Here is a 277,189-nt window from a genome sequence, read left to right as displayed (position 1 = left end):
AGCAGACGGCACCCGCAACAAGTGTTCGATGCTCTCACAGCCTTCGGAACAATAATGTTTGGTGGTACGTGTGTCGGCTGAATTGTTAATACTAGTTGTGACGGGGGATGCAGACAGTGGCACCCCTAATATAAAGCAGGCTTAAGCTACTATGCTCCAGGCCTCAAGACTCTGGGGGTCTTATTAAGACATCCCTCAAAGTTGAGTACTTGAAAAATGGCAACATGCCCTGGCAGATGTTTCTCCAGAGATGCTGCTGTTTCTGGCTCTCACTGCTAGTCTTCTTCATACCTTGAAGGGACAGTGGGTCAGGTGCCTCTTAAAGGAGAGATGACCTTGACAGCTCCATCCACCATCCCTCCTCTCTACCTTTGGTGGGACTGATGAAACTCACTGAAGGAGCCTGGGTGTGAGGCTTTGCAGCAGAAGGGACAAAATCCAAGTGAATAAGCAGAAAGCAGGAACAGGAGAGGCAGGCAAGCAGTGTGTGTGCAGGGAGGGGTCTCAAAGGTGAGGCAGGAAGCCATGTTGGAAGTAAGCAATGATAAACAGAACATAGGTTCAGAAGCAGTTCACGGTGACAGAACAGCAGCACAGTCGGAGGTTGCCGGAAATAAGATAAAGTTGCCTAGTGACTACTGCAAGAATAACACAGAAAAGAAAGGAGCACAGTCAGGAGTTGGGGAGACTAGTCAGGACTACTGGAGGTGAGTGGAAGAAGCTCTTCTGTACAATTCCAGGGAAGACCCAGGTTCAAAAGGGCAGGGAGAACTCTGACAGGTGTACGTGAGAATCATCCATCCCTGGGATAGCTCAGTTGGCAGAGCGTGAGACTCAATCTCAAGGCTGTGGGTTTGAGCCCCATGTTGGGCAACCCTCCTGGGGGGTTTTGCCTGCTTGGACTGTGCCCTTGAACTCTGATCATGCAGCTTGCTTCGCTGGACAAGGAAGGCAGAGAGAGGTGTGTGAGTAGGATCTAGCCTACTGCACAGGTGGGTAAAGTAAAATCCACATTCATTTCTCTGCCAGCTTTTGCCTCCGGGGCTACCTACCACTGTCAGTTGGCCCCCAGAAGGTCATCCAGAAAGGAATGTGGGCCTCTGGCTATAAAAGGGTTCCTGCTCTAGGGTTAGGGCATCAACACCGTTTCACTGATACATGATACACATGTAACCTATGCTAATGCAGGAATATTAGGATTTTGCCCTCCAGGGATGCATACATGCTTTTGGAGGGATGTTTTAACTATAAGGGCAATCAGATCTATCAGCCATCTTGGTGGTGCTGCCTGGTTGATGTTGACAAAGGATGGGGCCTTTTTGGCAGCAGTTCACCAATTGTAGGCTGCCCTCCATGGTGAGGAGCATGTCTCCATCATTATTGACTATCACAAGGACTTTAAAAACCATTCCTCCTTATCCTGGCAATGTTGAAATCACTGGTTGAGATACAATTTTAAACTATCTGCACATATATATGTGTATGTATGTATATGTATATATATATATATATATATATATATATATATATATATATGCATGCATTTACCAGTGGGATATAAATAAATAACAACGTACGGACTTAGTAATAGTGATTTTAATTTACAATAAAACTATGTGCATATACATTTTTTAGTTATGAGCATTTGGGAAAGCAAGATCTGTGCTGCAGTTATGGCTGTTTATTGCTGAGAGAGGAAACTGAACAAACAAGTAAATAAAATTAAAACTCCCTTGATCAGCATCACCACCACCCCACAGTTCAGGATACAATTTTTTCCCCTTGTGGCTTATATCAAGATGCATGAAGGAATTTATAATAAACAACGTCAAATTACAAGTTGTCAGGATTCTTCCCACAGGGCAGTTGGCCATGCAGGGTAGAGAGAAAGGATGGGTCATCTGGGCACAACCAGTATGGCAAAGTGTGTTGGATTTCTATTTAAACTGCAGTTAGTATTTCTAAATTTGCATCTTGTACATATAAATTAGCCTATGTAATCTTTATGCAAAACTCTATTATCTCCCCACCCCACCCCCGCTGTACTCTTTATTGGCATTTCATAAGTGGCCACTTTCAGCTGCCAGCTCCTCAGGGTGGCCAACTGTCCCACTTTAATAAAAACTAATTAAAAATAAAAAAAGATGTACTTGTGCTACAGATAAATGGGGGACAGTACATTTTTCGTCTCCACTTTCAATTCATAGTCTTTTTCACAGTTCATTTACATGTAGTGAGAGACATTTTTGTCATAGGCATCTTACAACTGGGGGGAAAGGGGGGGGGGGGAGAAAGAGAGAGAGAGAGAGAGAGAGAGAGAGAGAGAGAGAGAGAGATGGGGAGTGTTGTTATTTCGTTCTGATGCATAGTGTTAGTGTAGGGTTTGTGTCAGCATCACATGGATAGCAGGGGTGTGGGTGTGCATTTTCATGCGCTCTGGTTTCCGTCACAGTGTTCCGTTGCACCAGAAGCGGTTTAGTCATGCTGGGAAGCTGTCTGTGGACAAACTCCGGCTCCCTCAGCCTGAAATGCGAGATGAGCGCTGCAACCCCATAGTCGCATTTAACTGGACCTAACTGTCCAGGGGTCCTTTACCTTTATTTACATTACAATGGTACCTCAGGTTACATATGCTCCAGGTTACAGACTCCGCTAACCCAGAAATAGTGCTTCAGGTTAAGATCTTTGCTTCAGGATAAGAACAGAAATCGGGCTCCGGCGGTGCAGTGGCAGCAGGAGGCCCCATTAGCTAAAGTGGTGCTTCAGGTTAAGAACAGTTTCAGGTTAAAAACGGACCTCCGGAACGAATTAAGTACTTAATCCGAGGTACCACTGTTACAGAGGTTAAGGGGTCCCAAGATCAGTTGGTTGCGTTCAGTTGGTTGCAGTATGGCTTGTTTGTTTGTTTGTTTGTTTGTTTGTATGTGTGCAGTAGGTTATTGGGTCAGGTTAGTCATATTGATTTGCATGCTGTTGGGGGAGGATAGGTCATTATCCTTTTGCGCAGTGTATGTGATAAAGAGGAACCAAACCGGGGTGAAGGTGTCCTCCTTTGCTTGCCCCTGTGCTAGTTTAAGAAAAGTTAACCAACAAACTGTCCCAACTTTATGAAGGATGGTCCTCTATTTGAGCGCTTTCCTGTCAAACCAGGTTGAAAGATAAGGAATCATAAAAAGAGCTTTAGCAGACAATTACCTAATATATTAGGACATGGGTGGCACTTTGGTCTAAACCACTGAGCCTTGGGCTTGCCGATCAGAAGGTCGGCGGTTCGAATTCCTGCGACGGAGTGAGCTCCCGTTGCTCGGTCCCAGCTCCTGCCAACCTAGCAGTTCGAAAGCACGTCAAAGTGTAAGTAGATAAATAGGTACCGCTCCGGCGGGAAGGTAAACGCCGTTTCCGTGCGCTGCTCTGGTTCGCCAGAAGCAGCTTAGTCATGCTGCCATATGATCCAGAAAAACTGTCTGCAGACAAACGTCAGCTCCCTTGGCCAGTAAAGCGAGATGAGTGCCACAACCCCAGAGTCGTTTGTGACTGGACATCTGTCAGGGGTCCTTTACCTCTTCTACCTAATATATATTGTTATTGTTTTAATTACAGTCTTTTACGTCTGTATGAAAGTATTGCCACATCCACATAGGATGCAGATTGCGGCCCACTTTTGTCCACTGTTTGCCTAACCGCCCCCCTTGCTGCTCCTGCTACTGTTAAGGCTACTTGTGAGGAGGGGAAGTGATGTTAGACAGAGCCCATCAGGGGGCACTTTTCCTGACTGTCTCAGGAATGGGGATGTTAAGAGTTAAGAGTCTCTGCTGAGTTACAGCCAGATATGTTGTGCTGGCCCTGTGAGCAGGAAGCTACCTTCTGACACTATGACCCTCCATGCTTCTATGCCCCTTCATGCTTCTTTGCTGATATGACAGAAACACAGGAAGCTGCCTTATACCGAGTCACACCATTGGTCCATGTAGCTTAGTATTCACCCACTGACTGGCAGCAGCCCTCTGGGATTTCAGACAGGGTTCTCTCCCAGCCCTCCCTGGAGATGCCTTCGACCTTCTGCCTACCAGATAGATGCTCTGTCCCTGAGTGATGGCTCTTCCCCAAGTCTTCTGGAGCTGGCCATCAAAATAATGTGCTTTTGAATATTTTTGTTCCTGCTTATTTTTCACTTATCACTATTTTATTCTGCTCACTCTGCTTGCTTCTCTAAATACTCCTGGGGACATCACTAGCAAAAAGAGAGAAAAGGGATGATGGATTTTTAATGATGAAATGAAAGCCTGGAAGTTTCTGTAGCTTTCAAAGTGAGACATTTTATTTGCTGTTCCTGGTATATAAAGTTGAGTTTGTATCAACCCTTTCCAAAGTTTTTTTTTGTTTTTTTAAAGCACCCAATAGGAATAGAAAAGTGAATTAAAATATATTATCTACCAATGTATTTATTATATTTCTTACCTGCCTTTCACCATGGAGGTCCCAAGGCAGGTTAAAACCATTTAAAAGCACAGTATTGAAAACCATTAAAACACATTATAATCAAGCAAATAGAGTGGGTTCTAAAATTATATTTCTCAGATATCAAAGGCCAGTGTATTATGATTGTCATTATCATTCTATAAATATATTTATTTACCCCCCAATGCTTTTTCCCCTGACTGGGACTCAAGGCAGCTTACAAGTAAGAACCACTAAAACATAACTTGATAGAATTATAACTAGATACATATATTAAATATATTAAAACCATACAAACCATAATAGAAATAGCACAGCACCAGCCCTTTCATTAACAGCAGTCAGTCCCCAAAAGCCTGCTGGAAGAAGAAAGTCTTCATATTTTGCTGGCAGGAGAAAGAGGGAGCAAGTCAAGCTTTTCTAGGGAGGGAATTCCAAATCTGGAAGCAGCCACCAAGGAGCTGTATCTTCAGCATATGATGGAGCCTATATAACAATGATGACACCTTTTGTGAGGAGGTAGTTCTACAATTCAGGGGCTGCCACAGAGAAAGCCCTCTCCTGGGCTGCCACCCACTGAACAACTTAGGATGGTGGAACTATCAAAAGCCCCCCTCTCATTGATCTTAACCCCAAGAGGCTCTGAAGGGAAGGAGCCGCTATTTCAGATACTTGGACCTTGAGTCATTTAGGGCCTTTATGAGCCCAGAATGAGCAAGAACCAGTCCCTGGCTATGTCATCATCCAATCCTATTGACACTGCTGTATGTGCAGGGGCTCTCTGTGGCTCTCTCACACACAAGGAGCAGCCCTCTCACCTCCATGAAAGCAACAGATTCAGAGGAGAGATATGCCAGAGGACTGAAGCAGTTCATGCCTGCCGTGATCCCAATAACCATCAGCACTGCCGTCACCCCTCAAACACACAAATTGATGCTATTTGTGCTTTAAAAAGCCAAAAATCTGCATGTTAAATGCAAAGACATTTTTAACACCAAGAGCATTATATCTACTTGGCCTTGATTTATTTGGCTCCTAAAGCCAAAGTGGGTCTTTCCATGGTTAGAAAGTCCCTGTGCAATAGATCTGCCAACTGCCCTTTAGGCTTGTCTCTCAACCTCAATGCTTCTGGTACAAATATCTTCCAAACGGTATAAATGTGTGATTGCTGATACTGCACACACATGCATATGAGAGCTAGTGTGGTGTAGTGGTTAAACTGGATGCAGGTGGTGCTGTGGTCTAAAGCACTGAGTCTCTTGGGCTTGCTGATCAGAAGGTCAGCGGTTCGAATCCCCGTGATCTGGTGAGCTCCCATTGCTCTGCCCCAGCTCCTGCCGACCTAGCAATTTGAAAGCACGCTAGTGGAGGAGATAAATAGATATTGCTGTGGCAGGAAGGGAAACAGTATTTTGGTGCGCTCTGGCTTACATCACGGTGTCCTGTTGTGCCAGATGCGGTTTAGTCATGCTGGCCACATGACCCGGAAAGCTGTCTCTGGACAAACACCTGCTCCCTCGGCCTGAAAGTGAGATGAGCGCCGCAACCCCATAGTCACCTTTGACTGGACTTAATTGCCCAGGGGACCTTTACCTTTTACTGGTTAGAGTGTTGGACCAGGACCTGGGAGACTAGGGTTCAAATCCCCACTCACCCATGCACCTCACTGTCTAACCAGTCGCTGTCTCTCAACCTAAACTCCCTCACAGGGCTGATAAAATGATGGGGTGAACCATGTATACCACCTTCAGCTCCTTGGAGGAAAAGGTGGTATATAAATGAAATACATAAATAAACGCAAGATGTTTGACTTGCCCTGCAGCCTGCCGCTTGGGCCATTTGCTTTCCATCACCTGACATGTTTTGTTCTGCCCGCACTCCATTCATTCTTGCCTTCAGCTGGGGATGCACCTGCAGTCTGCATTGTGTTGAGTTTAGCTTTGGGACTGCCTGATGGGACTGCTACTTACTTGGCAACAGGGAACACCGAGAATAGATGAACAGGAAGCCTTTGCTCCTGCCCCTGCTCCCAACACAGTCCATCCACCAAGCTCTGGTGCTGGCCCCAATCCAGGATCAGCAGCTTTGAATTCAAAAATACCAGACATAAGTGCCAGCCCTGCAGGAGCTGCTGAGGTCAGATGGGAAGGGGGGGGGAGGGGAGAAAGAGAGAGAGACAGGCATACTAGAATTCACAGCTGCCAAAAGAACTAAAATAAAAACCCCAGAATAACTAACCCGTTTCTTAATTATTGTTTAGGCAAAAAAACCCACACGGTTTTATTAAAATACCATCCTGCATTTCGAAGGAGGGGGGCTCTTCCTGCTCCTATTTTGAGATGGAATGAAAAGTAGAATGTCTAAATATGATGTTTATGTAGATAAAGATCTATGCAACCCAGCAAGAAAGAGATGCTCACTGCCCACCTGTGTGTGGTGCTGATGCAGGTGTGGGTCTGGATGTAATGAGGATGATAATAATAATTTAATAATAATAGTGATTTTATTCATTTATACCCTGCCCATCTGGCTGGGTTGCCCCAGCCACTCGGGGGGGGGGGCGCTTCCAACACATATAAAAACATAATAAAATGTCAAACATTAAAAACTTCCCTGCGTGCATCCCCATCTATGTTGGGAAACGCCAAGGCCCATGTCTCTCCCCCAACACAGCACTGCCCGAGATGATTCATCACTCCCGTGCCCCATTGCGCTGATGTGACTCATATCCAAGGACATGAGCACAGATTAGCAGGGAAACAACACCAGCAGAAGCCGGGCTCTGGGGTGTGGGCACTAAGCTACTTTATTTATATACAAAATAAGGACAAAGGAAAACATGGCTCCTCTCCTTCTTGCTCTCAGAGAGAAGGCAAAACAATAGCAATACAGGACGGAGCTTCTGTTCACAAGACTCCAACAACCAGTGCTGGAATGTAAAACACAGATATGTGATTAACAATCCCACATGCCTGCACAGCGAGGGAATGGAATACGGACACTGTATGGCTAGGCTCACCTGATTCCTGCTGAACTGTCCGGGTGCATATTTTGATGCAAATGGGGAGGTGCATTCACACCTGGGTTGCTTGTGTGTGGCAGAAGGGTCCTGTCATTTGGCAGAGTGATGTAGTTGCCTGAAATATACTCAGAGTCGCAAAGTGATTTCATGCTCTTTATTCAGCTCATAGTGGTGAGGAGGAATGAATGAATGTCCCCTCAGTATCTGCTTTATATACATTATTTACACAATGGGCTGCACATGATTGGCTAATTCCGGAATTCTACTGTAAGCCAATCAGGTTGTGGATTCACTTCTATCTGGAGCATGATTGGGTAGTTCCTGCCAACCAATCATACTGCTGTATTGTTCTAGGACCAATCAGACTGCTGCATTCTGAAGCCTATTGTTCTAGGACCAATCAGACTGCTGCCTTTTGGATCCTATTGTTCTAGGACCAATCAGACTGCTGCAGTTTGGATCCTATTCAACTCAGTACATAACACCCCTCCCCTCTAAGTTCCAGTCCTGCCCGGGAAGTCGCATTCATAGTCCTTGAGGTACGCCGGCGACCTACGTGTGCGTTGCGGCCTAGGGTGTTCCCTGGTCCGGGGTTCAGGTTCTGGCCCGTGTTCCAAGGATGCTGGCTGTGATGGGGCTGTTTGGTCTGGCGCAACCGGCTCGCTCAGTTGTGGTTCCGGTTCCGGTGTCCTTTCGGCCTCGCAGGTCCTCTCTGTATTTACTGATTCTGCCTCTCCTGCTGGCCCCTCGTGCTCTATGGGCCTCACTGCCCCTCTGTTCCCTTGGGACTCCTCTGCCCTTTCCTCCTCCTGGTTTTCTCCCGGGAATCGTCGCCGTATCTGGTCGCAGTGGCGGCGCCAGCATTGCCCCCCATCCGTTAGCACCTCATACGACACGGGGCCAGTGACCCTGGTGACTGTGGCGGGTACCCATGCTGGGCCTGCCCCAAAATTCTTTGCGTACACTGGGTCCTGAGCCTCGAAGGTCCGGGGGTTCTTGCCTTCCCCCACCACTACCTCATCCTGAGCTCTATCGGGGTGAAGGCGGTCCAATCTGATTGCAAGGCACCGACCCATTAGTAGTTCAGCGGGGCTCCGGCCAGTCGTTGAGCTGGGGGTGCTGTGCTGTGCTAGAAGGAATGTGGCAAGGCGGTACTCCCAATCCCCTTGCGTCATGCGGCGAAGGGTGTCCTTGGTGGTCCGCACCATGCGTTCTGCTTGGCCATTGGTGGCAGGGTGGAATGGTGCTGAACAGATGTGGCGGATGGCGTTCTGCGCTGTGAAGGTTTGGAATTCTCCTGACGTGAATGCAGTCCCGTTGTCTGAGACGAGAGTGTCAGGGAGCCCGTGGGTTGCAAACAGCCTGCGTAGTACCCGGATGGCTGCGGACGTAGAAGTGGACGGTACCAGTGCGACTTCCAGCCATTTGGTGTAGGAGTCCACCACTATGAAGAATGTTTTCCCCTGAAAGGGGCCAGCGAAGTCCACATGCAGGCGTGACCATGGTGCTCGGGCGGACTCTCATAGTGGTGAGGAGGAATGAATGAATGTCCCCTCAGTATCTGCTTTATATACATTATTTACACAATGGGCTGCACATGATTGGCTAATTCCGGAATTCTACTGTAAGCCAATCAGGTTGTGGATTCACTTCTATCTGGAGCATGATTGGGTAGTTCCTGCCAACCAATCATACTGCTGTATTGTTCTAGGACCAATCAGACTGCTGCATTCTGAAGCCTATTGTTCTAGGACCAATCAGACTGCTGCCTTTTGGATCCTATTGTTCTAGGACCAATCAGACTGCTGCAGTTTGGATCCTATTCAACTCAGTACATAACATTGCCCAAGGTGACGGAGGTGTTGGAGGGCCGAACAATGTGTATATGCTGGCTGGGCCGCTCAGTGCCCTGCAAGCCAGGCTGCTGCTTTCAGGTACAGTGAAGGATCCTGTCCTGTTGCCAGTGTTGATACAAGATTCAGTCAGGTCTCTTTATGTACACTGAGGAAAAGGAACTGGACTCTGCCTTCCCATGATCTGCTTATTTACTTGTCCTCTCACTCTAGGCCTAGTCGGCACCATTGCCAGATACAGCTGGCAAGGTCAGTGGAGGCTGTTCTTCCTCCTAGATTTGGAGAAGGAACCTAGGAAACTGCCTTATATGGAGTCAGACCGCTGGTCTGTTTTGCTCAATGTTGTCTACACTTAGTGGCAGCAGCTATCCAGGGCTCCAGGCAGGAGACATTCCCAGCCTTATGCTCAGAGGATGACCTTCAAACCTCTGTGAGTGCGGCTTTCTCCCGATTGTAGTGCAGAGTGTTTGAGGAATGGAACATTCACAAGGAAACCAAAATGCTTGTTTACAAAGTTATTGTACTACCAACCTTTCTGTATGCTTGTGAAACATGGACCACTTATAAACACCATCTCCAGCTCCTCGAAAGATTCCATCAATGATGTCTCAGAAAATAATTACACATCACTTGGGAAGACAGACGAACTAATACCAGTGTACTGTAAGAAGCAAAGATCACCAGTGTTGAAGCAATGATTCTTCAACATCAACTTCGTTGGACTGGTCATGTTGTGTGGATGCTTGATTATCATCTTCCAAAGCAACTACTCTATTCCAAACTTTAAAATGGAAAGCGTAATGCTAGTGGTCAACCAAAGAGGTGTAAAGACTGTCTCAAGGCAAATTTTTAAAAATGTAGTATAAACACCAACAACTGGCAAACACTTGCTGAGAGTGCTCCAGTTGGAGAACAGCCTTTACCAAAGGTGTCATGGGCTTTGAAGACACTCGAACTCAGGATGCAAGGGAGAAACGTGCTAAGAGGAAGGCACGCTTGGCAAATCCACACCATGATCAACTCCCACCCAGAAGCCAATGTCCCCACTGTGGAAGGATGTGTGGATCCAGAATTGGCCTCCACAGTCACTTATGGACTCATTGTTAAAACCGTGTTTATGGAAGACAATCTTACTCGACTACAAGTGGTCACCAAAGAAGAAGAAGATTCCCAGCCTTGCCTGGACACACCAGCGATTGAACCTGGAACTTTCTACATGCAGAGCAGACGTTCTTCAGATGCAGGTGAGAAAGTAGCAACAGCAAGAAAGAGCAGCAGGTTCAGGGAGCTGCGAGCATCAGCAGCAGGGGCTGCAATGTTGGGGGCTTCAGATGGTGCCCTCCACTGGTGCTCAACAATGATTATTTCTCCTCCTCCTCCCTATTAATCTATGTGCCAAAATGGCTTCTAAGTGGTTTACAGCTATAAAATCAATACGTAATTAAATGACAAAGCCAATCCCCTGATGCCAGCTCTGACTGCAGCCTGATCAGGGTTAGATTATTTATATTCTGATCAATAATTTGATGGATCTGGTGGACATAACAGAAGTGTCAAATATGTTGTTAACAAAATATAAATACTTCCAGGCCTTCAGTGTGAGCAGTAAACTTGGTTAACTCTAATTTTGTAATCTTGAGTGAGGGACAGTTCCTTGATTCTCTCCCTTCACCTTTTCTGGACAATTTTTAATTTTTTTATATATTCCACCCAGAATGTTGCCTTTTAACTGAGATACTCATTTGGGCAAAACTCACATTGAACCCACATACATTAAATATGATGTGAGCCAAGGAGTGTTACTATAAAAGTGACAGCAAGAAATATGCTAAAATATTCACTGCGAAACAGATAAAACCCACATGCAAAATAAACCTTTCCTTTCAACCTGTCATAGGAAAGAAAAAATATTCACCATACAACAGAGAAAACCCTTTTTGTTCCAGCAGCCCTCCTGAAATAACCTTTCTGACAGCTGCATCCCTTGAAACATGCTTTAACAGGCCATCATTCAAGTGGTGCAGCTTTTTCTAGCAGGGATGGGGGGAAGCCACCCTCCTTGGGTCTCTGCCTGTCATCCAGCTTTTGAAGGCACACTGGCCTCTGTCAGACTAAGAGGCTACACCCCTTCACGCATTACAAGATAACCATAGCTGACGTCCCAGTTGCCCAGTTTTCTCCAGGGATATTGACCTCAGCCACACTTTTCACAAGGCTACTGGCACCCTGGCTCTTGATCTGCAAGTTAAATCGCTACCCTTGCTATGCTACTACAATCCTCCCAGCTGTGCTCATTTCTCCTGTTTGGGCTTCACCTCATGAGAACATTTAGATAATAAATTGTGACAGCTGCTTTCTTCCCAGCCAGGTCCTATGGTTTACTTTTGTTCAGTTTCGCCATTGTGGAAATTATTTATTATTATTATTATTAGCAGTAGCAGCAGCTGCTGCTGCTCCTCTTTTCTTGGTATCCCCCCCACCCAAGTTTCTGTTCAGGGTCCCTAGCAATTCGCTCTCTACACACACTTTGTTGGTGTTCTGATGAAACAAGCTCACTTTCCAACATGTTTTAGCAAATGGAGAGGTGGGGCTCCGTCAGCTTAGCTGAGAGAGTCCAGCCACTTTTGGCTCCTCCTCTCATTGATCCCCCCCCCCCCATTACGCTTGTATCTAATGACTACTGCTTGAGTTTGATTTCCCCCTTCTCTCCCCGCAATCCCTTTTCCATTTGTGTCATGACTTTTGAATTGTCTTATTGCTGATTTAATAAGCTGCTCTGGGAGTCTTTTTTTTCCAGCTGAGGAGCACAAGTAAAATGGCTTAAACAAACAAATAAAACACATATACAGTGATAATCCTTGCCTATCTCTCCCGATCTTAGGTTTTTCTCATGTGCTCATGTGCTCAGTGAATATGTGAGAGGGGAATGTGATTGCTCCACCCCACCCCTCAGTGCTCACACCCCCAACATTGATATGCCTTCTGGCCATGCCCTGGGGCAGCTGCATTGGTACTAACCTCAAAGGGTGCCTACATGTGTCCAGACTAAAGATGGTGGAGAAATTTGCAGTCATCAAACTTTAACATGACCCGTACTTTGTTTGCTCATTCACCAACTGTGCAAGCCAATTGGCTTTCATGCAAGCAGTAGCTTTAGTTAACAATATGCTGTCATGAGTTTGGGGTGTTAAAATGTGTGCCAGACTCCTCTAATCCCTGGATCCAGCAAGTGTTAGAATTTAATAAAGGCTTCTAATTTTTGGGATTAGAGGCAAAGTGATAGCCCAGGCGATGAGTCATTAAAGGACTCAGTGTGAGATGGCCATTGGATGCAGGCCCTTCCCTCAATAGATAAAGCCAGAGTTTAGAATAGAGAGTTTGGGGGCAGTGATGTGACCTGGAAGAAAAGCAGAGATAGAGAGAGATAGAGAGATAGAGAGATAGAGAGAGAGAGACAGAGTGCACAACACTTGATAGCAACTTTTGATTTCTGCTTGTATCCAAGATGGCAACTATGGGAGAAACAAGACTCTTTTGGAGTGTTGATGCTGCGAACCCCTCCAACACAGGCTCAGGTTGCATATATATCATGCCTCATTCCTAGTGGAATCTCACACTACTTGGAAATTAGGGTGGTAGACAACAATACTGAGATACACGCGCACACATCAACAGTGCTTTATAACCCAGTTCATTATACTAACAGACTCTGCTCATGTTCATTGTTTCAAAGTTACTGTCTGATCTGATGTGCCGAAATGTGTATTCCCTTGAACTCTCTTTTACTGAGGCCATGATGGGAGCCATTAACATTCATTCTTATGCTTCTTACCTTATCATAAAGCTCTCCATTACATGACTGGCAGGGGATGGGGGTAGAGTAAGATAGAAATACTTAGAGGTACTAGTAGCTTTATAAATACATAGGCAAATAAATTTTACAAGAACGATTCTCTGAGCTTCTCCCAGAGGAATTTCTATCAATGAAATGGGTCAATAATTTGTGCAAAAATGTTGCTTAGAAGTCTGTGCCCTGAGGCTAAATGAACAGGCTGAGGGGAGGGGAATGGAGTGGGGTTGTGGAAACAAAACTATTACTTATACCAATTTTTTTCTACACTGGGTGGTAGATCGAGCATTATCAATTCGGAGTTGGATCACTGCAACTGCAAGATCAAGAGAGGAGTACACAAACTGAAAAGGCTTATAGTAGAACTTTAAGACATGAGACATTTCTCAGCATCGCCTCAAAAATATAAATAAGAATACATAAATACATAAAACAGGGCCAGCAACACAACTGAGGATTGAGTTAAAAAATAATAATAGCAAAATAGTAAAGCAAAGTATTTTGTTCAGTCACATGCACAAATCTCATCATAGGAACCAGCTCTTAGGGGCCAAGGCCTCTTTTGACCCCCAATAAAATATTTGATGGGACCAGGCACCCCCAAAGTTGTTGGGAATTGCCATTTAAATGGGGTGGGTGTGTCACATCTTGTGATCAATGATATGGGCTTGGGCTTACCTACCCCGCAATATTTTATTCAAGTTGGCACCCCTGAAGCTCATTAAAATTCTTTTTCAAATGTAGACTGAGGCAAAGAGCATGTCATACTTAATGTGGCACCACAAGACAGATGCATTACAATACCCCTGGAAACATACAAATGGCTACTTGATGGTGGGCCATGAATAACTCTAAATAGCAATATCCATTTTGTAAACTAGGCTCACATCATTATTCAGAGGATGAAAAGCAATCATTCTATTTTTGCAAGCCACTAGAGTGGGCCAAGATCATGTATGTTTAACAAAATGTGAACCACGACAGATGAGTTTGAGTTACGATAGCGTGATCAAAAGCTGAACGAGTACAGAACAGCAAACCCAAATCCTGGTACAGATATGCACCAGTGGGGTCCCAAATTTCAGCGGCACCCTGTGCAACGCTAAAACCCCCCACTTCTCGCACTCCATTCTAAATAATAGTTGCAGTTTTCCTTGTGGCATCCCTGAGGCTCAGCGCCCAGTGCAACCAAACTGGTTGCGCTCCCCTAAATACGCCTCTGCATGAACATGAAGGACGACTATGTGAGTGAGAGTGCTGGCCTGTCAGGACTCCTGGTGGTGTTAAGCAGATGCACACATGCATCTGTAGGTCCCTTTCTGACAAATACCATGGATGCAATCCTGCTTCCCCCTCCTATGCCTACTGAATGTGAACGCATGACGCCTTCTGTCTGAACAGCCCATGAGGCCTCGCCTTTGGAGATGCAAGAGCAGGTGAAGAAAATAGTCTGGGATAGAGACCTTTTGTCAGAACAGCCTTCCAACAATATTTCTGTTTGGATGTTCCATCTCAAATTCAGAATATCCAAGCAAAAATTCTCATACATTCAACTAAGTTTCCCTCTCTTTTACTCCTTTAATGCACAATCAAGTCGTTTGCTTTTGCTTTTAAGAACCGACCCATTCTTCCTCAACCAAAACCCTGGCCCAGACGCTAGCCATCTCTGACCTTTATTCACGGCAACTTTGTTCTCTAGCTTCTCCTTTGCCACGACTCAGTTTCCTTGCCTCTGCTGCAAAAAAATATTATCATCTTCTACCATTATTTAGACTGTGTTACACACCCACCCGCCCCCCTTCCTCAAAGCTCTACTTTGGCTTCCAATCACCTACTACATCCAGCACAATCCCTTTGCTGGGATGTCCTAGGTTTTTCAGGACACTTGTGGGGTATGCCGTGGGCCTTGCTTGGGCTTATATGCTTGGACCACACTTCAGCCATGCCAAAGACCCATGCCACTTAAGAGTACGCCACCAACTCTCCCTTGTTGCCCAGCTGCTAAATGTAAACATAAAGAAATTCACGAGTGTGGCAGACACCATTAAAACCAGGGGGCAGTCTTCCAGAAACAGGAGGCCCCAAATCAATATGTAAACCAGACTTGGTGTTGTAGTCTCATGCTGAGCAAAAACAAGCAGAGCTCAGTGGACTGGGAGGCCAACCAACCAGAAGAGTCTTGGAGGTATACTTGCCTGGAGGCAGGGTCTGTATCTAAAGTCAGGTCCAGTCGCAGGGTTGGGCGAACAGCAATCCACATGGTCAGATGAATCCAATAGTCAGGATCAAGATGAACAGAAAGCAGCAAGGCAGGACAAGGAACTACTAGTGTTGTTACCAGCAACTGACTGCTGTTGGAAGCTCTGCTTAGGAAGGCTGAAGCAGCTGATTCTCATCAGGGCCTTCTCCTCTGTGTCCTTGAAGGCTGATCAGCTGCAGGTGGACTCACTCTGCCTTCTCCCCCTTCAGGCTGCTGTTCAGCAGGTGAAGCTGATTGCTGGCCCAGACACTTAGGCAAAGTTGTTGGACTACAGCTTCCATTATCCCCATGCTGGCTGGGGTTGATGGGAGTTAGAGTCCAACTGCAGGTTCCCTGTGCCCTTAAAATATATACTGAGAGTTCACTTCAGGGCTTGGCAGTCTGGGGTTCGTGTCAGGGCATAAGGAGCTGCTGTTGGAAGCTAAGGGAAATATCTAACTCCCAGGTTGAGAAAAGCTGCCCTACAGTCTGTCTGGTGCTTTAGCACAGAAGTGGAAATGAAGGAAGCATTCTCCACAAAAGTACTTGGTGCATGAGCTGAGGGTGGGTGGGATGTGAGAACTTGCATAACCTTTTATCAGAAATTAAAAGAAAATAAGAACTGTTCAAGCCTAATGGGGTACCGTTGTGCAAATATGAATTGCGGTGTAAACAAGCCATCGGAGTACAGTCAATTTGAGTGAAGCTTGTATTATTATTCTGTCTAACATTGAGATCCACAAGTGTACATGCTTATTAAATATCCCTCCCCTCTCAAAGCACACAAATCAAATTATGTCTATTTATTTTTGTCTCCCTTCATCTGCTCAAAACGCCAGTTTTTGTGTTTTGTACGATGCTCCCCACCCCCAGTGGCCTCAAAAAGATGGCTTGTTCCCAAACAAGACCCCCATTGAAGGGTCCTTCAGACAGACGAGTGTTGTGCTGGCCAAGATAGTGAACTTCACTAAGACCTTTTGTGACCAAAGTAGAAACAGACAACTGTTAGCACAGATGCTTTTGTCCTCTGCCTATACTCTGCTACAAGCTGACACAGGTTATTGATTTCAGTTACTTAAATATCAGCTGGCACAAACAGAGCTTTCTGAGTTCCACCACCAGTGCTTAATTCTTTTTAAAAGAGAAATCCTGGGGCTCAAGACTTCCTTCAATCCACGCCATCTGCTAGGTGCATTTGTTCCCTAATCCTAACTGTGTGGTGGTGACAGGTTGCAGATATTCAGTGGTGAAGTGAAAGGCACAGTGAACATAATTCTTATCCTGTCACACACCCGCAAAAATAAACCAGAACATTCATGGCATAAGAAGTTACTGGATTTCAGCAGGAAGTTATGGAGACAAAACAGTATGTCCACCCCAAAACTTCTGCAGCTGCAAACTCAGTTAAAAGTAGGATTGTGTATAAATGCCCTGATGCCATCAATGAGCACAAATCATCACAAATGTACAATTATAATACAATGGTACCTTGGTAGTCGAACAGCATGGCTCCTGAACAAATCGGCTCCTGAACACTGCAAACCTGGAACTGAGTGTTCCGGTTTGTGAACATTTTTCGGAAGCCAAACATCCGATGCGGCTTCTGGGGCTTCCAATTGAGTGCAGGAAGCTTCTTCAGCCAATCGGAAGTCACGCCTTGGTTTTCAAACCATTTTGGGAGTCGAACGGACTCCCGGAACGGATTAAGTTCAGGAACCAAGGTACCACTGTATTTGAAGGGCTCTTGAAGTTTGACAACTTCTAGAGGGCCACAGGTTCCTACCTCTGCTTTGGAACATTTTATTTCATTTCCTGGAGAGGAGCAACTTAGTGTATTTCCCCAGATGATACTAAATGCACTTTCAAGATTTTTCTTCTTCTTGCAATTTTTATATATGTGTGAATGCTGTTAATGTGGGATGAAAAGTAGAAGACAGTTTAAAAAAACCCCAACAGCCTCAGTTTAAAAAACAAACAAAAACCCTTCAAACCTCATCCAATGTATATTCTAGCTCTTGTACATTTTACAACCACAATGTGGAAATGCAAATAGCATTTTGGTGTCATGTGAATGCCCTCAGGTGACAGTCTTGGTTAAGTGGAGAGACAGAAATGGCCGTGAGGCTGAGAGCCATATGCTGTAAGCAAGTACTGTAAACATACAGTTTAATTATTTAATGTTGTATCTAATGGAGGGCAGAGATTTCTTCAACGTCAGTTCTCCATCTATTCATAGGCCAAGGTGGGTGATTTTCTTGCCTTTTTTTTTTTTTTTTGGTTGCTATTGGTTCATCTCCCACATGACTGTGCCCTAAGGTCTTGTGGGTGACTGGTCTACAAACAGGAATTAAATCAAGACACCTAGACCCAAAAAAGAAAACCACCCTGGATTTGGGCTTATAGAAATTCTCAGGTTGTGCAAACTAAGCACATAATAATTACTTTACTGGATCAGAGCAAGGAGCAACTAGTTCAACCCATCCACAATGAATGAGATAACTCTCAGTGCTCGCAAGCAATACACCAAGTGGTCTTCCCTTACTATTGTCCTCAGCATCTCCTGCTGCTTCTCAACATCAAATTTCCATTTAGCTGTTACTGGTAGACCTGTTCTCTGTGAAATTCTCTAATCCAATTTTTGTCAACCAACCTGTTGCCCTCCAAATGTTTTAAACTAAAACTCCCATCAGCCCCAGCATGGCTGGGTTGAATGGAGAGCTGTTTCCCAAAACATCTAGAGATGTTAAGGCTGATCTGTTTTTGAAGACTTCTGAGCAAGAAACTGTGCAAATACACTACACACGTGTACTTATAGCAATATATAGTGTTCTTTTTTGTGAGATGTTAATAAAGTGTTTCATCTAATCTCCTATATACCTTCTGCTATGGGCTGATATGCTAAGGTTATCTTAAACTCTGGACACTTAAAATATTTTATGGAAGCTTTTGCTTCAGCTGAAAGGATGAGTAATATGTATTTGGAAAATGCAATTCACATAGGCATGGATATCTCCACTTAGGGCACCTAAATGTTTATGAAACCTTTTCCTCCTGTTGTAAGGATGAATAATATGTATTTGGAAATTGTAACACAGAGAGAGGGGGAGGGAGAGAGAAGAGGAGGAGGAGGCCTAGCTGACAAAAAGATTGAAGGCTCTGCTGAAAACTGAACACAAAGTCAGATCTGCTGCTTTTGAATAGCAATTGTGCCAAAAATGAGACCTGACCAGCCCACGTACATTGGACTGGTGAAAAATTACTATCATTTTTAAACTCAAGCACTATATTTATACTCCAGATGTTATCTTAATGCAGCTTTCTGGGAACAAAACAAAAACAAAAAATAGCATTCTTGATTACAGCTTAAGAAAGCAATGCAATTTCAGGTCTACCATTGTGCGTACCTGATACCACCCGCCCACCCGCCTATAAAGTGTGTGTGTGAGAGAGAGAGAGAAAGAGAGAGTATTCACACACACTTAGGCTGCAATCTTACACACACATACTTGAGAGTCAGTCTCGTTGGCACTAATGGACTTCTGCCAGAGCAGACGTGCGTACAAATGCAGCCTTAATGTTTAAAATGAAAGGCAGTGGATATTGCTACTGCTGCAATCAAGCACAGAAATATAGAGAGAAATATAGACACAACACGTAGGCTAATAACTGTTAAATCATATATAATAGAATAATGATATCATTCAAAAGGTAGAAATAAATCTATTAGAGTTCATATATACAATGTAACAGACTAGTGGTGCAGAAGTCATGTGCTCAAGATAGGCGTCAAAGGTCAGTCTCGCAATGGTTATTCAAAGGTTTCAACAAAAGACGTCTCAAAAGTCAAGTTTTCTCAATAGTTTTTCAAAAGTTTCAACGGAAGACGTCCCAAAAGTCTCTTGTGAAAAATATTGGGTACGTACCTTTCTTTATACATTTTGTTTTGTATCTTCTGTGTTATTATACAATGTGTATGCGGGTAGCTCAATTTTGTTATCATTCATTGGCTGTATGCTTTGTATTGTATTTTCAGCTGACTAAGACTATCACGAAACAGTAGTATCATTCCGGAAACACTGTCCTTGAGACTTTTGGGACATCTTGGTTGAAACTTTTGAAAAACTATTGAGAAAACTTTACTTTTGAGACTTTTGAGATGTCTTTTGTTGAAACCTTTGAATAACCATTGTGAGACTTATCTTTGACGCCTATCTTGAACACATGGCTTGACGTTCTGTGCCACTAGTCTGTTACATTGTATATATGAACTCTGATAGATTTATTTCTACCTTTTAAATGATATCATTATTTTATTATATATGATTTAACAGTTATTAGCCTATGTGTTGTGTCTATATTTCTGTGATTGGTTCTCATTGCAACACAGGGGTTTGTTTTTGACTGCTGCAATCAAGGGCAGATGAAGAAAGAGGCAGTAAAATATTTAGATGCCTTCTTTTTTGCCATATCACCTTAAATTCAAAACCGTTTGGCTATATGGGATACAGATGTCTTCATCTCACTTGCTGAGAGCAGGGTGAGGGCAAGAGAACCACACTTCCAAGAGCTCTAATCATAAATTATTGTTGTTGCTGGCACAGGGCATGCACACCGTACTGTACATGACTTGCAGCTGTTTAAATTGTGCAGCCTTCTTCCAAAGAAGTCTGGGAACTGAAGTTTAATCAGGATGACTTGAATTTTCTGTAAGAATTCTCATTTATGGTTTTGTGAATTCTGACCTTCCAGAAATGAGCTCAGAGAAATTAGCTGAACTGTAGATTTCTGATTCTGTGGCAAGCATTGTGTGAAAACCTTCTTTGTAGCAGAATGTTCCAGAGGTGTGAGAACCAGCATGAATGTGCTGCCAGGAGTGTCTGTAATAGGAATATGGGAGGGCTGGAAGAGAAAATATTTGTCTTATTATTTACATTCTGCTATACCAGAACATTCAGTTGAGCAAGATGTAAATATAAAGGATAATTTTGTAAAACTTGGAAATAAGCCTTACTTCATTCAGGGGAACTTCCTTCATTTCAGCACTGCAGTCTTAAAATGCAGGATCGCATCCTTAAAATGATACCTCATAGAGCTGTTGTTCTGCAGATAAAAAGGGAAAACATGTTCTGAGCTCCTTTGGAGGAGAAATATCTATGACAGATCTATTTCTTGATCCATTTCTTGCTCTGTGGCAGGGCTTCCCAAACTTGGGTCTCCAGTATAGGCGCCGACTCCATGGGGCTTGAGGGGGCCCGAGCCCCCTCAAAAATTCGTTTGGGGGGGCTCCGCCCCCCCAATAATCTCCGGCGCCCCTCCAGCAGAGCGCCATCGCCGCCCCTCCCCCAGCCCAAAATGCACAGGGAGGGGCGGGCTGCATGCCTCCTGCCCTCCCTCCCGAGCAAAAGTTCCACCCAATTTCCTTTGGAGCTGATTAATAGGCGCAGCACGCTCTCCCCTATTCGCTCACGAGGAGGCGGCGCCACTTTATTTGCATATTCATGAGCTTATTTATTATTCATGAGCTTTCCCGGGCCCCCCCAATATTTTTTATAAGTCCGCGTCCCTGGTCTCCAGCTGTTTTTAGACTACAACTCCCATCATCCCTTGCCAGCAGGACCAGTGGTCAATGATGGGAATTGCAATCCAAAAACAACTGAAGACCCAATTTTTTTTGAAACCCTGCTCTGGGGTAAGCATAGATAACTCTGCCTCAGGACTTACAGTAGGCAGACAAGGAGGAAGGGAATTCTGGAAGAAAGAACACCAGTCTACATGTCCACATAAGCAAGGAAGTTTGTCTGAAATAAACCTGCTACCTAGTAAGCATCATCCAAGTCCAGGTTCTTCACTTCTAAAAATCCCAGGCTTCTGAACACGAGAGGAGAGAGAGGAGAGAATTGTTGGAAAATCCTGAAAGCCAGGACCCAGGCTGGGGGCAGCTACTCTTTGGTGAGAGAACTTCAACAGAGATTTAACATGGCAAGACATGCAGCAAAGGAAAGCAGAGAAATATAGGCTGTGAAACCTTTAAAATGTGCTCTTTCTGGTGAATTCCAAATTATCACACTTTTAAATTTCCTTCCAACGTTTCCCCTTCCCCAGCACACAGATAGACCGCACATTTGGTAAGTTATAAAAATGGTTTATTTAGAAACTCGCCGAAGGTCATGTTCGTGTGCTTTTCCATACAGCAGTCAGAAAGAGTTGCAGAGGCAATAAAAGGTTGCTTGGTTACAAAATGGTAAAAGTTGCTATAGGATAACACTAGTTTCAGATTCCATTCTTATCTGAAACAAAAAAGCCTGGCTAAAAGCATGTGGCTGGAGGGAGCAGCTCAGCACTCCTCACACACCAAAGTTCACATGTAGACTGAGGGAAGAAAAGCTTGGTTATTTCCTCCCAAGGTGAGGGGACATGACCTAGGCTAAGCCTGGCAGGACAACTTACTCTATGGCAGTAACCCCTTCATGTATTCAGTAGACTCAAGCATGCTGCTTATATGAGGCTGGTTTAGCCTACAAGAATAACACTTGGCACATACCAACACAGAGCATTCATTACAGACAGTAGTCTTGGTTTTGTATTGAAAAGGCCTCAAGCCCAATCCAGGTCCACCAGGAATGGCCGAGGAAACCCCATCTGAAACCCTGTAGAGCTACCATGACCAATGGTCTGATTCACCATAACAAGAGTGAGGAACCTCAGGCCCAGAGGCTGAAGTCCTCAGGCCTCTCTACCCAACCCTCAGGTCTCTCTTCAACCAAGGTATCTTTCCCTAGGCCACACCTCCTTTTTCTCAGGTCCTATCCTTCTCTGGCTTTGTCCTGCATCCTCCTTGAGTGCTTTTGCCAGGCTGGGATGTATACTTAAACTGTGACAATGCCTCTTTGCTTACATACATGGACAAATGTGAACAAATAGAGACCTCTCCACCTTTTGCAGGCATCCCTCATCTGGAGACAAAAGTCCTTCTCTACAACTTCACATCCTTTCCCCCCACCCCACCTGGGAGATAATGCAAACTCCCTGTCTCGTGATGGCAGACAGGCTCCAACTGTCTCGGCTGCTTATTGGTTGAAAGCTTCTACTAAGAAATATTCAGTCATTTAAGAAGAAGAAAAGCTTTATTCAAGGTTCACAAAAATTACACCTAAGCTCTGGTCCCATTTTCTCAATAGTATATACACTCGGTTGATTCCACAGACTTAGCTATGTTTCGGAGAGACTCACTGAAATGAAACCATGAGTATTTTAAGTCCCGTTGATTTACACGGGTCTGTTCTAAACATGGCTTATGCTGTGTCCCTAGCCCCACGTACCACAGAGTAAGCCTCACTGAATTCAACAGAAGAAGATATGTCTGGGCAGACATGCTCAGGACTACACCGTTAGTCTGATTCAACCCTCAAGTGTTACCTGTATATTGGCATATGGATGGTCAATTTGCAAACCAAAGGCTTTCTTTCAGTAATGGAGAAAACATTTATTTCCCCATACACTTCCTTATTTTATTAAATTTCAACTGAACCAGGACAGAAAAGATTGTTCTTGCCTGCACAGGAAGATGACCAGCTTCTATGCGCTGCATTCTAGTGAGGCCTTGAACACCATTCAGGTTCAGATAAATGTGGATAAGAAAAGGTTTTATTAATAACAAAACCCATATTGCAGCCTTGGGCCAATAATACGCAAAGAAGGTATCTTTAAAATGAAAGACGACAATGTGGACATCTGCAACAAAGCTTTTTCTCTTTTTCTCTTAAAGAAAGTGGTGAGGTATTTACTAGTGTGGCATTCATAAAGGCAAGTAAATATAGAATTATTTCAGCTGCCAGTGCTTATTGTGGGAAGGCACTCAGCAAACTTTATAAAGTAATTGTAAGCTGCATCGCACAGGAAAGGTCTTTATACCAACTAATGAAATGCAGCCACCTCTTCATTAAAATCTGTGAGATGTTTCATGGCAATTCTCTACGTTGTAACCATGGAAATAGGATAATATATAGCATCAGAATGAAGTGATATGTAGAAATAAAACACTCTTAGTCACATTGGAAGTTTTCCAGAACACCTTTTCTTAAAAAAATTAATCACATAGCTTGATGGCTATTTCATAAACCCAAGGAGCTGGGACTGTATTTCTATGCCCACATACCTGGGAGTAAACCCCATCAACACACTGAGACTTAATTCTGAGTAGAAAGGTATAAGATTGCACTGTTAGTCCCACCGAGATGGGAATACTGAATACTGAAGCAGCACACACCCACACCCACACACCACAAACTGGTCAGAATAATCTCCCCAGTATAGTTCTGATAAGAAAATGAGAAGAGACTGCTGGATCAGGTCCGTGGTCCATCCAGCATCCTGTTCTTACAGTGGCCAACCCTGTGGGGAACCCATAAGCAGGACTGAAATGAGCACTCTCTCTTTCTGTGGTTCCCAGCAACTTCCACTTAGATAAATATATCAGTACAGTCGTACCTTGGATCTCGAATACCTTGACACTTGTACGTTTTGGTTCCCAAATGCAGAAAACCCAGAAGTAAGTGTTCCCGTTTTCGAACTTTCTTTGGAACCCAAACATCCAACGTGGCTTCCACAGTTTCTGATTGGGTACAGGAAGCTCCTGCAGCCAATCAGAAGCCACGCCTTGGTTTTCAAATGTTTTCGGAAGTCGAACAGACTTCCAGAATGGTTTGCGTTCGGGAACCAAGTTATGACTGTATTATTATTATTATTATCTTCTTCTTCTTCTTCTTCATCAATCACTCATAGCCGAGTAAGATTGTCTTCCATAAACATGGTTTTAACAATGAGTCCATAAGTGACTGTGGAGGCCAATTCTGGATCCACATGCCCTTCCACATTGGGGACATCGGTTTCTGGTCAGGAGTTGATCATGGTGTGGATTTGCCAAGCATGCCTTCCCCTTAGCACGTTACTCCCTTGCATCCTGAGTTCGAGTGTCTTCAAAGCCCATTACATCTTTGGTAAAGGCTGATCTCCAACTGGAACGCTCACAGGCCAGTGTTTCCCTGTATTATGTATTAATTACATAATACGACTGTATTATGACATAATAACAATAGTAATAGTTTTAAAGAACAAATACATTGGATACATAAAATATATCCCTATACGCATCAGAATAAGCTCTGCAAGTTACTTCAGCAGACTTTTCAAAACATTCCTAAAAAATGCATATGGATCTCCATTTCTGTGCAGTTTGTTTCACCAATACATGACAACAACACTCTGTTTTTCAGCAAAAAGATTGGCACCTTTAAATGAAAAAAATCTCTGACAATGGCTCTGCACACACCATATATTTAAAGCTCGTTGCCTCCCACAAAGTATCAACAGAAATCTAGTTTACCCCCTCACAGAGCTATACCTTCCAGCACCCTTAACAAACTATGGTTCCCAGGATTGTTTGCATGGGTGTGGTGTCATCTGCTTCAAATGTGCTTCAATTGTATGTTGTGAATGCTCCCAGGTATGAATCCTATCAACGCTTCCATATGAAAGAGTCTCACTATCTGAAAACCTTTGCTTATTTACGGCCTATTTTTAGGTTCAGGCAGCAACGCAGAATTGAGAATTCTGGTCAAGGATCATATTTTCCACTCCTCCCCCACCCCTCTTCCTTTTTTTTTGCTTTTAATCCCACTCCTTGTTAACAGCTGCTGGTTTCAGTATTATGGGGAACAGAAGTGTGTGTGTCCCTGCACGTCTCAGCACAGTGGAAGACAACATTCTGCCTGTCTTCTTTCAGAGCCCACGTACTGCCTTTGACACTCGCTCAGAAAACAGACTTTGGCTAATGATCAAGCAGCGTACAGGCTGTGGTGCAGTCATCATCCTGGATTTGTTGTAGGTGCTGCTGCATCGCGCCTTCTCTCTAGCTGCAAAGCTCTCTGATGTGGCACTGCATCCAGAAAAAAATAATGGGTAAATAACAGAGGGCTTCACTCCCAGTATGTTTTAAACGTGTAAAAATGTCACTTACAAATGTTGAACTGATTACTCGCTAATTATAACTGACATTTTAACAAATTGAAACTCTGCTTCCTTGCGACACTTCTGGGCTTATGGTGATGCCTGTGCTGTTATGTTTGGCCACAAGGGGAAGTGTGAGCATGTCTTCGTGGCACAGCAATTTTTATACACATAGGTTCAGCCAGGGCAAGCCCAAGATATTCTGATGTCTGAGGTGGAGCAGCAAAAAAATGGCCCTCTCTACAAATTAATGGTTCCTAATGGTATTCTGCCACCCAAGGCAGAAAGCCCCCCAAGTGCTCCTCCCTCTCCCTGGCAGAAGAAATACAATAATAATAAACAGTCTGTGGCCCTTTCGTAACATCCATACCAACTCCCTCACTCTGTCTAATGATGGGGCTGGTTTGTTGGACTACAGTCATACCTTGGTTCCCAAACGGCTTAGTTGACGAACAAATCGGCTCCCGAACGCCAAAAACCCAGAAGTAAGTGTTCCGGTTTTTGAATGTTTTCGGAAGCCGAACATCCGACACAACTTCCGCTTGAGTACAGGAAGCTCCTGCAGCCAATCAGAATGGTTTTCGAATGGTTTAAGAAGTCAAACGGGCTTCCAGAATGGATTAAATTCGAGAACCAAGGTATGACTATATATGGAGCTTTGTCCAAATTGTTGTGATGTTTTTAAGATCATGGTATTAAACTGCGCAAGAGAATGAAGTAAGACATTGAAAAGAGGGTGGCTGCTGGACATCCTCTTTGCTCAGTTTCTCAGTGGCTTCTGCAAACCTTGGGTTTCCCCTGAGCATGCTGGTATCTCCCCCTTGTTTCTCAGTGGCTGTGTGTTACTTGCAATCCTGTTGGCACTCATTGGGTAAGTTTGCTATTAGAAGGCGTGATGGCTTACCCCAGATCTGCATGTTTTGTTTTCTTCTCGCCTTTCCAGTCTCCACACCGACTGCAGCTTTTCCTCATTTTGTCATTAACGGCAGAGCTAAATTGGTGTGATTCCAGTGAGCACAGACTAATAATAATATATTGTTCTCATGTAGAATCATGCCTCATAAATTCCTAACCAGACTCCTTGAGATGCAAACAATTGAGAAGAGAACCCATATTTAAATTGACCAGCCAGAGGCTAATAAATAGCATACCAAAGATAGGAGACTTCAGGACTGATGATTTGTCATTAACGTCTATTTACACAAATATATGCACTGCATGCAGCATAGGAATAAATTGGTATGGAGTCAGCCATGTTAAGAATAGACCTAATGAAATGAATGAGACTAATTTAAGACTATTTGATTTCAAGGAGTCTAAAAGCATGATTAAGTCTGGACTCAACTTGTAGCTGGTAATTAGCAGTGCAGATAAAAATATTGTGTCGGCAAATGAAGATAATATTTTAAACAAAGTCTAAAGCAGGGATGGGGAATGAGTGGCCCTCCAGATGTTACTGAACTCCAACTACCATCAGTCTCAGGCCTCCAGAGTTGCAGTAACATCTGGAGGACAAAAGGCTCCCCATCCTTTCTTTAGACTTTGGATATTTATTTCTTCATACAAGATTGCTATCTGCACTGCTACATCATATATTCTCAAACAGATCCATACCCGCATATGGAATTAAATGCATATTGTGATGAGTGTGAACGTACTTGAGTTGCAAAATGTGGGAGTTGGTCCAGAGACCACAAGTGAAATTTAGCAATACAGAAATGGTGAGTTTTGCTTGTCGTGAATGATGTACTACCTTTCTCAAAGCACTCAGGCTTGATTGTAACCAATGGACTGCAATCCAGATTCTGTGTTCCTAAGGCAATTGAAACAATAATGGAGTTGTTCGTTTGTTTGCTTGTTGCATTTATAGCTCACCTTTTCCACCAAGAAGCTTTACCTCCCAGGAGCTCAAAGTGGCACACATGGTTCTTGGCTTCCTCAATTAGCCTCACAACAACCCTGTGAGGTAGGTTAGGCTGAGAGGTAGTGGCTGGCCCGAGATCACCCAGTGATCTTCATAGCAGAGTGGGGATATGAGCCCTGATCTCCCAGGCCCTAGCCCAACACTCCAACCATTGCACTACATTGGCTCTCAGTGTGGTCCTTGTGTTCTCCCAACACCACATTTCCAGAGAATGTACCTGATTCTTTGAAGCAGAAGGGTTGCGTACAGAGAGAAGTATACCTGGGCACCTTGGAGCCCTGAACAAAGGAACACCTGGGCAGATAGTGTACAGAAATAGGTTGGCAGGTTGGTATCTTTCAGCCACCTGCAGTGTTTATTTGCAGAATTATGACAATGGCCCAAACCTCTCTGGCAGTGGCTGTTCAGGCACTCCTGCATTCATCTTTTCCACGCTGTCACTGGCTCAGGCTTGAATGAAAGACCACAGAAATGTAAAGCATATACTTAGCTACAGAGCCCTGGGCATGTTCAGCAGAAGCCGCAGCTGCATCACCTTTGAAAACAAGGCCAGGTTACCAATTACTGTGTTTACAATGCTTAAGACAAAAGTGTTCCCCTATGCCTCCGAAAACCAAAGTTCATTAAGCAGTTTATTAAATGTACCACTTCTCACATTGCTCACGGGACCGTACTTGAGCGATGTCCTCCATCACCCATCTAATTTGGCTTCACCTCTGCCTCCTTAAGAGGTGCATATCACTTTAATTATATACATTAAGGCAGTGTGACTCACGTTGGTGGAGGTGGCAAATGCAGTTCCTTCTGGCCTTGGCTAAGAGAGCTGTTTTGGAAGACGATTCCCTCGGAGAATATTGTCAGCTAAGCTAACCTATCATCACTCCCTTCCTCATTATAATCCCGAAGGCAAATCTGTTTCTATGGTTTTAATTAATATCTTAATAGACCATCCTCTCTAACATACCTGCCAAAACCCAGGAGATTTTATTCTCTGCATTCTAAAAGCCAATCTGAAAGAGCAGAGGAGGTAACATAGGGCTGGACAGTTTTCAGCATAATGTTCAAGGCAGTAGGCTTCCCTGTCTCTAGTGTGAAAATTAGACAGGATTTTGTGCAGAAGCATATCACTGATTGTAAGAGAAGTGGAATGACGACACCATGAGACTTGCTTATGTTACTGGGACATGCCTTGCATCTTACAGTAGTTTGTTACTGTCGGGCGTACAATTGTGATTTTGTAGCTACCATTGCTTTTTATCCAAGATAATAAAAATCCAATCTAATTTAAGACTTGCGTCATACTATGCATGTATTGAAATAATGCCTTTTTCTTCTTCTTCTGACGGTCCCCAAGGAGTGGAATCCACAGCAAAGCAATTTATACGAAGGGTTTGGACATGTGGTAGGCCATCACACATTCAGCAAGCCCAATTTGATTTAAGTTACAAAAGGCAGCATTAAGGGGTTTGAGAAAACACAGATATGTGGGGGCCTTTTCTACATCTAGTTCTTAGTGGAGCTCAAGAATAGGGAGTATTTCATAGTTCTATTTTCGAAAGCTATTTTTATCCTAGTGCAATTCTAAACTTGTCCATTCTGAAGTCTAACAGAATTCCACAAGGTGGGCACAGCCATCCAAACCGAGGAACTCAGGAAGCCGTCTTAGGCTGATTCAGACCACTGACCCACGCAAACCAGTATTACCTATTCTGATGGGCAGCAGCTCTCCAGAGTTGCAAGCAGGGGTGTCTCTCTGCCCTGCCTGGAGATGCCAGGGTTTGAACCTGGGACCTTCTGCATGGGAAGTCAACATGGTATCACTGAGTCACAGTCCTTCTCCTGATCTTCTGTGTTCTAGGAGGTTTGGATGAGGTAGAGGTAGTCCTCTTCACAGGCCTGCCTGGCTCTATCAGCCTCTGCCATCAAGGCACCCCTCTCTCTCTGAGGTCCAAGTAGTCTCCTCACCCTTCCAGTGGCCATAGGAATTCTGGACCCATCCTTAACCATTCATCATTAACCTGGGATCAGGATGCGTTCTGATTAGATATGATGCAAGTGTGCAGAGCTAAGCAGGCTTGGTCTGGTCAGTGTCTGGACGGAAGACATACCTGAGTTGCATGATGGAAAAATGTTAGTGTGTGTTTGTATGTGTGTGTTGATGGATTATACCAAAATGGCAAAAAATGACTGCAAGACTCAGAAATCAGAAAGACCAAAATTTCAATAAGGAATGGGGGAAATTTATAATTTATCCTAAAAAACCATTGTAAACAGTTAAAATCGTTAGCAGGATTGGAATAACATTTGTAGTTTAATGGTGAATGTTGGATATGATGGAGATGTAAAAGATTTGGATTATAATAAAAGATGCAGGAGGAAATGAATAACAATAGGACCCACAAATGAGGAGGAGAGAAGTCCAGAAGATTTTTTGGAATCTTGTTTTTATATGTTGTATGTTAGATATGTGATTGTAAAACTTTAATTGGGGGAAAAACAAATAAATTTATATTTGTGTGTGTGTGTGAATGTAGATCACACACACAGCTCTAAAGTTTGTTGCACACTGGTGGAAAGTAGCAATGCTACTGGGAAGAAGAGACTCAAAAAACCAAGATTCCTTTGGGGGGGGGGGGAAATTAGCTGCAATAATTTACCCCCAGATTGTACTTTACAGAGAAGAACCTGGAAGCCTCCAGAGAACAGCATGACCATGTGGAATGAAAACAGAGATAATACATCAAAGTCAACAATTAACATTGGCAATTCATAGAAAGAGTGCTTCCTCCTGCAGCTACCAGGTGCCACGAAAGAGGCCTATTGCATCAAAGGCTTCCTAAATGGGAGGTCTGGATGAATAAGGTTTTACTGTAATCCTACTGGTAGTAGCCATCCTTTGCTGTTTGCCTCAACTTTTCATTTTAATAAGCATGTATTATTTATACGCCGTTGTAACGTGTGGTATGTTCTAGCTGTTGCTTTGCTATGGCGGCTTGTCAGGAAGACTCATTATATCTCTGGGTGTCAGAGGATGTAAAAAGATCTCTCTCCACCTTGTATTTGTGAAGGCATTAATAATTCATCCATTTGTCAGGACAAAGAACTTCTTTAGAGCCGTGCGCGTGGCTTTGAAACCACAGAAACAGGAGGATCCCTCCCACTTTCTGACTAGATGCTCTGCTTTATCACAGCCAGATCAATCTTAAAGAAAATTTTGAGCCTTCAAAACATCAATCTGCGTAGCTGTGGGATGACCAGTGCTGAGATTCAAAGAGCTCAGGGTAGTGGTCTCATCTTGCTGTTGTCATTCTCAGTGACCAAACATGTCAAGATTGGGGAAGGGAAATCAAGAGGGTATCTCAAAGCACCTCTTTGCGTAGTTGCACACAGAAAGTTGTGAGAACAGACGTTTCTTTGGCCACAATCCTCTTGTTCAGCTCAGAAGCCAACTCTGAGGGAAAGGAGATATCATCTGGGGAGTCATCACACACACCCCTGCACCCAAGACCAAATGTGGCCTTCTCTAGCTCAGAGGACACCCTTCTGATTCATCCCTCAGCACCTTCATGCCATGGGAAACAAGGCTACACAATGGCAATGGTCCTTTAAAAGAACAGACAGCAGGGGAGGCTAATAGGAAGTTCTGACCAACCAGTCTTCATAAGGCTCAAGAGGGCTTTAATGTGCTGCCGAGTCAACAGTTATCCCCAGTTGAGTCCTAACCAGCATGGGCTGCTGTGAGGTGCAACAGGGTAGGGCAAACTATTTTATACTGCTATGTCCTGGTTGTGATCTGTAAATTGGATGTTGTCCTTTAGAACTAGCTTTTTCTTTTATTGCGTAGGAGGGCTGGGGAACCTCTGGCTCAAGGGTCAAATTTGGCCCCCCAGGCCTCCCCTCCCGTTGTGGTGTAAGCCCATTCCCCCCTCAAAAAAACCATACCCTCTTGCCCCATACCTGATATCACAATTTATGTTAGGTGCAGGGCAGCCCTGCAGAAAGCTGGATTGTGAGGAATTCATTCCTGTTGGGTTCAGGTGCACCTGAACCCTGCAGAAAGGAGGATTGAATTCCCTGCACATCGGCTGGTGCACAGCGGGTTCAATCCTGCTTGGTTACTATCTCCTCCCCTGCATACCAGCTTTGGCAGGTTTGTGGGACAACCCACTTGTCAATCACTTTGTGTCATTGATGTTGGAGTGGTTGACTGTTTCTGAAATGGTTCTGAAGTTTGGGAGGAGATAAAGATCAAGACCACCGAAAGCCAGCAAGGTTCCCCCCTCTTCTTGTATGGCGAGCTGTAGCCTGGACACCTTGGAAGGAAATGGCTATTTTAAATGTTTAATCATATTTGGGGGTTGGCCTCAGAGGCCCCTTCCAACTCTGCCTTTCTATTATTGTTGTTGATTTCATGGCTTTGTAATGTTTGCAGTTGTAAACTGCTTTGAGAGGCAGTTGCCTAAGTAGTGGTCTCAAAGCCTAAGATAAAGAAATGTATAATTAAATAAGCTAAGCTGACAAGACCTTTAGCTCATCTCATGGAATCACAGGTGGGCATTTTGAACCATTGTTCAGTACTGGCAAAATATTTTCCGACATAACCGCCTCTAGAATATCCCTTCCAAAGCATTCCTTCCTTACTCTAGAGCAGTTCTATTGGTTTGAACAATGCCATGCTGTGTCTCTTCCCTTTGTATTACAAACAAAAAATCAGCTCTGCACACATCTAAAAATAGCTTTTAATCTTCAACACTTCAGCTGAAGATTAAAAGCAATTCACACATGTTCTCAGTCATTCTTGCAATAGCGCTACGAGATGGGCCCTTCTTATCCCCATTCTGTAGCTGGGGATAATGTGGGGCAAGGAGATAAAGGTGAAACTGAGTTCCGGAGTCTCTGTACCCCCAATTGCCGTCCACCCACAGGGACTTTTGCTGATGTTCCCTTCTTACTGAACACTCTGCAAAGCTGTGTCAGAACAGAAGGGAAGCCCTGGGACAGCCTCCAATAATCACAAGGAGTTAGGGATGGGACATCTGGAGGGCACGATAGCATTTAGGCATCTACATGAGGCACTTTGGATCTCCACCATATTCTTTTGCTATACATCTGTTCTCTTGGATGAGGACACCTTCTCTGAAGCTCCATTCCAATGTGAAGAAATGTGTATTTTTGGTTTCTGCCTTTAATCAAGAAACTGGCTTCTGAGCTGGAGAGCAGAGTGAAACTGGCACCCAGCACATAAATTAAAAGACTACGCAGAGAAGCTAAGAAAAAAATCTTCTGTGGAATAACTGATGTGAAAAGCTCTTCAGATAATGGGTTGGTTGGGAAATGTTGCCTGTCTCTTTGGCAGGATGGAAATGGTTCTTTCTGAAGTGAACGCAATGCCAGCTTTTCAAGCCGTATTTCCAGTCCTCAGCAGGAAATGTGAAAACAGATGACCAGCTTAGCATATGTGGAGAAGTTTCCTCGTTCCTTAAATGCATCCTAAAACGTTGTGAAATGCACAGCCAAGTTGGTTTGATACTTTTTGGTAATTGTTGCTCCGTCTCTTATTACTGAATCATTCTGTTTCAATGGAATGAAGAGATTACCCATCTATGTGTTTTTCCATAGACACTCATTCTGTTCTCATTGTGTTAAAACTCATAGTGATAATGGTGTTTCATCTGGTGAGAAAGCTGTGGTGCTTTTACACAGTTTGCTACCTTGGGACCATTATGTCTTAGCAATGTCAACATTTAACAAACTCTAACAAAGTTCCCATGAAACTGAAGAATCAACACGGCTTCTTCAAAAGCAAGTCCCGTTTTGCTAACATTTTAGAATTCACCATAAGTTTCCATCTTGGACATGTGCATAAGGATTCTCCACTTCACTTAGATCTTGGACTTTTATAAAAAAAAAAGTTTGACAAAACTTCTCAACAAAGTTTCCTGAACAAACGTAATAGTCATGGGTAAAAGGGCAGATCATCATTCAGATCAGTAACTGGCTAAAGAAAAGCGAGTAGGAATAAAATGGACAGTTTTCACAATGGAGAGATTGTATCATTAAAATGTTTAAACTACCTGAGGCCATCAAAGTGGTATATGAGTTATAAATAAAAGAAAATACAAAAAAACCCCAAATATAAAAAACAATTAAAGCATTTCCTACACACTCTATGAATGAAAAGTAGTATTTCTACAGGTGCACTATTCATATTTTACAAGAAAACTTATTTAGGAGGCACCTCATTGGTAATTTATATCCCACCCTCAGCTCCTTTGGAAGAAAGTTAGGAATATAAATTCAATAAACGAATAACAGGATGTGTATGTTTAATTCTGGTTGGTAATTGATTCTAGAGGGCTGAAGCTGCAACACTAAAAAGTCCAGTTTCTAGTACAAACTAAATGCACCTCTAAGGCATGTGGTACTTTCAGCAGTAGCCTCATCTGATATTATTATAATTTTATTTATCCAATTTATATATCGCCCTTTATCAAAAGTTCTCAAGGCGGTGTACAACATTAAGAACACATTTTATGGAACATCAATAATAAAAACGTAATAGAAAGCATGATAACAGACAGTGGAATAATAACAAAATCACAGTAACATCTCCCCACCACCACCTCAGCTTTAACAAGAGAGAGGTGATTCTTTGGTTAACCTGATTCCAATTCTTGAGAAGTGTAAGTAGTGGGGTCTCCCAAAGATTTAGACTGGTGCTTTTTCAACTTGTTCATAAATGGCCTGGAGTTAGGGAAGAGCAATGAGATAGCCAACTTTGTTGATGACCCAAATTATTCAGGGTGATAAGAACAAAAAGGGATCTGCAGAAAACTGCAAAAGGGACTCTCCCAAATGGGTGAATGATCAATAAAATTGCAAATGCAAGGTCAGTGTAAGCAAACAGTTCAGCATAATTAAATGTAAAGAGATGCACACACATTGATGGGGGTCTGAGGATGCGATGGCTGAGTAGGAAATTGATCTTGGAGTCATGGTGGGTAGCTTAGGTGTGCTGTTGAGCAGGGTGTAACAGCTGTGAGGGAGATGAATTCCATGGTAGGGCTCATTAGGAAAGGGATCGAAAAGAAAGCTGCCAATATCATAATGTCATTATTCAAATCTATAGTGCGACTGCACTTGGATACTGTGTATAGTTCTGGTTGCTGCATCTCAAAAAAGATACCACAGAGCTGGGAATGGTGCCAAGAGAGGGCAGCTAAAATGAGCAGGGAGCTGCAGCAACTCCCTCATAAGGAAATGTTACAGCGTTTGATTTAGAAAAAAGAGGCAAATAATTGAGAACACGATAAAATTATGCATTGGCTGGAGAAAGTGCATAGAAAATTTCCCGTCAGCCATTAAAACTTGGAGATTCTGACTAAACATCAGGAATAACTTCCTGATGGTAAAGAGCTGTTTGACCGCCGAAAAGATTCCCTCAGAAGGTGGTGGACTCTCCTTCCTATGAGGTTTCTAAGTGGAGGTTGATAGCCATCTGTCATGGGTGCTTTAGTTGACATTCCTGAATTGCAGGAGATCAGATTAGATTACCCTCAGAGTGCCTTCCAAGTACAGTAGTTCTTCACCCAGCTCATAGTTAAACTTGTTACCACCAGATTTGATGAAGGCCATTAACTTAATAGTGCTTTAAAGGGGGATTAGATACCTTCCTGGAGTATTTTATTTCATTGTGCACAGGTTGTACAATGACAACAAAAGTATTATTTATTATTAAATTATTATTATTATTATTATTATTATTATTATTATTATTATTATTATTATATTGGCTACTACTCATAAGAACTAAAGAAGAGCCTGCTGGATGAAGCCAATGGCCCATCTAGTCTAGCATCCTGGTCTCACAGTGACCAGACAGGTGTCTGCAATAGTAATAGTAATTTATTATTTGTACCCCGCCTATCTGGCTGGGTTTCCCCAGCCACTCTGGGCGGCTTCCAACAAAGATTAAAAATACATTAAAGTGTCACACATTAAAAACTTCCCTGAACAGGGCTGCCTTCAGATATCTTCTAAATGTCAGGTAGTTGTTTTTCTCTTTGACATCTGGTGGGAAGGAGTTCCACAGGGCAGGCGCCACTACCGAGAAGGCCCTCTGCCTGGTTCCCTGTAGCTTAGCTTCTCACAATGAGGGAACTGCCAGAAGGCCCTCGGCGCTGGACCTCAGTGTCCAGGCAGAACAATGGGATGGAGACGCTCCTTCAGGTATACTGAGCTGAGGCCATTTAGGGCTTTAAAGGTCAACACCAACACTTTGAACTGTGCTTGAAAACGTACTGGGAGCCAATGTAGGTCTTTCAAGACCGGTGTTATGTGGTCTCGGCGGCCGCTCCCAGTCACCAGTCTAGCTGCCGCATTCTGGATTAGTTGTAGTTTCCGGGTCATCTTCAAAGGTAGCCCCACGCAGAGCGCATTGCTGTAGTCCAGGCAGGAGATAACCAGAGCATGTGGGAAATCTGGAAGCAGAACCCGAGCACAAGAGCTCTCTGGCCTCCTGTGGTGGCAGAGCATAGCCATCATGGTTAGTAGCTATCAATAGCTTTCTCCTCTATTAATTTGTCCTCTTTTAAAGCCATCCAAGTTGGTGGCCATCACTTGCCTCCTGCGAATGTGAGTTCCATAGTTTAACGGTGTGTGCCATGAAGAAGTGCTTTCTTTTATCTGTCTTGAATCGTCCACCATTGGGCTTCATTGAATGTCCACAAGTTCTCATGTTATGAAAAAGGGAGAAAAAACTATTCTGTATCCATATGTAATATTCTAAGCTTCTTTCTCACTTTTTCTCTAAAGTAAAAAATCCCTTTTGTGTAGCTGTCCCATAGCTGAAGTTATCTGGGTGGCTCACAAGGAAGAAGAAGAAGAAGAGGAGGAGGAGGAGTTTGGATTTGATATCCCGCCTTTCACTCCCTTTAAGGAGTCTCAAAGCGGCTAACATTCTCCTTTCCCTTCCTCCCCCACAACAAACACTCTGTGAGGTGAGTGGGGCTGAGAGACTTTAAAGAAGTGTGACTAACCCAAGGTCACCCAGCAGCTGCATGTGGAGGAGTGGGGACGTGAACCCGATTCCCCAGATTACGAGTCTACCGCTCTTAACCACTACACCACACAGCAGAAATCATTAAAATGCAGTATAGAATAATAAAAAATTGTATCACATTAATTAAAAACAAACAAAGCCTGAACACACAGTTTTTGTCTTTATGTCCTAGTTAGCCACTGTGGGAGAAAGAATGCTGGACGGTGTGAGCCTTTGGTTTGATCCAGCAAGAATCAGCTTAGCTTCTTATCTCGAAGATGATTAGAAGACTGCGGCTGAATCCATGCAGCTTGATCCATCTCTTTGCTACACATTCAAAGCTGCATTGCTCCCACAGAGCTCCTCTTCCACAACGGCATCCCGATTCATTTAAGTCACTAGTGCTCAAAGTTCTATCCCTCCATGGTGGTGAATGATGGCAGCATGAATGCCTGGAAACTAAAGCCTGGATTTGTGGTTTAGCATTTTATCCCCAAGTGACGGAGCACTGAAGAACTTAGTAGACAATTTGGCTTCAAAACACAAAATAGACTTTATTACCTGCTAATTAATCATAGCGAAGAGTAAACATTGTCGCGGAAGAGGCATAGACAAGGAATACTGCATCACAATTCATTAGGCGATAACTCATACACAATATAAATAAGGATTATTTTTTCTTCTTTTAAAAAACAAGCCTTTATTTTCCTAATGGCATTATAGGGTTCAGTGACTGTAGCAAAACCTCTGTATTTCATATTGTACACAGCATTTATTCTTATAATAAACATAAATATATATATATGTCAGGGACTCTGCAGAAAGTGATACAAATGAACTATATACACAGGCACCTTTTGTGGAGCAAAACAAATACAATCTAAGAGTAGATCTACAAAACCAAAGTGCACAGTAATATAGTATTTGCTCAGAACATTATCAGCAGCCTTTCATAATGCAGGCTGGTGGATTTTGTACATCAACTTTAATATACAATTTTAAAAATAATGTGAACTACCTGTAGTTCCTACACTAATTTTCAAAGAGGCAGTGTACCTTTTCTGAAGCTTTGCGCTTGCGCAGTTATATTAAAAATAGCATATAAATTTGTCCTCCCTGTCACCCAAGTCTCTGGTCTATTTCAGACACCTTTCTATGGCTATAGTTTGCCATCAACATCAGACCTGATGTTTCCAGGCATTCTGTTTGATATTTATTTTGTCATAATTGCAATGGCTAAACTCCTTGCGCTTAATGGTATATATTGAAATGAAAACTGTAATGGGTTCTCAGGGTGCGATAGCATTTTGTTGGGAGATGTGGAATGTACAAAAACACAGAGTTGTGCTTGAATTGAAATATAGATTACTCACTCAGAGCTCTGCACTTCTGAAAAGCATCTCACCCTGGCATTTCTCAAATGGCTCTCTAGAGGAAATACGCTGCTAAAAGAGTGATTCATAGACCACGGCTTGACGTAGCAATATTGAAGTGTTGTGTGAATCACCTCTTATAAATTTTTCACACACTGAACTCTAAATAGCTTCTTGTGTGATGGCCCACACTTTTCCAATGGAAGCCTTTCCTCTCCTATTGCGCTCTATTACAAAGTACCAAATTACGCTGATGCCACTCTGGCCTGATGGGCAGTTCATGCATAGCAATAATGGCAAGCGATGCAACACCAAAAATGCCTTCAGTTTCCTCTCTTAAAGCACCCGAGCTGTTGGGCAGATGACTTCAAAGGCATCATAGGGTCCAGTTGTGTATTGGCAGCCTTGTGCATTTTGCAGAAGCAGCTCTGGAGTTTTGTGGAGGTGTGTTGTGTTGTTCGAACAGAATCGCTCTTGGACTTTTCATGACAAGGATAAGAATCATTTTCTACCGCTGAGAATAGCATGCGAGGCTGACTTCACTGTGAAGTATCAAAGAAGTGGCGACAGGCACAGTCCAAAGAATCATAGGGCCAACTTTCAGACCTTCTGCTGTCACAGTGGATCATGTTTTCCCCAACTCTAAATTACAATATTCACATAGACTGCCCATAATGAAGTGGTTGGGTGAGATTTCTGCCAGTGGTTTGGTAGGCCATCACCAATCTTCAAGAGGGTGGTTAAGATTCAAGACATGACATGATAACTGCAATCTGATCTTGGGAAGGGTAAATCTCTCAATCTCGATTCCTCTCCATTTTTCGTTTTTTTCCACTATTAAATTCAGTTCACATTTCCACATCTGTTTGGGTTTAACCACTCCCCCTAAAAAGGTCCTGAAAATGAACCAGCATTTCATTGCAAATTCTGATTAATAAGAACATTTTTGTATGCAATCTTGCCTAATATACACATTTTTGCTTATTACAATGCCTTTTACTATGTTCTTTTCACTAAAATGTGCATTTTAGGCACACTTTGCCCTAGTATATGCATTTTTGTACACATTGCTTGGCTGGATGACTACATTGCAAAATTTGGGGCAGTGTGAATTTTGAAGAATGGTATTCTGGAAAGTGTGCATTTGGGATGTTCTCCTTTAAACACAATCTGAACTGAATTTCTGATCTATTCCCAGATGGAGAAACACTGATCTGGATTAGATGGAGAAAGGAATCAAACACAGGTGACATGTCCAAAGGATGCACTCTTGTGTTGTGTTGAAATCCCTTTGATCGCATTAACGTGAAGCTAAAATATTCTAAATTGCACCCAGTACCTAAATGTATTTAGGTAATCTATTCCTTCTCTCCAAACGACTCCAAGTTTCTTGGAAGCATTCATTTTCATTCATTGTGCTGACATTAACACGTTGACAGTCTATTGTCTTTCTGATAATTTCGACAGTCATTCGTTCTATCTTATATGATTCCAGCCATCCCAGATACATACATACACTGAAAAATGTGTAGCACATGTTTAAAATCAGAGAACCTGTTCAGCTTTGATAATACGGGCAAAGCAATCCAGCAGCAAGAAGAAAATGATGATCCAGAAATGATGGAATTTCCCTTAATTATTTCTTTGAGTTGTTTGAAGTGTTGGGTTATATCATATCATTAACATTTAAAAATCCAGTATGAATCTAAGACTGCCTTGAATGTTTAACTGCACAGTATGAATAATGCCAAGAGCAAGCCTGACTGTACTGAAGTTAATGGGCCGGCTTTTGTTTAAGTACCCTGAAGAGATTATCACAAAGCAATTATTGGACTTAAGATGCATGCACGAATGTGGGATAACTTCACCCTGTTTGTTTAAGTATGAGAGCTTTAGCATAGGGTGGAAGCTGGCTATCTAACGGGTTTTAATACATAGAGGACAGAGAAAGAGAGAAATTCATAGAGGAAAGAGCTATCAGGAACTACTGGCCATGATGGCTGTGATCTGCTGCCACAGTTGGAGGCATTAATGCTTCTGAATACCACTTGAAAACCACAAGAGGGGAGAGGGCTCTTGGAATCAAATAGTGCTTGCACGTTTCCCCATAGGTATCTGGTTGGCCACTGTGAGAGCAGGATGCTAGACTAGATGGCCTGATCCAGCAGGCTGTTCTTATGTTTATAATTCTAATAGCCCGATCGCAAAATTTACTTGAGGAATAAAAGCTTCTGACGGATGTACCATGCTGCATGTAGTTCTGCATGGATTCACTGAAGGGTGGCCATTCTCATTCCCCAAATGCCACTTGGCAAATCTTGTCTAAATCCAAGGGAACTTTTAAAGTAGTTTATGACAAGAAATGGGAAGAAAGGAAGCTGCCTGACTCCAGGCCAGAATTTCATTTCTTCATATCGCTCATTATAGTCTATTTTGATTGACTGTTGCTCTCCAGTGTTTCAGACAGGAGTCTTCTCCTATAGTGTTCCTTTCGGTGATATAATACGAATAATTAGAATGTGCTCCAGTTGTTTCATCACTGGGCTCCTAAGAATGAGTGAAAATCCAGTTGCCCATTTTCAACCAGATATGTAGGAAGATGAGGAATCTAGTCCTGTGATAACTCAGTCGGTAGAGCCTGAGATTCTTAACCTCAGTGTTGTGAGTTTGAGCAAAAGATTGCAGGGGGTTTGACTAGAGGGTCCCTTCCAACTCTACAATTCTATGAGTCTAAGTCAGAAAAAGATGAAAAGAGAAACACAAGGATTTGGTAAACTGGATCCTACCAGTGGTGCACCTGATTTTGTGTTATGTTCTTTGGATACTAGTTATGAGATGCCAACAGATTGTTGATTGATTTAATTTTGAAAGCACCCGAGTCCCAAAGCCTCATACTCTGAAATCAGTCCTGACTAAACTTACTTTTAGATAACCATGTGTAAACTAAATGTGATGGAAGCCTGCAAAGCAGAGATGCAATGGTGGCAAATAGGCTCCCACAACTGGTTAGGGTGAAGATGCCAAATGCTGGAAAGGGTTTAGATAGCACCACCAACACACATAGCACTTTACAGGGAGCCCTGGACAAAACAGTATTCTATCAGTGGGACTTGGCAGGTGTATGTGCTGACTGTGGTGTGCCAGCTGGACCTGACTGCCCAGTGCTGCTTGGAGTACCATGTAAGGATTTGGGTGTGTGTTTTTTTGCAGGCTCAGGGCAGGCATCAGTTCTGGGCCTGTGGGGGTGCTGTGGCTCCAGCAGCTGCCCAAGGATGCCAGATGCAAACCAGAGGGAGGAATCATTCCCCTTTCAGGAAACACTTTGGGCAGAGGGCATGCTAGTGGCAGGCAGAGCCAAAAGCAAAAATGGGCAGAACAAATGTGATTTTTATCTTGGCACAGTTGTCTAGTTTCTTTGTGCACACCTCTTTAGCCTCCTTCCAGCCGAGCAAGACGTAGCACCAGAATTCAATGACCCATTGCAGCCGGGCAAAAGCACTAAAGGATTGTGCAATGCAGGGCCTATAAGCCATCTGGCCCAAGGAGAGAAAGGTGCATCTTCACGAAGCACATAATTAAACTACAGTACTCACTCGCACCAAAGGCAGTGATGGCCACCAATTTGGATAGGTTTAAAAGAGGGTTTTACAGACTGATGGAGGCCAGGGCTATCATTGGCAACCAGACACAACGGATATATTTTACCTCCACTGTCAGAAGTTATATGCCTCTGAATGTCAGTGGCTGGGAGTTGTAGGTGGGCTCTTGTGTTCATGTCTATCTTGCTCCCCACGTGTCACGGTCTGGTTCATGGGTGATCGAAGTCCTGGCTGGAGACGTCAGGACCGGGGGCAAGATGGTGGGGTGGGAGCAGGAGCGGGAGACCAGAAGCCAGGAGCCAGAAAGCCAAGAGTCCGAGGGTCAGAGAGCTGGGAGTCAAGAAGCCAAGGGTCTGAAGATCAAGAAGCAGGGAGTCAAGGATCAGGAAGCAAAAAGCCAAACACAGCAAGGCAGGAAGCATGTTGCTGTGGCAAAGAGCCAAAGGGAAATGCTGACCTTATATCCCTTCCCAGCTCTTGCCACCAGGTGCTGCAAGTTACCAATTGGCCTCACCTGTGAGGCCGCGCCTTGCCTCTTCTGAACAAATTTAGGAAGGCCCCAGTCCTGCAAAATCCTATTGGTCACAGAGCCTGGCTGCTGCACGCACACCTGACACCACAGGCATCTGATTGGCCACTGTGAGAACAGGATGCTGGATTCAATGAGCCAGCAGCCTGCTCCTCTTCTTAGGCACTTAGGGTGTAGCTGGGGACAAAGTGTGGCCTAGGGAGAGTGAGGGATGGAGGGCCGCATTTGGCCACTGGGCCTGAGGTTCCTATTCCTTGCTTTAAACAAACAGCAGCTCCCTGCTGTGATGGACTTGAGTAATATGGCACCAAAATTTGAACTGCCACTCCAAAGCCGGAAAAGCAAGGCTTTGGGAAGGAGGCACGAAGGGTCAGGCAGGGTCTTAGAACCCTCCCATCTCCTTCCTAAAGCTGGGAAAGCACTAACTAGGCTTTGGGAAAGAGACAGGAGGACTCTAGGGCCCTTTCAGAGCCCTCATGCCTCCTTCCCAAAGCCCAGTGCCTTACTTACTAGGCTTTGAGAAGGCCCTTGGCTCAGCACTCAGTGCATAGCACTGCCCTAAATGCACCCCTGCTCCATGCTCCAAATCCACAGTCTAAATTTAGTCCTAGGGGAGACAGGCAACAAAGAAAGAGGGAGGGAAGTAAGTTCAAGAAGGAATGAAAGTAAGAAAGGGCAAGTTGCACATGCTTGGGCTTTGTTTCAGTGGTGAGTTGGACAAAGTCACTGAAACCAAAAATATCACGAGTCTCCTTTAAATCATCCTCATTTTTTATCATCCTCATCAAAAACCCTATAGTAACTCTGATGGTGTTCCAGGCCTCCAGTGTTAGCAACTGGAAAACTATTCAAACGCCACTGAAAAGGCTGTGACAACCTGAATAGAATGCAGATGTTTTTTTCATTTAGCTTTCAGATTTTGCTGAGAGATTTCTTGTCAATGGCTATTCATTCTGGTGGCGTGTCAAAATTGCTGAAATTTTATAGTCCAACAGACAACAAGTAACGTGAAGCATACAGGATGGGGCATTCCGACATCTGCACTGGTGCCTGGACGCTTCAAAACGTGACACACTTCCTTTTGCTTGTGGATATTACAGGCAGACTCGTCAAGGTGTCAATCACATCTGAGACAAGATTGACGAGACTCACTGAGCACCTGCCTCAAAATTGTACAATGACAGTAAGCTTTTATGGGAAAAAGAAAGAACAATTACCCTTTTTAAATTGAACGGCTTCAATTGGTAAATTCACATAGGGTTAGAGCTTACTATTTTTTATTTTTTTATTTTTTGTAACATGAAGCCCAATCCTATAGGCTGCCTAAGACTTAAGTCTTGTGCTTACTTACTTAAATGTCAATCCCACTGAATCTAGTGGAATATTGGCCTAATTCTCACAACCAGCAGCTGAGTTGTAAATCTGTGCCTTAGGCTGTACCACTTCAGACCATAGGTGGGGGTTCACATTATGTTCCTCTATGGGTGTGAAAACATTTATACAGAAAACCAGTGTATCAGGAAAAAAAAACCCAGGCTTTTCTCATTAACATATAATTTTCCATGTGAAGCGGGGATTAAGCAGAGCGTGGGGCAGGCACAGGCAAACTCTGGCCCTCCAGATGTTTGGGACTACAATTCCCATCATCCCTGACCACTGGTCCTGATAGCTATGGATGATGGGAATTGTAGTCCCAAACATCTGGAGGGCCAGAGTTTGCCTATGCCGGGGGTGGGGAGAGAGAGGAACATTCAACTTTGTGAACCCCAACTGCAGTGGTAGAGTCTCTATAAACAAATTTATTATTGTGAGAACAAGGCCTGATTTCTGAATAAATAGGCATAGGATTGGAATACATGTGTTTCAGCTAACAGCTGCTCTCTGACAAAAACATAATACATAATGGCTTATGGGGCAACCTAACAGCCCAGTCCTAAACCGGTTTGCACTAGCACATGGGTGATCAGGAATACCAGTAGCTACACAAGAGAAGATCGGTATTTGAAAAAGCAGGGTACTATGGCAGATGCACTAGCTCTAATACCATAGCGCCAGGCTTAACAGGCTCCCATTATATCCTTAAGCAATATATTTTAGTTTTTGTAAAGCGTCACACAATTTCCCCCCTTTGTATTGAGTACTTTAAAGGCAGGGCAGTTCAATAAACACAAGTCTGCAAGGAGTTGGGAGGACATAAATGGAATATGAGCCTCCATCTAGAGCAGGGAGCACTCTGCTTAGCAGATGAAGGATCGATTTTGCTCACTTAAAATGATTTCATATTGATTAGAATGCCTAAGGATCTGTTCATGTAAACAGCAGATCATGTGGCATAAACATTCCTGGACCTCCATTTCAAGCTGCAGGTGAGTAATCACATAACTGAATATTTCCCAAATAAGCAACAGCAACCAATTTTTTGGTTTGTTGTTGATCTTAATTTTTTCAAATGTATTTTGTGGTTTTTATATAATAATAATAATAATAATAATAATAATAATAATAATAATAATAATAATAAATATTTAATTTATATCCTGCCCTCCCCAGCCGAAGCCGGGCTCAGAGCAGCTAACAACAGTAAAATGATACAACGTATTGTAGTTTAATGTTGTGAACCGCCCTGAGATCTATGGATGAAAGGTGGTATAGAAATTTGGAAAATAAAACTAAGAAACTAAGAAATCAAATTAATAACAAACTATAAAATTCATATGTGGCATAAGGATTCTAGCCTAGCCTCTTCTGACACCTAGCTTCCTTTGTGTAGGACCTCCTCCACTCAATATGGAAGCATTCAGACCCAGTAGTCTGAAGTAGTAGACTCTAGGAACAGTTACAGCAAACAATCTGCTGTTTGTCTAGCCCAGGCCTAAGCAATCCTTTGGCATGTGGTGCTAACCTTGAAGCAGTGGTGGCTGCTGCCTATTGGGTGGACAGGAGACCAACAGTAGGTGAAGCCAGAGCCAATGACAGGCAGCCCTACCCTCTGATTGGTTGTAATAAGGTGGGCAGGTGGGAGTTGGCTGAGATCAAAGCGAGGTTGGTGGGGCAGTGCTTTGCAGGGCCAGCAAATCCTCTGGCTCTTTGTTTGCCTATTTATAATTTTAAGCTTAATGGTGACTTATTTGCAACATCTTTCTTTACTATGTCGTAGGACGTAGGTAGAAATATAGATACATAAAAGAACGCAAATTTCTCACTGCATCTTTCTGTTTGTTCACTTCAAGAAGGTAGATTTCCCAGGGGGCACTGAATATTCCCCCCCCCCTGAAAAGGGGGTGGTAGGCCAAATAAGACCTGGTGTGCAGGGCGTGGGGGCTAATGCAAGATGTTGATTCTAGTAGAATTATCTATATGTTGATGAAATGATGGAAGTTGGTGGTGGGAAACAGGAAAACGGTGGAGGATTTGGAGAGAGGTAAATCGAGGGATAGCCAACATAGTGCTCTCTGGATGTTGCTGGGCTCAGCCCCAGCCAGTATGGCCACTGGTGAGGACGAGGGGGGTTCTGGTCTATAAACATTTGGAGGGCACCATTTTGGCTACCGAAGGATAAATTCAGGAATCAACCCTTGAAAGACCTGCCTGTGTTATATGTAGCTTGCAGCCAGATCAGGGGATAAAAGAAAAAGAGATCCTAGATGTGAGGGAGATTTTCATCGGGAGGGCAACATGCAGAAATGAGAGACTTAAGCCTTCCTTCACTATTTCCCCTCACACTACATTTAGAGACGGTGGGGGAAATCCTTCCATTGGTGCTAAGGGAGCTCCCCCCACCCCAATAATTGAATTGCGGCCTATTTGTGTAATTTTCTTTGGGGTCACAGCTGAGGGGTTTTTTTTAAAACCCCGTGATCCCAATGCAATTTGCCTCTTCCCACATACCTCCACCTGCCCACCTAGGATCGAAAAAGTCTCTTGACTATGGCTACAAGGCAATAAAATAAAATAATCATCAAATAACGTGTAGTTAAGCCCACAGGCATTCAGCTTCTATGTGAATCTGTTTCCTTCTCTGTGTTCTTATGTCAAACCACAGCTGTGTGATGGGCAAAGGAAAAGCACAGCTCAACTTTTGGGAGGAGGGAACTTTAAAATGTCATTCGCTACCCAAGTAATTGAAATCTCAGGCAAAAGATTTTGTCACAAAGTACAAGATGTTGCAAGGCTGAGGTCTCTTCCTCCAGAGCCTTGTGGTGAAAGACTGAGCTTTGTAAATTTTATGCTTGCTGCCCAAACTTGATAGACAAATAGTGTTCTTTTTATAAAAGATAAAATTTCCAGAGTGAGGATGCTGTGAATTTTCAGCTACATGGCTAATGGTAACAACTGACTTGTCTTTGCAAAAAGAAACCCGAAACTTCTGGAAACAGGTTTTTAAAGTCAAAAACAAGAGTATACTTATTCAGGAGCAGCGCTGTTTTTCTAAAAAAATACAGTAGTGCTGGAACTCACCATGAACACCTCCCTCATTCTCTTAGAATGGCAATGGTGCCTACCTGAGAGATGCTGGAACTGAGTTCTGGCCAGTTCTGGCTGGAAAAAGCCCTATTTAGGAGGGACACAAAGACATAGAGGCCTTAGGCAGGGATGGGGAGCCATTTTCAGCTCAGGCGCTGCATTCCCTTCTGGGCAACCCTGAGGGGCCAATTGCTGGCAGGAGACTGGGCCAAAGGCAAAACTAATGATCTATTTTACCTCAGTACAGTAGGCTTCCTTTTCCACACAGCTTTCTCTTTCCTCCTTCCAGGCAAGCAAGATGTGAAGTATTATCAGCATCCAAGGACATAGGCAAATATACTAAGGGAAGGTGCAAAGTAGAAACAAAAGAGGCTTGAGGCACCTCATCCCTACTTTGAGGAAGGATAAAGTTTACTAGTCAGACTGCAATGGCTTGACTGGTGGTACTGAGGATGGGAATCCAAAATTCAGATTTCTTCTCAGTTGGCAAAGCTCGCTATGTCACCACCCAGCCCACACGGTTGTTGAGAGGCTTCTCTGGGCTACTCGGAGAAAAGCTGAGACAAAAACAAAGTCAACATAGCCATCAGTGCTGAAGTTGTTCATCGTATGCAGCTTCCATTATAATCAACCCTCATTGGGGTGAGTAGATTGATGAGGGCTTCGGACCCTGTGCTGTAACCAGGGCCAGCCTGCCCATGAGGCAAGGTAAGGCAGTCACCTCAGGGGGCAAATTCAGCCTCCTCCTCAGCGCTGGGTTGGTGGCGATTATAATGGATACAAGTGAGGCACCACAGCAAATTGTTGCTGGTAAGCTTGCATTACCCAAGCCTGTGGCTTGAAGTGGGTGAGGCCTGAGGGAACACCTGTCCTTCTGTGGAAGGATGGCACCCTAGGGTCCCCTCACAAAGGAGAAAGCTTGCCTTCACAAAGAGTTATGGTTCTGTTTTCCTCAGCGGAGCTACTAGTCGACCCATCTTCTTCCCCATCTCTCTCACCACCTCCTAACATCCATCTAGACTTTCTCCTCTCGGCCTCCCTCTTTCTTCTCCTCTCGTTACTTTTTGCTTTTTCTTCCTCTTGAGCATTGACACATCTGTCCCCTTCCCTAGCTCAATTACAGTTCATATAAAAACCTTGGATTTCTCCATCGATTTCTGCAGGCAGCTCTCACGTCCATCCCTGGGGCCATTCAAAAATAACTTCTCAGTGTGAACCAGAAAATGACAATGAGATGGTTCCTTCTATCCATTTTGTTTCCATGTTTCTCTTCCTGTTTTATCCCTGTTTGTTTTAACTTTTGTGAACCCAGTATCACACTCTGTGACATATAATTCAACATACATTTGTCCTGGTATTTTCATGCCCCTCCTAGACACCGCTATGAAGTTGGGGCAGTTCAGCATAATCACATCAGGGCATGCCATAAGTTTAACATGCACAATATGGAGATGGAAGGGAAAACTAAATGCAGGCCTGCTGTTTTTATGGCAGCCATGTTGGTGGGGTTTTTGTGTGTGTCCCCCCCCCCCCCCGGTAATATGCAATTTCTCTCCCCTAATGTGCAATTCCATCCCAGTGGTCACTGGTAAAGAAAAAGTGATTACAGAATCACCTGACCGATATTAAAATAGACCTGTGGTCAACTCTAAATATTATATGATTCTATTCTGTCATGGATGCTTTAGTTGAGATCCTTATATTATATGGGCTTGGGCTAGATGACCCCTAGGGTCCCTTCCAGCTCTACAATTCTGTGATTCTATTACCAGTAGACTTTGCTCGAGAAGTCTAAGGAAGTCAGTGCAGTTCTGAAATCAGTGCAGTTTTAGATGGTTCAGTCCACTATCTGGATCCAAAATGGCATCCAAACATATCCAGACATAGATGAAAACCTGCTCCTTGGTCTCAGGAACTATCTGGCAAAATTTGGTCTATATTAAGAGGTGTCCAAATGTTAGGGGGGGGGGAGAAAACTTTCCAAAATATATAGTAGATTTGATTTTTACCAAATATTCTAACCCAGGGGCTCTAATTGGGTCTGCCAGGCCTCTCCATTTCCTCTGGGCCACCACTTCAGTCAAGCCACGCCCACCTGCCCAGCACATGACATCATATATGACAGCAGGTATGGAGTGGGTAGGAACCTGGCTGTGCCTGCAAACCCCCATGCAAAGCATTGTGTATGGCAGCTCAGCAAGACTCTAAACACACTCACTTTTCTTTTGCCATGTTCCTATGTCATATAGAAACAACAGGGCCCAAACTGGATATAATATTAAATGTGTCTTTGCATTTAACACGCAGAGTGGTGTGTGTAATTATCAGGATGACAGCAGGCAGGAAAGAGGGAAATTAACTCTTTCCTCTACTGCGGTCCTGATGATAACTCCTCCTCCGATGGCGGTGTCTGTATTGGGAGGAAATCCCTCATTGGCGTCAATGGGGGGCTTCCCCACCACAGATCTCAGCAGGTGAGGAAATGGTTACCACCACCACCACTATCATGCCTGCTAGCCCTGTTAATTATCACCCCCTCCCAGCTGTTATTTTCATTGAAACAAAACAAAACCCAGTATGTTAAATGCAACTATGCATTTAATGTCATATCTAATTTGGCCCTAGGACACATTTAAGCACATTTGAAGCCTGCCAACTCCACTTCCCTTTTTGTTGAAGCGAATGTGCCCTTGCACTCCATTGTTACAAGCCAAGTTCTAATTGGAGACCAATAAGAAATGGCACATTCTACGCACCTAGTGCATTTCAAGTCTGATACCATCTGCCAGCAACGAACAGCATATTTTCAGGAGCCTGTTATATAAAACTTGCTTAGGCTGTAATTAAGACCACAGTAAGCACTTGATTTTGTTTATGAAATATGCAAACAAATGCATTTGTTAACTGCAGTCACTCAATGAGCCAAATACGTATTTAATCAAGAGGCTACAGTCTTCTCTTAGAATATGCACTGCACTTCTGTCTTCTGCATTCTTGCTGATGGGAAAATTATTGCCCCGAGCACAGAAACAAAACCATGGCAGCTGTTTCTAAACTATGTACTTGCTTCACTTTAGCTCTTTGGCTAGAATAGATCGCGTCTGTTCCTTTAACACCAGAAAACTCAGGGGAGTTACAAAAGAAACAAAAACTCCAAACACCCTAATCTGGCGGTTCCTATTATGCAGTATATAGATTGATCTCCAGGGTGAATTAAAAATAATCTTATTTAGTTTTTAAACAATGAACACATGTGCCATCCAAAGTAAGCACCATCTTAGAAGAGCATTCCCTCTTCGAAAATGGTGCCTGCTGCGACACATTCTGTAAAAACAAAGAATGCCTTTTCCTTCAGTGCTATGGTTTGACTCACATGCACATTTATGCAGATCTGATTAAATTACATTGAAATTAAATTAATTAAATGAAAATGCATGTTGGGTAGTCCATGCAATTCCATTGATCAGAGTGACAGGATGGCATGTGTGAATGAGGGACTCCATACATGAAAATGACTGGGTCAAACAGGGGTGGGATGGGATGTGGGAGAGTATAGAAGAAACTGTTCAAGCAACATCTCATTATTACAAGTGTTGATTTGCCTGCAACCCCAAGACCCCTAAAAGAAGTTTCACTCTTCACACATTTCTCACCAAGGACTCACTGAATGTGTTAAGCGAGCATTGCCAGCCAACCTTCCCACCACCACCATCATGGGAAGCATCCCAGTGGGATGCTTAGGAATGGCTCTGTTACACAGATAGCCTAAGAGGTGTAGCCACACCCTCCACAGACCGCTATTTCGCCCAACAATTCTTATCCAGAGTTTTTCAGAGCCAGCAGTCAAGGCCACAGGAGCTTTGTTTTTTGAAAGTCCATTCATTCAGGACTCTCTTGTGTCGTGATGCAATGGTAAGAGGGAAGGCGTATGAATCGCCATGCTGAGAACAATATCCTGGGCACATGCTCCCCATCATTTCTCTTCTTCTTACCATGCATCTTATAAGGCAGGGTGAAAATTAGCTTACTTAGCAGTTAATTACACTGACTCCTTGTTCATGGATGGCAGCCAAGGCAGGAGGAAGCCACATGCTCTTCAGTGCGATTGCTTGAGGCAGACATCTGGGTGCATTTCTCTGAATGTATCTGGACATCACATTGGTGTACGTCAGCTTGTGGTGTATTCTAACCTTGCTATCTTAGGCTAATTTTTTTAGCGTTGGTTCACAGGGATGTTTGGCTCCGAACAGGGAATCGGATGATAGGACTTTTTCAGCTCCCCATTTCTACAGTTCTAAGGCAACCCGAGCCTTACATAATTTGCACCTTCCTATTTATGAGTTCCATGGCAATTTCTGCCGTCACGATAGATTGTGCAGACGTGCACAATCTAAATGCACATTCAGATCCAAATGAGCATGCAAGTGTGAATGCTCGGCTGCTTCAAATGAGATGCACATTCCAATATGTGTTTCGATGAATCTCTATGTACTAAGGTGTGTGTTATCTACTCGTTTACATGTATTTTGAGTTTAATCAGGCCTACTCTCATCTGCTGTCCCCCCCCCCTCCCCGGACCTTTTTAATACAGTGGTACCTCGGATTAAGAACTTAATTTGTTCTGGACAAATTCTTAACCTGAAACTGTTCTTAACCTGAGATACCACTTTAGCTAATGGGGCCTCCCACTGCCGCCACACGATTTCTGTTAACACAAGGTACTATTTCTGGGTTAGTGGAGTCTGTAACCTGAAGCGTCTGTAACCTGAGGTACCACTGTACTGTATTTGCCTGTTCTGTAGGTCAGGGCTTTTTTTGCACTTATGCAACGTGGAGTTTTCTTAGACCCTTGACAAATAACTCCTTCTCCTCCTACTATTGGTAGCATAATTTATAACAGCATTGAAACTAGCACTCTTTGCCACATTTACCTTTATTTCTTTTCATTATGTCTGCTAATTTCCCCACACATTCTCTATTCCTCCTAAACTGCAGGTCTCAATTTTATATGAGAGAGAGAAGGCTAGCATAGCTTTCAGTACACATTATTTTAAGCATAAAGATTAAGACCATCTCTCACTGTGCAGAGGTCAAACTGTCAGACGTGCGCAAACTTGCATAATTACATTCATTCACCTTTCATTAATTCAGATATTATGTGACAAAACGTGCTGTCTCGAAGGAAGGATGAACCTTAACACAAGAAGATTCTGAAGTGGCCAGGTCTAGCTGATGCTTGGAAATAAATTAGCAGATGTGCAGCACAGTGCTAGCAAATAAATCCAACTGTGTTTTGTGGGTCTTTGTGCCTGTAACCCATTTTTTTCTGAACATCTGAAGGTCTAAAACATTGCTGGGAGAGGGGGGAATCTGCAGACCTTCATGCATTTAGACCTGAACAGGGGTTCAAAGTGTGTTTGGTTGAGCGTGCTTAGAAACCCTTTGCCTATGCACCCAGAGATACTGGGAGTGGAGCTTGTATCTATGCCCATCGCCACATTTTAAATCCTCATGCGTTCATGTGAACATGGGTGGGAAAATCCAAATTTACATGCATGAGCGTGCACACACATTTTTTTAAAAAAGAACCTGATGCCAGAAAAAGAGATGGCACAATACTTCTGTTGAGCTCAGGTACTGAAATGCTTGTACTAGGAAGTGAGATTAAAGCGGACCTAATAGCAAAAGAACATATGAAGGAAAACACCTGTCTGGATGCTGCCTGGCCCATTTACATTGGTGGAAGTTCACAGTGTTTTTCAGTTGCAATTCTCACAGTTCCTAGCAATTTGCCATACTGGATGGCTGATTGGAGTTGAGTTCAACCATAACTAGATGCCCACAGGTTTCCCATTTCTGATTACAATTGCAAGCTAAGAGCACCAGTCTTGAGATAAACTAGCTTTCTATTCTATCCAGCATGCCCAACTGCTAGGAAATATGTGAACAGCATTTGGAGGGCCACACGTTCATCATCCTGGGTCAACAATGACTGGCAGTTTTCCACGGCTTTAGAGAGCACTTTTGCAGTCCAACTTAGAAAGACCAGGGACTGGCATGCAAAGTATGCCCTCTCTCTCTGAACTACCTGTACAGCCATTCCCCTTCAAAATGACATGGAAATAAATGACAGCTGCTGATGGCCCTTCAATTTTGAAAGAGCTGAATCTGACTGTGAGGTTAACAATACACTGTTGACACAATATCATACAATGTGATGGAAAAGCTTTTGGTAAACCTTATGCTAAGTCGTCGGGCATAAATCAGAATACTGAACAGAGTGCTCAGACACATTTTTGCTCTCTTTACAGCCAACTGAATGTCATCATTGATGGTATATTCTTTGCATGGGGGAAAAAAATCAGTATTTGAAGCCAATTGAATTTTCCAGCTTTCTAGTATGTTGGTTGAGACATACTGGTTATCGTGTTTCTCTATTGCAAAGTATAAATGAAAAAAGATGTAATGTTTAATCCTGCTAATCTTAATGGTGGTGTTATTTAAAATTCACTGTAAAAAAGAGTGGAGAAGCCAGAATCATTTTTTGTAGTCCAATTCTAAAGATAAGTAAGGCTTTGACAACCTATCAAGTGACTACAGTGAAAGGAGCAACAGCAGCACTTTCCGAGTGCTCATATGCTTTTCAGCTGCAACCTGATTATGAGGTTACTAGCAAATATGAAGTGTCTAGGGTGTCACTGATATAGCTGGCTTCCTGAGCGCTGTAGTTAAATCCCTGGTCTAGAACATTCCCATTATTCTGCTATGGTGATGCAAACCCAATACAGGCAGGGTTGTCCCAATACGGTAATTTGTGTCCCTGCTCCCCATATGCTACATTCCAACTGGATGGCAGGGAAGGGGTTCTCTATGGAGGAGATGCTTAATAGCATGGTAGAGAAATGACCCTATGGTCTCCTTGGCTTCAGTACCTATTATTGTACACAAAGTATATATCTAAGAGGAAAACAGGATTTTTGAGAATGTTACAAAAGGGGGGGGGAGCCTACCTTTTCAATGTTAGAATCCTATTTACATTGGAATTAATTTCCTCTCAATAATATAAGCATGTAGTAGAAGGAACTAAACCTTGTACTGATTAAGGTTCCAAAGGATTTGTGTGAAGTAGCCACTGGTTTCACCAATTCCTTGTTAAGCTTAGCATTTTTGTAACACAACACTTAATTTGAAATACCATGTTTGCAAACAGAACATGCATTTTTTTTAAAAAACAGAGTATTGTTTTGACAGGGAATCAGTCTCTAAGTCTGTCACATATTAAACACCAAGGCCTCTTTCCAGCTAAATTTAGTTGTGATTGTTTTACTCTATTGCAGTGCCGTAGCTACAGGGGTGCTAGCCATGTTTTCTGCCCCATGTGAAGCCTCCAGAGGGGAGCCACTGAGGCTCCCAGCTTCTCTCTCTCTCTCATCTCTCTCTCTCTCTCTCTCTCTCTGTGTGTGTGTGTGTGTGTGTGTGTGTACACAAATGTGCAGGGGGGATGCCAAACTGAGTCTTTGTCCTGGGTGAAATAAAGCATAGCTTTGCCCCTGCTCTATTGATATCAGCTTAGACTCCAGTGTCCTTCACAAACATGCTGAGCTGTATTGGAAGACATTTGTCTATGAGACTGCAGACTGTGTGTGGATTCTGGAAACACATGGGTAGAGCCAATTGCATGAATGTTTCCTATTCTCATTTCTAGTTGACTATTGATCCGGTGGGATAAACTCACTCCATGGGCCCAGATGATATGGTTAGAGCACACACACACACACACACACACACACACACACACACACTAAGAAATGACTCTCATGACACTCTCTCTCTGCATGTATACGTAAAGGGAATCATGACACATTCTCTCTGAGTCAGAGCCTACGCCAGTGATGTTGCATATCCAAGATTATAAAAAGCATTAACAGCTATATACTGTGTACCATAGATTTACAGCCAGAGGGTACAACCCCAAAAAATCTAGGTGTCCCTAAATCCCATTGGAGTCACCTGAACATGAAAATTCAAATGATTTCAATTGGTCCTTGATATGCTAGGTACCCATTTTGTGGCCCAACATCACCTAACAATAGAAAATATGCTTCCATCAATTACGGTATTTATAGCCATTCTGTTGTGAAATGGAAGAACTTCTCAATATACACTAGAGAGCTGAAAATGTGAACATAAATGTGAACATATCTGAATTATTATTTTTTATAAAAGAAATCATTTATTTTATTAAATAATTGCTCCATATTCAGTATCACAATGTTCTTTAGCATGGAATACACATGACTTAACATGTGTACTTATAATATATCTGCAGATCCACCTAGGTATAAAGCTTTACTAAGTTACTAAGTGCACTACACAAAAACTAAGAATGCAGTAACTCTATTGTACCACTGGAGGGAATGAGTTTTACAATGCATATTTTACATTGAAACTTCACAAAAAATAAAACCAAGTTCTGGGTTAGAATCTAGTGGAATTATCTGCTAGTAGACTAGGGCAACCAAAAATAATCATTCAGCAATGGCAAATATGGCTTGACTGATAAATCTAATAAGCAAAGGCCACAGAGCCTCTCTAAGGATATTATTAGACTTTTAGCACACAATCCACAGATATACTTCCCCTGCACAAGCCTCAGTGACGTGTTGTGCAAGAAAACAATTGTGCCCATTTGAAAGGGAGGAGAGGGGCTTGTGCAAGCCCAGTTTCAGGTTGCTGTGCCCTATATTTGAGAAGCCCAATCATGATAAGATGGTCTGGCTCCATGGAGAAAAAATAGGATATAAATTATAAAAATATATAATTAAATAACGGGAGATATACAATGGGGCATTCCATCTGCACAATGGACTTCTGCTTTCGCAAACAGGGTAATATACTATACAAGGTTGAGTAACCCTCTGGAGCAGATGGAGGCTGCTAGAGGAGGGGAAGAAAGGGAATCCCATTGCACCCGCTGGTGCAATGTTGGATCTCATCCACAAATAATGAAAAGGAAAATAAGTTGCTCCATATATGTGGTTTTAAAAGGGCAAATAAAATCTTTATTAAAAAAACACAGTACTGTTGTCCGAAAAACTTACTTAGAAAGGTAATACTTATTCCACCCCACCTCCCACTATAAGTGGATGATGACTGCTTGACAAGTTACTCATCAGAAAACAATTATTTGGAACAACAGGGTTAAAGACTATCAGCCCATGTTTTACAATCCAGTGTGAACTGAAGCTCTTATTAATCTGTATTCAGAAGGGCACAGTTCAATGCATCTGATTACCACATCACTTGCCTTTCTGGATCAAAGCATCACTATGCAAAACTATTGCTTGCAACGCCCAGGAGCCAAGTGTTTTGTAAAAAAATAAAAATAAAATCAGAGACATTGTGGGAGCTCAACAATCAATAATGTTAGGAGCACATTTCAGAATAACAAACTGTAATCTTACTGAGGTTTAGCCACAACCAAGAAGCACGGACCTCTCTTATTGCCTTAGTTTGCAGCTGCCTTCTCACTGAAATGTCTTTATGTTTTGATATTTGCTGGTGCTGGTTTTGTATTTAAGCCAGGCAAAGAGAAAGAAAGGAAGGAAAGTATGACAGATTATTTAACCACTCTACAATTTAGCACCCCACCCAAAGAAACAAAATGAGCATGTATAGTGTTGATCATTTTCGTAATCTTTGTATAGCTCGTATCAGTAAAGGGAACAATTAATGATCATTTCCCATGATAATAATCTCACACTGTGGACAGTCAAGAATGTCACAGAAGATTGCCCACTTGTGCCTGAGGAATTCTACAAGCAAAGAGGCCGTCCCATTACATTCAATGAAAGACAAGCGCTCAGTGCAGCATCCAATACTTTTGCATACAGAGCACTTATCTTCTCATTGAAAAGAAAGTACTTGTGCATGATGTATTTGAAGCTTTTTTTAAAAAAAAACTATCAATTTACAGAGAAAAAAAATTACACAAAAGCTACACTCATCAAGTAGCTCTGTTTATGAATAGTACGAGTACGGAGAGCAATTTGAGATGTATGTTGTTCCCTCTACCAAACTGCTCTTCTTAGAAAATAAAACAGCGTGATCCAAAACAGATACCCACCAACTTGAAAAGACTGCATGAGGAATCTTGAAAACAAATGGAAGTCAACTGCAGTAGCCTTTAATAGAGGTAGCATTATTAGAATTAGTTGTAGAACAGAGTGCAGCTGAGAGGCATAAATACACAATAGTACAAGGCAAACCTGACAATCATTATAGTCTTTACCACATTTTTCCTTCAGAGATTAAGAAAATATATAACTCCCTCATGTGGCAATAATGCCCCCTTTTTTTCTCTTTGATTAACCCAATTCCAAGGCTATTCCCTTCAGCACAAAAACAACAACACTTTTCTTGCAGTTCCTAAGCACGGAGCACATTTGAAAAATTGTTCTATTCTAATGCTTCACACTAAGGGTAGCTTCAACCAGCCCCCTCCCCCTTCTCAACCCCCACAGATAATCATTCACTGAGAATACAGTGCTACTCAGTTGTCTGAAAGGGTTCAGTGTGCAATGGACAGTGATGCCACTATTGGATCAGAAAACTAAATTTTTACAGCCCGTTTCAAATTCAGTCAGTAGAAAACACACAGCAATTCCTTATCACCCCAGGCAACAATGTTGTGTTATAATCTCACTACATAGGGACCCCCAAAATCTGCAAAACGGGCTCTGCACAAGGAACACCTGTGCTATGCAAGCGTGTAGATTTCCCCCAGTCTCAACAGTCCATGTGCAGTTCCAGCCCTTAACCAGAAACCTGCAAAGACAGCAGGATGTAGATGACATTTCGTTGCATTCATGGAGCCTATCCTTTTTCCAAGCACATGTTGCGTGCCAGGGATGACTCTCAGACCTATTCCTCTTGTGAGCCTCTGAGCAGAGACAACGACGTTTCTCTTTTTAAAAGATTGAATGGACCCTTTGGGATGCACCATTTTAAAAAACTGATAGGCATTTTCCACCCTGTGTATGTTCCCCTCGCTGAAGCGCAATATACAACTTGTACTGGTTTGCAGGTGAATATATGGAGCAAGCAGCTATCAAGTGACTAGCAGCTACATTTATGCTACGTAAGCTGTTTAGAAAAAAGTAGCAAAAGTCACAGAGGCCAGTATATCTCTGCTGCCTTCACCACATCCACAACACTTTGTAAATCGGTTCTGAAAATCATTGACTGAACTGTAATCTGGACAGCGAGACAAAGAAAGAACTCCTTTGCTCATAGCTTTGGGATATTGTATTAGTAAAAAAGCATACTATATCTTCTTAAATAAATATATCCTATTTGTGGAATCACAGTACAATCCAGGGAAAAATACTGTTATAAGTACAACAGCATGATATAAGCTCCACAAGATTTTACATCAAATTTGGTCTTGTATCTGGAATACAACCTAATGGGAGAATCAAAATCAAATGTACATGTTAAATACTTTGCAGAACTCCCCCCTCCCCCCCTGTAATACAGTACTAACACAATTACATGAAAATGACATTACAGTATCCTTCTCCCAGCTGATTCTATGCTTGCAGTATCAGCTTCTATGTATATACCTCAAAACTACATGAAATATCAAAGGTCACTAAATAAATAAACAAAAACAAAGAAAATGGGATAGTGCTAAATTTACACATTGAGAAATATATCCTCACTTCCATTAAGAAACCATAGAGGAGGGTAAGAATAATTTGTTTTATCTTATTTAAATTTTTTCTTGTAAAAAAGAAAGACATACACAGGTTCAAATCTAGAGAATATGGTTAAATGCATAAATACTGATAGCTTTTGCTAAGTTAGAATGGGCTTGATAAACTATAATACAATAGAATCAGAATAAACATGAAAGCAGAGAACATAATATTTTGGTTCATTTGAAGTAATTAAGGTGCAACATTGCTGTCTCTAAATGAATTCATGGACATAAGTTGATGGGTGACATTGCTGGTATACGAAAATACATGCCACAATTCTTTTTTTAAAAAACAAAAAACACAAAACAATGTAAATTTTAAAAAATAAAATAAACAATTAAACAGTACATTGTTGGTTTGAATTTTTCTGTGCTAACAAATTTTCTTTCTACCTGAAATTAGGGACACCCATTCTAACAAATTCAGCGCTACAGCAAATCTCTCTATTGAAATCAAAACATTATTCCGAGGGGGGGAAAGCCACAGGGCACCATCCAGCTGTAGATTCTCCTGCAAAAGCACCACTGAAATGATGGGAAACTGAAGAAAAACATGTATACTGCTCATTCCAATGGGGTTTGTGCAAAGAGAACTTTGAAGTGGACTGCGCTTCGAATGATCTATAAAGCTTTGCAGGATTTCTGCTACTCTCAGTGCCTAACTGCTTAAAAATTAAGCATATCTACATAAAGGTTTATAAGCATCAAAAAACACTCCTTTTCAGTAAATTGACCCAAATCCAGTCCCTTGTCTAAGGGAAAGTTCATGAGGTTTAAGAAAGGAAGATAATCAAGGTATATTAATTCACATAGAAAAAAGCTAATTTTATGCATCTTTTATAAATGTACCATTCATATAAAGAAATATTTTAGGAACAATATTGAAATTTAAATGGCAGAAGGTGGTACTCCAGCAAAAATGCATCTATTCTAATGGGTTCAACAGAGTTTGTATGTTAGTATGACTGTCAAGATGAAGAGGCTGCACCGTAAGGTATTTGGATTTCAGCTACTTACAATGCTTTAAACCATAGCCAGTACATGGCCTGACATTCCCAAAGCCACCACAATATATGTCCAACAGTATGGCATGATGGCAGCATTTTGTTTTGTTAAAATAATTTAGAAAATGTTAACAAAATCAAGCTATTAAAATAGCACCACATGCTCCGGCAGCATGTGGAAGATTTTTCTACCTGAATTTTCTATTTTAAAAAAAAGCATTTAACTGTCTCATTCCTGTTGAAGTTGCATTTTTCCTTCATCCAAGTCACCATTTGCATCTTTCAAGGAGTCTGTTTGTTGTTGTTTTTACATGGGCTTGAAGTGACACTTTCCTTTTAAGTTGTCATAATTTTTACAATGAGTATGATCTGTTTGATGTTGTTTCTGACACAGACACTGAAATACATGCATTGGTTACAACAATTAAAGGCTAAGCCAAGCAGGTTTCAAGAGTCACTTTTCATATGGCTATTAAATCCAATTACAAAAAAATCCCAAAACACACATCCGTTATCAATTCTGTCAAGTATAAATTAAGAAAGCCTGATAAAATTGTGTAAACTCTCATCATTTAGAGACCTAATCAATAAAAAAAGGGGTCTCGCTGAACTGAACACTATCAAAATCCCACCAGAGAGAAGAAAACTCATAGAAAATTATTGCTGGGGTCTGGTCAATAGCATTTGGTTAAGTCTTTGTGCTATGATGCAAAATATGCAGGGAAACATCTTGTGCTGTGGAAGAAGTACCCTGTGTTGAATGTGTAACTTCATGTCAAATTCTAATAACAAATGAATATTTTGCTGCTAGGAACAATAGTTGCCTCAATCCAGCCAGGGGCTATATGGATGAAGAAACAGGCTTCTATCTGTGTGTCCCTAGCTGGATGGGGCACAAACAAGTGTTGTGTGCACAGCTCCCTTTAATGATCCAACAGCTGGGCTTGGGGGGGGGGCGCTACCCCCAAAGCGAAAATCCTGCCAATCGGCTGTTGAACATCAAGCAGCTAATTTGTGGGGCTAACTCTTGAGGGCTCTGTGCACACCCAGCCCTGATTGCTCCAGGTGTGCCGTACTGGATCGTAGGCAACTGGTAAAAGAGAAGTGGTTAAGAAACAGAAAGAAAAAAAGTAAAGAAAGCTGGAATCTGCTCTGGCATGAGATGGGTGCATGGGAGTAAGTTAGAACATATAGAGTAAAGACAAGGAACATGAACTGGAAAGGGATCCGTCTGACAGCCTAAATTTAGGAACATTATTTCTCAGTCATCACTCACACAACACTCAGCACTTAGCTATCCCAAACTAGCATTGGCACTTCATACAACCAATGAAGCCAATTTAGACTGTGCATAGTATTTATGACAATTCCAGTGTCTGTAAAATGTATAATATGTTCATCAGTGTGCATGTCAATTGAAAATTCCCCCGCCCTGCCCCAAAGAGTGAAGTAATACTAAGGTCACTTCTGAACAACATATTAATAGTATTTTTTTTCCTGTTTCACTGCTTTAGTTCCCACATAGTCATTTTAGACCTCTATCCAAAAATAAATGAACCCTCCAAGGCTTGAAAGACAAATCAGTAATCTGCAGAATTGTTCTTCTCAATATGCCAAACCTTTGTTTCAAATGCAGATCATCCTCATTATTCTATGCTTAATTTAAAAAAAAAACAACCAAGCAAAATAAAGTCTGTCAACATTTTTTGCCAATAAACTCTACCATCCTGGTGGCAAATACAAAAAAGTGCAGAACTTATGGGCCATAGGGCCGCGCGTACACCACTAACAATGGTACGCTTGCCCCACGCTTTCTTGAATTCTCCAAACAGGTTCTTAAATTCACTCTAAAATATATAAATGTAGGCATAACCTATTATATAAACCATCTCCGAACTGAAATCTTCATGTACAAAAAGGACTAAGAATATCTAGTAACTAGTGCAGTGCGTCAGTTTCTCCCCCTTTCCTCTTCTGTATTTTTTTTCTTTTAGAGTAGCTATTTATTATATGAAACTATTTTCCATATTCTGGTTGATAAAACAGATGCTGTGTGAGCTACAGTAAAGTCTGCCCTCTTCCATGTAACTATGTATTTACCACTTTAGAAACCTTCAATAGAAAGCAAAGCTCCAAGATCTTTTCATTTCTGTTGCTTAACAGAGAAAAAAACAACAACACCCTTGCAGCAGATTCTTGTGCCCCAAACCGGAGGGGACCTGACCCAAGCTATAAGCGAAATCTGTGCTACCCTGAACACAAACCACTCATTTTCAGTCTATGGGTTCCTCCATCACATGGACTGACTAGCATCCGTTGGTAAAGACAAGGCTAGGATATTAGGTAAAGCACAACGTTTTACAATAGGGTAGAGTTTCACTGGTCAGCGCAGGAAATAAGCACTGGAGCCTGAGACATTTCTTTTGGCTGTCCATCACATGGGAGAGGCGCCGTCCTCTGATTTCTGCAAAGGAAGAACAGGTGGAATGTCAACCCAGAATTAATTTGCAAAGTTACGTTTCCAAGCCCATGCAACAGCCTCTAGTCCTAAATCCATCTTGACACCTACTTTGCTTTCCCTAGCTACCAACCGCTTTTTGGCCTTCTTGATCCTCCATTTCTACTTTAGTATGTGCCTCTCCAAACTCTTTCGGACTATACACCTGCTTCTGGCCCACTTTGACTAACAGCCAGCTTCTCCCCAAGCCCTGGTTCCTAGACCCTTGTCAAAGCCTGACAGATTTATTAATATCTCCTTTAAGGAATCTTTGCATTCTCGATGCTGCTTAAAACCTTAAAAATGCAAACATTTCATTTGGCTAGCAAAGATCACACGTGCTTGGGAATTATAAAGACAATCTCTTCCACTGACTAGGAATCAGGATCCTCAGTGCTCATTATATTTTGAAGTAAGTTTAATTAAAAAACGAGGAAAGTGCGGTGTTCAGGTGACCTTTGTTCCTGTTCTATATCACAATCTTACTCTGCATCTGCCTTCTTTCCTTTTAACCTGAGGGATCTGAACTTGACATGCTGTGTCCTGGACATACACACCAACTTTAATTCCTGAATGCATATTCCAAATTTCACTCTGCTGTCTCAGGGTTCGAGAGAGTTAACGCATTACAAACCAACAAGCAGTAACAAATGGAATGCTGAATGGTCAAATGAACACAAAGGCCTCACTGAAAGCTTGGTCAATAAACACAGCTCCCATCGTGTTCGCTAGTAAAGCGGATTGCTTGAGAGCCTCACTATGGAAATGTATTTTGTATTATCTCTTTCTGTCTCTCTCTTTTCCTTCATAAAACAGTTGCAGGAGTCACGCTGAGGTCTGAATTTCAAACAAAATTATGCTGCAAACCTACACACCAAATTTCATTAAGATATCTCTGTGTTGAAGGGAGATATTGTTCCGACTGTGCACATGAACTTCTGTTCTGATATCTCTGTCTTGAAAGCAGCTTAGCACGATATATTTTGAATTTCCCTGCTTCTTTGGAAAATGAGTATGCAGTTTGAGTTGGTTTTTGAACCTGGCACACAGAAACTGTGGCTTAAAACCCCCCACCACATACTAGCCTGGTTTCTTGCTATGAACAAATTATGCTAAACAGTCAAGCGAGACTAAAGGGTTCACCTACAAATAAGGGGGAGGGGGGGAGATCAAAGATGACTGTGGGTTGTATCCAATGCAGCACTTGTCTACCTCCTCCTTCTCAATGCAGTCCTTGTAACCCCCTAAAAAGGCCAGGAATGTGAGATGTGAAACCCCCAGGAAAGGTTCAGAAGTGAGAAAAGTTGCTGTAAGGACATAAGCCGGTCCTGCTGGATTAGGCCAGTGGCCCATCTAGTCCAGCATCCTATTCTTACAGGGGCCAATCAGATGCATATGGGAAGCCATAAGACCTGCACCACCAGGTGGTACTTCCAGGAGGCTAGGGAAGAGACTTACCATCATCGCTCTTCCCAACACTTGCTTTTTGGTGCTGTCAGTCTGTTCTGGATGAGAGATGTAGGAGCCAGCCGTATGTCACCTAGCCTGTAGGCCAGCTGTATGTCATCTACCACTCCTTTTTGAACTGTATTTAAGCCAGGCTCCTTGGAGTGCAACAAGACCAGTACCAGAAACCCAGTAAACTTTTGTTTTTGCTTTGTATTTATGTATTTAAGCCTAGATCAGGATGGCTTTCTCTTTTTTTTGTAACATTGTGTTTATTCTGTGTTTGCTAGATTGTTGATTGGTGTTGTTTTGAATTTATTGACATTGTATTTTGTATATTTGTATTCTCAATGTTCTCTGTTTCAATGTTTCTAATGTTTGCTGCAAGCTGTTTTGGGCACAGCTTGTTGTGGAAAAGTGGCATATAAGTAAAAGCAATCAATGAAGCCTGCAAGCATCACCTGAGCACAGCTGCACTCTTCCTTTTTGCAGTTTCCAAAAGCATACTGCCTCAGGTGGCAGTAGCAGGAATGAGCACAGCCTTCCTGCTCACTATACACCCCCTGTCCCAACTGCCAGGCCTGTCCTGAGGATTCCTTGGCCCTTAGAATAGCTTTTTAGGAGTCACAGGGCTGCAGCGGGGAGGAAGGGCAGGGAATTCTGCTTGTGTGAGCACAATCTTGCATGAATGCTGCATTGGACACAACAGTGTATGCAAGTAATATGTACCAAATAGGGTGCTCTTAAGTAGATCACAGCAGACAGTTCAAGTGCTGCTTGATCTGGGTGCTTTATTTCAAAGGTAAGTACAGATGCTACAATGAAGAGTTGTTACAAGCCAAAGGGGTGAAGAAAGCACATACTGACCTGTGCACATTTTCCATCGCTGCTACCTCTGCTAGAGCAGCTAGGCTAAAGAATGCAGAGACAGATGGCATGTCTGGTGTAACACTATGACCTTCCTCCAATTCACTGTTTTGCAAGGATTCCTCGCTGCAGTCCATCCCTATACTCGGTGCTTTCAGAGTACTACTCTGCAGTTGCTCCTTTGGTTTCTCTTCTATAGTGAAAGCAAAATGGAAACTTTAAACAGCTGAAGGGACTCCTAAAGCTGTAAGGATTGGAGACATACATTCCTCCCTCCCTGCTCAAAATGTCTGGCCTTGTTCAGTGCTTCTTCCTTCTCTGAACAGGTACTGTGGGGGTGGGAAAGAGGCCAGACTACAAACTGATGCTCAAAAACTGAAAATATATTCTCTGTAACAGACCCATATTAGTCTTTGTCAGGAGTACAAACTGCTTTGAGGCTTTTTACAATCAAGTGGTATATAAGTTTTATGAAATAAATAAATGCCAACTAGAGGATGCCTACAAGCAAAGAAGGCACTGAATTCATCTTCCTTCTCTTCTGATAATAGTAGCTGTGCCCTGTGGAGGAAGAAATACATCTCCCAGAGGAGAACTTAGGACTTGTTTGTCCTCAACCCCAAACTCTATTTCCTGTCCACCCAGCCCACAAATCATGTTTATTTTTAAGAAATAAAAACAAAAGAACATGTATTTTGAAAACTACCTAGAAAAAAAAATCAGTCACATTCTTACCCAGAACTTCGGCTGGTGAGACTCGGCCGTCTGCAGTTCGAACCAGGTGTGTGATCTTGGTTTTCCTTGCTTTTCTCTTCTGGCTGCCAACCAAAGGTTCTTGCATTGTCGCAGACTCTGGAGTATTTAGGAGAGACACAGAATTCTGATTTTCCTGTACTGACCACTGCATGGTTGCTTCCCTTTCTGCCACTTCAATCTTACAGACAACCCCTGTTGTTAAATGTGACTGTGCTGATCACAACATAGGCTGACAGTGCTGAGAGGAAAGGGCAGCCTGGTTCCTTTTCCCCATGTCCAACTGGGGATTGGCACTTCCGCAACCGACCACCCACAGCACTAACCATTTGCCAGGAGTCAAAGGTAAGTGTAGGAGAGCACACACACACACACACACACACACACACACACACACACACACACACACCATGTCAGAGGTGGGCTTCTATTTAGGCTTGCAGTATACGCGGTCAGAAGTTTCTGCCTGTCAACCTCTTCCATTGAAACAAGGCAACTATTGCCTTGATTGCATTATTGTTGTTCTGCAAGTGACTTTTTGTTGATTAACAGGCACAATCCACCAACAGTTAGTGGTGGTTAAGTGCCACTGAAATCAAGTGAAAGGGAATTAAGAAATTCAGAATGCCTTCATGCTAGATATTTGGTCTGAAATTGCTATCTTTTCTACATTCACTTTTTTTTTTAGTTGAGATTGTTGCCAGCCTGTTGCATCCTTGTATTTTCAATACTGTCCACCAATCTTTTTTTCACCACTGTTAACAGTGATTTCCCCCCTCATTTCAAACACAAGTGCAGAGGCAGTCTATCTAGAATGACCCAGAAAAGTACTATTCTTTCAACACTGAAGTGAGAGAGATAACTACATCTAAAAATAAGGGTATATATGTTGATTTGTGTGTGTGACTACAATAACTGTTAATTAATCCTGACCCCACCGGGGTGGTGGTGTTTAATTACAGGTTTCTTCCCCACAAGAGGAAACCTTTAATGAAATATACAGGAAACCTTTGCTGAATTAAAGTTATTTCTGAGTAAATATTATAGAAGCCTATGGTTAATATAATGGAATATTAGGCGCCATTTCTAGCTGATTGGCAGAAAAGCAATAACAGCACAACTTAGCATGGAAGCAACCTGTAGTTTCACTGATTTTGGTGGTATTCAATCACTGGAAGATTGTGACCAATCTCCCTCTCTCGAAATAAAGTATTTACATTTCAAATGCACAAACAAGTTATACTTTTATTTTGTTACTCCTCTTATCATCCATGTGCAATAGGGCATGTTTCTGTTTATATTTCACAAACAATGTCTCAGGATGAGAGATTAAAAAGCTTGTTCAAGACTACCAAATATGCCCAAGGCTAATCTTACTATTTTCTCAACCTAGAACAGAAAAGAAAGAAGTTTTGAAAAGCTGTAAAAATAAATATTTTTTTAAAAAAGCAAACTATTCTTAGAAGTTTATGCAGTTAAAATAGTAAGCAGGCAAAACTGAAGTATTTTTAAATAAAACAGTAGGCCTTCTTTCCTGAGGTATAACTTGCCTATCCTCTTCCCACATAGAACCAGGCATCAATGGAAAAGCAATGAGCAGAATGTGTGAAAGTTCTGACATGATCAAATAAAATATGTATCTTTGCTCAAACATGCATACATTAAGTGAAGTGAGACTGTAAGAGCTTCTGGCCTAGCAGGGTGACTGCTAATAACTGGGAATGGATTATCCAGAAGCCTCTCACCTTTGTTAGATTTCTGTTGGTCTGTTGAGCAGCTACCAAGCTTCTTCTTCTTTCTTGGAACAGATGCACTTTTCCGGTCAAATGTGACAGGACTGTATTGAGGGAGGCTGTTGAATTTTTTCTCAAATTCTTCCTCCAGCTTTGCTAAGCTAGAAAATGGAAGGCGAAAAAAATTGTTGTTGTTACTCTTTTTTTGATCAGCAAGACCAAATCAACAAGATGGAGCCACAGGTCAGATCATGTGGAAATACTTTTTTTAAAAAAAACAAACAGCTTTCCACATGCAATTGTGCCTACAATTTCAAGAGTCTGCCACGCTAGGGCTAATATCTCAATCTTTTCAGAAGTAAGTCCCACCGAGTCAATGGCACTTACTTCCAGGTAAAAGGTGGTTTCATTTGGAATTTTGATTTGATTTACTGGAATTTCCTCAAATATTCATAGATTATTATTTTATTTTTAGAATTTATTGCATTTTGTTAATAAATTGCAATCAGCTGTGAGGCAAACTGAAACATGGATATGGTCATAAAGGAACAATATTATTAAGGAAAACTGCCAGGTAATCTTTGGGGAAATGAAAAATCATATTACTATATATTAAAATAATACTATTAAAATGGAAAATTACTTAATCATTTGCTGTGAAGCCTGTATAACAACATAAACCAGTAAGTCACTTTTATTCAGTAAAACTGTACAACAGTAAAGAGCAGTAAAGCTTTTATGACGCTGTTCTTGCGTGGATCATTACTTTGTTTTACAATATAGTGCAGAACAATCCTATACATATACATACTGACTTGGAAGTATGTATCCCACTGTATTTAGGGGGATTGTGTTTTAAACAATTTTAAAGAAATCACTATACAGTGTGAAAAAAGATGGGAGGAGTACCTGGGAGGAAGTCATATACCAGAAATGGGACTTAGGTTGCCATCCAAAACCCTGATCCCCCATGGGTTTCGTGTGTGTGGATTGGGCGGAGGCTTCCCTCTGCACAGCCCAAAACAGCCATGCCAGTGTCACTCTTCCAGCACTGAGCTCCCCATTCTGCCCAACTAAATCATGAGTGGGCAGAAGTACTGCTGGTGGGATTTGAATAGAATGTGGCATGGAATGGATCCTGAGCTGGCCCCACTGCTGTTACGTGATTCCAGACAGGTAATAATAGTAGGTAAAGGTACCCCTGCCCGTACGGTCCAGTAGTGACCGACTCTAGGGTTGCACGCTCATCTCACTCAAGAGGCTGGGAGCTGGCGGCGTCCGAAGACACTTCCGGGTCACGTGGCCAGCGTGACGAAGCTGCTCTGGCGAGCCAGCACCAGTGCCGCACACGGAAATGCCGTTTACCTTCCCGCTATAAAGTGGTACCTATTTATCTACTTGCACTTAGGGGTGCTTTCGAACTCCTAGGTGGGCAGGAGCTGGGACCGAACGACGGGAGCTCACCCCGCCGTGGGGATTCGAACCGCCGACCTTACGATCAGCAAGTCCTAGGCAGTGAGGTTTTACCCACAGCGCCACCCGCGTCCCTTAATAATAATAATTTATTTATTTATACCCCGCCCATCTGGCTGGGTTTCCCCAGCCACTCTGGGCAGCTCCCAACTAAATATCAAAAACATAATACAGCATTAAACACTGAAAACTTCCCTAAACAGGGCTGCCTTCAGATGCAGAGCAGCATTTTGTCTATCCACCACCCTGGTGTTGAGCGGCAAGGCTGCGGATGTAGCTATGCTGCTCCATCCCATCCCATTGCTGCCTGCCTGGGATTATGAATTGCACTGTTGGGCTACAATTCTACACCCATTCTCCTGGAAGTAAGTCCCACTGAACTCAATGGGTCTTACTTCTCAGTAGGTATGTAAAGGACAGCATTCTTGCTTCCAAGTAATCATGCACAGGATCGGGCTACTAAATGTACCCAAAGAATGAGCAGCTTTACATGACTTTTGATTTAAAGGGAGTAGAAGGCAATTGTGGGGAAAACTGACAGGAACTAGATAAAGCATAATACAGTTGTACCTCGGAAATCAAACGCCTTGTGATGCGAACGTTTTGGCTCCTGAACGCTGCAACCCCAGAAGTGAGTGTTCCGGTTTGAGAACTTTCTTTGGAACCCCAACATCTGATACTGGTTCTGCGGCTTCTGATTGGCTGCAGGAGCTTCCTGCAGCCAATCGGAAGCCACGCCTTGGTTTCCGAACGTTTTGGAAGCCAAACGGGTTTCCGGAACGGATTCTGTTCGACTTCCGATGTACGGCTGTATACATTTTTAAACAACACAGATATTTCACCATAAGGTCTGGTTTAGGAGAGACATTATCTAACAGCTTTACAATGGAACAAGAAGTTCCACAAGGTTGTTTAAAAACAGATTGGGTGCCACAAGACAATCTGAATTCATATACGGGGGTGAGAAATTTTAGGTTCACAATGTTTGAAAAATATGTCATTACAGTATTTATTGAGTGCAGACAATGCATCATTAATTTAATGGAATTCAATAGAATTACAAAGGTTATTGAATATTTTTGCAGATTACTGTGGGACAAAGAATCTGGGTATTATTCCTAGCAAATAAAAAAATATGATACAGGGAAAATTAGAAAAGGGTTGACTAGTTTTTTTTAGCAAAAAGAAATAGGATGTGATTCTTCATATAGGAGAAAAAAAATCAACTTGCGAAGACAGATTATCTCTCCCTACCTCTCAACAACAGAAAGAAGATAATTAATGCTAGCAATCCAAGTACTTTACGGTGAGGCAGAATCAAAAATCCCTTACCCACTGGTGCATTATAGGAATGGAAATATTGCTTGCCAGTAAGTTAATCTTCCTTGTTTGTTTGAGAAATGAAAACTCCCAGCCTCACAATGGAGTATAGCTAGTAGTCTGCTCCATTAAGAAGTTATAAAGATGAACACCTCTGTTTTATCAGATCAGTTAAGCATAATGTATTATTGGTTTTCCCTGTAGCTATGAATCATTCAAACAATGGCTTTAGACTAAGTCTCAAATGGGAAAGTGGCTCAAAAGAAATGGTGAATTGGCTCCAATTCAACAACTGCAATTTGTGGGTGAAAACATGTATTTGGCTACACCAGCATGCAGGAGTAAAGACTATACCAGCAATCTGATAATAAATCCACACACACACACACTCTAAACCTGTAGGGATTCCTCACCCAAGTGTGTGTGCTTTACTAGGTAAATGTTTATCCATGGTATGCAGCTGTGTACATGTAGCCTTCCAATTTATTTTTTATTTTAATTTTATTATTTGAGCAAGGTATCTGCAACCTTACACAGAACGAATGAAATCAGATCCAATTTTGGAGTATCTGGATTTGACTAGAGTTCTTCACTCTGACAAAGGATTGACTCTTTAAAAGCAGACGTCAACAAAGAACGGGAGCTTATTCACTATTGGTGCTTTTGTTGAGTCCCCCCATTTGTGAACTGCTGTCACGATTGCTGTAATGACAATTTTGGTTGACCTACTTCTAGTCTACTGTACACATCTGTACAGATACTGTTAATCATTTTACATATATCAATCGTCCATGTGCTGTATTTCTAGTATGGCTTAAGGCTAACATGGAAATAAAAATGGGTTTGAATAGGTGATTCAACTCTGGAGATTTCAAGCCTTCTAACTGAGACACAGCCAACGGAATGAGGTTGGTGAGGGGATGCCTTATGTGCTGGGACTGTGGCTTTCGAATGCGAGGGAATGCAGCCCCAAATAGGTGGTAAACTCTGTCTAAGGCAAAATACCAGCACAAGACTGATAGTGAACAAGAACCATAGGGGAAAGTGGAAAATAACTTTGAATAGGTGATTTAATGTTGCATTCCTTTTGTTAGAAGACTATATTTTACTAAAGTGACACAAAGCACAGTCAACCTATGAAAATGAGGCAATTTCTACTTGCTTTAAAACAAGCTTGAAAAAGTTTGCATACTCAAAACGGCACACTTGCACATTATAGCACTTACCCCACAACTATTTCTTCCTTTGGCTTAGGTTTTTTAAGCTTTTTGTTCCCACTTGCCCCGCCAGGCGAAAATGCCCAGCTTTCTTCATTCCAGCATCCTTCATGATCAGAGCTGCCGCCTTTTCCTGAGCTTCGTTTCCCTAGGAAAGACATTAGGAAACATAGAGCCTGTTATGGAATCCAGGGCATAAAGACAGAAGGAAGCTGAGCAGGCAGGCAGGCAGGCAGATGGGCACCTACACTGGGACCTGCAAAACTCCTGCAACTTAAAATTATTATTGAACGTTGCAACTCCCAAGCAGCTCCTCATATATTTGTGAAAGTGGTGTGATTAAATTAATTATCCTGAATCTCAAAGTACCTTTACCTTGTTAAGGCTGAGTCTGTCAAGGAAAAACATCGGATTTAAGCAACCAAATTAATCCATCACTTTTAAAAATGATTTTAAAATCAATTCCTATTTTCAACAAAAGCGCCCAAGGCGATGGACGTGACTCCTATTTTGTACAGTAGGCTACATTCCAGCTATGTAAATATTGGGTTTCTGCAACCACCATACACAAACACCCCCCCCCCCATCCTGGCAAGCAAGAGGCATTATCACAGTTTCAGCCATGCAAAGGCACTTGGGGAAAGTTGGGAGCATGGCTACTGAGGGGGTGTGGCCTGAGAGCTTGGCAGCAGGGCTGCATTTGGCCTCTGGGTCCGAGGTTCCCTACCCTTGCTCTAGGCTTTTGCCACTGTTCTTTCTTGTGCTGTTGGAAGAAACTCCAGATCAAGATGCTAACACAGCAACAGTCACTGCCTGTATCAGACATGCCAAACATAGACAGGTTAAAAGCCACGTACCTCTGTCAACGTTGGCACGCAGGGATGTCAGCATCCCTTCTGACACCAGAGTTTTGTACAGAGCACCCTTACAAGATCTCTCAGATTTCCTCGAGCCACATGTCTCTGTCTTTTTGTTACAGTCACTGTCCTCGGTTTTGACCTGCTCTGGTAAGCTTTGTGGCATCACCTCTTCCGTTGGGGTGAGCGGTTCCGATTTGATGATTTCGGGTACCTCGCATGGCAGTTCCTTGTGGTCGGCAACGTCAAAAAAATCAGGAGGCTTTGATTCTTTGGTGGTCTCTACACATTTTTCCTTTAGAGCTCTTTTCTCTTTCGACTTCACTTTTTTCTTTGGTAACTTTGTTTCCAAGATGTTCCCCTTCGCCGTTGAGGAAGGGCGGGCTTTCTTACGGGGCACTTCTGTGAGTCTCTCTGCCCCCCAGTCCCCTTTTGCAACCGCTTCAATAGTATAAATGACGCTTTCAATGTCTGACTCAGAAGACTGCCTCTTTTTGCAAGCCTTCTTGGGGGTACATTTTTCAAGTGCTTGCTGGTCCGGCTTATTTTTCTTCTTCTTTTTCTTCTTTAGCTTTTCCGGCTTGCTTAATCCTAAGGTGCTGATGTCAGCCATTGTCAGTTCTTGGGAATGGCATACAGAATCCTTTGCAATTGTGCTGTCAGGTCCAACTAACGTCATGCTGTCCAAAGAAGGATCTGCAATGTGACTGCATCTTGTCACCTCCTCAGACGTTCCAATCTTTGTCTTCTCATGCTCTTGGCCCTTCACCTTATGAGATTTTTCGATTTTTACTTTCACCCTCTCTGGTTCTTCAACTTTGATCTCCTCTGGTGCTTCCAAAGCTTTGATAATTCTGGATGCTTCTAGCTTTCCCTTCCCGGGTTCCCTCACTTTTACTTCCTCTGAGGCAAGGCACATCTAAAACAAGGGTAAAACATTAATTTCACGTTTCTAGTGCAATGCTGGGTAAGAGCTTTGTGACTTGTTCCAGAAAAACCACCCTTGTTCTTGGCAGTTCAACATTACACAGCCTATATACTTGCAGCAGGATTACCAGACAATGGGGAGCACATCCTAATAGCACAATGTGATAACCGTCACAATTACTGAGCTCTATGGAAGACCAGGGTTTGAATCCCCACTCAGCCATAAAACTCAATGGGTGACCTTGGACCAGTCACTGCCTCTCAGCCTAACCTACTTCCCAGGATTGCTGTGAGGATAAAATGGGGGGGGGGGGGGGAAGCACCACCATAAGCTCTTTGGAAGAAAATGTGGTGTATAAACTTATTAAATAAATTGTCCAGCATTCGTGGGTCCTATAATTAGCATTTACACTCCTCTGTGAACAGATGCAGACGGCCTCCCACCAGCAGGCTCCTGGCATCATATCCGGGTCTCCTTGAATTGGCACCTCTTAGCCCAATATTAGTTGAAGCCTCTGCCTGATTTGCAGTGGCCTTGGGATCAGGAGGAGACCCAGGAATCCTGAAATTTGCTTTTGGAACTGCAGGTGGAGGGACATCCCCTGGAACGAAGGGAATGAGGAGGTTTCTTATGTGTTTTGTGTGGGGACGGGAGGCTCTTCTCTGGACTGTTTCCCTTCCTCCAACTCAGAAACAGAAGAGGCTAAGAGGAAATTCCCCTCGCTAGAGTTCAAGAGGGACCTGGGAAGTCCTTGATCTTGGATCCTCATAAATAGAGCCTGAGAGGGCTGAATGAGTCAGGCACTAAATGTTTTGGTTTCCTAAAGGTAAAGGTAAAGGGACCCCTGACCATTAGGTTGAGTCGTGACCGACTCTGGGGTTGCGGCACTCATCTCACTTTATTGGCCGAGGGAGCAGGCGTTTGTCCACAGACAGCTTCAGGGTCATGTAGCCAGCAAGACTAAGCCACTTCTGGCGAACCAGAGCAGTGCACGGAAACGCCGTTTACCTTCCCACCAGAGCGGTACCTATTTATCTACTTGCACTTTGTGCTTTCAAACTGCTAGGTTGGCAGGAGCTGGGACCGAACAATGGGAGCTCACCCCGTCGCAGGGATTCGAACTGCCGACCTTCTGATCGGCAAGTCCTAGGCTCTGTGGTTTAACCCACAGCGCCACCCGCGTCCCCTAGTGGCATATAAAAGTAATGTTAAACTATACTATTGTCTATTAAGCCAGCCACCCGAGGCTGCAGGGGAAAAACTGGCTCTAGCCAGTTCCACTCCCATGGCCAGAAGAGGCGCAGTGGTGGTGGGGAGCGGGGCTGCCTGCAGCTGCACCTACATTCTTGTAAGGAGCAATATCTGTGAAGCACAATAAAGCGAAGCACTTTAAAACACAGTGTCCCTGTACAAAGTTAAATGTGCTTAACCCACCGACTGTAGTGGGCTGGAGCACCCTTATGTTCATATTAAACTGTGGCAAATAACTTCTTAAAGATGTTAAAAGAAATACTTGAGAATAGTGGCACTGTCGTTTGTTAGTTTTTAACCTGATGGTGTCATCCTCTGAATTAGAAAGCAGGGGTGCTATGTAAGCCATGCTCATCGCGATCAAGTGAAAAAAGACTGTACATGTAAGAGGATTTTACAAAGAGTGTCTTTGCTTTCAGCTGGTATCAGCTCAATATAAAACCCAAGTGTAATTTAGATTTGCCTTGTCTAACCAAAGAAAACAGCCACCTCTATATGTATTCATTTATCATTATTTAAATAGAAGCAAAATCTGTGATTGGAATATGGCTAAAACATGTACAGTAGAGAGGATTTTACATTGCATGGACCTACTCAGGGGACAGTGATCCCACTCATTGAAAATAAAGCCTGTTCTTCAAAATATTCTAATTTTTTAGTTCTCTCTCTAGGGAATGACGGAATGGTGGGAACTGGCTTCTATAGAGACTACTAACTTGGTACATGCAGATTGTAGTTGCATGAGAGTCATGGGCTCCTCTACTGGACAATGCATGTTGCATCTCTGGAAGAAATAGCACAACTCTCTCACCATGCAATTTTCATTTTGTGAACTTTTCCACGGAAGATATAAAGCATTCTTTAAAACCAAGAACAAAAGAATTAAGAGGAATATTTCACATATTGGCTGTTGCCTACTACCCAGTGCACTACTGCACCTTGAAGCTAGCAGTTCTTAACTTGCCGCCTTGGCTCTACGGAGACAGTGCGCCTAATGGTTAGACAAGGTAAATCTTGTTCCTTGGCACCAACATGGTAATTTACGGTTCTATAAACAACAATGCTAATTATGACTGTACTACTGCTCCGCTTCCCAGACCTTGGCAACCAGCATCATTCAGTAGTAATTAAGCCACAGGATTTTAATACTACCTCTGCCAACTGAAACAATGCCGATGTCCCACACTGCTTTGTTAATTCAGGAGGACCTGAATGGGATGTACTTGATGAAATCTAAAGTAGAAACAAAGAAAGCAAGGGGTGGGGGAAGATAATATCACAATGTCACTGATAAAAGTTGTGCCTCCAAGCGCAATGCAAAATGTCAAAGGAAATTTCAAATTCCACAATCACCATTGGAAGAGCTGGGGATCCAATCAGAGAAGAATTATATAAAGAAATATTATGTTAATACTAGAAAGTACCCGAGTAATTCTTTCAAGTGTGGCATTCAGTTCCTGGGGTAAACATTAATGAATTAGGCCATCACTAAGGAGACTGTAAAACTACAGGACAAGTGTTTCCTTTAGTGTAAACAGATATATCTTCATTGACCGTCTATGTTCAACTCACTAGAGCTGTATCAGTTTACACAGTTGTAAATCAGGCCATCTTTACCTTTGTATGGTAGTTTGGATCCTCCCATTTTACTTGAAAGGTTGGTGGCGAAATGAGCTAATTTACAAGTGTGGTTTTGTAACAAGGAGCTAGGTATCTTGCCAAAAAATAATAACTGTTTTGCTGTGCAAGAATATATACCCTTGTGCAACACATTGGTTACCTAGAGTCATGCTTTTGCAACTAATCTAGTCCGAATGAACACATATAGGATCATGAGAGCAAGCACTGCCACCTATCTAAACATGTGAATGCCATGCAAACATTCAACTGAATGCATGTAGATTCTCCCCTTCATGCATGTTACGTCACTCTGGATATGTCATGAGAATACAAGCATTGTATCTGGATATTAAGTTACACAGATGCAGCACATGTACCATACAAATATATGTGTCTCTGAAATGATTTGGTCAAGGTTCCTAGATACCTGTACTCACATCTGCGTAAACACATTTCTGTATGCTACAATATACTGTATTTTTCGTCCCGTAGGACGCTCCGTCCCATAGTACGCACCTAGTTTTTTTGGGGGGAAATAAAGGGGAAAAAATTTCCCTTTATTTCCCCCCCCCAAAACCAGGTCAGGGAAACCAAACCAGGTCGGGGAACAGCGGGATGGCGGCGTTGCGCCTCCCCGCTGTCCCCCGAGCTTGTGGGGCTGGCCAATGTCTGCCCGAAGCGTGGGGCGCGCTGAAGCAGCACGCTCCGTGCAGCAGGCTGCTATCCGCAGCCTAGGGAGCCCTGCGGGAACTCCCGCAGGACTCCCCAGGCTGCGGATGTCTGCCCGGCGCGCTCTGCTTCAGGGCGCCCCACGCGCCAGGCTGCTATCTGCAGCCTAGGGAGCCCTGCGGGAACTCCCGTGGGCTCCCCAGGCTTGCTGATAGCTTCCTGAAGCCTGGAGAGCGAGAGGGGTCGGTGCGCACCGACCCCTCTTGCTCTCCAAGCTTCAGCGAAAGCCTGTATTCGCCCCATAGGACGCACACAGATTTCCCCTTCATTTTTGGAGGGGGAAAAGTGCATCCTATAGGGCGAAAAATACGGTATGCAACCACTCCAAAGAGTTTTTGTTCTACAGGAAATCAGAGAATAATTTATGAAGGTTTGTAAAACATAGAAGTCTCACATTCCTCCTATATATAATGCCTGAAGGCAGACCAAAAGAGTCAACAAAATTTGCACACTAATTTGGCAGTAAGCATCAGTCAAAGAACCCTGATCACTGCTTCTCCAGTACAAAGTTTGTATGTGTAGTAATTTAAAAGGAGTAATAGTGGTGAAGGCGGCATAGTTTTTCCTTTGCTTGCTGTTTTTCTGCTGCATCAATTTTGCTTAGTCGAAATAGCAAACATACCTCTGGATAGTTTACTTCAACCTTGACCAGTCTGGTGCTCTGTTGGGCAACAATGCCCACCCAAGAAAGCCCTGGTGGGAGTTGTAGTCCAAGACACCTGGTGAGCACCAGGCTAGCAAAAACTGGCCTAGGTGTTGGGGAAAGTAGCAGATGGGAAAATGTTAAACACCCCCATTCACTTCTCAGCTTCCAAGGCTCCCAGACCCATCTTTATAACCAAACAGATAGTTGGCTCTTTAATGGTTCATTTAGTATAAGGTGAACAAATACTGTAGTCAACTTCAACATGGGAAACAAACTTTCCAGACTGCCTGCCACATTAAAGTAGGCTCTTCGGAGTAGCAATGCTATCTTCCCTGTCTGGTTTCTAGGAAACTGAATGACAAGCTACAGAAAATTGTAAGTTTTGCTGGAACCTATGGGCCACAGAGCCACTTCGCATGTTGCAGAAAAACCAGCTCCCTGAATTACAACAAAATGTCAATCAAATCTTTTCTGTCCCATTCAAGGGGAGATGTAAGTGTAGCAAGAAGCAGGAAATGCTCAGGTGGCAGTTTCTGTACAGCTATCGCCTTTCAAACATTACAGAAAATATGAGACTGACAAGCTGTGAAAATGTGGAGACCTAGCTTTATCTGTCATATGGGAAAGCACATCTCAAGCACATTTAATTCTTTTTGAATTGCACCTGTAATTTCATTTGTATATGAAAACATAAAAGCTATAAGAAATACATCTTTGCAGAAATCCCATGCTTATCTACACAGCTCCTTCTTCCAACACCTTTTGCTAAAAGATACTTCTGGTGTCAAACTTCTGCAGTCCGTATTAAATTCAAAATATTATTAATAAAAATATACCTTTTCTTTTCTTTTTGCACACATAAAAAAGGTGCCTTACCTCAGCGAACTGGAAGAGTGCTGACTTCCTACAGTGCTTTATAGGTTCAGGACTCGCCAACTGTGAAGAAAGGGATATGATTTTTTTAAAACAAAATGCAGAGAAAGTCTCTTTCAACAATGGGTGAGGCAGACAGGCAAGCAGACAGCTGCCATTTGTGACATTTCAGTTTGTCAGTATCAACACAATAATCTGTAGCGTTGTTGCTGTGGATTCTGAGATTCCACAGGATACAAAGGCATCTCTGCACATCATTCTGCTATTTTAACTGGTCTCATGGTTGAGCACAAGAAGAAAGGACACCTTTCCTATTAGCCACATCATTTGTTTTCACTGGAAAACAACACAGCCACTGGGTAAGCAAAGGGGTGATAAACATATGGAAATGACAGTGAAGAGTGTCATACTGTATAATGGAGTATGCATGACTGACAGGGGACTTTTATTCCTGGGCTAAAGGTTGTCCATTATGAATGACACATGCACTTGATGGTATCATTCCTTTCACAAAGACTTAACATTATTCTCTCCTACGGTGAAAGGGATAAAGAGAAAGGAAACATATGAAGAACACCCAGGCTGAACAAAAACGCTGTCTGGGACGACTGCCAAGAATCCTCAGGCATTCTGGGTCCCAGGGCAACATAAGACTGTTGTGCTGCTGGATTTTTTGCATGTTTACAGCCACTGTACAATTTTTACTGCAACAGATTGCTTTCCGCGTGCAAAGTACAGCAATACTTTTCTCAGTGGGAAATTTGAAAGTTGGGGGGGGGGGTGTAAAAGGAAGGAAAAAAGGGTAATTTTGGCATACAAAATGTGCCAAAGATGTCCAGAGGGAATGATAGCTTTGCGCTAATAAAAGACACATGGGTTCCAGTAGCTGAAATAAGGATTTTGTGCGCTCCTCTCTTGAATAATCTAAAAGCAAGTACCCTGCCATGTTCAGGATGAAAACCACAGCCTCTTCTCTCGCAAAGAAAGATGTGAGTCACTCTGCAAAGTACTGCTTGGGCTGACTCGGGGGAATAACTCTGCTGAACAAGTTCAAGATCTTTTCTATCAATGAAGTGTCCTCAGAGCTCTCTCCAAACACTCTAATCTGAGGGAAATGATTCTAGTTCTACCTCCAAAGATAATTCATTTGGCACAAAAAGGATTCTCTTACATTTCCATATGGCTCTGGACTGCTTTATAGCAGAGAATGGCCTCTAAAGTCAACATTACAAGAGCTTATATTGTAAAATAGATGATAACCCTCTAATTTTCAGCAACTAATACACAGCTGATTGTTTCCTAGCTTTTCATGCTTCCAGACTTCTATGAAAACTCAGTGTAGACAGACTTGCCGTTCTACATTCTCTCACTGATTAAGATATGCGTGCTTTAAAATGGTGAATACTCTAGGCCAGGGTTCCTAAACATTTTTGCCATGGCCCGGTTGAAAATTGCTGAGGGTCTTGGCAGACCCTCTGTCTGTTTTTTGGAGGGGTTTTTTGTCTGTTATAGCAATTGTGATGCACTGTGCTAGATGCTGCATTATTTTTTGATAACATATTTGTTTCTTTTCTTGTGTGTTGTATTTTGTTGTTTTTCAGTTAGAATTCCATAAAGTTTGGGTTGCAACGCAATAGAATACAATGGGATAAGTTGGAGCAGCTGATGAAAATACAATTAAAAATAAATATGAGAATTTAATTTGATGGATGTGCCAATTTTCAACCACAAATCCACAGACAGACCATGTGCCACCTGGATGAAGCCCATAGACCACAGTTTGGGAAACCCTGCTCTAGGCTAGAGGTTTTCACTATGTGTTGCCAGGGCTTCATTGAAAGCTTATAGGGACTTTTTTGATCCATTAAACAAGCTTCCTTGAAAGAAAGCTTGTCCTATTATTATTGACACTGAGGTCCAGCTCCAAGGGCCTTCTGGCGGTTCCCTCACTGCGAGAAGTGAGGTTACATGGAACCAGGCAAAGGGCCTTCTCGGTAGTGGTGCCCGCCCTGTGGAACGCCTTCCCATCAAGGAAATTAACAAAGGAAATTAACAACTACCTGACTTTTAGAAGACATCTGAAGGCAGCCCTGTTTAGGGAAGTTTTTAATATGTGATGTTTTATCGTGTTTTTATTATTCTGTTGGGAGCCACCCAGAGTGGCAGGGGAAACCCAGCCAGATGGCTGGGGTATAAATATAAATATAATTATAAAAATAAATAAATAAATAAATAAATAAATAAATAAGATGATGATTGACAGGAATCCTCTCAAAGTGCTCTCCCTTCCTGCAAAGTCTAGTCAGCTCCTTGGTATACCTGAGACCAAAGGACAATGGAAAAGAAAGGAATGCAAGCTAGAATGCAGCTAGAATGCAAGTGTTTGAAAACTCACTCTAAGTCTGACCAAACATATGTAAAAGCTCATTACCGAGCCTATCCTGTGGCAATGATAGCAGAGAACAATTATTTTCTGCCAGCATGGCGACTTCAGTAGAAGAGCAAGATGGCTGCCCCAGCTGGCATCTTCCCTCTTACTCTGCCTGTCTTCAGACACAATTGTAGACCAGAAGCTGGACTGCTTATCTTCATTCTGTTAATTTGTTCTTTTAGGTGCCTCCTCAGGATATTGCTTATTCAACCAGCACTTTTCTGAGCAACATTGTTGGATATTGTTCCTGATAGTTTTGCAGATGGATTTGATGTAATTTTATTGTTTTAACTTTGTATTTTGCATGTATTTTGGGGGGGTGGGGGTTGTAATCGCTATGATTTTCTTTTTTAATGCTGGGCAATTGAGACATCCTTTACATAAATGAATAAATCTTGATGAGACTCGAAAAGAACTTTTTTCTAGGGAGAATCACTACAGTGATTCTGGGAACCGCCCTGTGACCTCCAGCTTTAAGGCGGTATATAAATTCAAATTATAATACAGTGAGATATGAGAACTTTGCTTTAGGCTATAAAGCAATTTTGAGAGTGCAATTTGTAACGCCACATTTTCAAGAGGTGAATTAAGTGTACTTCTCAATTAGATAATGAGACAAACAAAGTTTTCTGGCTATCGTCTTAATTTTAATCCTTTGAGGTTTGTTGAATATTTACAGATAAATTGTAAACAGATAAAACACTGGCATGATTATTGTAATAACCTGCAGCTACGTAAGAGTATATATAGAAAGAAGATAAATAAATGAGTAAGTTAAGTTAATTTGGATATGCAGAAGGTATTGAAAATAAATTTAAGGAACCGCAGAAAGAGGGGGAAGGAAGTCAAGTTTTAAGATGTTAAAATGATTGTGAAATCAGTGAAATGTATATACCTGAAAAGTATAAACTTTTTTTTTTTTTAATTACTCCTATGGGTGTCTGCAAAGAGCAACTGTTGCTGCACCAACTTCTAAAACTTGTTCAAGGCAGCTGGTACCTTACAGCAGTGTTCCCCAACCTTGGGCCTCCAGCTGTTTTTGGACTACAATTCCCATCATCCTTGACCACTGGTCTTGCTAGCGAGGGATGATGGGAGTTGTAGTCCAAAAACAGCTGGAGGCCCAAGGTTGGGGAACACTGCCTTACAGCACAGCATGTGTTATAAAGCAACATAGGCCTTGTAAGATGAATGCAGAGGAGAGCAAAGAGAGGCGAGCTTGCAGGAGAGAACCAACAGACTGTTGAAGACGCTTCATCTTTCATGCACTCACTGATGTTCCTCCCAAAAAAATGGGGGAAAGAGGAGGACATCTGAACAAGGGAAAGCAACACCTGAGAGAGCAATGGCAGGGGAGCCCTGGCACTGATTTGCACATCACAGTCAACCATACTTAATGTTTAACAGTGATGCAGCATGGAGCAGTGCACTCGTGCAGGGTGCTCAAAAGCTATAGTCTCACTCCTTCACCATTCCTGGCCATACTGGGAGCAACAAACCACACGCCTTTGCTTGTTGTGGCAGGCAAAGAAAGTAACTGGAGAAGTGTGCAGAGGCCGGAGAAAGAGCTGTGAGTGGAGGAGCGCTCCATTGCCCATCCTTCACCAAACCTGCTATAGGCTGGGACTGGGTGTGGAATTTGCTGAATGGGACAAAGCTGTGGGCAGCCTCAGGAAGCTTTGTGCCTGGCTGCAAAAGCAAGTCTGGAGTGAGAGATTAGGGTAACGCCAGCAGGTTCCAGATGTCCTCTTCTCTATGACATCTAGTGAGTAAGCTGTGGTTGTTTGTGCCATGGCTGGGAGACCGGGTAGATGATGGAGTGCTGGGGGGAATGCAGGAGGCTGAGAGGTGAGTTGTTTCGGAAGGAGAATGAACTGATACTAGTTTATGTTTATTAGCAGTTTGTATTATGCAACCATTGCATATGAAACTGTCTGCATTTTTTGTAAAATTTGTTAGCTGTCTTTTGTTGTTGCTTTAGTTTTCTGTACACTGCTTATATTTTTATATATTAAGTGGTATGGAAATGGTCTAAATAAACAATTAAAAATAAGTAACTCAATAAAATCCTGGGCTTGTGGTTTGTTTCCTTCTTTCTAATCAAACCATGAGTTGAGGCCAAGGTTTGTTTTCAACTCATTAGTAGATTGGATGAAAGAACCATATTCAGTTATTTCAGAAAGGTTTTGGGAACTTTATTACATAATTTACATGGGGGAGATAAGAAATTTGGACCGAAGACTATTAATAATTTTTTTTTTTTGTTATTTGATTTATTAAAGATTTGTTATGTCCAAGTCTCCTTTAGAAAAATTAATAGATAAAAGGAAATGTAGAGGTGGGATTTCATGCATGGAAGAACAATAATTTATTCAGGATTAATGATTTTAGAAAAGCAGGATGGATGGTTTCATATTCAGAGGTTAGAAGAAAAATGCAGGGCAAAAACCCCTAATTGGTTTGAATATTGTCAGGTAAGATCATTAGTGCAAGAATATCAAAGGAAAACTGGATTGAGGAGAGAACATACAGAATTTGGAAAAGAAAGTTGTGAAGATTAAAGAACATAGATTAGCAAAGATATATAAATTTTTGGTTAAACATGACACAGAACAGGGACAACTAAAATAATATATTGTGAAATGGGCACAAAATACTGGGGGCAGCGGGCGGAATCCTGATGGATATATGTGAAAATCTTTTGAAAGTAGCTTTTAAGTTCTCTTTATGTGCAGGAATTAAGAGATAATTGTAAAATAATGAGTAGATTGCAAATTAAGCCATTAAAGATAAGTAACATGAATAAAAATTATTTATCTTTATGTTGGAAGAATAAAAAGAAAGATTCTCCCCATATGAGGTAGAGATATGCTTTTTTTCCCTTTAAAAAATGGAAAATGATTTTAAAACCCAAGTGGTAAATATTTTAAGATACAATGTTTCATTTTGCTCGTTTTCTTTTAAATCATGTAAAACCATAAGTTATCTCAGAATGTAGGGAAACTTGTTTCTTATCTATTAGTTGTGGCTAGAACGGTCTATGCAAATACTGGAAATCACATAAAACACCAACAATTAAAGAATGGTGAGGCAAAAAATGGTAGTATGCAACTATGGCTAAGAACACATTTTTTAAGATATCAAGAATGAGAAGCGAGACAAGGTAAGTTTTTGGTAAAGTAACAAAAGTGTATCGATTACTGTAAAAGAAAACAGGTTTTTTTCACCTAATTGTCATCATGGATTCACAAAGTATTGACTGTTTGGATATATGATATCCTTCTAGCTTTGTTTTTATTTATAATTGAAATGGGGAACGGCTTTATTTTAGTGCAGCTACCAATATGCTTTAAAATATTTCAAAAGGTATTTTATTACGTATAATTTGATGATTAAAATAAAAGGTGGTTGGGAAAGGTTGGTTTTTGTGGAGCGTTTGTGGGAAATAACCTCCCTAGTCTGGGTCTGTTGTGGGAAATATCCCCTTAGTCATGCTCCCAACATAACCAGGAGTGGAGCAAGGACTTTTGAGTAGCATGCACCACCATGTTGCTTGTTCATAGTAAACCAGAGTTAAACATTAACCATGGTTTAACATGAGATGTGAACACATCCATAGAGTGGGCTAAGCACCTATCTATTCTGATTCTTACCCAGAAATGCTGCCTCCTATGCCCACAATTGCATTACCCAGGCAAATGTGGGTCTGGGATGTTGTGCTTGCTGCGGTACTGCCCTTGGCCCAGATTAAAACGTTAAGCAAAGGCAGCTGCAATAAGTAACCATGTCATCCTGCATTCCCCGGGTTTGGACTAGAGGACCCCAGGTCCCTTCCAACTCTACAATTCTATGATCCTGTTCCTCATTCCCCTTCTCCAGCACTTATATATCCATGTTTCTGGAGCATCATGGGAATGGAGCACAAGGAAGAAGTGGCAATACTCGAATCACCCCCATCTTGTGCTCTGTGACTAACAGAGAGAAGCAATGCTTGAATGTTGAGTAGAAGCCTCAAATGAAGGGTTGGAACCCTGAGCACAGTTTGATGTGGGTATCAGCAGAACGGTTTGTGGCAGTGCTGCTCTAGTGCCACATCTTGTGTAAGTTACATACACCCAGTGCTTTTCTCCTGGGGGTACGCAAACCCTTAAACCTTTTTTGAATTTAAGTTCGGCCTCATTGAGCGGCAGCATTTCAATATGAGTAGGAAAATTAGAGTACCCCTAAACTTTTTTTTAAGACAAAAAGCACTGCATATACCTAACACCAGGACTTGCAACACTGCACTAGCACCAAACTTCATAGTAAGCCACCAAACTGTGTGCTACATATCTTCGCAGCCTACTAAATTCATGATCGTAACACAAAGAAGAGAAATGTGCGTATAGCTGAAGCTTCCTTCACTGCCTCTGCTGCAGCAGTTCCCGGCGATGACGAGAGAAGTGCTCTCTAGCAGAATTCATAGGCATTGACAGACATCTGAGGCTATGAGAGGTTACTTTATCATTTCCTGGGATATTGCTATTCAGAAGCAAATTCATCCCAGAACTGATTTTTTATTTAAACTTAAGATATTTTAGTTTTGTGCCTTGAATAGCTGCATTATATAGCCAAGCTAAGGGGGATGAAAATCACAGGCAGAGATCTCAGTATACTGTTCCTTTGGTTTAACGATGATGTGGGCTTGGCTAATGAGAGATGCAGCTACAAGGCTGTACTGTCTGTGCAAAGGAAGACTCCTTCCCAACCCAAAGAACAGGGATGGGGAGCCACTTCTTTGGCCAACTCTCCGTGGCCATTTTGACAGGTGGCCAGGGCTGCTCCCCAATCAATCACAATCCCTTGCCTCCTTCTCCATGAAATCCAGCATCACACCAGAACATGACATGTAGGATCTAATTGGGATCGTGGGAGGCTCCCCATCAATGCCATAGAACATCCCCCTTCACAACCAAGCAAAACCACTGATCCTTTGGTCAAGAAACTTAAGGACTTTAGAAATACTAATTGTTGAAATTAAGAAAAGGGATGAGAATGATATAGGTATGATGCCTTTCCCCACAATCAAAGCAGTTGCCTTATATTGATTTAGACCTATTTATCCCAATAAACAGATTGGTGTTGTCAGGGGTTCAGGGAGAGAGGCACAGATGAGGGAGGAGACTGAGAGCGAGGGGGAAGGATCCCGGAGCGAGAAGGAGGAGGATGACAATGACTTGAGGTTTTCCATGAGTCTTTCAAGTGACTCGGAGGATTCCCAAAAGGGAGCGCCTCTGGTCAGGCCAAGGGGAGCCACAGGGGGGACCAGTCAGGAGCAGGGGAGCAGTAGGGGAACCCCGAGTGGGAGTTGGAGATCGGGGCCGGCTTCCCCGCCGGAACGGAGTGAAGAGGGTGGAGTACCCAGTGGGACAGACGGAGCAGAGCAGGAAGCAGAGAGGGGAAGGAGATCGGGACAAGCCGTCCTGCCGGAGGGGGCGGAGAGTAGCACAGAGAGCAGTGTAACTGTCAAGAGGAAGGTCAGGGGTAGCGAACGCGCGCCAAGTTCAAATGTGGAGGCGCGCGGAAATGAGGAGAGCCTGGAGGAGGAGCCTGGTCCCAAAGCACGAAGGAGGGGGGAGCAGGCGTCTGGGGATTCAGCGTCAGGGGAGTCCAGGAGGGAAGGAACCCAGGGGGGCAGAAAGACCCTGCGGAAAAGAAAGGACAGGAAGAGGTGGACCAGCACAAGCCTCTTAAACTGGTGTAGAGGCGGGACTGATTCAGAGGGGACTTCGGCGGTCTAAGCGTAACAGGCGTGGGGCCGCGCGCCTCGGCTGTGGAGCAAGCAATGTACTTCAATAAAGACTTTTGTAAATAAACTGGACTTGGCGTTGGTCTCTTGTGAGCTGGGACCTGAGGCGGCCCTGACAGGTGTGAAGGCGCTTTTTTGGGCGGGGGGTTAGAACACAGGCAGCATTTTGAAGGTAGGATAGAGACTTGAAGGCACCTGTGATAAGAAGAATCTTGTATTTTACTGAAGCATTTTGATCCTTCCCACCACCTCCTTTACGTTAAGGATCTTCTTAATTGAAAGGTGCTGGGGCTCATGTCTATCTGAATTCATAGTTTCTGACAAGTGTGCTCCTCCTCCCAAAAAATAACTGCTAGTTTAAGTTACTCAGTAATAATAGGGAAAGCACACTGTGTACACTCTTTTTATTACTACTACCTTATTTCTTTCCCAGCTGAGCCTTAGCACTGAAAGAAGCTCTACAGCAATCTCATGAGAAGTCATACTAAGGTGGAAAACCTCTCCTCTCCTAAAAACAAGTGGGAGCAACAAACCATGATCCAAAAACAAACATTGGCTTCCTGATTGTGTTTTTGGGGGAGTAAAACAAACCACAATCACTAATTCAGATGTAACGATAAACCAGGGATCATGGTTTGTTGTACACACCAGAGCCAATGGAGGAGCCAAGTAGGAGGCAACTTACAGTTCCCAGTATAACATTAACTATGGTTTGCCATAATGTGTGAACGCAGCCCCTTGTTGGGCTCATTCTTGTTGTCCCAGGATGACTGCATGAGAGAGTCTCCAGCCTAATTCTGTGGGGGAAATTCCTACTTCCTTGAAGAAGGCATTGCTATGTACTTCCACATATCAGTTGTATCTAGCACATTATAAAAATTAAACCTGCTGGAGAAACTATTTGTTATATGCTTCAATTGTGTACTTCAGAAGGACGGCAACATTTGAAGCCATCTTGCTTTATCACACTGTATTTCTATTTTTTTTAAAGTCAGATTTGTCATACCTCTGAAAACTGAAATAGTGTTGATTCCTCACTTTCTTTTGAATCTGCAGGGGCATCTGGTTGTGATGGACTTGAGGAAATCTGGGAGTGGGGGCACATTAAAAAAAAAGCCATTAGAACACCGTGTTTAAGCCAAATCTGATTTTCATGTTCTGCAGAAATGGCAAAACTTGTCGTTCTTCAGGACACAAAGTGGTATGAATAAGTTACTTTTCTAATGGATTGTAAATTACAAACTATGAAAAATACAAGCATCATTTTCATAGGGAAACCTCTGCCATAATCAGAGCAACAAAATAAAACAATGAAAAGTCACAATGGTAATATTAAATAAAGTATCACATGGCTTGGAGCTAAGCCAAAGGCTTTGATCCCTTGCATTGACAGACGCAAATTAAGCATTTCACCTGACACACTAATTGCATACAAAGCACCAAAATGATCAGTACCATGCTGAAAGAACTGTATAAGAAATCAGAATTTCCAGACTAAAATAAGCAATATTATTTTGAACTCACTTAGTTGGAAATAAACCCCACTGATTTCAAAGAAACCTATTTACAAGGAAGTTTTAAATGAGAGCCTTGTGATTCTGGCTTCATTTTTCACTGCTGAGATGTTCAAGTGTGCTGGCTGGAAACCTGTTAACAGCAATCTTAACTATCTGGTCAAAAATGATATTCTGGGTTGTTTTCAGGACAATAATGAGCACGATCCAGTCAAAGTGAAACACTTTTACATTCCATTGATTTCAACAGGTAAGATTTAAACACATGCTTAACATTCAAATTGAAATCAACGGGGCTTAAAATTACAAACTTAACTCACCCATTGAAAATAATTGGTGTTTTAAAAGTGCTTAATCTCGGCTGGATTGTGCCAACTATCCACACATTCTTGGTTTTTTATTTATAATTGAAATGGGGAACGGCTTTATCAGATGAGAAAAAAATCTATTAGAAACAATGGCATCTAATTAAAATAATATTTGGGGGTAAAAAAAATGGGCGCCCTCTATACTTTGATGTTTGTATTCTCTTCTTCGGCCGCATCTTAATCTCTTACTGAGCTTTTCTGAGAAAAAGCTACATAATTGTAAATACTACAGTGCTTGCTACATCGCTGAGTGGTGCTCACATTGGCTCCACAGGTCTCCTATTGCATCTCCTCTTGCGTTGCCACCCATGGTGGTGGTATATTCAGTGGTGCTTAATCCTTAGTAACTGTGTTTCAGATTGCAGTCTTAATTTATATAATTGTGCTTGGGTTGAACATTTTAACGGGGCTCCACCAGCACCTTAGGATCACAGCTCACACATTCCTTGACCAGGTACCGACTTTCATGGGCTGATGCAATGAGCAGCATCCAGAAAAATTTATCCACAACTAAAGACATCAAAAACAAAGGAGTGGGGGTTTTTGGTGCAACGAATTCAAATTCTATTTATTTCAGTGGGATTTAGTCATGACTAATGTCTAATATGTTGTGTCTAATATGTAGGAAATAATTTACACTGTAGCAAGTCCTGTATTCATAGCAGCTGGAAATGGTACTGTTGCGCGTCGAGGCCCCACACCCCCTCCCTTGGTGAATAAAAACACGTGGACACAAGTATTTTAGGTTAATCGGCTGAAAAAGGGCCACAACTTTTATTAGTTACAGAATGTGAGTGGTATTGGCTTTGGGCATTGGACCCGAACCGACTATATCTGACTCCTGCCCGCCATGCAGAAAGTCTTACAATGGTCAACCACCTGTAGGGGGAGCCCTGTTGATGTACATCAACTTGGTCTCCCCCAGGGTCACGGGAAAGGTCGTGCCATGGCCCTAGGTTCCACCTGGGCTTCGGACAGGAACCACAACCCCGGGTTCCTTTAACACAGCAGTTCTCAACCTGTGAGTCCCCAGATGTTGTTGGACTACAACTCCCCTCATCCCTGAGCTCTGGCTTTGCTAGCTAGGGGGTGATGGGAGTTGTAGTTCAACAACATCTGGGGACCCACAGGTTGAGAAAGGCTGCTTTAATGGAATACCCTTAAGGTGGAGGGGTAGGTGATGGCCACAACCTCCCCTCCCATAAACCAAGCTTTTCCAATGCCTAACCACTAAACCTTATAAAGTTGTGATGATTTGCTACGAGGTAGGCAAAAACCAAGTGGCTAGTGCCAATTTGCCAAGTGGGAAAATTCCTACCAGGCCGCTTCAACAGGCAACCAACTGAAGTCCATATCAAGGTCAAGGTGATAAACGAAAGAAGGGAGGGAGGGCAGGAGATCCGTGGAAGCTTGGAGCAGAAGGAGGAGCTCCCGGCCACGCAGCTGCTTAAATGTGGCTAGCCATGCCCCCACCGCCAGCCAGATTGGCTGACTGTGGTCGTGATGCGTGCCGGGACTCCCCAGTGATGTGGGGGTCTCGACCCCCCCCCCCCGCTGAGGGCGGGAAAGAGCGAAGCCTGCACGCAACCCCACCCCTCCCTGAAGAGGAGCAGCTCTGTAAGTATGAGAACTGAATGCCTGGTTCATACACTACCTTCACCAATGAGGATGTATCTGGAGATGTTAAAGGCTGCTTACGTGTTCAAAAAATGGATTTGTGACTTTGGCCCTCGGTTATATGCTGAAAGATGATTAGGATTTGACAGTACAGGATTTGACAACATATGAGGGCACGATCTATCTATCTAATATGCTAATTGATGGTCCTGACCTTGACTTAGTACTGAAAAGAGTGTTTCCACACTTTAACCTGAACAGTCACCTGATGAAGCTTGTCAAGATCTGATGCCTGAAGAGGGCATCCATTATAGCTGCTAATTAAATAAATATGTCCTTAGCTGGCACATTTTTGGCTTCAGGATGCTTTCGACTAAATATACGAAAGAAATTCTTTCTTCTGCTCAAGAATGCCTACCTAATGCAATGCATCATGTAAAGCATTTAATTAATTAACTATATTTAAGTGCCATTAAAGATGCAGAAGTCACCCATGATCCTCAGGTAAATATGTATGTGGCCACTGCTCAAATGGATGATAAATTAACTAAAGCATTTTTGGAGCTTATCTGAAAGCCTTTAGTGTTCTTTTTTTATTTATTTATTAAAAAACCAAAAAAAAACCCCAGAAATTAGAAAAAGCTCACCTCAGCAAATTGAAACAACGGCGACTTTAGACATCCTTCAGTAGAATTGGATGCATCAGAATGGCATGTACTTGAAGAAATCTGAAACAAAGATTATTGGGGGGGAAACTTTAGGGACTACATTCTGCTTCGTGTGTCAATTAGAAAGGGGCCTGCCTGTGAGTTGCAGGCTTTTACTGCTAAGTGGTGTGCGCATATATTATTATTTCTAAAGCACTTTCAAATCAAAATGGCATAGGAGAGATAAAAGTAATGACAAACCCTGCCTGGAGGCTTACAATGTATCAGACAAAAAAAGTGGAGGGGGTGGAAATGGTCACAAGAGGAAGGGAAACCTGGAAGGATTAATGAGCAAGGAAAAGCCTCAGAGCACAGATTGCTCTTTAGAAGCTGTTTAAGAACCATGTAGCCAGTGCATTCCAGAGCTGTAGAATAACAACAGATGAAAGCAACAATGAAAAGTAATAGTCAGGTTTTGGGTTTGATTAGAAGTACATAAGGGGAAAAGAAGGAGCAAAGAGAAAGAAAGAACTGAAAAGTTAAGGAGGAGAAAGTGTACAAAAGCACTGTAAGCCAAAAGAAATTTAAACAGAATGCTTTAGGGAAACAGAAGCCAATTTTAGAAAAGAGAAGGGATAGAGAAATACGGGTAAAATAAGGAGCGTGGAAAGAGCTGCAGAATTTAAAATGAAAAAGAGATCAGAAATGGGAAGGATGGGCATTAGATGCTTCACTGCAGGCAGGCAGGTACATATGCAAACGAGTCGCCATTTGCCTTTTTAGTAGCATTGCCAGCACAAAGCAGCCACTGGTATGCAGAAAAATGGAAAGTACCAAAGACTGAAGGGAGGAACCAAGTATGAAATGCACATAAGAGATCACCTTTCATTTGTCCATCCGTTCATTAAGGGGAAAATTAGTTTGTGATGAGCTAAATACAGAAAAATGCCCTATAAAATCAAGTAATATAATCTTTTCTAAGAGTATAATGGCATAGCTGACACTTAACAAGTGTGCAAACACCAGCATTGATTCTACATTTCATTTTCATGGCTGGGACACGATATAACGCATTCACACTCACATCATGAGGCAATAAGAGATTCCTAAAAATTCAGCGTAGTTAACAACTGTTAATACAACTCTTGAGAAGATGAATATCATTAATGCAATCGGATTAAGCGTTAAGAAATACGAAGTCAATGTATCAGAATAATTCTTGCCCATGTATTATTAAATGCAAAGAAAGGATAGCAAACATGGCCTTCTGTCTGCTTTTAACACTCAAACACACACTGCCTCCTTAATGTCTGCCTGATTATTCTTCGAAGAAAATGAAAAGGGGTTTTTTTACCACTGCATGCTTCACTTGCCAGCCAAATGTCTGCCCAGAATGTTTTGGGAAGGAGCTGTGAAGTTGCTGTGAAAGTGGATTTCTCATAAGAAATTTGTCAGAATGGCTGGTAGACACACCAGGCTTGCAAACAAGGGCTTAACAAGCACCATGTTACTTCCTACTCATGGCATTATGGCTACATCAGCTGCCACAAATGCCCTCCACTCAGAAGTCTGCCTGGCTGATGTGGTCATTGTTCCAGCACTAGGTTAACACTTATTTATTTGCCCAGGCATTTTAAGCTGCTGATTCGCTTATTATGCTGTTTTTAGCAGTCTTTATTTGTTCAGAATGGCTTACTGTTCTGGTTTCTTTGGTTTATACTCTGTACCTGGTATTTGTAAAAGTGAAGGACAGGCTATATAAGCTACATGTAAAATGATTGAAGTTAAATCTTAGGTTTGCAAATGTTCCCCTGTCCCCACAGACCAGCAAGTTATTCACATAATTTTCATCTGATGAAGTGGCCTGTAGTCCATAAAAAGTTGCTTAAGAGACCATCTGGGAGCAGCCGCTGAAACCACATAACACTGGTCTTGAAAGACCTACATTGGCTCCCAGTATGTTTCCGAGCACAATTCAAATTGTTTGTGCTGACCTTTAAAGTCCTAAATGGCCTTGGCCCAGTATACCTGAAGGAGCGTCTCCACCCCCATCGTTCTTCCTGGACACTGAGGTTCAGTGACAAGGGCCTTCTGGCGATTCCCTCGCTGAGAGAAGCCAAGTTACAGGGAACCAGGCAGAGGGCCTTCTCGGTAGTGGCACCCGCCCTGTGGAACGCCCTCCCACCAGATGTCAAAGAGAAAAACAACTACCAGACTTTTAGAAGACATCTGAAGGCAGCCCTGTTCAGGGAAGCTTTTAATGTTTAACAGACTATTGTATTTTAATATTTTGTTGGAAGCCGCCCAGAGTGGCTGGGGAAACCCAGCCAGATGGGTGGGGTATAAATAATAAATAATTCTTATATTATTATTATTATCTTTGCTTTGAGCCCTGCAAGATCTGCTCCCTGCCTTGTAGGCCTTTTCCCACCTGGCCTGAGAGGCAAGGCCCGGTTGACTCCAGCTATAAAAGCTGAAGCTGCCAAACAGAATCTTGGGCTGGGGCATTGTTTATGGGTTTTTGTTGTTTATGGGGGCTGTTGCTGTCGTCTTTTTGTATCTTTGTTTCGTATCTTATGCTCTATGTGGAAATTGTTCAGTCTGTGTACTTTCTGATGTTTTGTTTATGACTACTTTTGTTATCTTTGTAGTGCTGCAGTTTCTAAAAAGCCACCTAGAACATGTTTTAACTTTGGAAACATGGCATACAAATAAATAAATAATTGATTGATTGAAGCACAAGATGCTACAAAATGTTATTGTGTTTATATTGAACCATGATACTCTTTTGCCACTACCAGTACAAAATCACATTCTACTTCTTACAGAAATTCAACATGTATGTGCTAAAAGCTGCCAGATTAATACATTTTGTATTGCAAAGCTGGTGAAATGTAAACAGGCAGATGGCTACTTTAAACTGAGCTGCTGTGGTACGGCGGTGAACTTCATGAGCTGTGAGCCCAACACTCCTGATTCTAGGCTCAAGTGTGTAGGCAATGTCCGAACCCGCACTTGAAAAATGGGAGGTAATGATACAACACCTTAGCAGTAGTGAAGTAAATATTACTGAGTAAATGGCGAAGAGATCGCACTGGCTTATTTATTCTGAATGTTTGTAAGTGATGCCAGTAAAGGTTTGATGATGATGAATATCACTGAGATAATGTATTTAAAATTATTTGTTACAACGGTATTTTAAGTAGCTTTGAGTTACCTGTGTTGATTAGGAAAGTGGGATCTAATAGCATGTAAACTATATTTTTAAATGCTTTTTGCATTTAAAATAACGCTACCAAATATTCCGCCACGTTATTCTAAATAGTCTATGGCAGTGGTGGCAAACCTATGGCATGCGTGCCAGAGAGGGCACTCAGAGCCCTCTCTGTGGGCACGCATGCCAACGCCCCAGCAGGGCTGTAGCTTCCATGCCGGGTTGCGGGGGGGTGGGGGGGGGCTTGGATGTGCCGTCCAAAGCCTGCGGCAGCAGGGTCTGGCAAGCAAACGAGGGGCTGAGCAGGCATTGATTTCTGCCAGTCTGTTTTTTCCGACTCAGGAGTAAGCTGCCTTGAGTTCAGCAGGGCTTAACTCCCAGGTCAGTAAGCATATCAAGACGGCAACATAAGAAGGGGCTGCTGGGTTTACATGTTCTCTGGGCTTTCCCGCAGAAGCCAACAGAAAAATTCATTCCATGGAGGAAGCCATCAAACGGTAGCCAAAAAAATAGCAAAATACAACAACAACAACAACAACAACAACACCACCACCACCGTATTTTTCGCTCTATAAGACGCACCAGACCACAAGACGCACCTAGTTTTTGGAGGAGGAAAATTTGAAAAAAAATATTCTGAATCTCAGAAGCCAGAACAGCAAGAGGGATGGCTGCACAGTGAAAGCAGCAATCCCTCTTGCTGTTCTGGCTTCTGGGATAGCTGCGCAGCCTGCATTCGCTCCATAAGACGCACACACATTTCCCCTTACTTTTTAGGAGGGAAAAAGTGAGTCTTATAGAGCAAAAAATACGGTAATAATAATAATAATAAAAACAATAATAAAAATAAATTTATACCCCACCCATCTGGCTGGGTTTATTTATTTATATATATTTGTATGTGCGCACGAAGACAATCATTATCTTATATTAAAGATTGGCAGAGGGTGGCTCTTAGTACAGCCCTCCAGTGTACACTAGTGGCCAAAATTGTGATACCTTCTGGAAAAAATGTATTTCCAAGGTTTGATGGCTCATAACACTACTTGGTTCTGGAGTAATACCAGTGGGTTTTTTCTGTGGGGACGCAAAGGGACGCATACCTCTGAACATTTTGTGAATTTAACGGTAGATGAATTTCACTGTATTTATTTTCCCCAATTTGAACTGTATTTATCCCCCCCCCCCCCCCGTGGTGATTTTTCTTGAGTAAAACTGAGTGTACCCCTAAACATATTTTTTGAGAAAAGCACTGAGTTATGCCACAAAATTATATATGAATAGAAAGATAATTTAATGCAGTAACTTTTATGAAGGATTATTTATTACAACAGCAGTCATAAAGAAGAAACAGAAAAAATGAGATCTACAGCTCAAATTGCCGTGTTGGCACTTTGCATTAAGTAAGTGGGTTTTGAGTAGCAGTTTGGGCACTCAATCTCTAAAAGGTTCGCCATCACTGCTCTATGGTATTCAAATTCTAAATGCCTGAAGGACACATGTGTATCAGACAATATACAAAGTAAATGGATTTTGCTCTCAAGGCTGGGACTTCTAAGTTCACAGAACTGTTTACATTCACAGACAGTTTGACTCAAGATACGTCCTCTTGATTATAGTTCCTCTTTACTAGAAACTCTTTAGATATAAAGGACTTGATTCTGCAATACAGTTGTACCTCTGCTTATGAGCCCCTCTTGTTACGTATCCTTCGGGATACACACGTGGCAAACCTGGAAGTATATTTCTGGGTTTAGCTGCACACGCATGCACAGTAGTGCTCTATCGTGCCACGCGCGTAGAACAGGCACCTCCAGTTGCGGAAACCTCAGAATCCGACCGGAGCTCCGGAACGGATCCTGTCCACAACCGGAGGTACCACTGTATTTGACACCAAAGTGTTTCACATTGTACAACTGGCACAAATGATTAGGTTCTATAGCTACGGAATGGAAAACTGTGTCACTGACTGCAGATACAAAACCTATCAAATAGTTGTCAGCAGAAGTTACATTACTATACATATCTGTCAAACATGCATTGCATTAATGAAAGGATGAAGCAGGCAAGATAGCTGCTTACCTCTTGTGCAGTCAAGGCATGTTCTCCTGCTAACAGTAGCATACTGAGGCCTCCCATTTGTGTAGGATCTATCAGAGAATAAAAATATATTGATAAAAATGTTTTATTTTGGAGCCAGTTCAAAAAAAATGTTTAAGCAGGTCTTAAACATACTGGGCCACAGCACTGAAAGGAACTATAAAGATTACATCTTTTAACAAAGACTACTTAAAAGGAATCAACACACACAACACACCCCATATATATATCTTTTTAAAAAATGGAGTAGGAAGGAAGTCTTGATAATATCACGATAAGCTATTCATAAAGTCACTCTTTTCATAAAATTTCAGTCTAGTGCTGGTAACTTTTAAGTGTTACAATAAAGTGCAGACAATATACACAAGAAACTTCAGGCACCCTCCTGCATACAACTGTCAGTTGGTACAGCATGAAACTCTTAATCTCACGAGTTGTGGGTTTGAGCTTCACATTGGGCAAAAGATTCCTAGACTGCAGGGGGGTTGGACTAGATCAGTGTTTCCCAACCACTGTTCCGCCGCGAGATGTTGCCTGGTGTGCCGCGGGAAAAATTAAAAAATTGAAAGATTTTTTTTTTTAAAAGTCAAATTTTCGATTGGGGCGCCGTCACTAGATGACCCCTGGGGTTCCCTCCCTCCCTCCCGCTCTGCGCCTCCCTCCTCCTCCTCCTCCGGGGAGGCCCTTCCTGGCTCTCGGCCAAGGCTTGGCGGCTGCCACTCACTCACTCGCTCGCCCACCCGTCCCTCCATCCCTGCACCCGGCCTCTCCCCCTCCGTCCCTGGCGCAGGGGCTGCCGGGATCCGTAGTCCCCTCGCCCTTGGGCTCCGCGCCCGCGCGGGGTGCGCGAACTACGTTTCCCAGCGTGGCCTGGCGGGCCGGGCGTTTTGTTTGAAGCGCTCTTCTCCCGGCCATGGAATGAGCGCAGCGGCGGCGGCAGGGCGGGCAGGGGCTCTTCCGCGCAGACCCCGCGCAGCCTGCCTGCGCCCCCCCGGAGATCGGGCGGCAGGATGGAGCCCGGGGATCCCCGCGGAGGCGGAGCAGCGGAGGCTGCCCCCCAGGTAGGGCTGCGTCGGGTTTTTTTTTATTTTTGCAATGCTGCATCCGCGCCGGAGGGGTCGCATCAGACCGCGGGGAGACCCCTTGGCGGGCGTGCAAGGCAATGCATGCGTGCAGGCGTTGCATGGAGTGCAGTGCAATGCAATGGCAACGCGGCGCCCTGCATGCATGCATGCAACTTCCACCAGAGCTCCGGACTTGGCAGGTGAGGGGGGTCCCCAGTGGGCGGCAGAGAGAGCCGGGAGGGCGAAGGGGAGCCGGGGGGGAGCAGCGCTGCTCCCCGAGCCGAGCCCGGGGGGAAACTTCGGCGTCGTTGCGCCGGGTGTTGGAAGCGGAGGCTGGCGGGGGCCCCTCACCTGCAAAACCTGGTCGCCTCTCATATATTTCGTGCATTGCATTCATCGCCCGCTTTCTCCTCCAAGGAGCTCCCGGGGGCGCGCGTGGTTCTCCCCGTGTTATCCTCGCAACAACAGCCCTGCGAGGTGGGTCAGGCGAGTGGCCCAAGGGAGCACCCAGGGATTGTCCTGGCCAGGTGGGGTGATTTGAACCCTGCTCTCTGCCTGGTCTTCGTCCTCATTTAGCCCCCACATGTGCATGACTGTGCATGACTGAGGTTTTCCCCCCTCGTCTTGGCTATGGTGTGAGTCTGTGCTGTTAATTAATGGGGTTCTGCCTTCGGAGAAGATGAGCCAGCCCTCAAGGAGGTGATTATGTAATTTGCTAGCAATTCATGTTCCTCCCGGCGTGACGCTGCGCGCTGACGTCACGGGGCTGTAATGGTGGTGTGCCTCGAGATTTTTTTCATGAAACAAGTGTGCCTTTGCCCAAAAAAGGTTGGGAAACACTGGACTAGATGACCCAAGTGGTTTCTCCCAACTCTACAATTCTATGATTTCTATTTGAAGCAAGACTATGGGATTGCACGGGATCACACTCAAGTCTCTCTTTCCCCCATGTTGGGAAGGGAAGTTTGACAATGGGACTCAGTGAAAACTCATATAGGTTTCCCTGTTTAGAACCCCATGCAATTAGCATGCTCCCCTCAGATGTCTCCACCAATGCGGAGGAGGAGGAAAGGGCTGGTGGGAATGTCATAGTGGGCATATGGCTCCACTTTCTAGCCCCATGAAATTAAGACAGGATGCCCAAAAAGGGCATTGCTCAACCCCCGCTCCCTCTGCTGAAGCAGAGTCTTGCACACCATCACCTGCAACTTGTATCTTTAGATCCTGCCACTCAAAAATACACCTTCCCTCCAATCACAATGGACTGTGCTTTTAAATGGATTGTAACTTGTATTTGGTCAGACTCATCATGAGTCTTTCACTTCCATTCGATATAGAGAACTATTCAATGAAGCAAAACATGATTTGTGCCTAGTTTTGTGGAAGTTAAAACATGATTTGTGCCTAGATTTGTGGAAGTTAAACATATTTTCAGTGTTTGGAAATTACTTTATTAAAGACACAAGAAATGTCTCATGTATAATTTTTTGCTCAAAACATCTGACTTAAGCTGATTTAAGTAGCTTAAAAGAGCCCTAGGTAGGAAGAGTTGCAGCAATATGTGGGATCATGCAGGAAATGCGACAGGTACTATAATCTATCCATATATACACAGCGTTGAATCCCACTGAGTAATTAGTCACAGTCAGTTCCCAATGAAATCATGGGACTTAAAGTCATGACTAATTTAGTTTGTATCCATCCCATAGCCAGGAAGGCAGTCACAACAGGGACTGTGTATTTTGTACTGTGTGAACAGGATCAAATGTTGCAGTCATTACTGGAATGAGGTGTTCCACTGACTATGTATCTTAGAACTTATTAAAATATATAGAAGGCATGTTTTACAAAAGAGTAACAGCTTCAAGGATATCTACAACCCTATAGCATTCTATTACAAAATGATTGCGGGAATCAACCCATTTTAATAACACAGTGGAACCTCGGGTTTTCGAACGTAATCGCTTCTGGAAGACATCCGAATCATTTGAAAACCGAGGATCAATGGGTGGTTGGCAAATTCCATTGAAAAAAACGACTTCCGAGGTGCATTCGAAAACGGAAGCAATTACTTCTGGGTTTTCAGTGTTTGGGTTCCGAATTGTCCGGCTTTCGAGATGATCAAAAACCGAGGTTCCACTGTACACGATTATAATAAAACAAATATTCCCATTGACTCTAATGAAATACAGTACAATCTTGGTGAAACCTCTGACTCCTAGGCCTGATTCAGTCACGTACTGTAGGCCAGAGACTTGGGGCTTGAAGTCAACAGAGATCTCAAACGAACCTGCCATTGCGAAATTCAGCTGAGGCATTTCTTCTGTCTTCACTAACTTTTTCGGACTTGGCAAATCTTTTGCAGGTTCTGATGGGAAAGCCCACAGCTTTTTCCGGTTAGTAACAGTAGATGACTGGGTTTTCACAGGTTTATTTGTAGGCGGGCACCACTTGTAGCCAGGGTTTGCTTTCATAAATGCATCCTTGTACTATGAAGAGGAAAGGGAAAAAATTGCGTCAAGAGACAGCACAGTTTTGTAGAAAACCTTGGGGAAATGTAACAACTTAGTATTCATAGTTATTTGTTTCATAACATTTATACACCACTTACTGTATTTTTCGCTCCATAAGAGGCACTTTTTTCCTCCTAAAAAGTAAGGGGAAATGTCTGTGCGTCTTATGGGGTGAATGTGTGGTCCCTGGCAGCGGTGGAGCTGGGGGCTTTGGTTTCCGGAGTGGGGGGGCATGGCACGCCACCTGTGCGAGTGTCCTAATGGCGGCGCCCGCGCAAGCAGGTGGGGAGAGGCGACGTGGGGGAAGAGGGCTTTAGAACAACCTATTTAGAGTTCCCTCTGTCTGAGGGGCTCTGTGACTTGCATGAGAGCAGCCAGGAGCCAGCGCGGAGGGGGATATACTCCCTCACGCACTCTGTATTTCCCCCCCTTACTTTCCTCTTCTAAAAACTAGGTGCGTCTTATGGTGCGAAAAATACGGCAATTGTAAAAACAAAACAAAACTCTTCTAAATGGTTTACAAAGTACTGGTTTTAGGATATGCAATACACAACAACTTGAATGTTTATTTTGATTCAAGTCAAATGGGGCTTACTCCCATATAAATATGCACAGGGTTGCACTCATTGCTTATGTTTGTTATCAGAAAAGCTATAAAACCTGTACTATAAATTATGAGTTTATGGATGATCTCAGATTGCCAAGCTACTCCATAAAAACATTTCTCAAAGCATCAATGGCTCAACTATTTTTCTCAACCACCTGCACTATACCAACAATTTTTTTTAAAAAAAAGAATATTCATTTCTTAACAAATAAATGAAACATTTGGTCTCAACCTGAAGACTAGGAAATCTTGGTAATATCACCAGGAAATATGACCAAGACTGACAAATTTTAATTGAAGGGGGGTGGTTTAGAGGGAGGATTCCTCTTGTTCTCAGGTCCTGCTTGTATGTTTCCCACAGCTCTTGGCTACTGTGAGTACAGGTTGCTGAATTAGGTGGGCCACTGGCCTGATCCAGCAGGCTCTTCTTATGTTCCTGATTAAGGTTTCTCAATGTTGTGCTACGTGATCACAAAGATAGGTAAAGGTAAAGGGACCCCTGACCATTAGGTCCAGTCGTGGCCGACTCTGGGGTTGCGGCGCTCATCTCGCTTTACTGGCCGAGGGAGCCAGCGTACAGCTTCTGGGTCATATGGCCAGCATGACTAGGCCGCTTCTGGTGAACCAGAGCAGCACACAGAAACGCCGTTTACCTTTCCGCCGGAACGGTAGCTATTTATCTACTTGCACTTTGACTTGCTTTCGAACTGCTAGGTTGGCAGGAGCTGGGACCGAGCAATGGGAGCGCACCCCGTCGTGGGGATTCGAACCGCCAACCTTCTGATTGGCAAGCCCAAGAGGCTCAGTGGTTTAACCCACAGCGCCACCCACGTCCCTGATCACAAAGATAGCCTATTGCATTTACAGTATGTCTAGTCTGAGTTGGAAGCACTGAGCCCTATCCAATATATTTTGGGTAAAAGAACAACTTAAGCCTTTGTGTGCTTCTACATTTCACCATTCAGCTAATGAAATTGAAATTGTCAGGTTTCCCTAATTACTCTTACAAGGTATAAATATTTGTTATCATTCGCCCATACTAAAAAAAATGGTCGCAATATAGAGAGCTGGGTGTAGACCAGATTTGAAGTTTGGGCTTGCTCCAAGATCTTTTTTTTTTATAGCCTTGTTGAACCTGAGGGCTAGCTCCAAGAGACACATTGTATGGCCACCGTTCTAAGCTGTGCATTATGTCTGGGCAGTGTTCATAATGAAGCCAAATTATAACTACAATTTTTAAAATGCAATTAAAAAGAAAACCCTCTCTCTCCTGTATGTATTTTCATCAATGCTTTACCAGGAAAAAATTGTTAAGAGGACCCAGTGGCAAGTTTTTGTTCATAATTACTGCTATTGCACAGCTAAACTACAGAAAGAATAAAAATTATATGCTTAATTGCACGTCTCATACACATTCTTGGAATGAATGTTACTGAGCTGAACACACTTGGCTATATTGTTCCTTTTCAATAGAGAAATGTGAGACTTGCTTTCAGAACCAAGCCTAAGAGGGAGGGTTTGTGTGAATCATATCGCCGCAGGCATAGCAGTTTTCAACACACTATTGTTAGAAGTTTCTAATTGTCACTTTTCACAGGAGTGTTATGCAGTTGTTCTTCTTCCCCACTGACAAAGGTTCAAGGGGAAGTTAAAGATCTCAAAAGACATTTTAGTCCTATAAATCCAACTCTCCAATTTTCCAGATCACTACTGGATTCCATTACTATTACTGTTGTTGTTTTTTTACTACCTGTTGAAATAATAAGTCCCTAATTTCAGTATTGAAAAAAACCAAATGAGAACTATTTTTATTATTCTGAATCAATAAAGAAGAATATCTAAAGACATTATCCACTACAGGGTGATTCGGAATAAATATAAAGAGGGCTTTTGATTGTATCACACCAGTTATGATACACTGTCCCCAAGAAGCTTTCCCTGGACCGAACTTCAGCGAAAGACTTATTATTTATCAAGGCATACTGTATTTTGGATCTTATCTGCTACTTTTATAGATTAATTTAGGAGAGATTCCTTGCAGCAGAACATTATTTTATAAATACGAGTTTTATAAATTCTGCAGGGAGATCATTCCTTACTGGAGTTCGAGCATTTATTTCACAGCAGTGAAGCCCGAAAGCAAGACTTAAAAGCAACAGCACAATCTCAACCTGTGATTCCCAGAAACATACTGCCTCTGACAGTGAAGGTACACTAGTGGCAAAAATTGTGAAAACCTTTTGGAAAAAGTGTATTTCTGAGGTTTGATGGCTCACAACTCCACTTTTATTGGAGTAATACCATGAAATTATATATCAATGGAAAGAAAATTTAATGAAGAATGTAATGCAACAAAGATAGTTCAATTATCTGTATTCTATCAAAAGTTATAGCCAATTAACCAGAAAAAGGAAGCACAAATTGCTTAGGTTGATATGCAGTAGTTTCCCTTCATTTGAATGTAGCCAATGAGCGTTAGTGTTTAGAGAGCCAAATCAGGTGTTATGGTAGTCTAGGTTATCAAATTATTGATAAATTAAATAGTTAAAATCGGCTTTAGTTAAAAAAAGTATGCTCTTCTAACGTCTCAAGTTGTTGCAAGGTATTTTTCTTTTTTAATAAAATAAGTCTGATTAGAATTCAAAGCATATCACCAGCAAATAGCTAGTCGTCAAGAAAACCCTTAATTAAAATAAATCTACCCTTTGGGTCTGTTTCAGTAGCAGTAATTTGGAAAGGGAAATATTAGAAAGTAAAACAGGTATTTCACTTGCTTTTGAGAAACCAGTTATAACATATTTGCTGGAACACCTTTTGGGTTTTAAAATGGGAATGGGCCTCTGTAAAAGGAGGGTATCCAGACCAAAAAAATTGCATATTTAGTAAAAATTTAGTAATCCTGCTATTTTGAATCAGGTACTTCAGGTCAGAGTAACACGATATAAAAAACACTGTATGAAATGTATAAACTGAACTGTTTAGCTTGATCACGAAGCTCCTTTCCTTCTTGAATTCTTGTTTAATCCTCTCCCTTGCAAAACCTGACACAGACTGGGGGAGGAAGGGATTTTAAGCATGATGCTGTTTTTCAAATGTTCACCATTTAAACATGTGGCACAATAATGTCACTGGGTACCTCCTTGGCCATGTCGGTGTATTTCTGCTTTTCTTTAGGGTCTAGAACAGACCACCAATCTGCCAGGATCTTGGTAGCACCACGATTGTCCAGACGGGGGTGTTCTTGCCGCACAAGGGAACGGTGGCGTTTGCAGAACAGAAGGAATGCATTCATCGGCCTGCGAGCTCGTTGCTCTGAAGATTCCTCATCTTCTGTTTCGTCAGCATCGTGCTCAAGACCATCAGCACCAAGAAGATGGACCTATTTTACAAATAAAAATTCTAAAGATGTAATGGATATTTCTCGTGTCTATTAGTTATTCGCTCCAACATCTAACTTAATATTCTGTGTTAAAAACCTGCAAATCCCCTGCAGTGAAGCAATCAATTCAGCAAAATGTCTGAGCAAATAATATTACATTAGCTTTGCATTTACACTTTGTGGGATGAAAGATAGATTCCACTCAGAGACTGAAGTGAGGTTCAACAGAAATCTATCTTGCTGTGCCCAGACTATGGAACTTCCTCCCAAGGCAGGCTTGTCTTGCCTCCTCATTAATGGCCTTCTAACCAGGTAGATAGGTAGATAGGGATGCGGGTGGCGCTGTGGGTTAAACCACAGAGCCTAAGACTTGCCGATCAGAAGGTCGGCGGTTCGAATCCCCGCAACGGGGTGAGATCCCGTTGCTCAGTCCCAGCTCCTGCCAACCTAGCAGTTCGAAAGCACGTCAAAGTGCAAGTAGATAAACAGTGTTTCCGTGCGCTGCTCTGGTTCGCCAGAAGTGGCTTAGTCATGCTGGCCACATGACCCGGAAGCTGTACGCCGGCTCCCTTGGCCAATAAAGCAAGATGAGCGCCACAACCCCAGAGTCGGCCACGACTGGACCTAATGGTCAGGGGTCCCTTTACCTTTAACCAGGTAAATAAAGTCTTCCTGTTTAAAATGCTTTTGTGATCTGAATGGTTTTAAGGTTCTGCACTGGTTTGTGCTTTAAATTGTTGCACTGAACAATTTTGTTGATGGAAGCATGCCCACTTGTTTTAGTGGATGGGCAAAAGAGATATTTACTACTCCAATGTGTTTTAAATATAGGGTATTAAATAGTTTTATTTTAAAGTTAATTATTTTAAAGTTTACAGTGGTGCCTCACAAGACGAAATTAATTCGTTCCGCGAGTTTTGTCGTCTTGCGATTTTTTTTCGTCTTGCGAAGCACGGTGTCGGAAAAGTTTTGGAAAAGCTTCAAAAATCACCAAAGTCTTCAAAAACCTCAAAAAAGGCTACCACACCGCGTGCTATGAGTTGCTCCTCGAAGTCAAGTCGCAACTGTATTAACGGTGTTAAGAAAAAGGAAACAAACTTGCAAGACGTTTCCGTCTTGCGAAGCAAGCCCATAGGGAAAATTGTCTTGCGAAGCAGCTCAAAAAACAAAAAACCCTTTCGTCTTGCTAGTTTTCCGTCTTGCGAGGCATTCGTCTTGCGAGGTACCACTGTATTAAGTTGCTCTAGGTGGGGTTTTTTTTTTTAAAGGAATTATTATGAAAAATAATGTAATTTATGATAATTTCCACAACAAATAATTAACTTTTGGAATTTGCTGAATGTGGCAATGGCTACTAAATGATTAAACAAATTCATGGACAATAGTCCTATCTGCAGCTATTACCCATGATAGCTCAAAAACTCTGCATTCAGAAGACCTATGTATCCGCATACCAACTTCTGGATGGCTAAATGGGATAGAGTTGTTTCATTCATGAGCTACTCTGTGGGCACATAGGGTTGGGAAAAAGATTCTAGACTACATGGACCTAGGGGCATGATACAGTGTGGGGCTCGTCTAACATTTGGAAAAGATACTCTTTTTAGATATTACTCAATATGAATGGGGGCAAACCACAATAGTCATGCTGAGTGATATTTAAAAAAAACTAATGAATTTGATTTCCAAATGGGTTTTAGAAGGCTTGCACAGGCAACAAATCTCCAACTAAAGCTCTACTTTTTGACAACATAGGTTCACCTTATCAATATCTTCTTCGTCCTCTTCCTCCTCCTCTTCTTCTGAAAAGTCAAGGATTTTCTTTGCAAGTAGTGGATGCCACTGAAGACACTTTCTCTTTGGTCGTTTCCCAGTACCCTCTCCGTCTGTTGAATGATCTTTATTCCTATTGCTGCCTTTCATTACTGTGACCTAGCAGAAATAAATAAAATGTTCCCATAAAAAACAAATATGCTATTGAACACACTTTTTCAGCTTTTACTACCGAATGCTGAATTATTAATCTCAATCCCCAATAGATAATATGCTACCCAAAGGATGTTGACAGATGCAGTCCTACTACGTTATGAATGAATAAGCTCTGTAGATTTTAGTGGAACATCTGCATGAGCAGCCAAGTACAAAATAGGTAGGAGAATGCACACATTTGTTTTACCAGATTACTACTAGCAGTCTATGGATTTGTGACAGATGTTTCTTCCTTTTTTATGATGTCTCAAGATGCACTTAGTGGTGTAGTAGTAAATTTTGAATCCCAGAAGCTCATCCTGACAGCTCCCATAGCAACACCTCCAAGGGAAATCCAAGTGTTCACAGTGGTGGGGAATCTTCAGCTCTCGGGACTAATTAGGCCCAATATGTATCCCAGTTTGATCCATGAGGCCATTCCCCACAAACCAGTGTCCCTTAAAAAGGCTTCCTCTGTTGACAGAAAAATGTTCCATTTGGAAGAACCAGATTCAGTTGCCCACCACTGGTCTATCATACAGATTTGCCATGAAAGAGCAGAAATATATAGAATAAGACACATTTTATTAGGATCAGCATGACTGTAGTTCTGTACATGGCTTCCTGAGTGCAAGTTCTATTGAATCCAGTGGTGCGTACTTCTCACTGTATCGGTTCAACTCGCAAAACACTCTGAGCTTTAAAAAAGATCTTCAGGTATCTGGGATGCATTCACCTTGTAATTAGAAATGCAGGGAACCTTGCAAAGATGTATTGCCATTTAATCTGCTGGCATGAAGCAGGAACCTCATCAAAGGAAAGAAGTATTCTACCTTTGCTTGAGTAACTTCCTCATTCTGACTTCCTCTATGCTAATCTCTCACAATAAAGCCTCCTTGTCCGCTCATTCACTAGCCAGAGTTAACCAAGTCACACCACTAGTCACACTAGACAGAAGGATGATGTATGCAGCAGGATTATAAGAGGAGCTCTTGCTTAAGATTCAGTTGGCTAGGGAGTGGAAGGGTTTTCTGCTTTATCTGATAATGGCATCTGATAGTATGATCTGGATTTTTTGCCTAGAGCTAACAAAAAAAAAAAAAACCCCTTAAAAATACTTAAAGCTAAAGTTAGAACTATAACTTTAGGTCATCATTGTGTTCCTCAAAAACTGGATAATGTTTCAGTGGAAGTTCAATGCACCTGCTGTTCATATGCAATCAGAAGTATTTTAATTTGGGCATCCCTAACATATTTACATGAGTTCCCCAATACACAGGTGACTTTAAACAGTTTGGTAGCAGCTCATTACTTTCTTCACTAAGTTATAATTTATTCCTCTGGAGCAAGGTATCTCAGTTCCCTCCTGAACTTCATGGCACTGGGGAAATATTACCCACAGTGTTTCAAGGTTAAAAATCTTTTGTGCTAAATATAAACATATTAACACAGGAGAGCCCGAAGAAATGGCCCAGTAAATAAACAGTCCTTAAAACATTGCAAAAATGGCACTTCATAACTCTTTATCTTGCACACATGCAACTTTCTCTTAAACCATTTTGTTCCCAAGGATGTGAAATGAAGGAAACATGGCAGCATAAATGGTGGTATTATGTTAAGGTGTCAAGTTTTCGAAAGACAGGGTTTTCATAGATACCTTTACCTAACTGGTCAACAAGTCATTCAGTCCTCTGGGTTAACTTTACTGAATATACTTCAGGGCCAGAATGCTGATCTCCCATTTACATCTCTTACTGGATATCTGTCATTAGCGGTTAGACTTGTTATACCCTGGTTTTGGAAAGTCTTGGACAAATTGGCTTAACTGGGTTTGGTGACCAACCCAGCTGACCAACAAAATATGACTAGCTAGAGACAGAAAGACTTTTTTCAGATGTCTGGTACTGTTGTATTGATTGCATAAATAAGAAAAACAATCTTTAACCTTTGCAGTCAACTTTTTTGGTTGCTCTAGGTTAAATCATATTCTATGCTTCAGCCTACTGTGTATTTTTATGCTGTATACTTCCAAGTTTTTTGTTAAGGGAGATGTTATTTTCAAAAAAACCAAACCGATAAATTTATTTTTTAAAAATAGTCAGCTCGCAAATGTGTATTAAAAAAGGCCCAGATTAAAGAAGGCAGGTTGCAAAATGTGAATATGGAACGCTGTTTTCATACATGAGTATGAGAATGTTCATTTTTACTCCCAGACCCCCCCAAAAAACATGAAAAAGACTCTTATATTTCTGTTGCTAAGGAGCTGCCTTTACCTTATGCCACCATTTTAGAATAATATATTTAATTGCCGACGTAATTTTAATTAAAACCTTTTGACATGTTAACATGATATTACCACAAAAATGCTAATTATATGTAACTCATACACTTTCTTTTTAAACTGTGTGCTTAAACTATAGCCCTCATTTTTATTTTGCATTTTTCAAAAATAAGAAAGTGCATGTTAATATTAAAAGGATGAGAAATTTAGCAGTAATGTAAATCGCGAAAGTTAGGCAACATAGTACTTTTCACCCAAACATGAAAACTCATTTTATCATAGTAGAGGCACGTTGTTATAGCTCCTTTAATAGGCACACAAAATGTTGAGCCATCATCTTTGGGGGGGGGGGGGAGAGTCTGTAATTTTTGTTCTCAAGAAGGCCACTGGGAGTGTTTGCTGCAGCTTCAGCACAAGGCTTGGCACAACGTTACACCTCAGCAGTCCTTACTGAAGTTCCATGTAGCACACTGATGGACTCAGATTACATTACAATACCTGGTTGCTTGGAAGCCTACATGTTGAAAGCTCCAAGTGAACATAGATCTCTTTGTAAGACATTCAGGTTCAATGCACTGGTGCTGAGGAGCAAGGCCGAGCTGTGTGTGTCCTTCTTCCCCTCCTACTAATGAAGCACTCTTTACATGTCCAACGTGTGTGGGCTGGTATGTATGTCCCAGTCATACATCGTAGGTTGAAAACAGCATCTTGAATTGGGACAAGAAGCACAATAAAGTGGTACCTTGGTTCTCAAACAGAATCCGTTCCTGAAGTCCATTTGACTTCTGAAACCATTCGAAAACCAAGACGTGGCTTCCGATTGGCTGCAGGAGCTTCCTGCAGCCAAGTGGAAGCCGAGAAAACTGCGTCGGACGTTTGGCTTCCAAAAAAACGTTCGCAAACCGCAACACTCACTTCCAGGTTTGTGGCGTTCGGGAGCCAAAACGTTTGAGTCACAAGACATTCAGGAAACAAGGTATTAGCCAGTTGAACTGGTGCAATAATGCAAAAGGAACTGATTTGGGGACTCCGGGTGGAATTTCAATATTTTGGAGTAAATTAATTGAAGGGGGATTTATCTTCAGGGTTTGATGGTTGGGTTTCAGACCTTACCTCTCAGTTTGTGGGCAAGTCACTTGTTAGCGTTGTGTCTTTTGTAATCTGGATGTTATGTTGCAGCAACAATTGTGGGGTTGTTTATGAGCTCAGCATTCACCTCTGACTTGTGCTCAGACTGAGGTCTTGGACAAGTCTTGCACCTCTCTTTCTAGCACTGGGCAGTTACATGCTCCCCAAGAAGCTGACAAACAGAGCACAAGAACAGCAGCATGCCATGCCTATTTCTAGCATCCGATAATTATACTGAAGGAATGGGGAAGCAACGTGCCCCCGCCAAAGCTGCTGGACTCCCAACGCCAATCAACATGACCAGTGCAGCCCAACTACATCTGGAGGGCCATCCCTGATAAACTCAATCTGTACATTTAGGTTCCATTTAATTTTTCATGGCTGATAACTACCTACAGCAGGTATGTGGAGTTTCGTGGGGATTTTGTTTTTTATTATGTAAGCAGACTTAACACCAGTGTTTGTTCAGTTCGTGGCACAGTAAAAAAAAGGGGGTGGTGGAAAAAAGAATGCTGAAAATGATGGGCAACTTGTGACCTTCTATATGTTGCGGGACTACAAATCCCATCAGCTTTGATCATTGGCCATGCTGCCTTGACAGATGGGAGTCCAACATCATTAAGTGTCAAAAGTTGTCTGACCCTGTAGAGGAACTGTCTGTTTTTAAGTTACAGCTGCCATGTGAAAACTGGTGGCATCTGTGACACCTGAGAGCTATCCATTATGCAAATCACCCTAATTGTGTGGAAAGTTTCCATGTTCCCTACAGAGCAGACTGTCACATGTTACCACCATTAGAAACTGCGACCTATGAATGTATCCTTACTTCCAAGAAAAGGTGTTTGGGCTGTGTGCGTCTTTTTCTTGAAATGATGCTTCATACAGCACATTATTCATGGAACACTAGTAAAAAAAACAACACTTGAATGGCACAAATTGACAACCAGATTCCTGGATTCTCTTTCAGCATATACCGTTGACTCAGGACAAAGATGTGGATAAACCATGTTTGTTGAATCAACAGTCAGGTGCTGTGAAATTTTCTTAGCACATGTCTACACCACAGTTTAGAATGAAACTGTAAAAAAAAGCTTCTGGAAGAGAGCTTCAGATCTGAGTACAACGTGAAGCAATCCAATGATTAATGAACTATGGACTCAATATTCATTGCCACTGGACCTTACATGCAAATGCGGTGGTTTTGTAAATCTGTTCACTCATTTTGGCTTTTGCTAAATAAAGAATTGGGTGTATTATACCAAACAGACCTACAACCATCTCCTCAACTTGCTTGACTCAGAATACTCAGGACATGCCTAATCAACCAGTTGCTCATAAAGAATATTTAATGTGGCACTGCCTCCTCTTCACGATGGCGTGTATGGAAATAGCTATGTAGTGGTGTACTGTCTTGGGATTGAACATTGAAGCATGGCACGCCAGAGCATGGATAATAGCCCTGGCTGAAAGGCTGATGTGCCAGGTTTGTGCAACCAAAGGGAATTCTAATCCCCATCTTTTTTATAATGTGTGGCAACCGTTTTTTTTATTATATGTATCAAGATGAATGTGTTTATAACTTCCCGATATCTCATAGTAATATGTGGAAAGATTTTTTGGAGAGACCTGTAAGAATTTTATTTGATACTTTAAAGCAACGTGGTTGGCTTGGGAGGGGTTATTGGTTTGTTTTTATTATTTATTATGTGTTCTCATTTTGTATTTTGATGTTGTGAACCACCCTGTGATCTTTGGATGAAGGGTGGCATACAAATGTAATAAATAATATTAAAATAATAGTAACTGATGCGTTGAATTATATTGTTTTATGTGTGATGCTAAAAAATGAAAATTAATATACTTTTTTTTAAAAAAAAAAATTCTATGCCATAGACTTGTCATTGTGCTTCTCTTCACTTAATTCAGCAGTTGTTATAAGTATCCAATCATTCTGAAACAATACTAAAAACCTTCAAGCAAAAAAAAAAATCTTGCAAAGTAGCATGCAAAACAATCTCACACGAAAAGGCAGTGTTGAATTGTTACTATTTTGCAACCAACCAAAACTGGCACTATTCTGTTCCCTACATTTAATAGGATTAAGAAAATCTTCACAGAATATAAGTAATCCCACAGCATGATTCTAAGCACTCTATTATTGTACTTGTGAATTTTCCAAAATGACGTACTGCTTTAAACCAATTGGCAACAAAAACTTAATAGGGTTTTCTAAACCCAGAAGGGAGATATTTACAATGGCATGTGGCTAGATCCCGACTTAAGTTTTACTTACAGCAGAACCATTGAAATCAATGATACTTAAAATCAGTAATTTAAAAATGAGTAACTAATTAAGTTCCATCAAGTCCCTTTAGATTCAAGCCATGGTTGCTGTGAGACTTTATGTCAGGGGAAACTGCTGCCCCCCAAACATTGTTGGCCTTTAGCTTCCATCAGACCCAGTCAGCATAACCAGTAGCGGGAGATAATGGAAGTTGTAGTGTGCATTGCAAATGACTGTTCCTGCTTTTTGCCTACAACTCAATGGTCACAGCCTTCCCAACGCTGCTCTATGTGTTGCAAATGACTTGCTCGGAATCTAATTACCTAATTTCCCAATTAACAGAATCTAATATTTTACTGTGCTTTACTGAAAGGGTGAAATATGCAGATTGAATTTCCTGGAGTTTGTTTTGTTTATTAGTTAAAGCTGTGATTTGTGTTGCCCTTGTAGTTCAACGACCCAGTGTGTTTTAATAAGGCAGCTCAAATGAAAGTAAAATGCCTGCAGTACTAACATTACTAGGCCCAGCTAGCATTTGGGAACATCCCTGCTGCAAATAATTGCCCCACCTGCGCATGTTTGTGAAACTCTCCAGGAGATTTCAGGAGAAAAATGTGCAGATGCTAAACCCACCTCAACCACTTCTCTCCCAGCAGACTTCATTCACCCCCTTCCAAGACCTCAAGATTCTGGTTGGATTCTGGTTTCAATCAATTATACAGGTGCTCTGGAGGGGGGATATCAGGTCCCCCCCAATGCTCATGTCAAAAGAAATACTGTCTATAGGAAGCCAGTGTAATTTAGACCAGCATAATTTACCCCTATTCCAAACTCTGCTTCTGGGAGGGGAGTATGGACCCAATGTCACATGACTGAGCTGAACAGAGTTTGGAATAAGTATAGATCTCTCCTTGTGTCTCCTGCCCTGGCCACTCTCCCAGAATACTCTTTTTGGGGGACCTACAATGCTGTAAGTTCTTTCTGTCTGATTGCCAGCTGAGTCAGGGTGAGGGACTTAAACTAGTGTTATCTGCAGTTCAGCAGTGGGGAGGGACTTACACTGGCATTGCCCCAACTCATCCAGGAAAGCCCAAGATCCACCGAAACCCAAACACTCATCCAGGCAGATCTTGGGTTTGGATTGTGCTGTTAGGCATCATGTAACATTACTCCAAACATTGCTCATTGCCCCAAATCTTGCCCCTGTCCCTCTGGAAAATGCACTAAAATGGAATTAATATTAGCAACAGCAGCAGCAGCAGCAGCAACAACAACAACAAGAACAACAACACAACAAGAACAACAACATTACCCTGCCCATCTAAACAAGGCTGCCTTCAGATGTCTTCTAAATCCTGAATCCTATGTAGCAGCACTACTATGCTGTTCTGTATAGAGAACTGGTCTGCGAGCACACATGCTAGTCAGAGGCATTTTGCTAAGAATGTGTGATGGCGTCAGGCCCATGTAATCTGTCAATTTATGATTAAAAATATTAAAGTCATGCATATGGGAAAGAAAGTATAAATTACTCTAATAAACTCAAATGAAGATAAAACATCCACAGCTTTAGCCATGGCAGAATTCCTGCAGTTAGTCCAAAATATGCAGCCTGAAATAGACCTGATCAGATATATAAACCATTTTGATATGTTCACTAAGAGGAAATTAGAAGCAACACATTCTCCAAGAATCTTATTAAAGATCAAGAAACTGTCAAGGGCATACACAATAAGTAATATATACAAGGTGGAAAGAAATCTGTTCCAGCAAACAAAAGTATGGATAGCATTCTTCAAAATAAACTGCACACTGTTTATTAAATTTTCAAGACTATTGCATTACTTATTTCAGAAGTGTGCAATTAAAATTCTGTCAAATTAGTTTTCATTTTTTGTTGTTTCATCCTCCTGTTACATTTTCTGATATCAATAAAAAGGGCCAGATATTATATAAAGTAAACACTGCGTATCGCCACCAGAGGATTTGTGTCAGGGCCAATTTTCCAGATTCATTGAAAGAGATACTTCCAGGGTGATATTTCACATATTATGTTAAAATATACAGATCATACATAGCACAATAACTGTACAAAAAAGCATCAAGTGTGGGTTTCATCATTCTCTATTTTCACAGGCGCAAAAGAATTCCATAAAAAAACTTTAGTATTACCATTAACAGCAAGAGGTGGAGCCCATACCCTCCAACATTTACCAATGAAAATAGGAATGTCCCATTCCATAATGATAATTTTACTATTTATACCTGACACATCTTACTGGGTTTCCCCAGCCACTCTGGGCAGCTTCCAACATACAGTGTATAAAACATAATAAAACTTTCAACATTGAAAAACTTTCCTATACACGGCTGCCTTCAGATGGCTCAGGTGTGGGATAACTCCCTATCCTACAACATTTCTCCAATGAAAATAGGGACATCCTAGGGAAAAGCAGGACATTCCAAGACCAAATTAGAAACTGGGATGGACATCCCTGGAAATAGACTTGGAGAGTCTGGGAGCCCTAACAATATGAACCACACACTTACCCTGTTTAGAGAGTTGCACCACCAAATTACAAATGGCAGCTCTCAATGCAAAGGAGATTGGTCGTTAGTCACATTTTTAGACGAACATTCCCATGCTTCCCTAAAATATTATAGTCCAAGTGACTTGCTTTCTACATCTTTAGGGCAGCTGCCAAGGATCTGTCTCTCAGGATTGGTCCTGCCTTCCCTGAATCTCCCGTTTTCATTTTTTGGCCCAGCAGCCATTTTAAAATTTCCTGCAATGCTATTCCAGAGCAATGGTCTGGCAGAGCATTGAAAGGTATTTAAAATGGAAGGACGCTTGCTGAAGCATGTTGCAGGTTGCAGTGCTTTTGCTACCAATGCCCACTACTGCTGTAAGAGCCATGCGTTTTCCTGAGGAGCACTGGTAGCTCTGTTTAAAGTGCCACCACAGAGAGGAATATGGCAAGTGGACTAACAAGGGACAAATGTGAACAAATGTAGTTACATATACCAAACTTTTTTCTGACTAGGGGATAAGGACTATGGGGGAAATGTGACAAAGCTTAAATGCAAAGCCCCAAGACGTGTACCTCTTTTTGCATTACTGAGCCAATGCAGAGCTTTCTCTACACTTTGGCTTAGTGAAAAGAAACATATTTAAACTTCAGAAGACAGTTACAGAATGTAATTGGGTTCTTAACTCCTGGAAAACTCGTTTACAAAATTTCAGCCTATGAAATGCAGAGAGAGAAAAGCTCATTTACTTGGTACTAATTACTGGCCAGACAGTGAATCAATTCTGTACCATTTCACAGCAGAGAGCTAGTAATGAGCATTTCTAACTTTCATAGAATTAGTGGTCTAATGGGGAACATGCTGTGAGCAAATGGAATACAGTTTGCTAGCTGAGATTTATGATAAATTGTGCTGTCAGAAGTAACTAACCGCTGAGTAAAAGTCTCCCTTGATTTTTTTTCCTGAGTCTTGTTTCTCATTTCAATGTATAGTGTTGTTGCTCTCATTGCTGTTAACAGCGGAAAGTCAAGGAGGGTGATTTGTTCATTAGGTACTGCAGCAGATCTTTCCTAAAGGACCCAGCATTTCAAGGAGCATCCAGTCAAGTCAACTCGCTTCTTGAAGTGCTGCTTCTGACCAAGTAGTGGGGAAATAGTTAATTAACAACTTGGAAATGTCCACTTAATTTTCATCTCACCAAATAACTTTGGAACAGAATAATGAGGCTTCCACATCAATTCCATTCCAGACAGCTGCTAGGTCCACATGCAGCAACCATCAATAATATTATATTCAAAAACCTAATCACATCTTAAAGTTCAAGAGAACTCTTGGCTACATTAGGTTGGCCATGAAATGTTTATGGCAGGTATTCCTTCCTAGATCTATGATGTACACACTTCTGTTGTCAAGCTGTTTGTTTCTTTGGAAAGCCAGCTGATGGAGACAAGGAAAAACTGCCAGACCTGATCAAAGGCAAAAAGGAATGAAATCCACAAGAAATTTGTAATATCTTCCCCTTTTCTGCCTAAGCAGAATCTAACGATTACTAAACTTGAGAATACTAGGTTTGTTTAGAATCAATTTGTTATGTGCTTTTACTTGTAACACATTTTATCTTGTTTAAGAGAAAGAAATTGCTTCATTGTTTGGTGGCATTTTCAAATAGAGGCAATGCCTATCCAGCACATTAGCAGGTTATTACGTGAATACTGTAAAGATGGAAAAGGTAATAGAACACAGAAAGTATGCCTTAGGCTACAATCTTCCCTGGGATTAAATCCCATTGAACTCAGGATTGCATCTTAGAGTAGACCTATTGAAATTAATGGATGTAAATTAGTCATGTTTATTAATTTCCATGGATCCACTCTAAATTGGACTAACTAAATCCTTACAATGCAATCTTAGCTATGCCTACTCAGAAGTAAGCCCCAATGATTTCAAAAGGCCTTGCCGCCATGTAAGTGGGGTTAGAATTGTAACCTTACTTCTGAATAGATATGTATAGTGTTGCATTGTTAGGCCTGTTAAGAAATTAGATTGCATGTGTTGTGAAGATTTGCGACTCCTGACCAATCGTGGGACAACACATTGGAAAATTAAGCCGTCAAGAAAAGGCAACGGAAGACAATGAAAGACAACAAGAGTTTGAACAGCTAAACAGTCATTTGGTACAATCCTGCCATCATAAGGCAGCTCCATCTGCCCACCACCACACAGATCAGTCTGCTAAAGCAACAGCCAGCACCAGATGTTCTTGGATTGTAATTTATTGCCCGTGGCTGTTCACAATGGTGGCTGGGACAGTTGGGAGTCTCATAAGTGCACGAAGCACATCAGATATGTGTCGCATATACCACCTCAGCCATTGTGATAGCAAACTTGAAAATAGGGTATTATCATAATCAAGATATGTACACAGAATGGATGTTGGCAGACTAACTCTGCGTTACACAGATGTCTGCAAACGTGGCATGAAGGCTGACAACATTAACCCCGCCATGTGGGAATCCCATACGGATGATGGCAGTGCCTGGAGACAGGCGGTCAGGTTGTGTATCCACAGCAGTGATCAGAGGAGGAATAACCGCTGGGAGGAGAACAGAGGGAGAAGAAACGCCATGGTACACCTGTAGCAGCAAAACCAGACACCTTTATCTGCCCCACCTGCACTAAAACAGGTCTGTCCTGTATCAGTCTCTACAGCCACAGCAGGCGCTGTAACTCTCCAATGACTTGACTTTATCCCCAAAGACACACTCTTCCATTGTCTCTTGAGACAGACAGATGCCAACAAATATTTTATGTGGAGAGGTAAAAGAAATGGCTGAAGCAGATGCTAACTCCGGTTCACCCAGTGTGTTCGTAATTTTGTTGATACTTGTACAAGGTGATGCATGTGCAAAAAACCTGAACATGACATATTAACACTCATTATTTATTTGACCGTACAAATGATTGCAAAAAACCCCAAAAACCCTACGTGAAACTTCTTTTCTTTTTGTAGCCATTTTAGAAAGCTGTAAATTGGCTGCAGAAATAAAAAAAAGCATGGGAAAGCATGTGACGCTGAATTTTAAAAATAGTGTCCTGTCACACAAAACTCCTTTGTTAACACACTAGTAAGAAGAATTGGGGGGGGGGGGGACGACCCACCCATCTCATTGCATGACTATTAGGTGCCACCTAGTGGCCATTATTGTCATACTCTAGCTCTCAAAGTATGCCAGGATTAATATGCCATACAATCCCAATCTTTAGTTAACGTTGGATCAGAAGCATCCAATGAGGCTGGTTTAAATGTAAGAGAACAAGTGGCATCTGCAACAAAGTGTTGCACTGTCGAGTGCTCCTGTTTGGTTAGCCCTTCTTTAGTATACACCATTCCATTTCCCAACTTACCCAGTTTCCCTTTCGAACCCCCTTCCCCTAAAACAGTCTGTCTGCATTCTGTACTGGGTTTGTGAGTCCTTATCGGCTTGTGTCCTCATGTGGAATTCCCCCAAATCTTGGAATTCCCCCAAGTCTGCTGATACTTCTTATCTGAACATTGGAAATGTAAGGTGTTATTTGAGAAGGAACCTTCCTTTCTTTCACATGAAGAACTGGGATTTATTTATTTTAAAAAAACTGGTGAAAAAGGTTCTGTGTTGTCAGTCTTCAGGACTGTGGTTTGGCAAAGAAGATCAGATTGCCACTGCTATTACAGTTCTCACTGTATGATTTTTATAGTGCTGCTTTGGTTTTAATTAACCTTTGAGATTTTCTGGTTGGTTGAATTGGCTGGGTAGAAATGTGCAAAATAAAAATCCATTTACCTTTACAAAATGTAAACCAAATGAAGGGAACTAAAACAAGATCAGTCTTTTGAAGACTTTCGCCAGGCAGAAAATTAATATCCAGCAGACACTTCCACAAAAACAGCAGACTCTTAATATTAATAAACAACTTAGAATAATATGCTATTAAATTCTCAGAGTGAATTTCTCCGTTAACCACAAATGACAACATAATAACAAGTGATGAAAATAAAGGCCTAGCACAAAATCTCTGAAAACAAGTAGCATTTGATATCCACCCACATGACCGCCCAAAAGCACACACACACACACACCCTTTGCATGAGGTTTTATGCTATTATGTGGGAGAAGAAGCTTTTGCTAGTGTGGAGCAGAGGAGCTGGGTAGATCAGGGAGGGCCCCAATTGCAATAGTTCAGGGTAGGGGGAAGTACGGTGTGGGAAGTGGGGCAGGCCAGGTATGGGGCACACAGCACAGGCACTTCGTGACTGTGCCATATGCCAGCCCCCTCATCCCACCTGGGGAATTGTGCTGGTCCTATCAACCACCCCTTGGGTCTGTGGCTGCTGTTGCTGAATGCCAGGTTGGCTCTGAATAAGACCTCCCTCATCCATGATCTGATTGTGGATGAGGAGGCTGGTCTGGTCTGTGTCACTGAGACCTGGGTGGGTGAGCAGAGTAGAGTTGATCTCACCCAGTTCTGTCCACCTGGGTACTCGGTGCAGCATCAGGGTCAGTGTTAGAAACTGAGATATGAAAGCTAGGAGCTAAATGACACCTTAAAGCTAGGTTAAGGGCGCAACAACGGAATGTCTAGGCACGCTTTTTTATAACAAGAATACAACACTGAAAATGAATGAACTGCAGCTAAAATATTATGTTAATTTTTCATATGGTCTAGTCCTTCCCGTGCCCACCCCACTAACACCCCCCCCCCACTAACACACACACACACACACACACACGGGGGGGGGGGGAGAGAGAAACTTAGGATCTAAGATATTATGCTAAAAATGTAATACATGAAGTGATTCTGACAGACTGTTTAGAATCTAACTACTTTTAAAGTGGCATAAGTAGGCATTTTAAGTAGGCATTTACCTTGTAACTTATGATAAGAATCACCTGCATGCTACCAGTGAAGGAAACATTTGTAGACTTTGAGATTTTTTGTGGGCTAATAAAATCTCCTAATAAACATTATTGTAAGCTAGTAACTTCAGCAGATTTATTTGCAAGGTTGGCGTATGCAATTAGGAAATTTACAACCCAGTCCTCAATTTATAGCTCTGTTGGAATTGAATGAGTATCCACCCATCCTTCCCTACTGCGGTGGAACTGCTGGGAGATAGATGATTATCATGGTGGTTGCACAAGGCCCTATGCACTTGTAAACTCTCAAGAAACAATGAATAAAAATGGCTAGAGTGTCTTTTTCATTAGTGATGCTGATGAAATTTGAGTAAATGGGTCTTGAAACACAGACTCTCCCTACTCATAAAAGCATACTCAATTCAAGTTGACTCTAGGACCCTTCAAGACTAATGCTGACTTGAAATGGAGTTTATCCACCATCCCTGACACTTGTTCTCCCCTTACCACTGAAAACCAGATCCAGAGCAGGCAGCTGCCTGATTCTACGTTAAAAAAGATGCTCTTAGGCATGTCCATGAGTCATTTACTACAAAAATGGTGAAATTTCTTTCTTTTCTTTTCTTTTTCTTTTTGCAACATAGAAACCTACAAACTCCACAATGCCAGCAAGAAATGATCATACTCATCTAAGCCAGACAGGTATCTTCTCTGGTCATTTGGTTCGCCTTTCGTAGTAAGGGGACAGATAGCAATACAGAAGGGGCATCTCGCAGTGGGTAAGATTCACAGACATAAGCCTATCTCTTTGCAACCCTGTGCCACCACCGGTACCTCCTTCCTCTTTTCAAGGGTTTGGCAGGGTTGTTTCTGCTGAAGGCTGGGCAATGGCAGAGGAGGAAGCTGCTGAATAAATATACAACTTAGTTTCTCAAGTCTCCTTCAAATGGTCAAAATCCCCTTCAAGGTTTTTTGAGCAATCTAAGGGAATACGTGAAGAGCCCAAATTCTTTTCATGGTCTCTTATAGCCCAATGTTATTTACTCTAATTGGCATGGCTTTTCCAGTGTTCAAGCAGATGTCCCTTACCAATATTAACTGGAGATGGGGAAAACATAGGACCTTTTGCATGCTAAGCATGTGGCCTACCAATCAGCTATGGACCTTGCAAAAGCCGTTCATGATTCAGTAGACAACAAATCAGTACTACAGTGGAACCTCGGTTTTCAGGCATCTTGGAAGCCGAACGATTTGGAACCCGAGCGCCAAAAACTTGGAAGCGAATGCTTCCATTTTCGAACACATCTCGGAAGTCCAATGGCTTCCAAGGTGCGTTTCTCCATTGAAATTGCTGACCACCCATTGCGCCTTGGCTGTCAAACGGTCTTCCGGGGCAGATTACGTTCAAATACAGTGATGTTATAACGGCAGATGCTAACAAAGTTGACGCAACTATCTACAATTGGCAATATTATTCTTACTCTTCCTGAATAATAATGTCATTACCAATTGTGAACAGCTGCATCAAATGCACTAATCTGCCATAGGTTTTGCAGCAGCAGATATCCTCAGCTCAGCTTAACAACTGAACAGTGGCTGTGACCAAAAGAAAGCGCTCATTTAGAAACTGACCCTGTTCACATATTCATGTTTTTCTCTTGAGGAATGCAATGACTGCAAACGATGGAGTTGATTATGGAGGCAGTAACAGCAATCTTTCCAAACGGAAGAATGTAAAATAATGTATGACATTAAGTTTTTGAGACTTGTAGCATCCTGAAAAGGTTAAGTGTTTAACATTTCTTTACAAGGAAGTCCTGGATTAAGAATAAAGGTTTACATATGGCTCACCATGCCTTTCCAATACATTTAACTGACCATTAAAAACAGGTGTATACAGGGTTAAACATGATCCTATTCTGAGAACCCTACAGGAAAAAAGTAACTGGTCTTCAACAACAAAGAAACAATGCTAATTCATTATATACCATTTCAGTACAACAGCAGGGCCAGCCCAAGAATATTCTACCTTCAACAGCAGTGTGCAATCTAAAAGTTGAGGCATCCATTTTTCAGCATTGCAAGGAATAATGGGGAGCAGCATCTAGGTCGCTTCCTATAAATATTCCCGAGGGATAGCCGTGATAGCTTTAGTATAAAGCATAAAACTGCATATTTGTAAAAATCAGAGACGGGGAAACTATGGTTCTCCAGATTTGTTGGACTCCAAATCCAACCAACTCCAGCCAGACAGGAATTACGGGAGATGTAGTGCAGCAATATCTGAAGGGCCACAGGTTCCCCATCCCTACTGTAAATTTAATGCTAGCGACTGACACCGAGTTACATTTTCTATTTCAATTATTCCAGCGGAGAAACAGTGAGCTATAGCAGTTATGATTCCCCATTCCCTGCCCTGTTCATAAAACAGCACATAGCAAGTCACAACCCACAGGAAATAAGCAATTACTTCTAGAAATGTTAATGAAATGAAGTGTAAAGAAGTACTATATTCCAGTTGGTTTAGTAACTTACATTTATCTGCTCTGAGTAGAGTACTAATGAAGGCAGGCCTTGATCTGTTGCTGTCTGGAGGAATCTAGTCAGGTAAACATACAGGAACCCTCACTAACCTGCACATTGTGATCTAGAATATTGCAGATTCAATGTTCTAGAACGCTTTCCAACTTTTACAGGGGGGAAAAGGAGTGCAGCTCTTTTTAAAAACCACACATGAATGTTTCAGGGACCATATCTACAAGCAACAAAGAGAGCACATTTAAACCAATTTACAATACGTGTACGAACTGCATTTCATAGAATCACCAAATTGTAGAGTTAAAAGAGATCACAAAGGTCATCAAGCTCAACACCCTGTAATGTAGGAAGCTTAACACCTGATCCCCCATCCAATATGAAACCATACCAGACCCTGCTTAGCTTTGCAAATGTACTGTTTAGGGAAGCTTTTAAAGTTTAATAGACTATTGTATTTTAATATTTTGTTAGAAGCCGCCCAGAGTGGCTGGGGAAACCCAGCCAGATGGGTGGGAAATAAATAAATAAATACTAGCAGTTTTATGCTGCACCATTTAATAATTTTATTTTGTGCGTTATTTGCTTTGAGTTCGTTCTTCAATAGTTTTGAAGTATTTATAAAAGCATAGTTTCAGTGTAAGATTTTATTTGTACTGTACTTACAAGATGAAATAAAGGCACAATTTTATAGGTAAAGGTAAAGGTACCCCTGCCCGTACGGGCCAGTCTTGCCAGACTCTAGGGTTGTGCGCTCATCTCACTCTATAGGCCGGGAGCCAGTGCTGTCCACAGACACTTCCGGGTCACGTGGCCAGCGTGACATCGCTGCATCTGGGGAGCCAGCGCAGCACACGGAACACCGTTTACCTTCCCGCTAGTAAGCGGTCCCTATTTATCTACTTGCACCCGAAGGTGCTTTCGAACTGCTAGGTTGGCAGGCGCTGGGACCGAACGACAGGAGCGCACCCCGCCGCAGGGATTCGAACCGCCGACCTTTTGATCGGCAAGTCCTAGGTGCTGAGGCTTTAACCCACAGCGCCACCTGCGTCCCACACACAATTTTATAGGAAAGACCATAACAATTAAACTACCAGTATCACTTTCAAAGCCTTATTCTGGAGTTTTTGATAATATAACTTAATGCGTCACAACAACTTAATAATAATTTGAGTTGCAAAGTGCTGTGTCAAAAACCAAGACCACAAAGCATTGTTTCCAATCAGAAGTTTCCTTCCAGAAGCCTAATTTTGCAAAAGAAGTTGGTTTCACACATTAAGAACCAGCTGTTCTGCTTCTTTTGATATTCTGAAGTAACATACAATAAACCAGTCTCCTTTTTATGGTCCAGGGACACAGCTGGAAAGATCAATTGCTATTATCATATTTTATTAATAAGTCTGTTCTTAGGGTAATGGGAGGGGGAAGAGAAGCAAAGCTTTAAAACAAATAGCCTTGGAAATATTAAGAACCATTTTGAGTTACTATTAATCTACAAATTGGTAGTCTTCAAAGAAAGTAAACATTTTATTTTAGTTAGAATATTGCCACTTGTGCTTTTCAAAGTAATGGTAGTGAGCTTTATTTTAAAACTGTAAAAATCTTTATATTCATGTTCTGCATAACTTAATTTTGGATTTCAGAATCTCATTTACTGATGTCAAAGGAAGCCCTTTAACTAGTTTCAGAGGGTAAATTAAGCCCCTAATACCATCCTCAGTGACCTGCATAGGTATCACTCTCTACCTCCTGCTAGGTTCTTTCTAATTAAGAAGAGTGACACCTGACATTAGAACAGCATCATTCCCCACTACAGCTGACAGACGAGTTCCGGAAACTCTGATTCTCTCAACTAGTGAAAGCATTTTCAGCTCTTTGACCTTCAATTTCTTTTAGATCTGGGAAAACAACCACCGCTCCCCAGTGTAACTGAACAATTTGAATTTAAGCTGATTTATTTCTCCCCATCTAAGAATCAAGTGGGCCTAATGAGATGACGCATAAGGACAGAATTGTCACTCTATGCCCATGTGAGACTGAAACAAGCCAAGAACATTAAGACGAAAACTAGCCAAAGTCTAATCAGCCTTTTCCAGGACTCCCAATTTAATCTTCTTCCTCCAAGGGTTCAAACCTTCAGTGGATACCCAACTGTAAATGTTTTTTGTTGTTGTTGTTGTTGTTGTTGTTATGTTGGAAAGTAATCTTTCAGAAATAATTTTATAAAATCTTATTTAAACCTTTATGTAAACTGGGGGGGGGGGGGAGAGATATAGTGCTTCCCTCCCAGTTCATAAACACACAAGCCATTACTGTACCTATTTCTAGTCATGCATCAATCCACTTTCCATTTTATAGTAATTCAACAGTGTTCCAACTTAGAAAACCTAAATTATTAACTTAAGTTGCAGCCTGCCATCTAGTGTTCTGATTTTCACAAACTTTTTCTATAATGATGGACAGCAAATCCCGTCCACATCAAAAACTCATTCAGTTCAACTGATTTTCAGTGGAGCTTATTTCCAAATAAATGTGTGCAAGTCAGCAACAGTGAGGGATAAACTCAGTATACCTCACTGAGCTCCACAGACCTTACATTTGAACAAACATGTCTAGGATTTCACCATCAATTGGGCTTAAGGTGTTTTAAAAAAACGTTCTGAGACCTGATACACTGCAAGGAGGAATTTTTTAAAAGTCAGAACAATACTGCATCTTTATATACTCGATGCAGCATTCGAAATTCACCAAATGCCAGGCACGTTTTGCTACTGATACAGGTCCAAATGTGTGGAGATTTCTGGGTGCTAGGATGGCAACCATAGTTTAAAAATCTCTGCCATAGATAATGGTTAATACCATTTCCATTTCCCCTGTGTGTGCTTCTCCTTCTTGCATACTGGGACAAGTGAATTGTTGTTGTAAGCTACAGTCAAGCACCGTAGTTAAGAACATAGAATTGTATAAGTGTAGCATTGGAAGGGACCCCAAGGGTTATCTCGTCCAAACCCCCTTGCGATTAGACATTTTGTTGCAGTGACCATAACCTAGATTTTAAGGCGCCATTTGGTGCCTAGCTCATATATCCAACACTGACTGAATGCAATATATTTAGGCATTTCACTGAATTATGAATAATATCCCTGCAATTATCGGTAAATAAACAATTTACAGTGCAGTCTTATCCATGTCTACACAGAAGCAGTTTCTATTGAGTTCAACAGGACTTACTCAAGGTACGTGTATGTAGGATTTCAGACAAAATACACTATTCAGATCCTAGATCCTTAAAAAAGTTTCGTATGATATGACCATTGTAGAAAACTATAGTTTAAGGGCTACCAGCAAATCAGAATATCAAACCAAACTAAGCTAGGGTTATGTGTGTGAGGGAGGGGGGAGGGAGAGAGAGAGAAAGGGAGAAAGAAAGAAAGATGGAGGTGGAGGCAGAGTGTGAGGACCCAGCTCATTCCCAGACTTGGATTGTTTTGTGTGAACTGCACAGAGCTCAAGTTTACAGATCTCAGATATCACAAGGCAAGTTCTAAAAGAACTGTTATCATCAAAGTAATCCGGCAACTTCAAGGACAGCAATTTAGTACAACAATTATTTATTCACTATCAGCAAATTTGCTATCCAACTCCTTAAATAAACTCATTTCAAGAAAAGAATTGTGGTTTTTAACTAATCGTTAAGAAATGGAAAAAAAACTTTCTAGTATTTAACTGCCATTTGACTATTAACACCTTTTTAAAATGGATGTTAAAATTCTCCAGAGGGGTATAATCCATTCCCTTTTAGTCTTTATTTTATTAAATGTGTTTTTTTCCCTACTCTTCAGAAGGACAACCGTCCACGATAAGCTCACAACAATCAATTGTGAGATAGTTCCCATGCCTAAATCTAAACTTTTATCTTGTGACTAAGGTCAGTTTTTCTACATTCATTCTATCATCCTTCCTGCTTCAGGCTTTGGTGAGAAAGGTCAGTGAGGGCCAATTTCACACACATTTGTGCCTCTCCACAATAGCTGGTTTCTCAGGGTTGCTGTATAACGTTTTGTCTACACAGAGGTCATCAGAAAAGATACATTTTTCTATGTGCAAAATAATCTGTGTCTCCCTAACCGAGCCTTGTAAAGAAGCCCACAGGACTTACTTGCCTTTACACCAGTGTCTTGCCTCAGTAATGGACTAGATGAGAGCCAACAAACTGAAACTCAGTCCAGATAAGACTGAGGCACTTTTAGTGAGTGGTTCCCTAAATCAGATGGGTGGGACATAGCTGCTTTTGATGGGGTTACATTTCCTCTAAGAAGCAGAGTCATAGCTTGGGGGTACTCCTGGTTCCTTTGCTGTCACTTGAGGCTCAGTGGCTCGGAGTGCCTTCCATCAGCTTCAGCTGGTGGCCCAGCTACGCCCCTATCTGGACAGGGATGGCCTAACTACTGTTGTCTATGCTCTGGTAACCTCAAGGTTAGATTACTGCAATGCGTTATATGTAGGGCTGCCTCTGAAGATGGTTCAGAAACTTCAGCTAGTGCAGAATTCAGCGGCCAGGTTGCTCACCGGAGCAAGACGGACTGAGCATATTACACCGATCTTGGTCTGACTGCACTGGCTACCAATTAGTTTTCGGGCCCAATTCAAAGCGCTGGTTTTGACCTATAAAGCCTTAAACGGCTCAGGATCTCAATACCTCAAGGACCGCCTCATTCCATATGAACCTACCTGGACCCTGAGATCATCTTGAGGCCCTTCTTTGTGTGCCTTCTCCTCAAGAGGTCCGGAAGGAGGCAACATGAGAACGGGCCTTCTCTGCAGTGGCTCCCCATCTGGGGAATGCTCTCCCCAGGGAAGTTTGCCTGGCGCCTTTATTATACCCCTTTAGGCGCCAGGAAAAACCTTCCTTTTTAACCAGGCCTTTGGTTGACCTGGTCAACATCCCATACCCTTTTAAAATGTGGCTCTTTGGGGGGAGGTATTATTTTATTGCTTTTATTTTTATTTTATATACTGTGATATTTTTATGTGAACTGCCCTGAGACCTCCAGGTATAGGGCGGTATATAAATTCTAGTAGTAGTAGTAGTAGTAGTAGTAGTAGTAGTAGTAGTAGTAGTAATAGTCATAATAGTCATAATAAAAGGTAAAAGTAAAGGTACCCCTGCCCGTACGGGCCAGTCTTGACAGACCCTAGGGTTGTGCGCCCATCTCACTTAAGAGGCCGAGGGCCAGCGCTGTCCGGAGACACTTCTGGGTCACGTGGCCAGCATGACAAAGCTGCATCTGGCGAGCCAGCGCAGCACACGGAAACGCCGCTTACCTTCCCGCCAGTAAGCGGTCCCTATTTATCTACTTGCACCCGGGGGTGCTTTCGAACTGCTAGATTGGCAGGCACTGGGACCGAGCAACGGGAGCGCACCCCGCCGCGGGGATTCGAACCGCCGACCTTTCGATCGGCAAGCCCTAGGCGCTGAGGCCACCCGCGTCCCAATAGTCATAATACACAACAGCAACTAGGCTGTTCAGGGCTGACAAAGGAGAGACTCAGAGCTCTGCTCCTGAACAAGCAGCCTATTGCATTTCTATGCAGGGCACTGAAGAGTGAGAAACCTCTTAGGTTCCTTGCTAGGCAGAGAGTACGGACAGTGTGTCTCATCCCTCCTCTACCCCCGAATCTGTCACGACTGGACCTAGTGGTCAGGGGTCCCTTTACCCTTGCTCTATGCACTGGCTGCAAAAACAAAACAAAACAAAGGATAAAATCACTATAAATTGTAGTGGTGATGCAGAGGTTTAATCTGAAATCAAACTAGATTTAAGCTTGCTGGTGTCTCTGATATCATCTCTCTTACAACAAGGGTGTTGCCGTATATTGTGGATGTATGTTCTGTATTATTTTATTGATACTATTGCTGCAAGTTTGTCATGGCCTTTGGTTAGAACAATAAACACGGTTATGTCTATCAGCCTTGTATTGTCTATGCATTAACACAATCATCAGGGGTAGGAACTATCCTGCAGGACTGACACTGCCTGCATACTCAAGCAGCTCACTCTTTCATCACAGATGGGGGGGCGAGTGTTATGTCTTCGAGGAAGGAGCAACTCCTGCTGAAATCCCAGACTGATGAGATTCCGAGTTTTCAATTGGTACAAAAAAATGGTGAAAAGTACTGAGCCAGGGGCACGGTTTATTCCCGTGTTCAAGGTATCCGATAGGGTTCGACTGAATCCTTTAACTCTCTCTCCTCAAATGCCCAGCTAGGCACAAATAAGGTCAATCCCTTTCCATCTCCCAATCAGGAAATACATGCAACAAGTTGTGACTGAAAAGGTGCCAAGCTGTTTCCACAGAGGCTTGAAGAAAAACTGTGATGCAAACCAATAGCAATGCATTTCCTTTCCCTCCCTCCCCACCCACCAGTGCATGTTCACTAACATGTCTTAACTTCTAAAACACCCAGGGGTCTCCACAAGCACAACCAGCTCCCTGCTCCATAAAACTGCAGAGATGGCTGTTCATGTGGAGGGAGCTTGGAATGGCAACAGGAGGGAGGAGCTAGCAAACTCATCCCCACTGGATTCCATCACAGTGTTTATTTTACACACATTGAACACTTGATTCACATATTAAAGATGCAAGACTAACAGCAGCAAATTTAGCTTTTTTCTAGCTTGAATGGGAGTGTACGAGGTCCCTGTGCAGACACACCCTTGTTGACAACAATCCTTTCATTTATTAACCACTTTGTATTGAGCACAGCAATTATATTGAAAATAAAATGTACTTTGAGATTCCCACAAACGTGGACTGCAATTCTGTGAAGTCAGACAGCTTACATGTAATTGATTTCAGTGGGATTTAACTGCGCACAAGGTTGCAGCCATCGTAATTTTGAATGGAGGACAGAAAAGCTGAATTATGGAGTCCTGCATTTAGGAATTCTCCTCATTGTCGCCAAGTAAATTCATCTTTAAATCAAACTGCAATGGTTACAGAAGACTGGCACACATGAGAAACCCTGAGTAACTCAAGTATGACCCAGCGCAAAAATGGAATTTCAAAAGGAAGAATTGTCCTAGATTTTCTTCACAGAATATAGAGGCTTGTTAAGCATTTAAGGAAATACTGAGACACTATTATTATTTTTTAGCTTATATCAGAAGTAATTTTCTCTGCTGTGGTTATCTCAAAAACTAAAAGAGAAATGGAGCAATATGAAATTATTTCATGACACTTCTTTAGGTCAAGTGTCTAACATGGTAAGCCACCTCAAAAACTCCCCCCCCCCCCGCGCAAAATATCATAGGAAGAAAAGGAATAATGTTTTTTTTTTAAGTTACAGTGACCCTGTACAGTGAAAGAGACAATAGATAGAAGGAAGAAAAGAGGGGAGAAAGGGGGGGAAAGCAATAGAAAGGAGAGGGGTAGCTTTAAGAACAAGATACACATGTAAGCAAATGCCACTGAAGATACTTAAGTGTGGGATGAAGTTTTAAGCCAAAGGCTGCTTTACTTAAAGCATCACTATGCTCTGTCAATATTCATTCATAATGGAGATGAATGGCTATGCAAATCTCTCTTAGATACATGTGACAATCAGTCATACCTAGGGAAATCTGAAGATGGGAATGTTTTCATGCGGAGTTTCAGTTTTAGGTAGCAAGTATGAGACATGCTTGTGCTCTAGCCAAGATGTGCAAGTCATGCAGGTTTGCCTGAATAGAAATCTTCAGGAAAGCAGTGACATCACACTTTACTCATGCCATTCTTTTTTTTTTTTTTTTTTTTTTTTGCGTAGGACGAAATCTGAATGATGTTCTCCGGTTTTATAGTTTTCTACAGAAGGGAACAGGAGACCTCTGGTGGCCAAACAGACTGTTGGCACTTACATTATTTTCTGTTCTGATCCTGTGAAAGCTCATCAACAGCAGGGCCTATGGAGCATCTTATTACAAGAAATCACCAACTCCAAAGGTACCAGAATAACATGCCTACTCTTCTGAAATATGCTCTATGTAAACAGGAAATAAAAGTCACTTGCTCTTTTAAAACAAGTATTTTTTATGCTTTACAAGTTAATAAGCTTGTCTTGTTCATCAGCATCAACACAAAAAAGTGTGATCACAGGCTATACACCTAAAATATGCACAATTCCAAAGACAGCACAGTGACCTAAAACATTTGTTACGTTTATAGAGTAGTTTTACAAGCACCTAAGCTGTAGCTATGAATGAGAGTAGCATGTTACAGAAATCTGCAAAAAAAATGCCACTGCATGAAAGCAAGACATTTAATGCATTCCTAGACAATTAACCCTCCTTTGAAATGTAAACCCTATTTGTCTTCTTCAAACGAAAAGAAATGGGCATATACGATTATGTTCAAATAATTTTAAGTGTAAATTTCATAACCTAAATTTTATTATACTTTTTTAAAAACAACAACAACAACAATTGTCCAACCAGCTGTACATAGACATTTCACATTCACAACACACACAAAACATCTGTAATGTAGAATGGACTTGCTTTACTAGGTGATGTACAGAACAAATTCCTGATAGTCTGTGCCTAGCATCTACCAATCAGGCTGTGTGGACAGAAAGTTAGGCAGCAAGCAGCACTAGCTAGGTGCTAAGGGAAGTATTTACAACCCAAGAAAAAACAAGTTAGTTTAGGTTATGACATCAACACTTCCCATTTTAAAAATCCCCTATCAGTATATACTGTACCATAAAACATAATGAAAGGTTAAAACCAAACTTCAATAGACCATTGTGGGGGGCAGACTCTTAATTGCCTGCATAGGCCTGGCGTGTGGCGCTGTGGTCTAAACCACTGAGCCTAGAGCTTGCTGATCAGAAGGTTGGTGGTTCAAATCCCCCCAATGGGGTGAGCTCCTGTTGTTCGGTCCCAGCTCCTGCCCACCTAGCAGTTCGAAAGCATGTCGAAGTGCAAGTAGATAAATAGGTACTGCTCCGGCGGGGAGGTAAACGGCGTTTTCGTGTGCTGCTCTGGTTTGCCAGAAGCAGCTTAGTCATGTTGGCCACATGACCCAGAAGCTGTCTGCAGACAAACGCCAGCTCCCTTGGCCTATAGAGCGAGATGAGCGCGCAACCCCAGAGTTGTCTGCGACTGGACCTAACGGTCAGGGGTACCTGTACCTTTAGGCCTGGCAGAACAGGAAAGTTTTCAGCAGGCCTTTTAACTATCACTCTGATGTGCAGGGTTCAATCCTGTGTTGTCTACTCCTGCAGCCAAAACTGTAGGATTTAACCCCTGCAGAGAGCAAGATTGAACTCTGCGCATCAGATGGGGAGTGGAGGGCTGAAGCTTACTAGTTGCTGCCTCACTCATTAGTTTCTTCCCACATCCCTGTGGACCAGCATTGACAGGTAGGCAAGCCTGCCAACCATCAGTCAGCTGAGCATAATTATGATGTCACATGACTGAAAGGTGGCTGGTCCTGCCCATCTGACAAAATTTGCCTATGGGTATCAGGTGAGATAAAGATCTGGACCACTGGATCAACAAAGTTCCCAGTCCGATCTAAGGGATGCATATGGGGGGGGGGGGGGGCTGGGCAATATATCGATATATTGCCCAGGACTGGGATGAGAAGCAGACCCTCTGCTAGAGGGAGTCAAGAGTGCCTTCCTCCAGCGGGCGCTGCTTGCAGAGGGACTCAGGAGCAGCGGCGGTTTCACCCGCAATATATCGCTGAGTGAAACCTCCATCCCACTCTGCCCTCAAGTGATGCAGACGGAGAAACAAGCTGTATCAGCGAGGCATCAATACAGCTTGTTCCTCCCTCTGCATCTTTAAACTGCGTGACTGAGCAGTGAGAGCACAGTGGCTGTTTCAGCTGGGGAAGGGGGAACCTTCCCGATCCCCAGCTGAAGCTGCGTTGTCCAGCTGACAAGTACCTGGGTGAAACCGCCTCAGCTCTGGAGGTGAGAGCTGGGGCAGTTTCACCTCAGTGTCTCGCAGATAGAGGCCAATGCACCTTGTCTTTTCAGCAGCACAGTATATCACCAAACCACTGTTTGGCTGGCGATACACCGTAATGTTGAAAACCTGCTATCGCCCAGCCCTAATATATAGTTAGGAATGTCCCTTTCCACCATTACAGTAGACATGAATATTGAGTCAAAGGGACTAGGCAATTTATACCAAGCAACACCAACAGAAGAGCAGCAGTTGATAAACATGTGTACCTTTCTTATATGATGGAATTTAAGTGTATTTTTCACCTGAGGGTTGGAATCTCTATTTAATTTATATTAATAACATGATCAGTGGTCTTAGGCATTATTGCCTGAATGTGAAGTATCAATCATGCAGAGGCTGTTTCCAGTTTCCAACATATGCTTCTTAGTCAGTGGTTCAGATTCCACTGCATTTTGATACAACAGGAAGTCTTGATACACATCAAGCAGCAAATAGGACATGAAGATAAGCCTAACAGTGATGTGAATTCCACACTAATTTAACAGCTGCTAAAGCCCTTTACCAGTTTCCTGGAAGACAACATCAAAAATGGGGGGGGGGGGGGAGAATAATATTGAATTTAAAAATTATGCAATTCAAGCATTTGGTTTTGGTTTTGTTCTTTTAAAAACTCACTAAATTATACAGTATTCCGTATGAAAATATGAAGTTTCATTGTAGACTTTAAAACAGAAGAAATGTTAACGAGCAACTATAGTAATTAATTGTTAGTGAGGATAGGAGGAGGACATGAATACCATGTTTCAGCAACTTGATACGCGGTATATTGACTTAAACCGGCATCTAAACCATGCTGTCTCTATACATTGAAGACAACTGCTAAAATTACGTGTGCAGCTCAACCAACATTAAGTACTTGAGACTGCAATCCTAAACATACTTACTATACAGTAAGCCCCAGTGAACACACTAGGATTTGCAGCTCAGTCTTGTAAGCATTTATTCAGAAGTAATTTCCTCCTATTTCTGCGAGTGTTAAGAATGTGCTTAAACAGCTTCCTGAACACAGTTATAGATCATTCCCCAATTCTTGATCTGGAGGACTGCCCATCCAGTCCCAGTTCTGTTTAAATATACAGACTCTTAAGAAGGAAAAGCAAAAAGGATCCCTTGCAGAGCCTCAGACCTAGAGAGCACAATGAGCATGTGCAAAGGTTACCTGATCACACTCATTCCCTCTATAGTGAGCTATATTGTATTTCTATTTAAATTACAGTCATTTTGAAACCTGTATAATAAATTACCCTATGCTAATTTCATGCAAAAATCTATTCCTTTTTTTGGCAATGCATTTCCTCTTTGTTGGTGATGTGTAAGTGGTTACCCTATGAGGTACTCAGGAAAACCAGTACATGTAGCAGAAGCCTGACTTTTGTCTTCTGGGTTTCTGAGGGTTTTCCTGTTGTTATTCTGTCTCTCACAGCTACAATAAGCCTACCATTAAAATTATGGGCTGGTCATTTCTTCATCAGAGGGCAAATGGGCAAATTTAGCAGGGGATCAAATACTTTCCCCCATTTAAAATTTGAAAAAATTGTTCATCATGTTTTAATCTCTGTGCTGCTAACTTATATAAGTAAATAAAAATTTACTTTGATAAAAATATTTCTAAAATTGGTAGCAGTTCTTCATAAAAGCAAGGTGACAGAATACTGGAGTAATTCCTGATTTATTATTTTGAGTAAAGAAAATTAATTACATAGTGCGGATAATATTCACACTTCAGTGTTTTAAAAATCATTTTAACTATGCTTGTTTGCAGTCAGGTGGCAGTCTCTCAATTTTACCAACAGAGGTTTCTTAAGTATAGTTGTACTTCTTTTTCTCTGCACTAATCCCATGCTTTTTCTTATTTACTCTCTTCTACATCTTGTGCGGTAAAAATAGAATACTACTTAATGCCTATATAACACCTTTCAAGTGTCTGAAGCGATTTGTGTATACTATTTAGCACAACAATCCTGTAATGCAGGCCACTTTTCTTGTCCCCCTGTGGCAGTTTTGAAGCCAAGGCCAAGAGAAAAGTGGCTTGCCCCTGAATTCATGGCAGGGGTAAGATTTGAACCAGGGACCTCCTGGCTCAACTCCTAGCCACTACATTACGCCAATGGGGATCTCAATTACTGCATTGCAATCCTGCTCATGCCTCCTAAGAAATAAGACCCACTGAGTTCAACGGGACGTATTCCCAGGTATGTATGTACAGGGACTGCAGTCTAACTACACTAGCTTTAATCACTGCGGGCCCAATCCAAAGAAGGTTGCTGCAGATTGCTTGTGTAGCAGCTTTCTTTTCTACCACTCACACCACCATCCACAGGCTCCATCATAAAAACTCTCCTTTTGAAACTGCTCTGTGTTTAAGCAGCTTACAACACAATGAATTGTGTGTGGGCTGGGTTGCACTATTTGTGGAAACAGAAGGGGGAAAGCCCAATGCATGAGTATTTGCTAAAGCGTTTCTGTTTACTAAGTAACAGCCGGCTACCATTGGAAAGTGGGCACTTAACCAAAGCTATGCTAATAAGGGACAAAAGCATGAACTACTGTTAAGTACATCTTAAGAGATGCGGAAATATTAACACTGATGGTCTAAAGCAGAGGTGCGGAATCTGCGGTCTGCTGCATGTCAATGATCAATGTGTGTAACAAGTAATGGTGTTGGGAGTTGTAGCCATTTCTGGAAGGCCACCAGTTCTGTCCAGAGGAGGGCAACCAAAATGGTCAAAGGCCTGGAAACGATGCCTTATGAGGAACGGCTAAGGGAGCTGGGCATGTTTAGCCTGGAGAAGAGGAGGTTAAGGGGTGATATGATAGCCATGTTCAAATATATAAAAGGATGTCATATAGAGGAGGGAGAAAGGTTGTTTTCTGCTGCTCCAGAGAAGCGGACACGGAGCAATGGATCCAAACTACAAGAAAGAAGATTCCACCTAAACGTTAGGAAGAACTTCCTGACAGTAAGAGCTGTTCGACAGTGGAATTTGCTGCCAAGGAGTGTGGTGGAGTCTCCTTCTTTGGAGGTCTTTAAGCAGAGGCTTGACAACCATATGTCAGGAGTGCTCTGATGTTGTTTCCTGCTTGGCAGGGGGTTGGACTCGATGGCCCTTGTGGTCTTTTCCAACTCTATGATTCTATATCCCTGGTATTAAGCCACTGACTTCCTAATCTAATGCAAACAGATCTATCTACTCAGAAATAAGTTCCACTGAGTTCCATGGGCTTCACCACCAGGTGTGTTTAGGAAAGGATTATAGCCTCAAGTGTATAGCCATCTCCAAGTAAATACTCAGACATATGTTACCTGAGACTAATTCATCTACCCATCCATCTTTCAGATTCACCCCTCGTTATTTTTGGTGCAAAATTCTACAACTCTGATTAGGACGCTGTGCCAAATATAGTGAATAGGATATTCCTTTCTAAATCATCAGCACCACCATCACCATGACTTTCCCAGCCTGTTGCTTTTCCTTTTCAGAAAAGGGAAACAGATGAATAAATCCAACAGGTTTTTTGTTTGTTTTTGAAATGTTGCTAGGGCTATGAAAATGATTGTTTTCTGAGCAGGACTACTAGCTTCCGACAGCAGCTAACACGAAACACGGAAAAATGATTTCAGTTGAACAGAGAAGAACAGGGTGGAGCCAGAAGGCACTAAAGAATGAAACATGAACAAGACTTGGCCCTTGTAGTCTATGCTTAGCTGCACATTCGAACAGCCACCGCATTACTGGCATACCAGTATTACTGCTAACATCAACAACAATAACCCACCCGCTCTTTCACGTGACTTTTTTTTTACAGTTCATCAAAACAGAGTTGAGTACTGGCCTATCGAAATTCTGGTTATACTGAACAGGGCTTGTGCCCTAGATATGTAGTTTTCCAGTACACTTGTTTCCCTGAGGCTGGAGGGGTATTCTCTAGTTGTTTCAGAGAGTTGCAAGGTGGTAGAGGAGAGGCATAATGGTCTCTGGCAGGCAGGTTTTGCAGGATATTGCAGCGCTTCAGATCATGTTTATCCAAAGGCGACAAGTGGGGGGGTGGAGAGAAGAAATGATAATGCACACGACAGGCAATAATTCCATTTCATGCCAATATCTATTTCTGATTCCAGCCTGAGTAACATTTATTTGTATCTGTGTAACCCACTCTTCATCGATTCTGATACCAGGGTAGGGTACGACAAAACCACCACAACAACCAATTTCAAACGCAAACACTAGCAATGCACTAGTAACAAATGCATCAAAACAAAAGCAACTATTTTGTAACATAGGCACCTAAAATAAAAGCAACTGGGTAAACCACACAGTCATGGTTACAATGCCTGAGCAAACAAGTAAGTTTTCACCTGGGGCCAAAATGATAGCAGAGAAGCTGCTTGCCTTATTTAGGAGAGAAATGCCGCGGTGCCATCACAGAGAAGGGCCCATCCTGCACCAGCATGGAACTGACGTGGGGCGTGAAGCAGAGCCTGCTCTGGAGATCTTAAGGCACAGGGAGGCAAAAGTGCTCCTTCACCTCTTTCGGTCCCAAGTCATTTCAGGCTTTAAAGGAAAGCACCAGGACTCTGAAGCAAAAGGGCAGACAATGCGATTTGTTCAGTGTAACACGATACCATCTGGCTGCACTGATAAAAATTATGGCAGCCGCATTCCACACTAATTGAAGCTCCCAAGCCATCTTCAAGGGCAGCCCCACATACAAAGCATTAGGGCATGCCCTCCCACAATCCTGTTTTGGAAACGAAAAAAATAAATAACAACATTTATGCATTACTTAGCTATCCCGCCCTTTCTCCAAGGAGCTCACAACAATGAGGCGAAAGAGATAGTGACTTGCTCAAGGCCAACCAGCAAGTCCCATAGCTCAGCACAGATTTGCAGCAGTTTTCTCCGCAAGTCACTGTTCACAGCTGCAGTTCAAGGTACATTCTCCACTGAGGCCTTTTTATAACGGTAACACCTAAAGTGGGCCATGGGGACGACTCTGATTTCACAAATGCTGATATGGGTAGGAGGCCAGTTTCATGTAGTATCTGGAAGTGATACCTGGATGCATCAGACACCCAAAATAAGTTTTGTCCCTCTTAGCTTGCAAAATTCCCTAATCACGTACACCTTCTTCTAAGCCACTTCATTGTCCAGCCTCAGAGTATTCCTCAAAGTAACAATATCATTTCTAATTATTTTTACATCTCTCAAATGTAAGCTTTCCATCCACATTTTTGCATTACGGCACTTAACAAAACAAGTCAAATAGTAACTTCTATAAGGGTAAAAACTGGCCAGACGCTGTTTAAAAAAACAGCTTGGCTATAAATAATGTATTTTATATTGCAGTGTAGCCTCAGTTATCCAAAGGTGGGTCAGTAAGGAGGCCAGGATGGGTAATAAAGGACATACTTCTAATCAGAATTGTAGACAAAGGCAACAGCTATTGACACAAGAGTTTGCTTGGCAATTGGTTGTATGGGAATTAGATAATAAAAACAGTCTTTTGGATCAGAAGAGTTTAGATAGTAGAAGTCTTGCTGCATTATACAAGGTACTTCATAAGGCATACAGTCAATATGTGCTTAGAAAAATAACCTGGAGGGCATAAAATGGCATCTTTATGGGCTCCGAGAATATTTCTCCTAAACGTGAAGTAAGAAATATACCTTATTTTTCGCCCCATAGGGCGCACCGCCCCATAGGACACACCTAGTTTTTTCCCCCTTTTTCCGTTTGGGAAAGTAATTTCTGATGTGGAAAAGCTCGTCCTGGTACCACAGTGGTTTCAGCGCTGCTCTTATCAGTCATCACTCTTACAAATACCAACTAGTACTATCCTGAACAACTGCATACCATGAAAGGTTACAGGCCACCTGGTGGGGATGGACTATTACCGTGTTTTTCGCCCTATAGGACGCACTTTTCCCCCTCCAAAAATGAAGGGGAAAGCAGAGCGCCTCGCTGCCGGGCAGATATCCACAGCCGAGGGAGCCCCGCAGGAGGTCTCACAGGGCTCCCTCGGCTGCGGATAGCAGCCTGCTGCCCGGCGCGCCCTGAAGCAGAGCGCCTCGCCGCCGGGCAGATATCCGCAGCCGAGGGAGCCCCGTGGGAGGTCCCGCAGGGCTCTCTAGGCTGCGGATAGCAGCCTGCTTCCCGGAACATGGAGCGCGCTGAAGCAGAGCGCCCCACGCTTCGGGCAGACATCGGGCAGCCCCACAAGCTTGGGGGACAGCGGGGAGGCACAGTGCCGCCATCCCGCTGTTCCCCGACCTGGTTTGGATTCCCCGACCTGGTTTTGGGGGGGGAAATAAAGGAAAATCTTTTTCCTTTATTTCCCCCCCAAAAAACTAGGTGCGTCCTATGAGCCAGTGCGTCCTATGGGACGAAAAATACGGTATATTGCAAACCTTTATAACTCAGTGCAAATGTGAGAAATTCCATGGAACTTTGAATCTAGAATCCAGTTTCTTTGCAGACATGAAAAATATCCGAACACCACCATGGCTATATGATTTCACATCTACCATATTAGTGAAATTCTAGTCCTGGTTCACAGGATATATGGTTCCTCATAATTCATTCCTGTGTGTATTAGAGAAGTCTAATAATACACAACTTAAATCTAATTGCATATTTGCTACATTTAGGAATGTGGGATACCAAGTACTAACTTTTAGATAAATCTTTTGTCTTTTTCTAGTTTTCTAGAACATGTTTCTATTATGGGACTGTAAAAACAAAAATAAAATACTGCTTCATTAATCCCCCCCCCCCACTATTAACAATATTTGTCATATGGTCCAGCTGGCTCAGCTTTGCAAGCTGGTGCCCATTTAACCCTATTAGCAAGGCTAGATTCCCAGTTTTCATATATATAAAGCAAGTTGATAGCTCTTATAGAATCAGAAATAAGAAGAATGTGCAAAATCATTTTGTGATATATAAGCCCTCTCCCACCTTTGTTGTTGTAGCCAGACAGAAATCACAGCTGTAACTGACATGAAAAAGGAGTAGCTATATCCATAAAGGAAAAACAAGAGTCACAATTCAGTTGCCTGGAGATGGAACTTCCAAGTTCCTTTTAAAATTCCCCACACCTTGGGTGAAAGCGACAGCTGCTTATATAAAATGATGGAGAGACCAATAATTTTAGCATACCAGTTACTAATCAGCAGCATGCTCCCTCACCAAACAAAAAGTAGCAACGTGACTTCATTCTTTTTCGAACTCAGGCCTTACTTCATGTGGAAATTTCTTTTTTTAAAAAAAAAAAACTTTTAAAATGGCCTTGAGAATAAGCAACACCAGCATAATCCAACATTGTGAGCAGAGGCCTGTGGTTGAGCGATATAAAACACTGATATTGCAGGGTTGCAATTAGGCTGATTTGGATTTTCAGCCAAAAATCCTTCCTGCAAATCACCCTTTAGCTTCCAGCAAGTCAGCCTATTAAATTGTCCTTTCTTGACCACTTCCAGTCGAAACCTAGTGCATACTCAGTTGCACAAAAAACCTGTGCTACATCACCCTGTTGCAGACAAGTTGTATTTTCACACTTAAAAAAACAACAACTTCTTAAAAAAAAAAATCACAGGAAAATGTGCATAATTAGAAAACAATTTGCATTACATGCAAATTAGGCCACCCAGTTTGGGGGAATTGGAACACGGCAAGTCTACTATTTTAAAATAAAACAACTGAGAGTTAAAATTAGAAATGAAGAACTTCTATATTGTTTGTTTTCCGCGCAGAAATACAGGCAACAAACGTTTGTTTTACCACAGAATCCCCTTCACATGTATTCAAAAGCTCTGCAATATGTCACAGCAGCCTTGCCCAACTGTTTCCGCTGCCACCAGAACAATCCCCCCCCCCCCGTCAGAAAAGATGAGTGGCAACACCATGCAGAATGCCCTGGCTCTCGCCAAGTTTTTTGAGAACCAGGGCGTTCCTGCACACAATGATGCCACTTGGCTTCCTTGCCCCCGGGGTGGGAAGCCGAGCGGCAATCCTTTGTGGAATGCTCAGGCTCTCAGAGAAATTTGCAAGATACAGGGCACTGGTGGTGGAAGGGGGGGCAGCATTAATTCTTGTTTCGCCTGAGGTGGAGAAATGGGCCGCCTCTGCACCTAAGAGCCCAGTCAGACTTGGGAGACATTATTCGCTTCACAAAACACATTCTGCTCCATGGGCCACCACTGGGTGGCTGGGAAGGCCCGGCCAGATGGGCGGGGTATAAGTAATAAATTATTATTATTATTATTATTATTATTATTATTATTATTATTATTACTTGACCATCCCTGTCCAAATACTGAACTCAGACAATGAGTTCAACGGCACTTACACCCAGTTAAGTGGTCATGGGACTACAGTCTTCTGTAATAATTATTTAAATGCAGCCCCCTATTAACGAGCTAAAAATTAAGAACCACAAGACTGCATTTCCTTCAAATACATTTTGATAAAACAAATAAAAGGTTCGAATTATACTTGTGTTTTAAGAACTAGCTCATTTTGCCAGTTGCTAAAATTAGTTAGTCATAATTTTTTTGCTAGGGCGGAGTGCAGACTTGATAACATTATCTTGCAAGATTCTTGTAGAATGTCATGCTCATCCATGAAGTTAACTGAGTGACGTTGGTAGTCACTATTTCTTTTCTCAGTATTTAATGGATCACAAATGTTATGTCTGCATAAGCCCTTCAAATCAAATACCTTTATTGGCATCACAGTATAAAACATTTCAGATCACTGGGATAATTAAAAGGACAAGGGTGAAGCTGTCGAAGGTCGTAAGGTCGCACTGCGATCGTGTGCACTTAGATATTGCCCTGTCTGTTCCCCGAAATGATGGTTCATTGGGAACCCTTTCGGGTAAAATTGTGGCTAAAAAGGAAGCTACTAAAGCAGTGATATCTTTGTCCCAATCTGCCAGGAGAAACCTCATTTGACATCTTCTCGGAGTTATAGGCCCGAGGTCCAACATTTTGCTCAGCATCTGTTGGAGAGGTCTACTATGTGGAGAGCAATCTAAGAGAATGTGGTCCATTGAATCAGGTACTTCTTGGTTGCAGGCACACAGACAGGTTTGATATGGGGTATGTGAGAATCTACTTTTGGTCACTGCAGAGGGGAAGGCACTTAATCTCATGAGCATAAAGGCTCTTCGATGGGAAGGGGGCATAAGCCCTTTATAAGAACTATGTGCAGAACATGTAGGTTGAATAAATAGGAAAGAATCTCCACTTGTGTGTATACTGGGGCGTGGAGCAGATTTGGATGAATTTCAACTGATGTCAGGTGCTTTGGAGGGATTCTGGGCTTGTTTGAGGTCAAGTGGCATCTGTATAAGGTGTCCCAAACTGAGGCATCACAGCAGCTCTTGTTCTCTCTCCCCCTCTCATGCTCCCCTCCACATAAAAAGCAACTTGGACATGCAGTTATGGAGGTTTTAAAGTGGGGAACTAAGGGTCCGTGAGATGGAACACACCCGACTACTCTTCAAATAAAACTCCTGTTGGCACCTACCTAACACTACTGAATTGGTGCCCCTAATGAAATCACAGTGAGGAAAGTGGCTCCCTTTTACTCTCTTCCCCCACAATCAAAAACTTTCTTTAAAATTTGACAGCTTTCTTTCCTAGGGGTGCCTCTCTCATATCTGCTACTTCAGATCAATTGCCCACAAAAAATAAAGAAATAATTCTTTTTCTTTTTTACTTAGCCCAAAGCTGTGAAGGCAGACCTTGTGGAAAAAGCTACTGCTACTATCCTTCTGAAATGTGGCAGGATTCACTCCCATAGAAATTTAATAACATTATTCCAAAAATAAAGAAGTTATAGATATTTCCTTTAATATATATATATGTATATACATAAAGATGTCCAGCACAAATGCTGCTGGATCAATCTGCCTATTTCTGGAGGGTTTACTATGCCTGCAAATCTTATCCACTTCTGTCAAAAGAGAGTTTTCTTTAAAAAAAATACACCTATACAGTCATACCTCATGTTGTGTTCTGCTTTTGTTACGGACTTTCAGCTTATGAATGTGGAAAACCCGGAAGTGTTTACTTCCGGGTTCGCCACTCGCGCAGAAATGATCTGCACACTTTGCACATGCGCAGAAGCGCCCAATTGCGCCGCGCACATGCACAGAAGGCACTCTAGTTGCAGAATTTTCGGGGTGCAAACGGCACCCTGAAACGAATTAAGTCCGCAACTAGAGGTACCACTGTAACAGTCAAGAAGGATATGCAGGAAACAAAATCTTGTTTTTTTCCTGAAGCGAAGCTGGACTCCAAACCCAATTAAAAAAGATTCTGAAGGACTTCAAATGAAAGCAGGTTTTTCCCCAAAGCACATCACCAAGGTCTGAACAAAATCCTGTGGTCAGCGGACACACATAGTGTATACCCATTCTAAGAAATTATTATTTTATTATTCCTGGTCAGTGTACACCTAGTGGGGAAAGAGAGAACACCATACAAGAGAGATGTGAAGGGGGAAAAGAGTAGGGAAAACTTCCCAGTGGTTTTATCCCAAAAATTTATGGACAGTACTAAAAACCCTCAATATTAATATTGAAAGTGGGACAGTAAAAACCAGGTGGTTCAGACTCTTAACTGGATTGACCTCTCTTGGGGATGCTAATCTGCTACTTTTCATGAACAGCAAAATGGAGGTGACATAAAATAAATTGGCAGCTGAGGAGTTGTCATGAGGAGGAAGGGGAAACAAACAGCATGAGAACAGGGAGAGATGCAACAGCAGAAACACAGGCATATCAATAGGGATGAAATGCTTTTTCATTAGTTCCTACAGAACTGATTATTAGATATAACCAATTCCTCGCTGCTGTACAGTCCTTTATCACTTACCATCACCTCACCAGATTCGCAGAGCCTGTCTACCCATCCTTAATTCCGCCTCCTAAAATTTGCAAAAATATATTCAAAAGTCAATAATCTCTCACTGCTTTTTTTAAAAAACTCATTTTTAAAACTAGCAATTTCTAAGACACTGTCGATTCAAACATACCCTTTAACATTTATTTCTATACGGAGGTAATATGTACAATATAAAACTTGGTTTAAAAAAGGATTGGAATTAAGTGGACAGTAGCCATGGTTGCTTTCAAAACATACCAGCATATTTCGCAGAAAACAAGAGTTTACAGCAGCAATGAATAATTATAACAAACATAAATAAATGGTTAACTTGTTGAGAATAAAAGCCACGTATTTCCCCAAACTGAAATATTTGTTTATTATAAATCAGTTGAGTATGCGGGCAATATTAAACATCACTTAATTTGAAATGTAAATGAATATAAGATCTGGTTTGGTTTTTTTCTTCTTATTATTAATAATAATTTTTATTTATACCCCACCCTCCCCAGCCAAGGCCGAGCTCAGGGCGGCTTACAAGCAATAATAAAAACAAGTTGAATGATTACAACTTAAAAACAAAATTAAAATACAACATTAAAATAATGAAACATTAAAATATTAAAATGTAGCTTCATCGCAGGAGGAGAAGGAAAAGGAAAAGAAAGAGAGGGAGGGAATCAAATTGGTTCCAAGCCAAAGGCCAGGTGGAACAACTCTGTCTTACAAGCCCTTACACAAGATGCATCACAATAAATATTCTAAAACATCTGAAGATGTAATTACAATAACATGTCTATGATCTCTTTGTTTTTAGAAATATGTACCAACAATGGGTGGCACTGTGGGTTAAACCACTGAGCCCAGGGCTTGCTGATCAAAAGATCAGAGGTTCGAATCCCCGCGATGGGGTGAGCTCCCGTTGCTCGGTCCCTGCTCCTGCCAACCTAGCAGTTCGAAAGCACCCCCGGGTGCAAGTAGATAAATAGGTACCGCTCCGGCGGGAAGGTAAGCGGCATTTCTGTGTGCTGCTCTGGTTCGCCATGCTTAGTCATGCTGGCCACATGACCCGGAAGCTGTACGCCGGCTCCCTCGGCCTCTAAAGCGAGATGAGCGCCACAACCCCAGAGTCGGTCACAACTGGACCTAGTGGTCAGGGGTCCCTTTACCTTTACCATTTACCAACCCAGAAAATGAAACCCAACATAGTCATATTCAAAGAATAGACTATATAAAATCAGTTACTTAAACCCATTAATTTCAATGAATCTGCTCTGAGCATAACTTGCAGATCACCTAGAGTCAAGACATATAATTTTTCAGTTGACAAATTATCTTGTCTGCACTGATAAGCATATGCCCCAACTTCACTTTTGCAAATAATAATAATAACATGTAAAAGTGAACCTTGAAACTGTTTGTATTGAAGCATTTTTCAAACTAAATAGACATATAAGAATAGCACACATTCTGTGATATTTTCAAACATGAGTCAAGATTTAATGGTCTCTCCTCTTTTAAGGCGTGCTTCTTTCTCAACTGAAGTGAGGTCCAGAAGGCTTGTACTGAAAATCCATTATCATTATTATTCTATTAGTCCTTTTTTTGCCATGGCAACTTAATGCAACTTACAATATTCTAAGCAAAAAACCAACACATTAAAACATTAAAACTAGCACACCAAAAATCTAAAAGAAATTAGGAAAAACTAGAAGAAATATAGACTAGATGTGAAAGCCTCTCCCTATATTCATACCAAATGCACATTATACATTGGTAGAGCACAGAGAAGATTATTGTTGTTGTTTTGTTTTAGGACAGAAATAATTAATGACATCTTTTATTAGGCTAGCTAAATATTATGGGTGAACATGACTAGCTATATTGACATTGGTATATTATGATTCCAAGATTTAATATGTCTTAAGAGTTTATTTGGCAAATTTTGGGGTCACACACTGCAAGAAGGATGGTACTGGAAACAGCCAAGAAGTATGGGCAGTGGACAGGTGAGCAGAAAGAGCAAGGGAAACACTGGGAGGTTCAAGACAGATGTGACAAAAACTCCACCTCTGGAAGGGCTGCTATATGTAAAGAAACCTGTTAGAATGTCCTCCACATACAGAAAGTCTAGAAATTTGTTTATCACTATGTACAGCACACACTCAAAAAGCAGCCCTTTTCACTCGGACTTGGAACACGAACCATTCAGCTGTAATTTATTCTTTAGTGTTGCAAGTCAGTATTAATTGGCGAGATGAGGCAGAGCAGTGGAGCTGCCATCCTGACACCAGCTACACCAGTTTACCTGGATATCTCTGGGGTGGGCAAGGCAGTGGTGAGGTGAGGCTCTGTGGACACACCTTTGGGAATGCTGGATTGGCTCCTCTGGCGTGTCCAGGCAGCCCCAACCTCTCTGCTGCTCACATAAAAGCTGTAACAAAACCAGTCTCGAGAAGTTGGCTCCACAGCTCTGTCCCACCACACTGGCCACTACTGTTGCAAATCCTACGGCAAACAATCCTTTGCTTTCTTGCTTCGGAAGCTTCTCAATACAATATAACTGATAAAGCACAGTAAAAACTTCACTCTGTACCATCAGAAATCTCATTGCACTTTGATTCACCATGGAAAGTCAGTAAAGCTTCTGGAAAGTCCTAGTGGAGTAGCTATCAGTTATATTTCTTCTATACAGAAAAGTATTACGGGGTAAAATATGCAAAGGCAAAGATAGATAACCGGTAGAACAAAAACATGGTGGGTGAACTACAGAACATGTCCAGATCATTCCCTGGTTGTCTGTTGCTTCCTCTCTTCTCCCAATCAATTCCAAATTCTAGATGATCAGATTTTGCCAGAGCTGTCAACTTTTCCCTTTTCTTGCGGGAATCCTATTCAGAATAAGGGAATTTCCCTTTAAAAAAAGGAAATGTTGACAGCTATGGATTTTGCCCACCTGGGAAACAGGGCCAATTTTTCTGAATTTCTTGCACTATTCCAAGCATCATATTCAATACACAATTATCTATATTTTTGTTTCCATCATAGTACAGGTGTCTCTAGAGCAACCTGTCCATCTTATTTTTCTAACTTAGAAGTAAAACAGAAACTAGAATAATCCTATTAGTTCTGACTTTACTATAAAAATCAGGTCATTTCACCTTCAGAGAATAATTTCACTTGAGGTTTTTTGCACCTGAATAAACATTTGCCTTGGATGATCTCACTATTTGATTCATTTGTACTTGATAATACAATATAGTAAGTTGACCTGTGATTTATTGATTTTTTAAATCTATCCAAACTATTCTCCAAATAAACTCAAGGCAGCTAGCAAATATTGGTAAAAACAGAATAGAACCAACAATCATTTTTAAAAATCCAATTAATACATTTAACAATATCCAACTTGTTTAACAAATTCTAGCAACACAAGAGGAAAATGGAACTGACATAGCAAAAATTACCAAATTAACCAAAAACCTTTTTTTTTTTTCCAAAGCCAGGTCTTCACCAACTGCCTAAAGCAGTATAGTCTTAAGGCCTGAAAACCTCACTTAACAATGTACTCTTTAGGGTTGGTGCCACAACAGAAAAGGACCTACCCCTAGGTGACACTAATGTTACCTCCCAAAACAGAGAGATTTGAAACAGGTTGCAAGGTGAATAGCTCAAAATTCTTTTTTAAAAAACCCTCTTGGGGGCACTTCAAGGAAAAATGAGTTTTCCTATATTGGTTTTTCCTGCTGGTTGTCACAGCTCATCAAGAAGTTCCAGGAGTGTGTAGGTCTATCATACTTCAAAACACGTGCTTTAATAAATGCACAGACAACTATAAAACACATTTTAAGCCTGTATAGGCAACCCCCGATTCGCATGGGGTTTGTGTTCTGGGACGTTGAGCATTTGCATGAAATCACATGCAAGTGAGACACCTCTTTCCGTTCCTGTTCTGTCCCTGCCCTTTTAGTGATGTCTTTTATGATGTTTCCAAGTTACTTCCAGATTCAGTGCTGTGTGTGTGTGTGTGTGTGTGTGTGTGTGTGTGTGTGTGTAATCACATACATATTGGATGTGCCTAAAATGAGAGTTACCTGTATAATAGAGTTCACTGTAAAATGTAATACTTGAAATGGCCCTTGTCTACAGCAAGGAAACCCAAGATGGGAGGCCTCCAGATGTTGCTGGACTACAATTCCCATCATCTTTGACCATTGGCCATGCTGGCTGAAGCTGATAGAGTTTCAGACCAAAACACCTGGAGGGCATTATTTTGGCGACCTGCTCTACACATGACTGATTCACCCATTAAACAAAAATGAGAACCATTAGAGTCAAGTCAGTTTCTAAACAAAGACCTGAGTTTTTATAGATGCACACATATAAATGCACACATATAGATGCACTGACGTGATCTTCAGTTTCAGTGAACAGAGAGGTGGAATGCCAGAAGACCGATCACAAATAATGGCTATACTATCATATATTACTCATTACTTAAGTAAGTTGACTATAACCTATGATACTGAAGAAGATTTGATTATATTCATCTTGGTCAAACATAGTTAATAGTTAGTACAGTGGAACCTTGGTTCTCGAACGGCTTAGTTGACAAACAAATTGGCTCCCAAACGCTGAAAACCCAGAAGTGTTCTGGTTTTCAAACGTTTTTTGGAAGCCAAACATCCAATGCAGCTTTCACTTGAGTTCAGGAAGCTCCTGCAGCCAATCAGAAGCCACACCTTGGTTTTCGAAAGTTTCGGAAGTCGGACGGACTTCCGGAACAGATTAAGTTAGAGAACTAAGGTATCACTGTATTGTGGTTTCTGATTATTTTATTATTACAGTTCCTGTACAGATGAAAATAAATAGAAGATTATTTAATTCAAACTATAAATAACTAGGTGGGACACGGGTGGCGCTGTGGGTTAAAGCCTCAGCGCCTAGGACTTGCCGATCGAAAGGTCGGCGGTTCGAATCCCCGCGGCGGGGTGCGCTCCCGTCGTTCGGTCCCAGCGCCTGCCAACCTAGCAGTTCGAAAGCACCCCCGGGTGCAAGTAGATAAATAGGGACCGCTTACCAGCGGGAAGGTAAACGGCGTTCCGTGTGCTGCTCTGGCTCGCCAGATGCAGCTTGTCACGCTGGCCACATGACCCGGAAGTGTCTCCGGACAGCGCTGGCCCCCGGCCTATAGAGTGAGATGGGCGCACAACCCTAGAGTCTGGCAAGACTGGCCCGTACGAGCAGGGGTACCTTTACCTTTACCTTTATAAATAACTATCCTTGGGACCACTGGATACCCCAGCCTGATAACCACATATTTAACTGAATAATTGCTGCCCTTATGCATTCAGTGTTTATTTCAACAGGAGAACTTCCTGCAGAACAGTGCCCATCGTTAAATACCACCATAGCAAATGGGACAAACCATTTTTAGAAGTAAACATTAAACTATCATAAGCAATAGTAATGAAGGCTCGGTTCACAGCATAACGGAAGCAGCAGCTAATTTGGCAGGAAACTTAAAACACCAGAGTGCCTACTCGAAAATTTTGAATCTCAAAAAATATTTTGAGGAATCATATTATTTGGTGGGGTTTTTTTTAACTACAATTCATTTTTACAGGATAATTACAGCAGCTTGAGGGCATAAACAGAAATCTAATAAACTGTTGTGGTCAGCATCAAATACCTATTTCACAGGAGGTGGAAAGCTGATGATGCTCTAAACTATGTCCTCCCCCCCCAAAAAAACACACCACCCTGTGGAACACCTACACATATCCCAAAGCAAATAAAACATTGATTTTTTTTAAAAAAGCAGGCCAGACCCCCACAAAAAAATTCCCCAACAAAAAAAGCAAAATAAAAAAACAATGAATACAACAAAACAAAAACAAAAAATTTTGCGCGCACACGCGGACGCAAACCTGTGGATTAAATTTAATCTCTGCCATGAGTTCACTTGGTGACTTTAGGCTAGGGATGGGGAAACTATGACTCCAAACGCTGCTATACTGCAACTTCCATCATTCGTGACTGGCTGGGATGAATGGGAGCTGGAGTCCTCAACATTTACATTATTTTGGCAGCTCTTAAAACAAATCTGTAAATTAGGTCAGCACTATTTTGCCTCATACTATAACTGGAGGGCTGAGACTAGAGACTGAAATAGTGGCCTGCCTTAGGGCAATCAGATGAGTTTGCGGCTTTGCCAACTCTTCACTCTGATACTTCAAAATGCCAAGTTCATGCTCTTAGATGAAATACTTATTTTTTTTATTAATATCACAAAAACTAGCTTCTCTGCCAAATATTCCAGAATCTACACCTAAAAAGGTAATCACTTCAAGTGACCGTGTGAACCAGTTTTGCTGCTGAATTCATCACTGTTGATCTAAGACCTATATAGAGAAGAGAATTTCAGATGCATATGTGATTTCAAAGAAAGCCCTGTACAACAATTTAAATTTTGGCTCTAGATGGATATTAAAAGTTACTTAATTTGTAGACAAATGAACTATATCCACTGGAAAAAAAATCACATAATCCCCCATCTAGATATGCTTCAAGACTTTGGCATACTGAACACTATATTGATTCCTTTTTAAAATGATACACCAGTGCATTATCTAGAGTAGATTATCTGGAAACACAGATGTTACTAGGTGAATATGCCATATGAAACAGAAAAAACAATATGTGGTTGTGTGTACTCATGTGAACATCAAAGTGGAAAGTGGCTTGTGCAATGGATTTTTCCCTTCTCTACTCCCCCCCCCCCCTTCTACTATTGCTGCAGTGTGGGTGGGGGAAGCAGGAAAATCACCCAAAATCAAGTAGAAGAAATGCAAGATTGTGCAAAAATCTGAAGGGAATCCCACACACCAGGGGTTATTAGGGGCACAGTTTAAATGCCTAAACACAGCTAATCCAATAATTACATCATACTTGGGGGAGTGGGGAATCAAGCCAGATCCCACTCTCTGCTCTCCTGGTGCTAATAGGTGATCTACTGGTGGTTAGGTGCACACAATGCTTCTGATGCACACATCAGAATGGACTGAGACCTTCGGAATCACCAAGAGACTTGATAGTATTTGGAAAATACGTGTCCACATCTCTTGGGAAGCAAGTTAGTTAGCATTCTTTAAATACCAAACATAAGTCATTCCTTTGCCTCTTTTGTCAATGTAATTATTTATTCATTCCCTCTGCCACATAAATGACCTCCTCTGCACAATCAAGTGAGTTTTCTGCTTTATCAATACAATTATAATGGACAACGTGGAACTGCCTGTCATCTAGTCATCTAAAGCGGTCACCTGCCACCAGGAGAATCTTTTATGTCCTGTGGACAGTGATTTGAAACAGGGGACAACTCTTTCAAACATGGTTATATTAAATAAGGGGTGCCCTTAAGGGCTATATACAAAAAGATGAATATTGGGATTCCTTCCAACAGAGTTTTCCACATGTTCTTTAATTAATAGTTGGAAATGTAGGTTGACAGATGTATAACCCACCTTTCTGATAAAGGTTATACATCTGTATATACATAAGCTACTCTAAGTGAATAAGCTCTAAATAGAAACTTATAGGTTGATTATAATAAATACACCATGGTGTTAATACTGTATTAGTGGTTAAAGGTACCCCCCTGCCTGTACAGGCCAGTCGTGACCGTCTCGAGGGTTGCACGCTCATCTCACTCAAGAGGCCGGGAGCCGGCGCCGTCCGAAGACACTTCCGGGTCACGTGGCCAGCGTGACGAAGCTGCATCTGGCGAGCCAGCACCAGCGCCGCACACGGAAACGCCGTTTACCTTCCCACTATAAAGCGGTACCTATTTATCTACTTGCACTTAGGGGTGCTTTCGAACTGCTAGGTGGGCAGGAGCTGGAACTGAACGACGGGAGCTCACCCCGCTGAGGGGATTCGAACCGCCAACCATACGATCGGCAAGTCCTAGGCACTGAGGTTTTACCCACAGCTCCACCCGCATCCCTACATTATTAGTGGTAACTGCTTATTAAAAATATCTCATTGTGAGGCACTAGATTTGTACAAACAATACATTTTATGAAATATTTTGAAATGTAAAACACACCACTTGTTAATTCAGAGTGCCCTTTTATTTTAAACACAGTGTGGAATTCTTCCCCAATTAGGATAAACATGTTTGTTGTTGCTATATTAATAGGCCTATGTAAGAGCTTTCATACGAGAGCAGTAAAAGTTTAAGGTAAAGGTCAATAGATTTGTTTCTGGAAGAAATTAGATTAATAAAGTAACAGGTGCAAAACAATAATACTTTTGTACACAATGTACAAATTAACCTGTGGAACTCATTGCTCTAGGATACCATGATCAGTAAAATTGTAACTGGGAGCCAGAAATGGATTAGACGAATTCCTGGAAGACTCAAATAATTACCAGGCATCATGTGCACTTATTCTAAAAGTATCCCCAAAGATCTGACTGCCAGAAGCTGGAAGTGAACAACAGGGCATGTGTCATTTCCTATGTGCCCTGGTTTCCTTCTCTAGAGCATTTAGCACTTACTGATGCTATGGGCCGGATATTGCACTGCATAAATCACTAGTGACACCCAGTATGCAAGTTCCTTCATAATTAAATACATAATTATACTTGAAAGAATTTAAACAGAATATATGTACCAAAGGAAAACAATAGCTTACAAGTTCACACGTTTCATTTATGCTCTGAAGGCAGTTTCTTGTCAAAATAGACTCTTGTGAAAAATTATAGCTTTATTTTTAATTCCCATAGGCTAAAATGAATTGCACAAATGAGGCAAAGCTTTTCAATATAGACTGATATTTCTGTTGGATTCAGAAACTGAGCCTTCCAGACATCCCAGACCTTATTTGCCACTTGTCCCTGACACAGCCATATAACGACACCTGGAGTTATGAATGCGTAAGACATTTCTACACTTTACAATATGTTCAACTTTGTTTGCCACTTTTGTATCAAGAAACGTGTGCATATTCAGATCCAGTATTCTTGTGGATATGAAAGCATCCCTAAACATGAAGGTGAAAAAATGATAACTTCACAGGTACATGTGGGGAAACCCCAATTAGCAACACCTAATGTACAGTGGTACCTCGGGTTACATATGCTTCAGGTTATATACGCTTCAGGTTACAGACTCTGCTAACCCAGAAATAGTACCTCGGGTTAAGAACTTTGCTTCAGGATGAGAACAGAAATCGTGCTCCGGCGGCGCGGCGGCAGCAGGAACCCCATTAGCTAAAGTGGTGCTTCAGGTTAAGAACGGTTTTAGGTTAAGAACGGACCTCCGGAACAAATTAAGTACTTAACAAATTAAGCACCATTATCCAAAGCAATAAAGAAGGAATAGGTTCTGAAATTACAAAATCACATAAGTTTTGCATACCACATTAAACCTTGGTTGAAAGCAAACTATGATTTAACACGAATGAGCTGAGTGCTGGAACATGCTGCTCTAAAGTTTCTGTGGCACCCCCAACTCCTCTTGATGCTGCTGCGCCACACATCGCAAGCCAGAGTCTGGATTGTTGTGTTGTCTAGAATCCAAGCTTGGTTTTTTTTCCTCTCTCTCTCCAAATAAACTCTGAGCAGTAACTAAAGTTCATTTTTGGCTTGTTTCTCGTTGTTTGTATGGAGGGGTAAAGCCACAATCCTAGGTTTGATAAGGTGACAAGACAGACTCAGGCTTGCTTCATTCATTGTGCGGCAGCAGCAGAAGCAGAATTGTAAAAATGTTTGAGCAGAGTGCACCAACACCCTGCTTGTTCACATTAAGCAATAGTTTAGCTTATGCGTTAATGTGCAGTGTGAACCAGGTCATTGCCATGTATATTACTGCAACTTTCAACTGGTCCTAGCGGGGGGGACAGGACCCAAAAACCCTCCATAAGTTCTCTCTGGCTTTTGGGTATTAATGAAATATCTGTTTTCACAGGCATGAAATTTTCTCTCCCCTCAGTGAACACTTGTACAGGAAATTGACAATGATCAATTATTCATTCAGGATGCAGCTCTGCACTAATTTTTATGTGTTTTAGCCCATTAACTTCAACGAGACTTTCCATGCATAGCTAAGGATATTAAGATGAGACTCTTAATGTCTTCCCATATTTTGTCTATAAGAAGGTTCTCCCAATATGTTGATGCTATCAATAAGTTGATACTATCAATTGTATCTAATTGGCTTCTCGCTTATCCCTTACATTTTTTTTTTCCAGATACAGGAACATATATCCAACTATAAAAACTACATATTTAAATATCAGAACATAATAAAAATTACTTTTCCCCCCCCTTGGAACAGCGTCACCCAACTCAGTAGATGCTCCAGACATAATGGCAAACTATAATTTAACACTACAGGAGCAAGTCTTGAGCCCACAAACCCCTTTCTACTTCTTTGCAAAATAAATGTCTACGGTTTCTGTCTCTGTTCGGTTATCTTAGCAGTACCTTCTGTGCAAATCACACATACTAATAATATTGGGAAGTTTTCAGTTTCTTCCAAAGCCAACAGATTTGAAATTGGGTTACTTGAAATTACAATCAGTGCAGGAGAAAAGACTACCAAAACTGTGCTATGTGGAACAATGTCATGGTTTCACAAATGTGGATATCTCATTAAGTTATATGGTTATTCTCTTGTGCATTTTAGGTATCTGACTGCAAATAAATTGAGTTTGAAATCTAGAAATCTATGATAATTTGGCATATGTTCTGAATACCATGTTTTCTTCGCCTAGGTTGCATCCAAATCTACCTAAAAATAGCTGCTGATTTCCCCCCTTCTACTACTAGATGACCCTGGCTTCCTCTTGCTTTGCTCTCTATACATATACCTACCAGCAATGTAAATGTTAAAAAAGACTGGGCTCCCTCAATGTTTCAGGCAAAAGCAGTTTCCCCTGAACTCAGCTCTAGAATGAATAGTATCTCTGTCAATAATGTGGTCAGTGCGCTTCAAGAGCACAGCTACCACTGCTTTCAAGTGACCATCATGGGCCGTATTAGACAGAACATTGCAATATCAAAGTAAGGAATATATACACACAGTCCTTGGTGTACAAACTACAAAACCATCACAAATATTCAAATATTTTTGATTCCCCTTCCTTTCCAGTCACTAGAAAAGAGCCAGTGTGGTGTAGTGGTTAAGAGCAGTAGTCTCGTAATCTGGGGAACCGGGTTCGCTTCCCCGCTCCTCCACATGCAGCTGCTGGGTGACCTTGGGCTAGTCACACTTCTTTGAAGTCTCTCAGCCCCACTCACCTCACAGAGTGTTTGTTGTGGGGGAGGAAGGGAAAGGAGAATGTTAGCCGCTTTGAGACTCCTTAAATGGAGAGAAAGGCGGGATATCAAATCCAAACTCTTCTTCTTCTTCTTCTTCTTCTTGCTGTGCTACATTATACCATGTTCTTAAACTCTGCAATTTCTGCAGTTTACTTTGTATATGATATCTCAAAATAAATGATGTTAACCTGCGCGGACGATGACTTGATATAAACTGCAGTTCCTCATTGAGGCATATGATATTCTCTTTGGACTGAAGTTGTTATCCACATCAGGTGGTTTTTTTTGGGGGGGGGGGGCAAAATCATTGATATTTGCAGATGTTCATTTACTTCTAAATTATATTTCTGTGGTATGAGGAATAACAGCAGGACAACAAAAGTGGGCTTTTTTAGCCCTTATGGTTGCTAAGAGACTTATAGATTGTGAGCCTGGAAGGATAAATACCAACCATTATACAATGGTATGAGGACCTCACTGCTCTGGCTACATTTAAACAAATACACACCATATTTTTCGCCCCATAGGACGCACCTAGTTTTTTTTGGGGGGGGAATAAAGGGGAAAAAATTATTTCCCCCCCAGGCACGGGGCTGGCGCGGGGGAAGCCCGAGCTTCCCCCGACCCCAGCCCCCAGAACAGCCTGCTATCCACAAGCCTAGGGAGCCGCGCCGGTCTCCCCAGGTTTGCGGAGAGCTGCGCGAAGCCTGGGCGCGCTCTTCAGCGTGCCCCAGGCTTCAGAATGCAGGCAGCTCTGCGCAACCTTTGGGAGCCCGGCGCCGGGCTCCCGAGGGTTGCGCAGAGCTTCCTGAAGCCTGGAGAGCGAGAGGGGTCGGTGCGCACCGACCCCTCTTGCTCTCCAGGCTTCAGCGAAAGCCTGTATTCGCCCCATAGGACGCACACACATTCCCCTTCATTTTTGGAGGGGGAAAAGTGCGTCCTATAGGGCGAAAAATACGGTACATTAGTTTCGTATGGATACCTATTTGGACATCTGGTTGGCTTAAATTAACTTATATAGTTAACTTAAGATGCAGGTACTGTACCCATAATGTGAACTGGTGGTGGTTTGTTTTGTTATCAGTATTCTCTTTTTATTCCCCCCCCCCCCCAATTTTTATTGACATTTGTTCCTGCACATATTTATTAACATGAGTATCATTCTCTCTTTGTTTACAGTTAAAATGCTACAAAAGTGGTTAAGTGGTTAACTAACTTTAAAAGAAAAACTTATGTATAGTGGTGAGGGCTTTTTTTCATCTGGAACTCACCAGAACCCAGTTCTGGCATCTCTCAGGTGGGCACCATTGCCATTATAATAGAACAAGGGAACTGCTCATGATGAGTTCTGGCACCTCTTTTCTAGAAAAACAGAACTGGTTAATGTGTTGGACTTAAGGCTGGGGAGACCCAGGGTTATCATTTTTGATTGCCCACAAGGCTTACCAGGTGACCTTAGACCAGTCACTTCTCTCAGTCTCACAGAACTGTGGTTGAAAGAGCAGGGGAAAATATATGCCTAGCATTCTGACTTCCTTGTGGGAAAATTAGGACAACAAATTTTAATTCTTTAATATATGATTAAATTTGATCTGGAATAAATGTGGAAAAAATCATAGCTTAAGGCACAATACAGGCACATAAGGCCAGTTTCAGGACTTTTGTTCCCCAAGTTCTACTTTAGTGTTTTGTCAGGTCTAGTAGGTCTTTAGCCTCCAACTGAACATGCTCAAAAGATACAGAGATGAACCTCTGTAGATCATAGCTGTCAACTTTCAGATTTGAAAATAAGGGATCAGCAGCCTCACCTATCCCGCAGACAGTCTACGGGATATCTAACAATCCGGAATAGCAGCAGGAAGAGGCACTGGAATAAGGGAATTTCCTGCAAAAAAAGGGAAGGTTGACAGCTTTGCTGTAGGTAAGGCTCACCAGTCTGGGGCCTACTATTTACAATGCCCACATGTTCCCACGGAAAGATTTCAAAACAATGTAGGCCCATGGCATTATCTCAGTGTTGTTAGTTCCTTTCATGTTATATTATTAAAGCTCTTTGATAGGTTTGTGGCTCTCCTCTGTTTCGGTTTCAATTTCTTGTCATGTAGCTTTTGAAGCAGGACAAAATGCTACGGAAATGGCATACTAAATGTTAGAGAGGCACTGCTTGTGTGTTGCTGGCCTGGGATGGCTGGGTGACTCATTTAGTCATCTTCTCCCAGAATGCCAATGACAGCACAACTGGGAAAAGACCCCCGGGAAAGATTTCTTTTAATGCAGAATGCTTTATTATGTTTTTATATATTTTTGAAGCCACCCAGAGTTGCTGGGGCAACTCAGTCAGATGGGCAGGGTACAAATAATAAAATCATCATCATCTGATCAAGTGACCTGGTAGAAAGACAAGAAAGCCCAAGCCATGCACTCCAGCAGGTATTGGAAGTGTGTATGTTGCTTTGCTCACAAAATGCACACTGGCACCGCGGAATCTGTGTAAGTGGGCAGGCATCAGGTAGAATAGTGACTGAGCAGCAGCCCGTTATTTAAGAGCAAAGCTGTGGGTGCTACCTAGCCTGCTCTGTATTCCCTAAACAAGATTGCTGTTCTTAGGCAAAGCGTAGAATATATGCTGTGCAGTCGTGTTGTCATTACTGAAGTAAATGTTAACTTACTTCAGCTTCTGTATGCTGAACCGGAGGGGAGGGGGGGCATCTTACCCTTCACATCAGGCAACAAACCATCTTTGGATGACACTGCCACCAATCCACTTTTCTAGAAGAGCTTAGAAAACGAAAGCGGACCGTAACCTAAATCTGAATTGTAATAACTAATGAAGAATTCCCTCCCTGTGCTTCTACATTAGATAGCAAACCCACTAATGTTTCCATAGTATAAAAGCAAGAATACAAACCCAACCAAATTTAAACGAACTATAGACTACAGTATTAAGCACAACTTAAGCATCCTCAACATACTTTCCCAAGCAATAGTTTTGTGTGCAGAAAGAAATAAAATGTTATTACATATAGTTATACAATATTTCTAAATTGTAAATCTGTTGCTCTTTTTTGAATGCATGAATTTAATTATTATTATTTTTAAAAACCCAACTAGGCAGTTGGTACTCTTTGTGGATCAAGTGACTTGCGTGGGAAATTTCACTCCAAAAGCTGTGTGGTTTGGAATGTGCTGCATATAGCAAAACAGGTTTGCTATGGGATTTTTTTTTTTTTAATCAACTTGAGCCACCCATCTCACTTTGAGAAGAATAACATGCATGGATTGAGGATATTATTGTTGTTGTTACTACAAAATGCATCTCAGAAGTTGTTAGAATGTGAACTAGAACAGAAAGGAAGGCAGGGGGAAAATAATTTTACTGTTAAAATATTTACTAGAAATATAAAACAGATATACTCCGGCAGAATGGTGATTATGAAGCAGGCTTCAGATCAGTGTGAACCTTTTAAGTTATTGAGACCATGACATTTTGAGGCAAGTGTTCTGTGCTATTATTTAAGATTGGAAACCATTTGCTCCAGAAAATGACCTATTAACCCACTGATTTCAGCAAGACTTTTCTGGTCACATTAGCTAGTTTGAAGCTTGGTCTAAACTATCATAATTTAAATCAAGATTAGAAAATGCTACTATGGAGTCCTGTGCACTGCACTTTACTACAGAAACAGTGGGGATATGGGCTTTCAAATAGGTGTTCCAATGATTAAAAGCAAATTTCACAAGCAGCAAGCCATGACTTGGGTTATATAGATAGATATAGATATAGATATCACTTAATTTTGTGCATGCACCAAGCAAACTTTGGATAAGACACACATAAAGTAAAGGCAGCTAAATAGTGCATACGTTTTTATGTTTTCCAAAACCCTTCATCAGACTAGATGGCAAACAGAGAGGTTGGGGTAGAGGAGAATTTTGGCTAATAGTAAAACTGTGAGTTTGCATCTGGTAAGTGTTAAGGCTGGACGCAGGTGGTGCTGTGGTCTAAACCACTGAGCCTTTCGGGCTTGCAATCAAGAGGTCGGCGGTTTGAATCCCCCCGATGGGGTGAACTCCCGTTGCTCGGTCCCAGCTCCTGCCAACCTAGCAGTTCGAAAGCAAGCAGATAAATAGGTACCGCTCTGGCAGGAAAGTAAACGGCGCTTCTGTGTGCTGCTCTGGTTTTGCCAGAAGCGGCTTAGTCATGCTGGCCACATGACCCGGAAAAACTGTCTGCAGACAAACGCCAGCTCCCTTGGCCTGTAAAGTGAGATGAGCGCTGAAACCCTAGAGTCGTCTGCGATGGACTTAACTGTCAGGGGTCCTTTACCTTTAAGTGTTAAAGCAGAATGTGGGCGGAGGTAGCAGACATTCAAATGAGGCTCTTTTAGGTGCTTTGCAGGTACCAGGTTGCACCAAGGCCTGCAGGGAAGAAGGAACATAACAATGGTTTATTCCCATAACAATCAACCATTGTTAAATTCCTTTTTCCCAGCAGCCTTGGTACAACCTGTTTTTAAGATTTATTTAAGCTTACTGTTTAATTAGTTTGATCTTATACAACACTTTTCAATGGTTCTAGAAAATAGTCTACTCAGTTAATGCCGCACATATCATCTATGTCTAGAGGCAGAACTCTAATAACACAGTACTATGCACACATTTACTTAGAAGTTAGGTTCTGCTGTGCTCAATAGGGCTCTCATTGCTTAGAAAGTGTATACAAGATTACAGGCTTGGAACAAGAAAATACACTAATCCTAAATATTTTATTTTTTTTTGCATTAAAGATTTAAAAACATCTCTGTCCATAGTAAAATAGTAGTAATTAGCGCCTAAAATTGTAGCGGCAATAAGCCTAACTGACACCTCACAGTGAGGTTGATATCTATTATCATGCACACCATAAGCACAACTATGGTGTATCACATAATACAATTGTGCAGAACAAGGAGTAAGTTTAGCAAAATCAACAAAAAAAAGTCTCAAGCAAGTTACCCGAAGCTAAAAGAAAAATCTTATAAATATTAATATAAATATGGCAACCAGTTAGATATAAAGTATGTGAAAATGATGCATCAACATAGTTCCCCAAATTTAAAATCTGCACATCACCTAAGTATCTAGGCAGCTCTGTTTTATATATCTCAGAGAGAGAGAGAGAGAGAGAGAGAGAGAGAGAGAGAGAAACAAGTAAAAAAGTTAATCAAGAGTGGGAGGAATCTCCCGATACAGCTTCTGGGCTATCACTAATGTCAGAATTTCTCACCAATTTCTCAACTAAATATTTAGTTTCACAGAACAACTGTTATTTATAACTAGAGGTTAGGAAAATTCTTTCTACTATTGTTATAAATGTTATGGCTATCATTGAACTGATGTATCAAAAGGGCCTGAAAGCGTAGTGAAATTAAATTCATTTAGTGTATTTCATACAACACAGAAATTCTCTTTGGAATTCATTGCCAGAGACTGTTGTAAATAATAAAGATCAACAATGTGAGTGGGATAATTAAGAGAAATAGTCTTAACACACTAGCTGAAGTTAGGAATTCCTGTGGCTCCTAACTAATCTTATCACGGCATACACATTCTTGTTGAGGCATAGTTTCTCAAACTTTGGGTGCCACTAGAGAAAACAGGAGAGCATGGGCAGACTCAAAACTATTTTGCATGTCTTATTGGTGACAGCATTTTATGAAGTGTGAGTCACACAACTCCAATGGGAGTAGTGAGTGTCTCTGACTATACTGTGCTGTTCCAAATTTCATCAAATTGGAAGATAAAGTGGCAAAAGGAGAGGATATGGAATCAAGCAAATAGAAAAGGAAATGAAAATAAAGGGGAAAGCGGGGAGATTGTACATATAGTTGCTTCTAGGAAACTTGCAAACAGTGATTAAACAGATTAATTCCTCACCTGGTCCTGAGCAACATAGGGACTTTACATGTTAGTAGCAACACCTTGGACTTGGCCCAGTAGGAAACTGGCAGCCAGTGTAAATCCTAGAAGCAAGGTGTTATATGCTGGTGACAGTTTGCCCCCACAATGAATCTACTTGTTACATTTTGCACTAACTGGAACTTCTGGATCAAGCCCACGCAGAGTTCCACATAGAGTGGAGCAAAGTTTGTGCAGTAATCTAACTGCAGTAATCCAACCCAGGTTACCAATGCATGGACAACTGTGGCTTATTACTTTCTCTGAAAACAGAGTCTCACAAAAACTCCCAAATCCTGTATGTAAAACACATGTGGAAAAAATAATGTTTAATAGTACAAAGGTGCCCTATGGTTTGGGTTTCAGGATCAAGCCAGACCATGGACAAGTTGCTACTTGGCATTAATCTCAAATCCATAAATTTGGCTTGGCTACATCAAAAGAGAACAATCAGTTTGTGAGCTACCTTCTATTCACAAACTACGGGATACAGTCCTCAACCAGTTCTCACTGGTGTACTTTTGGCATTAATTACTGTAAGAGTTTATTACCACTGCCATTGAGTATCACCAGTGACATACCAGCAGTAGTAATAAAGACAAGCTGGGTAAAGTACTATGTGAAATACATATGAAATACTGTCTGGCAGAAAAGTAATAAAACTGAAATAAAAAGCATGGCTTTGATGGAAATACAGAATTTGATTTCATAATCTTCTATTTATGCTTGTGGACAGCTGACCAGCCATTGTCTGATCTAGCAAATCTCTTCTTAGCTTCTTATAGCTGATATAGCTTGATATATATGCTTTGAGAAACATCTCCTGAAAAGAACAAGGACTGCAAGTGCACCTGAGCTTTTAATAGCTGCATGGTTTAGTAAGTGATTTTCTTTTAATTCTGCCAGAAATCTTGAAGAAATGGAAGCAACTCCAAGATGCAGTCCTTTTTCCAATTTTTGCACAGGACAATGAATAATATGTCACCATATAGATATTTTTTCCTGTTTCTACCTTTGATGATTTCTACTTACAAACATTACATTCCTTTTTCATCACATACATTTCCCATGAAACCTGGAAATCTAATATCAACATTTAATTTGCTCACTAATTGGTACACCTGCCTCAAATCAGTAATGGATTGTGCTGCAATCTGTAGTCTTTAAAAGAAAACAGACAACAACCTACTACTACTGCTATTCATAAAATCTCAGGGTGGTTCAGCTACATTTTATTTCCTAAGATTCTAGCCACCATGGATCAGTTCCATCAGCAAAGTGATTTATAGGATAGAGTACCATATACTCATCCCAAAACCAGCATAAAATAAACAAGGTTCATCACAGTGATTGCGGAGGGGGGGGGGCTTTTACAGTGCTTTATATTTTATGGATTTTTTTTCCATTTCATACATTCTTTTCGTAACCATGTATGGATGCCAAATGCATATAAATATTAGGTGGGTTTAGTAGTTTCAATTTTTTTAGCTTTGTTTACTAAATATAAGTAAAATAAATAAATAATCGTAACCTGCACCAGAAAATTTTCCAATTCAAACTTTTCCATTATTTGTTTGTTTAGCAAAACTGACATACCACTTGATTTTAAGAAAACATCCAAGTGGATAACAAAATTATAAAACAAAACAAAGTTACTTATTAAAAATGGTTAAAAACAGGTGTTTTAAAACATTCAAAACATTATTAAAACCAACAGTAGCTCAAAAGAGATAGAACATACATAACTGCTTCACTTGTGGATACACTTGCCTAAATGTTTTAAGCAGGCAACGAAAAAAGCAAGCAACATCATGGGCTGTTCTATGTTTACTTCCTGCTACTGAATGCAGTTGCTGAACAAATGCACTTTCAAGGTGCACATGCAGCAAAATAATATAAGTCTGTTACATTTATTATATTTATTAGCATTATTAGTTTCATAATTTAGCCTGCCTTTCTAACACAGAGGGCCTAGAAGGCAGTCAACAATAATTGTTGAAACAGGACTTATCCTTTTAGAGATATTTATAGGGGGGTGTTGTCATTTGGATTGGGGAAAATTGGGGGGGGGGGGGGCTGGAGGGCAGAGAAGAGAAAGTGGAAGTCTTGTTGTGCAGGTTGATTCCCACCATACAAGCAGACAAACATCATTAGATGCTGCCCAATTTGAATACAAAACAAAACTCAAAATCAACAAAATCAGAAGCAGCATAAATGTAACAAAAAACTCACTGCACCCCAAAGTTATGCAAAAAACAAACACAAATATCCAACAGCTCAGAGGGCGGGTTACAACAATGTAAAATTCAGAATAAAAAATAGTTAAACAAATTACAGTCTGAGGAATAGCGTGCGCCCTGAAGATGCACAACTCAGGTGTCAAAGGCCCGGGTAAACATTGAGAGTTCACTAAAAGGTGTACAGTGAAGATGTCAGATGCATGTCTGTGGGAAGGTAATTTGTCAACTTATAGGCATTTTGAACATGCAAATTTGAAACATCTGAGTCTAAATCTTTACTTTTTTTAACTGTCCCCACCTCCATGCTGTTCATGTGGAAAGTAAATAATGACAGTTCTGAAATTGTAAAAATATATGCTAAAACTGCATACTTCTCTGATACACCAGTGCTAATAAAAAAATAAAAGTTACTGAAAAATTATTGATAGCTATCCACCATGTACCATGTGTGTTCTCCTCACTGCATATCCACAAAACAATCCATCTCTCTAAGTATGTTACTCCAGAGTCTTCAAAATGTTTACCACAAACTCTGAAGTCTTTCAGATCAATTAGCCAGTGCAAAAAGTTTTAGATTGTTTGTTCTCCCACAAAACATTGTTCTGCTCCTGATTTACCCTGTCCACCTATATTTATATATATTATCCATTTAATGAAGGAAGTTACTTGGATCTGCTGATCGTGCTCTACACTACAATGCAAATGTCTTGCTCCCAAAGCAATAAACATTCAGAAATGCATTAGGGAATCTTTCTACTAATCCTTGATTTTTTCCTAAAAATGTCAGCGCCAACGGTCAAACCAGTAAAAGTAAGAGATTTGGGGGGTGGGCTGCAAGACATTGGGGGTGGGCTTAATTCGGAAGCAAGGACTAAGAGCAGGCTGGAGTAAAAAGTTCATGTACTGGGTGGTAGTCAGGTAAGCTGCATTCAGTCAGTGTAGACCCACTGAAATTAATGGACCTAACTTAAGTCATGTTCATTCATTTCAATGCTTTCATTCTGAGTAAAACTTAGTTTAATACCACCCATGATATATGCAGATACCTACATCTTACGAAGCAACACGTAATTGGGAAAATTTCATTCTATCCATCTTAAAGATTCGTACCTTATCTTTCAGTCAAGTTGTCTTCAATGTGCATGTGCCACACATTATAATAATGCAAGAATAAAATATAAAGGGTAGGATCCAGAAAGGTGTGAGTAGAGGCAATTAAGTTGTAGCACTTTTCCATAAGTGCTAGTGGAAGCTTTTTACAACCAAGTATCTACAGTTGTGTCACACTCTGAGAAGCCAATGCATGATCCAGCCTGTAGTGTAGAAGTGTATTGCACTTAGACATGTGATGCAATTAAAAGAACTAACAACTCACAGTAGATAATAATAACGACTCACATAATAAACTGCATAATTTTATTCCATTAAAAGTTTGAGTAAAAATGCTCAGTTTTTACTTAGTGCCTAAAAGAAACTAAAGCAATCACTGAGCCAACATGTTTGGGCAAGGCGCTCTCTAGTTGGGATGCCATTTTAGTACTGGTCATCATCTTGTCTGCAGTCAGGCTAGCTCCCTGAATGCACACCGAGAGAGATGTGGAAAGCACAGCTTAAAAGGCTGTGTTTTCTTGGGTCAGCAGCATGGCTTGGGATATTACACAGGGCAACCAAAATGGCAAAAGCCAATATATTTTGAAAGATAATGATACTTTGCCAACTTTTCTCTTTATTATAAACTTTGCATTTGCTGGAATATTTCTAGCCTAAGAGTCAGATGTATCTTTCAAAGCAGTATCTAGGAAACATATGGTCTGCAGACTTTAAACCAGCCCCTCAAGCATAAAGGAGAATCTTGCTGGAATCTTAAGAATGTCAGATTTTGTTTTGAGGTGTGCTCCCCCCCCAAAAAAAAATGTCATTAGGCCTCATGGTTTTGCAGGTAAGCATAACTGAAAGGCTGAGAATTGGGAGGCAAATTATATGCACTACAAATCTATCAGTTTTTCAGATCTCATGCTTTATACGCTTCATAATTCTGAGGACGTAACATCACGATACAAAAAGTTTAAGCATAGTGATTCTAGATTGGTTGTCCAATGGAAAACGTAAAATGCCTCAAATGCTTATGAGGATGAAATCCAACAAAGAGAACACATTCAAAACTGCATGGCTCAGGAGTCACTTTGAAAGTATACAATGCCCATGAACTCTGTATGTTGGCATCTGGATACGTATCTGTGACCGCTATCAGATTTTTGTGGCATATGTACAAGAAAAACTGCAGATCAATAGTAAGATGCTGGTTCTAATATATCTCCAAACTGTTTTCTTTACAGTCTTAAAATGAATTTTGGAATATAAGAGGTTCTGAAACTCAATTTATCTTAAAGAGCAGGTCCTGACAACTCACAGCCAGTAACACTGATTCAAGAAAAACCCAAATACATACACAAATACACAGGGCAAACCTGCTTCTCAGAAAACTGCACACCAGGAAGTAACAGAGTATGTAAGAATGGGTTATTATGCTAACGGTATTTATTCCAATTTATTTTTTACACATTTACACAATTATATCTAACATTTAAAGTAACTCATATTTCTGTAGAACTATAGGATATATAATTTTATGCTAAGAACATGCACCAGAGCTGTAGCCTGAAGATTAAAAATTTAGTAAAAGTATATCTTTTTTAAGCAGCTAAGGTAAAGGGCCTCTTCATACATTGCATTTTAAAGTCTAAACTTCAATGCACAATTTGCAGAGCAGGAATTTACAGTGAGATACTACTAAATACTTGAAACTATATGTACCGTAAGGGAATATTTATCAGTGTGAGCAGGATCAGCTGCAATAGCCACTGAGCAGAACCTTGTGGGGAAAGAGCTTGATGCTCTTTACCATAATACAGTTCTTCAATATAGAGTTCCCAGATACTGTTGTACTACCACTCCCTAGTCAGCTAGTCAGCTTAGACAATGGTCAGGGATGATGGGAGTTGTAGGCTGCCCTAAAGCAATGTTTATGTCTGCATCACCAGCATAGACAAAATGTCACAAAATAACTACAGTCGTACCTTGTTTTTTGAACAGAATAAGTTCTGGTCATCCATTTGACTTCCGAAACGTTCGGAAACCAAGGCACGGCTTCCAATTGGCTGTAGTAGTGTCCTGCAGCTAATCAGAAGCCGCACTGGACATTCGACTTTTGAGGCAAAGTTTGCAAACCGGAACACCTACTTCCAGGTTTGCGACGTTCGAGTTCCAAGTTGCTTGTGAACTAAGCTGTTCGAAAACCAAGATACGACTGTATTACATTTCTCCCCCCTCCCCCGAGATTTGTTGATTTCTGTAATTAGACTACTGTAACTGCCTCAAAAAAGTTTCCAAAACCAATAATTAGTCAAGAATGCAACAGATAGCCTTTTGCCATTGGGAGCATCAAAGTGCCACTTTACAAAAGCTGCACTGGTTTCCATTCTATTTCCAAGCAAAATTTAAATTTCTAAGCAGCCTTTAAAACCCTAAATGGCTTGCAACCAATATACTTCAACGACCACCTTCACCCACAGAATCCTGCCCACTCATTATGAACTGTTGGACAGGCTCCACCCTGACCCCTAGTGGTAGCTAAGGCCTGACTGGGTGGAATGCAAAAGTACATGAAGTTGCACCTAAATTATGAAATTCTGTTTGACCACCTTGTTTGGCCTGTCACAGTCTGCAGTCGACTTTTTCTGGTGAGCACTGTCCTGCCAGGTTGATGGAATGCTACTCACTTTTCCTCCTTTTTTCCTGTATCACTTTATCTCTTTTTAATAAAATGTTTAAAAAGTTTATGGATCCTTGTTTTTAAATCATTTTTATCTACTTGCTATCCCTCTTTCAGTTTTATTGTTTTTAAAAAACACATAATAACTGCAAGTCTGCATTAGTTTGCAAACTAGCACATAGTTTGGTCCTAAGAACTCACATCACATGATCACTGTGACAATGAATAAAGATTGGGAAGAATGTTAAATGCTGAAATAGCTACATGTACAGGCCTGAAAGAGCCACTTGCTTGGTAACCCGTGGACAGTAATAGTTACCTGCAGGTGACCAGGCAATAAAGCTTTATAAAAAGAATGCTCACATTTAGGTGCACAATTAGGACCCGCAAACCAGTTAAACTTGAAGAGCATTCGCTGGGGTCATTCTATTTCCCAGTCAACCTGTCCAGGGCTGAACAGTCCTTTCTCCTTTCAAGTTAACTGTGAATGCAAATTTTTACTACACGTTCATTAAAATTTGCTTGAGACTGATGTCGATGCATGCAGGGGGCAGGGAGATAAAGTTGCTTTGTGGCAAATATTTGGGGCCCATTAGTTAGCCACCTCTAAAGTAGAGTGGTTATAATTAAACCTGCCTGTTTCCTTTGAGTTTTATGAAAACAAATCAACTCTGATCCAAGAACTAGGCAATTAATTTGGCATACTATTGTGTATATACCCTTACGTATATACCCCTGGAAGTTATATAAGATTATCTCTCAGACACAGACTAGAGCCAGGACCTGCTTATCTTAGTTTTTCCCAAGGTTTCTGCTTCATGAGTTTTCAGGTCATACAAATACATCAGATGCACTATGCCCACTACACCAGTAAAATATCAGAAACTCTAGATGGGACACTGTAAGTGTATTCACTTGTGCAAATATTTAGAACTGAAGTATAAAAGCCATTATAGAGGTCACTGTAAACTCCCTAGAAGACCTGTAATGTTGTTTTGCACTGGGGTTTTTTAATCTGTAAAAGAAAATAACACTTCAGTGTTTCTATCTGTTAATAGCTTACTGTAGGAATGAATCCAGTTGGAGTCCATCCACTGATGGACTCTGATCCAGCTGGATTTTCCATTGGCAAAATAAGAAACAAGGCAATATTTCTCTCTGTACCATCCCACAATACCTCCTACTGTGTTGCAAAGGGTACCCCAACCATCTAGAACAGATTTTGGAGGGCTGGGGAGAGGTGGAAGGGATTGCTGAAGGTCACCTCAAATCCCTGTCCTGTTGACAGATATCTGTATTGGTTCTAAGAGCCTTCTGTCAGTCAATAGAGGGATACCAATTGTATGCAACAGTCATTAAAGAAAAATACACCATAGATTTGAATCCAGACATAGTAGTAGTTGAAATAGGCCTACCGGGTGGTATTCAAGTAAGTTTTACTCAAAGTAGACTGACTGAGATTACAGGACGTAATTTCACTAGTAAAACTTAGTTGAATACCATATATTGAACACAATTATCTTGATTTCAATGGGTCTACTCCAAATGACTGTGTCTGGGTCAAGCCCATTTCATACAAGAAAATATATCTACAAGGCTAAATGGCTAAATAAATTAACTAGAAAGATTCTCAAATATACAATGAATTGTTTAAATCAAGCCAAGTCACACATTTAAGTAGCAATAGTTCCTTACTAGTGATGAAAATCTGGGAGCAATTAGATCACAAAATTGACAGCAATGATACAACCCAATAAAGTAAGCAAACGGAAAATGACCAAATGAATATCAAAAGTTCTGTACATTAAAAGGAAACTGGATATCACTAATATAGGTTTAGGAAATAAACTGCAATAATATAGCATTTTTTTCTATGTATTGAATGATATGTAAAACAGGAATTATGAGTTTATTTTTGTTAGTTGATTATAAAGGGTAGAGAATTATATACAAAGATGTTGTATTCTATATGTTTATATAATAAAAATCAGACGGGAAATGAGCAAAAGTTAAAATTACACATAAATTTGTTTCACCTCAGCCACTATATGTGCACAAATAACAAACACAAGAAAATAAATATAAATAATTCTTATATGGTTTGCACATATATAAATCATTACAAAATGATTTATACAAATCTCTGATGAAACACTTTGCATTGTAGGTATCAAATGTTCAGTTACAAGGCCCAATGAACTATACAGCAGAAGAGCACAATTCTCTATTTTACTTTGGCAATGCAATACGTAATACAAGGAGATAAAAGCCTGTTTTCAAATGTATTTTTTAAAGCTGCTTTCAGACATCTGGAAAATTATCCTAAATTAGTCTAAATATGGATTTCCTCCGGGTCAACTCCGTGATGTCTAAAAGCAATTGTCCTTTGATTCATCTCAGGGCATTTACTTTCTAACCCTAGGGGTCATTCTGAAACAGAACGAAGCTTCTCAAGTAACTGCTCTGTACTTGCAAACTCCTGTAATAACCTAGATATGGAATCTTCATATTTTTTTACACTCAGGAGCTTCTACTGACTTACAATGAAGTTGCTCAATAAATTGAGCACAAAAGGCCTACAGCAGGACGATGACAAATTAAGTCAGTTATTAGCAAAGTTCACCTTTGAAGCTTTCAGAACTACCATATTGACAGCAGGAAGAGGGTTTGGACACAAGTCTTACATGACCTAAAATCTCACCATTCTCTTCTCTGTTACATCTTAAACTATAATTTGCTTAAATAGTTATGCATCAAAGATGCCTGAGGGTCCATTTATTGATATGAGTGTTATACACACCTACACCAATATCTGCAGATATTATTTATGCATTTATGCCCATGGGACATAATCTAGAAAAGTAAGATATACCAGAATCCCATAGAGTTCTATAAGATTTCCTTCAAAGGAAATGTAAATAGGAAACCAACTTTATTTACTTAACTGTACTAAATATCACTGATTTCAGTGAGACAAGCCTCATTTGCTCTGGTTTCCACCCGTGAAGAGCCATAAGTGTCATAAAAATATGCCTTTCGGAAATACACATTCGGTAAAGCACAAATCTGAAGTACAGATTTGGAGGTGCAGGACCATGAAACTACTGCACTTCCTTTTAAAATGTAACAATATTGACAGGTTTAAGGTAAACAACATGTTTGATTAAAGTTGTTGTTGATTTATACCTCCCTTTATGAAAAGAACACATTTTATGGAGCACAATAATAATCAACAGAATAATAATAATATTAATAGTAGTAACAACAACAACAGCCGCCACCCACAACTTTAACAGGCCGTAATTATTTTGTGGCCAAAGGCCTGGGTAAAGAGGAATGAATGTTTTAGCCTGATGCCTAATGATATGTAATGATGGCACCAGGAGAACGTCTCTGGGGAGAGCATTCTACAGATGGGGAGCCACCACTGAAAAGACCCACTCTCGTGATGCCACCCTCCGAACCTCTTCGGGAGAAGCAACATGGAGAAGTGCATTGGATGACAAGTGCAGGGTCCAGGGCAGTTCCTATGGGAAGAGGCAGTTCTTAAGGTACTGAGGTTCTGAGACGTGTAAGGCTTTATATGTCAACACAAGCACTATGAATTGGGCCCAGAAACTAATTGACAGCCCATGTAGTCAGGGGGCAGGAATGGAATATATGCTCAAACCAACTTGCCCCTGTGAGCAACCTGGCTGCTGAATTCTGCACCAGCTGAAGTTTCAGAACCGACTTCAGAAGCAGCCCCACATATAATGCATTGCAGTAATCCAGAAATGGAGAATCTTCTGAGGCTTTGCATGGCTATTGTATCTGGGAGTAATAGTGGACAGGCTGAATATGTGCCTATGGAGCCCAGAAACAGGAAACACAGTTTTTCTAGCAGTGGGGCTACTGTTCTCTTTCAGGATGCCTGCTTACAGGCGTTCAAAGGGTAGAATGATGACAAAGTACAAAGGATAAGTGCAAGTCAGCTATACAACACTCATCTATAAGCAAGAAGCTCAAAAGTGTCTGGATGACAGTTATCAGAGACCACTGCATTATACAAATAAGTATCATAATATACATATATTATAAAAAGCTATTAATAATGCTCAATCTAATTGAGGAGTTCATAAAGTTCCAAAATGATAAATTATAGCTCTCTGAAGAACAGATGGGATAGAATGGAATGCAGGAAAGCAAAATGGCAGAACTGCAAAATAGTTTGAAGAACTCTGGGTATGCAAGAGTAATAATACATGCCAAGCCTCAGGACATTTTACCCAATGATGCCTAAAGCATGAACATGACATGTTACTTTAAAACAATCAGCAATATTCCAAATTTTGTTGAAGAAACATACCAGATTTGAGTTTATACACTAGTTGAATTAAATACCAGTTTGCTAAGTGCTGGAACAATACCAGAGTGTATAAAATGAATAAGTTAACTAAAATCTAAAATAACTAAAATAAGTTATCTCAAATCTAGGAGATATTACCAATACAACATACAGCTTATTACCAAAGTTTACTGCAACGATAAGGGAAATATAGTTTGAATTCTACTATTTTGTTCACCTTTCTTCCTCTGTCCCTGGGAAAACTGTTGTAATTGGGAAAGATCTATTTACGTTAGTCTGTTATGCTACTGGTGTGTTCTATCACTGCCCCTTATGTACATTCTTCCTGTGTGTAGTTTTTGGGGTTTAAATATCTCTACTCATGCTGATGTGTTATGTTTGCAGCATTCCACCAGATCAAGGAAGGATCCTGGTCCTGTCCACAGAGATATAATTTCACTTGGTGCCATTAACGTCAATGTTTCATTTGTACCATCTTATCTTCTCCATCCGTATCATAGTTATGCACTGCCTAGCAATGCTCAAAAGGAAAATATTGCACTAGTATACATACATGGCTTCACCAGTGGAACACGTTTTTTATATAGTACTGTGCTGGTATAAAGGCCCTGCAATCTTCCCTATCCACTTTCAGTCTTGCAGAACAGGCTGCCTTTTAAATATGTGAAGCAGCTGGAAAACAGTAAGGTTATTGCTCTCCTCTGTCCATATCCAGTAAAACAAAAAACTATACGTTATTTTCTACTGATTCCATTTATTCCATTGACTGCCTGTGATCCCTGCAGCTCTTTCATATGCGCAACAGACACAGGATTATTATCAGATTTAGGAGTTTAGAGGCAAAGCAAGCTCTGCACAGGCCAGTGAGAACACAAAGCAACAGGCTCCTGGGCTCAGTATGAGAGAAGAGTGGTGTTGACTCAAGCAACAAGTTGCTCAGAATAAAGAGCCAGAGTCTGAGATGTAACTCCATTGGACTCTTGTGTTGCCCAAAGGCTGCTTCAGCTTCTTCTGGCCTACAAGCACTAGTGGTACCAAAGCACAAGCTAGCAGACCCCTCCTCTGACCAGCTGCCATAGTAGTAGTAGCATATAGAGTCCCGGGTTTGAATTCCTGGCACTTCACATAACAAATGCGTATTTGCCAAAATGCTGGCCCACAAGAGGACAAGGAAAGCCCAACCTTCTTTTTAAAAGTATAAAGCTTCACAAACTGTTTTACATTATCTTATGTTTGACTCCTTGCTTTATGAGTTGTTGAAATGAACTCATTAACCTGCTAGTTTATCCAGTTTCGTTAAGTCTGACTACTGAGTGTAACCCTGACTCTTAAGAGGTGTGAAAGAGCTCTCCTGTTAAGACTGTCAAAGGAATTCATTACTGAGGGGGCAGAATGGCTTTGTGTACAAAGCCCAATCTTTTAAAGATTTTTAGCAGATATGCTAATAGACTTGAACCGTAATGGATTTTAATACTTGAGTGACATGTATTCCACCACCCTGATATCCGATGGGCACAAGATCAGGGACACTTTCCCCAATGAAATTAATAATGCAGTCTACGCTTTATAGCGGGAAGGTAAACGTCGTTTCCGTGTGCTGCGCTGGTGCTGGCTCGCCAGAGCAGCTTTGTCACGCTGGCCACGTGACCCGGAAGTGTCTGCGAACAGCGCTGGCTCCCGGCCTCTTAAGTGAGATGAGCGCACAACCCTAGAGTCGGAAACGACTGGCCCGTACGGGCAGGGGTACCTTTACCTTTTTATGCATACTTAACTGGTAAAATCAACCAAATAAACATATATAAAATCAACCTGCACATTTCTTAACTATGTTCTCATGTCCCTTTGATTTCAGTGGAGCTTAAGCATGCCTAACGCTCTTTGGATTGAACCCAGTGGCTTCAAGCCTACACAGATTCATGTCCATTCATCCAACTGGAACAGCATGTAAAAGTTGTCAGGATCAGAGCCAACACTTGGGATTTATCTGTAGATTTTGCTATTAAAGTGTACTTAAAACCGAATGTATTAGACCAATATATTTAGAAAGAAACTATATTCAAACACAAAAAAGCTCAACAGAGTATATACAAAGTTGAAGAAAATTCAGTTTTTAGACACTTCTATTACATTTCCAAGTAAATTACTTCAGTGCTTTCTTTCAAGGATATTCAATTATTCTTTTCTTTTTATATGGACTTTTTAACATGTTGTAGCTTTAATCATCATTTTTAGGTTCCGGTGACACTTTTAACATTACTCAGAGCTGCTCTCCAACAACAGAAAGAAACTTTAAACTGTCTCTTTATAAAGTTTTATGACAGCCACACATAATTTAGGATACATAATAATCAGAAGTATACGTATCCCTTTAGCATGGCAATCAAGAGTTAGACAGTACACATATAATCATTTTCAGTGCTAAGCCAGTCCTCTCTGAAAACTTCACTAACATAACAGTGAGGAAAAGAGGGAAAACGCAGACACACACACAAAAAAACAGCCTTCCCCATTATAAAACCCCACAAACTTCAAGCAAAGAATCTAATTATATACTGCAGGATTATTTAAACATCCAGTTTGAGTTTTATATATTGATTAAATCTAATCTACTGTTGGTAATAACAACAGTTAGCATGTACATAGCACTTTGTGTTCAAAGTATTTCATATACATTATCTTGCTGCAACCCTTACAACCAACCCTGTAAGGCAGGTCATCTCCCTATTTCCAAAGGAAGACAATAGCTACCCTAGGAGTAGTGAGAGGAAAGATCCCTGATGCGTAACTTAGTCCCTTTGCCACTAAGCTACACCAGAGTACAGTCATACCTTGGTTTTCGAACAGCTTAGTTCTCGAACATTTTGGCTCCCGAACGTCGCAAACCCGGAAGTGACTGTTCCAGTTTGCGAACTATTTTTGGAAGTCGAACGTCCAACGGGGCTCCTGCAGCTTCCGATTGACTTCCAAGGTATGACTGTATATGGTATTATTACCATTAGTGGTGAGGTGTACAGATTAAACCCTTGCTCCTTCACATAAACACTTCAGTCCCCATAGGTTTTAATAAGCAAGGGTAGTAGTCAACGATAGTCCTACTCAGAGTAAATCTACTGCAGTAAATGGACGTGCCTAACCTAACTTTAGACGGGTTTACTCTGAGTAGGACTACCCCAAGTTTCTATGAACTTTTCCTACTTTTGACCCAACTGAACTATAACATACGAAGTAGTTTTCCAAGAAGAGTAACGTGTTTTTTTAAGTCAGCATTTTAGGACGCAAGATACAACTTACATTCCTGTGAATTCAGTGAGTTAATAACTGAGGTTTGAAGAAAACTATCTTTGCTAGGAAATGTGAAGCCTTGGGCAATGGAAGTGGGAGTACAGCTTTCCTTTCTCCTAACTTCTAACAAGGCATGCAATCTCGTACTCTATGATTGGAATGTCAACACAGAGAGGCTGCAGTAGTTCCAGTGTGAGGCGGTCGCCCATTCCATGCTCTCGTTAGGGATTCTCAATGATCAAGGTTATCTGGAGTAATTCTTGAGCCTGTAAACTTGAAATAGACCCCACCGTTTCTACCTCTGAATACCTATTTCTGGAATACAGCTACTAATCACCAATTCTTATGAACACTGAATATAAAACATAAACCACTACACTCCCCCCCACCACCATTAATTACATGTTTCTGTTGTAAGTCATAGGATAGTTCTGCTTTGTTTTGCACTATTAGTGCATAAATACAGCATAGTATAATCATTAGGTTCAAACAGAATAGCCTTTGGACAGTCACTCATTATTCTAAAGTTATATTTTGCTGGCTATAATCTTCTTTTGAACACAATAGATCTACATAGTTCAAAATTCCCCTAAAACATCTACAGCTGTAAAAAATTATTGTGCAAATAGTGACAATTTAATAGCTATTTAATTGACCTAAATTAATGACTGCAGAAAAATAAATAGAAGGAAAGAGGAATTTCCAAAGAAAAGTGATACAACACTGAGGCTGCTATCCTATACCTGGGATTAATACTTTCCTGGGATTAATCCTCCCTAAATTTTAATGGAGTAGACAGGTATAAATTTGTGCTGAGAATGTCTTAAATGTTAAAGTCATATGGATGTCGTTCCCAACTCCTTGAAGATGCTTCCAGAATATTGAGTTTAGATTTAACTCTTAGGTTTGGACAGTGTTTGTAAACCCTGTTGCATCTCTCAAAAAAACTACATCTTCTGTTATAAAATATTACTTGCATTTTTTTTTTTAGGTTCCCCTCCCCATTAAAACTATTCAGCTTAGTGAAACGAATAGTGGGAGCCCAACGTGGGCATTTTTACATGCTAAATTCCTGATTAACAAACCCCACATACCAACGCAGCCCCCCATTCCCCTGCATGCTGTCACATTTCCTGATTGTGTCTAAAGAAAACATGTTCTCTAAGAAATCTAAAAACTGAACAAGCATCTTACATCTGAATGTAAGAGACAGGTAGCCAGTATCTCACCAACATCAATCTTTTTCTGTGTGTGTACAGTTTACATACTTACCGAGGAAGGCCAATGGAAATTACAGGCAGAGGAAAATGAAGCTGTCTCCAAGCCTTTGTCATGTGATAGTGACCTATAAAGTATCAAATAGAGGCATATCATCAGCACATCATGATTTTCCAATATTGCAGCTGGCCCAAAACTGCAGTAAGGCTAGAGGGATCCCAAAATTGCAACTTACTTTTGTCCCCCTTTGTACCCACCCAACAGTAAGTTCTTATTAAAATATGAAGCAATTTTGTGTCTCTAGAAGGAAAACACACAAACACACAAAAGTGTCAAGTTTAAACTGCAAACAAAACCAGCAGAGTGTTTATAAAGTGCACTGGGAGTGAACAAGTGAAAGAAATTGTATGGGGGATTCATCACTAGGGTAGGTTTTTCCCACCCACCCCCCACCCCCCATTAAACAGCACACCCAAGATGGCAAATGCAGAGAAAGTTGAACTCAAATTGCAAATGGGAATCAAACAGGAAGGAAGCCCCTCGATGTGCACATGTAATCGGTTAGTCAGTTTCGTGGATGAATTTAAGCAACATCATCATCGTTCTCCAAAACAAAATCTGAGACCCAGACTGCAGGTCTACAGGAGACGTTGCAACATAGTTTCAGGTAGTCCCTATTTCCCGATCCCTCTTGATAAGATCCCCCTCCCACCTCCTTTCGCCATCGCAATCCAAAGAGAGAGAGAGAAATATTATATAGACCTGACTTCCTCCAGCACACGGGGAAAGAGAGCATTCGCCTGCAAGCCACCCCCACCCGGCCAGCCACCTACCCCACCATGCAAAGTGTAGGCAGGGCCACTGGGGTCTGGAGGTGAAAGCGAAGGTTGTTAAACATGGAGTGTCGCGAGGAAGATAAAGCAAGCCCAGAGCTTTCCCTTCTTCTTTCTGGTCAGCATCAAGTTTGCATCTTAGTTACAAAATGTCGATCTTAAAGGCTGACAAGACACAGGGAGGGAGAAAGAGAGAGAGTCCATCTTGCGGGGTGGGGGGTGGGGAGTGTTGCTGGAAGGAGCGAGGAGCAATAATATAACGTAAGAAAGAAAGAAAGAAAATCTCAAACCTCCCCGAGGGGAAAAGTCTGCACAACACCTTGTAGGAGAGCCTGGAGCAGAAGAAGGCAGCCGGAGAAGCGGGCGCCGGGGGAAGTGGGGGGCTGCTGCCGGATCTCCCCCCACTCCTCCTCCTCCACACCCTTTGCCTCCCCAGCGAGATTCGGTGAATCAGACTGGCAGCAAACACCTCCCTGCTGCTGCTGCTGCTGCTGCCGCCGCCGCCACTGCTCCCCTCCTCCTCCCCGCGGGCCCGAGCTATGATCCCGCGGCTGCTGCCACCGGGAAAGAGGAGGAGGTGCTGCTGCTGCTGCTGCTGGAGCCACATGGAAGCCCAGAATCCTTGTGGTTGCTCCATCTCCAGCGTGTTAGGGGCAAAGAAGAAGGGGGGGACCAGCACCAAGAGACTGCCCCCCTCGGCCTCACCCGTGCACGGAGCCGGGGATCTGAACGTGTCATGAGCAGGACAGGCAATGGTTTCAGAGCCCCAGGCCAAGTGACCATCCTCCGCGGCAGCCTGCTCCCCCACCACCACGCTCGCCTCTCTCTCTTGACAAACTTTCCGACAAGATCCACCCGCGAGAAGTCGCTAATTTCCCCCCCTCGCACTTTCGGGGTGCCGGGGACGGCGGCGGCGGCGGGAAGGGGGGGGGAGAGGAGAAACGGAAATAACCCCAGAAGACCAAACGCAGCTCGCAACAAGAGTGGCCGCGAACCGGGTATTTGCTTTAACTCTCTCCCAGATCCCCCCACAACCCGCCAGGGCGCTTTCTTTCCGCCCCCCTCCCCACCACCACGACAGAAAAGGAAAGCGCTGGATTGGGGGGGGGGGGTTGAAGAGAGAGAATAGCTTGCCTATGGCTCTCCGCTCGCTCTCCCCCCCCCCCCCCCGCTCTCTGTCGTACATGTTGTCTCAGCTTCTTTTTGCATCGTTTCATTTTACCTTCCTCATTCAGCGGCAGCGGATTGTTCACAGAGATATTCCGAACGCAAACCTCCTCCTGCTTTCCAGATCCCAGGATTAACGAGACGTTTCTGTTTTGCTCACCCCACCTCCCTGGCAAAAAAAATAAAAAATGCGCGTTGGTTTTGGTTTGGTTTCCCCCCCCCGTTTCTCAAAAACCTCCTATGCCGGATCCAGCCATGCAAGTTTTCATACATTCGCAAATAAAACACCAGAGAGGAAGGAGAGCGAGCGAGGGGAGGGCTGGTGAAGGAAGAAGGAGCGTCTGATTTCTGTAATTTACCAGCGACCCGATCTCGCAGCACAGCAAATAACAGTTCGACACCCATCTGCCGGCTGGTGGCTCCGTAACCCCCCCGGAAGACACGCGTCCCCCTCCCTGTGCAAACGACCTGCAAGTTTTCTGTCATCGCGACCACCCGGTGTCACAACTTACCTTCAGAAACAGGACTTTAAACTGCCAAGGCCTTCCTCTCCCCCCGCTTCCCCTCGCAGCCTCGCTCTCTCTCCACCTTAAACTTATTGACACAACATAATCCCACATTCATGCAAAATCCTGACACAGCCTCTCTCCTCCTCCGTCCGTCCCTCCCCCCCATCTCTTTTATTCTTCCTTGCTCCCGGCTTGCACTATCACTTTTTTATTTTTTTATATATTTATATATTTATATCCACCCCCCCCTTTAAAAAAAACCACACTAACAAAACTCCCCTCTAATAATTGCACATTTTGATGTTGTTGTTTGTGTGGAAGGAAGCAGGAGGAGGGAAGGAGGGAGGGAAAGTGCCTTGCAAGACATGATCCTCTCTCTCTCTCTCGCTACCGGAAAACGAACGATTCCCAACTCTCGAAGCCCGAGCAACTGAGCCCCGTTTGTCGGAGGGGCTGCGGGGGGTGGGTGTGCTTCCCACCGCACCCCCCTTACCCTGCCCTCGCCCACAGTGACACAAAACACGAGCCGCCGCCGCGCAACACAAATAAATCAACGCACCGACGACATCGTCGCCCCCTCCCCCTCTTACAATGAACTTTCGTTTCTCGCTGCCCCTGTCAAAGAGACACAAACACGCGGGGGAAGGGATGCGTGGGGGTGGGGGTGGGTTGTTTCGAATCCCTCCTGTGGGAGTCCCGGTTATTATATTTCCCGGCCCACCGTTGCTGCTGCTGCTGCTCTTGCCTCCGTGCGGTGGTGAGGTTTCCAACGCAGCCTGGCACTGGCTGGCCTACCCTTGGGTTGGTGCTGCTCTTTTCCCTCGCTCGCTCTCCCTTTCCTGCTAAATGCATTGCATAGCATTGCAACTCACCTCTTTCCTCCGCCTCTCTTCGTATCCTCTCTCTCTCCCCCCCCCCCACCTTCTCCCAGCGCCCCACAACCACCCCTCCTGCCCTATATAATCTAGAGAGCTCTAGAGCTGCGGCTTCCCCCTCGCGCAAGGGCTGCGAAGAAGCCCACCCCTGACCTTCTCTCTCTCGCCTCGACCCTCCCCATCCAAAGTTTGAGGCAGGAAAAGTGAATGGGGATGGTGGGCAGCGGGGACGCCGAGAGGTCTGCGCCTGCCTTCTCAGGGAGTCCACCCTGCTGCCGGCTGAGGAGGAGTCCTTGGGGGCTGCTGCCCCCATGGTTTTAAGTGAGTAATAATAGAAAGGGAAGTGTTGGGAAAGGGGAGCCCTTTCCTCCTGGCTCGGGGTGGAGAGAGGGAGGGGAGGCTGCTGGCTGCACTTACCTCCGACTGTGTGCCCGTGTGTGTGTGTGTGAATGAGTGTCTGTTGAGTGTTGGCGGCCGTGGCCAGTCAGTGTTTCTTTATGTGAAAGTGAGGAGAGAGCGAGCGAGAGGAGCAGCTCTCAAGCAGAGCCCACACTGTACACTGTTTCCCCCACATATACAGTACATTGCAAAGCCGGGGAGAAGACCGAAAACATTCGTTTTTTATATAAGGCAGCCTGCCATTGGCTCGCGGGGCTGAGGGGCAGGTTGGCCAGCCATACAGCTCGCCTGTTACACCCGAAGAGAAACGCACGCAGCCACACACACACTCCCCCTCTCTCTCCCTCACATGCACACACTGGCGAGCGCGTGCACAAACTCACACGCCCGCAGAAAAAATATTATCGCGTATTTGTTAAAAACAAAAACAAAAAAACCGGCGTTTCGGGACCTGTAGGCAGCTTTTTCCTTTCTTGGTCAGGTGGAGGGAGGGCAGGTAGAAGGGAAGAGCAAAGTAGCGAGGGGAGGGGGAAGCAGCCGCGCCGGTGCATAAAAAAGAAGAAAAAACATGCCCGAAACTGGTGTCCATTAACTGACATGGGAGGTTTCCTGTGGTCATAAACTCCCAACTCCGCTGGGCGCCGAAGTGGGGCGCTTGCTCGCCCGGTGTGTAGAGCCCCGCGGAAAAGCAGGGCTTTGTGTGACGATTTGCCACGGGGAGCTGGCAGACAGTTGCCACGGGGCAGGATTTCAGTGGCTGGTGGTGATCTGGCTGTTTAGCTGGGCTGATCCCACGGAGAGGCCAAGAATACCTCACAGAGAAGAAGTTCGCAGCGCCCGGGAAAAAAATGCCTTTCAGGGGCGCTGCCCAACTGAGAGATCAATACTTATAGCTACACAAAAGTCTGCCCAGTGACGAGGGGGGGGGGGGATACTGATTTCACTGGCTGATCATCTCCCAAAATCTCTCTTAGTCAACAACAACAACAGTGCAGCAGCACGATTCTAGGGAGGGCTGGTGATCCACAACAGGGACCTAAAACAGTATTGACTTCATATTGAGATGCTCTCTTTAAATTATTACTTGAGCGGATGGATGGCTTTAATAAAACAGCAAAGGGGTCTTGTGGCACCTTAAAGACTCAACCTCCTTATGGCTTAAGCTTTTGTGGACTAGAGTATAGCTCATCTTGCGGTAGCTGCTTCCATGTATCATGCTGAATACCTATGTCACAAAAGCTTATACCATAGTCAATCTTTAAAGTGCTACAAGACTATTATTTTTTGCTGCAACAGACTAACGAGGCTACCCCTCTGGAAATTGTAAGAAAACATTACAGCCGCTCAATGGTGACAGTATGGCCTGTGGCTACATGTCTGTTCCCTGACAAGTTTTAAAGTTCTGTTAAACTGTCTTGTCTGCAGGATGGCATGGATGTATGCTTGAACAACATGTTTGTTTTATGCATTACATGTGTATACCTTGGCATCACAAGTGCAGTTAACATTATGGATGCACTTATGTATGCCTCAAACAAGGATTAATCTATCACTTCTTCTTTAAAATAAAATTAATGCCAATATCATATGGTGTGGTTCACTCGTTTGATGGAGAAAGTCCTATGGCATCCATTTTTCTGCATTTTATGCTTAAGTGTTCAGTATGATATGTAGAAACAACTACTGGTCAGGTTTCTGTAAAGCTTTCACAGTCTTGTACATTACATGGTAACATAATAAACAAACAAACAACAATTTATAACTGAAGCAGCTTCTCAATCAGTTTTCTAAATCATATTTTCAGGCCCTATCCAATGACTACTCTTACGTTTTAAAGATTGTATGACCTCTGCATAGTCATATCCCCTTATCTGATGCTATTCACACATAGAAAAGTAGATACCAACAGAAGTCCTAGGAACAGAAAGACTCCAGATCAGCTCCAAAGTTCACAGGTTTTCTTTGCAAATACATGCCTGTTTATCGGTTCTTCCATTTTAGTTTCCCATATGTACAAAAGTACATATTAACCCAGAGAGAGAGAGAGGTGAGATGTAGTCTCTTTTCCTATTAAAAGTTCTTGTTTCTGTAATCAAAAGATATTAGAAGTCACAGAAAGCACGAAAGACCCCACAATCCTCTTTTCTAACTGTAAATCTGTGATGGGAGTATATATTTCTGTGCTTCTGAGAGCACAGAAGCTGTTTCCATTTAAGAATATGAAGAACTTAGTTCTGTCCTCCTAGACAGTGAAAATGCAATATGACTTTTCACTTTAAAACTGTTAGATTTCCCCACCACCACTTTTTTATATCTATAGAACAATGAGGACCAGAGAGAGGTAGAGGAAAAAATAGATTATAAGTAAGACTAGGTCACATTACAGCTGATAAGCAACCATTTTGACAAAGATATATAACACAACTGTTTTGATTTAAAAGCACTTTGGGAGCAAGGAGTGCTTTTTGGCTAGTTAGGTAGCGATGGGGTGGTTGTATGCTTATTAGTGGCAATTAACAAATAATAAATAACTGAAAACTGATACACATGTAGCAAGTAAAGTACTCCAGGACATAGAGTGATGAAAAGTTTACAGTGCAATCCTATACATGTCTACTCAGAAGTAAGCCCTATTTAGTTCAATGAGGCTTTCAGGTAACTGGGAATAGGCTAGAGCCGAGAATGTCCAATATCACTTATCTGAGAGTAAGCCTCACTGGAACACAGTGAAATTTACTTAAGTAAACAGGCATAAAATTCTTTGCATGTTAAATTTATTTGTGTTAGGAGCAGGCCAGAAAGAAAATGGCCAGCCTAGATCCACATATTTGACTCCCGCTTATGCAGAACCTTGATCATGGTAAACTCTTATGTGTGTAGGCAGCTTCCAAGAAGTGCACACCTTTGCTTCTCTAGACCAGTGGCGTAGCATGGGTTGTCAGCACCCGGGGCAAGGCAAGTAATTTGCGCCCCCTAACCCGTGGATTTTAGCACTGATTTTAGCACTGCGAGTGAGAGCACGCCCCCCCCCCCAGATGTTGCGCCCGGTGCGGCCAGCCCCCCCTGCACCCCCCACGCTATGCCACTGCTCTAGACAAAATCCAAAGAGCCCTGAGGTGCCTTAAAATCTCACAAGTGCATTCCAGTCTGCAGAAGCTTATGCTGCATACAAACTGACTGCCTTATGGGTCTTGATCAAGGGCTTAAGGCTGTAGTGTAAGTTTGATATGTTGGAAAGTAAACTATTTTTTAACTCAGTGGTTTGTCCGCAGTGTTCTAACAGTTTAAATGAATTTGTTGTGGGATTGGCAGAGATGACGAGCAGAATCCGAAACCAGGGAAGAGAAACAGCGGAAGAAGACTGGAAAAAATTTAAGGACTATCTAAAGAAATATTGTAAGATTAATGAATGTTAGAATGACGCTGGATTAGAAAATATGTGGTTATTAGCGGTAATGGATAAGTTAAAAAGAAAAGAAAGGTCAAAATTAAGTGAAAAATAAGGGAAGGATTTGCTGAATAATAAATTAGAAATTGGAATGCAGAAAGGGGAGGTATGAGGAAGTCGGGGAAGTAAATTATAAGAAAATAAGGGTTGAAATTATACTTGTTTTTTATATTTTTTTGTTTGTCAGTTTTATTGTATTGTTTTGTTCTGTTTTGTTGTTATAAAAAACTTTTGAAACTTTAATAAAAATTTTTATAAAAAATAAATAAATGAATGAATTTGTTGTAACATATTTGCTCTGCAACTTGCAAAAGTGTTTGTGTTTTGTATGTGCACACATAAATAATGTGGCACTAGTATTCTGCTTCCCTCCCTCCTTCATCCTCCCCTCTCCAAGTTGTTTAGTTATATCATCCTATGAATTGCATCATTGTTTTTAAGATCCTTATATTTTACCAAAATATCAAACATCAAGAACCAAGTATTACAGTTATCTCATCAGTGCCTTTTAGAACATTGTTGGATAACTGTAATACTTGGTTCTTGACATTCAGAAGAATTAAATTAAATCAAAATATGTGAGCACCTGCATTTTGAAGACCAAGCTTTGTCATGTTGAATACATTGATTTAGTTCTAGTTACAGGTTGGTAGCCGTGTTGGTCTGCTGTAGTTGAAACAAAACAAAATAAATAAAATTAATTAAAATAATTCCTTCCAGTAGCACCTTAGAGACAAACTAAGTTAGTTATTGGTATGACCTTTCGTGTGCAAGAAGTGTGCATGCACACGAAAGCTCATACCAATAACTACCTTAGTTGGTCTCTAAGGTGCTACTGGAAGGAATTTATTTGTTTGTTTGTTTGTTTTGTTTTGTTTCGACATGGATTTAGTGACATCCCAAAATTCCTGATCACCTGTGAAAAATCTTAGTGATAGTTCTTAGCATTTAAGACATCCATATTTAATAAATTATCTTATTTACATCTTTTAAAATTGCTTTTATTCTTTATTAAAACATGTTTTATAACAAGTCTATGGAACAAGTTGAAAGCAGTATTTGGGATTCTGACATCTATTGGATTGCTTCAGGAACAGTATGATATGGTTTGAATGAGGCTGAGGGAGTAGGAATCTAATTCCCCCCCTTTTTTGGGGGGGTGTTATTCAATCAGATGCATATGCAGCAAAGCAAACTGTAGGTGTATTTCAGCATTTTGGTAAGTTCAAGTAAAGCTGATTTTCCATTAATTATCTTCATGGATGTTAAAAATAGGTGAACTTTGACTCATTAGAGGCACCTGTCTTTGAACAGACTCAGGGCCTCAAATTTGACTCAAACTCTTGTACTATATGAGGAATGGTGAGGCATAAATGCAAGTTAGTTTCTGTAATGCTAAACAATAGACATATCTGAAACAAGACACTGTTTCACATGCTCTCTGACATTTCTCGGAGAAAAACAGTGCATTTGTCAAGCATTGAAGAAACAAGTTCATATTATGATAGTGAGCAAGCCAAATAAATGAGCCATCTTTATGCCCTGCCAAATAATTTCTGAAACATTAACTTCAGACATTTCTCTAGAATTCAGAAAGCACATTTGTACCTCTTGATGTCATAATTTTAGAATATACAGAGCTGCCTTATTCTGAACAGACCAATGATCCATCTAGCCCAGTCATATCAACTTTGGCTAGCCATTGATCCTAGGCTTCAGGCAAAAGTCTTTGCCAGACCTGTTGTATAGGATCCTTTAATCACAGATACTAGAGACTGAAAATGGAATTTTCATTTGAAAACTGTTAACATAGTGAGATACATTGCATATCAGTCACACAATATTATAATTTTGATAATTAGGAAGATTCTGTAAACATTAGAAATATTGTTAAATTCAAATTCAGTTTCTTAAGACATTGAATTATGATAGCCGAATTAGTACAGTAGGAATGGTAAAATTGTTATTTTTAAAAAACAAGTACTTTGCTGTTAAGAACACCCTCACATCAGGGTCACCTTATCAGATAAGAAAAGATGCAAATGATTTCACTCAGCAGTTTCAAATATGTTGAACAGAACTGGATACAAGTTGCAATCATGTGGGATCTCACAGCATAAAAGCCATGGGACTCCAGGTCTCTGAGCAATATCATGTCAAAACAGCCACTGGGTGGGAGAGGAACCATCACAACACAGTGTCCCCAGTTCCCAAGCCTGCCTGTCCAAAAGCATGCCACAGACAGTGGTATCAAAAGCCTCCAAGAGGTCCAGGAGAATCTACTTTGAATGTCACCCCAAAATGTGACCAAATCATTTTATGTGCAGAAGCCAACCATGAAACCAGATTAAAATGAGTCCAGATAATCAGTCTAATCCAATCATGTGGGGGTTGTGCAGTAACCATCTGCTGAAGTTCCTTGACCAGGAAAGTGATATTTGCAACCAACCCAAAGTGATTGCAGTCTTTGGGTTCCAGAGGGTTTCTAAAAAGCTGTCTCTCACAGAAGGAGACACTGTTAACATCCTGGACTCAGCCAATCATTTCTACTAGAAGTAAACAAGCATGAAGGAAAGGGGTCAAGACAAAGGGTAGGCTGCACTCCACCAAGCACTCTTTTCACATCCTTATGTCACTACAACTAAGAATTTTTTTTAAAGGACGACCAGGGTGGGCCTTGGACATATTCATCAACTGAACAAAGTTAGTGGTGTCTAGGCTGAAGTGGATGCAAATTATTTTATCATCCAAGTGTTTAGCAAAGTAGTCATAACAATGCATAAAAAGTTCCCTTATATCATTTTTTTTTTCAGACTAGGTTGCAAAAGGCTGCAAGCTGCCTAGAAAATCTCTGCTGGATAGCACTGCCTCGTCTTGATGGCGGTGGCAAAATATTGTTTCTTCACTGCTATCACCCGTGTAGAGCAGGCTCATAAGTTAGGCTCATAAGAGTTTCCTGCCACTTGTGTTCAGTCCGTCTCCCTAACAGCTTCATCTTATTTTAAAATAATGAGTAAACAGGTTCTGCTAAATGGTACTTAGAAATGAGTGTGTTAACAGTGTCCCAAATCCTACGGAGCACCAGCAATAGCAGCAGGAAACTCAGAATTCTCTGAGTCCATATGCCTTTAAGGGTGGCCCATTAATAGAGCTGCCACACTGGCAGAACAAAATAATTGCTTACGGTTAAGAATAACATGAAAATGATCTGACTATGACAAGGGGGGGGGGTCAAAGAAAAGTTCCTATTATTATTATTATTATTATTACTACCCCGCTCAATGGGCCAGGTTTCCCCAGCCACTCTGGGCAGCTCCCAATGGAATATTAAAAACACAATAAAACATCAAAATATGAAAAACTTCCCTAAACACCCCCATCACCATATACTGTCTAATCAGGAACATGAAATTAGCAGCATAACCTGCCACGTGTCATTGACATTCTGAAACACCCCGATGGTTTGTCATGTCAGCAATGAATACCTGAGCTGTACCAGATGAAGCAGCCATGACATAAATGTTTTGAGAACACTTGACATATCGTGAATATTAGAGAGCACACCAATCAGGAACTTGGTACTCCCTCTTACACAACTGCTCAACATCAGAAAACTCCTAACTCCATCAAGACACAACTAAGTCCATTGCCAACTAGTGACTAAACTATATATATATTATAACCACAATCTATTGAGTTGGAGCAAACAAGGCTGCCATGGCAGAAATGTTTAATGGGTGCTTGAAGTTTTTAGTCTTTTGTGAATTCCTATAGAAAACAACCTCTCTGAATTATGTGTGGCTTGACACTTTGCTATCCAAAAGTTTTTGCACTTCGCCAGATGTTGTAGCGTACTTCTAGGCTTTTTAATATGTAGTTTAAGAGAAAGTGCTAATTTAAATCTGCATTTTTAGGGGGGGAAATGCTTGCTTAAATACATATCAAAATAGTATTTTTGAGATATTTCTTAAATTCACGAACTAATGTAAAAATGGAATAAAAAATAGTACAACTAACCTGTGAATTGGCCTTAATCCCCCTTTAAAGCCATCACCAAATCTTGCGGCAAAAAAATCCATTTTTTAAATTTATGTATTCAAGTGGGAAAGTATTGGGGAGAAGGTCTGTGACCTAAATCTCCTGCAAATCATTGTTGTGAGAAAAGGAGAAGATGTAGTCAGGGCTTTTTTTTTTTCCAGCCAAAACTCTGTACCGGCACCTCTCAGGTGGGCGCCATTGCTGTTATAAGAGAACAAGGGAGACATTCAGGAAAATAGTACTGGATGTAGCACTGTCCACTTTCTACATACTATGCATAGATTTAAGAGTAGGGACAGACACAGGTTGATCACAGTAGCAAAAATGGCAACTGCTCACAGAAATTGCTAAACTATCCTTGTATAAAGAGCTGCTTATGCATTTTCCAGGTGGGCCTGTGTGTGACCAGGTTGAGAAAATTAAGGTTATCTGGGTATAACATGGCAAAAAAATGGAACAATCTAGGAATTACTGTGGAGATAGGCTACATGAGATGGTAATATGAGATAGTACATATGTTGAAGAAAAGGTAAGTACCTGTTAAATCTGAAAGTCATGCTATAGGAAGTCTGGGATATAGCTCAGTTGGTAGAGCATGAGACTCTTAATCTCAGGGTCATGGGTTAGAAACCCACGTTGGGCAAAAGATTCCTGCATTGCAGGGGGTTGGACTAGATGACGCTTGTGGTCCCTTCCAACTCTACAATTTTGATTCTATTACAGTGGTACCTCAGGTTAATAACTTAATTCGTTCTGGAGGTCCGTTCTTAACCTGAAGCTGTTCTTAACCTGAAGACCACTTTAGCTAATGGAGCCTCCTGCTGAGCCGCTGCTGCACGATTTCTGTTCTCATCCTGAAGCAAAGTTCTTAACCACAGGTAATATTTCTGGGTTAGTGGAGTCTGTAACCTGAAGCATATGTAACCTGAAGCGTATGTAACCCGAGTACCACTGTATTTCACCTCTAATTACATGATTAAAAATCTATGTAGATTTATTTCTATTTTTTGTGAAATTATTAGTACTTCGTGTGTTAAAGGAAGCCAGTTGATCACAGAGCTTAAGATACATGCAGATTCTACCCAGAATGCTCTCCTCTTCAGATAGAATGATACGGACAATATTGGCTAAGTCAGAATTTTGCTTTCTCTTCAGCTTGGCCAAGGGCTAGTTTCCTTCCTTCTGTTAAAAAAGAATTGAAATTATTACGCATTAAAAACAGTTAAAAGAAATTACAGTCTCAGGAATAGGGTGGGTCCACTTTTACACTTATCATATTTTGCTAAATTTCATTGCTGCAAATATGAGTAGTACAAAGAAAATGATACAGAATGCAGAGACACATCTTTCTTAGGGCATCTATTGTCACTATTGAAATATTTTGCATCACTCTATTGTTGTTGCCTTTTTTATATATATAAAAATATGTTGTCAGATACAGCTGCTGTGCAACTGAGGGTGTGTCAAGGCAGAAGCAGGCAATCAGTCATCAGTGTGAGCAGCATCACCCAGTCTCTCAACCTGGAAGCAGGCCTGACAGGGAAGGTTTTTATAGTACCAGGGACAGTTACGTATCCAGATCTGGTTCATTGGTTGAAGGAGCATTCCTTGTATCTGGCCTCTTTGCAGTTCTCTATTTTGGCTAGATCTGTAATGCAGTGCTCAGGCTGCATCCCACCTTACATTCTTTAGATCAGAGAAAGGGAACCGGTGGACCTCCAGATGTTGCTGAGCTACAAATTTCACCATCCCAGACCACTAGCAGGGGATGATGGGAGTTGTAGTCTAGTAGCATCAGGAGGGCCACTGGTTTCATTTCCCTGCTTTAGATAATCACTTCACTACCCCAGTTAGCTTATGTTCTGTTTACTTATTCCAGTCTCTCTCCTGCCCCCCTCAACCTTTCCTGTTGGCTGAGGCTGATGGGAGTTGTATTCCAAAACATCTGGATGACATCACATTGGGGAAAGTCTGAGTTATACCATAACATTTGTTAAATGAGTCTAGGTGCCAGCCTATTGTTTCGAACTCCAGTTTAAGATAATAGGGGACAAACCTAAAGCATTATAATCCATATCTGTGTTTCTATATAATTTCTTCATCAAGTTATGCCCAAGCACATACTTAGATAGATGCTACACCTATTAATTATTAAAACTATATACCTGTAGCTATTATATGTGAAATAGGTAAAGTTGAAAGATACTATTGCAGTGGAAGACTGTATCCCACTCACTGCCTTCCCTTTCCCCTCACCCCTTGTCCTTAACAGCATCGTCATTTTTCTATAACATCAATTTCCTTCAGAAACAAACAGGATTCTTTTCTATAAAAAACAACAACTCAGAAATTGAAGCTTATTAAATTCATTGAGGCGTTTAAGAGATGCTTCATTATTCCACCCCTTTCTCACATTGCCCGGGGCAGAGGTGACCATTGGTGCCTCTGCAGTACCATGATCTTTCAGGGTAGTGCTGCATGCTTTACGATGAGAGATGCGAAACATTAGCCATCCAGCTGCTGCCTCAGCCTGCAGGCCTTATATATGAGCTGCTACCATGGCCAGCTACATTAAAGGCCATTGTGTGCTTAGAGAAGGGAGACTGCGAGGCTGCCAGAGGAGTGCACCTTTTATTTGTACAATGCTTTCTCTCCCAGTTGCATGACATATCCACAGTCTTGCTTATTTTCTCAACATGTAACACTTTTCTCTGCCCCCAACTCAGTAGAGCAGTTACAGTGTCTTTAAAGCTTAGATTTTTTTTGCATGGAGCCCGCAGATTGTAAAAGACACGTGTTAATATATTTTGTTTTAATGGCCTACATATACTCCCGTTAAGCTATTTTGTTATGATAACAAAATAGCCATATTTTGTTATGAAAAGTAACAATTCTCGACTTTGTCGAAATAGGTACCCCCAAAATGATGTAATACAGAATAGTGATTTTCACACTTTTGCTAATACTGTATCCTGAGGTAAGTCTGTAATTTGGTCAATTAGCCACTTTCATGTGGTTTTAGGTGCAAAAGATAGTACAAAGTAGCTATGGCTAAATCTGACTATTTCCAATATGTATCTGTCTAGTGTAATCTTATCCATAACTCAATTCAGTTCTGTTTTCCCACTAATCTGTCAGTCTTTTTTAAAAAACCTAAAAAAACCCAAAACTTTTAAAGTACAATTTGAATTGTTATTTTATCTCAGAATACACATATTTCTCTCAAAATGTAGTTTGAAATGCTTTTTTTATCTCTAAGTACATCTTAATGTGTATTTATCTCAATGCAATATTTCAGTACAACTTTTGATAGATAAAACTGCCAAGAACTGCATCACAGATTCAGGAGAAATGGGAAAGCTGGTGTTTCAAACCACACAATAGTGCAAGACCTGCAGATTTCATATAAGAATTTTCCTAAGTTACATTTATTAAGCATACCTATTACAAAATGCCATTTTTTGTTAGATGCACAGTGTTGTAAAGCCTCTTACAAATCTCTGACACGTGGAATAAATACACCATCAAGTCTACAACGTTCAGAAATTGTGCCTCAGACTTACAATAATCTAAAGGAATTGTGACTCAGGCCCCCATAGCCTGGTATAGGTTCAAAATGTAAACTAAGCTAGGACAACTTGAGTCATAACATTTGCATGCATCCAGAGCAGGCTTCCTCAACCTGGGCCCTCCAGACGTTTTTTTGGCCTACAACTCCCATGATCCCTAGCTAGAAGGACCAGTGGTCAAGGATGATGGGAATTGTAGTCTCAAAAACATCTGGAGGGTCGAAGTTGAGGGAGTGTTCACAAGACCGGTCCCTGCCCCTAAAGTGCTCCTTCAACACAATTTCTTTTAAGTTTCTTGTAAGACACCCCCCACATGTCCAGGCCCAGATAAAAGACCTATAAAGAATCTCTTAAGGAGATTTACCTTGCCTAGTAAACACTGCTGTATTAATGGTAAGCATGATCTCATTTGTTGCAGTGGGAATATTGGTACTTAGGTAGGGACCTAACAAAGACAAGGAGGGCTTTTGTCAGATTAACAATATAAGCAGGGCCAGCCCAATATATTTTGGCACCTGAGGCAAACTACACAACAGTGTCCTCCCTTCCTGCCAGGGAAGAGGGGATGAGTGAATATCTCATGGGTGGGCCAGGCCTGACTATAAAATACCTCAGTCCAGTAGTAACTGTTGCTCAGTGGCATAGCATGAGTGGGGCTGCAGGGGCAATTGCTCTGGGCACAAAAATCTTAGAGGCGCAAAAATTCAAAAGAAAAAGATAGTAGTAATAAAAAATAAAGAAGAGCACGCCCTCACACAGAACATTTCCCAATATTTATGTGGGCAGACTGAGGAGCAGATTTGGGCGACAGCCAGTTGCTAGCGCACCCTCTGCATGGACTTTAGAAAGCTACCTGCTCCCAAACCATTAAGAAGGCCTGAAAGATATACCTCTTGCATCTGGCATATTCATGTTTTACAACTGGAATTCTGCTTCGTTATTGCTGTGAAAAGTGTTTTAATTGACTGGGTATTTTTACTGGCTGTTCTCTTTGGTGGAGGGGGGGAGGGCGAGATTTGTTAATTTTATGGTATCTGTGTTGTCCATTATAATTTTTATTGTAAATTGGCTTGGAGAAGCATTGCCTAAAAAGGCAGCCTAGAAGTACTTTAAATAAATAAATTGTTGGTTTGAAAACATTGCTCTCTTTTTGTGTGTGTAAAATAGCATGGACACTAAACAGTTCTGCTAGTGTAAGGAGTTTTAGCTGTGCAGTGGAACTTCCCCGCCTTCTCCTCTCCCTTTAAAAGACAGATTTCAGGCTTTCCTGGCCTACAGTAAAAACAGCGGGCTTTTTAGCTTAGCATGATGCTTGCATAAGCTTTGAACCTGCACCAATAGCTCAGCATCCAGGATAGTGTGGGGTATCCTGACTGCTGGTATTCAGAACTTCTTTTCTAGAAGCAGTACTGGGTGAGTATGGCAATCCTGAAATTACACACTGGCCTATAAAGCAAGAAAATTAAAAGGGAAAATTTAAATTTCAAGCAAAGTTTCCTAAAATTGCAGGGGAGTGAGGGTTGCTTTGTTTTTAAATTAAATGCAACCACAGAGCAGTGTGAGCAGTCCTAGTTTTACCCAGCGGGAGAAGACATACACAGCAAACCTTGCTACTTTTTATACTTCACAAAATAGTGCAAGCTGGGAAGTGCGGGTCTGCTGTGTGTCACTAGTCCAGTAGGTACCTGTGAGACACAACCTAGCACGTAGCATTTGAAACAGCAATATATAGACTAACTGGTGGAAGATGGAGACAGATTGGCTAAGGCAATGCATCTCTTATCTCATTCTACTACTGTAATTCTACCTATAGCACAGGGGGCAAAGCAGATTTCTCTGAACGACCACTCTTACTAGGAAGACCTGTAGTTATCGAAAAGGAAGTAGCTGCTACTATTCTCCCTAACCACAACTGCCTCCCGCTTGCCTTTGTGTAGTCTCTCCGTGTGTCTGCTATACAACACACACAAAAATATCAGCCCCAAAATGCACTCATAGAAACATTCTGATGGGATAATACACCAACATTCTTATCAAAGTTACGAACGGTTTAATAGTTCTTCACATGATGCTGGGTTGATGGATGGATGCTTATTTGAATGGTCCTGTCCATGTGGGGTGGGGATGATTAAGGATACTGTTCCAGTAGATCTAGTGTTCTGTGTGATGGAGCCAGGGAGCGAGAGAATGCCTTTGGGTAAACTTTGCAGCACAGCCGTTTTGTATTACACCACATCCAGGGATTTCTCTGTTAATCATGTTGTTGCTCATTAAAACTTGATTTGATTTGTGGGCTTTAAACATTATTCCTTGTGAGAAAACTCTTGCTGACTTGCCCTTGTATTTTGTTTCTGTTGAGTCATCCCACGCAGACATTGGAACAGAGGACCCTTCATGTCTAAGAGAAAGCAAGTCAAAAAAGAGCAGTCAGTATTTGCTCTGTCGCCTGTTGCCTCCTTCTTCCTTTGCCCCTCTCTTCTCATTGTCTCGTCAGTTTTCACAATGCCTGATTCCTTATTTCTCCTTTAACTATGGATGTGACTGCATACCTTGTTTTTGTCCAAACTGCATGTACCTTTCTACCGACTTCTCCCTTTTTAAAACTGAAAACATCCTATGTCAAAAACAGTAGAGCAGAGAAAGTGGTAGGTGGGAATAATCAGAAGGCTTAACCATTTGCCTTTTGATTAGTTTTTCACTAGCATGGCAAGGGTATTGTGAGCAGGGAAACAGCCCAAGGAGAAAGGGTCAAGTTCCTTCTGTCCCTGCTGCTCCTTTGCTCAAAGATGAAGCTTGCTGAAGACTGCTTTTGATTTTATTTTTATTTAACCTAAACCATTTAGGAGAAAAAACATACATGCCTAGTTATGTACTTCCTTCAGGCTCAATTATAGTTATATTTAAGCAGAAAAAGTTAAATATTGCCCTCCTCCCAACTTAGCACAACAAACCCTTCTTAAGCTTTATAATATTAACTTGCAACATACTTAGGATTAGGGAGAATGAAAGAAGCACCCTGCTGAATTTGACAGTGGCCAACCCAATGCTGGCTTAGAGAATTGTGCAAACATGATACCATGGTCAATGGTACTAGAAGCCACTGAAAGATCAAGAAGCACTATCACACTCCCTCAGTCCTGCTCTTAAAACAGATCATCTGACAGCTGACTAAGGCTGATTCAGTCCTCAAACCATGCTAGAACCCAGACTGAAATGGATCCAGATAATCTCTATCCACCTGGAATTCCTGCAACTGCCCCCCCCCCCACTTTTTCCACTTCTTTACCCCCAAAAGGGCATATTCACAACCAGATGGCAATAGTTATAAACAAGGGTTCAGGAACCTCCAAATGATGCTCAACTCCCATAATCCCCGCTGGGTGGCATTGACGGGAAATGGATTCCAGCAAGATCTGGGCATACTACCATGTGTTGAAGGGCAAGATGCACAACTCCATTGTGTAGGGATGCATTCACCACACCCTGGACCCACCTGTTCATAACTAATAATAATAATAATTTATTTATACCCTGCCCATCTGGCTGAGTTTCCCCAGCCACTCTGGGCGGCTTCCAATCAAGTGTTAAAAAAATACAGCATTAAATATTAAAAACTTCCCTAAACAGGGCTGCCTTCAGATGTCTTTTAAAAAGAAGATAGCTGCTTATTTCCTTCACATCTGAAGGGAGGGCGTTCTTCCCTTCCATTCCCCACCAGAATGGCTTTCACCAGCCAGGATGGACAGGGGTCAAGAGAAGTTAGGATTGCATCATTGCAAGGCTCCTGCCCACATCACTGTGTGACTTGCACCCACCGTGCATAATTTTACAAACTTGTATAAACTCCTGTTGTTGTTGTTTTACTAAACAAAAAATCTGAAACACTGTGGGAAATATTACAATGAAGTACTAACAATAATTCTTTTCACATCATCAATTCTATAATGCAACAAACAAGCTATCACTCTGCTTTGGAAGACGTTTTTAAGAGAAAAGCCTGACTAGCATTTCATTTACCTTTTAATTGCATAACTTTCTAAAGAAATGCCTGAAGTAACTGATATTATACTAGTCTGAAGTCTTGTTTCTTCTGTTATATTTTACTCCAAGAAAACCCATTTATCCTAAATAGAACCCTATAAGGCAGACATGTATGTAGGTACAAAATATTTTCCTCCAATGTGATCCCATTGAGATCCCAATATGAAATTCTGCAGGTAAATCAATACAATTTTTTATTTAAAAAAATCATCGTATTAATTTTTAATCACTTTTTATAATTTTAATTTTTGTAAATTAAATTTAAAATTTAAAGTAAGTCCATCTTGTGACATATCATATTAAAGTCCATGAAGTTCTGAAGAGATTGGTGTTTCTAGTTTTGACTTCTCTCAATGCTGGGCTGAGCTTTTAAATATTTTTGTGTAGTCTGACAAGGCCAAAATTGTCAATTTATTGAAATGTCAAACCCTCATAATTAAAAAATGGGATGTGGTAAAAAGCTAAAATTTTGATCATTCAACAAGTGTACAAAATATTAAGAAAACTGGATGACATTTCTCCCTAATTAGGGGGTTTCACCCCTTGGTTCCACACTTTTTACCAATTAAATGCCATTCTGTTCATCCAGTTTCAGGAGATCCTTCTGGACCTCTTTGTAGTCTTCTTGGGATTTGACCATCCTGATTAATTTGGGGCCACTACACACCTCAATTATGGAATTTTGATAGCAATAGAATAGTGAAGCCATGCTTGAAGGCTTATAGTATATTTTTGCTTGAGTCCAACAGAAAATTGAATAGAAACAACAAACTCTACTATATATTCCTGCTAACAACTAGCTGTCAACACTATATTGAGTGTATTTATTCAGTAATTGGTGTATTTAATTGGTTAGGTCATTCACCATATGTATAAGATGGGGCTTTTCAATCAGAGTAGACTCATGTAAATTATATTCAGTGTGGATAGCAATCGAGTATGCAAAAAAATGCATAAATTATACTGGGGTTAATGGGATTTACAGTGCAATCCTATAGATGTTAACTTAGAAGTAAGCTGCACTGACTTTAATGGCACTTACTGCCAGGAAACTTTATATAGAATTTCATTTTAAACTTTGCATAAATGTGTGCCAAATTATAGTCCCTATGTTACAGTAGCAATGATCGATAGATAAAAACCAATTACCGTACCTTTTTAACCATTCATTATCTAAATACTCAATTAAACAGGTTCTATAGAATATGACTTCTAATAAAGTGTATTAGAAGAATAAAGTGGAATCATGGTGAGAATTTAGAGAACATATTGAGCTCTCAATCTTACTGTGGTCGAGCCATGCTTCTGAATTTTGAAACTGGCTGTTAGAGATACCAGCACCAGTATTTTAAAAGAACACTGATTTTCCACAGTAAATGTTGAGCTTTTAAGTGAGAATATGCTGAGGTAAAGTAAATTGGCTCTTGGGCTACAGAACCATCCCAAGGTGTTTGGCTACCTGAGGGGGGGAAATCAAAATCCTTTTGTATGGTAAATATACAACTATGAAGTTTATGTTCAAGTAAACGTAGCCTTGTGAAGTGCAGCTTCCTAAAAGATATTTGGAGACAGTGGCATAGCGTGGGTTGCCTCCACCAGGGCCATGTGGAGAGGACGGGGAGGGAAACAGACAGATTACACATGCACATAAAGAGGGTGAATAAGAAGAAAGCATCCAGAGAAAATAGTGGAGGGGAAAGAACAATAACCATCTACCCTCCCAAAGCATTTATTCAACAACCAGGGAGTGACAGACTGAAGCCTAGGGCTGCACTCGAGCCCAGGATTGTGTGAGCAGAAGCAGATCTGAGAGACAAATCTCTCACCTAAAGAGAAATAATTTATTGGACTCAATCCCGTCTTTTTTTTTTAAGTTTAGAACCTTAACTTAACTTACATATTTTGATTTTAAAATTTTGATTTAATATTTGTGTTCCACTTTTTCAACAACAAATGCTAAGCTCAAAGCTCAATGGCATTAAAAATCAACAAACATTGCAATTCCTATAATATCAGAAACATAGCAGCATATAAAGCAATAACAACAACAACAACAGTTATTACAACTCAGTACAAACTCCTTATGATTCAAAATATCAGAAATAGCTGCTGAGCACTACCCCTGTGCCAGTTGGCAAACCAGTCAGATGGGAAGAATACAAACAAACAAACAAACAAACAAACAAATTGTTGTTGTTGTTGTTGTTGTTGTTGTTGTTGTTGTTGTTGTTGTCTCTCTGGGGAGGGGCTTCTTTACCCAGTGTAGCAGCAGCACATTCCCAGAGGCAGCAATATCTTTCATACTATTTCATCTCAACTTCTTTTTCACCCTCAAAGAGAGAATTCAATTACTTGTTTTCAGAGCGGATGGGACAACAGCTTCCATCAATGACCTGCCCCCCTTGTCTGAAGTGCCTTTTCTCCATGTGGGGTATTCTAGAAGCCAGACCTGAAGGATTCCCTTCCCACAATCCCTTAGGAGGCGTGCTATGGGCTCGCCCTCTCCTCATAGATGTCACAAGCCCTAGGAGAAGAGCCACAGAACTAGATCCCTTTAGATCTTGGCCTTCAGGTCTGGCACATCTGCCAAGGCCTGAGCTTTTAAAGTCACCTGAAGAGAAGAAGAACAGACAGCCCCAGTCAGCTTAGAATCATAGAATCATAGAATCATAGAATCATAGAGTTGGAAGAGACCACAAGGGCCATCGAGTCCAACCCCCTGCCAAGCAGGAAACACCATCAGAGCACTCCTGACATATGGTTGTCAAGCCTCTGCTTAAAGACCTCCAAAGAAGGAGACTCCACCACACTCCTTGGCAGCAAATTCCACTGTCGAACAGCTCTTACTGTCAGGAAGTTCTTCCTAATGTTTAGGTGGAATTTTCTTTCTTGTAGTTTGGATCCATTGCTCCGTGTCCGCTTCTCTGGAGCAGCAGAAAACAACCTTTCTCCCTCCTCTATGTGACATCCTTTTATATATTTGAACATGGCTATCATATCACCCCTTAACCTCCTCTTCTCCAGGCTAAACATGCCCAGCTCCCTTAGCCGTTCCTCATAAGGCATCGTTTCCAGACCTTTGACCATTTTGGTTGCCCTCCTCTGGACACGTTCCAGTTTGTCAGTGTCCTTCTTGAACTGTGGTGCCCAGAACTGGACACAGTACTCCAGGTGAGGTCTGACCAGAGCAGAATACAGTGGCACTATTACTTCCCTTGATCTAGATGCTATACTCCTATTGATGCAGCCCAGAATTGCATTGGCTTTTTTAGCTGCCGCGCCACACTGTTGGCTCATGTCAAGTTTGTGGTCAACCAAGACTCCTAGATCCTTTTCACATGTACTGCTCTCAAGCCAGGTGTCACCCATCTTGTATTTGTGCCTCTCATTTTTTTTGCCCAAGTGCAATACTTTACATTTCTCCCTGTTAAAATTCATCTTGTTTGTTTTGGCCCAGTTCTCTAATCTGTCAAGGTCGTTTTGAAGTGTGATCCTGTCCTCTGGGGTGTTAGCCACCCCTCCCAGTTTGGTGTCATCTGCAAATTTGATCAGGATGCCCTTGAGTCCATCATCCAAGTCGTTGATAAAGATGTTGAATAAGACCGGGCCCAAGACAGAACCCTGTGGCACCCCACTAGTCACTCTTCTCCAGGATGAAGAGGAACCATTGATGAGCACCCTTTGGGTTCGGTCATTCAGCCAGTTACAAATCCACTGAGTGGTAGCATAGTCAAGCCCGCATTTTACCAGCTTCTTTACAAGAATATCATGGGGCACCTTGTCAAATGCCTTGCTGAAATCAAGGTAGGCTACATCCACTGCGTTCCCTTCATCTACCAGGGTTGTAATTCTGTCAAAAAACGAGAGCAGGTTAGTCTGACATGACTTATTTTTCAGAAATCCATGCTGACTATTGGTGATCACAGCATTCCTTTCTAGGTGCTCACAGACTGTTTGCTTAATGATCTGCTCCAGAATCTTCCCTGGTATTGATGTCAGACTGACTGGGCGGTAATTATTTGGGTCCTCTCTTTTCCCCTTTTTGAAAATAGGGACAACATTTGCCCTCCTCCAGTCTGCCGGGACTTCGCCTGTTCTCCAGGAATTCTCAAAGATGACTGCCAGTGGTTCTGAGATCACATCTGCCAGTTCTTTTAATACTCTTGGATGCAGTTCATCTGGCCCTGGAGACTTGAATACATCTAGACTAGCCAAGTATTCTTGTACTATCTCCTTAGTTATTCTGGGCTGTGTTTCCTCTGCTGAATCATTTGCTCCAAATTCTTCAGGTCGGGCATTGTTTTCTTTATCGGAGAAGACTGAGGCAAAGAAGGCATTGAGGAGTTCAGCCCTTTCTGTGTCCCCTGTTTGCATTTCACCATCTTCTCCTCTGAGTGACCCCACTGTTTCTTTGTTCTTCCTTTTGCTACGAACATACCCATAAAAGCCTTTTTTGTTGCTTTTAACCTCTCTAGCAAGCCTGAGTTCATTCTGTGCTTTAGCTTTTCTGACTTTGTGTCTACACGTGCTGGCTATTTGTTTGAATTCCTCTTTGGTGGTTTCCCCCCTTTTCCATTTTTTGTACACATCCTTTTTTAATCTTAACTCAGTTAAAAGTTCTTTAGATAGCCACCCTGGCTTCTTTAGGCACCTTCCATGTTTCCGTCTCATTGGTATTGCCTGAAGTTGTGCTTTTACTATCTCCCTCTTAACAAACTCCCAGCCATCATGAACTCCCTTTCCTTTTAGTCTTACTGTCCATGGGATCTCACCCAGCACTTCCCTAAGTTTTATGAAGTCGGCTTTCTTAAAGTCAAGAAATTGAGTCCTAGTATGCTTGGCTGCTCCTTTCCGCTGTATAGTAAACTTCAGAAGAGCATGATCACTCGCGCCTAATGATCCTTCCACTTCTACCCCACTAACCAGGTCCTCAACATTGGTTAGGACCAGATCTAAAATGGCTGTTCCTCTTGTTGCTTCTCCCACTTTCTGGACAATGAAGTTGTCTGCAAGTCCAGTGAGGAATCTGTTTGACCTTATGCTCTTGGCTGAGTTTGACATCCAACAAATATCCGGGTAATTGAAGTCCCCCATTACTACTATCTCCCTTCCTTTTGCATGCTTGGCCATCTGTTCCAGGAAGGCATCATCTATGTCCTCCGTTTGGCTTGGGGATCTATAGTAAACTCCCACAATGAGGTCTCTGTTATTCTTCTCTCCCTTAATTTTGACCCAAATGCTCTCACTTTGGCTTTGAGGTTCTAAATCTTGGATCTCTTCACAGGTATACACATCCCTGACATATAACGCCACTCCTCCTCCTTTCTTGTCTGGTCTGGAGCTTAACAGACTCCAGGTGAAAACACATAGGTTCAGACTCCCAGCAAAGTCATTCCCCCAAATATATTAATCTGAACTGTGCCTCTTACTTCCTCCCCTCTTTGGCTTTCTGGGTTACTGTTTTCTGCTTACTGTTTTCTACATTTTACTAAATTGCCTTCTAGTTTCCCCCTTTCAGGAGACATGGGTCTGAAGCAGGGCATACCATGGCTATTTTTACACTCTCATTTACTATGCACTCATTGTGTTTCCCTGCGCTGGATTTTTAAATCTCTGTTCCCACAGCAAAATGTGTATGTCTCCTGTACTTTGGAGTCCTTCATCCACCTCTAAGCAAGGTGTTAACACCTTTGCATGGGGTAAAGACATCTCCCCTGGTGGATACACAAACAGAAACAAATGGAAGCTGTGCTGATGTGAACAACTAGGTGGGAAAGAGCTGTGAACTTCATTGGACTTCAAGGCAGGAATGTGAACATAGCTTATATTCAGGTTATAGCATTATCCATCCTCATCCATCTTGGTACAGTTATGAGGTAGGCTCACAGCTGGCAACGTTTCCCTTTTTTTAAGGGAAATTCCCTTATTCCGAATAGGATTCCTCGCAAGAAAAGGGGAAAGTTGACAGCTATGAGTAGGTGGGGAAGTAAAACAGGAGCAGTCAAAGCCATTTTGCTGCCTGACGAAGGACAAGTTGGTGCATTCTCCATTCTGCGCACAAACTTTGACCAGACAAGGTTGCTGAATCTTACTTCAGCACTATGGAACTGATTCCTCTATCACACTATTGCAGCAAGGAGCTGCAGGACAAACCACATGTCACACATTTCTAGCCACTTCCTGCCCCTCAGATTTTGCTGCCTGAAGAAACTGCATCACTCTGCCTCATGGAAGGGCCACTCCGGTAGAAAAAATAGAGTTATGAAAGTAACTCCTCAAGAAGTCAAGAGACTGGCCTCCTTGACTGTTTAGGAAGCAGGCACTGACTGCTGAAGGTGGTTAATCAAAGTACATTTACTTGTAAGTGTTGTGAAATAATAAGGGGTATCAACAGATGTGTTGTTACGATCCTTAACTTGGCACAGGGGGGCCAACAGGTGTGTGCAAAAAAGGATTTTCTTGCCACGAACCAATTTTTGTCTCTTACAAGTAGCCTAGGTTACAATACTGTACTCACTTACCTGGAAGTAAATCTCATTAAAAAAAAGTCTTACTTCTGAGTAGGCCTATCTACTATTGTACTGTAAATTGATTATACAGTAAATCTGTGGGTGATATTCCATTTTTACTCAGTATAGGTCCATTAAAATAAATGAACATGACAAAGTTAGGGCCAGTCATTTTAATAGGTCTACTCTGAGTAAAACCTAGCTGAATACCACTTTAATAAGTACCTGGACATGAGGTCCTGCATAGCAGAGGATGTGCCTGAGCCTCTTTGCAAAGTTTTCATATTTTGCATTCCCCCTACTTTTTTTTGACAGTGACAAAAAATAGCCTGTCTGCCAAAAGAAAAAGAAAAACCATGGGGGGGGGGGATTCAAAGTAATAGGAAAGGAGGCAGAAGGAAGAAAGAAAAGTGCTGTTCCTTAAGCATACCAGAATTCCTGGTCTCTGAACAACTTATTTGTCAGTCACAGCTCTGACTTCACTAATTTGCTAAAAGCACAGGAAGGTGGGAGTAGCCAGGTTATCTTATCTCACAGAAATCTCTTGGACAGTTAAGGCTTGCCTGCATGTTTTGATTTGTAACTAGAAGCACATTCAACTTGCTCTTTTTCTTCTTCAATGAAAGCTACGAGTCTGGTGCTTCTGTTGGCTGTGGGCTAAGTACCGTATTTTTTGCTCTATAAGACTCACTTTTTTCCCTCCTAAAAAGTAAGGGGAAATGTGTGTGCATCTTATGGAGTGAATGCAGGCTGCGCAGCTATCACAGAAGCCAGAACAGCAAGAGGGGTTGCTGCTTTCACTGCGCAGCGATCCCTCTTGCTGTTCTGGCTTCTGAGATTCAGAATTTTTTTTCTTCTTGTTTTCCTCCTCCAAAAACTAGGTGCGTCTTGTGGTCTGGTGTATCTTATAGAGCGAAAAATGCGGTACCTCTTTATTCCTCACACCATGAGGAACAGATCCATGACATATATTTGCATAAAACATGGATATGCTAATTTATTTTCTAAAAGCAAATTTGAGTCAACTTTCAGAGGAATAGTTCTGTAAGCAACATTTCTTAAGTTAAAAAAAAAAAATGGGGAAGGGGGCTATGTCAAGGTCTTAGATCTCCTAGATCACCCTCAAACAATGATCCTGTATACAAATCTAAACAAAGCAAACTAAATAAACTTATCATTTGCTGCCTTTTAAAGGAGCTCCAAAGCTGCTATCTCAGATGGCTTCCTCACTTTGTCCACATTCAGGAAATCATAACTTAATAAGCTGAAATATGCCTTTTGTAAACTATTATTAATTAGAGTCTTCCTGATTTTCCCACTCCTGCAAGCTTCAGAATGTCTGCTGTGATATCCCTGTTTCACCTCCTGCTTCATGTGGGCATGTTTTAGGATGCACTTTGCTTTCACTGGATATCAAATAAGTGTGCCAAGTCTCACTGTCACCTCAAGCTAACTAGAGATGCCAGCCCAACTTGTTAATCCAGATATGAGTTATGGAGAGTTGTAATGCTCATCTCAAAGACGAGGCAAGCGTTACAAGTCTTGAATATTTCTGTGACTCAAATTAAAATCTGTTTTTAAATAAAATAATAATAATAATAATAATAATAATAATAATAATAATAATAATAATAATTTCAACTGCCACATTCAATATTTAGTGCTGGATTCAGCTACCTGGTTCCATTAGAAGAATCCAGTGTTTTCACTCCTCCCCACTGCATGCCCCCATATCTCCCCCAAATTCACTTTGGAGGATTGCAAGAACCTGCAGAACAGTGTAGGGGGAAAAGAAAGAGGAGATTGTTCCATGGGGTAAGCAGAAACGCTTGAGCTGATGGAACCTTCTCCTTAGTTCTACGTCAAAAGCTATCCTTAGCTTTGAATGTAAGTTCAGCTACTTACTGGTTTAAGAGGGAAGAAGCTTGGATTTCCTCCCTCCCTCTCCCAGTCACCACCCAGCTGCAAACCCAACTGAGAGTGGGCCCTAGACAGTGTTTCCCAACCTTTGGTCTCCAGCTGTTTTCGGACTATAGTTCCCATCATCCTTGACCACTGGTCTTGCTAGCTAGGGATGATGGGAGCTGTAGTCCAAAAACAGCTGGAGACCAAAGGTTGGGAAACACTAGCCCTAGAAGATGGCCAACACTCCTGTGAATGAGCATTGTAAGGAAATCAGCAAGTGTAGATAAATTGAGCTTCTCATTGCTTAAAGGTACTTCAGCAGGGTTCCCGTAACAGTTTGAAAAGCACTTGGTTAAATTAACAAATTACAGGAAAAGAAAGGCAAAAAAGAAAAATAAATGAGGTAGAGGGAAATAAAATGAGAGGGTTGGTATCCTATCTTCTTTCAGCACAACCACTTCTCTGTTTCATCCATTTGAGCTTATTGCTACATTTGGCCGTCAGTGGCTGCTATGTAAAAACAGTCACTGAAGTCAATGTAACTTGAGTATCAAACACAAGGCCACTAGGAAAATTAAAAACAACAACAAGGCAGTGAAATGGCGTTGGCACACCAAAAAACATGTGAAAAGGTTACATCTGAATGTATTTAATAACTAAAAAGACACAGTGGGATCTGTAGGATTGAAAACAAATACTATACCAAAAATGGGGTGAAGTGAAGGGTTCGTCACAATGAGGGATTAGCACAAGAAATTGCTGATAAAGGCAGAACACACAAACATCAAGGTACAGTTAAGTCATCTTTAAACTGTCCTTGACACCTTGCATGCAGGCAGAGACTGCCTCCCACCAGTGTTAAGCCTACCAACTCATAACATTTATTTATGTATAACATTTATAACCTCTTATTTTTCATGCAACTGGATCACAAATGGCTTATGATTAAAACAACAAAAACCATATATCCATAAAGTTACATGAATAAAGACATCAGAAGTATTAAATGAGAGGTGATATTAATAATCATAACGATCTCTTCTTGCTCATTCTGCTTTAGTTCAATGAACTATCTGAAAGCTTTCTAAAGCCCTCAGGATCAGGCCTTAAATGCCAAGGCCAGGCTGGATTAAGCCACAACTGCCAGCCAATTTGAGAGAATGTATTGAAAGTGCAGGATAGAAATTAAATGCATAAACAAATTTGGGCCCAAGGTTTTTAAAATGGCCTTGTTTTGAACTAACTGCACAATAGACCAACTGTACAACTCCCTAAGTGCGTATCAGGTTGCAGCCAATAGATCATGGCCGATTGTAAGATAGTGGCAACATATGTTGTATTATTACTAACCTCTTCCCATCCTAATCTCCCCATATCTTTTCAGTTTGGGCATTCACCCTTCATCTTTAGTATAATATTTTACAATAGCGAGGGTCTGCACCGCACTGTTAGATAAATATATAATGCGGTACAGGCATCTCATGCATCAGAAATGTTTAAACCAGCACTCCCGACAGCACACCACCACAGGGAAGCGATGGATCATTGATGTACCCGGTACATATTGAAAAGCATCTCATCCCTTCCTTATCTAAAATGTCACCCTTCCCAATTCACAGCATAACCTTCATGTAATGTGACCCCGTCAACATGGCCAGTTCCTGACAAGCTGGACAATGTCAATGATTTAACTATAATCCCTCTGGGAAAGTGTGTTATCTATTCCATCCTCTTTCTTTTGCCATCTTTTCCAGCACTCACCTCTGTCTGTTGGTTAGTGGGGCAAGGGAAAGGCACTAACTTTGTTAAGCGCTAGCAGCCCTTTCCTTCACTGCGACTGTGGTTCTTATCTGACCTGCTTTATGTTTTATGTTTCTCATTCTTGGTGTGCCATGGTTGAGAGATTGATTATATTTGCACAGGAGCCATTTTTCCTAAGAATTGTATTTTAAAATATTTATATAAAATATAACATTTATATTTTTAATATTTGTATTTATTTATTTATTTTTCTACAGAACATAAGGTAAAGGTAAAGGTACCCCTGCCCATACGGGCCAGTCGTGTCCGACTCTAGGGTTGTGCGCCCATCTCACTTAAGAGGCCGGGGGCCAGCGCTGTCCAGAGACACTTCTGGGTCACGTGGCCAGCATGACAAGCCGCATCTGGCGAGCCAGCGCAGCACATGGAAACGCCGTTTACCTTCCCGCTAGTAAGCGGTCCCTATTTATCTACTTGCACCCGGGGGTGCTTTCGAACTGCTAGGTTGGCAGGCGCTGGGACTGAACGACAGGAGCGCACCCCGCAGCGGGGATTCGAACCGCCGACGATCGGCAAGTCCTAGGTGCTGAGGTTTTACCCACAGCGCCACCCGCGTCCCTCCTACAGAACATACACACAGACAAAAAACGGGATCTTAGTGAACTCTGTGGACTTTCCAAAGGATTAGCACAGTCTCTTAGCAATATCCTATCGCAATCAGAGTGGCACTACAATTGAAATTGGGATAAACACACCTGCAAATATTAAGTTTGTTTTTTAAAAAAATAAAAATAAAAATTGTATTAGCAGTCACAGCTATAGTCGGGTTATTTATAAACCATATTTTCCAAAGACACATATTCTGCTATAAAGGATCCAAGTAGCAGGCCCTGAATTCTACCAGCAGAAGTTCTTCAGGAATTGCCCCTACCATAATTGAGACATTCTCTGAAAAGTGTATTGGTTAGTCAGGCCTTTACAATATGATTCCCCCCCCCCCTTAACTAATCAGTGTTTACTGTTGCTTTATTGATATTTTTAGTTATGCTTTTACATATTTTAGTATAGTCTTGTATGTTGCATACTGCCTTCTTATACTTTTCTGAAAATGCAGATTAATTTAAGTAAATAAAATATACTTGTGTAATATATTACTGACAGGCATGTACAGTAAGGTTTCTCCCTCCAAATCTTCCCGCTGCATATCCCTGAAATCTTCTCTGGAGGGCTATAGTATGTCCTTCATACTGCTGCATTTCTTCTATTGAATTGAATATATATTTTAAAGTTCACAGTGAGTAAAAAAAGTACCTTACTGCAAGATGCAAACAAAGGCTGGATCTAAGCTAGGCATCCCCAACCTGTGGCCCTCCAGATGTTTTGGCCTACAACTCCCATGATCCCTAGCTAACAGGACTAGTGGTCAGGGATGATGGGAATTGTAGTCCAAAAATCTGGAGGGCCGAAGATTGGGGATGCCTGATCTAGATACATCAAAGAAGTGTTTGCAAACTTTGTATGAGAAATCGAGTTGGCAAAAATGGAATTCCACAGCGCCACCTGGTGCCACAGTGTTAGAATGCATAAACATTGCATATAAAGCGTTGGTTTTTTCTTTGCCAATGTAGCCACGTCCAAAGCTTAAATGAACATATGTTACCTTTAAATGTATAATTACCATCATTCACATCTTCTGGTGAATTTTGTGTCTCATGGAATGAGATGCTTGAAATAACAAGATCTCTTAAGTATTTTCATTACATACCATTTATTTTAAAGTGTCAACATACAAACAAAATTAAGACTCTTGGTATTGAATGAAAAAATGTGCCTATTCATAATAAGCAGATGAAGATTTGAAAGCGTAAAACATGGGTTTTGGAAGAAATTGAAGTCCATAGCTATAGGGAAAATTAAGAGAGTGCTTTAGTCACAGAAATCCAGCTGACCAGGATATCCTCCCTTACAACTGTGAGGAGAACGATTAAGCTTTGTCTAGCAAACTTCATCAATATACCTTGACCTTCATCTATTGAACCTGAAAGAATAGAAGACTTCAATTCATGAGCAAAGGACAGGACCTGGCTGCAATCGTTTATCCTGGAAAAGGCATCTGAACTAAACTTGTACTGTACTCTACAGAGATGAAGGTCAGGATATACTGATGTAGCTTTGTAGGCAAAGCTTCTTCATTCTCAACGAATGTGAGGAAGGACATCCTGATCAGCAGGATTTCTGTGGCCATGCATTCTAGAACAGCCCGCCAAATCCTCTGCAACGACCAGAGGTTCCCCTTACGGGGTCTTTGCAGCGGGATCACATTCATCCAGTGCTTTACCAACTGCACTGGCTCCCGGTGGAGTACAGGGTCAGGTTTAAGGTGCTGGTTTTGACCTTTAAAGCCCTATGTGGCCTAGGACCCACGTACCTATGGGACCGCATCTCCTGGTATGCCCTGCAGAGGACCTTAATGTCCACAAATGACAACACTTTGGAGGTCCCAAGTCACAAGATGGTTAGATTGGTCTCAACTAGGGCCAGGGCCTTTTCAGTACTGGCCCCGACTTGGTGGAACGCTCTGTCACAAGAGACTAGGGCCCTGCAGGACTTGACATCTTTCCACAGGGCCTGCAAGACAGAGCTATTCCGCCTGGCCTTTGGTTTGGACTCAGTCTGACCCTTATGTTTCCCTCTCCTTATGGTTTTGATCTATGGGCTACTATTAAAATGAGGCTGCATTTTAAATTGTATTTTAACCTGTATTTTAAATTGGGTCCCCCCTATTATTTTCTTATTGTAATTTTACTGGTGTTAGCCGCCCTGAGCCCGGCTCTGGCCGGGGAGGGCGGGGTATAAATAAAAAAAAAAATTATTATTTTATTTTGTGGCATATGTTCCGGGGTCCTTGGGCAAAGAAACTGATGTGAAAAGTGATCCCAGAAGTTAAGTAGTTCCAAAACAACCAGGCATGCCCAAAGGAAGCAATTGATATGAACACAGTATCTTGTAGGTTTCCAGGAAAACAACCTTTCGCGGAAAAGATGACTCTGTTAAATGTTATTATTCCATGGGAGAAAGGAGAGGACAACTACATTGAAGAGAGTGTTAAATGAAAGCGTTTTGAAAGCATGACTAGCACTTGCTAAACGTAGCATTTTCTTAATGCTGCTGAATCAGGCAAATAGGGGTGGAATTTAATTTTGAATCTATTATTCACATTATAGGATTAAAAGCCTCATTGCCAATCAAGCCTAATTATGTTTCATTTGAAAGTCTGTTGTTACATTCTTGTGCCTATCAGTTTTTTTTCTTTTGTAAAAAAAAAAAAAAGGAGACAAAAGACAATCCTTACCAAATTTGGACGGCAGCCTTGAATCCACGAAGGCTATCAGGATCTTTATTTTGTTGAGGCTTTCCTATTCATGGCTATAGGAACCAAATGGCAAAATTAACTGTGGTATGTGAAAACTGTTTTGTATACAACTAGAATTTAGGATAATGTGGCGTCCTAGAGATAAATCAGAGGGGTGCTAGAGAAGATTGTGTCTTTTATTTCTAATAGAATCACACCCCTTCCATCCAGCCCAATGAAGAGTTCCAGGAACTCAAAAGCTCACTTTGTCTTTTGTGACATTTTGTTGGCCCTAATAATGTTATTGAGGGACACTGGTGGCGCTGTGGGTTAAACCACTGAGCCTAGGACATGCCGATCAGAAGGTCGGCGGTTTGAATCCCTGCGACGGGGTGAGCTCCCGTTGTTCAGTCCCTGCTCCTGCCAACCTAGCAGTTCGAAAGCACGTCAAAGTGCAATTAGATAAATAGGTACCGCTCCGGCGGGAAGGTAAATGGCGTTTCCGTGCGCTGCTCTGGTTTGCCAGAAGCGGCTTAGTCATGCTGGCCACATGACCCAGAAGCTGTACGCCAGCTCCCTCAGCCAATAAAACGAGATTAGCGCCGCAACCTCAGAGTCGGTCACGACTGGACCTAATGGTCAGGGGTCCCTTTACTTTTACCTTAATAAAGTTATTATCTGACTATGGGTTTTAAAGTTCTCCTAACCAGCATGGCTTCCTCTGATTTTTTAACTTTAAAATATCATACTGAGATGTGGTGTTTCTGCCCCACAAAAAGAACTCTTTTCCTCTCTTAAGTCATAAAACTTCTGTGAGCCTTGTATTTCTAAGGATTACGCCCCACACGGGGAGGGGGGGCTATTGGGTTGTTTTATTTTTATTATGTATTTTGTGGTTTTATATCTTGATTTTATTCTGTGAACTGAATATAATTTATTCAGTTATTTACTACGGGTGGTGTAACCCACCCAGCGATGTACATTTATTATTTGATCCATGTCACTCCTGTATGAAAGGACTCTGGCAGCTGCTATACATGTGCAAAATGTGATTATGAATGGCACAAACATGCTGTATCAACTTTTGCCTGATGCAAGTGGCAACAATTAAAAGGTTGAATTTATGTCCAATTTTCTGGCCAAAACCTGCTATTTGTATACATAGGCACAGTTCATAGATCATGCCACGCACGTCCATTTTCGCCATAGGTGTTGGTTCAGAGTACAAAACATAGCAAAAGCGATTTAAGGTTAGAATGTTGCGTCGCAGTTTACAGCTGCTTGTACTTGGGCTCTCAGGTCTCTGTGTGGAGTAATGAGTAAATTGGTGCTGCCTTTCAGCATATGAACATTTTGGCAGCTCTAACAACATTTAAAGAGGACGAAGAAGGTACTTTTTAAAGTCCCAGAATGATATAAAAGCTTGCATACGCATTTAAATTAAAGTGGATGAATGGGGAGATGCGAATTTCTTACCCATAAATACATATCTTATTAATAAATATGGCTGTGAAATTCATGGGCTATAAATCATACTGTTATTGTGAATAAATACTTTTTATTAACAAATAAAACACTGATGGCCTTATTATTAATAAATAAATCCACACCCAGAGAGAAAGATGCTGATAGAATTTGGAGCTCAGGAGCACTGAACTACCTTCTCTTTTCAAAAATAAACTCTAGAGGTGTGTTTAGCTTAAGATTCTCAAACCACCTTTCTTATTTTAGGCCTGCACTAGGATAAGTTCTTGCACGCTGGATATCCAGTCACCTGCCGTCATCACTGCGCTGTATGAATCTGGAATTATCGGGATGGGGAAACTGAGTGTGTGAGTGTGACAGTGCAGAATAAAGTCTGGTTAGCAACTGTTGCTGCTGCCACATGATATGTGCAGAGATTAAGAAAGAATGAGTTATGACCTCAGTCCAGCTGTCTTATTGCTGACTCACAAATCTGAAGCAGGCAGGAGGGGCTTCTCACCAGTGAGGCATTCATCATGTTGACCGGTGTGGAAAGTTGACATAAAAGCTAAATAAATGAAGTAGGGAAAGAGATGGGCAACAAAAACAACAGCCTAATATCTGAGGAAGCCAAGTACTTGGGAGATGTGAGCTCTGAAACAAAGCATTCAGCTCCAAAAATAAACCAAGATGCAGTTGCTGGGATTATCTGGGCTTGTTTGCTTGTTAAATATAAGCCTTTATATACTAACTGTTAGCCACCTTAGGGATCTACAAAGCGGTTTGCAACAATAAAAATGTCTTAATACATTGTGTTGTTGTGTTTTTAAGGAAACAAGTAAAACCGCTATAAAACTGAAGTAAAAAAGCAACAGCCGTCTAAATTACCACACAGCTCAAACCTGTTAAAGGCCTTAGGCAAAACATGTACCAACTTCCCACCTAAAAAGCATCAACAAGGAGGCCAGTCGAATCTTTCCTGAAAAAGATCCCAGCAGCCAGGATGCTGATATTGAGATGGCAATAACTTGTGCTACCACTATCCACACCTTCCTTGGCAAGTGGTACTAAGGTAGCATTCCTGCATCTGAGCTGGCCTGTTTCAGTCTTGCAGCTGGTGATGCTCCACATAGGAAGAAGGTTGGGGATCCTGTGGTCCAGAGCATGAATACAGCCCTCTGGCCATCTCTCGTCAGCCCTCAGTACTCTCCCCTCACCTGCCTGCTTGGTGTCCTCCTTGAGTGCTTTCTCCTGGCTCCTAATCCACACATACCCACTCAATTGCCTGGATGGTGGACGGGTGTTTGCCTGTTTAGAAATCTCTGGGTTTTGGGTGGCTGGAATGAAACCCTTTGTACAAAGCTGAGAGTCACATCTGTTTCTCTGCCAACTTTTATCCTCTGGCCTTGCCCGCCACTGGCATGTGGCCTTTGAAAGCACCTGCCATGCTGCCACCCACTTAATGGTGGAGCCGCTTCCACTTGCTTGGGCAGTGGCCAGGTTGAGGCAGCGTGGGCACACAACCGCTGGAGCAGCACTGGCCCATTGTGCTGGCCTTCAGACTGAAAAATGTTACACCCCCCCCCCCCGCTCCGAGCATCATCATGCTTTTTTTTGGCCATATCATTTTTATTAATTTTACAATAATGCTTTCCATTACAATCTCTCCTCTTATACAGGATTATACAATTTGGCTTTTTAGGGCCATGACTTCCTTCAAACCTTCCTTATGATTTTCTATCTTTCATTTCAAATTTCCGCATTTTCGCTACTTAACCACTGCTTTCAAATAAAAAACATCAAAGCATCATATTTTCTTATTCTTCTCTGCAGTGATTTTTATACCTTTCCTTACAAAGCTTCTTGCAATCCTACCAACGTGTTTGATTGACTACAATTGTCTTTCAAATAATTTACAAATTTCGTCCAGTCCTTGGTGAACTTCAGCCTGTCTTTAATAGTCAGTACAGTATATTTTGGTGGGAGTGGGGTACTGTTATTTTATTATTTGGTGTAAGCCACATTGAGGACCACTCAGCTGAAAAGGCAAATATTTTAAGTAAATAAAATAAATGGCCTTGATGCACAGATTTATTCCAATAATATGTGTGTGTGTGTGTGTGTGTGTGTGTGTGTGCGCGCGCGCGCCTGTGGAGGGAGATATATGCCTTTTCTCAGCATATTTCCATTTTCTGCTGGTGCACTGCAGCACAAAACAGAAAACATGACAGGCTGCTGCCAATACATACTTTACGGGTTATTCTACAGATCCCACCCCCCGCCCAAAAGTGGAAGATTCTCCATCAGTTGTGATGAAGTATACAGGAAAGCCCAGAATTTTCATTCAGACCATGTATGTTAGGGAGGCAATTTCCCCCCCAGATTAACAGCCTTTACCACACACCCCAATCTGCAGAATGTGTAAACTGAGATGCCTGCAGCAGATAACGGTTGTGGTAGTATATTTTGACAGGAATCTGATGAAAAGTTTCACTGTTGTGATTAAACCAGTGGCAAGGGCTGTGAGATTGACATGCACACAAGGCCAACCGGGCGTGGTCACAAGCACATAGATTTTTCGTGCAATAAATGCACACTTCTTAGTGGTTGCAAAGAGTTCATGCAGTAATATTACATTTTCCGAGAGCTCAAAGTTCAAATGATTTGTATCAGGACAAAAATGATATGCATCCATTGCTGTGGTTTTGTGTGTGTGTGTGTGTGTGAGAGAGAGAGAGAGAGAGTGAGTGAGTGAGAGAGAGAGAGAACACAGGATGAAATGCCCTCATACAAGCACATTCCATTAGATAGACCTTCGGATTCAATTACAGTGGAATCATAGGCATGTCTTCTCAGGAGTAAATCCTATTGATTTCAGTGGGACTTACTCCCAGAGAAGTATATGCGGGATTGCAGTCTTAGAGATAAATAGCCTTTCCCCATGCCAATTGTCTACATGCATAAATTTTCTGGGCACGCAGTCTCCCTGCATTCTAAAATAGTATGGTCCGTAAGAATCACGACAACGTAATTTTTCAGAAAATTGAAACCTGCTTCTAGGTACCCATTTCATCCTCTATAACTTGGCTAATCAGCCCATTTATAACCCTGACCTGTGATCAGCTGCTCAGTTTCATTGGAACAATCCCTATTGATTTCAATAGCTCTTGCTTGAGTGTAACTATCTAGCTGTGTGTTTGTGGTTCCGCCATTCCAAGTGATTATTATGTTTGTCACGGGCTTCATCTTAGTCAGGAAAAAGTGGGAGGGTAGTGAGTGTGTACCTTATACCTCTAATTACATACCTTACTGACACCTGTAATTGTTTTTTGCTCATCTTCATGTTCTTAAAAGAAACATCCTTACATCTGGTGGATGTACCAATACATTCACCTAATAACAGCAAATATTCTAAAGATAGACTTCTCTCTTTGTAACTAAAGGACACACAATATCAGTATATAAAGAATGAGTTGAGAATTAGGAGGGGGGGATAAAAATGTGAATTTTAGTTGTGATTATAGAATCAGATATTTTCACTAATTCTAATATTTTTTGTGCAGAAAGAAATTATCAAAAATTATTTAAAAGAAGAAATTGTTACATACACGATTATATGTCTAAGATCTATTATCTATGGTACAGGGAAGGGTGTGTTCTCCATTGTATTGTAAGCTATTTATATTCATTTATAAAAATATTGTGCCATGGTCTTATTATAAATAAATAAATAAATCAAAGCAGTTTTCAACACACACGCACATCACTAAAACCTAGAATCATAGCTCACCAATTAACATTAACAATAGTATTTTTCTTCTCCAATTGTATGCATAGTGGCATGTAAAAGTTTTCAGCAAACATTTAAAAATTACAACAGAAGACGCCTGCTGAATTTCAACTGGAAGAGCATTCCACCGGACTGGTCTTGATAACACTGAAGGCTCAGTTTTGAGTTGACGTCACATGATCCTCAAGGTCTCCTGGGACAACCAGCAACACCTCCAGTGGATAATCTCAGTGATCAAGCTGAGATACAAGGGTTCAGGTGATCCCCAAGGTACACTGGACCTCAGTTTTTTCAGGGCTTGAACCTGGCTTAGTGGTAGATGAGCATCTAGTGCAGATGTTTTAACAATGGTGTTATGAGGAGGATTCTAGTACTGCAGCATATGACCTCTAATTACAGGCTCCCTCAACCTCGGCCCTCCAGATGTTTTGAGACTACAATTCCCATCATCCCTGACCACTGGTCCTGCTAGCTAGGGGTCATGGGAGTTGCAGGCCAAAAACATCTGGGAGGCTTAGGTTGAGGAAGCTTGTCTTATTATTACAATAACTACTATTGCTGCTACTTTTCTTCTTCCTGATAAAAAACAAAGGAAACAACAAAACAAACTCCAAGTCAGTATTATTTTCACATAGGAACTTACATACTTCTGTGTTCCTACCTTCTCTTTCATTATACTGTTGCTTGGCCACAGAAAATGTTTACAATTATTATATGGTCTATGCAGGACCAAGGCCAGTGGTAAGCAACTGTCTTTCAGTACAAGTGGCAGAAGGAGGTGGAAAGGAGCCGAAAGAGTCTTAAGGTTATATACTATAGTGTAGCATACTATGACCATTTTCATGTTCTTCCCCAATTCCTCTACCCCCTTTTCATTCTGCTTTTGCTTCATTCTGCTGCATGCATAGATGCAGAGTAAGATGAAATATGAAATGGTAAACAATGCATTATGCACAGTGGTTTTACACAGTTATAAAGAGGCTCAATTCATTCTTGTCCAAGAAATAAACAGTTGTGATAGACTATTCGTACCCACAAATAATTAATTCAGGGTTTATAATTTTATTACGATTTGAATTTTCAGCTTCCTCTTTACTATTTGTTCCATTATATAAAAAACATTCCAAAAATGTCATCTCTTAAAAGCAGTTCTCTCTCCTCCCTAAATCAATTTGCTCAGTGTATTTGTCCTCTTCATGATTTAGACATTGTTTTAGATCGTTTCCTTTTATTGACAGTGATTCTAATCTGTTGACTTTCTGAAACAGTAACTCCTCGGATATTGGCATGGGCTGCTAAGGTTTCCCATTATTATCTAATCCTTTTGTGGGAACACAAACCCATAGGATCTCTCTGCATGGAGGAAGCAAGAAAAATGTCTTACTTCTTTAGTAGTAATCCAGTGGTTTTATGCTATGGTCCAGGGACCATTAATAGTTGAGTTTTAGGTGCCCTAAAACTATGAGGACAATAACAGAAAATGCCAAAGAGAGGGGTCTTTCTTATGGAACTAATATACCTTCTAATGAGGCAAACATGGAAGGTAACCCACACATTCCGTCATAGCGACATATAAGAAGCTGAATTCATTATCAAGAATGCAAGGGGGAAGCCATGGGACAGCAGCAGCAACACTACTGTGAGTATCATAGGAAGCAAAACTCTCACTAGTTATTTGCTGCTATGAAACACTTCCCGAAAGGTGGGTTCTAAAGAACCAGTGTGTACAACTGAAAGACCGATACCAAGAAAATATTTAGGCTAAAATATTAAATGTTCAGTGCACACTAATTACATGTGTATTATACACATGTTAAACTAAACTCAAAGCAACAAAACAAATCCATACTACCAGATCTCAAATGAAGTATAATTATAATATAAAGTTGAGCTTAATAATAATATAATAATAATAATATAATAATATAATAATATAATAATATAATAATATAATAATATAATAATATAATAATATAATAATATAATAATAATATATAATAATATAATATTATAATATTGAGCTTAAGTATAATTATAATACGTAAGGATGCGAGTGGCACTGTGGGTTAAACCACAGAGCCTAGGGCTTGCCGATCAGAAGGTCGGCGGTTCGAATCCCCGCGATGGGGTGAGCTCCCGTTGCTCGGTCCCTGCTCCTGCCAACCTAGCAGTTCAAAAGCACAAAAGTGCAAGTAGATAAATAGGCATCACTCCAGCAGGAAGGTAAACGGCATTTCCGTGCGCTGCTCTGGTTTCGCCAGAAGGGGCTTAGTCATGCTGGCCACATGACCCGAAAGCCGTATGCTGGCTCGCTTGGCCAATAAAGTGAGATGAGTGCCGCAACCCCAGAGTCATCCACGATTGGACTTAATCGTCAGGGGTCCCTTTACCTTTACGGTTGAGCTGAAATGACTGCTTTTCACAGCAGGGTTATGTAGATGAATTGCAATGGGGCAGAAAGCCTTGATATCACCCTAACATAGTAACAAAAGCAAATACTACTAGCTAAGTGTCATAGTGATGTCATCACGCTGGCCATATAGTCTCTAATTTGCTAGGAAATATCTAAAATAAATGGTGCCAATCCATCTGCCACCTAGGCAGTAGCTAGTAAGAAAATTATGAAGGAAGACATCATTCATTGTGCATATTGTGAGACAATTTGCTCCCTTCCTTGTAGTCAACATTTTTGTGCCAGAAGCATAGCTTGAATATATCATTAATTAAAGGATCATATGAATAACTCAAAATATAGTAATATGAGCCATACCGATATACAGTGAGTCATGCATCTCCATATATCCGGTGACTTCCATAGTTCAAGCAATACAGGGAGGAAAGGGATAATATCGTAAATGGAATGAAACCCATGAAAATTAGACAAATGTCTCTTTCTCTTACTTATAACAGCAAGATCATTGGTACTATTACAACAAATAGTATTACACACCTCTTTAAATCTGACGTTTTCCATCATATTTCCACTGCTGTATTATTTTTCCCATGTTATTTCTGAACATTTAAAAAAATCTAAATCTGTCGGGTATTTCATGTTTGGACAATAAGCTTATTGGGTAGCAGCTTGACGCTCAACTCTATCACTACTGCTATTAACCCTTTGGCACTGCCCTGCCATACATATTTTTAAACGCTACAACAGAAAGAAATGCATTTTATAAAGCCATAGGTTTCCAGTTTATCTCTATACACAATACACCTCTCAAGTGAGGCACAGGTAGAATAAGAGACCCTCCCTCATTCCTCGTCCAGATATATTGTTGTACTTACTTTTATTGACAGATAGGTAGCTGTGTTGGTCTGCCATAGTCAAAACAAATTTTTTTCCCCTTCCAGTAGCACCTTAAAGACCAACTAAGTTAGTTCTTGGTATGAGCTTTCGTGTGCATGCACACTTCTTCAGATACACTGAAACAGAAGTTGCCAGATCCTTCTATATAGTGAGAAGGTGGGGAGGGGTATTACTCAGAAGGGTGGTGGGAATGGGTGATTGGCAGATAGCTGTGATGAGCCTGTTGACGACTCTTAACGACTGCAATAGGTCTTACAGGGAAAAGCAAGGGGTGAGAAGGTGAAAAATGGCTTTGTCATGTGTAATGAGATAAGAATCCAATGGAGAGACCTGGTCTGAACAAAGACATTGGATTCTTATCTCATTATACATGACAAAGCCATTTTCTCACCACTTGCTTTTCCCTGTAAGACCTATTGCAGTCGTTAAGAGTCGTCAACAGGCTCATCACAGCTATCTGCCAATCACCCATTCCCACCACCCTTCTGAGTAATACCCCTCCCCACCTTCTCACTATATAGAAGGATCTGGCAACTTCTGTTTCAGTGTATCTGAAGAAGTGTGCATGCACACGAAAGCTCATACCAAGAACTAACTTAGTTGGTCTTTAAGGTGCTACTGGAAGGAAAAAATTTTTTGTTTTTACTTTTATTGAATCTGATATGTACCTTCCTATCTTTTAATTGATGGTGCTAGTATTTATTTGGGCAGTTACCCTTTTCCCACAGTCTTTTCGCTGTCTGGAAGGTCTCCTCTGAAGGCTAGTTTAGATATTCTCTTTTTGTTTTAACCTATCTGTTTAGCTACAAGACCAGGAACAACCTGCCTCTGTGGCGTTTGAGAAAGTTGAACAGTTGAGAAAGTTGAACGATCAACCCTCTTCCTCACCCACTTTATGTCAGGAAGCTCACTAAGATAAAGTCTAATGATGTAACCTTCTTCAGTTATGCAGAATGGGTGCCAGGAATTCATGAGGTGATGGAGGCAAGGACTCTGAACATGCAGGTGCAGTCGCAGAGGCACAGCTACCAGAAGAATATGTGGGCCAGTGCACCCGTGGCCCAAGGATGTGGCACTGCCATCCTCTGAACTTCATTATAGAACATCTCGGAAGACCTGAGCGTCTGCATCTTGAAGTACAGTACTGCTAACAATCAGGCTGCAACTGCTATTATTGCCATATAAGGGCTCCGTTTCAGCTTGTTCCTTGATGGAACAACTTCAGAGCTCTGCCTACGCATCCTCACATTGCCTGACAACCTGGTTGAGCCTTGCCACACTGCAGAGCCGAAGGAACGTCCAGTGTGGTTTTCTCTCCAGTCTCCACATGCTGAACTCCCAACTCCCAGCAGGCCTAGTCGCTGTGGCCAATAGTCAGGGATGATGGGAGCTGAAGTCCAACAATATCAGGAGGGCACCATGATAGCAACCCCTGATGCAAGCATGTAAGCAGAGGCAGTCGAGACAAACTTGCTAGCTCCACACACAAACCGCACTACCATTCTCATCACTCTCCACAAGTCGGAGGGTAGGGGTCTGAAGCCCATTCTAGAATGCCGATTTTCCAAGGTTCTAAAATATGTCAGAAGCCTCCATGAGTCCTGGAGATGGCTACTTCAGGTAGTTCCCCGCCATGATTTAGAGGGTGACAAGAATGACACTGGGGGCAGAACTAGTCTGATTTCCCCCGTTCTCACTTCCGTGTTAGAGAATGCTTTAAGAGGGTTCTTCTGATTTAGGCTTGCTAGCAAAAGCAAAGAACTAGTAGAAGGAGAGTTCAAAGAAATTCTTGGGAATGTTTCCTCGTTTAATTCTCTGACTCCACTGATAACCTTCTATGTCAGAAGGAGGTATATCATAATCTCTGAATTGTTAGGAGAGAATGGCAGATTTGAATTATGAGGGTTTTGTTGCTATGAATTAGATCATTATCTCACAGGTTGCATTTTTCTGTAATGTTTGATAGCTCTGGGAAATAACTTCTGGTTGCCTTTTTTTGCTTAGAAGCTTATACTGACAGAATTAGTTGATACTGATAAGGAAGAACAAGAGCTCGATAATTTTCAGTCCATTTAGAAACCAGCAAGTGCTATGCACCCAGGCACTTCTCAAGAATTATGCTTTAGATTGTGTGAGCCTGACCTTGCACTGGAGCTAAAGAAGAGTATTTAGTTTACAGCTTCACACTCACAAATGTGAAAATAGAAATTTGTGAGTGCAAAGCAAAATAAAGGCACCATTTCAGGTTCCTGTAATCCTTTGATTAATACCTGTCAGGATAGCTTCTTGTGCAGCTATAAGAATATTTATTTATTACATTTTTAATCATACCCTTCTGCCTAGGCCTGAGAGCAGTGCATATGATTTCTTCTTTTCACCCTCACAACAGGCATGAGATCAACTGGCCTGATCTTTCTGGTTTAGTGGAGATATGAAACTAGCCCTTGGTTGACATGGTCCAACATTCTAAGCAGTAGTGATACAAGCATTCCCATGACATCTGGAAGCTATGCATAGGATAACAATCCACACAATGCTTTTCATGAAAATGAGCTTCAACTTTACTCAGGACATTTGTGGGGGCAATCAAAAACAGAATTTTGGGAGGGGGAAGACAAAGTGAGAGAAAAAACAAGAAGACAGAAACATTTGAAGGTGTGGCAGAATCAAAAAGAAACTACACTAAATGCTTTATTTAGCTCACCTCTTCTTCTTTTCTTCTTCTTTTAATTGTATTTTTGCTTATCTCCAAGGTTGTTTTTTTGTTTTAATAGAGCTTGTTTGCCTTCTCTTTGATAGGAGAAAATATTCCTTGCTTTAAGCATGTCCCTCCTTCAGTTTTTTAAGCTACTCTTGGACACTTAGTCTGAGCATGCTATTTGGGACCTGCACGTTTAGCTCATGAATAGTTTTGAATACAGTCTGCAGTTTTTTAATACATGTTTTGGTTTTCCCTGAATTTATTTCTATTTTACCTTTCATTTCTTCTCTTGTGAGGATCAGATGCCACTATTCCCATTGTAAACATTTTCCCCTCTATGTTTTCCTGAAGATATCATTGCCATAATTAACTAAAATTTTCATTTTTATCCTACCTAGATGAAACGATTCAAAGGGGAAAGAAGTAGCTGGTGAGAGCAATATAGCCAATAACTAACGACCTCACCCTTTCTGCAAACCCTGGTGCAAAAGATTAGACACCAAGTTGCACATATACGCATGTAATATTTTTCAACTTTGTGGTTGCATTTCCTCCTATAGTTTTAAAATCGTAAGTCCTGTTGAACACTGTTTCCAGCTCCATTCAGACTGTTCCCAAATGTATTTTTTGCATGCAATTTCTAGACATGACATGCCTTGTCCAGTTCGATTCATCAAGTCTCTATTCTCACATTTAAATTGCTCGTAAAAATGTTACCCATGATGCTTATATTACACAGGTCTCCTTTATGCAGGCTTACTGACATGGCCTATGTTCTTCCATGGGTTAATCGCTGTTGGTTGTATTTGTGCTTATTATAAAGTTATTACGCTGCATTGTGAAATTAAATAGCAACAGGAAACCCACTCCAACAGAAAGGCACTGTGTTTTAAAATTGTGTTAGGGGACCCCAGAACTTCAGGTGGGAATCTCAGATTCTAGGACTGCATCTTGGTTTGAGGGGTCCCCAGCAAAGTGCCATCTTGTGACCCAGCTCCTACACCAGTGGGCCCTCTGGCAGGCTTATATGCTTCAGCAGTAAGGGCTAAGTGGGCTGAGTGGCTGGGTCTGCAAATCACCCCGAAACACAGTAGTAGAGATGGACAGGCTAACCTAAATCCATCCCATGTCAGTTTTGCTGGTGTCCGTAATAAGCCTGTTTCATCCTGTTCTTGTAGGCTTCTGAATGCACACACGATCTGCCTGTAAAATGTATAAATTTTAAAATGTATTTTTGTGTGCACACTTTAGGGGGTGGGGCCGAAAAATAGCATTGCAAAATCCAGAGAAGTCTGAAAACCAATTTACGGTTGAGTTTGGATCTGCAACCGTAAGTTCAGGGATGTCAAATTGGCTTGGTCTGCTGCAAAAAAGTGGAGCAAATGAATTCCTCATTCCCTAACCCATTATGAATTCCTCCTCCAGTACCTATCCCTATCCCCGTCATTTAATTTCCTACAATGCCCTAGCATGATGCTACACCAGGGGCATTGAAGATAAGTAAAATAGTGAGTGGTTCACGTACTCAGCAATTTAGCGTTGAGGGTCCAGGATTAGCACAGCAGTGAACCCTGCCAAGGTATCTGGGCCACAACAGCTGCCTGAGAGTGCTAAGTGCTTGGCCAACTCTGTCTGAGCCCAAAACTTAGAGATATGACTGGATCTTGGGAACTCAGACCTTAGAGATATCTGCAGAAGGAAATGCAATGTTAGTCCTTCTAAATTGACCACGCCTGATATCAGCGTCTGCCTTCTGCCTACTCCTTTTCTCCTTTACCTTTTACCTACCCTGTTCAACAGAATAGTGTGTGCTGCTTTCTTGCTATCTTTCATGTTGTATATTCCAGAACCTCCAGTTTAGGCTGCCGTCTTTGGAGACCTTGACCTGGAAATGCCATTGTGTAGTTCTTGATTTGGTCATACATGGCCCTGAATGTGGTCTTGAATTGGCAATTTTTCCAAGATGACAACATGAGCAAGAAATGAACCCAATACTAAATTCACCTTCCCCTTTCTCTTAACTTCAGTTTCCCTAGCCACATTTTTTCCCCTAGACATGGTGCTACGTTGAAATATGATACACCCAAAATCACAGAATAAAGAATATAGCTGCCATTGTTATCCTGTTAGTGGATTGCTGTAAGGAGAGGAATACTGAGCAGAAACAGAGCCATGAGTTTCACCTAGTGTCTCCTTCATGGAGAGAGAGAGAGCAACTTCATCAATGCCACCTGAGGATATCTGCATGGATATCTGCATAGCCTGCTTCCTTCATGTTTTCAGGAAGGATATAAAGATCTTATTCCAGAAGCCATTTGGTCAGGAAAACTGACCAGGCTATTTTAGCTATGCTTAAGAGTATACTAGTGGGTGGTGCTGTGGGTTAAACCACAGAGCCTAGGACTTGCCGATCAGAAGGTCACGGTTCGAATCCCCGCGATGGGGTGAGCTCCCGTTGCTCGGTCCCTGCTCCTGCCAACCTAGCAGTTCGAAAGCACGTCAAAAGTGCAAGTAGATAAATAGGTACCGCTCTGGCGGGAAGGTAAACGGCGTTTCTGTGCGCTGCTCTGGTTTGCGAGAAGCGGCTTAGTCATGATGGCCACATGACCCGGAAGCTGTCTGTGGACAAACGCCGGCTCCCTCGTCCTATAGAGTGAGATGAGCACAGCAACCCCAGAGTCAGTCACGGCTGGACCTAATGGTCAGGGGTCCCTTTACCTTTACCTAAGAGTATACTGCAGGTTTTCCCTCATGCTTTTTTGTTTTTGAAAATTATTTTGTATTGCAAGTCACCTGGATTTTTTGAAGGTAAGCAAAGAGGCAGGTTGGAAAACTGATTAAAATATAAAAGTAAATAAAAACAGATGTCCTAAGAGCATTTTGATGAATGCATCATTGAGGTATGACGTGATTGTCCAGGACCATAGTTTTCCAGCACATGTACGCTGCATGACCATGCAGCAAAACACTTGCATTTACATAAAATACATTGTGCACATAAAAGCATTGTGTGTGCTGATACACATTAACTGGTATACAAAAGTGCTATCTGGTAAAATTCTGGAACATTTCAACTCAGCCTGCAACACATAGATGAAGTAGGAACATAGTCAAGTTCATGCAAAGGAGACAAGGCACAACCTGCGAAGTGGCTCTGTTAACAAGAGGATGCAGGGCCCATTTTCTCCCAGGATGAAAACTGTGGCTAGCAGTTTGGCATGAAAAGCCTGGGTGATATTGCAGGGATAGCCAAGGTGGTGTTTTCTAGAATTTGTGGATTGCAGCTCCCTCCATTCCCAACCATTGGTCATGCTGGTTGGGAGTTGCAGTCCAATACAGCAGGTTGACAACCGCTGTGGTATTGTGTTTATGAGTGTTAAAACCTTTTCTGGATTGAATCCTGTGGCCATGATTCAGGGAAGTATTTTCATCCATGCAAAGAAAATGTGTGTACGTAGAGAGAGATTCTGTTTTATTTACTAGCACAGTGGTGAAGGTCACTTGTGAATCACCTCTTGAGTGAATTGTGTCTTGATGTGGTGAATGTTTCAATCCCAAACAGCGCACACCAAAACCACCTTTGCTGTGTGCATGTCTCTCTGGATATACTCCCAGACGTATTGGAGGAGCTCCACACTTCTTTGATTATTTCCTTTAATATTTGATCAAGGGCCTTATGAACTTTGAAATGTGTCGGATTCTCTAGGTTGGCCATGTATCCTCATTTACAGAGGATAGTCCTCAGTCTAAAAAAATAATATCTTCTATCTGAAGTAAGTGTTGTCTGGTGCAAGTCTAATCTAAAGAACTGTAAGAAAGGAAACTGGGGCTTGAAGTTGCCCTTCAACAGTTGGCAGACGAGGCACTTTGGTGAGTTATTGTTTTATTTATATTATGGTAATTATTTCTATGTTTGCATTTATACCATAAATTAGCTCATATGCTTTTAATGCAAATCTACATCTTCTTCTCCCCTCCTTTCTGGTGTTGCCTTTCTTCTTTTTTTAGCAATGCAAAAGCGGCCATCCTTTGATGCCCTGATGTGTTAATTCTAAGATCTGTCTGTAGGACGTTTCATGTTCCAAGAATTCACCTTGTTCAAGTTTGGGCCAAGAAAGTCAATTTCAGGAAAGCACTAGAAAAGATTCAAGTATTCAGGACTACACAAAAACACATACTTAAGAGTATGTAATTGAAAATAGGTAGTTGACAGCATATAGCTGAATGCAACAGTGTGCAGTCCTATCCATTTCTACTCAGAAGTGAGCCCAATTGAATTCAACAGAACTTATTTCCAGGTAAGTGTGAGTAGGACTTCTGTCTAAGGCTGCACATTTATCTTGGAGTGACTCACAGTGCAGTCCGTGCACATTACACATTTATGTAGGAGCAAGGCTTCACTATACTCCATAAAACGTATTCATGGAGGTCATGAAAGTGAGTCCTCCATAGGGTTAGCTTGGTGGGCTCCTACATTCCTAGGAATAGAGGGACCGTTCTCATCACAGGTTCCCTCTTGCTGACTCTTCTAAAAGCATCTAAATTAATCCGTTATATACAGTGTTTCTGATCCATTGCATAGCCCTACTCTCACCTGCTGCTTCCTGCATTCTTTCACCTTCATATAAATATTATTCTCAAATAATAATAAATAACTGTACTTGGGCCACATAAGGAACTTGGAACCGGGCTCTGGGGACTTTTGCATAGCCATTCAAGTATTCTGGATTTAGTTGTACAGATTTTGGGGACACTTGAAAAACAGCCACTTCCTTATTAATAGTAATTATTTGTAACATAATTTGCTCACCCATAGATATACCTACATGCTTTATAAGTTTCCTTGTGGGTCAGAGCTTACTGGAGATAGTCAATAACGTTCAGATGTAATGAACTAGCCTTGCCTGGTAATACTATTGAAACTGTGGCAAATTAAACAATTATTTCAAGTTATTAGAGAAGCAATCTGCCATAACCCGCCTTGAATTTTTGACAGCCTGTGCCCACTTGGTGCCCTTCACACCCAACAGACTCAGCCAGGTTGGGCTGCCAGATTGATCAGAGCTGAAAGCCGAAATGTGGCCTGGAGATGCACCGACAGCACGGAGCCCTGACTTCCTATAAAGCAGTTTCCTGTGTTCCTACATTAGTAACATTTGTGAGCTCGACGACTTCCAAACCTGCAAAGTAATTGAGCCGCACGCCACCTAGCGGTGAGATCATTTGCCAGCAGACAAGATGCTCGGGGAAAATAATTCTTAACTGCGCCGGAGGTGCCACCAAAATACTGTCTATATAGAGGCTATTGTCGAGCTTAGATAGGAGCAACAAAAGAAACGCCTGTTTAAAACACTTGCTAGGATTGACTTTTAATAATCCCAGTAGCTTTTAGATTTAGACTATGCACTGGCTGTATAACAACAGAAGTGCAGCAGAGCATGTATTTCTCCTTGATATCTTTTGTGTCAGGCTAGCTGGCTCAGTGTACTGTTTGAACTGCAGTGTCAGCTTTACTTAGGAATCCCCTTATATTTGTACAATTGTGTGCCCCACACTACCTTAGCAAGGGAGTGCACACTGATGTACCAAAGAGGTAGGGCTTGATAAGACTTTCCCCCTACAGCTTTCTGACTTCTTAAAGGTCTGGCCAGTCACACAGTATTGCTCTGCGCGAAATATCGTGAGCTCCGTTTAGATCCTTACAATTTTAAGACAATGTGTTATGTACTAAGCTTGGATCCTAGAACAACAGGCAAGTAGGATCGTAGAATGCAACCACTGATTGGCTTGCAGGAGAAGACCAATCAGGCTCCAGGAGGAAGTTAATCAGCCTATTAGGCTGTTAGGATCGTAGAATGCAACAACTGATTGGCCTGCAGGAAAAGACCAATCAGGCTTCAGGAGGGAAGCAGAATCAGCCAATCAGACTGATTACACAATTCATTGTGTAAATAATGTATATAAAAGCCTGAGGTTTGGGGGCCAATTCAATCATTGTTTTACAAGCTACAATAAAGAGCATGAAATCACTATGGCATTCCTGAAGTAGCGTCTTTACCCCCATTGTTCTGCCTGGACACTGAGGTCCAGCGCCAAGGGCCTTCTGGTGGTTCCCTCAAGTTATAGGGAACCAGGCAGAGGGCCTTCTCGGTAGTGGCATCCGCCCTGTGGAACGCCCTCCCACCAGATGTCAAACAGAAGAACAACTACCAGACTTTTAGAAGACATCTGAAGGCAGCCCTCTTTAGGGAAGCTTTTAATGTTTAACAGACTACTGTATTTTAATACTTTGTTAGAAGCCACCCAGAGTGGCTGGGGAAACCCAGTCAGATGAGCGGGGTATAAATAAATTGTTGTTGTTGTTGTTGTTATTATTGAGTATATTTCATAATGCAAGTTCTGCATTATGCAGAAATGTCCCAGGTTGGATTCCTGGAATCTCAGGTGATAGGAAAGACCTCTGCCTGAGATTGCAGAGAAGCTCTGCCAGTCAGAGTAGACAGCATCAGGTCTACATGGACAAACAGTCCCTTTTGCCACAAGGCAAGCCTCTATGCCATATACAATAAACTTTTTATGATAAACATATTGGGGTCTTCTAAGACATGGGTCTTCCCCAGGCATGTGAAGGACAACAGTGATGTTTGTTGATTGCTGCAATTGATTATTTGTTCTTGTTGACACTTTTGCTGCTGTTTTATTGACAGTTGTTCGTTTTATGAACCATTTTTGTTGTTGTTACAATGCATTACTTTTACTTATGCTTTACTTATGCTTTGCATGTCACTTGGATAATTTATTGTGGAGCAAGCAACTTAAAACAATTAAATAGTAATAAATTTCAGAAATGACTCTTCCTGTGACATTCAGGATTGTAATCATGTGGGAGCAGGGCAAACAGGATTGTGATAAATGACCCAGCGGACACATTAACCTGAAACTGTGGTGTACATGTAAATAAGATGTACACATGCAAGCAGAATGAAGCATGGCCAGTCTCAGGGGGAGAGCTTGTGTAGGCTCTGTTCAGACCTTTGGAAAACCCCTGGTCACATGGCAGGAGTCTACATATGTAACAACAGGTAAGCATGCAGGCTCTGCTCATATCCCTGAATGCATGGATCTGGCAAGGGCAAGCCAGAACACTCTGCTTCCTATTGTCTGTGCATTGCTTTGTCAATGGAGATAATCTCTGTCGGGGGGGGGGGAGTATTGCTATGGGGACTTTTTTTTTTCTTTTAAAAAAGCCAAGAATTGGACTCATTTTACTGGTATAATTAAAGTTTATTTTAACAAGGCACTTGATAATTTATCACACCTGTATCCCACCCTCCTTTGACAAATATTTTTGTTCATTCAGTTTAATTGGCATTTTACTTTTTCTTAAGCTTTTAGTATGTTTACAAGCAATGTTTTATAGAAATTAGTGATTATATTGTATGCATGTTTATTCTGGTTGTTTTTTTTTAAAAAAATTGTTAGTTGTGTTTAAATAATTTTACGGTATGGTTTCATGGTTATGTTATACAGCAGTCTGAGAAGAGAGCAGAAAAATGGGGTGTAAATAGGAGTAGGAGTAGTAATTTTATTATTACTTATTTTATATAACCGCATGGTCGGCGGTTCGAATCCCCACGGCGGGGTGAGCTCCCGTCTTTTGGTCCCAGCTCCTGCCCACCTAGCAGTTCGAAAGCACCCTTAAGTGCAAGTAGATAAATAGGTACCGCTTTATAGCGGGAAGGTAAACGGCGTTTCCGTGTGCTGCTCTGGTGGCGGTTCACTAGAGCAGCTTTGTCACGCTGGCCACGTGACCTGGAAGTGTCTCCGGACAGCGCTGGCCCCCGGCCTCTAGAGTGAGATGAGCGCACAACCCTAGAGTCTGTCAAGACTGGCCCGTACCGGCAGGGTGACCTTTACCTTTACCTTTATTTTATATTGATGTTTAAAATATTAAAATGCAAATACCAGCTCTATTGTTTTGAAGATAAGGAAAACAAGGAAAATTGCCAATCAAGTTGCAGGCCATTTTTGTATTTAATGAATAATTAACCTTTTTAGATTATTAATAGTATGGCTCCTAATTATATTATTGTATGAATCATATCAGGTATTATGTCATATGTATGAGCAGAAATGGATAGAACTCAATAATTTATTTCTCTTGCCACTAGAGGTCGGAGCACATACACTCAGGAAGAAGGATGAATTACTAATGTGACAATTTTGCATTAGCTGTTGTTGGAATAAATGTGATTTTTCTTTTTACCACATGTGAGAGTATAGTAGAGAGAACATAAAAGTAGATAATCCCCACCCCTATGTACAACATTAAAAGCTAGGTGAGAACTCTCAGATGATGACGGAAGCCCCCAGCATCTCTCCCCTCCCCCCGCCGAAAATTCTCATTAAGAAACCTTGTAATTACCAAACCAGTTCAAACCAAGGTGGTTGGATCTTTTACTTTAAGCAGTCCAGGAACACTGTACTTCAAGTATGGCTCCGCATCTAACATGAATTTGTGAGACAGCTAGACTTGCCTCAGGAGTCAAAACTTGAGGGTCCCCCCCCCCCCCCATCATCCCTAAAGTTTCTGTCTTTCTGTCTTCATGAAGCCCTTTTATAAAAAGGATATATTTTATTTTATATACCCACCCACCCACCCTGTATTTTTCCGTCTATAAGACGCCCCCATGTATAAGACACCCCCTATTTTGGGGGACTCTAGTTTAAGAAAACGGGAAGAGATGGCCCCCATGTATAAGACACCCCCAAATTTTGGACATTATTTTTTAGGGGGGAAACCTAGTCTTATACATGGAAAAGTGTGTGTGTGTGTGTGTGTGTGTGTGTGTGTGTATGTAGAGTCTGTACCTTGAAACACAGAAGTGGTGTGGAGTGCTGCAGAGAGAACAGAGAATCAGAAAAAAATTCATCTCTTCCTCTAACAACTAATGGACCCTTTATTTGCTGATAGGGGAATCGTATCTAGGCATAAGACTAGGCATATATTTTATAATTCAAATCATAAAAATGCCCCTGTATCCCCCAAGTGTGTGAGCATCCTATTTCAAAGAGCAAAAAGGTTGGGCCGATAATGTAAAGCAACAACAACAAAGAACCACACCAGTCAAATCTGCTACCTTTGCCCATAGGAAGGCCGATAGTACACTCAGAACATTATGATTATAATTATTATATGCCTTCTTGTGCCCAGCTACTCTTCCTCCTCTTTTTCTAGCACCTCTGAATTTTCTCTCTTCCATTCTGAACCTTGTTTTCTTTTTCCTGTCGTAGAGGGCTTCTGAGTGTCTTAACATTGACAGCTTCCTGCGGCCCTACTTGGAAATATATTTTTTTATTATGAAGCCTGCCATAGGAAACCAGAAACATCAAATCCACAGCATTAAGGTACAACGATCTTCCAGACAAGAGCCTAAAAGCCTTTGTAAAGACAACCCATGAATATCTTTTGGAGGCATCTACCAACGTAAGAGAAGGGGAGGTGATGTTTGTTGACTCCTGCTTATCCCCATAGCTCTCAGTATACTCTGAAAACTTGTTCCACAGGACTGGGGAAGCCCAGTGGAACACCATGAAAATCAGAAAAATCACACAGAATCAGAAATAAAGGCATTTCTGCCTTCACTAGCTCAAAAGCCATTCCCTGAACAGTCTGGCAGTATTAGATTTCCCCATTTCCCCTCCCCACCCCAATGTAGATAGTGTTCGGTGAATGAGGAATTTCCTGATTATTTTTAAATCATCTCCATTAGAGCTAATGACTCCTGCATGCTTTGTCTTTTATTCTCCGTTTGCTGGTGACATTGCCTCGTTTTGTCTTCTGCATTCGCTAATTGCATTAAGCAGTTCTCGCAAAATGAGCTAAAATGAGATGCACCCTGATGAGGGTCAGTTAAGAATAGCAGAAGCCTGCACAGATCCTACAAGTTGTCTCTTCCCTGTCATCTCTCATTTGAAGACAGAAAGCGTGATATTTGGAAAGGATATGAACGAAAAAGCTGTAATGAAGGCCATCTTTTTTATTCAAATAAAAGTACAGAATATGAAATACGGTTTGATTCGCCCCTCTATCATTTGGCTGTAACTGCTGAATTGATAAATATGCCTGTGCAGGTTTAGTTCTAATACAGAATAAAACAGCTTCAAAGGAAGCTACCTTATACCAGAGCAGACATTTTATCCATTTAGCCCAGTATTGTCTCAGGCCAAATTCTTTACTTCAGTTACTAAACAAACCTTTTGCCTGGTAATTCCAGGGATTGAATCTGGAACCTATCCAGCGCAAGGCATTTGCTCTGCCACTGAGCTATGTTCCCTTTCCACCACATGGGTCTTTGTGGAAGGAAAGATAGAAGCACATCCTTCAAGACACATATGGTGCTTTGCTATGCCCTTCCAAGTCTACCTAGCTAGAAAGAACCAAAGTAGGCTACTTCCATAGTAGCCAGGAAAGAACCAGGCAGTGGGCCTTCTTGGTAGTGGCGTCTGCCCTGTGGAACACCCTCCCATCAGATGTCAAGGAAATAAACAACTATCTGAGAGCCAGTGTGGTACAGTGGTTAAGAGCGGATTTGTGGACTTGTAATCTGGTGAACTGGGTTCACGTCTCCGCTCCTCCACATGCAGCTGCTGGGTGACCTTGGGCTAGTCACACTTATCTGAAGTCTCTCAGCCCCACTCACCTCACAGAGTGTTTGTTGTGGGGGAGGAAGGGAAAAGAGAATGTTAGCCGCTTTGAGACTCCTTCGGGTAGAGATAAAGTGGGATATCAAATCCAAACTCTTCTTCTGACTTTTAGAAGACATCTGAAGGCAACCCCGTTTTGGGAAGTTTTTAATGTTTGATGTTTTATCGTGTTTTTAATATTCTGTTTGGAGCCGCTCAGAGTGGCTGAGGAAACCCAGCCAGGTGAGCGTGGTATGTATAAATAATAATAATAATAATAATAATAATAATAATAATAATAATAATAATAATTTATTGTGTATCTCAAGGCAAGATCCAATGCCAGCATATAATTATTAGGTGGATATAAGTGACTAATAATGCAAACGTATACCTGCCTGCTTAACTCCCAATAAGTTTTTTAAAAAATATTTATTCTCTTACAATTACAGTGGTGCCTCGCAAGACGAAATTAATTTGTTCCGCAAGTCTCTTCGTCTTGCGAGTTTTTCGTCTTGCGATGCACGGTTTCCCATAGGAATGCATTGAAAATCAATTAATGCGTTCCTATGGAAACCGCCTTCAGACCAGGTCCAGGGACAGTCTGTCCCCTGACCTCTTCTGAAGACTGGGGGGGGGGGGACAAGGGCTTTTCTTCCCACCCCCAGCATTTTAAAAAAACCCCGGACAGCGGAGGACTTCTCCGCTGTCTGGGGCGATCTTAAAATGCTGGCGGGCGGCATTTTAAAATCGCCCCGGGACAGCGGAGGACTTCTTCTGTCCAGGACCTCTTCTGAAGGCGGGCGGGGGGCGAAAGTCTTTGCTCCCCCCGCCTGCCTTCAAAAGCCATCCGGGACAGCGGAGAAACGTGCTGCCTTTCTCCGCTCTCCCGGGAAGGCGGGGGGGGGGGAGCAAAGACTTTCGCCCCCCGCCCGCCTTCAGAAGAGGTCCAGGACCTCTTCTGAAGGCGGGCGGGGGGCGAATGTCTTTGCTCCCCCCCGCCTTCAAAAGCTGTCCTGGACAGGCTTCGCGGACCTGCTTGCTCCCGCTGCTTGCGGAGAGTTGCCAGCATGAGATCAGCGTGCCCAGGCTTCGCGGCCCCGCCGCCCGGCTTCGGAGCATCGTTCCGAAGCCGGGCGGCGGGGGGAGGTGTTCCCGCCCCGCCGCCCGGCTTCGGAGGAGCCTTCCGAAGCCCGGCGGCGGTGGGAGGAGGTGTCCCCGCCCCTCCGCCAGGCTTCGGAGGAGGTCCGAGGACAGTGGGGAAGACGCGCTGCGCTTCCCCGCTGTCCCGGAGATTTCCCTATGGGCTGTCGTCTTGCGAAGCAAGCCCATAGGGAAATTCGTTTTGCGAAGCGCCTCCAAAACGGAAAACCCTTTCGTCTAGCGGGTTTTCCGTCTTGCGAGGCGTTCGTCTTGCGGGGCACCACTGTATATCCAATCTCTCCCCCCCCCCATTATGGAATCCTAGGGGGATTCCGCTTTGACTCCATACCCTCTAATTATCCTAATTTTCCAGGGACAGTCCTGGAATTACAAAAGCCATCTGGGCTTCTGATTTGATCCCTATTTTTCCTGCCAGTGCTGCTGCTACTGCCAAGCTCAGGAAAGTGTATGAAGCAGGAGTTTGTCCTGAGTGACAGCGGCAAGGAAGCATCCCCTTGCCTCTCCATGGCTGCTGCTGCTGGTGGTCTCCTCCCTTGGGCAGCTTGCAGTGGCTACTCGAGAGCAGGTGAGGAGGAGGAGAGAGGCTGCCGCCACTGAGGCCCAAAAGGCAGGGCTGCCCTGCGTGGAAAGAAAGAGGTAGCAGAGGAGAGTGCAAGGAGTCTTGGTTTTTTAAAATAATGCTTTGTGCGTCAGTGTCTAATCTAGAAGCCTGCAGCTGGGGAAGGGCCATTGCTCAGTGGCAGAGCATCTGCCTTTCAAGCAGAAGTTCCCAGGTTCAATTCCCAGCATCTCTGCGTACAGTTGGGAGAGGCGCCTTGAAATCTTGGAGAGTTGTAGACAATACTTAGCAAGATGGGTCAATGGTTTGACTCGGTACAAGGAGTCCCTTCCTGTCCCATTGATGTTCGCCTGCATGGGAGAAGATATCTCTCTTAAATGCAGAAGGTTTCATGCTTTCAAAGGCAAAAAACCCCTCCACAACTACGTCATTGTGTGCCTTAGTTGTAAATTGGCTAGTTCCTTCCCAGTGACTAAAATGAAACTTGATTAATTTTGGGCCGCCAGGGGGCACTGCCTGCTAACATATAGTGAAATGGAAAAGTCTTCGCACAAATTAACAACTAAGGAAGACGGTGTTATACTGTTAATTCCAACGTGATCACCAACAATTATACTATTTTATTTTTTTCACGCGCTGACCTATATTTTTGTTCAGATATAAAATGTTCCTTTAATGGTATATTATGCAGTGCTACTATTCCAAGCAGTTAGTTAGTTTCCAGAAAAACACAAAATTAAAGCACTATCCTATAAATGTTTATTTGGGCAAATGGACCCATGGAGTTAAGTGGGGCTTATTCATTAAGTGTATATATGCACACTTACATGGGAGTATGCCCCATGAACTCAGCAGGGCTTATTTCTGAACAGACTGAATAGGATTGCTCTGCAAATTTTATATCCTCTATCTAAATCAAAATAATTAACATTTAGAATAAGTAAGAAATGTGCAGCACAACTCTATTTACTCATGTTTACTTATGCTTTACTTGTGTTTTCATTGCAGCTATCTCAAAGGAAAGTGTACACAGGATTACAGTCTTATTGTAGCATAAGTTTCTTGGAGATCACAAGATGTTTCTCAACAAAGAATTCTGTTGAATTTGAAGAGCCAAATGGTTTCTTGCAGCAAAAAGATGTTTTGTGGACTCTTGTCTGCATTATCTTATTCAGGTATGTAGCCGTATTGGTCTGATGAATATCTCTGAATAGAGATATTGGATTCTTGTCTCATTACATATGCTAAAGCTATTTTGGTCATCTGCATACTATCCCTTGCTTTTTCCTGTAGGACTAATTGCAGTTGTTAACAGTCGTCAACAGGTTTACCATACCCATTGAGTCAATCACCCATCTCCTACCACCCTTCTGAGAAAAACCCCACCCCACCCTCCTATATATAAGGGTCTGGTGACTTCTCTTTCAGTGTATCTGAAGAAGTGTGCATGCACACAAAAGCTTATACCCAGAACAAACTTAGTTGGTCTCTAAGGTGCTACTGGACAATTTTCGTGCATTATCTTATGTCACAATAAATCTCACAGCCCTGTAGCATCCCACAGCAACCCCAAAGACTCATCATCTTAATAAAATGCAATTATTATTTTTTTACAGTGACTGCATGTATCCAATTTACAGTGTAAGATATTCAGGTTGAATCAAGAACATGCTTGTCTAGCTCTTATCCAAATGGAGCAATGATGGGACCAAACCAGAGTATATGGGCTAAAGTTCTGCCATGCTCAGGGTTCCTCTAACAGTGAACTTCATGGATAATTTTGAGTCGAATCCAGTGAGCTTACAATGATACTGTTATGGATTTGGGGTGGGGCGAAGTAGGCTGTATGCAGAGACCCTTCTAACCTTTGGATGCAGCAAGTGTTTAAATATAAGTCAAGCTAGTTTCCTGTTGAGGTGATAAGCTGGGTGATGGGCCTTTAAGGGGATCTTATGGGGATGCCATGTCATCTGTGTGAGATGACAAATGGGTGAGCTCCCTCAACTGGCTGGTAGTTAGAAAAAGACAATGGCGAGAAGGGAGAGTTTGATGTGACCCAGAAGGAAAGCAGCAACCCAGAGAGGTAGGGCAACCATGTTTGAAAGCCACGTTTGATTTCTGTTTGAATCCAAGGTTGTGGCTATAGGAGAAACAAGACCCTTTTGGAACATTGATGTTGTGAGTCCCTCCATCTCAGGCTTAGGTTGTAGATACGTGTAAAACGATACATAAGAAAGACTACAGTCACTGCTGTGCCACATTCCCAAAAGCAAACACAAGCCCTGAGTAAGCGCCTGGAATCTCATACCATTCAGAGATCTGGGGTGGCATGCAACAAGACTACTGCTTGTTGAATTAGCTGTACTTTAAATCTTAAGGAAGACATTTAGTTCTCATTGCTTAAGCAGCAGCAACAGCAACAACCTCCAGTCTGTTATTGGGCCACAACTCCCATAATCATTCATCATTGGCCATGCTGGCTGGGGCTGATGGGAGTTCAGCAGCCACAGGCTTCCCCTTCATGCTGTACATCGCCTTGTTTTTCTCATTTGCTGGTGTCACGCAAAAAGCCTACCATGTACCATATCATAAAAGAGCCACACAGAGATAAGGTTCTCCAAAATCTGGCAAATCTACCTAGCACAATGCATGCGCTTAGAAGAAATATTCCTCGGGGGGGAAGTCACATGGGACCACAAGGATCTTTTGAGATAAAGTGGGACTTCACTGTTATTTTGGAATAAAATGACTGTGGGGTTACTTTGACTCCTTATGTCAGATGTGGGGAACCTAAGGCCCAGGGTCCAAATGCCATCCTCCAGACCTCTCTTCGTGGTCCTTAGGACTCGTCCCCACTCTCTGCCCAGGTCAGACCCTGTCACTTGCCCCCTTGAATGGTTTTGCCTGTCCTTGAACTCTGGCAATGCCTCATGGTTGCCTGAATGGAGGTTGGGGGCGGGGACCTAGCCTACTACCAAGGCAATATACATATTATTTTGCCTGTTTTTTTTGCCTCTGGCTCTGTCCACCTGTGGCCCTCAGACAAAAATATTCCCTAGGCCATAAACAGGGGCATGTTCAGTTATCCTGTTGTGGTGACCCAGAATTCAATGGGGCTCTAACTTGGAATTGTATCCCTCAGAGGATGACTTGAAGTATTCCCTCTGCCCAGAACGTCCTGTTGACAGCTTCCTCCCAAGGTGCAGAAAGAGGGTATCATGTCATTAAAACAGCAGCAACAACATTGCTCTTGAATTTATAGTGATAGAAAGGGATCCCATAGCAGCTGCTCACTAATGGTGTGCTACATGTAAACACGTTGGCAGCAAATAGCTACCTTTTCCCATACTGTATGTGGTGCGGCGTAGCATAAAATGAAAAAGCAGCTCCCAAGTGCATGTGCTTATGGGAAGTCTTCCATGAGAAACACTGAAATAAGGAATTCATACATGGGAATGGTCAAGGCCAGTGCTTTTTTTCCTGAGGGGACACCGGGGTATGCATACCCCTAAACATTTTGTGAATCGTTGAACAGTCAAACCTTGGGTTACAGACATGTCAGGTTGCATTTTTTTGGGTTACGGATTGCCGAAACCCAGAAGTACTGGAACAGGTTACTTCCAGGTTTCGGTGGCCGCACAAGCGCATAAGCGCTAAATTACGCTTTGTGCATGCGCAGAAGCGCCGAATCACAACCCACACGTGCGCAGACGCACCGCTGCGGGTTGCGAACGTGCATCCCACGTGGATCACGTTCGCAACCCGAGCGTCCACTGTACTTTTGTCCAATTACTCTATTTATTTTCCCCCATTTGAACTATAAAATGGTGATTTTCTTGAGTCAAAATGAGAGCAACCCTTAACATTTTTTTTTTAATAGAAAGAAAGCACTGGTCAATGCTATTAAAAAGAAGGAGTCTGGGGAAAAAATAATGCAGGCAACATTTGACCAAGGATGCTAAAGTTGTTAACTTGGAGAATATAGGTTGTGTTTGAAGATAAACGAAAGAAAGAAAAGAAAAAGCTATTCTGTGCCGTTTCCAAATTGACTCCCTTGTGCAAGGTGAACAATAGTTCCCAGAACAGTTTTAATTCTTACCTCCCGACATTGTCACATCTCTGAGTCTCCGGGACTGCCATGGTACACTAGGCTGAAAAGGCATTCATAGGAAAATGCTGACCCCATACACTGTAGGGCACTGTAATTTAGTCTTACCTGAGACATCACAAATTCAGAGGTGAAACTTGGTTTCAAGTAATTGATTTCTTTACACTGAGTTCTGAATGTGCTGTCTCTGTATTCAACCCAACATTAACCATTTAGAACCAGTTTTGTGCTCGACAGAATGAGGAGCCACCACTGATTTCAGCCATGCTCCATTGAGTCACTAAGCTAATGTAAATCTTATACCGTTTTCTTACAACACTCCAATGCTTTGTGTTGATAGATTGGATGTGCATAAACTGGACAATCCTGCACTGGACCTCTAACCTGTAGCTCTGTATTTTCAAAACCCAAGACCTATGCCTCATGTCTTATAGCAAACAAATGAGCTAGGAGCTATTAACTGTATCACAGTTTCACACAGTTAAAAAGGAATATCCTCAGAAAGTGAAATTTATTGAAAAGTAGGGTTTTATTCCATACATAGTTCAGTGAATATGACTTTATTGTAAACCAGGCTCTTTCTTATTACTGTATTATGAGATACCACTCTAAAGGTTGGTTTACCCATTGTATTCTTTTTAAGTGGGCATCTAAACATGTGAAGTGAACATTTGCAACCTATTCTTAAATCAAGAGGTTTCTGATACCAGTTAATAGTGGCACAATGGGTTAGTGGGTCTGGTTGCTGACCCGAAGGTTGGTGGCTTGAGTCCACGCAGGGACAGTTGTGGGAAGTGTTCCTGCATTGAAGAGTTTGCATTTGATATCCCGCTTTATCACTACCCAAAGGAGGTTCAAAGCGGCTAACATTCTCCTTTCCCTCCCCCCCTTCCCTTCCTGCGAGGTGAGTGGGGCTGAGAGACTTCAAAGAAGTGTGACTGGCCCAAGGTCACCCAGCAGCTGCATGTGGAGGAGCGGAGACGCGAACCCAGTTCACCAGATTACGAGTCTACCACTCTTAACCACTATACCACACTGCAAGGGGTTGGACGAGATGACCCCTGAGGTCCCTTACAACTCTACATTTCTATGAAAGTAACATTTATCTATCTATCATCTATCTATCATCATCATCATCATCATTTTCTTCTTCTTCTTCTTCAATTTACATAAAGACCAGGCTAGCAATACTGAGTCAAAATACTAAAACAATACTAAAACAATCCATGAGAATTCATCATAGATTTTGTTAAATTAAAAAAATAAAATCAAGATATCAGTTAAATGACCTGGGTAAAAACAAAATGAAAAACAAACAAGGTCTTCATCTGGAATATCAAAATTCGTGCCAAGTGTGAATTTTTGTGTTGGGTATTTCAAAGCCATCACCTGGGTCACTTCTGCAGGTGGAGCTGTCTAAAGAAGACCCTCCAAGGAAGATCTTAACATCTGGATAAGTTCATGTTGGACCACCCAACACCTTTGTTGGCCCTTTTGCACTGACTGATATGTTTCTGGCTCACTTCAAAAGGTTAGTAATTCCCTTAAAAGCTCCAAGTGACTTGTAAATAGAATACTTAAAGAACCACCTCCTCTGTATGAGTCTTTTCAGAGGACCCCCTATGTGTCCCATTGTGATATGTGATATATCAGATGAGAGGGCAGAAAGTGCCTTCTTTATGGTGAAACCTCCTACTATAGTGTAGAGATGTTGCCCCACCTGTGCTGTGTTATCCCTGCCTTTTGAAGAACTTCACGCTTAAAAATTTAATTACAGCTGTTCTGCTCCCTCTGTTTGTCTTTTAAAAATTTTAGTTGGCTGAATTATTGTGTGTGATGGGATGTTTTAATTGTTTCATTTTCTGTGGACTAGCTTGGATAATAAGTGGAAAAAATAAATATTGCAGATAAATAACTAAATGGATAAAAGTTATCCCCATTGAGTCTTCTCTCTGCTGTACTGAATCTCAGTACACAGGCGCAGACAGGAGAATAAGATCAGATTATGACAATCTGGGATTTTGCAAAGGTAATGAAGGAATGAGAAACAGCTTAAGTATTCAACAGGAATATCCCTGCAATAAAAGAAATACAGATGGTGGCTTTGCTTTTCACCTATAAAGATACAGACTTTGTCAACCTTACTGTGAAGAGATAATAATATAATAAAAAGTTATTACTTATACCCCGCCCATCTGACTGGGCCTCCCCAGCCACTCCAGGCAGCTTCCAACAGGATATTAAAAACACAATAAAACATCAAACCTCTGGCTGTGCTGTTCACCCTACCTGAGGGCAGAGAACAGAGGCACAGCCATTGGCAGTATTACAAGCAAGGGGCTGTTAGGCTTCCAAAAAAAAATGACAGAGGGGTTTGATACTCTTAGGACATAGCTACACTCTAAAGCTACAGGGCTTTTATATCAAGTACAGTGGTACCTTGGTTTATGAACTTAATCTGTTCTGGAAGTCCGTTCTTAAACCAAGGCGTGCTTTCCCATATCAGTGGGGGACTCAGTTTACAAATGGAACACACTCAACAGGAAGCGAAACATGTTCTTATTCCAAGGCAAAGTTCACAAACCAAAACACCTACTTTCGGGTTTGCAGCGTCCTTAATCCAAGTTGTTCATAAACTAAGCTGTTCTTAAACCAAGGTACCACTGTATAAGTTTCATGGCTTACCCAAAAGAGTCTTGGGAGTTGTTAGGAGGCTGCCTTTATGAAGTCAAACCATTGGCCCACCTAGCTTGTATGCCCTGACTGGCAGCCTTTCTTCAAGATTTGAGACATTCCTGCATGCAAATTTTCTGCATGCAAAGCAGATTTCCTACCACTAAACGGCAGCCTTTCCCCAAATTTGAAAAGAATGTTGATTCATCAGTGGTAGAGATTCCTAGCCCCTCCTCAAAGAACATGTTCCCAAGGCTCCCCAAAGAGAGGTAATAACTATTGTTTAAACATACCCTTAGACTAAGGGAGATATATTTTACTGAAATCAACGAGGCTTGCTAAAAAAATTGTGTTTACAGTTGGTAGTCCATGTTGTACCATACTGATCCTGCAGCCATCGCAAAAACCATTATATGAGATACACTAAAAAGTGTGCATTGCAGTGCTGTATCTTTTAATTTTAATTATAGCATACTAAGTGGGTATATCTTGTTGTTTTGAGTACACAACCTCTCCCCCACCTCAAGACCAGCAGTATGCAAAGCACATTTGTAATGGAAACGAGGGATAAATTATTGCACTTTTTAATAATCCAGCTGACATCATTGCAGTTGTGACCTTGGATGAAACTGTGTCCAGCTGCAGAATATTAAACAGTAGCCAATGTTGCTTTGAAACAAAGAGTGACAGTTTTCATTACTGCCATTACTGATTCAAAAGTATAAACAGGGTTGCAGAACAACAAGAATGCCCAGCCCAGGATGTGCCTTGCCACTGCCTTTTGAAGCAACAATTGGCGTTGGAGAGGATTTGCCGATAAAAACATTAGGAAAGATACACATTGCAATTCATATGAAATAGGCATTGTAGATCAGGTAGTGAACAATGGGTAAAATCCTGGGTGCCACAATACAATGATTATGCATATGATTAATGTTGGCAGAATTCATCAAAGTTGGCATTGACCACCTGCCTCAATGCAGACATCTGCACAATCACTTCATCATTCCTAATAGTCTGCTCTGGACACTACTGACTTTACTTTCACATGGTGGGTAAAGCTGTGAGCAGGAAAGAACAAAAACCACTTTTTCATGCAGCTCCAAAACTGCCCCCAAAGGTTGCCAATGTAGTAACTGAGTTTTTGGTCATGACTGATGAAGAAAGAAGAGGTGATATCTTCTATCTTCTGCTTTTGTTAAACATTGTCTTTTTTATTTTTAAAAATGCTTTAAAAAGGTAAAGGGACCCCTGTCCATTAGGTCCAGTCGTGACCGACTCTGGGGTTGCGGCGCTCATCTCTCTTTACTGGCCAAGGGAGCTGGCGTACAGCTTCCGAGGTCATGTGGCCAGCATGACTAAACCGCTTCTGGCGAACCAGAGCAGCACACGGAAACGCCGTTTACCTTCCCGCCGGAGTGGTACCTATTTATCTACTTGCACGTGCTTTCGAACTGCTAGGTTGGCAGGAGCTGGGGCCGAGCAACGGAAGCTTACCCCATCGCGGGGATTCAAACCGCCAACCTTCTGATTAGCAAGCCCTAGGCTCTGTGGTTTAACCCACAGCGCCACCTGCGTCCCTTAGATGCACTTTAGGCAAGCCTTTATTTCTTAGTTGTTTCTCTCCCAATGCAGATCTTACCTATGAAGACAACAATACTGACCTTCCTCACAAGGCTTACTAATATAATGTATGTGGAGTGCATTCTTCTTCTTAGCTTTAATAATGAAAACGGCAACAAGTAGTATGGCATTTTTCATCAGTCACTGGACCTGAACCAGCCTGTTTTGTGTAGCACATATTTCCATCATAAGTCCTATCGTCTTTGAACAACCATGAATATGGACTAGAAATATACTTATTAAATAAAACAAAAGGCCACAATAAAGCAAACTTGATTATATATTCGCCACTCTCTCATCCCATTTTTTTTCTCTCTCACACACACCTGGCTTCTTTTTCGTCTGAGCATACCTCTGTTGACTGCACACTTCTCCAAAACTGATGGTAGATTACTAGCCCTTGCTACAGTTCAAAACTTACGAGGGCCTCTCTAATACAATCTATTTTTTAAATAGAGCCAGCACTGACATTTACTGCATCTGGGATTTTTGGTTGGAAAATTCATTCTATAGACAAGAAACGAGCAGGGGTTTTTCACAGATCATAGCAAAATTGTCTTTTTTATTTTTAAAAATGCTTTATTTTTTTAAAAAACAACAAAACCATTGACAAAAACAATCCAAAATAAATACATATTACCATAATAATAATAATTTGATTCACACGTAACAAATTCCACCATGACTTCCGATCACCCCAGTGTGGTTCCTAAATTAAATTCCCGATTACGCACTTTCCACTGTCTTTCCTAGGTTGTTTCAGTTATATTGGTTTTGTAAAATTCCTTAATTTCATGTAGAAGTCAGTCCAGGCCTGCCAAAGAATTTAGATTTTTACAATGTTCTTTTAAGTATACTCTGTAAATATCCCCCTCTATTAAATGTTTGTTCTGTATCATCTCAATCTTGCTGTCATTTTTGCTAACTCTGCCCATCCAATTTGGTAGGGATGGAATCTCCTTTCCATCCTTTTACAATTAAAATTCTTGCTGCGGCTATTGCATACATAAAAATTCTCCTTAGATTTTTGGGAATTTCATTACTCATTATGCCCAGCAGAAAGGCCTCAGGCTTTTTGGAGAAGGAAAACTGAAACATTTTCTTAAGTTCAATATATATTATATCCCAGAATTTTCTTATTTTTTTTACAGTTCCACAACATCTGGATCATCGTGTCTTCCGCCTCTCTGCATCTCCAGCAAATGCTTGACCTGGTTTTATACATTTTGGCCAGTTTTACAGGTGTTAGGTACCATTGGTAAAGCATTTTCATGAAATTCTCTTTCAGGTCACTGCACGCAGTGAATTTCAGGTCCTCCCTCCATAATGTTCCCCAAGCTTACATTTGGATATTGTAACCGAAATCTTTGGCCCATTGGACCCTTTTACTTCTTCCTCCTTGACCTCCCAGTCTAGCAGGAGTCTGTACATTTTAGAGTGTGGTGGGGGTTTTTTGGTTTGAATTAGATCTTTCTCGAGTCTTGATAATTCCGTGGAAAAGCCCTTCTGTTTGTCTTTTTGGAATGTCTCATTTAGCTGGAAATATTGTAACCAGTCTGTTAAATGTTGTCAGGGGCTCAGGAGCAGAGGCACAGGAAAGGGAGGAAATAGAGAGCGAGGGGGAGGAATCCGAAGGAAATGTTAGCAATGACAGCGGTCCGAGGTCTCTGAGTCTTTCCAGCGAATCGGAAGATTCACAGAAAGGGGCTCCCATGGTCAGAGCAAGGGGGGTGCCTAGGGGGACACCCCAGGAAGAAGGGGCCAGAGGGGACTCAGAGAGCAGCAGTTGGAAATCAGGACCAGCTTCCCCACCAGAGAGCAGTAGGGGGGAGGAGTCCCAGGTATCGGGATCAGGAGGCTCACCGCCAGTGGGAGGAGAGGAGTCAGGATTGGCCACGCCTCCATCGGAGAGCGAGGAAACGGTCAAGAGGAAGGTTGGAGGCTGGGCACGCGCGCCAAGTTCAAATGTACAGGAGGGTGGCGCAGTTGGCAGCCCGGATAGGGAGCCAGGTCCCAAAGCCCACCGAAAGGAGGGGGAGGAGTCAGGGGGGTCAGCGTCAGCGTCAGAAGAGTCCAGAAAGGAGGAGACCCCGGGGGGCAGAAGGACCCAGAGGAGAAAGGAGAGACGGAAGAGGTGGAGTAAGGTTAGAGTCTTAAGCTGGTGTACAGGGGGTGGAGACTCAGATGGAGCTTCGCCGGTCTAAGGACTCAGACGTAGTGCTGCGCGCCACTGATGTCAAACCAACAATGAACCGCAATAAAGACTTTTGTTTATAAAGAGCAACTGGCGTTGGTCCTTTGTGAGCTGGGACCTGAGGCAGCCGCTGACAGTAAGCTCCATCTCACTGTTTTTTCACCAAAAACCTCGCTACGTGAGTGGGCGCAGCGAGGGACGAAGATTGGTGATTCGCGAGCTCACAAAAGTCAGGCAAGATGACTACCGAACAGCAAATAGCAGCCCTACAAAATGCAGTGACACAACTCAACGCGGAGATACTCGCATCCAGGAAAAGGGAAGACGAAGCGGCTGCCGCCTGCAGGGATCTCCAAGCCAGGTTGGAAGTGCTTACTAAGCAGGGGCAACCGGGACCCAAATCAGAGGGGATTGGGCTGGGGAAAAGAGGAGGCAGCCTTGTATCTCATTTTGATGGGAATTTACAGCAGTACCCTAACTTCTGAGCAGACGTGCTGTTTGCGCTGCAACTGCTGGATAAAGACTTTAGAGATGAGCAAGAGAAGGTGGGGTTTATCTTATCCCATTTGCATGGAGAAGCTAAAGCGTGGCTGCGCAATCTGTGGAGAGATAAGGATCCGGCGCTCCGAAGTGCGGATGCATTCATTAAAGCGATGGATTCGTGTTTTTTATCAAATATAGACATTGATATCGCCAGAAAAGACATACATGGGCTGAAACAAGGGAGAGCCAGTGTAAGGCAGTATCATTCCCGCTTTTTTGCATTGGTCAATGCGCTGGGATGGGAGAAAGATTCTGCTCCAGTCAGAGACCTTTTTTGGGAAGGCTTGAATGCAAATGTGAAAGACGAAATTGCAAGGGGGGAGAGACCTCAGAGCACTCAGGAAGTTGTCCAGAGGGCGCTGACGATTGGGGTGCGTCTGGAAGAACGTCCATGGAGCAAAGAAGAAGGGCGTTGGGGACGCGCGCCAGCGAGAGTACCTTCCTTCTTGCCCAGGGATGCAGTGCATGAGCAATCCACGCCTCCGCTGGGAGGAGGAGAGGAACCGATGGAGATTGGAGGCGCCAGGGCTCAGTCAGCAACCAGAGCCTTAACACCAGGAACAGTCAAAGCGAAGCCTCATAGAGGGAACAGGAAGTGCTACATCTGCGACAGTGCTCAGCACATGGCGAAAGAGTGTCCCCAGAGGCTCCACAAGCACACTGCAGCCTCAGCAACAGTAACAGAAGCAACTCAGCAGAGAGAACCACAGCAGGGAAACGACGGAGTCTGGCTGGAGGCAGAGGCACTGGGGCCCAGCCAGACGAGTCAGTGAAGCAGTCCCCAGAAATTTTGCAGCCCACAGACCCCCTCCCGCCCAAACCAGTGGTGCAGCTCACCGCATCGCTCCAGCTACCCAATGGACTCACAATGGAAGTGCCAATTACCATTGACTCTGGTAGTAACGCAGACTTTATAGGACTGGATTTCATTCAACAACACAGCATAGCGCTACTGCCAGCCACGCTGCCCCTGAAGGTTGTCACGGTGGATGGCAGGGAATTGCTGGGGGGGCAGGTGGTGAAGCAAACGCCTCCGATGGTGATGCAAATTGGGAATCACCGGGAAGTCATCAGCTTCAATGTCACCCAACTGTCGGACACGCCTGTAGTATTGGGCATGAGTTGGCTGCACAGGCACAGCCCAGCATTGGCTTGGTACCAGCGCCAACTGACTTTCGGCTCCTCCTACTGTGCGGAACATTGCATTCTGCCTAGCCCGGAAGGGGAAGAGGATGACCCGCAGCTACAATTAGGCACGCTGCAAGCAGTGCCCCTCAAGTACGCAGCGTTTTTGGAGGTTTTCTGCGAGAAGGAAGCGGACAAGCTACCTCCCCACAGGTCCTATGACTGCAAGATTGACCTCCTGCCGGGGGCGACGCTGCCGACCGGGAAACTGTATTCCATGTCTGAAGACGAACTGCAGGAACTCAGGGAGTTCATAGATCACAACTTGAAGCGCGGTTTCATCCGGGAGTCGAAGGCAGTGGGGGGCAGTCCCGTATTCTTTGTGAAGAAAAAGGACACGCCCCAAAAAAGGCTTGTGGTGGACTATCGAATTTTGAACTCGAAAACCAAGCCCACAGCCTTCCCCATGCCCAAGATCGACGACCTGCTCGCGACGGTGAGAAAAGGACGCGTTTTCACCAAGTTGGATCTGCGAGGGGCGTACAACCTGATTCGCATACGGGAGGGCGACGAGTGGAAGACGGCCATGTTCACGCCCCTGGGCACCTATGAATACAGAGTTATGCCCTTTGGATTACAAAATGGCTCCCACTGTTTTCAAGCCTTCATGCATCACTTGTTAGCGGGACTCCTCTACAAGAAGTGCGTCTGCTTCCTGGACGACATCCTGATATTTTCAGAATCGCAGGAGGCTCACGAGAGAGACGTCAAGGAAGTTCTGCAGAGACTGCAGGAGCACAGACTGTACGCCAAGCTGGAGAAGTGCCAGTTCGACATGACGGAGGTGGATTTCCTGGGCTACAAATTGTCGGACAAGGGGCTCGCCATGGACAGCGCCAAGGTTCGCTCAGTGTTGGACTGGAAGAGCCCGCGCAATCGGAAGGAGGTCCAGCGGTTTGTTGGCTTTGCTAACTTTTACCGCAAGTTCATCAAGGGGTTCGCTATGCAGACGGCGGCCATTACCGACACGCTCAGCTCCAAGAAGAAGAAGTTCATCTGGACGGAGCAAGCGGAGCAGTCCTTTCAGAAACTCAAGCGTCTCTTCTCGTCTGAAGAGCAGCTACTGCATGTGAATCCCAGCAGACCGATGAGGGTTGAAACGGACGCCTCAGACAGGGCCGTGGGAGCAGTCCTGTTGCAGCAAGACCCGCATGGGGACTGGAGACCGTGCGCCTTCTACTCCAGGAAGCTCAGCAAGTCAGAGCAGAACTACACCATCTGGGACAGGGAGTTGCTAGCCATTCATGCAGCATTCAAGGCGTGGCGGCACTTCCTTATCGGAGCCAAACACACAGTGCAGGTCCGCACAGACCATAAGAACCTGGAGTACTGGCGCACGGCAAGGTTCCTGAACCAGAGGCACATACGATGGGCGGAGTTCTTTGCGGACTTCGACTTCAGGATAGAGTACATCCCAGGCGACAACAACGTCATGGCGGATGCACTGTCCAGGAAGCCGCAATACCTCGAGGAGGCGGCACCAGCGGCGGCCAAGCACATTTTCGCACCGAAAGCGTGGGCGTGCGCTTCGGCAACCGTGGACCTGGATGCTGTACGTCGCGCGCTGCAGGAGGACCCCTTCGCACAAGCCAAGATGGAGGAGGTGCACAGGGGCACGGCGAAGGACGACGAGTTCCAGATACGCGACGGATTGCTCATCCGCAAAGGGGCCCTCTACGTACCGGGAGACGACCTCCGCGCGAAGGTACTGCAGCAGTTGCACGACGCACCCACCGCCGGGCACTTTGGCAAAGAGAAGACTGTAGAATTAGTAGCCAGAGATTTTTGGTGGCCCAAGATGCGGGGGGAAGTCGCGGATTATGTCTCGAGGTGCGACACCTGCCAAAGGGCCAAGTCAGTGCACAAACCGCCGGCGGGACTGCTGGAACCGCTGCAGACACCGCTCGAACCGTGGGAGAGGGTGGCCCTGGACTTTGTCACGGATCTGCCCAGCTTGAGGGGCAAGACAGCAGTGCTAGTGGTGGTGGACATGTTCACCAAAATGGCCCACTTCATTCCGTGCGCAAAGGTGGCCACGGCGGAACAGACCGCCAAACTGTTCATAGACCACGTGTTCAGGGTTCACGGTCTACCCCGGTCTATCCTGTCCGACCGGGGGCGACAGTTCATCTCGAACTTCTGGCAGAAGCTGATGGGCATCCTGAACGTCAAGATCAACCTAGCGTCGGCGAGACACCCGCAGACCAACGGACAAGCGGAGCGGGTCAACGCCCTCATGCAGCAGTACCTGAGATGCTACGCAAATCAGCAGCCTGCAACATGGGTGGACTACCTGCCGCTCGCCGAGTTCGCCTACAACAACACGAAGCACGTGTCCACGGGGGTGACACCGTTCTTCGCCAACAACGGGAGGCATCCCAGAACCTTCCCGGGATTAGAGAGAGTGGGGGAGGGGGAGCCACAGGCAGCGGAAGCCTTAGCGTCAGAGTTGCAGGAGGTCCACGAACAGCTTCGGAGGCAGTTAGAACTAGCAAAGCACGCATACAAACTGCAGGCTGACAGACACAGAAGGGTTGGGGAAGACATACAGGTGGGAGACTGGGTTTGGTTAGCAGCCCAGGCAGTGCCGGTCAGATCGTTAGCGAAGAAGAAGCTCGGACATAAGCAGCTAGGGCCTTACCAAGTCGAGGCACAGGTTAATCCAGTGGCCTTCCGGTTGACACTTCCGGAGGGATCCAGAATGCACCCAGTTTTCCATAGATCAGTGCTCACGCCCTACAAAGCACCTCACAGATTTCAGGAGCCAGGCACGGCACCAGACCCGCTCAGGGAAACGCCCACAAAGGGGGGTCGCCAAGGGGGGAACCCATCAACGAGGTCACAGAGATTTTAGACTCGAGATGGGGGGAAGAGGGAGTAGAATATCTTCTCGCCAGAGAAGGTACCCCGGCCAGTGCCAACAGTTGGGTGCCGGACTATGATTTGGAGGAACCTCTGCTCAAAGACGAGTTTCATGCCCTTTTCCCACACAGGCCCATGCCAGCCGAGTATTTCGACGACTGGCTTTTCACACCCACACTTTCAGCCAGCACATTCCAGGGGTTCGCCTCGGACGAGGAACCGGCACTAGATGTTGGGAAACTGCCAGGGAGATATAGTCCATCATGGCCCCAAGCCGGCTGCCGAACGTCCATCGATCTCCCGTAGCCAGGCAGATCCAGCAGTTAGCGACACAAAGCCTCAGAAATAGATTGCCACATTCCAGGCTTGTGCACACTGTTCTTTATCAGCAGAAACCACAGCCAGAAAGCTTGCACCGCAGAAGAGAGCATAATTTACAGACTTTATTTAGCGTTGAACAGAACAAAGGAAAAACATGACCGTTCTGAGTCAGTGACTCCGACCGACTGAAATCGAAAGGAAACAGCAAGCATAAACATCCTGTAACAGGAAATACGCAGACTCTGTGACTCACAAGCCTGCTCTCTCTTAAGGTGGAACGGAAATATCCTAACATCCTCCCCCTTTCCGTGTAACCTGTAGTACCTGTGGTTCACTCAATTGCAACCTTTGTACATAAACCTTATGTTGTTCTCTGTTAACAACCTTAGACAACAGATCAGCAGGAATTTCATTTCCTGCCATGTAGGACACCCGAATCAGTCCCTTTTGAATACACTCTCTTGCACGATGTAGCTTAATCTGCAAGTACTTGGTTCTTTGCTTGCAACTCTCGGAGTTCAGCAAAGCCAAACATGATCTATTGTCTTGATACACTTGTATAGGACATTTCACAGAAACCCCGATGTCCTTAAACAGTTGCATCAACCATTCACAATCCATGAGTGAAAATGACAGAGCATTGAGTTCTGCTTCACAGGAACTTAGGCTCACTGTTGTTTGCTTCTTGCACAACCAGTCAAACAGGCAGTGGTTGTACATGTAGCATACTCCAGAAGTGCTTGTACCATCTGTGGTGTCACTTCCAAAACTTGCATCTGCAAAGATTTCAAGACCTCCAGTCTTCTGACTGGTGAACCTCAGCCTGTAGTGCATAGTCCCTTTCAAATAGCGGGCTATGCGCTTCAGAGCTTTCCAATCCTGAACCGTAGGATTGTTGGCATGTCTGCTAAGCAGATTACAGCTTACAGCTATGTCAGGTCTTGAACATCTGGCAATGAAATTCAGCTTGCCTAGAACGCATCTGTATAGCGTTGTGTCAGAAAACGCTTCAGCAGTACTGTCTACCTGGTAACCTGTCACCATCGGTGTGTCTGCTGGGTTTGCATCAACCAAATTCAACCTGGTTAATACATCAGCAATTTTCTGTGTTTGGTGTACCAGAAAATTACCTGCTTGGTCCTTCTCCACCTGCAGAGAAAGATAGTTGGATACCTCACCAAGATCCTTCATGTCAAAGTGCTCCTTCAGCTGAGCTAGGGTGCTTTGATAGAAAGCCTGATTCTTCCAAAACATCAGAAGATCATCAACAAAACATAAACAATACAGTTTGTTTTGCCCCTCCTCCTTGACAAACACACATGGATCAGCTTTGCCCTGGTGAAAACCTAGAGAAAGCAACGTTTCAGTGAGTTTTGTGTTCCAACACCTAGCACTCTGCTTGAGACCATATAAGGATTTCCGCAGTTTACAGACCATTCCCTTCTGTATCTGCATCCCGTCAGGTGGAAGCATAAACAGCTCCTCGTTCAAAATCCCGTACAAAAAAGCTGTATTAATGTCATGATGAGAAACATGCAGTTTCTCCTCCGCAGCAATCTTGAGCATCAGCCGAATGCTCTCATATTTGACGGTGGGTGAGTAGGTCTCGTGGTAATCCTGTCCTGGTACCTGTGAAAAACCTCTGGCAACCAATCTGGCTTTATGTCTGACTACCTTGCCATTCTGGTCTGTCTTGGCCTTGAAGACCCATTTGCTGCCAACCAGTCTCATACCTGGGACTACCGGTACCAGCTCCCAAGTTTGGTTCCTGATCAAGGAATCAACTTCAGCCTTCATGGCATTAAGCCAAGGCTCAGCATCTTTAGAGGTTAACTCCTGAACCTCTTTGAAGCTTGAAGGTTCCCACACCTTCTCTGAGCTACTAAGAACAGCAGTTGCAGTCTTAGCAAACTCATCAGCAAATCTCTTAGGAGGTCTGCCTTTGGTCGCCCTTTCAGACCTACGTACTAGACGCAAGTCTTCTGGACTCATCTCCTCTTTCTTAGGAGAAAAATGACCAATGGTGAACAGTGGTTCTTCCAGTTCATTGTCAGACGCATCAGATGGTCTGACTGAGGCCTTTGCACTCTTGTAGTCTGCTGTGTCATCACTCTCACTGACATCAGCAGCAGCGCCGCCCACTGAACTGGAATCCGAACTCTGATCATCATCATCATCATCATCCTCATTATCATCATCCTCAGCAGCTTCCTCAGCTTTAGCTGCTCGCTTGACATCACCTTCATCCTCCTCTGGGTAACTCTGGAAAATTCCCACATTTTCCCCCCACTTAGGATTGTACTCAACACTCCTTGTGAACTTTATGGATTTAGAGTCAGTCATCCATACCCTGTATGCACCTTTTTCGTACCCCATGAACAAACCATGTGCCCCACGCTTCCCAAGCTTGTTGGTTTGTGGGGTGCGTACCCACATGTCAGAACCAAATATTCTCATGTGTTTGGTGTTGGGTTTCTTGCCAAACATCTTCTCATAGGGGGTACAACCAATGGGTGATGACAATCTGCGATTAACGGAGTAAACCAGATTCCCCAAAGCCTCCCCCCAAAACTTATCAGGGAGATTGGCATCATGCAACAAGGTTTTCATTCCTTGCAGCAATGTTTGATTTGCTCTCTCCGCAAGCCCATTCATCCATGGCGATCTGGGGGTTGACATGTCATGCTGGATTCCCTTCTCAGTCAGGAAAGCTTCAAACTGCTGAGAAGTGAATTCCCCGCCCCGATCGGTAAATAGACAGGAAATACGTTTACCGTGAGCATTCTCCAACCAAGCACAGAATGCCTTAAACTTCGGAAACGCTTGCGATTTCTGTTCGAGCAAAAACACATGAATGTACCTAGAAAAAGAATCAATTAGAACCATGAAGAACCTTGCTCCTCCTAAAGAGGGCGTAAGTGGCCCAACCAGGTCTGCGTGCACTAGCTGGTAGGGCTTGGAAGCCTGCCTGCTAGACTCTTTGCCTTTTGGAGCAACCTTCACCTTGTTCTCTGCACAAGATACACATTTCATGTGAAATTTACAGGGTTTGATGTTCAAACCCTCAACCACCTCTGGCATCTTGGCCAGTGCCTTCCAAGAGAGGTGACCAAACCTTCGATGCGCTTCATGAATGCAACCTGCATGAAGAACTTTGTTAGTTTGTGCAACACAACAAGAATCAGCATTAGATACAACAGCAGTGTCCTCATAAGTTATATGGAACAAACCATCCATAAACTTTGCATGCAAATAGTCCTCTTTGCCTTTACTGATGACACAGACGCTCCTCTTGAAGGAAATCTGAAAACCACGTCCAGTAAGCTGCGGGACGCTCAGCAAATTGTCCGCAGCTCCAGGAACATACAGAACATTACTGATGGTTGTATGCAAACTTGCAAGTTTCACAGTCCCTTCTCCTGCAATTTGCAACGTCCTTCCATCAGCCAGGTGGATCTCACCTTCCTGAGGCTTGAAGGAGATAAAGAGGTGCCGATCCTTCGAGATGTGGCGGGTACAGCCCGAATCAACAACAAAACTGCCTTTGGCTGTTGGAGCAGCCTTCACAGCAAGCAAACCCTTGTTTTCCACTTGCTTGGGCTTTTGCAGCTTGCCCCCCTGCTGCTCCTGGCCAGCAGACGTGCCTTTAGCCTTTGGTGAAGCTGTGCCAGCAAACATCGCTTTGTTTTCCACTGGCGTGGGCTCTTCACCCTCCCTCTGCTTCTGGCCATCTGCAGATGTCTGCGTCTGCGTCTGTTTACCTTTGCCTTTCCGGCCTCTGCAAAGGCGATGACCTTGGTTCTCACGAGAAACAGAGCTCTCAGCTGCCGACTCCTTGGCTCCCCCTGGAGGCTGGAATGCTGCCTGGGATGACGTGACGGTCAGCTCCCCCTGCAGCTTGCAACCAGTGCCCTCAGCATCCCTGCATTCACTCGCATTCTGGGAAACAGCCAGGACCTCCGATGCAGTCAAACTCTGGGCTGGGATGACTGACTTGTGAGCTTTCATCAAAGCATACCACATTCCACGTGCAGTGGTGTTGCCAGCCAGCGTCTTAATTTCCTCAAGAGATACGGATAAGACTATTACGTCTATCGCCTTCGAATCATCGGCTTTCCATCTCTCTGTCAGAGGAACTGGGGGGGCCTCACTCACGGTATGCCACACCCTAAACTGACGCAGCAAACTCTCACACCATTTTGCCCAGGTCTGATAATTGTGCCGATTTAACTTTGGGCACTCAGTGGCCTCTGAAGCTTCAAAAGCGTGGAAAAACTCCATTCCAGCTTTTTACTTGAGCCGTGAGCCTTTTTTAACTTCAGAGACTCCTTATCTTGGCAGCCATTAATCACGATGCCTTTTGGCTCGGCTCCCAGGCCAATTAAGCCTTGCCGGACATCAAAGGCTCCTTGTGGAGGTAAACAGAAAAGCCTCCCTTCCTTTCGCTTTTCCCACGTACCTCTCAAACGCAGTCTGTTGCAGCTTTACTCTCCTGTAGGTGCTGTGAATCTGGGCCCGAAACCTTGTTGTTGGGAAACTGCCAGGGAGATATAGTCCATCATGGCCCCAAGCCGGCTGCCGAACGTCCATCGATCTCCCGTAGCCAGGCAGATCCAGCAGTTAGCGACACAAAGCCTCAGAAATAGATTGCCACATTCCAGGCTTGTGCACACTGTTCTTTATCAGCAGAAACCACAGCCAGAAAGCTTGCACCGCAGAAGAGAGCATAATTTACAGACTTTATTTAGCGTTGAACAGAACAAAGGAAAAACATGACCGTTCTGAGTCAGTGACTCCGACCGACTGAAATCGAAAGGAAACAGCAAGCATAAACATCCTGTAACAGGAAATACGCAGACTCTGTGACTCACAAGCCTGCTCTCTCTTAAGGTGGAACGGAAATATCCTAACACTAGACACACGTTCCCCGGAGGGATCACCCTCGGGGTCTGCCTCAGACCGCTCTTATTGGTGGGACGATCGACCAGAGGAGCAGTGGCGCAGGAAGTGGCTGGGGGGTCCTTGGCAGGCAACATCCCCAGAGGAGAACGGGGGAGAGACGGACATGGACGTGTTGGGGGAGGACGTTGGGTTCGAGCACGGAGGCAAAGAGATGGAAGCAGAGGAGATCGACGTCGGCGAGAGCACGGAGAACGAGCCGGACTTATCCGGCTGGATGTACGCCACGGGGGACGAACTGTATCCGGCACTCACCCCCACAACGACGGAGCACCCAGTACCCACACCGGAAGGAGGGGAGGGGGGAAGGGGGGGCTTCGAGGGGGGGATGGATGTCAGGAGCTCAGGAGCAGAGGCACAGGAAAGGGAGGAAATAGAGAGCGAGGGGGAGGAATCCGAAGGAAATGTTAGCAATGACAGCGGTCCGAGGTCTCTGAGTCTTTCCAGCGAATCGGAAGATTCACAGAAAGGGGCTCCCATGGTCAGAGCAAGGGGGGTGCCTAGGGGGACACCCCAGGAAGAAGGGGCCAGAGGGGACTCAGAGAGCAGCAGTTGGAAATCAGGACCAGCTTCCCCACCAGAGAGCAGTAGGGGGGAGGAGTCCCAGGTATCGGGATCAGGAGGCTCACCGCCAGTGGGAGGAGAGGAGTCAGGATTGGCCACGCCTCCATCGGAGAGCGAGGAAACGGTCAAGAGGAAGGTTGGAGGCTGGGCGCGCGCGCCAAGTTCAAATGTACAGGAGAGCGGCGCAGTTGGCAGCCCGGATAGGGAGCCAGGTCCCAAAGCCCGCCGAAAGGAGGGGGAGGAGTCAGGGGGGTCAGCGTCAGCGTCAGAAGAGTCCAGAAAGGAGGAGACCCCGGGGGGCAGAAGGACCCAGAGGAGAAAGGAGAGACGGAAGAGGTGGAGTAAGGTTAGAGTCTTAAGCTGGTGTACAGGGGGTGGAGACTCAGATGGAGCTTCGCCGGTCTAAGGACTCAGACGTAGCGCTGCGCGCCACTGATGTCAAACCAACAATGAACCGCAATAAAGACTTTTGTTTATAAAGAGCAACTGGCGTTGGTCCTTTGTGAGCTGGGACCTGAGGCAGCCGCTGACAAATGTGTTCGAATTTCTTCAGTTTTTTTAAGTTCTAGCCTATTTTCCTTCTCTTCCAATAAATCTTTGTAAGTTGCCCAATTACCTCTCATGTTTGTTTGTTTTTCTTTCCCGAGAATGCTTCTATCAGGGATAACCACCATGGCGTTTTGGGCTTTAACAAGCCCTTATACTTAGCCCAAAGCAGGTATAGTGATTTTCTAACCATATGGTTCAAGAAGCCTTTGTGAACTTTAACCTTTTCATAACCTAGATAAGTGTGCCAACCATACCGATTATCGAATCCTTCCAGATCCAGCAAATCAGTGTTTTGTAGCATCAACCATTCCCGGATCCAGGAGAGACAAGCCGCCTCATACAGTTTCTCTAACATCAATTAATAGTTTGTGCTTGATCTTGGGTTCTCCCCCTTGCCAAATAAAACTTCAGATGTCCCTCTGCCAATCTCTGAAACAGCTTAGTCCCTCAATCACTGGAATTGATTGAGAGCACATTCATCTTTATTGTAGATATTCTTCCCCAAAAGGAGATGTTTAATCTGTTCCAAATCTCCAAATTCTTTTTTTATCTCCTTCCAAATCTTAACATAGTTATCCTGAAATAGATTATTTTTTTGTGTGAGCCATATACCGAGGTATTTTACTTTTTTGCTAATTTCCAAACCACAGTTTTCATGTAATTTGTCAACAGACATTAAAAAACAAGACTATCATGAATAAGCATATGGACTAAACGTATGGGCCCAGGGAGTGGAATTTTAGGCAGAGAGAAAAGGACTGAGGTATGAGAAGATTAGGCGAGAGAGAGAGAGGAGGAGGTTGCCGTAATCACAATGGGAGAAAACCAGTGAAGGAAGCTTGCTGCTTTTTATAATTTGCATAACTGTAAAATTATTTAGTGATGTAGTAAATATGGGGAGAAAGGCAGTGGGAAGAATTATACCCAGTGGCGGAGTTATCAATATATATTTAGACTAAATCAAGGAGAAGATAAACTTCCATTAAATATTCTTAGGATCAGAGTGCAAGACATCAAGTGGGTGAATACATTGGTTAAACAAAAGGTCTTAAAAATAAATTGGTATTGATTACTGGAAACTCTGGGTGAAATTGATTAAATGGAAAGAGACAGTATGCTAGAAAAATGTGAACTGATTGTACTCCCAGCAAATTCTATACAATATATTCTTGTTCCATATAGAAATATGTAAACAAAAATTATGAAAGGAATAAATTCAATAAATATTTTAAACAGCCCACTGAATAACAGTCATTAAGATGTTCCATTGCCAAAGGAAATGAATTATTTTCTAAAAGGAAATAACACTTACCCAAATGATGCAGTCTGTCCTGAACCCCTGGCCTACCTGGCAGCAAGCCAGTATGCGAAGTCCAAAGTTCAAAGCCTGAGGGTCAATCCACACAAGCAGAGTCCAAAATCCAAAGGTCTGGAAACACAGTCCAAGGCTAGTAGACAAGTCTGAAATTCCACGTTATGATATAGCCCAGAGTCAAACCCAAAGCACAAGTCCCATAGAGATCCAGGAGAACCCAAGTCAAGGTTCATCAATATGGGCAGCTGAGCAGACCCAGCACTTCAGCTCTGCTTCCCTTTTGTACTTTGCTGATTGCAGCACCTGGGCTTGGCGAGGCATATGACCCTCACCTGTTCCAAGCCTACTGAGGAATTACACACCACCTCCCAGAGCTAGCGAGCCCCACCTGGCCAGCTAGGGAGCTGGGCTGTGGGCCCTTGCCTGCCTCAGCCTCCTGGAGCACCACTCCCACTGCTCCTTACACCTCAGAGCCTGCCGTGATCGTGGAGACAGGGGCCCTTCGGACTCTGGTGATGGGTCCTGGTGCTCTGGTTCTTGTGCATGAGCCTCCATCCCCTTGCCATACTTTCTTGCCCATCCCCTGCTTGCCCTGGTATGTCCCATTCCCAGCTACCCCCCTTGCCAGGATCCTTTTCCTCTTTCCCATCGTCCTGCCAGATCATGACACAGAACTTAATTGAAAAATGCGATTGATGCCAAATAATTTAACCCCAATGCAAATGTTAAAAGGGAAATGAAGTCATATGTGTGTCTGGATGTGGAAGAAACAACTTGCAATTGCTAACTAGCATCTTAGTATTACGATTCAGCAATGGGGGGGGGGGGCACAATTATCTTAAAACGTATTTGTGCCACTTGCTGAACATACAACGAAGATCACATGGCTTGCTGCAATGATACAAAGATGAAGTAGCTCCAAGAAAGATAGATATTAAAATCCAAAAATGGAGGAAAAGACAAAATATCTTGCAAAAGCCATAGGCAAAGAGAATGTGTTTTGTTCTGCTGCAGAAATAATAATTTCCAAACCTGGTGAAGAGACAGATGTGCTATTGCACAATGCTATGCAAGCTATGGCCTAAGAGATATCTGACAATATGAAATACATATGTCTTTAATTGAGCATGACTAATGGATGACGGCTACGTGGAACCGGAAAGCAAAATTCAATTACTCTGCATTTGCAGCTAATAAACAAATTTTGCAAACATTGTCCTTGGGGGAAAAAGAATATAATTTCAGTCTGCTCAGTGCCTGCTTATATACCAAAGTTCTTTCCCTAAATAAGGTTATGAGAAATTACTTGCTGCTATAGAATAAGGACACACCTGGGTGAAAATTTGGTCTGGCAGCGTCCAGAGAAATATACCATAGAAGAAGAAGAGGAGTTTGGATTCGATATCCCACTTTATCACTACCCTAAGGAGTCTCAAAGTGGCTAACGTTTTTCCTTTCCCTTCCTCCCCCACAACAAACACTCTGTGAGGTGAATGAGGCTGAGAGACTTCAGAGAAGTGTGACTAGCCCAAGGGCACCCAGCAGCTGCATATGGAGGAGCAGGGAATCGAACCCAGTTCACCAGATTATGAGTCCACCGCTCTTAACCACTACACCACACTTGTTCTCATAAAACCATAAAACAGAGTTTGCCAACCTAGTGCCTTCCATGCTAGCTGGGCCTGGTATGAGATGCAACCCCCAAAATCTGGCAGGCACCAGACATGTAAAGCCCCATAAACTGATTAGCACAGCTAGGAATCTACAGTTATGCAGATATACTCACATGTCATACAAAGCTGAAAGGTTTACACAATTCTTCTTCATAAAGCCCCAAATAATTGCCTTGGTTCTTGATGTGCTGGGTAAATTATTGGCTGCTGTGAAACTGGTACAATTTGCCCAACCAATGCGGCCTTTTGTTTTCTCACTCTTCTCCCAGCCTTCACTATCTGCCTGAACATTTTGTTCCTGAATTTGTATTAGGGTGTATGTGCACATGATCTCTGTAAGCACATAAGATGAATAGGCAATTATGCATTTGTTTTATTTGTTTGTTTTAGAAAATGCCAGAAGAATATAGGGACCACCCTACAACACCCACAAAAATTGACAGGTGCTGCACCCTCCCTTTCACCAGAAGTCCTACTTTTTGATAAGAAGGCTTTAAAACTTATATCACTTGATATAAATTTAATATAAATTTTATATTATTACGTTTTTTAAAAAAATGTTTGTTTTGGATTACTGTGTAATCTGTGCATATTAACATCTCATTGCTGTGATCTGATGGAGCATTTCTCAAGTCTCTTTGACCTAAAATGTGGGTGTTAATCCTAAACATTTTTTTCAGGGTGGGTTTTAGGGTTATGACCCGTGTCCTTCTTCCCCCTTGGAGGTATGGAGTTGTTTTGTGGCGTTCTGTTCCCCCAGTGTGAGGGATTCATTTAATGTAAGTTTGTTTTCGGGAGTCCAAAATCTTTGTTGTCTTTTCCCTGTACTAAATTACTACAGTATTTTGTTCCAGAATTAACACACCTCCAATGATTCTGTGGTGTGGGTCGATCCTCGTTTTTTGTCTGTCTTTGCTGTTTGTATGACTTCTCACATGTGGAGTTACAATCTGTCTCTGTCTGTATTCATGGACTGACTATCTCCTATAATTAATCATTCTGTTTACAAGCAATCACACCTCCCCTTTATAGGGGTGGATCTAAACACAGGGAAGCACTATGGCAGAGAAGGCTGCCCCCATTGTGGAACATTGCTCTGCTATCTAATTGATGAAAGGCATTTTAATGTTTTGTTTTGTTTTTTATTTAAAACCCTCCCTGCTCTGTCAGCTTCAGACCAAGGTGTCATGTGACATTTTCTACATAGATGCATCATATTGGCTCTCTACTGTATGTGCTGTGGCTTTCACTGCAGCTACGGGAATGCAAAACAATCAATTTTGCTTTGCATGATTGTTCATTGCAGATTTGGTAGGTGGTGGCAGGCAGCCATAAACTGAGAAGAAACAGAATTACAAGAAAACTGCTTTGCACAACTCAGATTTCTTTCTTTCTTGACAAGCCATTTACCCTTTCTCAGCTGAGGGACATATTTTATATTGTATTTTATTTCCTAGTGCGTGGCAGAAAGTGTCTGTTTTGATTTCTTCTCCCACAATGACTACAAAGCTCCTTACAGGATCTCCATTGTGCTTTGTGCCTCACAGGTTCTGTTTCCAGCTTGTGAACATCACATCTTGAATTAACTTATTATGTGAACATGGGAAGGGAGACTCTCTCATCAGCGTGACACCTCTGAGTTGAGGGTTTTATGGGATCTGTCTGCTCCTTACAACTCCTTACAGCTCCTTACAACTGCTGTGTCTGCAGGCCGTGGGAGATAAATTTGATCCAGTCTGCATTTTCAGGTGAACTTACCCAATCCATACTTTCCTAAACCTTGCGCAAACTGAACCTAGCTGGTGTCCTGCTTTTGATGTCTTCCAATTACTTTTATCTCTTTGTCGTGCATACCTATTACCTGGCTACAGTGACCATGGGGACATGTGAAAGTGATAAGCACAGGCATCAGTGAAGTTGGATATTTTAAATGCAGGAAAATGGCATTTCCTTGCTGGCTGTAACCACCTGGCATTCATGGAGCTCATTACTGTATTCTTATTTTTTCAAGAGGAACGATCAAGATTAACTCTTCTGCCTCTATGACTGTATTACACAAATGATTCCTAGTCCACCTTTCTTTCCTTTTTCACACAACATCTAAGTGTTTCTAGCACTGTGAAGATAGATGCAGACAAGAGAAGAGTAGATTTAATGTTCAAGTGGGTTAGGTAGAATACATTTTGCATATCACATTAAAGGAAGACCCGAGAAGCAAGATAGCCATTTTTCAATTATGTGACAAATATGCTGTTTCTGATAGTCTTGACAGTAAAAGAAGAAGTTAGTAGTAAAGGATGAGAAAGAGCTGGAAACAGCAAGCTGTTTAGTGAAGTGGAATCAATGTTTCTAATATAGGACGTGGTCCATAACTGCCTCATCATATTTGCAGCAGTAAGTATTTTGAGTGTCCCTCTTCCTGCAGATATGAAGAACATGCCCCTCTTATTGCTAAAGTATTTGGAGGTTTGCATTAGAACTAATCCCAAAAGGGAAGTCGCATTGTGGTTAATTGAACCGGTTATTTGTGGTCAAAACCATTTCAGCAGTGGTGCAACCTACAAATCAAAGGGGCCATGCCATCCTCTTGCATTATTCAATCAACTTTACATGGAAAAGATTTGAAATGATGTCTGTGAACCATATTACTCAAGGTGACATGTTAATGCATGAGCGATGGCATGAATTTCCTGGAGAAGATTTATTGTGCCTGTAAATCTAAATAAATATCTAAAGATGGCTATTTTTTTTTTTTTTGGCCAGAACTTGTACCCACATAATATACATTATTTAACACATTATATTATAAGTCAACATGAAGTGTCAACAGCTTATGTCTGCTGCATATTATATAATATATTCAAAGGAAAGGAAGTGTCTGTTTAGTGAGAGGGCATTTCATTTCCATATTTAAGTTTTCTTTTTAATAATTGAGCATTTCAAACAGGGCAACTAAAATATCTCTTTAGTCATACAAGCATGTTATTCTGCTTTGAAATACATCTAGATGGAATAGAACACAGGCATTTCAAGTCTTATGAAGAAACATAAACTTGTATCAAGACTTTTCACTGACCTTGTCATAAGTTTTCAGTGGACTCGTTTGAAGTGTTTTCAGGTTTTAAGTGTCCTCAAGAATGAGATACTTTTAAAAAAAATGGCTGCTTTTTTGGGGGTGGTGGCCTGCTTCCATTAATATTACATAAGAAAACATGCCCAAGTCATCGTTCTATTCCCGTCTTCTCTAAGAGGTGGAAAGTTCAGAACAGAAATTACATGGTGCTTGTTTTGGAGAAGCAAAAACTGGAATCTTTTTGGCAATATCAGGAAATGTGTTTGTTTTCCCACTGTCATATGCTTTGGATCCCATTCCAAACATGCCTTTATCATTGGCCATCATGCCTAAATGCACAGCATCACTCCCAGTGCAGTGACATCAGGTGATGCCCTTGCTGATTTCATTGGGACTCTTTCCCCCTGTAGTTGAATAAGACTATCTTCGTCATAGGTCATTCCACCTGCCAACAGGTTTGTAACATCACCTCACTACACCCTTAAAGCAGAATGACACAGTTTGTTAAGACACGCAGAATAGTAAACAAGTGAAGAAATGTAACACAATGTCCCCCATGTTTGAATGCACCCTCTGGCCATTAGCTGTACTGGCCAGGGCTGTTGGGAGTTGGAGTCTGTAAGGCCACTAGTTCCCTAACCCTGCATGAAACTGGCAGCTTATGTAATTCTCTTCCTCTTGCTATGCATTCCAATATATGCACATCCCAATGATAATAATGATGATGATAATGATTTATTTATACCCTGCCCATCTGACTGGGCAGTTTCCAACAGAGTTTTAAAAACATGAGTCAGCTAGTTGTTTTATTTCCTTGAATATTATTTCCTTGACATCTAATGTGAGGGCATTCCACAGAGTGGGTGCCACTACTGAGAAGGCCCTCTGCCTGGTTCCCTGCAACCTCACTTATTGCAGTGAGGGAACCACCAGAAGGCCCTCGGAGCTGGACCTCATTGCCTGGGCTGAACAGTGGGGATGGAGATGCTCCTTCAGGTAGCTTGGTGGACCAGCCAAGTTTTCACACTGTAAGAATAAATCTTACTCCAAGTTTGCAGAGCACGTGCATACAGTTAAAATTGGTAGTGTAAATTGGATTTTTAAAAATTTATGAAATTCCTCTAGATACCCAAGTTCCTTGAGATTTTTCTGTTTATCTCTAAAAGCCTGTTAGCAATTCTACTGTAGCAGGTTTTCCTGTTATTTCCTTCCATGCGTTTGCAAGCATAGCCATCGTGTCACCATCCAAAAAACCACAGGAGGAGGACTCCCCTGCTCAGCACCTTGAGGGCCCCAAGCCTGCCACTCACCACCTGACCCAGGCTGGGGCCTGATGAGCTCTATAAAGGACTGCTGCCACTGCTGCTCCTGGGCAGAGAGGGCTCTGTTTTGTTTTGTTTTTTGTTTAAATTGCTGTCATTTTTTACCTATGTCATTTTAAACTGTGATATTAATGCTGTATTCATAGTTTCAGATTTTGATTTATGTGGAAATTGTTTTCCATTTGGTTGTGTATTTTTTTGATGTGGTTTATTTATTGTTTATGGCTTTTGTAAATACCGTGGTACCTCGGGTTAAGAACTTAATTCATTCTGGGGGGGGCCACTAGGGGCGCATTGGAAGATGGCCGACAATAACATCTCTCCATGAGGTAATTAAGAGGCTGTGATGGGAGTAAGCAGCCTCCCGGTCCCCCCAAGCGAGTGGGGGGGGGACTGCCCTTGCCAGCTGTGCCCTATACTACCCCCGAACTCAAGGGGGTGGGGGCACTAGGCAGAAAGCCCTTGTGTGGACCTCGGCTCTCCTGGACGCTGTCTTTGATTCGCGCCTCTAGCTGCAGCAACTTCAAAAGAAACAATTAGGAGGAAGCTAATGCACATATTTCAAGGAAGAATGGGGAGTAAAGACTGCTAATTGAAGAGATCTCTGAGAAAGAAGACGGGTCGGATAAACAGGAATATATCATGAGAAGACACACCAAGGCTCGGTATGTCGGCAATGGGACTGGATTGGGGGGGGGAACTTTCCTTTCTTTTCTCTATGTGATTAACCAAGAATCCCCCCCCCCCACACAAGTCAGAAATGCCGCTTAAATGACCTAAGCTGATGATTTAAGACTGTGTGGAGATAATTTTCTAACCAAAAGCATGTTTTAAGGAGATCGTGGAAAGTATAAGAGCTTTGGGATGACGCAGTAAAAAACAGCGTCTCCATTTTGGCAAGTTCTGTCGAAAGACTTATGTCTGGGAGGAGGAATGGATCTGTTTTCATATTGTGGGCGAGCCTCCTCAGAGGGACTAAAGAAGGCGACAGATTTGCAATGGAAAGAGTGCTTTTATTTATGGAAGCGATGATATGTGGAAACCATCTCGATATGGTGATTGGACGAACGGAAAAATTCACACAGGATTATAACTGGTGTTTACCTGCTTTAGGAGATTATCAGAAGAGATCACAAAGAAAAAAGAAAAATATATGAATAAGATGAGATGTGGGAACAGCAAGATAGGACTGGATTGAATTATGAACATTATTTGGACAGATTTGTGGATATTAACGCAGCAGCAAGAAGATGATTGGAATCCCCTTCGGAACTTGAAATATGGGTCCCCCAACAAAAAAATTAAAATTCGGCTTTGTAATTCGGAATTTATGTGATTTGATTTGATTTGATTGGTCGGTTAATAAAAAATATTTTTTTAAAAAAAGAACTTAATTCGTTCTGGAGGTCCGTTCTTAACCTGAAACTGTTCTTAACCTGAGGTACCACTTTAGCTAATGGGGCCTCCCGCTGCCGCCGTGCCACCGCCGTGCGATTTCTGTTCTCATCCTGAATCAAAGTTCTTAACCCGAGGTACTAGTTCTGGGTTAGCCGAGTCTGTAACCTGAAGCGTTTGTAAGCCGAGGTACCACTGTATGTAAATCTTGTCATGTTGTAAGCTGCCTTGAGCATTGTTTTTAACTGTGGAAAGGTGGCATACAAATAAAAAATGGTGATGATGATGATGGTCCCCCCCATTGGATTCTCAGACTATAAAAGTTCTGATAGTATGTAGCCAAAATGTGGCCTATATCCTCTATCGAATTTAAGATTTTAGTTTGATTTATATTAATCACAGACACCAGATGGAGCTGTTGCCTCTCCAAATACATGGTTGTTGTTTTTTGGGGAGACTATTTTTCTTCTAGTGTTATAAGGGAAAAGAGCTAAAAAACAAAAACAAAAGTACCTTAAGGATTCCTCTGCTTCTGTCGATGAGTGACAGTTTTTATTTACTAAGTTATCTCACATTCTTATCAGTATTGTAAAGAAATACCAACATTGAGGATTTTGTAATGTGAAAATTTAATTGACAATTAATAGAGTGATTAACCCATTAAGATGCAGATGATATATCAGATTTGACTTCTCTAATCAGCTGAGAAGTCCAGTTTTGTGGCAGCACATACATTTAGTCACTTCATTTCCTTTCCTCTACAGAGTGCTACTTTTCGTTTCCTTTTATTAATCTATAGATCTGTTTTGATGATTCACAGCACATTCCTCAGCTTCAGGTCAAGTCTCTCCGACAAGTCACAATATCTTTTCAGAGAATTATGAGCACCAAGGATTATCTCCCACTGAACTTCTTAACAACAATATCTATATTAGAGGGCATCCCTGAGGAGAATCCACTTATCTCATATAAGAAGCTGTTCAGAAACCCTAGATGTCTTTAGTAAATCAAATTCAGCAGAGTTGCAATGGCTTGCAGGGAAAGAAATGGGGGCAGGGAGGGACCGACTCCATTACAGTCTGCTTTTAAACACATGAAAGCTGGTGCCTGGGAAATTGCAGTGGAATCTGCTTGCTGGAAAAAGTGTGAAATTAGAAAATTAATATACCTCCCTTTTCACAACCCACAGGATGGTTTACATAATATTCATGAAATAGCACAATCCTTAAAAACACATTAAAAACTATTGCCAATAGCCACAGCCACCAGGTCTCTCCTCCTCCAAATGCCACAAAAAGAGACGCACCTTACCACGAAAGAGGTAGTAGTGTGTGACCCTCTTGAAGAGGTCTTCCCTAACTCCAGACATTTTAGGAAATCATTGTTCAGTCTCAAATACTCCCTTCCTGGGGAAAGTGACTGAGAGGGTGGTGGCTGCAGCCAGCTGCAGATATACCTGCAGAAAGCAGATAATCTAGATTCATTCTGGCCTTGTTTGGGCAACAAAACATCCTTGCTCACCCCAACGGGTGACCATCAGAAGAGAGCAACAGGGAAAATGCAACACTGTTGGTTCCAGTTTACATTTCAGTGGCTTTTGACACCATCAACGCCATTGACTATGGTGTTCTTCTGGAGCAATTCAGTGAGGTGGGAGGTCCTGTATTTCAGTAGTTCCACTTCTACCTGCAGGGTCACTATCCAAAAGTAGCACCAGGATATGGTTGCTTGGCTCTACATGCTTTTGGAGCTCTGGGGTCCCACAAGGGTCTATTCTGTCTCCTTAGCTATTTGAAATCTATATGAACCTATTGGGAGCTGCCATTCTGGGATTTGGAGCATGGTGTCATCGCTATGCTGATCACATACAGCTCTATCTCTCCATTCCATCAGAATTAGGAGAGGCAGTGAAGGAAAGGGGTCTTTAAGCAGAGGTAGTCCGGATGGAGACAACTACATGAGGCTGAATCCCAGTTAGATGGAAGCGCTGTGGGTGGGCAGTTCCTGTGTCTGGGAATTATGACTTGTTCTGAAAGGAGCTGCACTCACCTTGAAGGTTCATAGTATGGGAGTACTCCTAGGTTCCAACTTTTTACTAGAGCCTGAAGTGGTTTCTGTATCTAGGAATCCTTTGCCCAGCTTAGGCTGATTTGCCAGCTACGGCCATTCCTAAACCAGTATAGTCTGGCTTCAGTTGTGCATGCTCTGATGACCTCTTGTCTTGACTACTGCAATGTATTATATGTGGGGCTGCCCTTGAAGATGGTCTAGAACTAATGCAGAATGTGGCTGCTAGGCTGGTAAGATGGGGCAGCGCAATGAGACAGTGCATCACCAATCCTGAATGCACTGACTGCCAGTGTGCTATCTGACCAAATTCAAGGCATTCAGTGTAGCATATGAAGCTTGTGAGCCACGTACTTAAAAGAGGACATTTCCTGATATCAACTATCTTGGACCCTATGGTCAGTAGGTGAGTCGTGGTTGGTGGTGCCACCATCAGGTGTTGCCCGGTTGACACTGACCTGTGGCTTGGCCTTTTCAGTAGTAGTTCCCCATCTGTGGAATGCCCTCCCTTGTTAGGTACATCTGTCTCATTCATTGTTGATTTTCAGAAGGAATTTTAAAGCATTCCTGTTTACTCAGACATTTGGTGGCTGAAAAGCACTTCCCTGACAGCTCTGAGATCATTGGATGAGATAATGTTTTTAACTGTTTTATAATGTTTTTTACATACAGTGGTACCTCGGGTTAAGTACTTAATTTGTTCCGGAGGTCCGTTCTTAACCTGAAACTGTTCTTAACCTGAAGCATCACTTTATCTAATGGGGCCTCCTGCTGCTGCAGCGCCGCCGGAGCACGATTTCTGTTCTCATCCTGACGCAAAGTTCTTAACCCGAGGTAATATTTCTGGGTTAGCAGAGTCTGTAACCTGAAGCATATGTAACCTGAAGCATATGTAACCTGAGGTACCACTGTAATTATTTTATTATGGATGCTTTTGTTGCCCTGTGCTTCGTCGGGAAGATATGTGGAATATAAATTGAAATAATAATAATAATAATAATAATAATAATAATAATAATAATAATATATAAGTTACATTAATCAGCAGACAGTGTGACAAATAATGTAGCAGAATGGAAACTGCAACAGAATGGAATCCATGTGGACTGGAGGTACAGACCTGAATGGAAATCTCAGTCTTCTTACATCCCTATCCGTGGTGCTGATTAAGCTCTCCTCTGCCTCTACCAATAATTATAGCTACAGGTTGCAGTTCCCCATTTCAGTCACCCTGCAATGCTGGCCATTGGGTCCCTCTGTGAACCACATCACTGACCATAACCGAAAAGACACCTTAGTTCCATAAGACACCTTCTTATGGAAACAGATTTTTTAAATGATCTTCCTAAACTTTCTGCTACACATGGGGAGTGAGGCATACGAAAGACTACACTGGCAAATGATGAACAAAAAACAGATTGAAGATACCTCCTCTTTATAATGTAAAAGGAACTGACTTGTTACATTCAGGTGGTTTGATTACAATGTAATATGAGGACTTGTTTATTTTAATTCTCACAAGGGCCCTTTTTTGCCTCACCCATAAAGGGACCCAATGTTTTAGAATTATATGTAGTAATAAAAGGCAATTTATTGAATATTGCAGTGCTCTGGGCCCTTGGGTAATAACCTGCAACTCTTCAAGCTCACAGGAGTGCCGGTGCCGAGTGCTTAATGACTGTTATAACCACCACAGTGAAAGAGTGTTACTTAAGTACATTTCAAAATGTATAGTAAATTGGGTGACAGTACAGATGCGTTCGTGTTTTGAGACAGCCTGGGGCTTTACACCGTCTGACAGAAGACCCTCTCCTAAATTGCACTTACAATTTAAGCCTTATCCCTTTGAGCCAAAAGGATGTTTTTAATATTCAAGGAAAAACTCTAGTATTGGCAACAGACCTCCTGGAATGAGTCAGCCTGCAGCTCGGAGCTTAGCTTTGCTCCCTTCCAGTACCTCATTATATCACACTTGTCACCTGTGGGGATAAATCAGCCCACCGTTTCCCAGCACACCTGCCTGCGTCTGTTGCTGACTGTGGGATTGTGCCTTTTCCAAGAGCTGTGATTTCATGGTACACAAGGGGGGTTGAACTGATCAGTAGACGATGACTGGTAGAAGCAAAGCAAGAGCACTGTGCAACTGCTTTTGCATTTGACTGCTTTTGTTACCGAAAAAAGAAAAGGTTCTTATTTATCTCTAGTAACGCTGCACAACACAGAATCATACGACTGTAGAGTTGGAAGTGACCCTGAGAGTCATCTAGTCCATCTCCCTTGCAATGCAGGAATCACAACTATGGCATCCATGACAGATGCCCATTCAACCTCTGCTTAAAAACTTCCCCTTCCAACATATTCATCACGATTCTCTTCTTGGTTTGACCAATTAATTGCTGATTGCTCACACAGTGTAGTGTGGGCTGTGGGCAAGTATAGAAGGAAAGCTAGATAGATGTAATCTAGATGTAATATTATACATCTATTATAGATGTAATATATCTGTAATATATCTTTTACAGCGCGGGTGGTGCTGTGGTCTAAACCACAGAGCCTCTTGGGCTTGCCAATCAGAAGGTTGGTGGTTCGAATCCCTACAACGGGGTGAGCTCCTGTTGCTCTGTCCCAGCTCCTGCCAACCTAGCAGTTTGAAAGCACGCCAGTGCAAGTAGCTAAATACGTACCGCTGTGGTGGGAAAGTAAACAGCCTTTCTGTGTGCTCTGGTTTCTGTCACAGTCTTCCATTGCACCAGAAGCGGTTTAGTCATGCTGGCCACATGACTCAAAAAGCTGTCTTTGGGCAAACGCCGGCTCCCTCAGCCTGAAAGTGAGATGAGCGTCGCAACCCCATAGTCGCCTTTGACTGGACTTAACCATCCAGGGGTTCTTTACTTTTTAAAAACAAAACAAAACACCTTTCGATGTAATATATTCCATCTGAATTTGGGGAAACTTATAGCTCATGGCATCAGTGCTGGTGACACATCAACATTAAGATTAAAATTCTGATTGCTAAAGCGAAGAGCTCCATGGCCAAAGAGGACAGGACTTAATGGAAAGCCTTTGGCTCTCTTGCTGCCATCTTTGACACACCATTGCTAAGGGTCTCTGTGGATGAAGCTCATTAGTTCTCTTTTCATCCTTTCACCTGCAAATAGTAAGACTGGCCTGGCTATGTATCGGTTGATGAAATGAAAGATGATTGACATTTATTAGTAGATCAGTTACTCTCCTGAAAAGAGAGGCCATGTCATGAAGTTCATTTCATTCCTATAAAGAGGGCTGTGATTTTCAAAGACACCTGTATGTAGTACTTTCAGAGTGCAGATTGCACTATAACCCTTGTCTTACTCACCTTTAATTCTATGCCTGTTTAGAAGGGGAATTGAGAATGGGAAAAATGAGGAAAGCCTACCTGCCATTTGTATTATCTGAAACGATCATTTACACTGCCTGGGTTACATTGTTTGGGTATTCCTCATGAACAAAATTGTGGGCAAATGTTTTTAACCACACCATGACCAGGACCCCAAATAATCAGAGGTCACATAAAGTTGTAATTTAAAAAAAAAACATTTCTGTTTCTTGCAAGGTGCATTCATGCTGGTAACTTACTCAGCAAGCTTCTAGGTTTCATTTTTACAAACTTTATGAACACATTTAGCAATACTCAAAGATAACTCTTCCCCTGTCTTTCCTTTATCCCCCTTTCTTACCTTTGCTTTATTTATCTATTTATCAGGGTCAGGAATGAGGGAACATGCAGCCCTCCTGATGTTGCTCATCTCCAGCTCTGATCATTCCTGATATTTGCCATGCTAACACTCTCTCTCTCTCTCTCTCTCTCTCTCTCTCTCTGTAAAATGCATCAACACCTGGGGGGTGATGGGTTCACCTTCTGTGATTTAGATGTAATTATAGTTTAATAAAAAGGCATATAATTTAAAGGATCCACTGTATTATTATTTTTTAAAAAACTTTAATAATATTTACTAGCAAGTAAGGGTTGAAGCAACCAAGTCACCTGCCATTGCAGCCTATGATCCACATCTAATTATCCCGGGAGAGTTAAGAAATTCTGCACTGTACTAAATTTAGAAGCTCGCATTTGAGCCTGTGAATTTGCCTTCATGAACTTGCCTCCTGGCTGTTTACAGAAGACTAGGACAAGAGGGATTGTATGAGTGATACACTCTTGTACGTGCTAGTTTTCCCACTGTGCCACTTGTGGTTATTCTCTGTGATTCAGTTTAATCATCTTCACACTGTTAGATAGAGGCTACACACACACAAACACACAGAGGAACAGAGGGAGAAGGGGGAAATTAGTGTACCAGTAGACTCACTCACTGCAGACATCAGTGAAGAAGGAAACAAAAAAAGAAAAAGAAAAAGAAAAACAACAACATGCTTTTCCGAGACATGAAAGCAAAATGCCAGTTGGGACTTTGTAGCACATCCCCGAAACTATTGTCGCCTGACTTGGCTTGACAGCATTAGAAAAGAAATCACTTCCTCGCTTTGGAAATATGCATTCAAATGTGAGTTTCATTAAATGCACATCAGTATGTTGCTACCTGTTCCAGTCAAGTCTGATAATGAATATGATGCAGAGATAATGCACTTGTCTGGCCTTGTAAATGTTCAAAGTGGGGGGATGAGAAATCAAGATTGGATTGCGCAAGTGAAAACGGGGATGAATAGGCCTGTTACAAGCAATTTTGACTCTAATACCCTTAATTACTTGGTTGCATGAATGAGAAACCCATCTAGTAAGGGGAAAAAAATTAAGACTCCTTGACACTTAGGAGCAGCCAATAATGTTTCATTTTGAGAAGCTTTGGTCACCCGCAGTTAACAGCAAGTCTCTGCAGAAGATAATCAAATAGATAATGGAGGATTAGTGTTACTGTCAACTTGAATGTATAAATGGTTCTCAAAGAAATTAAAGTCTACAACTGAAGCAGCACAAGTACTTTCAGGACTAAATCTCAAGCACACAGCTGAAAATCCCCTGGAGTGAGAGGGATTTTTTTTCTATGAATCAAAGCATAACAGTGGTCAATAGTTATTACTTACATAAAGGGTTGGATTGACTATTATCCTAAGCATGCTGTTGAGCAGGGAGACAGCTGGATTTGGACCTCCACATCCAACCTTGCAGAGAGTCTGCTTGTCCAGCATAGGAAATGCTGCCTATTCTCTTGTCACACGATTGGAAGTTCAGAAGGAAAAACACTTATGTGTTCTTAACAGCCTGTTTGGAAGTGTAAAGGTAGACAGTTCCTAGGAAAGGGGGCTGCTTTTGTGGGGATGCAAGCACAAACAAAGCAGTGGGGCACTAGATTACATGTAGAAGCTGTGCAGAGCCACAGAACTAAGTTCCGCATTGGTCTAAATCAGCAGTTCACAAACTTTTTCGGGCCAGCAGCCGCTTGGCTCCATAAACTCATCACCAGTGCCCCCAACCCTATAAAAAGCATTATTCAGAACAGGGGTTTGCATGACCCACTGAGGAAGATGATATCACAATAAAGTTCAAACCAGTAACAATGAATTGCACATCTATGCAAAATCCAGTTAAAACTATTTGGTTTAATGAATTCAACAAAACTGATGGGCTTGATTCAGCTTTTCAAAGTCTGATAGTTATATATATATATATATATAGAGAGAGAGAGAGAGAGAGAGAGAGAGAGAGAGTGCAAAGGTACGCATACCGCTAAACATTTTGTGAATCTTTGTCCTTTTGTCCATTTACTGTATTTATTTTCCCCAATTTTAACTATAAAATGGTGATTTTCTTGAGTCAAAATGAGAGTACCCCTAAACATTTTTTAAAGAAAAAAAGCACTGTAATACATCCACTGTTGTTGTTGTTTAGTCGTTTAGTCGTGACCAACTCTTCATGACCCCATGGACCAGAGCACGCCAGGCACTTCTGTCTTCCACTGCCTCCCGCAGTTTAGTCAAACTCATGCTGGTAGCTTCGAGAACACTGTCCAACCATCTCATCCTCTGTCATCCCCTTCTCCTTGTGCCCTCCATTTTTTCCAACATCAGGGTCTTTTCCAGGGAGTCTTCTCTTCTCATGAGGTGGCCAAAGTATTGGAGTCTCAGCTTCAGGATCTGTCCTTCCAGTGAGCACTCAGGGCTGATTTCCTTCAGAATGGATGCATTTGATCTTCTTGCAGTCCATGGGACTCTCAAGAGTCTCCTCCAGCACCATAATTCAAAAGCATCAATTCTTCGGCAATCAGCCTTCTTTATGGTCCAGCTCTCACTTCCATACACTACTGGGAAAACTATAGCTTTAACTATACGGACCTTTGTTGGCAAGGTGATGTCTCTGCTTTTTAAGATGCTGTCTAGGTTTGTCATTGCTTTTCTCCCAAGAAGCAGGCATCTTTTAATTTCGTGGCTGCTGTCACCATCTGCGGTGATCATGAAGCCCAAGAAAGTAAAATCTCTCACTGTCTCCATTTCTTCCCCTTCTATTTGCCAGGAGGTGATGGGACCAGTGGCCATAATCTTCGTTTTTTTGATGTTGAGCTTCAAACCATATTTTGCGCTTTCCTCTTTCACACTCATTAAAAGGTTCTTTAATTCCTCCTCACTTTCTGCCATCAATGTTGTGTCATCTGCATATCTGAGGTTGTTGATATTTCTTCCGGCAATCTTAATTCCGGCTAGGGATTCATCCAGCCCAGCCTTTCGCATGATGAATTCTGCATATAAGTTAAATAAGCAGGGAGACAATATACAGTCTTGTTGTATTCCTTTCCCAATTTTGAACCAATCAGTTGTTCCATATCCAGTTCTAACTGTAGCTTCTTGTCCCACATAGAGATTTCTCAGGAGACAGATGAGGTGATCAGGCACTCCCATTTCTTTAAGAACTTGCCATAGTTTGCTGTGGTCGACACAGTCAAAGGTTTTTGCATAGTCAATGAAGCAGAAGTAGATGTCTTTCTGGAACTCTCTAGCTTTCTCCATAATCCAGCGCATGTTTGCAATTTGGTCTCTGGTTCCTTTGCCTCTTCTACATCCAGCTTGCACTTCTGGGAGTTCTCGGTCCACATACTGCTTGAGCCTACCTTGTAGAATTTTAAGCATAACCTTGCTAGCGTGTGAAATGAATACATCCACACCCACACCTTATTGTCTTGAAGAAGTTGTCTCTGCTTCTCAGGGCCTCATGGTTTTTCACAAGCCCCCATAGTGGCAGTTGGCTGAGGAGGGGCCACCACTGGGAACTGGACATATTTCTCAATAAATTGCACATTAATCATATGCAGGCTGTGCTCATTATCTTTTCCTCATCACTGACCTATTCACCATACTTTTAGAATTAGCAAGAAGGGCTTCCGAATTATGGTTTTTTTCCAGGGCAAGACTTGAAAGTCATTTTCTCTCTTTCTGAAATCAGTCATGGAGAATAATCTTTGAATCTGACACCCCATTTCCTGCCTTTTGTGGTTTCACTTGACAAAGACACCGAGACTTAAGTGTCGCTGCTTAGTGAGTTGGTACCAAATTTAGTCACAAAAGCATTATCCTTCTGAAGCAATTTTGTTATGAACCAAGTTAATAGGTGAATTTTCATTTCCCATTTTCCACTTTGTCAAACATAACTATAGCTATCGTATTTAGTTGTGTCAGAATAAAAAAAGCACCTGACATGAGTGCAGGGCACCTTGCAGCCTTCCCTGACTCTCAGTACCACTGCCATGACAAGTAAATAGGCACGTCAATGAATTGGCTAATATTTTGAGTATTTTTCTTTCAGTCAATGTACAGTTATACCCACTCATTGGCCATTCATGTGTGTGCATGTGCATACACACACACACTGAATGGTAGATTAGATTAGAATGGATGCTCATCCACACAGGAAAACATGCAAATAGAGAATGATCCTTAAAATAGATGCCCACACAGCCCTGATGCTGGCTTCCTAATCTTCTATATTAAGGGAAGGCAACTTCTGCAAGGGGAAGGCTTAACAATTACACTTAGAAATGGGGGCCTACATGAGAAGGGAAGGCTTCCCTTCTCAAGTAGGCCCCCATTGCTAAGTGTAATTGTTTAATTGTACACTGAAATGGAGAATAATTCTGTAATATGTCTGTATGTATACAATGTAGCTTGGCATGGAAACTTCCACTGAAGCTAAACAAGAGGTGCATTAGTAGTTAATGATTAGTAGGGCTGGATCTCTGCTGCCTGAGTCACATGAAAAGTATTCTATTACAAGTCTGTGCATATGATATAATTTGTAGGTCTCCATCTTGGGTGTGTTAGTCTTTGTTCTGAAGCCACAGGAGATAAAGGATGCACTAATTCTCTCTCTAGGAAAACAGCCTCAGGCTAATGGAGGTTGTTTGGAGGAGAAGCAGGATTTTGATTTCTAGCTCTGGATGAACTATATTTCATAATGTAAAATATTTTACCTGTGCTGGGATCAGCATATGATATTGTGCAACTATCAGAATGCAACTTTTATTTGTTTCAAGTTGTTTTGAAGTAAAGTTCTGTGGTACAGCTTTTGAACTGTATGATTGGACCGGACAATTTTTATTGGAAGAAGAGTCAGTTTTTATGCATCCAGTTTGCTTCCATATGTGCAATATTAATAACCTCGATACCCACATGGTTTACAAACCTGGAAGAGCAGGGTTCTGAATTGTGCAGGGAACCCACATGAGCTCAGCAGGTTCCCTGCTGCAAAAGTTCCCCTTCCAACATGGAATTTGCTGCAGCCACTGCCTTTAATGATATAGAGGAGAGGCACCCTGTCACTCATGTCATCACATATGGAGTTGTGGAGAAGAATGACTGAAAAGGGCTAATATGCAAATATAATATGGGTTTCACTTGTAGCTGTAGTGATTGCCGATGCAGCAAAGGATTCCCAAAATATATAAGCACCTATTCATAAATCATGTTGATTAGCATATAGCATTTTCAAAACACCTGTCTTTAAACTATGGATTGTTTGTCCAATTATGACAATTCATGCACAATTCCCAATCAATACAACATGAAGGGTTCCAGGAGTTGAGCATCCAGCTCATGCAATGCACAATTTTTCTGTTGAAAATTTCACGGAGATCAAGCAAGAGTACTTATCATGTATGAACATTTGCTAGGACACACAGATCTTCCTTTCTAAACCTGGGCAATCATAGTTCTTAAATGCTCTTATTATTTCCTTTATTTTGCTACAGATTACACATTCTGTGCTCTTTTTGTCATTTCAGGGTCTGATGTAAATCCTTCTCATCACCTTAATCAAATTGTAAGAATCCATCTTGCTGGTTAATTGCCTTTGCAAAACCTAGTCTGTTAGGTCAAAGCACAGTTCATGATAAGACCCTTTGCTCCTGTGCAAATTAATAAAATAAAATAAATGCCATATTGCCCAGTAGATTTCCTTGCAAGACCTTAGCTCTGTTGCAAGCATGCTAAGCCAGACATTTCTAGATATACAGCCACTTGTCAGCTCTATTTTAAATCCATATTAAAAATGTCTTAAGCAAGTTATATTAAATTCACATTCCCCTATACTAGCTAATTAACAGATTTAAAATCCCCCTTATGAGAGTTAATGCTTGCATCCTGGACAACTTCCAAGGTAATTACGTCCTGCCTCCCTAAATTTCTTTGCAGTTTAATTGGAATGCACCACCCTTCTTTGCACAAAATTGGGAAAGTATTGCGTAAAACTGGAGACAATGCTCGACCCATCCTCAAAGGAGCTGTATTTTCCAATTTCAATTAAAACAGTGTGTGAGGAAAATATATATAAAAGCCTTAATAAATGTGGCAAATTTAGGAGAAAAGGGAAGAAGGGGAAAAACAGTAGACAGACAGATACAAGGCATTTTAATGTGGGCAGAAACATTTATATATTGTTGAATGAGGATAACATGTAGTATCTGGGAATACTGTCAGTGAGAGCTCAGCACTGCCCTGAAAGAAGAAACAGTGGCTAAACCTCAGCAGTTGAGTTCTCCTACAACTCTCCACCACAGAGAGGGGAACACTATAGAACTTCTAGGACAGGGATGGGGAAACTGTGGACCTCCAGATGTTGTTGGACTCCAACTCCTAGCAGCTCCTGCTACCCAGGCTAATGGTCAGGGATGATGGGAATCCAGAAACTTCTTAAGAGTCACAGGTTCTCCATTCCTGCTCTAGAAATTTTAATGACTCAGGCCTCATCTCTAACTGGATCTGTAAAGTCTATTGCAAGCATAGGCAAAACCTGGCCTTCCAGATGTTTGGGACCACAATTCCCATCATCCCTAGCTAACAAGACCAGTGGTCAGGGATGATGGGAGTCCCAAACATCTGGAGGGCCGGAGTTTGCCTATGCCTGGTCTATAGTTTCCAGGAAGCGAGAAACTTCAGGACTACCTGCTACACTTGTGACAGCGCTGCCACCATATTTACCACCTCCCACTTCCATCACATTTAGAGGTACCTATCATGGCGGTTTCCTTCATTACATTAGCACTTTCTAGGCTTTTAGTCTGTGTACACTCAACACAGCTGGGGGCTCATGGTGTAAGGCCCTGCCCCAACCCATAGTTGTTTGTTTGAATGTGTTACATGTTACAGTTGTACAACTGTGCACAACTTTACAAGCCTTCAAATGAATGTCCGCAGGTTGTGGGCAGTGCATATCATTTTGCCCCTCCCAATGTGTGTTCATTGCTAGTCTACAACTCCTATCACTTACATTGGCATGGCCAATAAGTCAGGAATGATGGGATAATGATGATGATGATGATTTATTTATACCCTGCCCATATGGCTGGGTTTCCCCAGCCACTCTGGGTGGCTTCCAACAGGATATTAAAAACACAATAAAAGATCAAACATTAAAAACTTCCCTAAACAGGGCTGCCTTCAGATGTCTTCTAAACGTCAGATAGTTGTTTATTTCCTTGACATCTGATGGGAAGGCATTCCACAGAGCAGGTGCCTCTGCCGAGAAGGCCCTCTGCCTGGTTCCCTGTAACCTCACTTCTCGCGGTGAGGGAACCACCAGAAGGCCCTCGGCACTGGAGCTCAGTGTCCGGGCAGAATGATGAGGGTGGAGACGCTCCTTCAGGTATACTTAGCTGAGGCCATTTAGGATTTTAAAGGTCAGCAACACTTTGAATTGTGCTCGGAAATGTACTGGGAGCCAATGTAGATCGTTTAGGACCGGTGTTATATGGTCTTGGCAGTCATTCTCAGTCATTAGTCTAGCTGCCGCATTCTGTATTAATTGTAGTTTCCAGGTCACCTTCAAAGGTAGCCTAACGTAGAGCACATTGCAGTAGTCCAAGAGGGAGATAACTAGAGCATGCACCACTGTGGTGAGACAGTCTGCGGGCAGGTAGGGTCTCAGCCTGCGTACCTGATGGAATTGGTAGACAGTTGCCTGGACACAGAATTGACTTGCACCTCTGTGGACAGCTATGAGTCCAAAATGACTCCCAGGCTGTGCACCTGCTCCTTCAGGGGCACAGTTACCCCATTCAGGACCAGGGAGTCCTCCACAGCAGCCCCAAACAGTACTTCTGCCTTGTCAGGATTCAACCTCAATCTGTTGGCTGCCATCCATCCTCCAACCGCCTCCAGACACTCACACATGACCTTCACTGCCCTCACTGGTTCCGATTTGAAAGAGAGGTAGAGCTGGGTATCATCTGCATACTGATGAACACCCAGCCTAGACCCCCTGATGATCTCTCCCAGCGGCTGCATGTAAATGTTGAAGAGCATGGGGTAGAGGACAGAACCCTGAGGCACCCCACAAGTGAGAGCCCAGGGGTCTGAACACTCATCCCCCACCACCACTTTCTGAACATGGCCCAGGAGGAAGGAGCAGAACCACTGTATATCAGTGCCCCCAGCTTCCAGCCCCTCTAGACGGTCCAGAAGGATGTAATGGTCGAGTTGTAGTCCATAAAATATGGAGGGAGAGCATGAAACACTTAATCTCAGGGTTGTGGGTTCAAGCCCCACATTCGGCAAAAGATCCCTGCATTGCAGGAGCTGGACTAGATGACCCTTGTGGTCCCTTTCAATTTTACAATTCTATTCTATGTTGTCTGTCCATGCAGTTTAACATTACATCTGTGATATGTGTCCTAGCATAGCTTCTTGATTTAATAAAGCTGTAATCTGTTTTTATCCTGCTCTGAGCATAGCTCCTATCTCTCTCTTCCCACTATATGCACCTACAGAAGATAAATGTAGTCTCATAAAAAGCCTGCTTTATTTTATTTTTGTGGTGAGCTATCTGTAACAGAAACACACACACACACACACACACACACACACACACACACACACACACAGACCTACTATGAATCAAATGCTGTCTTACTATTTGATATTTTCCATGTAAAAAGCATTTGTGTCTTTAAATTATCTTTCATATCAAAGCCACAAGGATTTTAATCATGTTACATCCGCAAGTTATATTCTTTAATTCCTATCACTAAAACCAAAATTTAGTGATTCGGGGGGGGGGGGGCCTTGCAGATTATAGCCTACATAATTTACCCATGTATAACATTGCAATCTGCAGCTTTAATTGCTACATTCATAGTACCACTTTGTGCCTGTTTACTTTCAAATAAAGAAGAGATCTGTTTATGTTTCTAACATGAGGGTTCCTCTTTGGCTCCATCTCTGTTGCATGCACAGCTCAGCATGTGTGTAAGTGCCTTCCTATCATTAATTTCCCTTTTCTTGCTGGCCCCCTCCCCTGCACATGCACATGGACTCTGGTGGAAGTGGACTGTGTGCCCCATGTATGTATACATGTGTAGGGACATGGGTGGCGCTGTGGTCTAAACCACTGAGCCTCTTGGGCTTGCTGTTCCGAAGGTCGGCGGTTCAAATCAGCGTGATGATGTGAACTCCTGTTGCTCTGTCCCAGCTTCTGCCCATCTAGCAGTCTGAAAGTATGCCAGTGCAAGTAGATAAATAGGTACCACTGCGGTGGAAGATAAACAGCATTTCCATGCGCTCTGGTTTCTGTCACGGTGTTCTGTTGCACCAGAAGCGGTTTAGTTATGCTGGCCACATGACCCGGAAAGCTGTCTGTGAACAAACGCTGGCTCCCTTTATCACATTTGAACTGGTCACTTAAAAAAACAACACCTCAAAACCCTTCCCTCCGCAGCTTTATGAATTTGTGGTAAAACATTTTCTTTATAGAACTTTTCGTTTTGATGTTATGTGTGGCATCAATGAGTAAAACACCTTCTGGCAAAGCATGATTATTTGAGGATGACAGGGAGATGACAACAAGGTTTGTGTGGTTAGGAGAAAATTCTGAATCTCAAATGAACAATGTCACCAGGTAGAATTATGAAACACACTGCCCACAGAGAGGAGAGGAGATCAAAGTTGGAACTATTTAATAATACATGCTCATTTTCTTATGCATTTCTCCCTACAGAATCCTTCTCTCTTTAAAGCCCAGGGAGCCTTTGCTCAGAGTCAAGCTAAGATAAAAAGGAGCAGACACAGGCATTCTAGGCAGGCACACTCAAAATGGAATATGGGCTGGTGCTCTGTCTGCAACAATTGTCAGAGGCTTTATCCTGTTTTACTTACAGTTGACCTGTGCTGCTCCATGACCTGAATTTAGTACTCGAATATCTGAGGTTGCACACATTCAGGGTTTATTATGGATGGGTGGAGGGAATAAAAGACCTCTACTTGAAGAAAGATGAGGTACATGAAGGCCACTCATTACAAACCCCCCATAAATAGGTAAGGAATGGCACATCTGTCCATTTTGATTTCCTCTCAATTTATCATTTTTACCAATCATACCACTCTGCATTTCTGCATCAGTTTGCAACTAAAAAAAAAAATCCTCATGAAAACCCAGCAGCATTTTGTTGTGAATTTCTCCTAATAGGAATTTTTGCATCTTATTCTCATTAATATATGCATTTTCACACACACTTTACTTCTGTATATGCATTTTTGTACACATTACTTGGTTGGAGAACTGCATTGCAAAATTCATAGAACTGAGAATTTCAAAGGCTGACTGCGTTTTGGTTTTCATGTTGTCTTGGAAACAGTGAATGGGGTAGGTTTACTTTCTGAGGCAAACTGAATGTAATTCTCCCATTTGCGCTTCGAGACCCCCAACCATGTCCCAAAAATGAAGAAACAGTGACACAGGATTTTAGTTTAAGTTATTGGGCAAAATTTAGGAAAACAACTTTATTGAATACAGAATGTGACTGGTATTGGCTTAGGCATTGGAATCATCCAAACTATATCAGACTCCCGCATGCATCATGGGAAATCTGATAAAAGGGTGAAACACCGCCACAGGGAGCCCCACTGATGCGAACCAACTCAAGCTCACTCCCGGTGCCCCCGTGGGGTCCTGGTATGGCCCTAGCCCCTACCGCGGGGTTTCGGACAGGACCCAAGCCAACCCCTGATTCCGTTAAGCTTGGAGGGGAAAGTGGTGGCCGCACCTCCCCTCCCCACACATTGCTGATCCAATGCCTAACCACCAAACCTTACAAATTTGTGACGATTGCTACGCGGTAGGCGAAAACCAAATGGCTCTGCCAATCTGCCAGATGAAAAATTCCTACCAGGCCCCCATTGCAAAACAGGCAACCAACAACGTCCATAGCAAGGCCAATGCACCAGGTAAAGGGGTGGGTGGGCGGGTGATCTGCTACGTGAAGGCAAAGAGGTCCAGCAAACATCACACAGGGATTAAATAATGTTTCACAGCCATCCCCCAAGCCAAGCCATTGGCTTTAGGGAACAAGTGACTACAAAACGACCAACCAGAGTGGTGCAGGGCATAGCCCTGCCCACACCAGGAGGTGGGAGATGCCTGGGGGCCCGAGCGCAACACGTACTCTCCTGGAAGAGGATCCAATATGCCTACAGACAGATGGCTGAAAACTGTTATGTTATTTCCATGTGCTGCTCTTACTATGCATGTCCACTTGACCACATGACAAGTCTGTCACCAGCAGATGCTGCTATGGAGCTGCAGTGCTGTATTCAGTCTCCCAATGGTTCCAGCACAGATGGCGAGAGGCTTACGATGATTACTGTCCACATTTGGTTAGATGTCTGCATGGAAACATGCAGATGCTCAGTTGTGGAGGCAAGACGTGCTGCTTCAGTTCCATTCTCCCTCCATGTGTACATGGTGAGAGACCATCCCTCAACAGCAGAGTGCATATAAAACGTCCCAGGTTCAGTTCTGGCATCTCCACCTAAAAACATCAGACAATGGGAAAGAAACAAAAGAAGTTGCCATTGGTCCATCTAGTTCACTATTGTCTACATGGGTTGGTAGCGGCTCTCAAGGGTTAGGACAGAATTCTTTACCGGCGCTGCCTAGACATGCCAGGATTGAAATTTGGAACCTTTGCATGCAAAGC

General features: G+C 42.3%; 1 protein-coding gene and 1 long non-coding RNA gene across 14 annotated transcripts; both read right to left on the bottom strand.

The window, feature by feature from the left end:
* Positions 1–36,925: 36,925 nt before the first annotated feature.
* LOC114595896 (uncharacterized) lies at positions 36,926–43,528 on the bottom strand. Its single transcript, XR_003706370.2, has 2 exons — positions 41,470–43,528; positions 36,926–38,660 (listed from the first exon to the last, which is right to left on the bottom strand). It is a non-coding gene; the product is annotated as an uncharacterized LOC114595896 (long non-coding RNA).
* Positions 43,529–56,520: 12,992 nt separating this feature from the next.
* Positions 56,521–177,197, bottom strand: BBX (BBX high mobility group box domain containing). 13 transcript variants are annotated; one of them, XM_077927207.1, is made up of 20 exons: positions 177,036–177,197; positions 175,290–175,403; positions 173,289–173,361; positions 154,246–154,322; positions 141,098–141,149; positions 134,604–134,788; positions 104,335–104,505; positions 102,331–102,573; positions 98,365–98,563; positions 94,993–95,060; positions 89,697–89,777; positions 86,557–86,637; positions 77,335–77,394; positions 74,616–74,696; positions 71,285–72,203; positions 70,437–70,575; positions 66,430–66,578; positions 64,667–64,783; positions 63,932–64,124; positions 56,521–61,585 (listed from the first exon to the last, which is right to left on the bottom strand). In XM_077927207.1, the coding sequence occupies exons 7-20, from the start codon at positions 104,494–104,496 to the stop codon at positions 61,498–61,500; spliced, it is 2,580 nt and encodes an 859-aa protein (XP_077783333.1). In that variant the 5' UTR covers positions 104,497–104,505; positions 134,604–134,788; positions 141,098–141,149; positions 154,246–154,322; positions 173,289–173,361; positions 175,290–175,403; positions 177,036–177,197; the 3' UTR covers positions 56,521–61,497. The 13 variants fall into 13 exon arrangements, with proteins under 13 accessions (XP_077783333.1, XP_077783328.1, XP_077783331.1 ...); XM_077927202.1 differs by lacking the exon at positions 134,604–134,788; XM_077927205.1 differs by lacking the exon at positions 154,246–154,322.
* Between the last annotated feature and the right edge of the window lie 99,992 nt (positions 177,198–277,189).

The sequence above is a fragment of the Podarcis muralis genome, chromosome 4 (assembly GCF_964188315.1).
Source record: "Podarcis muralis chromosome 4, rPodMur119.hap1.1, whole genome shotgun sequence".
NCBI classification, from domain to species: Eukaryota; Metazoa; Chordata; class Lepidosauria; order Squamata; family Lacertidae; genus Podarcis; species Podarcis muralis.
This window is presented reverse-complemented; position numbering and strand designations above follow the sequence as displayed.

Bases quoted from the DNA above. Each gene is read 5' to 3' on its own strand.
- BBX (XM_028726699.2), bottom strand. The intron at 72,204-74,615 runs GTAGTATTAAAA...CCCTTGTTTTAG, and splicing joins CATTGTTTCAGTTGGCAGAG to ATGTGCCTTGCCTCAGAGGA. The intron at 70,576-71,284 runs GTACGTGGCTTT...TGTCTTTCCTAG, and splicing joins GCGTGCCAACGTTGACAGAG to GGAAACGAAGCTCAGGAAAA.